At 48.1% G+C, this 279,046-nt stretch overlaps 2 protein-coding genes and 1 long non-coding RNA gene across 4 annotated transcripts; 2 read left to right on the forward strand and 1 right to left on the reverse strand.

Annotated features, from left to right (window-relative positions):
- Positions 1-31,294: 31,294 nt before the first annotated feature.
- On the forward strand, positions 31,295-41,356 carry NR1D1 (nuclear receptor subfamily 1 group D member 1). Its single transcript, XM_029573606.1, has 8 exons — positions 31,295-31,889; positions 34,872-35,171; positions 36,616-36,704; positions 36,844-36,988; positions 37,269-37,702; positions 38,084-38,269; positions 38,645-38,855; positions 39,115-41,356. Exons 1-8 carry the CDS (start codon positions 31,853-31,855, stop codon positions 39,312-39,314), a joined length of 1,602 nt encoding a protein of 533 aa, XP_029429466.1. The 5' UTR covers positions 31,295-31,852; the 3' UTR covers positions 39,315-41,356.
- A 154-nt stretch (positions 41,357-41,510) lies between these two features.
- THRA (thyroid hormone receptor alpha) lies at positions 41,511-169,209 on the reverse strand. The gene is made up of 9 exons (XM_029573608.1): positions 169,084-169,209; positions 116,221-116,457; positions 87,336-87,397; positions 82,105-82,205; positions 72,753-72,900; positions 68,004-68,209; positions 52,090-52,236; positions 51,509-51,767; positions 41,511-51,259 (listed from the first exon to the last, which is right to left on the reverse strand). The coding sequence occupies exons 2-9, from the start codon at positions 116,271-116,273 to the stop codon at positions 51,009-51,011; spliced, it is 1,227 nt and encodes a 408-aa protein (XP_029429468.1). The 5' UTR covers positions 116,274-116,457; positions 169,084-169,209; the 3' UTR covers positions 41,511-51,008.
- An 8,170-nt stretch (positions 169,210-177,379) lies between these two features.
- On the forward strand, positions 177,380-213,974 carry LOC115074273. Of its 2 annotated transcripts, none has more exons than XR_003852215.1 (2): positions 177,380-177,501; positions 213,201-213,974. It is a non-coding gene; the product is annotated as an uncharacterized LOC115074273 (long non-coding RNA). The 2 variants fall into 2 exon arrangements; XR_003852214.1 differs by lacking the exon at positions 177,380-177,501 and adding an exon at positions 212,740-212,999.
- Positions 213,975-279,046: the final 65,072 nt, after the last annotated feature.

Here is a 279,046-nt window from a genome sequence, read left to right on the forward strand (position 1 = left end):
ATTGGTCTCTTTGGAAGGCAGATGAGACTGGCCAAAAGAATGCATTAGGGTTTTGGGGAAGGAAATGGACTCCTGCGGCTTTTTAGAGAAACTAATTTTAGGAGTTTATTGGGCTTTGATTGAGACTACTCAGAATACTGGGGAACAGGATATTACCCTGAGAACACAAATCCCAATTATGACATGGGTAAATTCAGAGCACACCACTGCATTAACTGGTACTGTCTTACGGCTAGCCTTTTACAATGGAAATGGTCTATTGCGAGCCATGTCCGAGGTTCCTCCCCTGGACTATCCAAAATTCAGGGAGAAGTTATGGAAGTGCTTCCAGTGTTTAATAGTGCTCCACCTTGAAGTTCCGGAATACAATACCCTGACAACAGAACAAAAACTACTTGCCTGGTTCACTGCTGGCAGGTGTCGTTATAATCAGGAATAGAGGAGGTGGAAGGCTGCAGCCTATTCTCCTGCTGTTCAGGAACATCTTCAATCGGCACAACATAATGAGGCTAGTTCTTGTTACATATACACAGACTCCTGGGCAGTTACATCGGATGGCAAGTGGCATCAGAATGCAAGTTAGATTAAAGGGTAAAGATCTCTGGCCTGGTTTATGTCCGACATGTAGCTGTACATGGAGGTAGAGATGATGGTGAGAGGACCCACAATCAGGCTGCTGATCAATATGCAATCATTCATGTAGCCATTTGAGTGCAAGTAATAGGTTGCAGTGGGCTCAATTTAGTGGGGATGTATTGGCTTTTACATATTCCTTACCACCCACTAGCAGTAGGGATGGCATTGCCCAATTTGCATTTATATTACTGGGCTTCCCGGTTGGTACATCTCCAGGCTTGGATGAATCATGGGTTGCACTAGAAAGTGTACAGGCTGGTGCTGCTGACCTTGCTATGCTCCTGTTTTTGTCACGTGATTCCCCCATATGCTACTGGGTGAGTAGAGATAGTCGGGTATGTGCTGTTGGAAACCCACTTCACGATTGCTAAATTCTGGAAATCTAATCCTTCTGAGACATACTGGCATGCTCAGGTGCAGGACATTGCAGATGCTGAGTGACTAGATTATGAATGTCACTGTTAAATTTTCACAGGATGAGAGATTGCAAGAGGGGAGGAAGCTGTAGAGGAAAGTGAAGTTCCCATAACAAGTACAGATAACACTACAGGAGAAAAGGTATCCCTGCTTCAGAGTAGGCAGACAATTACCACAACTTATACTCCCAATTAGTGCACTTGGCAGATAGATTTTGCCAAAAAGAAAAGGAGAATTTGGGGGATTGGCTAGTGTGTCTGTCAGAACAGGCTGCTGGGTCAGTACAGCTCTCAGATGATGAGTTTGCTGTGATGGGCCCAATCTGCCAAAAACGCTTTGTGCATGCCACATACTTGCTGCTTTACCTACTGAGACAGAAATGCCATGTCTCCTTAATGTAATTGGGGCAGTCCTTTGGGAGAAATATAGAGATCCTGGTGACTGGCCAGGACCTTGTAAAGTAGAAAAGCAGAATACACGAAATGAGAGTGCCCATGTACTATGTTAATTAGGGTTACAATAAGCTATCCAAAAGAATTTACCTCTTGATGATTATGACAAAATGCATATTACTGCCAGAGATACGCGCCCATTTGTACAGACTGCTGGGTCATCATGCTCTGGATTGGCTCTCTCTCTTGTTAAGGAGGCGACACAGTGAAGAAAACGTTAACACAATTAAATAATTGATTTCTAAATTGGAAGACCTATTTTATTTTATGTATTTATTAAAGGCTTTTATATACCGACTTTCTTGATACAAATCAAATCAACTCGGTTTACAATGAACTAAGCATAAAAATATAATTAACCAATCAACAAGAGATACGGAGCATACAGTTACATTATAACAAGGATGCCTTAACTTGGAGCAAGAAATAAAGAAGGGGTGAATGGAAGAGTAAATAAATAAAATAAATACTATATACAGAAGAGGGGGCAAGGAGCCAACCTCTTTAATAGATACTATGCAAGAGAAATATGGAAAATTTGTTTACATAGGTGAGTGGTGGACAATTCTAGATCAGGCAATGGGGTTTGTAGTGGGGAAGGCTTGGCTGAACAGCCATGTCTTTAGTTTCTTTTTAAAAGTTGTTAGACAGGTCTCCAGTCTGAGGTCCGGAGGCATGGCGTTCCAAATGGAAGGGCCTGCGGTAGAGAATGACCGGTCTCTGATGTTTGCGTGGTGCACTAATTTGATTGGAGGAACGTGTAAAGATCCCTTGTAGGCATCCCTTAAAGGCCTGGCCGTCGAGTGCAGTCTGAGAGGATGAAACAGATCAAGAGGGGTCTGATGGTGGATATTTTTATGAATGATTGTGAGAGATTTATGAAGGATCCGGAAATTTACTGGGAGCCAGTGGAGATCTTTTAGAATAGGAGAGATATGCTCTCTCCGATTGGTATTTGTCAAAATTCTTGCCGCTGCATTTTGTAGCAGCTGGAGGGGTTTAATAGTAGAGGCTGGAAGACCATGCAGAATGGCATTGCAATAGTCGATCTTGGAGAACAGAATGGCTTGGAGGACGGATCTGAAATCATAGTGGAATAGGAGCGTATTGAGTTTTTTGAGTACTTGTAACTTGTAGAAGCACTCCTTTGTGGTATGTTTTATAAAATGCTTTAGGTTCAGGTGACTGTCGATTAAGACTCCAAGATCTCTGGCGTGTGATATATGTGGAATATTTTGTGATTGGAGTAGTATGGGACTGCCTTCTGGAGTAATTAGCAAGAGTTCGGTTTTTGCAGTGTTGAGCACAAGGTTGAGGCTGGATAAGTAATGGTTTATAGTTTGTAGATGAGAGTTCCATAACCTGAGTGTTGAGTCCAGTGAGTTGGATATAGGGATTAAAATTTGAACGTCATCTGCGTAAATATAAAATTTGAGTTTGAGGTTTGAGAGTAGATGACAGAGGGGGAGTATGTAGATATTAAACAGGGTGGGTGATAAGGAGGAGCCCTGGGGGACGCCAAAAGGAGCATTAGTATGAGGTGATTCCTTATTTTTAATTTTTACCTTATAGCCTCTATTGCTAAGGAAGGATTCGAACCATCTGAGGGCTGAACCTGTAATTCCTATGTCAGAAAGCCGGTTTAGAAGGATACTGTGATTTACCGTATCAAAAGCCGCGGAGATGTCGAGGAGAGCTAAGAGAAACGACTGTCCTTTAACAAAACCAATATATAGTTGATCCAGTAGAGAGGTGAGGAGGGTTTCAGTGTTATGTTCTTTTCGGAAACCATATTGAGACATGTGAAGTATGTTGTGGTCTTCTAGGTAATTTGAAAGTTGCTTATTTACAATTTTCTCCATGATCTTAGCTACAAATGGGAGATTTGATATGGGGCGGTAATTGTTGAGGTCTTCCGGTATATATGGCCTGGGTTTAGATGAAACTATATGGCCTGGGTTTAGATGAAACTAGATGAGACAGGAAAGGGGGGAGCCCTGTAAGGGCATTTTTCCTGTGGAGATGGGGGGATTCATGTGGATGGGCTCCTCGACCTCCCTACTCAGTGCAGGATCGTTCGCATAAGCCGTCCTTGCAGCACTCTAGGGCTCAGGTTTGGCACACCTTAATTCGAATGGGTATTGATGGTTTGCCTACAGAAAAATTGATATGTATGCTACTCAGCTCCCCAGCTCCCAGACACCACAAACCTCCAGTAGGAAAGTGGCCGAGCCTCTGTTGCCACATTAAAATACATTTCCCCTATGAATGATCAAAGACCTCATATGAATGTTACTATCTCATGGAAAGGGGGTAGTAGGCAACAGATTAACGCTGTGGTGGACACAGGGACGGAGGCCACCATTATAAGGAGTAACCCACATCGATACAGGGGCCAACCAGTAACTGGAAGGATATGGAGGTTCCATTACAACAGCTGTGCAGGTCCTAGCACATATAATTACAGAGGATGGTCAACGACTGTTTCTTCCTGTTATCATTGCTCCCCAGAAAGATTGCATATTAGGCATTGACTTTATCAAACAATTTGAATGGGAAATTAAACAAGGACGGATGTTTATCCACCCAAAACACACCATGGTGTCTGCTGTTCATGTTGGCTGTCTTCCTGAGTGTGTGTCCCTTCCCAAACCTAAAGAGATTGCTCATTCTGACCGTTTAAAACCAAATGCCCACCAGCAGTTTTGCAGGCAACTATTGATGATTTAAGAGAAGCAGTAGTAGTAACATTAGTGAAATCTCCTTTTAATAGACCAGTGTGGTCAGTGTTAAAACCAGATGGGTCTTGGTACCTTACAGTGGATTATCGTAAATTGAATGCTGTCACCCTGCCACTTCATGCTGCTGTCCCATCTATAGCTAACCTAATAGATGCATGCAAGAACATAATGATACCTGGTACGCAATGGTAGATATTAGTAATGCATTTTTTAGTATTCCTATTGCCCCTTCTCATAGCTCGGGCGACAATGCACCTTTACCAGACTGCCACAAGGATACATACATAGCCCAACCAGAGATGCACAGGAGGTTGCTGAAGCTTTAGTCCTACTATGTCAGGAATTGGAAAAAGATGGGTGGTTAATGAATCAGACAAAAGTCCAGGGACCCAGTCAAAATGTGAAATTTCTAGGGGCAAGATGGCCGCTGCTTGAGATAGCGTAATGACCTCTCTGGACATGTTACCGATTTCCTGGAAATTTTTGCTTTGCTGGACCCTTTCTGATGCCTCATACAAAGCGCAAAGCTAAACTTAAGAACATTTTACCTATTGAGGAAGGCAACCAGCAATTAAGGATTGAGAGTTTTTTCGAACTTACCCCGAGGACGCTGGAAGCGAGGGCCACGCAGGGAGAGCGCCAGGAGGTCGGCATGTCTCCCATGGCTGAGTTGATCTCGCTTAGCCCTGGGGCTCCTGAAACGCCATCTCCACCCCGAGGACGGACACAGGTGGAGATCGAACAAACATCGCGATCTCATGGAGCAGAGAGGAGTGAGGAGCTAGACCTGAGGTCCAACGGAGGGAATGGAGACGGCGCGAAAGAGGGAGGACGAGAGCACCCGTTTGGAGGTACTACCTCAACTCCTAACCCCATTGAGGCAGGACCCGGCACGAGACACCGAGGAGCCCTTACTGCAGGATTTGGTAATGCCAATGCCTGGAATTGGTTTTGCTCTTCAGAAACCTTCCATTATTACTATGGAATCACTATGGAATGCATTAGTCTCAATTGAATCGGCTATTTCTTTGTTGACTAAAGTGGTCTTAGAGACTAATAAAAGAGGACTTAAGAATGAAAAAACAGTTGATATCCATAGTAAGAGAATTGATTGTATGGAAGAAAAAACAGCTAAATATGAAAATATTCAAACAAATTTAATTAAATCTGTAAGTTATGCCGATAGGAAATTTGAAGGCATTGAAAATTCTTTGCGATATTTAAATCTTCGTGTAGTTAATTTTCCTTTGATTGAAAAAATACCTTCTATTGAAATATTTAAGGAATACTTGAAGGATTGTATTAAAATTCCATTGGAGGTTTTGCCTGTAGTTACAAAAGCTTTTATGTTTCACAAAAGGCGGTATTAGAAAATGGGGAACAGCAAAAATCTTTGAATATTTCAGAATTGATTGAAATGTCAATGCAAAAGGAGATTAAAACGAGAGGTACTTTATTGGTAACATTTGCCTTTGAGCAAGATAGAAATATAGTTTTAAAATATTTCTTTAGAAATAGAATGGCTACATTTTATGGTAAACAAGTTTGGGTTTACCCGGACATTGTCCGCTCCAATCAGGAGCGTCGAAAAGATTTCCTTAAAATGAGGCCTGAAGTAATATCTCGAGGTGCCAATAGGGTATTAAGATACCCGTGCAAATGCATATTAAAATGTCAAGGAGAAAAGTATTTATTTCTTGAACCAAATCAGTTAAGGAGTTTTCTGAACGGTAAAGGGTGAAAAGTGTCTTAAATTTAATGTGGGGGGAAGTTTTTCAAGCAGAGGTTTATTTTCCTTATATCTGAATGAGATGGTGAGCTCCTATATTTTTCCTTTAGTGCATCTTGCCCCATTTTCCTTTCTGTAAAATAGAGGTGAAAAAAATGATTATATGAATGTAAGACATTGATAAGACAGCCTAAGAGAGAGAATTTGAAAAGAAGTTGGCTGGAGAGGCAAAAACTCACAGTAAAAACTTTTTTAAATATATCCGAAGCAGAAAGCCTATGAGGGAGTCAGTTGGACCGTTAGATGATCGAGGGGTTAAAGGGGCACTTAGAGAAGATAAGGCCATCGCGGAAAGATTAAATGATTTCTTTGCTTCGGTGTTTACTGAAGAGGATGTTGGAGAGGTACCCGTAATGGAGAAGGTTTTCATGGGTAATGATTCAGATGGACTGAATCAAATCACGGTGAACCTAGAAGATGTGGTAGGCCTGATTGACAAACTGAAGAGTAGTAAATCACCTGGACCGGATGGTATACACCCCAGAGTTCTGAAGGAACTAAAAAATGAAATTTCAGACCTATTAGTAAAAATTTGTAACTTATCATTAAAATCATCCATTGTACCTGAAGACTGGAGGATAGCAAATGTAACCCCAATATTTAAAAAAGGGCTCCAGGGGCGATCCGGGAAACTACAGACCGGTTAGCCTGACTTCAGTGCCAGGAAAAATAGTGGAAAGGGTTCTAAACATCAAAATCACAGAACATATAGAAAGACATGGTTTAATGGAACAAAGTTAGCATGGCTTTACCCAGGGCAAGTCTTGCCTCACAAATCTGCTTCACTTTTTGAAGGAGTTAATAAACATGTGGATAAAGGTGAACCGGTAGATATAGTATACTTGGATTTTCAGAAGGCGTTTGACAAAGTTCCTCATGAGAGGCTTCTAGGAAAAGTAAAAAGTCATGGGATAGGTGGCGATGTCCTTTCGTGGATTGCAAACTGGCTAAAAGACAGGAAACAGAGAGTAGGATTGAATGGGCAATTTTCTCAGTGGAAGGGAGTGGACAGTGGAGTGCCTCAGGGATCTGTACTGGGACCCTTACTTTTCAATATATTTATAAATGATCTGGAAAGGAATACGACGAGTGAGATAATCAAATTTGCAGATGACACAAAATTGTTCAGAGTAGTTAAATCACAAGCAGATTGTGATAAATTGCAGGAAGACCTTGTGAGACTGGAAAATTGGGCATCCAAATGGCAGATGAAATTTAATGTGGATAAGTGCAAGGTGATGCATATAGGGAAAAATAACCCATGCTATAATTACACGATGTTGGGTTCCATATTAGGTGCTACAACCCAAAAAAGAGATCTAGGTGTCATAGTGGATAACACATTGAAATCATCGGTTCAGTGTGCTGTGGCAGTCAAAAAAGCAAACAGAATGTTGGGAATTATTAGAAAAGGAATGATGAATAAAACGGAAAATGTCATAATGCCTCTGTATCGCTCCATGGTGAGACCGCACCTTGAATACTGTGTACAATTCTGGTCGCCGCATCTCAAAAAAGATATAATTGCGATGGAGAAGGTACAGAGAAGGGCTACCAAAATGATAAGGGGAATGGAACAACTCCCCTATGAGGAAAGACTAAAGAGGTTAGGACTTTTCAGCTTGGAGAAGAGACGACTGAGGGGGGGTTATGATAGAGGTGTTTAAAATCATGAGAGGTCTAGAATGGGTAGATGTGAATCGGTTATTTACTCTTTCGGATAGTAGAAAGACTAGGGGACACTCCATGAAGTTAGCATGGGGCACATTTAAAACTAATCGGAGAAAGTTCTTTTTTACTCAACGCACAATTAAACTCTGGAATTTGTTGCCAGAGAATGTGGTTCGTGCAGTTAGTATAGCTGTGTTTAAAAAGGATTGGATAAGTTCTTGGAGGAGAAGTCCATTACCTGCTATTAAGTTCACTTAGAGAATAGCCACTGCCATTAGCAATGGTTACATGGAATAGACTTAGTTTTTGGGTACTTGCCAGGTTCTTATGGCCTGGATTGGCCACTGTTGGAAACAGGATGCTGGTCTGACCCAGTATGGCATGTTCTTATGTTCTTATGAAAATTAAGGGTATTTCATAATTGGTATTATGTTTAGTTCTCTATTCTTTTGGAAAGTGATTGTAATAGATCTGAAATGGTAAAATAAAAATTTTTAAAAAAAGTGAACTTTCTGAGTATATGGTAGCAGGCAGGTAAACGATATATTCCTGAATCAGTGATCAATAAAATCTAATAGCAGTCACCACCTCGCAGGAGGTACAGCGAGTTTGTGGTATTTTTAATTTCTGGTGGAATTTTGTACCACATCTCTCACAGATACTGCGTCCTCTATATGCAGTATAAGATCATAAGAATATAAGAAATTGCCATGCTGGGTCAGACCAAGGATCCATCAAGCCCAGCATCCTGTTTCCAACAGAGGCCAAACCAGGTCACAAGAACCTGGCAAGTGCCCAAAAACTAAATATATCCCATGCTACTGATGCAATTAATAGCAGTGGCTATTCCTTAAGTAAACTTGATTAATAGCAGTTAAGGACTTCTCCTCCAAGAACTTATCCAAACCTTTTTTGAACCCAGCTACACTAACTGCACTAACCACATCCTCTGGCAACAAATTTCAGAGCTTTATTGTGCGTTGAGTGAAAAAGAATTTTCTCCGATTAGTCTTAAATGTGCTACTTGCTAACTTCACGGAATGCATTCCGCCCCCCAGATCGTGTCACTAAGAGGGGCCGGAGGGAACTTTAAAAAGGCACGCCGCCAGCAGGTACCTTCTCTTCGCCTCGCCGCCTGCTCGCCATCAGACCTTGCTCCCTGCTCCTGCGCGCTCGGGGCTGACCCGCCGGGGTCGAAGGAGCCCTCCCTGAACCACGCGGCTGAATCCTGCTCCCATCTGCGGCATCTGACTATTGCGGCCCTGCTCCGCCCCCCAGATCGCGTCACTAAGAGGAGCCGGAGGGAACTTTCAAAAGGCAGGCCGCCCGCAGGTACCTTCTCTTCGCCTCGCCACCTGCTCGCCGTCGGACCTCGCTCCCTGCTCCTGCGCACTCGGCGCTGACCCGCCGGGGTTGAAGGAGCCCTCCCTGAACCACGCGGCTGAATCTGCGGCATCTGACTATCGCAGCCCTGCTCCGCCCCCCAGATCGCGTCACTAAGAGGGGCCGGAGGGAATTTTAAAAAGGCACGCTGACCTAGGCGTTGCGCGCCGAAGGAGCGCGTCAAAGGGGCCTGACCCTTTGTGCGCCCCTTCGTGCCCCCCTTAAAAAGAACAAACTCTACCCCCGCATACAGGCTCGGGGGTCACGCGGTAATTTGCTCTCCATATGACAACCCCTTTGCATTCCCCTCTAACCTCATCTACCTACAGGTCTTCTTCCTCCTTTTATCCTCCATTCCTGTATCCAACCAACATCCCCCCCTGTACATCTGCTGAATATTAGCCTTACTCCCCAACACCTAACTGTAAGTATTGTAACCTGCATTGTTCTATATCTCTCAGCTGTACACATTGAAATTGCCTACCTTACTGCCACTGAAACTGTCCTTCTCCATTACATGTAACTGGATCCCATCCAATCTAACTCTCCCCTTCTCTTTATCCTCTTGCCACTATGACCACTCACATTATCCCCCGCATTCACCTCCCTCATAACAGATGCCCCCGCCCCCACCCCTCCTTCCATCTCCCCCACACAAGTCCCTCCTTCCCATCCTCATGACCCCCTTTACCCAAATTCTAGGACTCACAACTCTCTCGATCATCCTGTTCAATGCCCAGTCACAACTCTCTTGATCATCCTGTTCAATGCCCAGTCCCTCTTCAAAAAATCTCAATGATCTTCTCACCGACTGCAAACCAGATATCTGTGCCATCACGGAAACTTGGCTCAGAGAAACTGACACGGTCCTCCTTAACCAACTACCTTCTCACTCATACGAAATTCTATCCATCCCCAGACCAAAAAAAAGAGGTGGTATCCTCCTAGCTTTCAAAAAACACTTCAACCTCAAACTTGCACACACAACCTCACCCCCAAACTGGAAATCGGCCTTTTCAAATCCTCCACGCTACAGATCTGCCTTGTATATGCACCACCTGGCTTCATCGAATGAGATCCATCCCCCCTAATTGAATTCATTTCTGCCAATATCAACATTGAAACTCCATCCATCATACTAGGAGATTTCAGTCTCCACGTTGATGCCACCCCCCTCACCTCCTCTTGCGAAACTTTCCTCACCACCCTTCAAGCAATAGGCCTCAGACAAATTGTCACCTCCCCGACTCATCAGGCTGGACACTCCCTTGACCTCATTTTCATTAACCACTTTTTTCTATCTTCACACCCCCCCCCCCCACCTGCTCCCCGATACCCTGGTCTGACCACTTCCTCATAGAAGCCTCCCTACCCTTCACTGCTCCAATCACCCCTAGCCCAACACACAACACCACTATTGCTTTCAAAAAACCCTGCTCAGGTGATGAAGTTTCCCTTGCAATCTCTAACGCTTTACCAAACCTTGACTGCTCCAACACTGAAACTGCCATCACATCCTGGTACAACATCGCTCTTGATATTGCCGACAAATTATGCCCTATCTCCAAACGAGAACTGCAACAATCTATGAAAAACCACCAACCTTGGTACACAGCAGAGCTGAGAGCCTTAAAAAATCAACTTAGGCAGCGAGAGAGATCCTGGCGCAAAGCCCCCTCGCCCCAGCACGCCTCAAGCTATAAATCTGCACTTCACATTACAGAATAACCACACTCAAGACCAAACGAGACTTCTACGCTACTAAGATCCACGAATATGTGTATAACCCTAAGGCTCTCTTCACATATGTAGCCGACCTCACCAAGTCTTCTCAACCCCCTATCCCAGACAATGAAGCCACTGCCAGAAGTGAAGAAATCGCCCAATACTTCCACACAAAACTCACCAACATCCTCCTCAGATTCCAACACCCATCTCCCACCACCCCCCTCCCCCCCTCAACTTACCCCCACTACTTCAACCCTCGAAACTCTTGACCTGACGTCCACCAAGGAAGTCACCCCTCAGACACTATACCCACCAAAACCCTCCTCTCCATCCCTAACTCTATTGCCAAACCTATTGCAGACATTATTAACTCCTCCCTCTCTTCAGGCTCCGTCCCAGATGTCCTCAAACAAGCAATTGTTAAACCCCTCCTTAAAAAACCCTCGCTAGATCCCAAAGACCCCTCCAACTTCCGCCCAATCTCTAACCTACCCTTTATCTCCAAGATTATGGAAAAGATAGTGAACATCCAACTCACAGAATACCTTGAAAACAATAAATACTGCACCCTGCACAATTTGGTTTCTGCAAATCCCTCAACACCGAAACTCTCCTGCTGTCCCTCACAGATCATATACTCAGAGGCATGGACCAGGGCAACTGCTACCTTCTTGCCCTTCTCGACATCTCAGCTGCCTTTGACACCATCAATCACACTCACCTCCTTAACCGACTGGCTGAAATAGGTATTTCAGGCCTAGCCCTGCTATGGTTTAAATCTTACCTATCCAACAGGAAATTCGCCATCAAGATAGGAAATGCCGAATCCACACTCTACTCTCTGTCCCAAGGTGTCCCACAAGGTTCGTCTCTCTCCTCTACCTTATTCAATATTTACCTCACACCCCTCTGTCAGCTTCTAACAGACCTTGGCCTCAAATTCTACCTCTATGCAGACGATGTTCAAATCCTCATCCCCATTCACAACTCTCTTACTGATGCCCTAGCACAGAGCTTTCCAAACTTTTCATGTTGGTGACACACTTTTTAGACAAACATAATTTCACGACACGGTAATTCAGTCTACTAGTAAACCAGAGGTTAAAGGTTAAACGAACGAAACATATTTTGACAATTTATGTATGTTTCCTTAAATATATACATAAATAAAATGTTTCACAACACAACCTATCTCATGAAAACCTTAAATTTATATTAAAAATATATATTCCAAGATTCATGTTATTGTTATAATTTATGAGAAACAATAATAAAACAAATTGTCTGTCCCACACACACTCATCTCTCTCCTCCCCCCAGCACATGTGTGGCCCCCACACACTCATATCTCTCCCCCTCAAGCACATGTCTGTCCCCCCAGCACATTTGCCCCCCACTCACTCATCTCTCTCCCCCCAGCACATGTCTGGCCCCCACACTCATGTACCTCGTCTTTTTGATTGTTGCCAGTTAAGTGCTTCACTCCCTTCCATGATCACCAGACACTGCTGCTTGCAGTCAGCACTCCTCATGGCCAGGCCTCATTGGCAGCAGCAGCCAATGCAAGGATGGCTGGGCTCGTTCCACCCACCAAGCCCCCCAAAAAAACACGATTGACAGCAAAAATCACCCAATAATAAGCAACCCATAAACTGAAAAAAAAAAAGTGAATCTCTAGGAAAAAAAAAGCCCAAACTCGCATCAGAGTTGACTGGGCTTGCGCGACACAACTGCACACTGCAGGCGACACACTAACGTGTCCCGACACACAGTTTGGAAAGCTCTGCCCTAGCATATTGGAACACATGTCTTGCCTCCATAAATTACTTCCTCACAAATATCCACCTTGCATTAAACACATCCAAAACGAAACTGCTTCTTCTACCCCATCACCAACCCCCCAAACCACTGATCTCCAATGACACAGCCTTCAACACCATATCTTCCCAACCCTGTGTAAGAGACCTTGGGGTAGTACTAGACCAACAACTAAACTTAAAAAAATATATCAGCTCCATTCTCAAAGAGGGCTTCTTCAAGCTCAGTGTCCTAAAGAAACTTAGACCCCTCTTCCACTATCATGACTTCCGAACTGTTATCCAAGCTACTCTATCCTCAAAGCTCAACTACTGTAATACCCTCCTCCTTGGACTACCCTCTTCCACCACTAAACCCTTACAAATGTTCCAAAATGCTGTCGCCAGGGTTATCACAAACACACGGAAATCCGATCACATCACGCCCATACTCAAAGACCTCCACTGGCTCCCCATAACATCCCGTATTCTCTTTAAAACTCTAACCATAATTCACAAATCCATCTACTCCTACAACTCCAACTGGCTTGACGAGCCCTTTTGTCCCACCCACTCGGATTGACCCATCAGGTCCGTCAACAAAGGAACCCTTACAGTACCCCCCATTAAAAGAGCCCACCTATCCGCCACAAGGGATCACGCAATCTCCATTGCAGGCCCCAAATAATGGAACTCCCTCCCAACTACACTTAGACTTGAGTCATGCTACTCTAAATTCAGAAAGAAACTAAAGACCTGGCTCTTCCAACAAGCCTACCCAGAATAGTTGCTTCCATAGACCTCCCCCCTTCTAATTTCATGCGCCCATCCGCCTCTAATAAATTCTTCATCATTAAGATTAGAAAACTTCCTGTAACCCCTACAGGACCCTGTATATATTCTCTCTCTTGAACCGTTTGTATATAAGTTGCTAAGTTGCACCATTGCATATAACCTTACTGTTTACCATTTATTGTTACTGTTTTGCACATTCTATACTTCTGTACCTCTGTAATTGCTCATACTCCTCCCTCCTTCTCCTGTTCATTGTATTTTCATTCTTTCAGTTGTAATGTAAACCGGTATGATGTTTGCATACTAATGCTGGTATATAAACATTTTAAATAAATAAATTAGTGTAAATAACCGATTTACATCTACTCGTTCAAGACCTCTCATGACTTTAAACATCTCTATCATATCCCCCCTCAGCTGTCTCTTCTCCAAGCTGAACAACCCTAACCTCTTCAGCCTTTCCTCATAGGGGAGCTGTTCCATCCCCTTTTTCATTTTGGTTGCCCTTCTCTGTACCTTCTCCAATGGACAGAGAAGGTGCAGAGTGCTGCCAAATTGTCAGTGCTTACTGCACAGAATGTGCATACTGTTAATAAGGATACTCCTTTTATTCTTGAAGTACCTGTGTCTCCTACTGGAGCAGATTGGTCTCTTTGGAAGGCAGATGAGACTGGCCAAAAGAATGCATTAGGGTTTTGGGGAAGGAAATGGACTCCTGCGGCTTTTTAGAGAAACTAATTTTAGGAGTTTATTGGGCTTTGATTGAGACTACTCAGAATACTGGGGAACAGGATATTACCCTGAGAACACAAATCCCAATTATGACATGGGTAAATTCAGAGCACACCACTGCATTAACTGGTACTGTCTTACGGCTAGCCTTTTACAATGGAAATGGTCTATTGCGAGCCATGTCCGAGGTTCCTCCCCTGGACTATCCAAAATTCAGGGAGAAGTTATGGAAGTGCTTCCAGTGTTTAATAGTGCTCCACCTTGAAGTTCCGGAATACAATACCCTGACAACAGAACAAAAAACTACTTGCCTGGTTCACTGCTGGCAGGTGTCGTTATAATCAGGAATAGAGGAGGTGGAAGGCTGCAGCCTATTCTCCTGCTGTTCAGGAACATCTTCAATCGGCACAACATAATGAGGCTAGTTCTTGTTACATATACACAGACTCCTGGGCAGTTACATCGGATGGCAAGTGGCATCAGAATGCAAGTTAGATTAAAGGGTAAAGATCTCTGGCCTGGTTTATGTCCGACATGTAGCTGTACATGGAGGTAGAGATGATGGTGAGAGGACCCACAATCAGGCTGCTGATCAATATGCAATCATTCATGTAGCCATTTGAGTGCAAGTAATAGGTTGCAGTGGGCTCAATTTAGTGGGGATGTATTGGCTTTTACATATTCCTTACCACCCACTAGCAGTAGGCTTGGTGGAAAGAATGAAAGGGCCTTGTCAAACAACTGCAATTGCAGGGCAATAATTTATGTATTTATGTATTTATTTAAAATCTTTTCTGTACCGTCGTTAAGTTAATTTACCATCCCAACGGTTTACAAAAAAGGCACATAAAGTAATAGAAATTGTTTAAAATAGCGAGCACATTATAGACGTGCCAACAATGAGCGGTAACAGGGCTCTTTTAATATAAAACTATTTGTTGAGTTTTGTTTCCATGTAGGTTGAAAAGTCTCTTTTGCAGTTCATATGTAAAGTTAACATTCTAAGGTGTATTTAATGGTGGGAAAGAAAAAGGGAAAACTAAAAACTATGTGCTCAGTGCCGAGTTACGAGCTTATTTGCTTTCTCCGTTCTCTTTATAAAAAGCCAAGTTTTTAGGCTCCCTTTGGAAAATGTGAAATTTCTCTGCAGTCTTCTCTCCAGTGGCATTGAATTCCACAACATGGGTCCTGCCAGAGACAGTGCTCGCTCCCTTACTTGTGTGAGTCGTGCTGACTTAACAGATGGGACGGTCAGTAGTGCCTTATTAGCTGACCTCAGATTTCTACCTATACTGGCTGGGCCACTCATTTACCTGGGGTGGAATCTTACTTAAATGCTTAAAGTTTTACATTCCAACCTACAGACTAAAACCAACTGTTTCTTTGGGAGACATATCAGAAAGGTTGTTCTGTGAAGGACAGAAAGTTTGGGCACGTTTTCCACTTCCAACATCTGACTGGAGCAAAGGCGAAATCGTAGCATTGGGTTCAGAGCGTACTGCCTCCGTACTGATTAAAGGACCCACTACCCCTGTCTTCCTTCCAAGTCACTGACTTAAAGCTGCAGAATGAACTTTCTATACAAACGACTATTGTTTGGTTTCTTTGCTTTAACCTTTTTGGGTTTGTTAGGTTTCTGGATGTTGCATTTTACATGCTTAGCATTAGAATCATTCACTAATATCACGTTATAATAATTATGGTAACATACATATATGCCATTAAGCGTGAAATAGAGACAGAAAGTCCTCAGAATCTAGCCCTTGAGATATCTTTGGCCTTTTTTAATATTTCTAACTATATTGCCCCATGTTTGATATGTTATAAATGCCCTTAGGGGTTGGTGATTGTTCTGTTATCGTATCCAATGCCCCCATACCATTAACCATAATGGCTAACTGTTCACATAGTAATATTAATCCCAGATTCTCTGCTCTGTGCCCACAAACTAGACCTATGATTAATGATACCTTCTGTTCCCAATATGTCTCTCCTCCTTACTCATTTACAGTTTCGGGGGAATTTTAATATGCCGGCACACCAATACCGGCAGATACGCGCATGGCTGGGCTGAGCACGTGCCAAGCGCATTTTCAAAATGGCCCAACCATGCGCGTATCTGCCTGTATGCTCAGAAGTGCCGGCTTGTTTAAAATGGGCAGGGTGGGGCAAGGGCTGGCTGGGACAGCACCATTTTGCGCTGTCCCGGTGAAGCGCATGCTGGCAGCTGGCCGGCGTGCAGAACTTACTCCTGCTCCGTCGAGCAGGTTAGTTAAAAAAAAATGAGTTATGTTAGAGTGGGTTAAGGGGTCGGGGAAGAGGGGAAAAGGGAGGAAGAATAGGTAGGGGAATAGGGACTGGGAGGGAACAGGGAATGGCCCAATTGTGTCGCTGCACATTTTTTATAAAATACCCCCCGTTTGTGCGCAGGTTGGAACCCGCACGCTGATATAAAATCGGGCGCGCATGTGTTTGCAGGTATTGGATTTTATAACATGCGCACGTCCGTGTACACGTGCCAGCAAGCGTGCGCACCTTTAAACACGTGCACCTTTGTTTCTACCAGACCCTCATTAGCCCATAGTCTCATTTAGGAAACACTTCCATTTCATGTGATGCTACCATAGTGACCTTGAGCAATATCTCTAATTACTTCAGAAATGACACGATGGATTATGTTCTCCCTCCCACATGTGGAAGAAATACTTCATCTCCCTCATGGCAAGCTGCGACTGCTAATATTTCTACTGGTACCATGCAGTATTGTAACCAGAAGTTCCAGCGGTACCAGGTAGTCAATGAGGTAGCTTCAAGACCCATAAATCATACTGAACTCCCATCCCATAACAGTGCCTCATGCTTGCAGTTCCCATGGCCCATTTCCCATCCCAAATGTACTTCAGCTCCTGTATATTTCTCTTGTTGAGGGAATAAAAGTCAAGCAACTCTTCCTGTTGATTGGACTAGAAAATATTCCCAAGAATGCTACCCAGGATAGTTTCCGTGCTCTAGCACACCAATTAGCTCAAAACTTGTCGTTATGCCACGGATAATCGTAATTCAATATAATATAGTGACATATAGTCACTATATTATATTATATTATATTCAATATAATATAGTGACATATATTAACTGCCAACTTAGTAACTACTTGGATGAATATGAAATCCTTTCTCCGTCGCAATACGGTTTTCGTAAATTACATAGTACAGAAACCCTTCTTCTCTCTCTTTCTGATTACCTTATCAAAAGCTTAGATAAAGGACTATCCCATCTCCTAATTTTATTGGATATTTCTGCTGCTTTTGATACTGTAAACCATCAGATCCTCCTTGAGCGCCTCTCTGATATTGGTATAACTGAACATGCCCACAAATGGTTTAGTTCCTACCTCAGCGACAGACATTACAGAGTCAATATTGGCAACCATGTATCCAAAGAAATCCTCATTGCGCAGGGAGTCCCCCAAGGCTCCTCACTATCATCCACCCTATTTAATGTCTACCTACTACCCCTCTGCCAACTCCTCTCAAACCTTAAGTTACCGCACTTTTTGTACGCTGATGATGTACAAATTCTTATTCCCATTACAGACTCCATTCCAAAAACTTTAGAAATCTGGCAATCCACACTCACTTCAATTAACAACCTCTTAAACTCCATCCAGCTTGCCCTTAACTCCACAAAAACGGAACTCATGGTTATCTCACCTCCTACCCCCCTACATGCTACTCCCCTACTACATACTATTCCACCACACACACAATTTTCTCAACAAGTCCGAGATCTTGGAGTACTATTAGATGATCAAATGTCCCTCAAAAAATTTATTAATTCCACTCTTAAGGAGTGTTTCTTTAAGATCCACACACTCAAAAAAATTAAACCACTACTTCACTTCTCTGACTTTCGTACTGTGTTACAATCTATGGTCTTTTCGAAAATTGACTATTGTAACGCGTTACTATTAGGTCTGCCTAAAAATTCCATAAACCCACTACAAATCCTACAAAATACGACAGCTCGCATTCTCACGAATACACCTACAAGGGAACACATTACTCCCATACTTAAGAAATTACACTGGCTCCCTGTCCACTACCGTATACAACACAAGATATTATCACTCATTCACAAAGCCCTCCACAACCCAGAAATGAATTGGCCCTCCAACACCTTTCAATTCAATAATTCTAATAGGCCTATTAGAAATCCCTATATTGCTACTCTACAAACCCCATTACCTAAACTATTTAAATATGCATCCACCAAAGCTCGTGCCATTTCCATAGCTGGCCCTACACTATGGAATACTATGCCCACTGACCTACGCCTTGAACTGTCCTCCAAGACATTCAAGCAAAAGCTCAAGACATGGCTTTTTACTAAAGCCTACACTTGATTTTTCCGTGTTCCCCTTAACTCTCCTGTTTCCAATATGTTTCTAACTTTCATGATCTCTCTTAACTCCTATTACTCCCTTTTCTTAGTCTGCCAATCTTTCATCTTATCTCTACACTTTTTCTCTCACCTTTAACTATGCCCTCCTCTTCTAGTCATTCTAGTACTATTGTTACTCCCTCATAACCATTGATTTTGCCCTTTGTACATATGTATATAACCCTTTCCTTCCTTACCCTTTCTCTTCCCTTCCTGTTCCATTTTGCTCCCCTTTTTTGCTCCTGTTCCATTTTGCTCCCCACCCCTCCCATACCCCTAGTTTTTTAGCCTTAATACTAGATTCATTTATGCAATCACATTTATTTTACTCTATATTACTATCTAATATTCCGTTAAATAAGTTGTTCTTTCTTTATATTGTATTTTACTGTTTTAATTTATTGTTGAATTCAGCTATTATTATTCTGTTATATGTACACGCAACTGCGTATTTTTGTTCTATGTACACCGACGTGATATCTTTGATGAGCGGCGGTATATAAAAACCAATAAATAAATAAATAAATAAATAAATAAATAAATATAGAACTATTACAACAAAGTTCTTCTCTAAATATTCAAAAATCTTTATTCAAATACAAAAAGCATCAATTGATTGAAAAACACACATACATAATTCAGGAACAATAATACTTAGAACATTTAGAGAAGAACTTTGTTGTAATAGTTCTATATGTCACTATATTATATTGAATTGCTATTAACGCAATATATTTATTTATAAATTGCCAAATTGTAGTTTATCAGATGGATAAAATCGTATGGCATTAGATGTAATTCTGGCAGAAAAAGGGGGTGTTTGCAAAGTACTAAATGATGAATTCGATGCCCAGTGTTGAACAGAGATTATTGATCATACCCCATAGGTACTAAACAGAATTAAATGTTTAATTGAACATTATAATCATCTCCAGGAAGAACCTAATTGGACTATTAGCATTTATGAATGGTGGAAATAGATTAAGGCATGGGGAAAGAAAATACTGATTTATGTGTGCAATAGAACATAAGAACATGCCATACTGGGTCAGATCAAGCCCAGCATCTTGTTTCCAACAGTGGCCAATCCAGGCCATAAGAGCCTGGCAAGTACCCAAACACTAAGTCTATTTCATGTTACTGTTGCTAGTAATAGCAGTGGCTATTTTCTAAGTCAAGTTAATTGATAGCAGGTAATGGACTTCTCCTCCAAGAACTTATCCAATCCTTTTTTAAACCCAGCTACACTAAATGCACTAACCACATCCTCTGGCAACAAATTCCAGAGTTTAATTGTGCGTTGAGTAAAAAAGAACTTTCTCCGATTAGTTTTAAATGTGCCACATGCTAACTTCATGGAGTGCCCCCTAGTCTTTCTATTATCCGAAAGAGTAAATAACTGTTTCACATTAACCCGTTCTAGACCTCTCATGATTTTAAACACCTCTATCATATCCCCCCTCAGCCATCTCTTCTCCAAGCTGAAAAGTCCTAACCTCTTTAATCTTTCCTCATAGGGGAGCTGTTCCATCCCCTTTATCATTTTGGTTGCCCTTCTCTGTACCTTCTCCATCGCAATTATATCTTTTTTGAGATGTGGTGACCAGAATTGTACACAGTATTCAAGGTGCGGTCTCACCATGGAGCGATACAGAGGCATTATGACATTTTCTGTTTTATTCACCATTCCCTTCCTAATAATTCCCAACATTCTGTTTGTTTTCTTGACTGCCGCAGCACACTGAACTGAATTGTAATTGTTCCCTGAATATCTTTCCCAACTGCTGTTCTCCTACACTCCCACGTGGGAGCTTTTATCCTTCCTCCCCTGTCCTGGCTGCAATATACAGGAGCCTTCATGCATTCCGCTGCTTAGCTCAAAACATATGGAAAACATATCTCTAGTGCCCTGCCTGTAAATACATTACCTCACCTTCCACAAAAAATGTCCAAGCTTGGTGGTTCAGCCAGGCTTTGCCCTTGGCTCCACAGCAGAGACTCTCCCCCCTTGACCACCACTTACACAATTTCTTGTGTCCACAAACTCCTGGCTACCTGGCTGCTTTCTCTACCTATCTGAACCCCAACACATCTCGCACCTTCTCATATCTTGTTTATTGCAAGGTAAAAAGTGTGCAAGAAGCGTGGACATTGTTAGAAGCACAGACCAAATGTATTCCAACATTAAGATGTTATGGGAACGCTGGAGGCGGTCCCATTTCTGGGAGATTGTGTACCCTTCGGCCACGACTCAACCACAGAGGAGCTCTGGGAAGTGCCGAGGCAGGCGAGGAGTGTCCAAGCACAGGCTGAAGATGTAGAACTCTGGCCTTTGCCGAACCTGATCGCATCAAAGAGACCCAGCAACGCAATGTTGGTCTCTGGGGTAGCCCACTGGCCACACAATAGCCCTTTCGGACCTGCAAATGCGACAGGATGTACAGAGGCTGAAGGGCGAAGACATCAGAAGAAGACGAAGACTCAGGATACGTGAGGGAGTCACATGAAGAGTCAGGATACTTGAAGGTTGAGACGAAGACTTAAAAAACTGAGACGGACTCAGGTTGCTTGAGGAGAAGGACTCCGAGTCACAAAGATACTTGAAGAACTCTGAATAGGTACTGCCACACCACGTGCCCTACACAGCCAATCAGGGCTGGTCACAGACCAAGCTGATGGTTCCCAACTCAGGTTACTTGAAGATTCCACAATGAAGACTCCGACAAGGCCTACACCGAGGTGTGCCCTCCACAGCCAGTTAAGGCAAGGCACGGACCACGCTATTACAATACAGAAACATAGAAACATAGAAATGATGGCAGAAGAAGACCAAACGGCCCATCTAGTCTGCCCAGCAAGCTACGCACTTTATCCATTTTTTTTCCCCTTTTTCTCTCTCCCACCTGTTACTATTGGCTTCCAGTACCCTCCAGCCCTAATTCCCCTCCATCCCACCACCAATTTAGAGAGCAGCGCCGTATCTGTATCCAAGTAACATCCAGCTCAATTAGGGGTAGCAACCGCTGTAACAAGCAGGCCACACCCTTGCCCCATACTCTTACCCACCCCTGTTTTTATTTTTTTGTTTGTTTTTTTATTTATTTATTTTTTTGGAGATAGCAGCCCTCCATCCTTCCACTCCGTGAAGGTGGAACACTAACTACTGGCCACTGGCATCCCGCTCCGTGAATGCCTCTGAGGCTACTGCCGCTCCCTGCAGCCTCTGTGGCTACTGCCGCTCCGTGCAGTGTTTTGCTGCCTCCACTTTATTCACGCCCTCTAGACTTGATGGATCTACAGTGTTTATCCCATGCCCCTTTGAAGTCGTTCACAGTTTTAGACTTCACCACTTCCTCTGGAAGGGCATTTCAGGCATCCACCACCCTTTCCGTGAAGAAATACTTCCTGACATTGGTTCTTAGTCTTCCTCCTTGGAGCCTTAGCTTGTGACCTCTGGTTCTGCTGATTTTTTTCTGACTGAAAAGGTTTGTCGTTGTCTTTGGATCATTAAAGTTTTTCAAGTATCTGAAAGTCTGAATCATATCACCCCTGCTCCTCCTTTCCTCCAGGGAGTACATATTTAGATTCTTCAATCTCTCCTCGTATGTCATCCGATGAAGACCCTCCACCTTCCTGGTCGCCCTTCTCTGTACCGCTTCCATCTTGTCCTTGTCTATTTGTAGATACGGTCTCCAGAACTGAACACAGTACCCAGGTGAGGCCTCACCAAGGACCTGTACAGGGGGATAATCACTTCCCTTTTCTTACTCGATATTCCTCTCTCTATGCATCCCAGCATTCTTCTGGCTTTTGCTCTCGCCTTGTCGCATTGTTTTGCAGGTTATGCAGAGTTCATTCATATGGACAAGCAATGCAAGTGACTCCGAAGACCCGGATAGGATTCAGGATACGGAGAAGGACCTCAGGATCCAGGGACTTGTAGTAAAGGGCACAGCAAGGAGCTTGAGCGAACTCGGAATATGGAACCTGAAGCTTGGAAGGTTAAAAGTCGGAATCCTCTGGAGGTTTACACTGCCGAAGCAAAGGACATCTGAATACTTGAAGATCAGGAAATGAAGACATTAGGAAAATAGAACAACAGGACTTCAGGAACTCTGAAGGACGAAACATCAAGATCTGGACAGATGAAGACACGGAATCCGACAAGAGACCATGATGAAGACGAAGACAAAGACATGAAATTCCAACATGGAACAGAGTCCAATGCGAAGCAAGATGACAAGAAGTCCTAAGGAGGACTGGCTCCTTGTGAAGGCAACGAAGCAATGAAGACAGGCCCTTTTTATAGGACTGAAGAGATACTCCCACAATGACGTCATCTGGAGCACCACTCCCTCGCTGGCCCTTTAAGTAGTGAAGAGAGGCGTGGCCACACGATCAAGGAAGAAGTGTGCAGGGCCTTGGAGAGCAGCGTCTCTGCCACTGAGAGAAGCAAGAGGAGGAACTAGGCTGCAACCCCGGCCTAGTGACATTGGAGGTGGCTCCCTGCCGCAGAAGATGGACTGAGGGGGGTTCCAGCCGCAAGCAAGCCTGAGGATGAAGGCCCCTCCCCACGGAGGGGACAAGGTAATGACGGCAGCCTTTGGGCCGCATGGGAATGCTATTGGCAGCCTCCTGGCCACAAGGGCAACACCCGGACAGCTCCCTGCCGCCAGGTAGTTCAAGAAGGTTGGCGGTCTCCAGACCGCATGGGAAGCGGCCGTATAGAATGCCGTCGACGACTTCCTGGTTGTAAGGGTTAGGCGGAACCGGCTCCAGCCACGCAAGAAAGGCAGCAGCGGCCTCCGGGTCGCGGAGAAAAAGGAGAGGTGAGAGGCTGCCCGTGGTGGGACCACGGGCAGAATCATAAGAAAGGTGGAAGGAAGGCAAAACAATTACCGGCATGGTTAAAAGGTGAGGTGAAAGAAGCTAATTTAGACAAAAGATCTTCATTCAAAAATTGGAAGAAGGATCCAACAGAAGAAAATAGGATAAATCATAAGTGTTGGCAAGTTAAATGTAAGACATTGATAAGACAGACTAAGAGAGAATTTGAAAAGAAGTTGGCTGTAGAGGCAAAAACTCACAATAAAAATTTTTTAAAATATATCCGAAGCAGATGAAATTTAATGCGGAAAAGTGCAAGATGATGCATATAGGGAAAAATAACCCTTGCTATAGTTACATAATGTTGGGTTCCATATTAGGAGCTACCACCCAAGAAAGAGATCTGGGCATCATAATGGATAACACATTAAAATCATCAGTTCATCTGCCATTTGGATGCCCAATTTTCCAGTCTCAGAAGGTCTTCCTGCAATTTATCACAATCTGCTTGTGATTTAACTACTCTGAACAATTTTGTATCATCTGCAAATCTGATTACCTCACTCGTCGTATTTCTTTCCAGATCATTTATAAATATATTGAAAAGTACGGGTCCCAATACAGATCCCTGAGGCACTCCACTGCCCACTCCCTTCCACTGAGAAAATTGTCCATTTAATCCTACTCTCTGTTTCCTGTCTTTTAGCCAGTTTGCAATCCACGAAAGGACAACGCCACCTATCCCATGACTTTTTACTTTTCCTAGAAGCCTCTCATGAGGAACTTTATCAAACGCCTTCTGAAAATCCAAATACACTATATCTAACGGTTCATCTTTATCTACATGTTTATTAACCCCTTCAAAAAAGTGAAGCAGATTTGTGAGGCAAAACTTGCCTTGGGTAAAGCCATGCTGACTTTGTTCCATTAAACCATGTCTTTCTATCAGGTCGATACAGTAAAAGTCGCGGGAGAGCGGGCGAGCGCCTGCTCACCTGTGCGCGCGATTTAGTATTCAAATGAGGGCCCACGGTAAAAAGAGGTGCTAGGGACACTAGCGCATCCCTAGCACTTCTTTTTTGACAGGAGCGGCGGCTGTCAGTGAGTTTGACAGCCAACACTCAATTTTGCTGGCATCGGTTCTCAAACCCGCTAACAGCCAGGGGTTCAGAAACCAGATGCCGGCAAAACTGAGCGTCCGGTTCTCAACCCTGCGAGCCGTGGGCTGATTTAAATTTTTTTTTATTTTAAATTATTTTTTACTTTTGGGATCTCTGACTTAATATCGCCATGATATTAAGTCGGAGGGTGTACAGAAAAGCACTTTTTACTGCTTTTCTGTACACTTCCCCGGCGCCAGCAGAAATTAATGCCTACTTTGGTAGTTATAATCAATAAATCATGAGCTGTTGCTCAATCGCTGGAATAATGTATATTTTCTTAATAAAGTGAATTATTTTTTTTTAAATTATTTAAAATATAGATTTTTATGACACCTGCTCTATACCATGTGTGTATGAATTAATTTGTTGTTTGTATGTTGTATGTTAACAGTGTAAAGGAATTGGAGGAAAGTTTCATATAAATTCGTTGGTGTCTCCGCACCACGATTGTGTGGTGTTATAATCATTAACTATCCCCCTCCTCCTATGTGAGTTTTTTGTGAAATTTTTTTCTAAGAATTACTTCACCTCTGTAACCTCTTCCGTGTGGTGAGCATCAAATAATTTGTATACCATGACGGTATTTTATACCGAAAGCTCTAGACTCTCTACTATAGACTATAAACTGTAAAGGAGTAAAGTTCAGACTTCCCTTTAAAGTGTTGGTTGTGTTGTCCAATTTCAAACGATAGTCCCGACACAGCCGATCCGTGTTTCAGACTGGTTGTCTTTCCTCAGGGATGTGGAACGTTATAATGCAACCAACTTTAGTAGAATCTGAGTAAACTCCGTTGAAAAAAGTCCTCTAGCAATCTTGAGTGGATGGCTCTTGACGGAGTTGCTCTGGCTCCGTCGCCGGAAGAGTGATTTGTGTGTTGTGCTGAACCCTTTTTATATGTCAGCGAAAGAGCAAGATTTAACCAATGACCGTATAGAGGCTTACTGACGTAATCGCGCCGACCTGATGGAGAACTTGTATACGGAGCAACCGGACGTGCTCTCCGACCTGACAGGAAACTGGGTATTATGCTCGCGTTAAACTCCCTTAAGTGCCATGTTAGAGAATTTAATCTAGAGCGACCGGATACCTTTACAAGACGCCCTTAAATGATGACTGTGCTTTTAAAACATGTACCGGGGATATTGAATAATCGCTGAAACTTTTTGTTGGTGTAAAATACATACTATTATAACAAAGAGTTCCAATTTAGGTCGTCGTTCATTCCCGGTGGGGCTGATGTGTTTAGGGTGAAGATCCAAAATGCTTCTCATTGATTAAGAAGAGCCCTGTTGTCCCCGCCTCTGGACGGGGCTTCGAGATGTTCCAAGATCGTCCATTTCAAAGCGGTGATCGTATGTCCCCTATCTGTCAAATGTTGCACCATTGGTGCCGTCATTTTTGCTGTATTGAATCTGGACTTGTGCTCTCCCAGTCTTACCTTAACTGGTCTTGAGGTCCGATCTATGTATAGCTGGGGGCACGGACAGATAATGACGTAAATTACATTGCTAGCATAATACCCAGTTTCCTGTCAGGTCGGAGAGCACGTCCGGTTGCTCCGTATACAAGTTCTCCATCAGGTCGGCGCGATTACGTCAGTAAGCCTCTATATGGTCATTGGTTAAATCTTGCTCTTTCGCTGACATATAAAAAGGGTTCAGCACAACACACAAATCACTCTTCCGGCGACGGAGCCAGAGCAACTCCGTCAAGAGCCATCCACTCAAGATTGCTAGAGGACTTTTTTCAACGGAGTTTACTCAGATTCTACTAAAGTTGGTTGCATTATAACGTTCCACATCCCTGAGGAAAGACAACCAGTCTGAAACACGGATCGGCTGTGTCGGGACTATCGTTTGAAATTGGACAACACAGCCAACACTTTAAAGGGAAGTCTGAACTTTACTCCTTTACAGTTTATAGTCTATAGTAGAGAGTCTAGAGCTCTCGGTATAAAATACCGTCATGGTATACAAATTATTTGATGCTCACCACACGGAAGAGGTTACAGAGGTGAAGTAATTCTTAGAAAAAAATTTCACAAAAAACTCACATAGGAGGAGGGGGATAGTTAATGATTATAACACCACACAATCGTGGTGCGGAGACACCAACGAATTTATATGAAACTTTCCTCCAATTCCTTTACACTGTTAACATACAACATACAAACAACAAATTAATTCATACACACATGGTATAGAGCAGGTGTCATAAAAATCTATATTTTAAATAATTTTTAAAAAAATAATTCACTTTATTAAGAAAATATACATTATTCCAGCGATTGAGCAACAGCTCATGATTTATTGATTATAGTTACAATCGCTGTAGCAGTGGCATATTGATTTTCTCTACTTTGGTAGTTAGCCTGACTTCAGTGCCAGGAAAAATAGTGGAAAGTGTTCTAAATATCAAAATCACAGAACATATAGAAAGACATGGTTTAATGGAACAAAGTCAGCATGTCTTTACCCAAGGCAAGTTTTGCCTCTCAAATCTGCTTCATATTTTTGAAGGGGTTAATAAACATGTAGATAAAGGTTCAGTGTGCTGTGGCAGTCAAAAAAGCAAACAGAATGTTGGGAATTATTAGAAAAGGAATGGTGAATAAAACGGAAAATGTCATAATGCCTCTGTATCGCTCCATGGTGAGACCGCACCTTGAATACTGTGTACAATTCTGGTCGCCGCATCTCAAAAAAGATATAATTGCGATGGAGAAGTACAGAGAAGGACAACCAAAATGATAAAGGGGATGGAATAGCTCCCCTATGAGAAAAGACTAAAGAGGTTACGACTGTTCAGCTTGGAGATGGATGAGGGGGGATATGATAGAGATGTTTAAAATCACGAGAGGTTTAGAAGGGTAAATGTGAATCAGTTATTTACTCTTTCAGATAATAGAAAGACTAGGGGCACTCCATGAAGTTAGCATGTGGCACATTTAAAACTAATTTGAGAAAGTTCTTTTTTACTCAACACACAATTAAACTCTGGAATTTGTTGCCAGAGAATGTGGTTAGTGCATTTAGTGTAGCTGGGTTTAAAAAAGGATTGGATAAGTTCTTGGAGGAGAAGTCCATTACCTGCTATTAATTAAGTTCACTTAGAGAATAGCCACTGCCATTAGCAATGGTAACATGGAATAGACTTAGATTTTGGGTACTTGCCAGGTTCTTATGGCCTGGATGGGTCACTGTTGGAGACAGGATGCTGGGCTTGATGGACCCTTGGTCTGACCCAGTATGGCATGTTCTTATGTGCTCATGCCATGCAGTGTTTATGTTATGTATCTTATTCTGAATGGATGCAGAAATTATGTGGTGCATACTTTTTTTGTTGCTTCCTATCTAATGTGCTAGCTGCTTGTAGGCAGTGGAATCAAAGCTGTTCCTGTCATCTCCTCCCTCTGGTCCTCAAGTTTAGGGGTGTCCAGTTGACCTTTACAGAGAAGTTGGCATCCATTGTTATTCACTTAAGTGCTTCAGATGTGGATGTTTAGTTTTGATGTCTGTTAGATTTAAATACAACTTCTCTCCTTACAATGTACTTTAGTTTCATTATTTACAAGAGAAAATTCTTACTGTAGCATTGCTGTTGGCAGTCACTGTCCCAGTGACTCATTTTACCAACATTTTCTCTTAGGTTAGCCTCAATTGCCCTTGTATAGTATGTGCAGTAAAGCATCTCCAGCTAAGGTGGAATTTCCTTCCTGGAGAGGGAGGATCACGTTCAGTTTCCACACTGCATGCAATAGTCAAATTGCTGCACTTTCTATGAAGTGTTGAGCTGACTCAGCCATACAGGATTTCATTATCTGCTGTACCAGCAGTGTTACTTCAGGTGGATACCACCAAGGCAAGGCATGAAGAAATCCCATCAAAACAAGGAACCGAGCTGCATTGAAGAAAGGATGCGTATTTAAACATGTTCAGCAGTGGCAGAAAGAGGCAGCAGTGTAGAAATGGCCTGGAAAATTACTTCAGGAGAGGTGGAGAAAGGTGGCCATAGAAAGAGACACAGGAAGAGGCATATGGAAGCAATAATAGAAATTACAGATACAAGAAGAGCAGATGCAAAAAACATAGAAATGTGACAGCAGGAAAAAAACCAAATGGCCTATCTAATCTGTTCATTTCTACAATCCCTACCACTCCTCAGAGATCCCCTGTGCTTGTCCCATGTTTTTCTTCAATTCAGATACTGTCCTTGTCTCCTCCACCTCCACAGGGAGGCCATGCCATGCATCCATTACCCTCTCTGTAAAGAATTATCTCCTTAGATTATCCCTTTTCATCTTCATCGCATGGCCCCTCTTTCCAGAGCCTCCTGTGCATTCACACCCTAGAAGTATTTAAATGTCTCTTTAATATAACAATATGCTAGAAAGGTGGCATCATGGAGAGAGGACATCAAGAAGGGAATCTGGAATAATTGTATGGACTAGCTAAATGGGGGAGAGAGGTGAGAAGTGGCACTGGCAGCTGAATCCAGAAATACCTGGAGGGCTCTCAGGAAAAAGATGGGCAAGAGCTAGCAAGCAGAGACCTCCCCCACCAGCATGGGAAAAAGTAACTTAGGCAGAGGTAGCAGTGAAAATTATAAACATATTATCCCTGGCTGCTTCCAGGGATACTTTCAAAGTAGATACTATGTAGACAAAATGTAACTTACGTTTTCAGTAATGAATCCTCATTATTAGGTAGGAAATATTTGTGCTGCTTGCAGCGCTGTGAATCACAGTCTGACCAGTGCAGCACACGATGAGGTCACAAGCGCATTCATAGCTCAGGTGAGGTCAGCAGCAGAGCTGAGTGCTTAGGAGTTTCATCACTCATGTGGGCTCTATGCTGAATCTGCCCGCTGCCAACAAAGTTTGAAAAGGTGGAATACAAGTGCCTAAATTACATTGAATTAACATATTTAGGTAATAAACGAGAAAATGAAAGTAGCTTGGAATCAAACTTTTATTTAACTAGATAAGATCCGGTTAACATTAGCAATTTTGTTGCAAAAATGCCTTTCTTCCAAGCCTGGCAGTACTAGACGTTTCAAGAGCTATTATCTGGCCCAAAAGAACTCCAGAAAACATCACATAGCTAGACAATAAGCAAAATCAATAAATGCTGATCAGTTTAAAGAATATTACAAAGAACGTCCAGTGAACTCCATTAAGAGAGTTCAGACAGGAAACAGATTCAGTCCTGCAGCTGAAGTCACAGCAGGTCAGCATGAAATGGGAAAACACAGTTGGGATTTACAGTATGTTTGGCTGCGATGCAACCTCATTCAAGTCTAAAAGGGGAAAAAGCTCCTCCCTGAGCCGGGAATACGCTGGCAGGCCTTACTGTACAAACAAACACATGGCTTGTGCACAGCCATGTGAGCTGAACAAGCAGGAAGAGGCAGGTCACATGGCTGAGCAGTGCAGCGCACAGCATGCTGCATGGCCGACTCACCCAGGATTGCACTTAGATATGAATGAGGGCAGCTTTATGTTGGACACTGCTTAGGCCGGGGAAGCGGTTTATAAGTCTGCTACAAAAATGAATAAGGACCATAAGTCTCACCTGGTTTAATTCTTCCCAATCATAGTCTAACCTAATTCTTCCCAATCATAGTTTAACCTAATTCTTCTTAATGTTTTGCATGTGTCTGGGCTAAATTGTAAACTCCAAGGCAAAGGGACAGCCCACATTATGTGTTTCTGTACAGTGCTGTATACATTGGGTATGCACCATGCAAATGAAGAGAATAGTTTGCCTAATTTACTTCCTGTTGCAATAGGGCAGATCCGTCTCCCACTACCTTCACTTCTTGTTCATGGTGTTCAATACTCATGTCCGGATAGTTTTGATTTTCTTATATTGAATTCTGGTCAACCCCAGTTTGGAACTTTGTAAAGCTCTCTGGGTAGAATGGCAAATAAAAACAGCTAGTAAATGAATAAACGTCCGCTTCCAAAAAATTATGCAAAAAACCCTCCCAAAATAACATATCATGTAGGGCTGCCAACTGTTCTGATTTTTTCCAGACTGTAGAGACTATGGGGATACTGTATGGGAAAAAAGAGGGAGGGATATAATGTTTGGAAATGTCCTGATTTTAGTCCTACAGCTGCAGGTTAGCATCTGATCCTCTGCTGCAATGATACAAGACAGTGTGCACATCACTAGCTATTCTATATTTAGCATGTTTTGGATACATTTATTTTGTGTCACTTACATAGACTTCAGTTCACAATTTAATTAGAGACCTAAATAATTTTCCAAACAACAGTTTAGCAAAGGAGCTGATAAAAGCAAACCTTTTTTGGAGTAAACACTTTTGAGAACTAGTGATAATGATAGGAAACGCCAAAGGAGTTGACTTGGGAAATTATTTCTAACAGGAAAGGTGGAACAGCTTCCCAGTGCAGGTGACAGAAACCAAAACAATAACAGTTCAAGAAAGTAGGGGACAAATACAGAGGATCATTAATTGCACTGAAGTAAGGGGAAAGACAAAATTAACTGGGGTCTATGGCACTTTAATGTAAAATAAACTGGGCAGACTAATATATTGTACTTGTCTGTGTTTTTCTAATGGTGAGACGTGGCAAAATAAAAAACACATGTAGATAAACCCCCTCAGCAAAGATATTAAACAGCATCTCCAGGTCTCGGAAAGTTGTGATGGCAGAAAAAGAGTGCCCCGTCCAGTCTGTCCAGGATATAGTTCACTTGATATGATTTGATCGAAATACATAAACAGTTCTACAGAGCGTGCCGAACGCTCAGGGCTATATTGGGTATTTGGTGATGGGTGGAGAATAAAGCAGGGGCTAGGACCCCTCTTGCCAAGCAGCTAGCGCCCCTTTCACCTTGGTGCTCATAGCAGGAGTCACCCACCAGGAATTCATTCGCGGCCCTGCCGCTAGCCAGGGACCAATGCGCATGCGCCGAGCGCCGGGCCAGGGCGGAAAAGTGTGTCACTGGGGCACGAGGCTCTCCCTCGGATCACATGGTCCTGCCTGAGAGCCGCGTGCCGGCCCGGGCCGCCTCTCCTGCGCATGCGCGCCCAGCTCCGGGCAAGGGCAGGCAAAAAGAAGCCCGGCGCTGGCAGAAGGAAATATTCGCGAGCGGGCAGCGCAGGGAGCAGGAGGTGCGGGGAGCGTCGCGCCGTTCAGTGCCCACGGGCAGTCAATTCAGGGATCGGTCTCCAGCAGTGCCGTTCTACATTTCTCTGCTTTACATCCCGGTGTGAATGGCACCCGTCAGCTGGTGAACAAGAAAAATGACGTCTTCGGATACCAGCAGCAGCAGCAGCACGGGTAAGGCCGGCTCTGGGGGCCAGCCCTGCTCACTTTAGCGAGCAGCCGTTCCCCTCAAGGGTAAATCTTCGCTTGATTCTCAGGGCACGGCAGACCATACCGGCGATCGCTCCGTTTCTCGGGGGGTGCTCCCGCGATCCGTATTCCTGGAAGGGTTCCCGGCGGGCGGGTCCTAGAGCAGGCGGGATGTAGGTCAGCGGGAGTAGGCTCTCGGCCCCGCAGGCACTCACATGGCTCTCGCAGCCTAGCCATGTGCGCTTTGTTTTCCTTCGCGCACTCCGCCCGCCGCCCATTGGCCGGCGGCCAGCGACCCGCAACATTACATAATCCGAGAGGCGCGCGCCGCCACGCCCCCTCCTGCATGTGACGTCACACCCGGATCCCGGCCACGGTCTGAAAGGGTCGGGGATTGTAGTGGGGGGGCGGTGTGACGGGTTCAAGGGCCACGATGCGCTTCTCGGGGATCCCCATGTTCCCGGTGAGGCTGCGACGGCGCTCTTTGCTCCCCCTCCTCCGCGGGAAGGGGCGGGGTTGGCAGGCTGAGTCGCTCGTTGCAGGAACACGTGCGGCGGGAGCACGTGGCGCGGCAGCGTGAGGGCCTTCCCGCCCTCTCGACTCGTGTGCGCCAGCGGGGGAGGGGTAGACCGAGGTGAACCTCGCCGCACTGTACCCATTGCTTCCCGCTGGTAGTATCGGGGCTTTGTGCGAGTACAAAGCTGATCTGAAGGAGTCAGAGTGCCAGGGGGAGGGGGGAATGCCCACTGCCCACACCTATGGGGCTCTTTCTGTGCCCCTTCGTCCGGCAGAAGAGAAATAGGGAAACCTCCCCCCCACCCCCTTCGCTTGATGCCTGCTTTCTGTCTTGGCTGTGGGCTCCTGCTTGGTATTGGTTATGGAACAGTTTGCTAGATGATCTTTAAAAGAGAGTTAAAGACATGGCTAGTTAACAGAGCTTATGACGGAAACAATTCACTTTATTACTACAGAAAGTATATAATTTCAGAGTCAGCAGCCTAATTCTTTTACTTTTAATTTCTTAATTTTATTCTTAATTTTAATTCCTAATTTTATATCTTTTTTTTTTGTCAAAATCATTTTTATTAGGGAATATGCGTCTTTTAGTTTTGTATACATTGTATTTTATGATTTGTTTGTATGATTTAGCCTTTTGATTGTAAACCGATCATGATAAAATACTGAATGACATAAAATTTTTATAAATAAATATTGCATAGTTAAATTGTTTTACTGCAGAATGTAAAATTAATAAACATGACCTGGATGTTCACCGTTTCTCGCAATTAAAAGTAGGAAACCCTCTGCCTTGTAGCCATTGTATTATAGTGCCCAGTGTTCCCCAGGCTTAGCACCAGTTGGAGTTTGTAGGATTCCCAGCACTGTGACCATAACCTTCTAAAGGTGGGAGAAACACACTGTGTTTTAGGTGGTATTTGTCCTGGAGCTAATGTCTCCAAATGGGTTTTGTCCCACTATAAGTGGAATGTGGGGGACCTGCTATTTTCTGGCATTGGGTTCCCTGAAGCTGGCTGGTCAGTGCTCAGGGAAGTGCCCAGGAGAAGGCAGTGGGGGAATGGAGGGAAGTGCTACTCTCCTGTAAGCCATGCCAGACAGTGGATGCAGACCTGTGACTTCATGGACACCTGCCCCTTAGCACCTGATCTGTCTGTCTCTATGCTCCTGGATCTTCCACTTTGGCTAGCCCAGGCTGTGCAAGCAGGAAGATGCCACCTCGTGTTTAGGCTCTCTGTCAGAAAGGTGCTAGAAACATTCCTGCGATGGTGGTACATCAGCCATGGGCTGTGGATGCTTCAGGCATGACGGAGTGCACACTTCTCCAACCCTGCCTAGGAGACTGACGCCATCTTCTGCAGTGTTCCCCAAGATCTTGGAGAGGGATAGAACCTGGACCTTATTTCCATGAATACTAATTATAACCAAGATGATAGGCACAGAAGGAAAGGAGCATTTTTTTTTAATATTAACCCCATCAATACCAGAAGCATAGCATTTAATTGTTCAAAGAAAGCCTACCATTCCATTTTGTGATCACAAAACCCGCTTCTTTGCACAGCTGATATTGCCAGGATGTGCCAGACTTGGGTCTGAAACCTGATCTAGTTCTGCTTGTGAACCCGGTGCTAGTGTCTTATGCCAGAGCCCAGGGACTTTGCGTCTCTGCCTTTGTTTGAATTTGGCCCTTTACACTATGAGCAGCGGGGGAGGAAGGGAATAGTGGGTTCTGTGCCCTCCTCCCTTGAGGGATTTCCCCGGGCTGTCACTGCAGTGCAGCAGGATGGAAGCAGATGACTGTGGGAGGAGCCTGTGCGATGCTGCTTGTCTGGGAGCAGGGTGATTGCTGCTCTGCAGCTGCAGTAATATCAGCAAGGAAGCTTCATGGGCCATTGCCAGGCACTCCTCTCCCATTGCACAGTGCTCAGATGGGTTGTCTATTTCTGCCCTACTCAGCATCAGCCGTACATTGCCCTCGTATTAGCATGGAATAAGAATGTCTTTTTTGTGAAGGAAAATTGAGTTTAAAATACTAAGTAAATAAATGACTCCCATTAAAGGTTAGGCAAATTTCTCAATTCCATGGTCGCTTGCACTCTCTCCCTTTCTTGTCTCCCTAATATCCTTTGAATACTTTGTGCTGTTATCAGATTTTGGGGGGGGGGGGGGGGAGTTGTAAAAAGTGTAAACCAAGGGCCTCATCTCCATATTGGAAGAAATGTAAGATGGTGTGAGTCATGTAGAGTCCATCTGACCAGTATCCCATTCCCCTCTCGCTCACGACCTGCACCAACTTCCTTCAGATCACTTTAACCTTCCTCTGCTCAGGGTTTGCCTGTAAACCCATTGAGGAAGGGTAACTACATATGTTACTTTGTGTGGTATTGTACAGATCATAAAATGTTTGTGTAGCTGGTTGTGTTGACAGTGGCATGACTCTTATCTTTGCAGGCGGAGTGATCACCTACATTGGCTCCAGTGGTTCCTCCCCCAGCAGGACAAGCCCTGTCTCCATGTACAGCGAGAATTCCAACAGCAGCTTCCAGTCTGCATGTCAGCCCTTCCCCTCCTACTTCCCCCCCTCCCCCACAGGTTCCCTGACCCAGGATTCCCGTTCCTCAGGCTGTGGGGAGGATGCATCGCCTGCCTCGTCATCTTCCTACAGTTTTGGAGGGTCTCCTGGCAGCCTGCAGGTGGCATTGGATGATGGGAGCAGGGCGTCCCCTAGCAAGACCTCCAGCAATATCACCAGTAAGTCAGTACACTAATCAGGGGGAGGGTGAATAGAGTTCTGAGCTTGGACTGTGCAGTGGCAGAGAAAGGGAGTAGTGTACAGGCAACTGCTGCACTATAGCAGGGAAGGGAATAGGATTTGAGTAGAAGGGGGTTTAAGTGATACATATTTAAAGTGCTCTACTTAATTCAACATTTACAGGCTGATGCAATATAGCGTGCTCGGGTGAGCAAACGGCTTTACATGCACTTGGACATGCGTTTTGGTCAATGTCCAAAACCTCCCATGCAGTAAGAGGATTAGGATGTCCAAACCAGCACATAAAACAAATAGAGCTCATCACATGTAAATTCATTGTTTATGAGGCTATTGGCTATTACCCCTGCTGCAAAAAAAAAAGAAGGCGCCCGATATGCAGATTTTTACTCTCAAAAATTAACGTCTGCCCTGTAGCAGGCATTAATTCTTGAAGAACCTCAAAAGTTATCAAAAAAAGCGGAAAATATTGAAAAAAGAACTGGAAAGAGATTTGGGCATCATAGTGGATAATGCACTGAAATTGTCAGCCCAGTGTGCTGTGGCGATCAAAAAAGCAAACAGAGGTGGCTGTGCAGAATTTAGGGAAATGGACACTCCTATAATTTAGTGTCCGTTTTCCTAACCCAAACTCCCAGCCACCTCTCCTGGGCATCCGATGTCAAGTAGGTGCTGAGGACACATAGTTCCCCCTAGCACCTGCTTTTTACCACAGTAGCCCATTTAAGTATTAAATCGGGCACCTGGGAGAGGAGGATCAGCGTGCGTTAAGGGAGCGGGAGCTGGATCATAATTGCCCATTTAACACATGCCAATATTGCATCAGCCTGAGTTTTGGGGCTGCCAGAATTAATGGTAAATTGGGGTAATCTGAAACGAGCCGAGTCCTCAGGAGCCACAGCCAAGCCTCATGTTTAGGATATCCACAGTGCATGCATGAGATGCTGCAAATTAATCTCCAACCAGACACATTTGTGGCTCTTGAGGACCAGAGTTGTGCTCACGTGCTCGGCTCTGTCTGGCAGGCCACACACTGCTAGTGTAGGCAGGCTGGTGGTGGGCAGTGCACTGTTCAGAAAAGTCAGATGTTCAGATTACGGCCATGTTGCTGTGGCTGGCTATTTGGATTATTGTGGTTAGGTAGCAGGGCTAGAGGCCGAAGTAAAAGGGCTCCTGCTTGCTCATCCACCCAGAAGAGTGGAGTGCATGGAGGAAGATGCCAAAAAACTCTCTTGCACAAGTTGAGGTATCTTACAGGTGGTCATGGTTAGCAGTGGGGACAGGCTAGATGGACTGCTTGCTCATTTTTGCTGTGTTACTCTGGGATAGCGTACAGGTGCCAACTGTATTAAAAGCGGGAGGGGGCAGCGATGTTTTGAGATGTGCAGCCCACATGAAGTTTCTCTCGCTTTGCTTTCCCCTCAGAGCTGAACGGGATGGTGCTCTTGTGTAAAGTGTGTGGCGATGTGGCATCGGGCTTCCATTACGGGGTTCATGCCTGCGAGGGCTGCAAGGTAAGGAAAGGCTTCCCACCCACACCCACGGGTCGGGTCTCGCTGCCGGAGCTCTGGGGGAAGGGGTTTTAATTCACCGGTCACAGACTCTGCCCTGACATGATCTCACCCCCCCTCCCCCGTCTTTGCTCCTGCACAGGGCTTCTTCCGGCGAAGCATTCAGCAGAACATCCAGTATAAGAAATGCTTGAAGAACGAACGCTGCTCCATCGTGCGGATCAACCGGAACCGCTGCCAGCAGTGTCGTTTCAAGAAATGCTTGTCTGTGGGCATGTCCAGAGACGGTGAGCATGCAGGAGGGCAACGTCTTCATCCCAGACCCAGCAGAGACCAGGCGTAAGGGTGTGGAATTAGCAGCAAGGGCAATAGGGCGATTCATCAGGTCAAGGGCCGTGTGTGACTTCCCCGGGTGCCTTCCTTCAATGTTACACTGATGTTCGCAAGGCCCAGTACAGTTGTTCTACTTACTCGTACCTCAGCTTTTGGGCTCCCATGTTCTTGTAGTTGTCCCTTTTCTCAAGCCTGGGGAGCCCTACCTTGACGCGGTGTCTTCTCTTTCCACAGCCGTTCGTTTTGGACGCATCCCGAAGCGGGAGAAGCAGCGCATCCTGGCAGAAATGCAGAGTGCCATGAACAATATGACCAACAGAGGCTTCGGGCGCGAGAGCTCTCCGCAGCCCCCCACTATGGACCATTTCTCTTTCCCACAACAGCTCACTCCCCCGCGCTCCCCCAGCCCTGAAGACAAGGTGGAGGAGGTCATCGGCCAGGTGGCCAGAGCCCACAAAGAAATCTTCATTTACGCTCACGACAAGCTAAACCACCTGGGACTTCCCCCAGCCCAACCCAACTGCCTCTCCACTCCGCCCAGGTGGGAGAATACCCACTGCACCACCTACCAGCAAAGCCAGAGCTGGAATCCCGGGGCCTGCAGGCAGGAGCAGGACACCTCGGCCCCCCAGGGCTCTTCCAAGCGGCTGGACAGAGACGTTTTACTGGTAAGGGGGAGAGGGGTGCGGGATTGCTTTTTGTATTGGGTGCAAGCGAAGATTCACAGACCCTTCCCTGGAGAGCAGACCGGCAGCAGGAACTGGAGGGGGGGGGGGGGGATGGGAGTTGTTTTGCTTTTCTGCTTCCCGGCTCGTGTTTCTGTGGACTGAAAGCAACACCGATCAGAGAGGACCAATAGATATTCAGCACAAAAGCATGTTTGAATAGGTGAAGGCCCCCCGTCAGCATGGCCGATATATTGTTGGGGGGGGGGGGCTGGCTAGAGGTCGCTGCACCTCCTGTGACCCCGGAGCCTTAGTTATATGTTTGTTGATGCTTCTGTCCTCTGCAGCACGTATAATGGTGCTTTCCTTTCTCTCCTGTAACAGGTGTGTCCCATGAACACGTGCCCCCGTGGCCGTAGCGGCCGAAGCGTGCAGGAGATCTGGGAAGACTTTTCGTGCAGCTTCACGCCGGCTGTGCGAGAGGTGGTGGAATTTGCCAAGCACATCCCTGGATTCCGGGACCTCTCCCAGCATGACCAGGTCACCCTGCTGAAAGCCGGTACCTTCGAGGTAGGTTCGCCGGGACCCTCACTTATTCAAACTGGCCTGCATTTGGTTTTCTAGGTAGCCTGCGCCTAAGTGCTCCTGGGAAGAGAACAGACAGGGCTGCAGAGGCATCAGGACCTCTCCCCTGCTCATACACCGCAGAGGGCAAAAGCTCCTGTGTGTGGTATTGGCGCTTTGGCTGCCCCTCCCCCACCACGCCAGTGATAGTGGGTATTTTAGGGCCCAGCACACCTGTGCATTTCTGATTGTCCATTTATACAGTCGCAGGAGGCTCTGTATCCTGGGCAGGCAGAGAAAGCAGGACTGAGCCATGGGATGTCTGGATTGGAGATGGGGCAGCAGGCAGTGTGGTGGTTGATGTTCTCTTCTCTGCGGCAGGTTCTCATGGTGAGATTCGCCTCCCTGTTCAATGTGAAGCAGCAGACCGTCACCTTCATCAGCGGCGCCACCTACGGGCTGCAGGAGCTGCGGGGGATGGGGATGGGCGACCTCCTGACCTCCATGCTGGAATTCAGTGAGAAGCTGAGTGCCCTGAGCCTGTCCGAGGAGGAGCTGAGTCTCTTTACAGCTGTGGTCCTGCTCTCTGCAGGTAAGCAGGGAATACAGGTGTGAGGGGGAGCTGCAGTTGCTGTGTTCAGAGTAGATAGCGCTGGAGCCTCCTATAGAGCCAGAGCAGAATGGAACAAGTGACTTTTTGATAATTAAGTCGGTGAGATGTTTTGTAGCAGGAAGTGCAGACAGAAGGGGGTGTAGCTGTTCTTCTCTGACATCCTGTGAGGACAGTGGGTCCCCACTAGGCTTTCCTCAAGCCTTGACTTCTGCTTATGGCTTCTCCCTTACACTTGCAGACCGCTCAGGGATGGAGAACACAGCGTCGGTGGAGCAGTTGCAAGAGACCCTCATCCGCGCCCTGCGCACCCTGGTCCTGAAAAACAGCCCGACAGAGACCTCCCGCTTCACCAAGCTCCTGCTGAAGCTGGCGGACCTGCGGACCCTGAATAGCGTGCACTCCGAGAAGCTGCTGTCCTTCAGGGTGGAGGGGCAGTGAAACTGCAGCAGCTGGCAACAAAGACTGCACCCAGTGTTCTGCAGTGGGGAAACACCCCCCCTCCCGCCTCTATTTATTGTACAGTTACACAGAACTGCTTCAAAAAGATTACAGGAGCCTTGATGTAAATGTGTGTATATTGGAGTTATGATGACAGTCCACCCTCGCTCCATGGAAATGCAGAATCAGGGCCTAGACAGCACCGGTTGCTCTCCAGCACATTTCAGATCCTCACCCTAGCTGGTGGGCATGGCTTCTCTGCATTTCACGTGTTTGTGCTGCCTTGAAACCTCACCCTCTTCCTGGGCTGGGTCAGAGATGGGACGTCTGGTGGCAGCACTATCTCTTGCTCAGAAGGATGGTGCTGTTCACTACTGTGCTTTCTTTAGTCTATGGCCAGAGCAGCCCAGGAGGAAGAGCCGGTCACCCCCTCCCAAATCATTGTTTTAGCATCTTGGGGAGGGAGGAGGCATTCAGCTACTGAACTCTTCGTTAAGGGCAAGGGCTGCTACTTAACTCCTCTCTCAACCAAATTTACCCCCTCTTACCCCTGCCTGGAAGATCAATGCAATGATCTGTGGGAGCATGGACATGTGTTAGCACAGGCCCTGTCCCCGAGGAGGGTCAGGGATGCCACAACACCACACAGCTGCAGTGATTTTGTTCTGGGTGGTGAGGAGGAATGGCTTGCCCAAAGATATGCAGGTGTGTTTGGTACAGACACTGCCATCCGACCTGGGGGGGGGGGGGGGTTTCTGTTGTGCTACTCCCAGTTTCCTGCTTGTGGCTGGGGGGGGGGTCTACACGAGGAACAGCAAAGATTTCATCAACCAGTTCCTGTCTCACATTAAAATAGCACAGTGGGGGAACAAGGACCACATAGCAAAAGCTAAGGGCTCCCTTTTTTAATCTGACACACATCTGGGCAGATGTATTTGAAAGTTTCTTTTACTCCTAAGAAGCAACAGGCCTGATCTGTTAATTTTTATATTTTAGAATCAAAAACATTTATCCACATTTTGGAACACACATCACTAAAAACAGCAATGGTTAGAAAACATTTTTGGAAGTTTAAAAATGCCAGCATTGAGCAGAATTGAATTGCTAGTGTCTTTAAGAACAAAAAACCCAAACCTTTTATTCCAAAATGTGGTAAAGAGAAACCAGAAAGCCATAAAAATAGTAAGGTAAAAAAAGAGGTGACATAGGAGAAAGATGGGAGGGCACTGTCCAAGAAAAGCTTTATCGCCCCTGGGCACAGAAGGGGAAAAGGAATGGCAGAGCCCGAGCAGCTGGCAAGAACTGGGAAATGTAGTTGAGGAGCTGTCCTGGTACTTCTTTACAAATCTATATCCCCTTTTTCAATAAATTGTAGAATATAAAATAGCGAAAAGCTTCAGGAAGGGGATTTTGGAGAGAGGAGACAAGAAGTCCTTCATCCACATCTTGTGATCCAAAGCCACCCCCAGCCCTCCTGCCAAACATGCAGCTTAGGACAGCACTTCCGGTGGGAGCTTGTGAGTGGCAGATTTCTGGAGCGGCCCCAGCCTACAGTGCAGGCACAGTCTGGGGGCAGCACCCCCACCAGGCCCACCCAAGCAGGTGAAATCCAGAGCAGTGCAAAGCAAGAGCCACAGCCTTACAGGCAGGGTCTGACCCTTCCAGCTTTACAATTTCCTCCCATCTGTTTTTGAGATTCTATTTTTTTTTTATATAAGATTTATATTTTGGGGGTGAGAGGGTTTAAAGATTCTGGTGCTTTTTGAGTGATTTGCAGCAATGATAGTAGCCAACAGGCAGCAGGAGGCTTCACTACAGCACCGCTCTTTATTTGTCTGGTTCACCTGGTACCTGAACTGGTGGGAGGGAGGAGAGCCTCTTACCAGTCTGCATTTCCATGCGTTCAGACTGCATGATTGTACAGTACTTTGAAGAACATTTTATAAATATCTGTATATAAATACAGCCTTGATTGTGTAAAATAAAAGTCTGTCTGGAGGAGCAGGTTTTGGCTGCTTCAGCAGCTTTGGTTTTTAAAAAGAGGTACAGCGGGATGGGTGCTTCTTAACGCCTTAACTAACCTACTTCTCAGTTTGCCAAAAACAAAAAGAAACTCAAGCACACAATGGAGTCCAGACCATTCCTTGTCATATTTTTTTCATCATATATTTATTACATAAATATATAGTAAAATAGACCAGCAACAATTACCATAAAAATAGCTTTCTTTAAAATCCTGACCAAAAACACAAAGGTTTGAAATCGCATGTTTACATAGACACCGTGATTGTCGAGCATGTCAGCCATCCTTCGAAGAAAAAAAGCTGGGCTTCACTGCACACAACAGGCCATGAGGGGTGCCGAGCCATGGGTACTGATACAGACCCAAAAGGTGCCCCAGTATCACCTGCCTCCAGGGCCACCACCTCAGGCTGATCAGGTCTTGGAGGGGCAGGCTTACAGACAAGGGGGCAACCCCAGGACCTGACCAGCCTACTCCAGAGATCTGGGGAGGTAGGGGCCCTTCCTCCTGCTACGTTAATGCTCCTGTCAGTTCACAGGGCGGCAGCCACACTTGCCCTATATAACTAGTCAAAGGTCAGCTCAAATGCCATTAAGCACTTCCCTTGCCAATCTCCCTATGCTGCCAGGAGCAGCCAGGGTAGCAAGATCTGATTGGTCTACACTAGTCATCTTACACCACAGCTGGGGCACACACTTGTGTAAACCAATCAGATCCCTTTTCATGTGAGCTAATTTGCAATGCAGATTCCCGCCAGGGCTGCTCCCAGGGTTACCGCAGAGAGAACTGATCAGAAGTAACATTTTGAATTGATAAAGGGGAGTATTAGAGTTTGCTGTGGGGTACTTTTGAAATATTTTGCCCTGTACTCCAAAGGGTACAGTGGTCTTATAACTCCCTGCCACCCTAACACTTCAAACCTGCCCGTTTTCCAGGATGGTCTCTTCCAGCATTCACCAGGTCCAGAATGCCTTTTGGGGAAAAAAAAATTCAGAAAAACAGGACTGGAACAAGCACTTCAGGATGACCAAGAGTTAAAACATTCTTCTGCCCTCCCCCAAATAAAGAAACATGGCCCATCTAACACAGCACAAAGATCCCCGCTGACTGATAGCCCAGGGAGACTGGAATGCATAGCAAAGAACTAATAAAAGTTTAGTAGCCAGATCCTCAGCCATTATCTGCCTGAGTGGCTCCCAAACCTGTCCTGGTGACTCCCATGGTCAGGCAGGTGTTCAGGCTATCCACAATGAATATGCATGAGATGAATCTGTATACATTATAAATGCAATAGATGCAAATACACCTCATGAGCATTCTTTCTGGAGGTTCTGAAAACCCAACTGGTCTTGAAGGGGGGAGGAATCACCAGGACAGAGCTGGGAACTTCTCTCTCTGGCCCATGTGCTTCTGCAGAAACTTCTGGGAGATGCGAGACGGTATCCGTCCCATTGTTCATCACTCCACTCCCACCTCATGCTGGGGCACGCCTGCAGGAGAGATCAGGACTACAGGTCCCAGAATGCAGTGGGCTAACTGACCTCCTAGCACTGCAGAACCATCCTGCTGAGAACTACGAGCACTGGCATCCCAGTACAAAACAAAGACTGAAAAACAACAAAAAAACAGCTGCCATCTGTGCCACTTCCCCCACCCGCTCCCAGGAACATTCTAGGCCCCCCTCCTTTTCAATTTGTTTTTACCCTGGAGGGTTCACTTTGTGCTTAGAAATGGCATCGGGGGCTTCTCCAAATTATTTTGTTTTTAAATCCCGGCACGGCGCTAGAGGTTAGGGCCACAGGAGAAGCACAGAGGTCAGGGATTTTTACAGTTAATATTACACACGTGACAGGGACCGAGCGCAATCACAAGGGAGGCAGAAGTGAAGACGAGCGCCCCGCACCCCCTAAATCACAGCGGCCACTGGGGGGGCCATAAGGAGCAGCCAGGTAACATTTCACAAAAGGGAGGTGGGACACACATCTGTTATAGCTCATATACAAATATATATAATATTTAAAAATATAAAACACCTCTTGCTAGCTTTGGCCCTCTTTCCTTCCCTTTAAGAGAAGAACCTCGCTGGGTCTCTTGGGACCCTTTATTTAAAGGCTGCAACGTCCCTCCCTCGTAAGGTCGAGAATGGCTTTACTCTTCCCACGTATTTAAAAGAAAAAAAAAATCTCATTCCTAGCCATGGCTTTTCTGGTAACCAGCACGCGACCTCCTGAAGCAGGGCCTATGGGTCTCCCCCCCCCCCAAACAGGACACGGGTGGGAAGGGGGACGCTGACACTGCAGATCCAGGCATTCACCAGACCCTCTTCCCAGCACCTCCGGCCCTGTACGATGCACTCCCCGCAGCACGTGCGCCCCGATTCCTGACTCGCCACCTGCGCAGGGCGCATGACTGCAGACGCCACTCCGCCAAGTGTGCAGAAGCCCTGCAACACAGGTTCTGCCTGCCCTGCCACGGGGCAGCACAACAGCGGTGCCCACCAGCCCTGAATTCCGGACTTTGGCCACTATTATTAAGATCTCCCTGTACAACCTGAGCCCTGTCCTGGTACCGTTTCCATACAGCACACATGGATCGTGGAGCCGCAGTTTCTCAGCCCTCCCCTCCACATTCAGCAAAGAGTTTACCCTTGGATAGCAGAACTGGGGGGGGCGACTAACGTGAAGCCCCGCTATTCCAGTTAAATCCTCCTATCCCGTTCCCCCCCCCCCCCCCCAATTACGAAGCCTGAGCGGCTACAGGTCCATTCTCAGGCCCCTTTCCCCAGATTCTGCTTTCAAATGCAAGGACTCATACTCTAACCCAGTGAGTGGCTCCCAACGCGTGCTCCCGCCTCCCACAGCAGCGTGGCCAGGAGGCGGGGGCCACAAAACACCGGCAGCCGCTTGATTATTTCCTCCAAAGCCGTTTACAAAAACAGTGTACCTTTTATGCCACTTGAGAAACTGCGCCCTCCAGTGCTTTAACAAACTATTATGTGCTTTACAAAAGTGCCTTTCCTACAATCTGTGGCCCAAAGTGCTTTCCAAGTCAAGACGTTCTGCAGCACCCCCGAGGGGTGTGAAAGGGAGCAGGAGGGCCTCATGAGAGGGTCCCACTCGCTGCAGTCTGAGCCCGAAGCACAAGAATACAAGAAAGCTGGGGGATAACACGTTCGGTACGGCACAAAGCAGAGCAGGGCTGTGCTAGAAGCAGAAGGACGGGGATGCAGACTCAAACTCCCGCAGGGTACAGAAAGCTGATCTGATGACCATATTCAGTGGCTTTTTATAAACTGTTTAATTTTTTTTTTTTTTAATTTTAGGTCCCCCCCCCACTAAAAAGCCAGAGATGCCGTGAGGGCGGGTGGTCTATACTCGGCTCGCTGCCCCCCTCCCAGCCTGTTACAGCACACAGCAGTACTGGCCTTGCGGAGTAGAGCAATGGAAGTGCTGGGGACGCCTTGCCCTTTGCTCCCTCCCTTAGGTCCTCCTCGATGCCCTGTGTGACAGCAATATCCTACCAAGGGGGCAGGGGCGGATTCACCTTGTCGGACCGGCCCGGGGATTCGCCGCCCAGGACACGTGACGTGGTCTGCTGAGCGCGGCTCTGTCACGGCCGCACACGGCAGACCACGTAACTGGAGCGATCGGCCCACCAGGGGATGCCCGATCCCCCCCCCCCTGCAAGGGGGTCTAGCCAGCTCCATTTCCTCTTTCTTTTCATAAACCCCCTGGGCTGGGGTCTTGGTTAAGGGGGGGGGGGGGAGACTGATGAAAAACTGGTAGGAGAGGAAATTATATTTGGGGGGGGGGTGGTAAAGACAAGTAGTGAAAGAGAAAACACTTGGGGGCCATGGCCATGTGACAGGGAGCAAGGATGTGCTTGCAACACGAACCCTAGTGAGCGAGCTGAAGACCCGTAACTATGCTCGCTGGAGGAAAGACTGTTTGATGGGCTTCGGTAAGTTACAAGAAGGAAAAGGAGCATTAGGAACGTTCAGAGGAAAAGTGAGAAGATACTTCTGTAATGAGAGGCTGGGAGAGGTCTGGAATGGCCACTGGCAGAGATGGTGACAACTCCAGCACGCTCGGGACAGATACAGAGGTCAGCGGTAGGAAAAAGATTAGGAAGACTGCAGAATTGCAAACAACCCACCCTTCACTCCTTCCAGAGCAGAGCTAAGGAGGAAACAAGGTGCAGAGAAAGGAAACGGGACCCAGTGATACTGCAGAGCCCGGGGGAAACGGTGGGAGCAAACAGAAACCAACTGGACTGATGCCGGTGGTCACCAGGTACTGACCAGCAAGGCCGCACACCAGGCAGTTGCCTAGATTGCCTGCATTTTGGGGGCAGCACAAGGCCCAGGAGGGGGCACGGTGGTGGCACTGCTGCCGCTAGGTTGGTTGGGTGAGGGGGAGCATGACCCAAGGTTCACCTAGGATGCCAAACGTTCTTGTACTGTCCTTGGGCCACAAGCAAGTGGCCAGATGTTAGGGCAGCTGTTTAGATTATTACAAAGTTGGGGGGGTATTGAATTCAGTTTGAGAAGTTGCATGTTCTTTTACTTGGGATGATGGAGAGAACCAGGGAGGAAGATGACAAAATCTGTCCCAGACGAAGGAGGGAGACCCTGCGGGGGGGGGGGGGGGGGGGTCGTACTCTTGTCTGTCCCCTGGGCTACAGCCTTCGCTGTGTGGACAGACTGGATGGACCTGCTGTCATCTGACATGCGACAGTGTCCTCACCACACTCCCCTTACCCTGTGCACTCTAACACCCCCTCCCCAGGACTGGGGGGGGGGGCTTAAGGTCCTTATCTGACTTCATCTATTATATGTTAACATGTGTTTGGTGTCTTGCAGTATTTACCACTCTGGGTGAGAAAGAACAGCACGTCACCCCCCCCCCCCCCCAATTATCTCTCCTGTGTTCTGTCTCCACCCCCCTCCCCCAAAATCAGCCAATCAATCGGCGGCTACAGAGCATAAATTCCAGAACCTCCTGGCGCTCTCCCCCCTTATAGAGATAAGATTCCAGCGACCCCCCCACAATTCTGCCCATTGGATCTGGTGACGGGGACTCCACCCTGCCTCCTTCGTGGCTTCCCGACCCCTCCTCTTAATCCAAGCCCCATCTGCAGTGCTCGTTTCCCCTCTCCTCCCGCCCCCAGTAAGACCCTGTCCATGGCAGTGGCAGGGAGGGGACGGCTCGCCAAGCAGCGCCAGCCAGGAAAGCTTCTGACAGGGATGAACCGGGAGCGCGCGCACACACACACACACACACACACACACACAGGTGCTACCCAAAAGGGGTCACTCCTTCTTACACAGGGCCGCAGGAAGGGGATCAGCCGCCCTCAGGTCAGAAGGGACCAGCAGATGCCATGCACCCAAACCAGGCCTGGCGCCGGCTGTAAAAAGCTCGTGTGCCAGCTCCACTTCGCTCTATTCTCGAGCTTCAACAGATACAGGGACTACACCCCCGCCAGGCGGGGGCCACAGGTTACACCACAAGCAAGGTTACGACATGGAAGCAGCTCCACAGCGCTTGCACTGCACGATGGCTCCTTGCACACAGAACAGCGGACGCCTAAAACAAGAGACACTAAGCGCTAGGAGGGAGAGAGGCATGACACAGCGCGGGGGCGCGGGGCCGGAGACCCACGGCAAGCGCAGGTGAGGTGCTGCCTGCCTCCAGGCCAGAAGCAGCAGCCGAGCCCAGCCTGCCTTCTCCTCTTTCAGCCCAGCTCCTATGGGCGAGATCCCAGACAGGGGAGCAGAAGTCAGTCAGCTGCTATCCCAAATCAGATCCTGGGGATTCCTCTCCACTTCTGCTCACCCCTCAGGGGTGGCCAACTGTCCTGCAGCGTGGAGGGGACAGGCTCATATTCTGGTACAAAAAAATAATTATTTTTCTCTCTATCCTGCAAAACACATTCATCTTGTCCAATGCACTTCAGGGCAGACGGTAAGACACATCCCCCCCCAACTCCCCCCCCCCAACTCCCTAAAGCCTTGGCTGGAAACAGCCATTTCTGCACAGACACCTCCCTCCCCCACCCCCCACCCCAAACCACCTCTCCAGCTCAACACGGTGCAAACTCAACCCACATTTGCCACTGGAAAAACAAAAGAAAAAACATTTAAGTGACCCGTAAAATGCAAGGGAAAACAAGGTACAAAGACTGAAGCCTTAGCTTCATGCCAGCTGCACGCCACTCCTGCTCCGCCCTGCCCCCGCTGAGGGACCCCGCGCCTTCCACTCCCAAAGCCAGCAGAGAGGAGTCAGGAAAATAACAGACCCCAGCCCTGGAGAGAGGCTGCGGCCCGCCCGGGGCGACGCATGCTCCGTTACCCCCGGGGTCTCTATGGCCACAGCAGCTCCTCACCATCACAGCTGGCAGGAGGGTACAGTAGGTGTGCGTGTCGGGGGACCTTTTCTGTTCCCCCTGATTTTTTTTTTTTTTTTTAATGAAAATTAGGAAAATTCAATTTGTGGAGAGGGGGGGGGGGGGAAGCAGATTGTCTGCAGCCAGCCCCCCTCCCCTGAGGGCCTCTGAATCAGAATGAGTGGGTGCCGGGGAACGGGGGGGGGGGGGGGGGGGCAGCTCCAGCCTCTCCTCGGAGCAGGCAGGACACTTCGAAGGGGGAACTTTCTCCCCTTAATACCATCCAGACGCCATTAGTGGTGCCGGGTTAAGAGTCAATGGCCAGGTGCCTGTCCAGCCAGGGCTCCACCGATGCATACATGGGCCGGTGAGATGAATGAGGGTTTACAAAGGCCCGTCCCGGCATTCACCCCCAGAGAGTCCTGAAAGGCAAACCTACGCCACAGCTGTGAAGAAAGGTGGGCAGCACGGAGAGGGAGCTTACACCTCCAGCATCAATTTGGGGAAACAAGAAACCTAAACAGATCTAACACGCCGGGTGCTAATCCCAGGGAAAGCGCCAGAGCTCAGGAAATGGGGGGACAGCTTGTTTTACTTTCCAACCTCACTTAAGTTACTCTGTAAACATAACTTTCAAGTCTCAGAGAAGACGCATCAGGCCACTCTAACCTCACTTCAGTTAACAAGTCCAAGATGAATTTATTTTTAAATAATAGGCTCTCTCGCTGCGGAGTGTAAACAGAATGCAGAGGTCAGGATGTCTTCTCCCAGGCAGCGACCATCCCCGCTGCTGATGGCATGGGAGACATGTTAAAACATTCATTCTGAGCCGTCTACTCCACTTCTACTCTGCAGGGTCCCAGCGCGTAAACGAAAGTGAGCTGGGGGCCAAAGAGCAGCCTGACAATCTCCTGGTTATACAGAAAGCTGTAAAGATCCCATCTTCTTTCCCAGTGCATTCTGGTACCTCTAGTGCCATAAACAAGTTACACAAGGCCCACAACTACCAAGAGGCACTGGGATAAAGCTGTTCCCCCTGTTCCTTCTCTCACACAGTAACTCGGGACAGTGCCCCATCCTATGGAGGGGCGTGTCTGTGGCCTCCCTGTGCAGGACAGGACAGGACTGGCACTCATGCTTTCTAAGGCTAGTAAGAGCCTGGCATTCTGTTGCCACAGACACACTTACTTTCTGCATGTCAGCAAAAAAAAAAACAAACCAAAAAAAAAAACACATTTCGTTTATAGTGCCTTCCATCCATGATGGCTCACCAAAAGGCCTTACACACATGAAGCACTGAAGGTGCAGCCACCTCTGAGGTGGAAACTCAGCAGCAAAGTTTGGTGCATAGCACACGGCACCACGTGGCGGGGAAAAGGGGAAAGAAATTTAGCCAGGACGCTGGCCGAGGGGAGGGGGGAGACTCCTGGGACTCCTCAGAGCCATGTCCTGGGATCTTTAACGTCCGCTGGGCAGACAGGATCACCATTTAACGTCCGGTCCAAAAGACGCTGCCTCCAGCAGAGCTGAGCTCAACAGCTCTGGAATTAGCAGTGAAAACCTGCATTGGGGTAAGAGAGAGTCTTTAAAAATGCAATGTCATTTTCCCCTGCTACTCAACAACAAAAAAAAAAAAAAATTTAAATACACTTCGACAAGTTCTCAGAGCGAGATGGTTGATGTAGACAGTGTGTTAATCAAATGATACTATATGCTGGCTGTCCATTAGCTGTTCACTTGCTAGATTCGGTGAATGATCTGTACACTGGATACACTTGGTTCCTTTGAGAAACACATTCAGGCTCTTATGATGCTCTTTAGCCAACAGATGGAGGGAGCTGGGCAACCACACTGGAGTCATAGTGAGCACAATGACTGGCTCAGTCAAGTTTCCCTTCAGCTTTGTGGTAGAGGACCTGAAAGTTTACCAGTTCAAATCCCAAAGTGGCTGCCTGGGAAAAGGAGGCCAGTGGCACTGCAGAGCATGTAGGCTGTAAGCCGAGAACCTTCACAGATGGTGGCAGTAGTGGGATCCTAAAGCAAAGTTTCAAACAGAGGGCCGAGTTGGATACATTCAAAGAAAAGCGCCCCCCCCCCCCCTTTGAAAGAGAGGGTGTGGATGTGGGTGACAAGTCAGTCTCCTGGGAAGTGCCCACGTCACGTGCTCACATCACAAATTTCGGGTTCTGCAAAGGCAGGCAAGACCCAGGGTTTTTCCAAAAAGCCCCTCAAAAATCCCTGTAACCCCTCCCCCCCCTACAAGTGCAACATTCATTTTGAAGTGAAGGCAGTTCCTCAGAAAACCTCATTTCCTTTGGCTTATGTCCTTAGAAGATCCACTGAATTAAACGGCCTGTGTTTCTTTTGCAATTCTCCAGTAGGAATTTGCCACAGTTATGTAGAAATAAAAAAGGAAGCAACTGCTAATCCTGACCCTGCTCCTCCTCTCACACCTTGGGAAGCTGTGGGGGGGGGGGGGGGGTTCGCTCTCTCTAGGGGATTTCTACAATAATTAATAAATAAATAAGCGAGGAGGGGAGGGGGCGGCCTTCCTGCCCCGAGCTCACCCGGCCCTCTGGGCACGTCGAGGGCTCTCACCGGGAAGTGCTGCTTTGCTACACCTCAGTCTCTCTCCTTTTGAGGTAAGAATGTAGCAGGAAAGGTGCCGAGTGGCTTCATAGAAAATAAAAAAAGTGCTTTGAAAATCTAGAACGATTTCTCTCTTATTTCTTTTTCCCAGGGGACCATTAACAAATAAAAAAAAAAAATAAAAAAAATTCTAGCCACCAAATTAGTTTTGATTGTCTTAAAAATCACAGCCAAAGCTGAGACACTCCAATGAATTCCGTTGAGGACGAGGAGAGAAGAAATACAGATTTGTTTTTCATCCTCAATTTAAAATTTGTTGTGGTCTTTTTTTTTTTCCTGGAGAAATAGAAAATGCTCATTTCAGGTTCAAATAAAAAGAAAAAAAAAAAAATACCCGAAACAAAACAAAGAAGGGACAAGAGGCAGCAGCAATAGTTCCTCCCTTCCCTGCTTTCTCCTGTGCCCCTTTTCCAACCCCAACTGCCCTCTGGGGAGGCGTGGGGGGGGGGGGGGGGTGGATGCCGGCCTTTAAAAAAAAAAAGTCTCCAGTTCTTTCCTTTCTGTGTTCGTCCTTAAAATTAAAAAAAAAAAAAGTTAATTGTGTGTTTGCATCACTTCCATGTCAAAATAAAACCAAAACGAAGGCAGAAACCTTCCCCCGATAGGGGGCTGGGCACGGCGGGTGAGGGGGAACATCAGACGTCCTGCTCCTCGAAGACCTCCAGAAAGAGCGGGGGGAAGAGCTCGGTGGGACACTCGACCTTCATGTGCAGGAAGCGGCTGGCGTGGCAGGCCCCGATCATGCGCAGGTCCGTCACTTTCATCAGCAGCTTGGGCCAGAAGTGGGCGATGGCGTGCTTGCGGTGGTTGATGTAGTGTTCGAAGGCCAGCAGGTACGTCTCTTGGCATTTCTCGATTTTGTCGATGCAGATCAGGCCCGTCCGATCTGAAACAGACACAAAATAGAAAATGGCCCCCGCCCCGCCCCTGGTCAGTGAAGTTGGATTTGGAAACTCAGTAGTAAGTCAGTAATGTAAAACGGGAGAAAAAGAAAAAAAAAAAAAGTTCTTCCCCCACCCTCCAGTCATTGAAAGATGGACACTGCTACTGCGCCCCCCCGAGACCCCCACCCGCACGGGCACAAGCCAGCTCAGTACGAGCTGCAGGGTCCGTCTCCCCTGCCTTAGGGACTCACCCGAGGACATGAGCAGGACAGCCTGCAGCAGGGCCACCTCCGTGTCGTCCAGGTTAAAAGCCGAGAGCGACTTGCCCAGGTCGAAGATGGCGTCGGACACCACCCCGAGCCCCCCGTTCTTCAGCTGCTCCCTCTTCACGGCCATCTCTCCGCTTAGTGTTAACGTCTCGCTTTCGGGGTCGTACCTTACAGCTGCTCGCAGGGACATGATCTCCATGCAGCAGCCTTTCAGGAGGATGATCTGATCTTCACAAGGCAGCTGTGCGGGGGGGGGGGGGGGGGGGGGGGGAGAGAGAGAGAGAGAGATGGGAGGCAGTGCCGTCAGTGCCTGGGGGAAACAGGCCCAGTGCCAGGTGGGCACAGCATGGGCAGGGGCACACACCGCGTCCTACCCTGCATCCAGCACCAATTCTGAAAGGGCCAGGGCTCAGGCTTTCCCCACAAGCAGCGCAGGGAGCGTGGAAGAGGGCGGGAGGGGTCAGGCTTTGCACACTGCAATCGGAAACCACAGGCAGAGATGAAGCCAGGCCCTGCCACCGTCAGAGCATTTCAAAGCGGCGTCCGGCTCCGGCACTACCTACCTCAGAAAACATTGGTAACTTTTTGGCAAAGTCTACCACCCGGGTGATAGCTGGGGTGATTATTTTTGTAAACTCGCTGAACGCTTCTAGATCCACCTTGTCTCCGTCCGGCATGGCAGCCACAGGCGACTGACCGATGTCTTCTGGCTGGGAAGGGACAGGAAAGGGAGGGTGGATTTTTATTATTAGTAGTAGTATTGTGGTTTTAAAAACCAAGATCCGATAAATTTCAGATACACAGAGGCAAGAAATGTGTTGCCCCATGACCCAGATAGGGCACAACAGATGCATTTATGTCAGGATGCCTCGATTTCTGTAGGGGACAAGACAGAGCAGCAGGTTCCTCCTTCCATAATGTTTCACCATTATAGTGTTACAGCCTGCCCACAGCATAGTGCTCAAGGTTTCCAGATGTGCGTCAGTAAGAATGACACTGCTCACTCCCTCAAGAGCAAAGGCAAGGGCCCGGGGAGAGAAAAGAAGCACGACCTAGTGATCCTGCAGACCATCAGCAGGATGCAATTCCCTAGAACCCAGCCAGGTCGGCGCAGACCACTGGGTCATAGGAGGTTGGATGTTTGGGCAATAGCCTTACTACATTTTGGTAGCTGTTTAGATTATTGCAAATTTGGTGGTAAATCATGGAGGGCAGTGGGGATGGGCCTGGGCTTAGAATGGATTCTTGTACGCTCGTCTACCCAGGATGGGAAACACACCAAAATCTGTCCTGGATAATGCAGAGTTGTTCACCTGAAACAGATGTTCTCAGAGAACAGCAGGATGTTAGTCCTCACACATGAGTGAAATTACCAGATGGAGCCCCGATGCAGAAAAATTATGCCAAAGTTTCTAGAACTTTGACTAGGCAAACTGAGCATGCCCAGCACGCCCTATTCAACACGTCCACGCAGAGTTCCTCTTCAGTCTCGAAACACAGAATTACGATTAAAAATAAAAATAGGAGAAACCCAACTCCACGGGATGACGGGCAGGTTTCGTGAGGACTAACATCCTGCTGTCTTTGGAGATCAACTCCGCTTTCTCCGAAGACAAGCAGGTTGGTAGTCCTCATACAAAAGTGAATCCCTAGCTACACGCTGCTCCCCAACACAAAAGGGGATCAGACACCTAACCAGGTGCCAACCGGTGCTGTTGGTAACAGAGGGGAGACAGCGTGAACCCACCCAATAGATTCTAGGTTGGGAGAGTTGGGCTTTACACCTCAAACAGGTTCGAAAGGACAGACCGGCCAAACCTATGACACGTTGGCCATCCCTATCCAGACAATAGTGGGATGCGAATGTGTGGAGTCAAATCTAGATCACAATCTTGCAGATCTCTACAGGGTCTGCTCACAAGTGAGCCACCGATGCTGCCATGGCTCTGTCAGAATGAGTCTTGACATAACCCCAAAGATGCAGTCCCGCCTGGGCATAACAGAAGGAGAAGCAATCTGATAGCCAACTGGATACTCTGTTTAAGAATATAAGAACATAAGAAGGGTCCATCAAGCCCAGCATCCCGTTTCCAACAGTGGCCAATCCAGGCCATAAGAACCTGGCAAGTACCCAAAAACTAAGTCTATTCCATGTAACCATTGCTAATGGCAGTGGCTATTCTCTAAGTGAACTTAATAGCAGGTAATTGACTTCTCCTCCAAGAACTTATCCAATCCTTTTTTAAACACAGCTATACTAACTGCACTAACCACATCCTCTGGCAACAAATTCCAGAGTTTAATTGTACGTTGAGTAAAAAAGAACTTTCTCCGATTAGTTTTAAAAGTGCCCCATGCTAACTTCATGGAGTGCCCCCTAGTTTTTCTACTATCCGAAAGAGTAAATAACCGATTCACATCTACCCGTTCTAGACCTCTCATGATTTTAAACATCTCTATCATATCCTCCCTCAGCCATCTCTTCTCCAAGCTGAAAAGTCCTAACCTACATAAGAACATAAGAAAATGCCATACTGGGTCAGACCAAGGGTCCATCAAGCCCAGCATCCTGTTTCCAACAGTGGCCAATCCAGGCCATAAGAACCTGGCAAGTACCCAAAAACTAAGTCTATTCCATGTAACCATTGCTAATGGCAGTGGCTATTCTCTAAGTGAACTTAATAGCAGGTAATGGACTTCTCCTCCAAGAACTTATCCAATCCTTTTTTAAACACAGCTATACTAACTGCACGAACCACATTCTCTGGCAACAAATTCCAGAGTTTAATTGTGCGTTGAGTAAAAAAGAACTTTCTCCGATTAGTTTTAAATGTGCCCCATGCTAACTTCATGGAGTGTCCCCTAGTCTTTCTACTATCCGAAAGAGTAAATAACCGATTCACATCTACCCGTTCTAGACCTCTCATGATTTTAAACACCTCTATCATATCCCCCCTCAGTCGTCTCTTCTTCAAGCTGAAAAGTCCTAACCTCTTTAGTCTTCCCTCATAGGGGAGTTGTTCCATTCCCCTTATCATTTTGGTAGCCCTTCTCTGTACCTTCTCCATCGCAATTATATCTTTTTTGAGATGCGGCGACCAGAATTGTACACAGTATTCAAGGTGCGGTCTCACCATGGAGCGATACAGAGGCATTATGACATTTTCTGTTTTATTCATCATTCCTTTTCTAATAATTCCCAACATTCTGTTTGCTTTTTTGACTGCCGCAGCACACTGAACCGACGATTTCAATGTGTTATCCACTATGACACCTAGATCTCTTTCTTGGGTTGTAGCACCTAATATGGAACCCAACATCGTGTAATTATAGCATGGGTTATTTTTCCCTAAATGCATCACCTTGCACTTATCCACATTAAATTTCATCTGCCATTTGGATGCCCAATTTTCCAGTCTCACAAGGTCTTCCTGCAATTTATCACAATCTGCTTGTGATTTAACTACTCTGAACAATTTTGTGTCATCTGCAAATTTGATTATCTCACTCGTCGTATTTCTTTCCAGATCATTTATAAATATATTGAACAGTAAGGGTCCCAATACAGGTCCCTGAGGCACTCCACTGCCCACTCCCTTCCACTGAGAAAATTGCCCATTTAATCCTACTCTCTGTTTTCTGTCTTTTAGCCAGTTTGCAATCCATGAAAGGACAGCGCCACCTATCCCATGACTTTTTACTTTTCCTAGAAGCCTGTCATGAGGAACTTTGTCAAACGCCTTCTGAAAATACAAGTATACTACATCTACCGGTTAACCTTTATCCACATGTTTATTAACTCCTTCAAAAAAGTGAAGCAGATTTGTGAGGCAAGACTTGCCCTGGGTAAAGCCATGCTGACTTTGTTCCATTAAACCATGTCTTTCTATATGTTCTGTGATTTTGATGTTTAGAACACTTTCCACTATTGTTCCTGGCACTGAAGTCAGGCTAACCGGTCTGTAGTTTCCCGAATTGCCCCTGGAGCCCTTTTTAAATATTGGGGTTACATTTGCTATCCTCCAGTCTTCAGGTACAATGGATGATTTTAATGATAAGTTACAAATTTTTACTAATAGGTCTGAAATTTCATTTTTTATTTCCTTCAGAACTCTGGGGTGTATACCATCCGGTCCAGGTGATTTACTACTCTTCAGTTTGTCAATCAGGCCTACCACATCTTCTAGGTTCACCGTGATTTGATTAAGTACATCTGAATCATTACCCATGAAAACCTTCTCCATTACGGGTACCTCCACAACATCCTCTCCAGTAAACACCGAAGCAAAGAAATCATTTAATCTTTCCGCGATGGCCTTATCTTCTCTAAGTGCCCCTTTAACCCCTCGATCATCTAACGGTCCAACTGACTCCCTCACAGGCTTTCTGCTTCGGATATATTTAAAAAAGTTTTTACTGTGAGTTTTTGCCTCTACAGCCAACTTCTTTTCAAATTCTCTCTTAGCCTGTCTTATCAATGTCTTACATTTAACTTGCCAACGTTTATGCTTTATCCTATTTTCTTCTGTTGGATCCTTCTTCCAATTTTTGAATGAAGATCTTTTGGCTAAAATAGCTTCTTTCACCTCCCCTTTTAACCATGCCGGTAATCGTTTAGCCTTCTTTCCACCTTTCTTAATGTGTGGAATACATCTGGACCGTGCTTCTAGAATGGTATTTTTTAACAATGACCACGCCTCTTGGACATTTTTTACTTTTGTAGCTGCTCCTTTCAGTTTTTTTCTAACAATTTTTCTCATTTTATCAAAGTTTCCCTTTTGAAAGTTTAGCACGAGAGCCTTGGATTTGCACACTGTTCCTCTTCCAGTCATTAAATCAAATTTGATCATATTATGATCACTATTGCCAAGCGGCCCCACCACCCTTACCTCTCTCACCAAGTCCTGTGCTCCACTGAGAATTAGATCTAAAATTGCTCCCTCTCTCATCGGTTCCTGAACCAATTGCTCCATAAAGCTATAATTTATTCCATCCAGGAACGTTATCTCTCTAGCGTGACCTGATGATACATTTACCCAGTCAATATTGGGGTAATTGAAGACTCCCATTATTACTGCACTACCAATTTGGTTAGCTTCCCTAATTTCTCTTAGCATTTCACTGTCCGTCTCACCATCTTGACCAGGTGGACGGTAGTATACCCCTATCACTATAGTCTTCCCTGACACACAAGGGATTTCTACCCATAAAGATTCAATTTTGTATGTAGTCTCATGCAGTCTCATGTTGGACTCTATGCCATCCCGGACATAAAGCGCCACACCTCCTCCCGAGTGTTCCTCTTTGTTATTGCGATATAATTTGTACCCCGGTATAGCACTGTCCCATTGGTTATCCTCTTTCTACCATGTCTCTGAGATGCCAATTAAGTCTATGTCATCATTCACTGCTATACATTCTAATTCTCCCATCTTACTTCTTAGACTTCTGGCATTAGCATACAAACATTTCAAAGTTTGTTTTTTGTTTGTATTTTCATTCTGCTTTTTAATTGATAGGGATAAGTTAGAATTTTTTAGCTCAGGTGAGTTTTTAGTTACAGGCACTTGGATTATTTTTCTAATTATTGGAACCTCACTGTCGGGATGCCCTAATTCTAATGCATCATTAGTATCCTTTAAAGATACCTCTCTCTCCGAACCATGCGCTGCTGAGCGACTGTCGGCTTTTCCCTTTGTTCTAGTTTAAAAGCTGCTCTATCTCCTTTGTAAAGGTTAGCGCCAGCAGTCTGGTTCCACCCTGGTTAAGGTGGAGCCCATCCCTTCAGAAGAGACTCCCCCTTCCCCAAAAGGTTCCCCAGTTCCTAACAAAACTGAATCCCTCTTCCTTGCACCATCGTCTCATCCACGCATTGAGACTCCGGAGCTCTGCCTGCCTCTGGTGACCTGCGCATGGAACAGGGAGCATTTCAGAGAATGCTACCCTGGAGGTTCTGGATTTAATCTTTCTACCTAAGAGCCTAAATTTGGCTTCCAGAACCTCCCTCCCACATTTTCCTATGTCGTTGGTTCCCACGTGTACCACGACAGCCGGCTCCTCCCCAGCACTGTCTAAAATCCTATCTAGGTGACGCGTGAGGTCCGCCACCTTCGCACCAGGTAGGCAAGTTACCAGGCGATCCTCACGCCCACCAGCCACCCAGCTGTCTACATTGCTAATAATCGAATCACCAACTATGACGGCCGACCTAACCCTTCCTTCCTGGGCAGTAGGCCCAGGAGGGAAGGGTTAGGAAGCAGGCCCCGCGTGAAATGTTCAACTATACCCTGTATAGAGATGGGCGTACTATCTACACCATGGTGGAATGTGCCAATTGAACTAAGATGAATTCTAACAGAGTAGGTCTTTAAACCAGCTTCAGATAGGTGCAGAAGGTAATTAAGCAGTTTGTGTGGGGCAGGAGTGCTCACACCACTCAGAAAACCTCCTCCACTTCAGTCCATAGGACTTTCTAGTGGAAGGCTTTCTGGAAGCCACCGGGACCAGAGAGACATCCTCTGAAAGATCAAGCGGCTGCAGGCTTAACCTCTCAACATCCAGGCTGAAAGTGACCTCGAGGCTGGGATGCTGCATCCTGCCTTGTTCTTGCCTGATGAGATCTGGGGAAGCCCCCAGACTGCTCGGTTTCCAGTTAGGCCTGGTTTCTACTCCTTCGGGAGTTGTCTGTCTCGGTCAATGAGGGGCTATGAGAATCATAATCTCTTTGTCCTCGCAAATCTCCAAGAGAGTATTCGACACTAAGGAGATCTGAGGAAATGCATACAGAAGACCCTTGCCCCAGTGACAGACAAGGGCATCCGAGGCTAGTTTTCAGTCTTTTCTGTGCAGGGAGCAGAAGAGAGGCACCTTCCTGTTGCAGGGAGACATGAACAGATCTACGTCAGGGCTCCCTCAGGAAGAGGAATATACAATTCGCTACCCCCCTGGTCCAGGGACCACTCATGGGTTCTGAAGGCACTGCTCAGTCTGTCCGCTACCACGTTCTCCGTGCTGGCCAAGTACATAGCCCTGAGCAGCATCCCCGGGACAGGGCTCACGACCAGATCAGGACCGCTTCCTGACACAGGAGGTACGATCCCGTACCTCCCTGCTTGTTGACATACCACACGGCAACCAGGTTGTCGGTCTAGATCAGAACGACTCTGTTAGACAGTCTCTCTCTGAAAGCCCATAGCGCAAACCTGTTTGCCCAAAGCTCCAGGAAGTTGATTTGACAAGAACGTTCCTGAGCAGACCACAGTCCCTGAGTACAGAGTCCATCCTCATGAGCTCCCCACCCCAGGGTAGCTGCATCCGTGGTTAGCACAATTTGCGTATGCTGGAAAGTACCCGCCACCAGGACAATGAGTCCCTGAGGGACGGGGTGATTTGGATGCAATCCTGGAGGTTTTGAGTGGCTTGGCGTCACTGTGACCTCAGGGACCATTGGGCTCTGCACATGTGTAAACGTGCCAAGGGAGTGACGTGGATGGTTGTGGCCATGTGGCCCAACAGCTTCAACATGTGCCAGGCTGACACCTGCTGGCTCCGTTGAATCTCTGCTGCTATGGTCGCCAAGGTGACAGCCCTCTAGCGAGTCAGAAAGGCCTGGCCTGAGTCGTATCTAGCAGAGCTCCTATGAAGTCTAGTTGAAGTGACGGGCTGAGATGGGACTTTGGGTAGTTGAGAACGAATCCTAGTGACTCCAACACTTGAATGGTCAAGCGCATGGACCCAACAGCCCCTGCCTGAGACGTGCTCTTGACCAGCCAATCGTCTATGTACGGGAAAATATGCACTCCCAGCCAGGCATTTTGTGAAGACCCATGGGGTGGACACAAGCCCAAACAGTAACACCCAGTACTGAAAGTGCTGATTTCCCACCATGAATTGGAGAAACTTCCTGCGACAGAGGAAGATCTCGATGTGGATGTGTGCGACTTAAGTAGAGGAAGCATAGCAAGTTCCCTTGTTGCAAAAGGGAGGATTAAGGTACCCAGGGAAATTATCTTGGACATTTCTTTTCTTAGAAATTTGTTCAAGGCCCTTAGGTTTAGGATGGGATGGAGTCCTCCTGTTCTCTTTGGAATCAGGAAGTACCTGGAATAGAATCCCCGCCCTCTTTGCCCTGGTGGAAAAAGCTCGACTGCTCTGGCCATTAAGAGGGAGGAGAGCTCTTTTTGAAGTACCTCCTGATGCGCTACCTGCCACCAATATGGTCATGGAGGCAATTTGGTGGGACACTCAATAGATTCAATTGGTATCCCTGACAGATGATGGATAGAACCCACTGGTCCAAGGTTACATTGGATCACTGGTTTGCAAAGAACTGCAGCCTGCCTTCAACCGGAGGGTCCATCGCCCTGGTAATGAGTGACTGGTTTATACTCCCTGCGGCCAAGTCAAAACACCGTTCCCAGAGTTGACAGAGGAGCCGGCTGGGGCTTGGAAGATCTATGCTACCTGGGATGGCCACGGGAGTGAGGAGGCAAAGGATAGTAATTCCTTAGGTGAAAGACTTCCTTGGCCTCCGTCTCGACGGTCTCCTGGTTCAGCGTATCGGCGGAGAGTTGTTGGAGGGTTTCATGGTGGTCCTGGAGTTGGGCCACAGCATCCCTCACCTTATCTCTGAAGAGATTCTCTCCAACGAGTTGTTCCTGTACTTCCGGTAGGAGATCAGAGGCCTGCTGCCATGCCATTCTGCGGGTGGCAATTCCTGCTGCAGAGACTCTGGATGCTGTCTTGAACACATTGTAGGTTGCATAGACCTCTTATTTCCCACACTCCAGACCCCTGGGCAACAGCGACACAAGGGCGTCTTGCTGCTGTTGCGGCAGCTGCTCAGCCATCTTCTGCACCTACTTCCAGATGTCCCACAAGTACTGACTCATGTACAGCTTGTGGGCAATAAGCAAGGTGCTTTGGAACACCTTCCTCCCAGGTCCTTCCCCAGGGGCACAGAGGAATGGATACGAGAGCGTTTGGCCTTCTTGATAGCGGATTCGACCACCATCGCCTGAAGAGGCAGCTGACAGTTATCGAATCCGGCAGCCTTCTGGATAAGGTAGATCCCGTCAACCTTCTTATTAATGGGAGGCACTGTGAGGAGGTGTTCCCAAATCCTCAGCAACTCCTTAAGGATCTTATTTATTTATTTAAAATTCTTATATACCGCACGAATAAGGCAGGTACCTGCCCATCTAGGCGGTTTACAAAAACATAACATTCATAAAAATAGTACGCACATTAAAACGAATACATTACATTTAGTTACATTAGGTCTGAGTACATCTTTAAGCAGATTGTGTTACTGAATGTTGAAAGCTTTGTTAAACAAATAAGTTTTTAGTTTTTTCTTGAATTCATTATGATTAACTGTCAATCTTAAGTGATCTGGTAGGGCGTTCCACTGGATTGGTCCTGCTACAGAAAATGCACGTTTTCGAGTAAGTTCTAACGTTGCTGATTTAACTGAGGGAATTTCTAAGATGCATTTGTCCATTGAACGGAGTTGTCGTGGGGGTCTATAAATATGTAGAAGTGAGCAAAGCCAAACGGTATTTGTAGTACAGAGTAAATTATGGATGGTAGTTAATAGTTTATAGGTTATACGATAAGTAATCGGAAGCCAGTGTAGTAGTTGTAATATAGGTGTGATGTGTTCTGATCTTGGTAGGTTGAATATGGTTCTAGCAGCTGCATTCTGAACAAGCTGTAGTGGATGTAGCGTTGATAGGGGTAGACCCAGGTATGAAGAGTTACAGTAGTCAAGTTTGGATAGTATTAAAGCTTGAGTTATTGATTGAAAGTCAGTCGTTGTTAATAATGGGGCGGATTTTCAGCGCCCTGCTCGCCTAAATCCGCCCAAAACCGGGCGGATTTAGGCGAGCAGGGCCCTGCGCGCTGGTAAGCCTATTTTACATAGGCCTACCGGCGCGCGCAGACCCCGGGACTCGCGTACGTCCCGGGGTTTTCGGAGGGGGGCGTGTCGGGGGGCGGGCCCGGTCGACGCGGCGTTTCGGGGGCGTGTCGGCCGCGTTTTGGGGGCGGGTACGGGGCGTGGCTACGGCCCGGGGGCGTGGCCGCGCCCTCCGTACCCACCCCCAGGTCGCGGCCCGGCGCGCAGCAGGCCCGCTGGCGCGCGGGGATTTACGTCTCCCTCCGGGAGGCGTAAATCCCCCGACAACGGTAAGGGGGGGGTGTAGACAGGGCCGGGTGGGTGGGTTAGGTAGGGGAAGGGAGGTTAAGGTGAGGGGAGGGCAAAGGAAAGTTCCCTCCGAGGCCGCTCCGATTTCGGAGCGGCCTTGGAGGGAACGGGGGGAGGCAGCGCGGCTCGGCGCGCGCAGGCTATACAAAATCGATAGCCTTGCGCGCGCCGATCCAGGATTTTAGTGGATACGCGCGGCTCCGCGCGTATCTACTAAAATCCAGCGTACTTTTGCTTGAGTCTGATGCGCAAGCAAAAGTAGGCTGTTCGCGCGCCTCTTAAAATCTACCCCAATGGTTTGAGTTTTTTGAGCATGAATAATTTGAAGAAGGATTTTTAGACTGTTTCGGATATGTTAGTTGTCATGGATAGTTTAGAGTCAATCATACCTAGATTTCTTGCATGGTTTTTTATGGGAATGATCTGATTTTCAAATGTAAATGTTTGTGGAGGTTGAAGAGCTGAATCAGGTACAGATGATAAATATATTAATTCTGTTTTGGACGCATTGAGTTTTAATCTATTGTGGGATAGCCATGTTTTTATGGTCTGTAAATAGATGTGTAATAAAGAAAACGTATTAGACCTGGAATCAGAAAAAGGTATTGTAAATTGGATGTCATCTGCATGGATTTTGAAATTCAAATTAAGACTATCTAGTAAGCGACAGAGAGGTAGGAGGTAAATATATTAAATAGAAGAGCTGAAAGATCTTGTGTACCGGTACCACCACGATTTCCTTAGGAGACTCCATGAACTGAAGGATGTCAAGCATTTTATGCCTGGCATTCTTCTCTTGTTGAAATGAGATGGCCTCTGCCATCACCCTCACAAACCCTGCAAATGTCAAGTCCTCAGGCAGGGACTTCATTCGCTCATCTGGAAGAGACCAGAGTCCTTGGAGGACGACTCAGTCAGATCATCCCCCTAGGGGTCATAGGGACCCACATCCTCACTGTATGCTACAGGGGATGGGGCCCTAGGTCCTCGGCCTTCGTCCAGAGGTACAGGCACCAGTAGAACTGGACGGGGAGGGGGGGGGCTACAGGCCTTGGTGTAGATTCCTCGAAGGAGGAACCGGCAATGACCACTGTATCAGTAGGGGGAGGCATTAGTGCCCAACTGGGCACTGGGGCTGTCCTGGGAAACAGTGCCAGTTGAGTAGGTAATTCACCAATGAGTACTTTTAGCCCTGTAGTGCCCGATCCACTGCAAGCTGGGCTCGATGCTCCAGCTCCTCCTTAAATAGTGCCGATGCCAACATCGACTGGGAGGAAGGAGGGGTGGCCAGATCGGACCTGCAAGCGGGATCGGTGACTGACATCAGGCCCGGTGGAGACTGTTGCGGACCCCCGGCATTGATAGAGAATGGGCTGTCCTCACTGTGGGGTCACAAAGCATTGCTGCAAAAGTCGGTTCAACCCTGCGCCCACAGTGTATCGACGGGGACTGGTGCTGATGCTTCTTAGACTTCCCTCGATGATCAGCCAGGTCTTTCCTCGGTGCAAGGACGAAGATGATGAACCCAGCATCCTCAGCCCGGAGAAGATTGACAACGGTGGGTCTCTGGCACCCCTAACTGCCGGTTGCATTGACTGAACCGATGGTGCAGCCAATGTCGATGGTGCAGTGTCCATCAGTGCAGCTCCAAGACCCATCAATGCTGATACGGCTGATGCAGATGGCTCAGAATGTCTCGATCTGAAGAGCGGATCCATCTTATTGAGTTGAAGCCGATGTCCCTTCGGGATCATCTGGGCGCATAAGTGGCAAACCCGGATGTCATGCGATGCCGAGAAGCAGAGGATACACACCTCATGAGGATCAGTGACAGACATGGTCCTCGGGCACCAGGGGCATCGGCGAAAACTGCATGTGGCCAAGACGGGGCAAAATAAAAGGGCCACGAAATTGAAAGCGATGGCAGCAGGTGGGCACCGCCACTATGGGGGGAATCAACCGTGAAAGGAAACTTACCCGAAACCCCTGACTAGGAACACTACGGGAAGACACAAAGAGAGACCTGGCGACGGAAACAAGAGGAAAAACTACAAAAAACACGAAGAGCAAAAAAGGTTTTCCACAAAACTAAAAATCAAGTTTACTTAGGGAATAGCCACTGCTATTAATTGCATCAGTGCTTCAGTAGCATGGGATCTTCTAGATGTTTGGGTAATTGCCAGGTTCGGCCTCTGTTGGAAACAGGATGCTGGGCTTGATGGACCCTTGGTCTGACCCAGCATGGCAATTTCTTATGTTCTTATGAGTTCAATCACACCGTGAGACTTACAGCTCCGTGGAAGAGACTGAAGATGTGGTAGGCCTGATTGACAAACTGAAGAGTAGTAAATCACCTGGACCAGATGGTATACACCCCAGAGTTCTGAAGGAACTAAAAAATGAAATTTCAGACCTATTAGTAAAAATTTGTAACTTATCATTAAAATCATCCATTGTACCTGAAGACTGGAGGATAGCAAATGTAACCCCAATATTTAAAAAGGGCTCCAGGGGCGATCCGGGAAACTACAGACCGGATAGCCTGACTTCAGTGCCAGAAAAAATAGTGGAAAGTGTTCTAAAGGTCGAAATCACAGAATATATAGAAAGACATGGTTTAATGGAACAAAGTCAGCATGGCTTTACCCAAGGCAAGTCTTGCCTCACAAATCTGCTTCACTTTTTTGAAGGAGTTAATAAACATGTGGATAAAGGTGAACCAGTAGATGTAGTGTATTTGAATTTTCAGAAGGCGTTTGACAAAGTTCCTCATGAGAGGCTTCTAAGAAAAGTAAAGTGTCATGGGATAGGTGGCGCTGTCCTTTCATGGATTGCAAACTGGCTAAAAGACAGGAAACAGAGAGTAGCATTAAATGGACAATTTTCTCAGTGGAAGGGAGTGGGCAGTGGAGTGCCTCGGGGATCTGTATTGGGACCCGTACTTTTCAATATATTTATAAATGATCTGGAAAGGAATACGAAGAGGAATGTGCAGATGATACAAAATTATTCAGAGTAGTTAAATCACAAATGGATTGTGATAAATTGCAGGAAGACCTTGTGAGACTGGAAAATTGGTCATCCAAATGGCAGATGAAATTTAATGTGGATAAGTGCAAGGTGATGCATATAAGGAAAAATAACCCATGCTATAATTACACAATGTTGGGTTCCATATTAGGTGCTACAATCCAAGAAAGAGATCTAGGCGTCATAGTGGATAACACATTGAAATCGTCGGCTCAGTGTGCTGCAGCAGTCAAAAAAGCAAACAGAATGTTAGGAATTATTAGGAAGGGAATGGTGAATAAAACGGAAAATGTCATAATGCCTCTGTATCACTCCATGGTGAGACCCCACCTTGAATACTGTGTACAATTCTGGTCGCTGCATCTCAAAAAAGATATAATCGCAATGGAGAAGGTACAGAGAAGGGCGACCAAAATGATAAAGGGAATGGAGCAGCTCCCCTATGAGGAAAGACTAAAGAGGTTAGGACTTTTCAGCTTGGAGAAGAGATGGCTGAGCGGGGATATGATAGAGATGTTTAAAATCATCAGAGGTCTAGACCGGGTAAATGTGAATCGGTTATTTATTCTTTCGGATAGTAGAAAGACTAGGGGGCACTCCATGTAGTTAGCAAGTAGCACATTTAAAACTAATCGGAGAAAGTTCTTTTTCACTCAACGCACAATTAAGCTCTGGAATTTGTTGCCAGAGGTTGTGGTTTGTGCAGTTAGTGTAGCTCGGTTTAAAAAAGGATTGGATAAGTTCTTGGAAGAGAAGTACATTAACTGCTATTAATTAAGCTGACTTAGAAAATAATCTCTGCTATTAATAGCATCAGTGGCATGGGATAGGTTTAGTTTTTGGGTACTTGCCAGGTTCTTATGGGCTGGATTGGCCACTGTTGGAAACAGGATGCTCGGCTTGATGGACACTTGTTCTGACCCAGAATGGCATGTTCTTATGAGGGATTCCACGTGATATAGCACATGCTGGGCATGCTCAGTGTGCTTTGTCAAAGTTTTAGAAACTTTGACATAAGTTTCCCGCATCGAGGCTCCATTCGATGTCAGCCATGAGTGAGCATTACCATACTTTTTTTTCCTCGGAGAAGGAGCGACATCCTAGAGGTGGTTTTGCTCTATGGCTGGCAACTGGATAAAGCCTTAGCAGTTTCTGCTATCACCTACTATGATACTGGGTTACAACATGAGGAATTTTTTCACCTGCCAAAAAAAAATTCCAGCTTTGATGCTGACATCACACGCAGAGGTATGCTTGGTACAGGAGAGTGGCCCAGAGTTGGGTCCAACTGCTCCTCCATGGCCACTAGAGGGAGCCCTGTGACCAGTCAAAGGCCCACCACCCACAGACCATGTGCTGAAGGATCCTTCAACACCCACTCCCATGATCCCAGCTGCTTCGAGCCCTCCGTCTGCGGCTGCTGCTGCCTTAGCAGTTGGGCATAGATTAGTCCTAAACCCCTTGTACGTTCCACTCTTCTGCCCACCTGCAAAAAACTAGCAAATGCATTGCCTCAACCCAGAACCTCATGCTGGGTCTCTCATGATTTCAAATATGGCATGGACCACTCAGATCTCTCAATAAAAGTATTAGGCTCAATCTTTGGCATCAGGTCTGGCACCTCTGTTTTAGCGTTTTCTAATTCTAGCACCCTCCCCCCTTCCAGAGTACCTGGCACGGTGGCGTGAGAGCCATGGCCATGCCAGCATCTCTCTCAGCAGCTGCCTCATCCGCACAGGCTGTTTTCAAGAGAAATCAGTTTTTTGTGAACATCTCTTTCCTTCCTCTTCTGGGGCAATTCCTTTGGCACTGGCTAGCCCACTGACCAAAAATCACAGCCTGCTGCCACCAGCAGGAAACATCCCCGGGGAAGTGGTGATGCGCGACCCCCAGATTCTCTCCTCCTCTCACGTATCCTCTCTCCCCACACCTTTCCTCTCCTTCCACCTTCCCACCCAGCTTCTTTGCTTTACTACCTCCAGGCCGGCTCCTCCTGTACCAACACATGAACCAAATGCAGCCGCTCTCCAGCAGGCCCCAGCTTACATGTGCTGGTGTGGGGGAGGGGGCTGTGCTCACGTCTCTACAGCTATAGGTCTCTTTTGCCCTGTATATTCCATGTGCGTGCGTACATACCTCTTGGGGCAATAATCAGACAATTTTATGAGGAAAAACTCATGTTTACGTGAATACAATTGTGGCAATTCTCTCCCCTCCATGCATGTCAAAGCTCTGCTGATAGTGCACACCAGAAGTGAGGGTAGAGGGAGGTCAAGGGAGGAAACCAGGCATAGAAATTGCAGACTCAAATCTCCACATGTCCTTTCCAGTGCACGCTCTGTACCTGTGCTGGGTGCACCAGTGGGATTTTCAGAAGAGATATTCCAGTGGGGCGTTTCCCTTCAAAAGGGCTGCAAGCTCTGTGGGAAGACTCCTAATTGTCCTGTCTGTCCAAATCTTGCAGCATGTTTAAATGCAGATGTATACACATCTGTCTGGGGGGTGGGGGGTGTCATTATTTAATTACACTGTTGAAGTTAATATAGCAAAGCATACCATCAGGTCCCAGGGAAGCGGCTCAGAGATAATCTGTGTGCGGCAGTCACACCATCCCAGTGTCCCACTGTCTTGCCACCAGTAGGGGTCGCTGAGTTGTGATGAGCATGGCCATTTCAAGGGCTGCATGTGCCACCCGCTCCTAGACTCCCACAAGCTGTGAAGGACAATTCCAGAAGTGCAAATACCCTAGCTGTGGGACCACCTCCCAGTGCCAGGGTCAATCAGAACTCCCTCCTCTCTCAAGCGAGAGCCTTACAAATGCATTTCCCTTGAAAACCAAACCCGTGAGCGAGGAAGAGAGTGAGAAGGAGCCATCATCAGTTTGGCGTGAGAAGCTTAAACAGCACTCACAATCTAGCCACAATGTAAAGTATGCTGGGACTGGTAGTTCTCCACTTTGTAGAGGAATAGGAGGGTGAGCCCATGAGGACAGGGGTTTCAAAACCAGGCCCAGTTTAGTGACCCTAATTGGATGGGAGCTGGTTAACAGGCAAGACGCCCCCCCTCTGCTTCCCTTCTGATTAAAAGCAGTTGATCAGCACTGGGCGCTGTTAGGGGAGGCGCACTCACACATTGGGTGGAGAATGTGGAAGAAGAGATGGAGCCTGAAGCTGCTGCACGTGCCCCCACCCCCCTCAGCCCCGTTTTGCCCCCCTAATCGGTGCCCCGGGGGTGGCTCACCAGGAACTTCCGTTTCTGCTTCCAGTGGCTGCCCTGGGCGTTGGTGCTGCGATGCGCTTCCGTGACGACGCGGATCAGCTCCCACTCCTCGCTGCTGGGCTCTGGCCGGTGCTGCAGAGTTTTGATCACCTCTTCCTTGCGCCGACGCTCTCGGTTCTCTTCGATTAGTTTTCGTTTGGCTACCCGTTTGGAGTCGTCCAGTACCACTGGGGTGGGTGGGGGAAGGGAGAAAGAGACATCTGGTTATCGCTGGATAGCGAGCGCCTCCTCCTGCACCCCCCCCCAGATCCGGCATTCCCCCCCCCCCCCCAGGCTGGAAGAATAGCACTGCTCGTAAAACCGACCTCGGCAGGCCCTGCTCCGGGGGGGGGGGGGGGGGGGGTGGGGCTTGTGACGTTACCAGAGAAAGAGCGCGCACACTGCTTCCAGAAAAGAACCAGTCGCAAACGCCGATCTGCCACGGACACCTTGAGAGGCCCTGCCGGTGGTTTCTGTAATCCTCCCATCCCACAGCGCAGGCGAGGCCGGAGGCACAGCCGACAGGCTCGCCCCCACCCAGCCTGCTAGGAGTCTTTAAGGTCCATAGGTCAGATTTCTGCTAAACTAAAGGCAGCTTTTGGCTTCGGGGAGCATCAAATTCCTCAATCCTGTTCAGGGGTTTTACTGGTAAAATCTGCTCTTCATAGAAGCCACTGGAAACGGGAGACCATTCCTGCCCATATTCTGCACTGCTCAACACAAACTAGATCTCTTGTTTTACTTATATACTCTGCGGTTTCTTCTGAATTAAAATTAAAAAAACACATTCTGGAAATGCAAAGCAGGATACAAAAGGAGAGATACAGAAAGAAGAAAAAAAACTGGAGGGAGGGAAGAGAGGTAAGAAATCACGGATGGAGGAGAGTTAGAGGGCAAAAAACTCCGAGGCACGCAAGGAAGCCTGAAAGACAGAGGTCAACTGTGGCTAAGCTGAGACCTCCCCCAGCTCACTGCACTTGTGATCTGATTTTTAAAGGAGAGATATTTAATAAATGACCCTCCCTTCCCCCGCATGTAACCAGGGCTGCTGGAGATTTCTAGAACTGATTAGTCAGTTTTAACTAGGCCTTTCAATTCATCTTCAGCTACAATTGATTAGCAGTGGTAGGAAAGTGTGTAGCAAAGTGTTCCGCTAATCAAGGCAAAATCAGGCCTTGGACAGCAGCAGCCATAAGCGAGCCAAAAAACTTCAGAGTCTTAAGGCCTGACAAGCCAGGGGGAGCTGGCAGAGTTCTCCCAGCAAAGAAGCCAGCCAAGCCAGAGAGAACAGTCAGCGACTGCGACCCACGCAATGGAGAACTGCAACCCCCTCGGCCCTCGCCACACTACCTGGACAATCTCCCTGGGGTTCGAGGCTGAAGGAGGCATTACACACTGCCAGAGGGAAGTTACATGGCACCTGGCAGAGCGATATCCGGCACTGGTTAACGCACAAAAAAAAAAAGACAACCCAAACACACAGTACGCCATGCCTTCCTACCAATGTCAACACTGCAGAAACAGCTGTGCAGCCACTGCTGGTGTGGATGGCCGAGAGGCACATTTCTGGTGCCAACACTGCATGCGAACTTCCAGAAGTGAAGTCCTTCCAAATACAACAGGACAAAAAGGAGCCCCAAGGAGGTGAAGCGACTCTGAAGTACCACTAGGGCCTGAAAAGATAGATAGGGGACTCCCCTCGGGGGGGGGGGGGGGGGGTGCAGGGCTCTCAGCTACACACGAAAGTGCAAAAGTATCAAATGCAACAAAACCCCACAACTGTACAGGGAAAAGTGGGCTTACTACTTCAGACGGGTGTTATATGAGATGCCAATATACACTGCAATCATTTAACAGCGTTTGAGGGCCCTTGGGCTGTAATCGCCCACCTTTATCTATGCTGTTAGACACTTAATATATTTTCCTATAATACCAAATTGTCCATCAGAATCACTCACAATATTAAAATGATTTGTGTTAATACCCTGATGCCATTAATCCAAGGTAGAGGATCCAGGGGCACAGAGAGCAATGCAAATGCTGCTGCAAGCCCAAAACGCACAGCACACGGGCTGTCATTCCAGGAGCCGGGGGGGGGGGGGGGGGGGGGTGCGGCTACTGCGTCCCAGAGTGCGGACGTGCTCCCTCTTTCATTCTCTCTGTTCCTTGCTTTTGGTTTTCCCTTTTTTTGTAACGTGGCTGCCTTCCCACTATACATCCGTTTGGAAGGGTGACAAATTCTCAAATTAAAGTCTTCCCCCCTGCCACTAACCTGCAGTCCAAGGTAAATTGTAATTTATTTATGTATTTAAATTCTGCAGATTTGGGAGAGCTTTCCAAGATGGCGCCCTGAACGGCCACGGCGTCAAGAGCTCCTGAGGAATTGCTTACTGAAAAATTGCCACGATGCCCCATACAAAGCGCAAGGCCCGGGTGAGGGTTGGAGAGAGCTCCTCCACCCCTCTGGAGTCATCGCAACCCAGGAGCGGGAGTTTTTTCGCCGCTGTGTCGCCGCAAATGCCGGATGAGAAGGTCGCAGGGGATCGAGCTCAGGAGCGTGAGCCAACGTCCCCGACCGAAATATCTTTAAGCCCCGGCTCACCGAAAAGGCCAGCACCACCAGGCCTTGGGGAAGAAAGCAGTCTGCGGGGTGAAAAGAGCACCACGGAGACGCTCTGAGGGGAGGCTGAGGCATCCCGACAGACTCAAGACGAGGAAGGACTTATCACACAGGAGCAAGGAGACAAGGTACTACCCGGAGAAGTAGGGGGAAGTACGGGACTTGATCTCGATGCAGGGTTAAGATTGATAGGCCATGGAAGCGGTGCTGGCCTAGCAGCTTGTGGGGGCGAAGCTGGAACTCAGGCTGCCCCAATACAGATAATAGCATTAACGGAACCTGAGATCTCATTAAACACAATTTGGAAAGCTCTCCAGTCCTTAGAAAAAGCGATTTTGGGCCTGACTAAAGAAGTTATAGAAGTCCAACAACAAGTCAAGGAAAATGCAACGGAGATAAAAATACAGAAAAATAAAATTGACAAATTGGAAGAAAAAGTTAAAGCAGTTGAAAAAGTGAATACATCTATAATGCAAAAAGATATGGAAGTTGATAAAAGATTAGAGAAAATAGAAAATGTTTTGAGAGCTCACAACTTAAGATTTTTGAATTTTCCAGTTCTTAAGAAGATTTCACCAATAGAACTATTTAAGTTGTATGTCTCACAAATATTAAAGATACCAGATGAACTGAAACCTCTGATATCAAAAGCATATTACCTTTATTCAAATGAGAGAGAAGATAATGAACAACAAGAACCACCAGAATTGTCTAATCTGTTGAATCCGTCTCAGGATTTGAATGTTACATGTTGTAGACCTCTATTAGTGATGTTTACATTTCTAATGGATAAAAATAATATCTTTAAGTACTATTTTAGAAATAGTCAGATATTTTTTGGCCAAAAGGTTTGGTGCTATCAAGATTTAGTAAAATAGACCCAACTGAGGAGGAAAATTTTCTTGGGAATGAGAGGAGAAGCTGTGCAGAAAGGAATAACATTCAAACTTCAATTTCCATGCAAATGTTGTTTAATGTATCAGGCTCAACGCTACGTTTTCTTTGATCCAGTACAGTTGAGGGCATTCCTGGATTCACACCCTAGCCCCATATAAGCAGGCTGTTTGAGTGTATTGAATAATTGCGGAGAACCGTTCAGGTCACCTTTATTTTCTTGTTAAGTATGATTTATGTTTTCTTCTTGACGCTCAATTGTTAAAGCTCTCCCTTATTTCTTATATTTGACTACATGCATAGAATTGAATCATGTTACTAATGTTGAATATTCTGAAATTGATATTTCTATAATTTGTGCTGTAGGATATTCTAACACAAGTGGATGCTTGTAATAATTATATAATTGATAAATTTAAAAAAAATAATTCTGCAGATTTGGTGAAGCCATGCATGAAACAATATTCACGACAATGACAAACGTCAAATCATTCAGACCATCATTACAACCGATATAGAGTAGTGCATGACCTTCAAACATTATAAGATCCTATAAAATGTCACAAAACATAGGAAAAATCTCAAAAAATGCCTCCTGAAATAAGTCAGGCTTCAATTAAGTACAGCTCATTAGGAAAAGTATTTCCCATCCCCAGCACACGGAGCCCTAGGTATCCTCCCCCAAAAATAACTTTCATCGCCTTAGTGTGCCCTGAGATTTTGATAAACTCAACAATCACTACCACTCCTTCCAGAAAACCAGCCATAGGTATGTAAATATTAAACACACACACACACACACACATTACATTATATATACACACACAACATACATTATATATATACACACACACACACAACATACATAATATATACACACACACAACATACATACACATTACATTATATATACACACACAACATACATTATATATACACACAGACACACATACACACACAACAAATGTATTTCAGTGTCTGATGATATTTGGGAGCAGAATGCAAATACAAAAAAATACCTAAGAGTATAGCACATTGGCTAAAGGCAATCTCTGGCTGGGCTGAACTAAGATGTTTCCCTTACTACTCACCATACAAAAATTGTCCAGATGTGGTGACACTCCCTCCATTACAGTAACATAACTCCACCATACTAAAACTCTACTGTTTTACTGGGCGGGAGGCTGTGCCAGCAGAGGCCCCAGCAGAGCACTTACGGTCCATGGCCATGCCCACAGCGATGCATTTCTTGAAGCGGCAGAGCTGGCACTGATTGCGTGTGATCTTGTCGATGATGCAGCAGCCATCGTACTTGCATGAATAGCTCGGATGTAGGTTCTTCTGGATCGTCCTTCGGAAAAATCCCTGCAAGGGGTGGGGGGTGAGGGGGAAGGTGGGCAGTAGGACAACAGTTAACTCCTCACTCCCCAAAAGGGAGTTCCCCGACTACCCCTTTTCCCACACTGATCTCTGCAATGGCTCCCAAAGTGACCCCCGCTAGGATAGTTGGAACTCAAGACAATTCCCTTGCAGTAAAGCGATTACAACTGCACAGGTCTTCTCTACTCCCACTGCCCAAGATGGAAGACGAGCCACTTCCTCTCACTCCCACCCCAAGTTCCTGGCCGCAGAGCTTTATCTTCCTCAAACGCTTACAAAAGTTGAAACACTAATGATAATTTGCTTGCCTCAGTATTTCTCAGGCTCTTTCAATGCAGGGAGTGCCTCCCCCTCAAATGACATCACCCATGCTATGACATCACAGCCAGCGTGAACCAACTGGATGCCACACCGTGTGATGTCACCCTCCTAGTGGAGCCTTGGTATTATACCCCAACCTGAACCAGTTGGCTAGCAGCCTCAGACACTGCTCCCAGCTGCAAAAAAAGGGGGCAGCTCAGGTCTGAAATAACGCTGAGGTAAAGATATGTGGGGTCAGACCGCAAAACTCTCTCTGCTTCAGGGTGAAATCACCCACTGAGTGGTGGTTCTGCCCAGAACAGCACAACTGGGCTATCAAGATGGTGCTGCAAGAACAATTCTTAAAAGCAGTGCTTCTCTTAGGTTTTCGGGAGATCCACCATGAATGTGCACGAGACAGATTTACATACATTGCATGCAAATCTCTCCTACGGAGGTTCATGGTGGATCTCCGGAAAACCTGACTGGCTGGGCGTGCCCTGAGAACCTCCATTTAAGTTATTGCGGTGACCTGCACGGGGAAGCCCAGCTGAAATTGACACTTCGGTGAGCATGGGGAGGCCAGACATAAGTTACGACAGCCTCGCTAATCTAGGTGCAAAAGAAGTGTGGTGATGAGGCGCAGAAGGAAGGGGCTTGGGAGCAGACCTCAGAAGAATCAAAGTAGGTTGTTTGTTTTAATTATTTCTGTTCTGTCTTTCACACAATTGAAAGCCTATTACATTCAAGTACTGCAGGAACTTCCCTGTCACCAGAGGGTTTGTGCCTGAGGCAATGAAGAATGAAGTGGCTTGCCCTGCCCAAACTGAACCCCGACTGAACCCCGACTTCCTAAGTTCTTAGCCCATGAGGCTGCTCCGAATGGCAAGGCTTCAAATTGATTTATAAATCAATAAATTAAACAGCCAACACCAAGAGGCATGGGGGGAGGCAGTGGTAGGAAATGGTTTTAAAGGTTGGATAAAAGGAGGAGATGGTGGGGTGCATTGGAGAAATTACTTACCTGATAATTTCATTTTCCTTAGTGTAGACAGATGGTCTCAGGACCAGTGGGTTATGTGCTCTCCTGCTGGCAGATGGGAGACGGAGTCAGATTTCAAAGCTGAGGTCACTCTAGATAACCCCTGCAGTAACCTCAGCTGTTCAGTAATCTCTTCGAAAAGCCATTGTGGATATATCTTTGTGTAAATAATTTGATTAAATTTGAGCAAAACTTGAACTGGTTCAACTAATTTCCAAACTGGAGACCGCCAGTGCACTCAACCAATTAACGCCGACACCGGACAAACTGTGGGTGTCTTGAACTAGGGGTAGGCCGTGGCTTACCTGTATTTGCTTAGTCTCGAGGTTTGTTATCAGAGGTTCTCCTTTTTCTGGGGCAGCTGTGGGTGGGATGCAGAGTCCATCTGTCTACACTAAGGAAAACAAAATTATCAGGTAAGTAATTTCTCCATTTCCTAGAGTGTAGCCAGATGGACTCAGGACCAATGGGATGTACAAAAGCTACTCCCGGACAGGGCTGGAGGCTGCCTGTGGCCCACTTAATACTGCCCTTGTGAAGGCTGCGTCTTCTCGGGCCTGAACATCCAAGATGGTAGAACCTGGAGAAGGTGGGCATGGAGGACCACGTTGCCGCCCGACAGATCTCGGCGGGCAACAGTAGCTTGATTTCTGCCCAGGAGACTGCCTGGGGCCTCGTAGAATGAGCCTTAACCTGTAATGGTAAGGGCTTTCCTGCCTCTATGTAGGCTGCCTTGATTACATCTTTGATCCAGCGGGCTATGGTCACCCACAAGGCCGCTTCTCCTTATTTCTTCCCGTTGTGAAGAACGAACAAGCGATCCGTTTTGCACACCAGTTCCGATCTTTCCAGGTATCGCACCAGGAGTCTGCCGATATTCAGGTGGCAAAGAAGGCAGCGTGAGTCTTCCAAGTCCTTATGTTCATCCGGAGCTGGTAGCAAGATGGTTTGATTCAAGTAAAGCTCGGAAACCACTTTCCGAAGGAAGGAGGGGACAGTGCGCAGTTGTATGGTTCCAGGTGTGGACCTGAGGAACGCTTCCCGACAGGATAGTGCCTGTAGTTCGGAGATGCGATGAGCTGAACATATTGCCACCAGGAATGCCGTCTTCAATGTTAAGAGGCGTAGTGACAGATCGCGTGTTGTTCTGAAGGAAGCCCCAGCTAGGAAGTCTAATACTAGATTGAGATTCCATAGAGGCACTGGCCACTTTAGGGGTGGTCAGAGTTGTTTAACCCCTTTCAGGAAGCAGGTCAAGTCCGGGTGGGTTGATAGCCGGATACCGTCCACTTCTGCTCTGAAGCAGGTCAGTGCGGCTACTTGGACCTTGAGGGAGTTGAGTGACAACCCCTTCTTCATACCGTCCTGTAGGAGCTCCAGAATCATGGGGATCTTGGCTTTCCGCGGGAGAATCCCGCGGTCCTCACACCAGGCTTCGAATACTCTCCAGATCGGTATGTATGACAGGGATGTGGGAACTTGCGCGCTCGGAGCAGGGTGTCAATCACAGCCTTTGAGTAACAGTGCTTCTTCAGGCGAGTCCTCTCAAGGGCCAGACCATAAGAGAGAATAAAGATGGATCTTTGTGGAGAATTGGGCCCTGCCGGAGAAGGTCCCTGTGTGGAGGTAGGCACAGAGGGTTCCCTGCAAGGAGTCTTTGCATTTCTGCATACCATGGTCGTCTTGGCCAATCCGGGGCCACTAGTAGAACTAGTCCCCTGTGATGTTCTATCTTGCGGATGAACCTGTCCAGCAGTGGCCAAGGGGGGGGGGGGGGGGGGGGGGGGAAGGCATACAGTAAGCCTTCCTCTGGCCAAGTCTGGACAACAGCATCTATTCCCCCAGGTCCAGGCTCTCTCTGCTGAGGAAGTCTGCTGAGACGATGTCTTTTCCTGTGATGTGGGAGGCCGAGATCCCTTGTAGGTTTATCTCCGCCCATGCCATGAGAGGGTCTATCTCCAGATACATCTGCTGTCTCTTGGTTCCTTCATTGCGGTTGATGTAAGCAACTGTTATCGTGTTGTCTGACATTACTCGAATTGCTTTGCCTCGGAGTTATGACTGAATTGGAGACACGCTAGTCTGACTGCTCGAGCTTCCAGGCTATTTATGTTCCATTCCGCCTTTTCCTTGTTCTATTGTCTCTGGGCTGTCAGTTACTGACAGTGGGCTCCCCACCCTTGCAGGCTTGCATCCGTGGTGAGCAAGATCCAGTTCGGTGGGGATAGGCTTACTCCTCTGCTTAGGTGGTCTTCCTGTAGCCACCCCTGGAGCTGAGAACGTACTTCTGCTGGTAGTTGGAGGCGAATTGAGTAGTCCTGGGACAGTGGGTTGCATCGTGACAGTAAGGAGCGCTGGGACGGTCGCATATGGGCCCTTGCCCAAAGGACGACTTCCAGGGTTGATGCCATGAGGCTGAGGACAAATCGTCGTAATTGTTCTATTAGTTTCCTTCTCCTCGCGGGAGGGAGGAAGACTTTGTTCTGTTTGGTGTCGAAACGGGCCCCCAGGTACTCTAGCGATTGAGAGGGCTGCAGACTGCTCTTGCCAGTGTTCACGACCCAACAGAGTTCCTGCAGTAGGCTCTTGACTCTGCTGGTCAACTGCTGTCTCTCTTCCGAAGACTTTGCCCTGATTAGACAATCGTCCAGGTAAGGGTGTACCAAGATCCCTTCCTTCCTCAGTGTTGCCGCCACGACCACCATGATTTTGGTGAAGGTTCTGGGGGCGGTTGCTAGGCTGAAGAGTAGTGCTCGGAACTCATAATAGTGGCCCAGTATCGCAAAGCACAGGAAGTGCTGGTGATCCTGATGGTCTGGGATGTGAAGGTAGGCTTCGGAAAGGTGCAGGGAGGTTAGAAACTCTCCCGGTTGTACTGCCATTATTACAGAGCGAAGAGTTTCCATGCGGAAGTGTAGAACTCGCAGATGACTGTTGACGTTCTTGAGGTCCAAGATGGGCTGGAAAGATCTTTCCTTCTTGGGAATGATAAAATAGATGGAATAGCGCCCTGTATTTTGTTGGGGCATGGGAACTGGGGTTATTGCCTTCAGACTGAGTAGTCTTGTGAGAATGGTTTCTACTGCCAATCTCTTGGAATGGGAGTGGCAGGGTGACATCATAAATTAGTCTCGAGGGATGCTTCAGAACTCCAAAGAGTAACCTTCTAGAATGATGTTTAGAACCCATTTGTCAGACGTTCTCGACCCATCTTTGGTAGAAGAGGGCAAGTCGACCCCTTATATCCTCTTCCTGTGGATGGGTCGGCCCACTCTCATTGTGGAGCACGGCTGGAGCATGCCCCCAGGCCTGCTCCCCTCTTGGTCTGTCTGTTCCGAAAGGGCTGGGGACCTTCCGGAGGGATGAGGTGCCTGGAACTGCGAGTTCCTATAGGGTCTAAAGTGCTGCAATCCTCTGCCCTTGGTTCTTCTGGGGGAGGGACGCTGAGATCTTTTATTCCTATCTTCCGGTAGCTGAGGCACTGGGGATTCGCCCCATTTGCTGGCTAATTTCTCCAATTTGCTTCCGAACAAGAGATCCTTTAAAAGGCATTCTTGTGAGATTCACTTTAGATGTCGCGTGCGCAGACCAATTCCATAGCCATAGTTGTCTTCTGGCTGCCACTACCGAGGCAACGCCCCTGGCTGAGATGCATACCAGGTGTGAGCTTGCTTCCATGAGGAAGGCTGCTGCAGGTTCCATTGTCTCACCAGTATAGGTTCCGGAGTTATTTGCATCTCTCGAGAGGAGCAAGCAGGAACACGCCACCAGTGCGCAGCAGGAAGCAATCTGCAGTGTCATTGCTGTTGCGTCAAAGGCCTGCTTAAGAATGGATTCCAATCGTCTGTCCTGAGTGTCCTTCAATCAGCCCCTTCCTCAACGGGAATCGTTGTTCGCTTTGAGACGGCACAGACCATAGCGTCCACTTTCGGGAAACGCAGGCATTCCTTCTTCACTGGTTCTAGAGGGCATAGGGCTTCCAAGGCCCAACCCTCTTTGAAGCTGGCCTCTGGGGCATCCCATTCCAGGTCAATCAGTTCCTGGATGGCTTCCATCATTGGAAAATAGCATGAGGCCTTACGAAGGAACACCAAGATGGGGTTCTTCTTTGGTTCCGTCAAAGGGTCCGTGCCAGGAATACCCAGCGCATTCAGAGTCTGGGAAACAAGGGCTGGTAATTTGTCCTTGTGAAAGAAGTGAAGCATGGTTCGGTATGGTTCCATTCATGGAGGGATTTCTCCTTCTTCCAGGGAGTCACTCTCATCATCTGAGGTGTCTGGGTCCGTTAGGGAAGTTCTTGGTTAGGCCAGGTATCTGAGCATGGCGGGGAGGATCTTGTGCTTCCGGAAGGGGTTGAGTCTGGGGCACAGCTGGGGCTGATTGCACCTGAACGAAGGCTTGCAGCCCTTGAAAAATTCCAACCAGGAGGTGGTCCCTGGGTCCATGTTAATCCCAGGGGGAGTCTGAGTAGGGGCCCCAGAGGTGCCCTTCTGTGGGGAAGCCATCTTGGAGATGCAAAGGTCCGGGAAGCTATCTTCAGTAGTTCCGGGAACCTTGCTTTGGTTCCCCCTGGGCTTCTTCACAATATTGACACAGGCAGGACTCCAATTCAGACTGCGCGGCTCTTGGCAGGCTGTGCAAAGAGAGTGCCTTCTGGCCTTCTTGGGCACCGGTGCCATTGTTTCTATGTGTTTGCACGCGTGCAGTTGTAAACGCGGCTGTGTGTGTAGTTATGCGCATGGGTGCGCTCAGTTGGGCGCGCTGCTATGCATGCGTCTATATTGGACGCGCACAAGTTAGGTGCATCGGCCACCCGGCCTGCCCCGTGCGTACCGCCGGCGAGAAGGGAAGATGGTGCCCCCCGAGGGTCTCCATGTGTGTGGACCCTTGCACCGGATGGGGGCCTAGCCTAACCAAGGCTGCTCAACCCGATCGGTGCTCCTTTCTAACCTCGCCGGGACGGATTCGGTAAGGCAATCTGAGCTGTGGAGATGGGAGACCTGAATTTAAAGATTTTTTCTTACCTGGTCTCGGCGCTTACCGATCGTGTGCCGGACGGTCTCCAGCTGTGGTGGGGGGGGGAGGGAATTACCTTCCCTGCCATGTTAGTTTCTGCACCCGCTGCCTTTCAGCCACTCTGGGGGCTAAGTCCACGCCGGGAACCGTCTACCGGACCAAGGCACACTTCTGAGGGATATTGGAGATCACCTCAGGAATTCTCAACTGGGGGAGGGACCCTTAGGTATCACCGCAGGAGAGCGGAGCTCAATCTTCCTTAAGCTACATTTTGTTTCTTCTTTGCGTGGGATAGCGTCCACATCTGCTAGGAGACTGAGAGATACTGAAGAGCTGAGGTCACTACAGGGGTGTATCTAGTGACGTCAGCTTTGAAATCTGACTCCGTCTCCATCTGCTAGCAGAAGAGCACATAACCCACTGGTCCTGAGTCCATCTGGCTTCACGCTAGGAAAATGGGAATTTGTACTTTTGGGTGCCCAAAATAGGGCAGATGGGATGGGCCACTTTGGTCTTTAGCCTGTCATTTCCTGTATTATTTATTTCAAAAACCATACGTACCGCCTAAATTACTGCTGTAAGCAACTAACAAAGAAAAACAATCAACAAAACAGAACAGAAAGACAGATATAAGAGAATGAAAAGTCCTCTAGACTGCAGCCTGCCGGAACTGTCCTGGAAGGCCCTGCGCACGTAACCAGGCCCAAAGCCTCCAGCAGAGAACTCCAAGCTATCGCTCCAGCCCCCTCGATGGGACGGCCAGCACCCCCTTTCTGTGAGAGCTGCTGCCAGACCCATCGAGACCGAGCTACAGTAGTCAAGAGCTGGTACAATTAGCACATCTGAAGGAACAGATTTGTTTTTGCTTCTGTTAGGGATTTGAAGGAAAAAACACAGAATTCAAGAAAGCCACAGAGGACCCCTAGTGTGAAGAGGGGAGGGGAAAGACGAAGACCGGCTCGGGACTGTGGCAGGGTCATGGGGTCCTCGCTTCCCACGTCAGACACCAGCAGTGCTGAGTGCCAGCAGATTTTTTTTTCCATTTTGTGTTAATAATGGGGGGGCATGTTTAGTTAGTACGTGTGGCCCCTGGTTTCTGCTAACCAGCAGCTGTTAAACTTTCGCCACATGCGATTCTGCTTTTAATATCAAGCTTGCCCCTGGTTTAAAGCTAGTGTATTATTAACAAGCAGGGGGAGGGGGGCGTGAAATCAAGGATTTCCCCTTCCTCTCCTCCCATCAAGAAACCCCATCTGCAAACTTCATCAATAACCTCCTGCCTCTCCCCGCACGCCTGCCACCTCTCAGTACGTTACAGTCCCTCCCCTCGATACCAGGCAGCGTAGCCACGGCTTCTCAGACCACTGAAGCAGTGGCCTACTGGCACCACACCACCCTCTGCTGCAGCCCGAGCTCCGGCCTGGCAGTCTAACGCCCACCACGCCTGGGTGAACTCCCCGGGGCTTCTCCTGAACATCATTACCCCAGCACAGAGACGCACAAGTGCAGTTTTACTTTTCCTATCGAGTAATTTTCTCTGAAGTAAGAGTCATCCATCAGCCGGTGTCTGGCTCTCGTCTGCATTTCAAAACTCACCATTCCAGACCTTTCCCGGCTGAAGGATTAGGCGATCATGCCCAGAGGGAAGCAGGCTTCCTGCAAGCTAATGACCTCTTGGAAAAGAGCCGTCTGCCAGAGGCAGGAAATGCCCAGACTGGCTCCCTCTCCCTCTCTCCACCTGGGTAATACCCACTCACAAGTAACTGCAACGCAGCAGGACTCCTGTCCCAGTCTTCTGCAGTCCACACAATAGATCTACACCCGACTCACAGCACCTGGCAGGCGTCCACGCTGCTGCAAACGTTCAACACTCGCATAGGACGGACGCAGGACATACGGAGGAGCAGCAGCAGCCCGGTCTCCACCCCCTCCGGAGAGAAACCACCCAGGAGGGCTTCACTGCTCGTAAGGAAGCCGCACGTCTTACACTGTAAGAGACCCCTCAGAGAGGAGGGCGCACACTCACAGCACATGCAGGTGGCTTGTCACGAGCTGAAAGATAATGTTTCAGCTCCTCCCTGGGTACCCGATGCTATTCTCAGCCTCTGCCAGCATCAGGAGGTAACCTGCTCGGATTCTCTACCCTTCCTGTGCCACGGCTTGAAAGCTGATCTTCCCAGCGCTTCCGAGCCAAGCAACCAACCCCTCCCCGTCTCCCCATTCATTTCTCTGGGACCCCTGGGGACGAGACCAGGAGAAGACCCTTCCCTGGTGCCTGGTGCCCCTCTCAGGAGTCAGTTCAGAAGCAGATGGGTTCAGTGCGCAGTCAGCTTCTGGCACAGGCCACATCCCCACGCTTGTCTGGATAACACTGCATCTATTTATAGCTTTTATTGACTATTCCTGTCTAGCCCCCCCCCCCAGCTCAGGGGTAGACTGTGTCAATTCTAAAATATATTTGCATATTAAAAAAAAGTTTTCTGACCTCTCTGATGTGTTTGGGTAATTTATTCAAGCTTTTTTTGGGTGGGGAAAATGTGATTATGGGCCAGATCGCCTCTCATGTACCTCCTGGCATAGTTCCCACCCCCATGCTGATTCTCCCTGCCCTCCACTCCCGTCAGCCTCTGGCCTTCCCGTGCTGGAGGAGTCGGGTTTGCACGCTCCTCCGCCACCCAGGACACGACTGCGGGTTTGAACTGTCGGGCATAGTTCAGTGCGGCCCAGAGGTCCCTCTGCTCTGGGCCAGCCCCTACTCTCCCACGGTTCATAGCACAGCTGGGGAAGAGGGGGGAGGATCTCTAGCTCGGGCCCTCCCCTCTCCTCCTTACCTTACAGCCCTCACAGGTAATGCAGCGGTAGTGATACCCTGTTGCCTTGTCACTGCAAACAACACACGGTTCATCTTTTTCAAGGTAGCTAGGGATGTACCCTGGAAAAAAGCAACCAAGAAAACAAAAAAAAGAGAGTGTTAGTGCATCTAAAGGAACGTTTGTCCCCTCCAGATTAGCCCAATGCAGTACTGTTCCCCCCCACCCCAGGGGAACAGCTTCTTGCCTCCTCCCAGCACCCCCCCCCCCCCAAGAGGCTTTTCTGCTTCTCTGTCATCTCATTCGGCGTGCGGCCTGCAGTCCCTCTCATGCTTAAAAAGAGAGCGCCCCCCTCACTGCCTGAGGGTATTCCTCTCTCCTGTCCTTGGTGCTCGGGATGCGCCTTAATAATCATTGCTAATGGTTGGCACTAACAGAAGAGGTGCCACCTCCAGCAAGCAGCGCTTTTAGTGAAAATCTCGGCAGTGCTGTACCAACAGGTCTACAGCTCTGCATGGCCATCAGTACCAGAAAAAAAAAAAAAAGTGCACAACACACACGACCCTTGCCTTCCTTCTGGCTTTGGGAGTTTTCTGTAGGCACCACGCCCAACGCTGCCCACCCAACCTAAGCAAAAACCTAACTGCGCCCAACGCTACCCACCCAACTTAAACAAAAAGTAGCAATTCAAGACGTGAACCCCCTGCCAGCGATCACCAAAAATAAATGCCAAAAACCGTGATCTCCCCACCAGAAGCAGCTCCAAGAGTACATCTCCCCCCCCCCCCCCCAAATCTTGCCAGGACTGAAAGAGCATAGCCCCACCACCAGCAGCAGAAAACAGCTCAGAGAGGTCTCTTCCCATGGGAGCCCTGGCAAAAGTGTGAGAGAACAGATTTCAGACACAGGCTAACCCAGCACTGGCTCTTAAACAAAATCCTTTTCCATGTAAGGGTAGACAAAGGGATAAATCACACTGACCACGGCCTGCGCCTCCCATACTGCCCGATCTAGAGAGAGGGAGAGAGAGAGAAAGACAGAGAGAGGGAGAGAGAGAGAGAGAGAGAGAACCCCAATTTAAAAACTTTAACCAAAGTTCTGAGGGAGAAACTTTTCAGTGTCCATCACCCCTTCCCGGCCCGCCAGCAATAGCTCAGCCAAGGAACTGCCTTTCCAGAGCCCCCTGGCACTGGGGACAGGTTAGCAGAGTCCTGAGGATGCAAACCCTCCTCCCAGCACATTCAGGGTCACACAGTCCTGCTCTGCGAGACGTGGTGGGGGAATCGAGGCTCACTGGTGCAGGCTGCCCTCGCCCAGAAGGGACAAGGCAATTCCTGCAAAGAGAGGAAGGGGCCCCCAAGCCCCGGAGAATTTACCCTCAAATAAAACACGCACCCCCCCCCCCTCCCCAGCAGCCAGCCAGGGACTCTGTTCCTCTTCTTCCAATGTACAGGCTCACAACCAGGGCTAGTGAGCAGAGAAAGTCGTACTGCGGGGCTGCCTCACAGCACACGTGATTAGTGGGCAAGCTCACTGCGATTAGGGCTGGCAAGCTGACAGCTGGGCCCACGTCCCTGTCCTCTGCTTCCGAGCCGCAATGCCCCGAGGCGGAAGTCCTGAGATTTCACAGCCAAGGGCTCTGCACCACAGTAAGCATCGGAAGACCCTTGGAGAGCAGCTACAAACCCAGTGCTTGGTAAGGCTGAGCTGCTTTTTCTATAGCGCTACCAGTGCATGCAGCACAGATACATACAGACAAGTCCCCTCTCTGAAGAGCTTACAGTCGATTCAAGACACGCAGCCTGCCAAGTTCGGCGGCCAAAATCGGGATGCAAAGGGCCAGGAGGCCTGAAGCCGGTTGGGCCTGCGGCTGGTACTCTGCCTGCGTGCTTTTTTCTTCTGTGCCTTCGCGGTGGCGAGAGACGGCTGGGAGGCTGGCACCCGGCCAGCTCTATTTAGGACTTAATTCAGCTCAGAACAAACTGTACAGGCACAGACCCAAAACACCAGCCCTTTCCTCTCCACACAGTCTCTCTCTTGCCAGAGGGAGAGAAAACTATGTTTTGGGGGAAATCTCGTGTGTTCAGCAGTAATGGTATTTTGAGCCGAAGGATCGAGCTGGACTGACGCAAGCTAACGAAAAGGGGCCGACTGGAGAGTTCCAGCTAACCCGCTCCTAGATTTCCTTCATCTATGGTAGTATCCCCAGGGCTCGGGAGCCTTCGAAGCCTGAACAAAATTAATTTTTACCTCTCTGTACCAGGCCCTTTCCTGCTCTCCTGTTGCACTCCCCACTCCCCCCCTCTCCCCTCCCTGCCCCTGGTAGCTGCCGTGCCTTGGGGGTGGCTACGTGTCTCTCGGCGGCGGGAAAGCTCTTTAACACTCAAAGCCTCAGTGATCACAGGAAAAGTTCATATTAAGAAAAAATAAATGACAGGAGGAAATCCTGGCAAGCTGACTTGGGCTACAACCAGTTTTTCTGGTTCCAGCTAATTGGCTCATTTGCCCCCACTGCAGAAGCTAAGAACACTTTAGGTAATGGCTACCTGCTGCCGAGTCCGTGTTGCGATAGGAGCGGCCAAGGGAGAACAGCTCCACCTGGGTTCATCAGCCCAGACATAGGAAGCTCCCCCCCCCACCCCCCAACCTTACTGACATAAGTGGGACAACTCCCTAAAGAATCAAAGAGCCATAATGCCAATGAACTACATGCCCCAGAATGCACAGGGAAAGCGATTTTTTTTTTGGGGGGGGGGGGGAATCTCTCCCAGACCTGGGAAGAGAATCATAAAATTCAATGTATGAACGTAACTGGTTCATGGATGGAAGAGAAACTTAGCCCTGACTGTAAGCAAAACACCACTTTTATGGATAGGAAAAAAGGATTTGCAAATTCTGTCAATTGATTTCAAGTACTATGGCATTCCTTTACGTATCGTTAATGAAAGTAGGAATAAGAATGGATTCAAAATTGACTCTAAAGTCCCATATTAAAAAGGTAGTGCAGACAGAGTTGTTTAAAAGCTTAAGCAGAAGAGGCTACCCTGGCAGTGGCTATCAAAGGAAATGTTTGGGTCACTTTTGCAAGCTGTAATCTTCGGGCTAACAGATTACTTTAATATATTGGTTGGTTTGCCACAAAAAAACATATTAAAGCTTTGCATCTACTGCAAAACGCCACCGCTAGGGTATTAATGGGGGTTAAGACTACTGCGTGATCTCCACTGGCTTCCAGTGAAATGGAGAGCTCAGTTTAAACTTTTAGTAATGGCTTTAAGTTGCTAGAGAGTGGAAATTCTTGCCACTGTTTTTTAAACTAGTTAAGATATGTTCCTAGGGACATGGAGGTCATCTGGTGCAAAGATTTGAGACTTCATTTAGACTACATGAATGCGAGCATTTTCCTGCATAGCACAGACTTTATGGAACAATCTGCCAGCAGAACTCCGGGCTATGAAAGATATTAAAATGTTTAGAAAGCAGCTGAAAGCAATATATTTTAAGGAAGCATTTGCAGGGCAGGCACAAATCTGATGTCTTTTTGTTTACTTTGTGTTTTATTGATTTGTGTATGTTTATGATATTTTGCAGTATATGTATTTTTTTTATTTTACTATGAAGGTTTTAAATAAATAAGCTAATATTAAACATCTCTCTGCAATAAAACAAAAAACGAGAATATGGGAGCCATCTGTAGTGCTTCAGTAGCACTAGGATGCATAGAAGCTAAGAGTGCTGGTCTCTTCTAGGGCAACCATCACTTTACATTGTGAGCTCGGGGATGGTAGGAATGGGGCAAAGAAATAAGACTGGCAATATTTTATCAAGAAATAAATTTTGCAAGAACACAAAGTCCTTATAACAACCTCTTAAATCTCCTTCATTGCTGACATTAGCCTCTGCTAGTAACTGCAGTAGGCTTTGAGTCTGCGGGTGGGTGAGGCATCTAAATCTAGCCTTTGAAAACCAACTAGCACAGAGGTGGCCAATTTGGTCCCCGAGAGCCACAAATGGGCAGGTTTTCAGGATCTCCACAATGGAATATACATGAGCTAGATTTGCATACAATGAAGGCAGTGCATGCAAATCTCACTCATGCATATTCATTGTGGAGATATCTGGAGAACCTGGGCCCATTTGGGGCTCTCAGGGACTGGAGTTGGCCACCTCTGAGCTAGTGCCAAACCAGTCAGTTTTCAAAACTTGTTGTGTTTTTGCATTAGGAGCCTAACACTAGCGAGAGGGAGGCGCAGATGAACTTGGGTTTGTGGATCGGTGGCCGGACATTCAACCTGCACTTACTCTGATTCTGATGCAAATCAGTGCCAAGTGCCTAACATTTTATCCCTGCCTCCCGCAGCCATCCCCAATTTTCAGGGGCTCAGCCCTCATCCCTTTTCAAAAGGGGCCAAGTTTAATGGCCGTCTGCTCTAGGCACGCAAAACGAGCTGCATCAGGAAATGTTTAAAACATTTCCATGCCGCCTAAGCAGCTTACAGAGTTACAACCATAAAATACAAGACAATAAAACAAGAGACTTTGCAGGAGACACATATAACCTGAGCAAACGGCTGTCTGCAAACTTTGCAAAAACACCTTCACACATAGATGAGTTTTTAACAATTTCTTGAAAGTTTTATAGCGCAGGGGCCCCAGCAGATTATTGCAATAGAAACACACAGGCACAGGAGCTTCCCGCCTGGCAGCAAGCGAGAACCAAGCCTGAACACTTTTAAATCCCAAAATTAAGCAGCTAAACCCTTTCACGAAGGATTCCCGGCCTCTGCATTTTCGAGTTTATGTCACTGGGCACAAAGCTTTATGTTCCGGAAACGTGAGTGGCTATCGGGACAGGGTAAAAAAGGTTACGTGCTGGACACCAGTTCTCAGCACTCGGCACCTACCTCCCGCTCTTCGATGGAAGCAAAAGAATCCTGGTCACAATTTAGGAGGCGAAACGTTGCAGCCTAACACCGAGGGGTCCACATTCAAACGCTGCTTAGCTGGACGAGTGGCTGCTGCTGAACAGCCGGCTATAGCACGTGGCTGAAGATTTACATTCATCCGGTCAAGCAGCTAGCTGGACAGATTAACCAGACACGGCAGACGGGCCCCAGAGCTGGCTAGATTTAAATATTGACCTCAAACAAACTCGGCCCTTAACGGAAGCACTGAGCAGAGACTGAAGTTTGACCACAGGGCTCCCCCAGAAGTGTGGGGACGTTTGTGCAGGGCAGTGGCTGGCCAGTTACCTGACATGCTGGTCTTCACCGAACATTGGCTGGTTTTTCTCTTCCGTTTCCCATCCGGCCACCTGCAGGGAAGAGAATGGCAGAGAGATGACTACAGAGGTTGTGTGTGTGTGTGTGGGGGGGGGGGGGGAGGAACCAAAGGCTCGGCAAATCACCAAACTGATTAGGAGTTCATGGCCTAGGACCAAGTCCCGCAGGACAGTTCCGCTAGCAGGGAAGCATCTTCTCCCGGCTCTCTCCATCTTTCCTAATTTTTCCCTCCTCTCCCCTTCCTGCTGGACATGCAACAGGGTGAGGCCAGTTCCTCTGAAGCACTTTGCTTGGGATGGCTTACAGCGCTCACGTGTGGCTTCGTACATGGTCCGAATCCCAGCATCAGCCCTCACCAAGTGACACAATCCCTCCCCTACACGGCACACAAAGCCCTCCAGCTCCACAGACACAGGGCATGCGAATACACTCAGATCAGATGTGCCAAACCCCACACCCGTAACCAATGCAAGAGAATGCACTTCTGCCTCCCCAAACCACAGAGAGGTCCAGCGTGCTCACGTGGTACTTCTGCATCACTCCCAAGATTCCCCTACTGCCAAGCATGTGAACCGCAGGGGAAGCCGCGGAGCTACTGTCTAGCACTGCTTTACTCTTGTGATAAATCAAGACTGGTTTCAGCGCAAGGGAGCCAGCACGAGAAGCACCTCAATCACCACCAGCGCCCGCGGGGCATGGTGGTGAGAGACTCATCCGGGCTCACCACCTCCGCACGTTCAGGCACCCTGAGACGGAAAGCGTGGCTGGATCACAGCTGGGCCTACCCAGGCAACACAGGGAACCACATGATGGTGCTACACAGTCAGCTAAGCCTGGTTCAGAGCTACCTGCAGCTCCCTGCCTCACCGCATAGCTCCACACACAACCCACGGCAATAACAAAAATGCATCCGACACAGGGACACGGAAGCAGGCAGACCCGCACCCACAAATGAACAAAACACAAGCTTTCTTTAAGCTAAATGACACCACAACTCCCTCGCCGTCGGGGTTTATCATCGATTACTTCCCCCAGAATTCTAGATGTAATCAGGCCTAGAACTAGGCCAGGTTAACTCACGGTGCTTTAACCAACGCATGCACCGGCTGGATCACTGCCTCTGGGAGAGCCCTTTAAGTGATGTTAAAAAGCTGAACAGCCCTCTGGTGATTCTTAAAACAAGCAGCAGCCAGGGGAGGAGAATAGACAGGAGAGGCAAAAAGAAAATTCAGTGCACTTCAACATTTCCTATACCTAAACACATGGGATATAGAAACGGAGAGGCAAACAAGCTGTAGGGGAGCCCTTTGTGCTGGCCTTACCCCTCCGTGCAGGAGGTAAAACTCACAGGGCAGTTTCACAAAGGCCTGGTCTGAAACCAGCGAAGCCCCTTCAGCCCCCAGTAAACTCCGCTTGGGAACGGTGAGGAAAGGAATCTTCTCTGCCATCTCGCCAGCAGGCTCCCTCCCAGCAGGGCATCCCCATTTTCACCAAGAAGGGAAATCGGACGCTCTCAGGTCTGAGCCAAGCCCGCAAGGAGGGAAATAAATAAATAAAAATCACAATCCTTATCCAGGGTACATGGAAGGGACCGGGATGCCTGGGGAGGGTCTGAGAGAGACCGAGAGACACCAACATCCCCCCCCCCCCCCCCCCGGCATTTCCATCCCATTAAAATCACACAATGCAGGGAATAAAGACCCCGGGGCTCCTATAACAGCGCAGGGAAGGAAGACCATCCCCAGCTGCTCCTATTGCTCTCAGCACACAGGATCACCCCCTTCTCTCTCTCTCTTTTCTCGTCTGCTTATTCTGTTTTCTTTTGCCCTTGTAATGAGAGAGCAGGGCAGACGCTAATAGCTCAGTTCATGGCAATGCTGCATCCGTGTGAGCAGCCGGTCTGGTACACGTTAAGTCAAATGTGGAACTCGCTCAGTATCAGAAGGAGGAAGGGGGAAAAAAAAATCAGCTTTAAAATCTCTGAGCAGGAAGCGCAGAGACAGCCCTGAGTGGTGTTCAGAGTGGAAAGAGGCCCTGAGGAAAGCCACAAGATTAGGCCACTTGGGTATAGGGGAAAAAGTGAAATTCTAAGCTCCCCCTGCAGCCCCCGAGGGCACGGATCCTGCAAGGAGCTCGCATGACGGACGCTGCTGCTAACATCAAGGCAACTCCGGACCACAAACATGGAAATACAGGTTGCTGGGCCCGGCCTGGGCGACGACAGAGACTTCCTCACCCCCAGCCTGTAACCTTTCCACACTGCCCCAGTCCCCCCAGTACCAGTGCTGAATCCAGCACACCCCCAACAGGTGCACGCGAGGAGAAGGCCTTAAAACACCCCCCCTCCCACTCCAAACCCAACGGCTCAAGCCCTGCTTATACCCCACTGTCCAAACTCCTTGTACGGAAAATCCAAACTGTAAAGTCCTTGTAGGCCATGCAGAAAAAAGCCAGGCCTGGATCAGCCCGTCCCGCGTCACCAGAGCTGCTCGGGAAGCGAGGCACGAGGCACGTCGCCTTCCCTCTGCCAGCAGCAGCAGCAGGGATTACAATCTACTAGCTCGGCGCGATTGCTCTGTCAGACAAACCAGGACCCTCGTTAACAGGGACACAGGCATTCCAGATCTTAAGGAGTCACCAAGTTCCACCAAACTCACTAAAAAGAAAAAAAAGGTTCATGCTCTGTCCCTTCTCTGCCTGGTGTTTCAATTTGCACTTGTATCCCACCCTTTTCTAAAAAAGGATCCAGAGCTGCTAACAAGAATGCAAATAATATCAAGTGATAAACAATTCATAAAAGGAAACAGTCATGAATTATACAGAAAAGCAACATTTCACCCTCTATTCCCACCTTTGCTAGAAAGAAAAAAAACCCGCCCATGGTGCTCCGGAAGGGACAACCTTCAGTACAGGGGCTGTCACAGAACACCCCACACCTTATGGCTTGCTACCAGCACAGAGAGAGAGTCCCCCATCTCCAAGGCTAGTAATGCTGGGCCAAGGAGAGAGACCCCGAGTGGGAAGGAGAACGGACTCCACCTGCCAGCTGAGCTAGGAGGCCATCCCCAGTACTTCTGCCTGGCTGTCCATGTGCAAACCCGGGTTACATCTACCAAACAATGTGCATAACCTGCCCTCTGCCACAAGCGGAGGAGGACAGACGTGTGCCTGATCCTTCAACATGAGCACAGACATGAGGAAGTCCAGACGCAGCGTGAGCTGAATGAAGAACGCCCGCCAGACAACCCACGGCCATGGAGGGGCGCTGCTGAATGGTGCAGCCTAAAGCTCCCTGCAAGGAACTGCTACAGCCTCGCTGGGACACACGAGAAGCTCCCCAGGATACACGGAGATTAGCACAAATATTGGTTCTGCTAGGACGGGTATGACACATCATTGGCCAAGTGACCACTGTGGAGCAATGAGTGGCCATGCCGGGATTTGACAGGTGTTACAGATGGGTTTCCTCACATTGCAGAAGCCGCCTGCAGGTCAGAATGATGGGAAAATGAGCAGAGTGGGAATCAGGAGGCCTAAGTGTTGCTCCACCGTTCACATTTTTACTTCTGATTAGGACACTTAAGGGGGCCATATGGATCAGAATACTTTCATCCTTTATTGGGGGCGGCCCGCTGGGTCCAAGCTGACAGAATACACAGTGGAATTCGCCGGAACCCTTCCAGCCTCCTGCTGTCCTGAGCAATGCTATAAATGGACAGGGCTGGTTAGGCTCCAAGGCTACAGAACCATCAAATGCGATCTCCTGCCTGCCTCACTGAAACTGAAGGAGAGGAGAAAGCAAACCCCACGTGGCCAGCACGCATTAAGAACAGCAGTCAAAGGGTGGCAGACTAGTCAGCATTTCGAGGGTCAGCCTTGCACTTTGTGTCCAAACACTGTCATGTTTTGTAGTATGGGCCCTGCAAAATATGCCTGCAGCTCCCTGCACTTCATTGGGGTCCAAAACATCAGGCCCATGCTGCCACACCACGCCAGAGTGACACTGCTCCAAGGGAAAAGGCCCTGTCTTTACTACCTTCCCTTGTCCCTGCTAACATCCAAAACCTCTGAAGCATGAAATCAAAGTTAGCAAAATAACCAACCTACCTCATGCTTTGGAAATCAGTTCCAGACCCCTTGTATTCTCTTGCCTTCACGTGTGTCCTCGTGTGTCCTCTGCTGCATTGGGGCTACAGGGCTGGGGCAGTCCTATTATGCAACAAACCATGCTCATGGGGGAAGGGACCTACTCCAGCCCTTCCAGTGATGTAACCTGACTGGAATTTCCACTCTGCCAGAATATGAGCAGAAATCTACAGTGTCCCCACCAGGCTTAGGTTCAAGAACACACCAAAAGGCCCCCCCCCCCACCTTCAGTAGCAGCTCCTCCTCTGCGGTCAGACAGACAGAGCGGCCATTTCTCCTCCTCCCCCCCTCCCGGGTTCCTCCTCCCCCCAGCCTTAGCTTGGAGAGTACATGCTGTACCAGACAGCTCCTGGGAGCGCTGCCAAGGGCCGAGGTCTCCTCAGTGCATGGCCCAGCGCCAGCAGCCAGGCCCTACACCTGAATCCTGAATGTGCAGTAAGAGATCAGCTGAATGCACCCTTCCTTCCCCAATCTGAGCTCTATACCCCCCCTCACCCCACCCTGCATCCTAAGTGTGCAAGGGATGAGCCAAATATTCCCCTCTCCTATGAAACCCGAATGTGAAGAGAAGAGCTAAATACCCCCTTTCCTCCCAAGGAGTCCTATATCTGTACAGCTCTTCCAGTTTAAGGCATCATCTGCCCCCAGGCACACACACAACTCAGCCATGCCCATGGGAGGAAGGAAGGAGGTGTGGCCAGGCTTCTCCCAGCATTGCTCACTGACTACAAATCCCAGCATGCTCGGTGCTGTCACTTAAACAGCACATGAGCCTAGACTATATGCTCAGACTGCAGCTAATCCAGGGGGTGTAGATGTTACCATAATGCCCTGAACTGGACAATTCCCTGACTTTTTTTTTTTTTTTAAAAGCAGGACAGCAAAAGTAAAAAGGTCAGTTTGAGTTTCCACCATAATTAGAGTCTGTCCCATTGCAAACCAGTTCCCAAGCCTGGGGAGAAGGCTCCAAGAGCTTTAAGCATGGCAGGGTCATAATTCCACCAGTGACACTGGACTCCCACCCACTCCTTGCACCAAAACGGTGCCTTCCCTGCTGCTTCGGTAGAACTGGCCTGCAGTAATAGTGACCCAAAAATCATGGGCCGGAGCAGACTAGTGGATGATGGAAGACCTCTAGAGGGCCAGAAAAGTAAAAAAAAAAAAAAGGTTTGGCGCCAGAGAGCACAGAACCTGAGTCATCCGCTCTCCAGATCGGCCGGGGCAGGAGGATGCTGTGCAAGTTTGTAGCTCTGCATTTCTCATCAATTTCCCAGAGAAACTCAGGAGTACAAATCCCTGCAGGCAAGGGGGAAAACCAGGCCCGGATCAGCCTGTTCAACGGATCCAGAGTGAGGCGGTGACCCCCCCCCCCCCCCCAGAGAACAAGCAGCCTGGCTTGGGTCGGTCTGCAGCGAGAGGCTACCATGCTCCAGTGCCCTAACACACACTAGCAAGTGAGGAAAAAGCAAGAGCAGAGTTTGAATTATTAGACTGTCAAAGAAAGAAAATCATTTAAGATCAGAGGAGGACGTGATGAATGGCCACAATAAGAACAGATAAACATCTCGTATTCCATAAAAGTGAGAAACATCTCTCTCAGGAGAACACAAATGAGCACCCAGCAAGGAAGGCGGCCAGGAAAGGGGCCACGTTAGATCCGATCCGCGCTCGCTAAGATCCCGAGGAGCCTGAGTGCACCCCAGGAGCAGGTACAGCCTGCAGAACGTGTGCAAAGAAACATCTGATATCTGAGCGAAGAGCAAAGCTTCCCAGGCCAGGCAGCGAGCGGGGGCCAGGGAAAGGAAGCGCCCCCTCCCCCCCTTCTGTACCTGGACTTTCTGAAGATTTTTGCACATGCTTCAGTGGATGGAAACCCAATCTGCCTTGCGCACAACCCTCCTTCCGTCTGCAGTGCATCAAATCAACAGTCCATGCACGCCACTCCTTTCTGTGCAACAGGGCTCGCTCCTCTTTTATCTACTTTGTTTGCTTCTTAAAAGAAGCAAACAAAGTAGATAAAAGAAGCAAACGCAGCAAATGGAATTAAAAAAAAAAAAAACCAAAACCACCTTTATCCTTACAAAAATAAAAACATAACCTGCCCCCACCCCGAAAACGATGTCTTAGGATAAGTCACAGATTAGACTGACTTGGATCGTTACAAGGCTACCCAGGTTTGGGTGGCTAGCACGAAGCAGCCATGGGTACAAGCCCAATGTTAGCGAGCATGCTCGACACTCGTACAGAGAGCACCACTAGAACAGGATTGAGAGGTTGGGGTGAGGGCAGCGGGAGCTGGTGTTGGCTTACTTATAAGAATGTTATAAGAAAATTGGTTCTTACCTGCTAAATTTTGTTCCTGTAGTACCTCAGATCAGTCCAGAGTCCTGGGTTTTGCATCCCTGCCAGCAAATGGAGACAGAGAAAGCTTTACTGCACTGCTACATAATTCTGAGTACCACCTGCAGTCCCTCAGTATGGACCTGTATCCAAGCCAAAATACTATATTTCTAAATAACCACTTGAACGTCAACTAATCTTAACTTCCTCCAAGAATCAAAGGATGGTGACCTCTTTAGAAGTGTAATGTAAAACCAATAGTTTGACCCCAACAGACAACTTTGCATTCCACACCAAGAACAGAACGAGCAGATGACTCTCCTTCTCCACATATTGGGTGGGTTCTGGACTGATTTGTTGTGCTACACGATCGAAGATTAGCAGGTAAGAACCAATTTTCCTTTCCCTGTATGTACCCAGATCATCTATGATAAGAATCACTCAGTCCGAAAGCTCTAGTTCCACATCACATTCCAGATTGGACTGAAGGAACCATCATGATAGACTGCCCCTGCTGACCCCCTTGATTGGTGGGGGAAGATGAAACTCCACAGTCAGTGGATTCCACCAGGAGAGAAAAGAGCCCTCTGAAGAGGTTGCATGTGCGCAAATGCCAAGGCGTCAACTCCAATGTCGAAGCCATAGAGCCCAGGACCTGCAAAAGGTCCCAGACTCTGGGCCCTGCCAGTCCCAACAACCAACAAATCTTCCCCTGCAGCTTCAAAATTCTCTCCTCTGTGAGAAACACAAGCGAGCCCCCAAGAGAACAAGGTGGCTCTTTGCCAGGTTCACCACCCAGCTGAGAGATTCTAGGTGCAACAGAACTTTCTGTATCAATTGACGACAGAGGTCCTCCAACTTTGCCCGGATGAGCCAGTCATCCAGATAAGGGGTATACCAGAATTCCTTCTTGATGCAAGTCTGCCACCACCACCACCATAATCTTGGTGAAAGTACGTGATACCGTCACCAGACTGAACGGGAGAGCTCGAAACTGAAAATGTTGACCAGACCCATAAACCGCAGATGCTCCGGCTGGATGGCTATGTGCAAATATGCCTCTGTCAAATCTAGAGAAGCCAGGAACTCGTCTTTGCGCATCACCACAATGACTGAACACAGGGTCTCCATTCAAAGATGCGGAACTTTCAGAGCTGCATTCACCCTTTTAAGATCCAGTATCTGGCGAAAAGTGCCTTCCTTCTTTGGCACAACAAAGTAAATGGAATACTTTCCTGTGCCTCATTCTTCATGGGGAACCGGGACTATGGCACCAAGCCTCTTCAACCAATCTAGCATTTCCCAAACTGCCAGCTGCTTGTTGAGGTGGTCACAGGAGGAAAACTAGGAATAAATCTTGAATGGGACAAGCAAATTCTAAAGCATAGCTGTGTCTTACTACACTGAGAACCCATTGATCCGTGGCAATTTTGGTCCACTCCCCATAAAACAGTGCTTATGGCTGGAACAAAGGACTGGACCAACCTCACTTCATTGCGAGGATTTTGCCTCAGCTGGGTTTCCCCCTATGGTGTCTCAGAAAGGTCTCTGACCTCCTTGAAAGGACTGGAGGCAGATTGTTTCTGAGGCCCTGAAGAACCTCTTGCCAGGCGAAATCTTCTATTATTCTGAAAACACCAAGCCTGAAAGTATCTTCTGTCCATAGGCTTATCCTCTGGCAACATGTGCACCTTGGTCTCCCACAGTTGATTCATGATCTAGTCTAGATCCTCATCGAACAAGAGCCTTCCTTTAAAAGGAAGAGACCCCAACTGAGACTTGGACCACACATCTGCCGACCAGTTACATAACCACAACAATCTCCTGGCTGATATCCTAGACATCATGATTCTAGAAGACGTTCTGACCAGGTCATACAAAGCATCTACGCCATATGCCATTGCAGTCTCCAAGTGCTCAGCCTTCAGAGCCTCTTTGCTTGACTGCAAATGAGCCTCCTGTAACTGCTGGACCCAGCACAGACAAGCCCGCTGCATAAAACTGGTACAGATGGCAGCTTGTACGCTCAGGGCCGAAACCTCAAATATTCTTTTGAGATGAACCTCAAATTTCCTCTCTTGGACATCCCTTAAAAGCAGTGGACCACACAACCAGAATAGTCATCTTCTTAGTGACTGCAGACACGGAAACATCAACTTTAGGAAGCGACAAAAGCTCAAACGTCTGCTTGAGCAAAAGGATAAAAGTTTTGCCAAAGCCCTCCCAACTCTCAAGCCAGCCATGGGAGTATCCCACTCTCGATCAACCAACTTCTTTACTGACTTGTGGTATGGGAAGACTTGTTGGACCCCTCAAGCCATCCAGGACAGGATACACTCCACTCCCTCCAAATCAGAGTCCTCCTGAGGGTTCTTGAATCCAAGCGCCTGCAGGACCTGAGGAATCAAGGGCCACAGTTCCTCTTTATGAAAAAGATGGATTACCCTGGAGTCATCTCCTTTGGTAACTGGGATCTCCTCTGGATCCACCACCTGATCTGTGCCGCCCGCATCCAGATCAACCCCCTAGAGCACCCCTGGTGCTTCCATAGCAACATTCGAATCCTCAGAATCATGTACTGAGTCTCTCGGCACTGAGACAAGGACCAATACACGCTTGCCCAGGCTTGTGACCCAGAAACAGATTCTCAAAAGGCCGGGCCCGGGTCCCAGAATGCGTCTCTCTAGAGAGCCATTTAGCTAAATAGGCCTCATGCAGCAACAAAATAAAAGTCTGTGGATAAAGGCCATGAGGACCCAGGAATTGGCGGAGAGGGAACAGGAATAGAAGACTAGGAAAATCCTCCCCTTCAGAGCCCCCATGCTCCTCACCAGAGCCCAAAAATGCTGGTGATAGCCTCTGAGGGGAATCTCCCTCCCTCTTGCTGGCGCTGCAAAAGCCGGCCAAGATTGCAAAATGGCTGCAGTTCCCATACTGACGGGAACCCTGTGACTGAGGAGCAGCAGCGAGAGGCCATTTTTCTTTTGCCGTGATGGCAGGTCTCTCCACAGTCCTTCACCGCCCAACACACAGCCAGTGTACAACCCGGCCCGCTTGAGCCGTGACTGAGGCGACCCGCAAGTGTTGCGGACAGAGCCGCATGTCATGTTACAGTTGGCCCAAACCGCAGGGATCCCCCCTCAGCTATAGCTGCCCACTGCACTCACTCTGCCGCTAAAAAGACACCAGCTGCCCCAAGCAGGAAATCAGAAAACCTCCTTTTTTTTTTTTTTTTTTTAAATAACTTTACAGCCCACAACAAAATTAAGGATACTTCCCTGGGTTAGGCTGGAACACAGAGCTGCAAGTGGGAACAAGCTGCTTCACAGTGCTTCAAGCCACCTTGTGAAGGGGAGGAATCTGGACCACCAGATTTACAGCCCATGGAGCTAAGGACTGAGCGAACTAAAGAGTCACCAATCCCCAAGCTCGTCTACCTCAGACCAGGAGGGATGTTCCCACCAGGACCTAGCAACCCCCTGGGAGGACGGTTCTCTCCTATTTTATTTTTCTCTCCAAAGTTTTACACCATCTACCATCTGCTGGAGACACAGAAATACTGAGGGATTGCAGATGGCACTGGGTTATGTACAGTGTCAGTAAAATGTTCTCTGTCTCCATCTGCTGGCAGGGAGACAAAACCCAAGAGTCTGGACTGATCTGAGTTTGGACAGGGAACTGCTCTTCTCACCAAAGTTGAAGACTCATAACCAGGCAGAGCAGATGGGTAAATCTGGTCTTCATCTGCTTTCTTTTAACAGCTTACGCCTGGGGTCTGGAGTTTTAGTAACAGCAGATCACAGCAGGTCCCATCCAATTTGCCCACATTGCTAAGGCTCTATCCCAACAGGACAGATCTGTAGGATCTCGCTTTGTCCAGGAGAGATTTTGTCATCTTCCTCTCTGGTTCTCCATTATCCTGGGTTAATGAGCATGCAAGTTCTTAAACTGAATTCCACAGCTGACCCCTACTCCAAAATCTTACAAAGTTTTGTGATAATCTAAACTGCCACTAGAACGAGTACATAAGAACATACAAACATAAAAAGTGCCTTGCTGAGTCAGACCAAGATCCACAAACCACAGCATCCTGTCTCGATCACATGTAGCCGATAGATCCCATAAATTATCTCTTATTCCTGTTAACTCCCAGGTACAGCAATAGCTCTCTTTACTCTGCCTGGCTAATGTGTTATGGACATTTCCTCCAGGAACTTGTCCAAACCTCTTTTATGCCCCGCTATGCTCGTCGCCTTGACCACATCCTCTGGCAGCAGATTCCAGAGCTTGATTGTGCGCTGAGTGAAAAAGCTTTCTGTGATCTGTTCTGAATCTGCTGGCTGTTAGTGCCATGGAGGGTCCCCTTGTTTTTAGTATCATTTGAAAGGGTAAATAACCATCTTTTATTTACCCATTCCACCCCTCTCATGATTTTATAAGACTTCTATCCTGTTCCCTGTCAGCTGTCTCTTCTCCAGGCTGAAGAGCCCTACCCTGCCTCTCATCATAGGAGAGATGCTCCATCCCCTTTATCGTTTTGGTCGCCCTCCTCTGTTCCTTCTCTTTCTTGAGATGGGACGACCAGAACTCAAGGTGTGATCACACCATGACTCGATAGAGGCAATACGAACATATCTTATGTTCTTACAGAGGCTTGGGATCTGTTTAATGTTTGGGTACTTGCCAGGTTCTTATGGCCTGGATTGGCCACTGTTGGAGACAGGATGCTGGGCTTGATGGACCCTCAGTCTGACCCAGCATGGCATTTTCTTATTTTCATTGTGTACCTGTAGTTGGAATTATTTTTCCCAACGTGCATTACTTTGCACTTTTCCACAAGCCTGCTCTGCAGAGTGGTTATATTGATATTGATCAAGTTTCAGAAATCTTTAATACTAAAACTAGATACCTCTCATTTAACAAATAGCAAGGAAGCATTAGCATTTGGGACTCCTCCATCAAGGAAACCTTTGACTTAATTGCTCCTTTAAGAAAGAAAAAAAAAAAAAAAAAAAAGAGAACCTATAGTAATCAATTACCCCAAGGAACGCAAAATATGACAACTGCTGCAAAAGATGGAACTCATGTGGGGTGCATGTCATACGCCTGATCAATTGAGTGTTCACCAGGCTGCGGTGATCTCTGCTAGAAAAAAAATAAATTTTATAGTAGTAAATTCAGGCTAGTGGGAACCACCTCAAAATACTTTCAGGTTAATAAAAAAAAACCTACTCTCCACCATCCTAGTTTCTAGTTTATTAGTTTTTATATACCGTAGTATCAGTAAAACATTCACTATAGTTTAAAATACAATAAAAGTAAGGAAAATACAATAACTTATTAATAAAATAAAAATACCTACAAATCTATAGTTATAAGATAATAAATAATTAAGAAGCAGTACAATACTAAAATCATAAAAGCATAAGAAAAAAACAACTACAATATAAATTCATACATTAAGGCTTGTGTTCCCAAAATAGTTGACTAATGCATTTTTTAAATTTTCTCTCAACAAAACTGCTAAAAATCTCACCTCTGCATTTGGAGATGTACCACCTTAGTCTTTAGATGCACCTGTGATTGCCACCACCACTTGGGGTACCTTTGAATTTGTATCCGTCTTGGAAGTTATAAATGTCATTTCTGCTATGAATACTTCAAGGTGTCATCTTAACATTTGCAAAGTCACCATCTAAAGGGCAGTCCAAGACCTGATTGCCCCATTTCTGACTTATTTGGCCAATTTCTTCCCTCAGCTCTTCGCTGCGGTCAGATCACTTTAAAAAAATTCTAATCTGGATCCTTCCGATTTATTCAACTATTGTCCAATCTCCTCCCTGCCATTTGTAGCTAAGATTATTGAATCCCTGGTATTTAAACAGATATCTATTTTGTGGACAACAACCAGGTTTACATCAGTTTCAATCTGGTTTCATAAGAAAATGCCATACTGGGTCAGACCAAGGGTCCATCAAGCCCAGCATCCTGTTTCCAACAGAGGCCAAACCAGGCCATAAGAACCTGGCAAGTACCCAAAAACTAAGACTATTTCATGTTACTGTTGCTAGTAATAGCGGTGGTTATTATCTAAATCAACTTAATTAATATCAGGTAATGGACTTCTCCTCCAAGAACTTATCCAATCCTTTTTTAAACACCCTTATACTAACTGCACTAACCATATCCTCTGGCAACAAATTCCAGAGTTTAATTGTGCGTTGAGTAAAAAAGAACTTTCTCCGATTAGTTTTAAATGTGCTACATGCTAACTTCATGGAGTGTCCCCTAGTCTTTCTATTATCCGAAACAGTAAATAACCGATTCATATCTACTTGTTCTAGATGATTTTAAACACCTTTTATCATATCCCCCCTCAGCCATATCTTCTCCAAGCTGAAAAGTCCTAACCTCTTTAGTCTTTCCTCACAGGGGAGCTGTTCCATCCCCTTTATCATTTTGGTCGCCCTTCTCTGTACCTTCTCTATCGCAATTATATTTTTTTTGAGATTCAGCGACTAGAATTGTACACAGTATTCAAGGTGCAGTCTCACCATGGAGCGATACAGAGGCATTATGACATTTTCCGTTTTATTCACCATTCCCTTTCTAATAATTCTCAACATTCTGTTTGCTTTTTTGACTGCCGCAGCACACTGAACCGACGATTTCAATGTGTTATCCACTATGACACCTAGATCTCCTTCTTGGATGGTAGCTCCTAATATGGAACCTAACATTGTATAACTATAGCATGGGTTATTTTTCCCTATATGCATCACCTTGCACTTATCCACATTAAATTTCATCTGCCATTTCGATGCCCAATTTTCCAGTCTCACAAGGTCTTCCTGCAATTTATCACAATCTGCTTGTGATTTAACTACTCTGAACATTTTTGTATCATCTGCAAATTTGATTACCTCACTAGTCGATTTCTTTCCAGATCATTTATAAATATATTGAAAAGTAAGGGTCCCAATGCAGTTCCCTGAGGCACTCCACTGCCCACTCCCTTCCACTGAGAAAATTGTCCATTTAATCCTACTCTCTGTTTCCTGTCTTTTAGCCAGTTTGTAATCCACGAAAGGATATCACCACCTATCCCCATGACTTTTTACTTTTCCTAGAAGCCTCTCATGAGAACTTTGTCAAACGCCTTCTGAAAATCCAAGTACACTACATCTACCTGTTCACCTTTATCCACATGTTTATTAACTCCTTCAAAAAAGTGAATCAGATTTGTGAGGTAAGATTTGCCTTGGATAAAGCCATGCTAACTTTGTTCCATTAAACCACGTCTTTCTATATGCTCTGTGATTTTGATATTTAGAACACTTTCCACTATTTTTCCTGGCACTGAAGTCAGGCTAACCGGTCTGTAGTTTCCCGGATCGCTCCTGGAGCCCTTTTTAAATATTGGGGTTACATTAGCTATCCTCCAGTCTTTAGGTACAATGGATGATTTTAATGATAGGTTACAAATTTTTACTAATAGGTCTGAAATTTCAATTTTGAGTTCCTTCAGAACTCTGGGGTGTATACCATCCGGTCCAGGTGATTTACTACTCTTCAGTTTGTCAATCAGGTCTACCACATCTTCTAGATTCACCGTGATTTGGTTCAGTCCATCTGAATCATTACCTATGAAAACCTTCTCCGGTACAGGTACCTCCCCAACATCCTCTTCAGTAAACACCGAAGCAAAGAAATCATTTAATCTTTCTGCAATGGCCTTATCTTCTCCAAGTGCCCCTTTAACCCCTCGATCATCTAACGGTCCAACTGACTCCCTCACAGGCTTTCTGCTTCGTATATATTTTAAAAGTTTTTACTGTGAGTTTTTGCCTCTACAGCCAACTTCTTTTCAAATTCTCTCTTAGCCTGTCTTATCAATGTCTTACATTGAACTTGCCAACGCTTATGCATTATCCTATTTTCTTCTGTTGGATCCTTCTTCCAATTTTTGAATGAAGATCTTTTGGATAAAAGAGCTTCTTTCACCTCCCCTTTTAACCATGCCGGTAATCATTTTGCCTTCTTTCCACCTTTCTTAATGTGTGGAATACATCTGGACTGTGCTTCTAGGATGGTATTTTTTTTAACAATGTCCACGCCTCTTGCACAGTTTTTACCTTTGTAGCTGCTCCTTTCAGTTTTTTCTATTTTTCTCATTTTATCAAAGTTTCCCTTTTGAAAGTTTAGCAAGAGAGCCGTGGATTTGCTTATTGTCCCCCTTCCAGTCATTAATTCAAATTTGATCATATTATGATCACTATTGCCAAGTGGCCCCACCACCGTTACCTCTCTCACCAAATCCTGTGCTCCACTGAGAAGTAGATCTAAAATTGCTCCCTCTCGTCAGTTCCTGAACCAATCGCTCCATAAAAATGTCATTTATTCCATCCAGGAACTCCAGCCTATCCCGATGATACATTTACCCAGTCAATATTGGGGTAATTGAAATCTCCCTATTATTACCGCACTACCAATTTGGTTAGCTTCCCTAATTCCTCTTAGCATTTCACTGTCCGTCTCACCATCTTGACCAGGTGGACAGTAGTATCCTATCACTATACTCTTCCAACACACAAGGGATTTCTACCCATAATGATTCAGTTGTGCATTTAGTTTCATGCAGGATGTTTATCCTGTTGGACTCTATGCCATCCTGGACATAAAGGGCTACACCGCCTCCTGGGTGCTCCTCTCTGTCAATGCGATATAATTTGTACCCTGGTATAGCACTTTCCCATTGGGTTGTCTTCCTTCCACCATGTCTCTGAGATGCCAATTAAGTCTATGTCATCATTCACTGCTAGACACCAAAATATATATGCACTTATAACACCGACTCGAAGGATCTAATAATTGTTAAACATCCAATCCAAAAACTATCACCTCTTGAATAATTGTCTTCAGTCTTATTTCTCAATATATCACTCCAATATTGTAATATCCAAACCTGGATTAACCATTCATTTAATATCTTTGTAGCAATAATTCAGATGTCGGTTGATTCATCTATTTGCTTGTCTAAACCGGGACACTCACAGCTGCTTGCTACAGCGTGATATTTTGGAAATGTTAGAGCGTAATAGTCTGATAGCATCAACTTTGTAAAATAATTGGTGAAAATCGGGACATTTACAACTGTCTTGTTGGAGTCATTTTTAGAACACAATTTTGTATTAGCTCTGCTGACAATTATATTAAAAAAAAAAAAAAAGTTCTCTCACACAATATAAAAATATTTAAAAAATGGTTGGAGGTGTATTGTTAATGATTACACTACAGTGGATCACCCAGTGTTGGGGATATAAGATGTTAAGTATGAAACTTTCCCTTCCTTCAAAAAATTTTTTGTGTGGATATTTTTTTGAATTATTGCTACAAAAATATTAAATGAATGGTTAATCCAGGTTTGGATATTACAATATTGGAGTGATATATTAAGAAATAAGACTGAAGACAATTATTCAAGAGGTCATAGTTTTTGGATTGGATATCACTCACTGCTATGCACTCTAATGCTCCCATCTTACTTCTTAGACTTCTGGCATTAGCATACAAACATTTCAAACTATTCTATTAGGAGGAGTTTGGATAACTCATCATGTTGGACGTCTCCTCCGCATCTGACTCTGTGGACCATCTATCCTGGTCTAACATCTGAAAGAATGGAGAAATTACTTACCTGATAATTTCATTTTCCTTAGTGTTGACAGATGGACTCAGGACCAATGGGTATAGTGTACTCCTGCTAGCAGTTGGAGACGGATCAGATTTCAATCTGACGTTAGCCCCTAATACATATACCCCTGCAGGAAGTGCAGCTCTTCAGTATTCTCCTCGAAAAGCATTGTGGATATATGTGTGACTGATTGATTAACTTAATAATTTGGTTAACTTGAATAACTTCATAACTTGGTTAAACGTTCAAACTTGATTAACTTGATTAACATGAACTGGTTGGTTGACTATAGCTGGAGGCCAGTGTACTCAACCAGAAAGCATCGACACCCGGCAGGGTGGATGCCCTAGGTAAAAGAAAACAAGGCTTACCCTTGAATCATTTGAAGGACCATGCGTGATGGCAGCCACGGGTGGGATGCTGAGTCCATCTGTCTACACTAAGGAAAACGAAATTATCAGGTAAGTAATTTCTCCATTTCCTAGCGTGTAGCAGATGGACTCAGGACCAATGGGATGTATAAAAGCTACTCCCGAACCAGGTGGGAGGCTGCCCGTGACCCACTTAGTATTGCCCTTGCAAATGCCGTGTCCTCCCGAGCCTGAAGTCCAGACGGTAGAATCTGGAGAAGGTATGGATGGAGGACCATGTAGCCGCCCTGCAGATCTCGGCAGGTGACAGCATTCTAGTTTCTGCCCATGATACTACCCTGGGCTCTGGTAGAATGGGCCTTGACCTGTAGAGGTGGTGGCTTGCCAGCTTCTACATAGGCCGCCTTGATGATTTCCTTAATCCAGCGGGCGATGGTTGCCCGCGAAGCCGCTTCCCCTTGTCTCTTTCTGCTGTGAAGGACGAAAAGGTGGTCCGTTTTTCGTACGGGTTCGGACATTTCCAGGTATCTGGATAGGAGTCTGCCGATGTTGAGGTGGCGCAGACTATAGGCTTCTTCCGAATTCTTCAAGCCATCCATCGTTGGTAGCGAGATGGTCTGGTTAAGGTGGAAGTGTGAGACCAATTTGGGGAGGAAGGAGGGAACCGTGCATAGTTGGATGGAGCCCGGGGTGAGCCTGAGGAACGGTTCATGGCAGGACAGTGCTTGTAGTTTCGATATGCGGCAGGCTGAACACACCGCCAGCAAAAATACCATCTTTAAGGTTAACAGGCGGAGGGACAGGCCTCGGAGGGGTCTGAAGGCGGTTCCTGCTAGGAAGTCCAAAATGAGATTGAGATTCCACAGAGGTACCGGCCACTTTAGTGGTGGGCGAATGTGCTTGACTCCTTTCAGGAAGCGTGACACGTCTGGGTGAGAACTTATGCTGTCGCCCTCACTCTTGGAGCCGTAGCATGACAATGCGGCCACCTGTACCTTGATGGAGTTGAGGGATAGACCCTTCGGTAGTCCGTTCTGTAAGAATTCCAGGATCACGGGAACTGTGAATGAGCGTGGCTTGATGTTATGGTCTTCGCACCAGGCTTCAAATACTCTCAAGATCCTTTTGTACGTTAGCGATGTGGAGAACTTGCGTGCTTGGAGGAGAGTGTCGATTACCGCACCCGAGTATCCACTCTTTCTCAGGCGAGCCCTCTCAATGGCCAGACTGTAAGAGAGAATTGAGCTGGATCCTTGTGGAGGATCGGACCTTGTTGTAGCAGGTCCCTGTGTGGGGGCAGGGAATCCCTGCCAGAAAAGTCTTCTCATGTCTGCGTACCAGGGTCTTCTTGGCCAATCTGGAGCCACCAGAAGAACTAGTCCCTTGTGTAGTTGTATCTTGTGAATGATTGCGCCCAGTAGGGGCCATGGCGGGAAGGCATATAGTAGAGTCCCCGGGGGCCAGGGCATCGATCCCTTGGGACTGCGGTTCCCGCCTGCGGCTGAAGTATCTGGATACTTGGGTGTTGGATCTGTTTTCCAGAAGGTCCATGTCCGGTGTCCCCCACCGATTCACTATCATCTTGAAGGCTGCGGGTGACAGCCTCCATTCTCCTGGGTATAGACTTTCCCTGCTGAGGAAGTCTGCCGTGATGTTGTCTTTCCCGGCGATGTGGACGGAGGATATCTCCTGGAGGTTTGCTTCTGCCCACGCCATCAGGGGGTCTATTTCCAGGGACACCTGTTGGCTCCTGGTTCCCCCCTGCCGGTTGATGTAGGCCACTGTTGTGGTGTTGTCCGACATTACTCTGACCGCTTTGTTTCGAAGTCTGTGAGCGAACCGCAGGCAGGCTAGTCTGACTGCCCGCACTTCTAGGCGGTTGATGTTCCATCCCGCCTCTTCTGTGTTCCACTGCCCTTGGGCGGTTAACTCCTTGCAGTGTGCTCTCCATCCTTGTAGACTGGCATCTGTGGTGAGTAGGGTCCAGGTTGGGGAGGATAGTCTTGATCCCCGGCTCATGTGGCTGACCTGCAGCCACCACCGTAGTTGGGTCCGAACTCTGCCCGGGAGTGATAGACGTACGGTGTAGTTCTGTGACCGTGGGCTCCACCGTGATAGAAGTGAGCGCTGTAGGGGCCTCATGTGGGCTCTTGCCCATGGCACTACTTCCAGTGTGGATGCCATCCGCCCGAGGACTTGCAGGTAATCCTATGCTGTGGGACGAGGATCGTCCAAGTAAGGTTTGCAGCCGGTACCACAATTTTGATCTCCTTGTGGGGGTCAGGCTGACCTTGTCCTCTTTGGTGTCGAATAGGACTCCTAGGTGTTCCAGCGACTGTGAGGGCTGTAGGGAGCTTTTGTATGTGTTGACCACCCATCCTAGGCTCTCCAGTAGAGTTATGACTCTGCTGGTTGCTTGGTGGCTTTCCTCCGGTGACTTTGCCCTGATCAGCCAATCGTCTAGGTAAGGGTGAACGAGGATTCCTTCCTTCCTCAGTGTTGCCGCCACCACCACTATTACCTTGGTGAACGTCCAGGGTGCTGTGGCTAGCCCGAATGGTAGTGCCCGGAACTGGTAGTGACGGTTCAGGACTTTGAAGCGTAGGTAGTGCTGGTGTTCCTGATGAATTGGGATGTGCAGGTAGGCTTCCGAAAGATCCAGGGATGTGAGAAACTCTCCTGGTTGTATTGCCCTTATAACGGATTGTAAGATTTCCATGCGGAAGCGGGGAATCCTGAGGTGGCGGTTGACAGACTTGAGGTCCAGGATGGGTCTGAATGTTCCCTCTTTCTTGGGGACGATAAAATAAATGGAATAATGCCCAGTATTTATTTCCTGTGGAGGTACTGGGGTTATGGCCTTGAGGGCCAGTAGTCTGGACAGTGTAGCTTCCACTGCCACCCTCTTAAAGGGGTCGTGGCAGGGGGACTCCACGAACTTGTCTGGAGGGGTTCGTAGGAAATCCAGGTAGTACCCCTCCCGAATGATGGCTAGGACCCACTTGTCCGATGTTATCTCGACCCATCTGCGGTAGAATAGGGCTAGTCTGCCCCCTATGGCTTCTTCCCTGGATAGGTCGGCTGAATCTCATTGTGGGGTGCGGCTGGAGCCTGCACCCAAGCTGGTTCCCCTCTTGTTGTGCTTGGTCTGAAAGGACTGGTTCTTGCCCGTAGGGCAGGGGGGTTGATAGTTGCTCCTGTAAGGATTGAAGCGCTGTGAACCTCTGCCCCTGGAGGACCTGGGGAAGGGTTGCTGGTTTCTCTTCATCTTATCCTCCGGCAGGCGCGGCAATGGGGATTCGCCCCATTTGTCGGCCAGTTTCTCTAGTTCACTGCCGAACAGGAGGGATCCTTTGAAGGGCATCCTTGTGAGGCGCGTTTTGGAAGATGCGTCGGCCAACCAGCTTCGGAGCCAGAGTTGCCTTCTGGCCGCCACCGCAGATGACACTCCTCTGGCTGCTATGCGCACTAGGTCTTAAGCAGAGTCCGTGAGGAATGATACTGCTGGTTCCATGTATTCTCCCGGGGTGTTGTTCCTGGTTTGGGATAAGCAGGCAAGTGTCACCACTGTGCAGCAAGCCGCAATTTGTAGAGACATGGTGGCTACGTCAAATGACTGTTTGAGGATGGACTCCAGACACCGGTCATGTGTATCCTTGAGCACAGCTCCTCCCACCACTGGGATAGTGGTGCGTTTAGAGACTGCGCAGACCATGGCATCCACTCTTGGGCATGCGAGAAGATCTTTGGTTGCCGGATCCAGGGGGTACAGGGCTGCCAAGGCTCGTCCCCCTTTGAATGTGGATTCCAGGGCATTCCATTCCAGGTCAATCAGCTGTTGTGCTGCTTGTAACAGAGGGAAATGTCAAGAAGTCTGTCAGAGACCCTCCAGCAGGGGGTTCGGTTTAGGTTCCCCCGAAGTCCCTGGGCCCGGGATAGCGAGCTCCGTCAGGCATTGGTTGACCAGGTCCGGGAGCTCGTCCTTTGTGAAGTAGCGTCTCATGGTTCGGTGAGGCTCTGTCCCCAGGGGGAGCTCCCCCTCTTCTAGGGGTTCGGCTTCCTCTTCAGAGATGTCAGAGTCCCCATAGGTGGGGACTCTGGGTAGTGGAAGCCTGTGCCTAGGTCTTGAAGGGCCTGGGGCGTGAGGGTCCTCCTGTGGAGTCTGTGGCTGGTCAGCCTGAGGTTCAGTTTGCATTTGAACAAAGGCGTGAATTCCCTTGAAGAACTCCACCCATGAGATCGACGCTGGGTCAAAGCTGAGGGGCGCTGGATCCTTGGGGTTCCCCGTCTGTGGGGAGGTCCCCCTGGCTAGGTCCGGGGTACCCCTTGAGGAGCTAGAACTCAGCCCTGGGTGGGATCTCCCAGGGCCTCCTCACACTGGGTGCACATGGCGTCTGCCTCCTCGCTTTGTGCGGCTCTGATGTAGCATGCTGGGCAGAGGCCTTGAGCTTTTATCTCTGTTTCTGGAGGTGCCATGGCTGTCGGCGCGTAAACTCTTATGCGCACTGGTGCGCTTAAGGTAAGCGTGTAGTTGTGCGCGTACTGTGCGCCCAGCCGTAGATATGCGCCCGGCTCTGCGTGCGTAACTTATGCGCGCAAGACCTGATGTGCGTGTAAGGCTATGCGCACATGTGCTTTGTGCGCCTAGGTCGGGGTTGTGCGCTCGGGTCAAACGGCAAACGGTGTGGCGAATAGGGCCAAAATGGTGACCCCCTCGGAGAGTCTCCACGTGGGTAGACCCTTGGAAATAGCCGGGGCCTGGCCCTGCTAGGGCGGATCAAGCCGGTGGCACTGGTCCTGGCCGGTGACCTGTGCTCCTCCTCGATCCTCGGAGACCGGATTCAAGCAGAAGATTTCTACCTTACCTTGTCTTCGGCGCTTCCCGGTTGCGTCCCGGACGGTCTCCGGCTGCGGGGGGAGAGGGCAAATACCTTCACTGCCGTGCTCGAGGGTGCCTCTCAGCCGCGCCCGAGGGTCGGGGGCTAGGTCCTCGCCGCGATTCGGCCGCCGGACCGAGGCTTACCTCCGAGGAACCACGGAAATCACCTCGGGAATCTCAACTGGGGGAGGGTCCCGAGGGTATCACCACCGGAGAGCGGGGCTCGTCTTCAGGTAGGTTTCTTCTTTAAAATTTGGTTTTTTTCTTTGAATTTGGTTCTAACGCTGTGAGAGCGTGCAGATAGTCCCTAACTGCTATGGAGACGGAAAATACTGAAGAGCTGCACTTCCTGCAGGGGTATATGTACTAAGGGCTGACGTCAGATTGAAATCTGATCCATCTCCAACTGCTAGCAGGAGTACACTATACCCTATTGGTCCTGAGTCCATCTGCTACACGCTAGGAAAGCCAGTATTACTGGTAACATTCTTGAACGGTTCAATCTTACCTTAATGGAAGAAGGCAGCAAGCCATATCTGCTAATATGGTTTCTGGATGGTACCCCATGCAGTCGGGCATCCCACCAGGCTCAGCACTGTATGCACTTCTCTTTAACATATTTTTAGCGCCTCTATGCAAGCTGAGTAGCCTTCGTGGTGGTTTCAGACTGTATGCAGACAACATTTAGTTTTATATTCCTCTAGGAAAATCCTGGGCAGAAACCACGCAGCTTATTTCAAATGTGTGTCACTTCCATTCTCTCATGGCTTTGGTATAACAACTGGCTTTGAACCTTGCCAAATCTGAAGTTGTAGTTATTCAACGTGGTGGCTCTATAGCAATTCCCTCATCTACTAAAATCAAAGATGAATAGCTAAAAGTTGCCCCATACGCAAGAAGCTTAGCGGTGTTAACGGACTTTAAACTTTCCATGGTTCCACACGTGAAATCAGTGATTAGGGCTTCATTTTACAAGCTTCGGCTTTTGTGTGGTATTAAAAAAAAAAAAAAGGTTTAATCTGCTCAGTGGTCCAAGCTATGCTACGTCCACTCATGGACTATTGCGACTCGTATTTAGGGATGCCTGCTTTAAACGATGAGAGTCCTTCAATACCTACAGATCTCGGCTGCCCGCTTAATTTCTGGTCGTTCAGGGCAGGAGCACTTCCCCCCGGTCCCTAGTGACTGCTGCTGGTTGCTTGTACAGTGGAGGATACAACACAAGGCTGTGTTCCTGGTCCATAAGCTGCTTTCATGGGCCCGAGCACTGGTAAGGGTCTCCCTCACTCCTGGCTGTCTGATACACGAGAGCGGGCCTTTTTTCTGTTGCCACCTCCATTTTATGGAACTAGGGGTGATGGAATGCATAAACACTTAAGGCCGTGGCCAAAACCTTCTATTTTGGACAAGAATTCCTGCTGTGATCATTGATAACTACCACTGCCGAACTGTTCCGGGCTGTTACTGATCGAACTGTAAGATCTTATACCTCCTCTCTGCCAGACTTCTTTGCCACCTGTTTGTTAGCTTATTGTGTTATTCCTGTTCGATTTAATATGTATGAGACTGTGGATGTTTTACTGTACGCTGCTTAGAGCATCTGCCTAAGTCTCACAAGGCCCTTCTGAGGTTCCTCATAATCCGCTGCTGTTTGAATAATTTTGTATAACCTGAAAATCTGGTCACCTCACTCATTCCCTTTTCCAGATCACTGATGAACATGCTAAACAGCACAGGTCCCAGCACAGACCCCTGGGGCACTCCACTAACGACCTTTCTCCATTTGGAGAACTGACCATCTAGTCCTACCCTCTGTTTCCGGCCTATTAACCAGTTCTCAATCCACAACAGAACACTGTCCCCTATCCCATGCCTTTGTAGTTTCCTGAAGTCTCTCACGGGGACTTCATCAACTGCCTTCTGAAAATCCAAATAACTATATCAGCCGGCTCACCTTTATCTACATGTTTATTACACCCTCAAAAAACTAACATATTCGTAAAGCAAGACTTCTCTTTGCTAAAAGCACCTTAACTCTTCTCCATTAAGCCATGTCTGTCTATATGGCCAGTGATTTTGTTTTTAAGATTGGCTTCCACCATTTTGCCTGGCACCAATGTCAGGCTCACCCTCAGACTGAAGTTTCCCCTAGTCACTCCTGGAGGCCTTTTTAAAAATTGGCATCACATTAGCCACCTTCCAGGCTCCAGGAATCGCAGCTGTTTTAAGTGAAAGTTACAGATTACCAGTACCAGGTTGGCAACTTCATGTTTTAGCTCTTTTAGAATTCTGGGGTGGATGCCATCTGGTCCTGGCGATTAGTTTGTCTGTCTGATCTATTACATCCTCCCCTGTCACAGAGATTTTAGTTGCTCATAATCAACATTAAATAATGTTTCAAGTGTAGGTATGTTCCCAACCTCCTCCTCTCACAAGGACTCATTCAGTTTTTCTGCTATTTCCTTTATCCCTCTGTCATCCAGCAGCCCAGCTGTCTCCCTCACAGGCTTTCTGCTTCAAATGTACTTGAGAAAGTTTTTTTTTTTTTTATTAGTTTTTGCCTCACTGGAAAGCTTGTGGCCTAACTGCTGCTTTACATCTAACTTGCCACTGTTTATTCTTATGCCTTTTTTCATCGTTTGGATCTGCTCGCCATTGTTTAAATAATGCCCTTTTTGCTTTAACTGCCTCCTTTATCTCACCATTAAACCACGCTGACAGACCTCTGGTCTTCCTTTGACCTTTGTTAATGCATGGAATACATTTTATTTGGGCTTCCTGCAGCCAGTCACTGACTGGTTGGGAATCGCTAGTTTTTTCTCCAGCCAGCTGGAAAAAAGCTGGCTGCCCAATCAGTCCTCGTGCTCAGTACTGCCTGCTAGGTCCCTCTGAAGCAGGATTTATGTACTGGCCTCATGGGTGCCAGAATTTTTCTCCTGCGAGCCTCTGATCACACCCCCTCCTGTCCCTTCCACAGAACTATGACCCAGCCCCTTTCACCACACATGGACATGAGCACAAGGGAGTAAGGGAAAAAAAAGATACTGTGCCCGCCAAGATGGCAGTGCTGAGCAAGCATGTTAGCAGCCTCCCCACAGAGAGCATGTCACTGAGCCAGATGTGCGATAGACACAGCAGCACAGGACTGCATCCCTCCTCCATCCAGCGCAACAGAAACTGCTCCCTCTCCTTGACTCTTTTTATATAATTTATTTATTTTTAAATAAAGTAGAACTGTTTGGGGTTTTTTTTTTCTGTTTTCTTAAAAACAAAATTGCAGATTACCCCTTTTTCCACACGATGATGATAAATCCTCCGCGCCCTACATGCGCACACACTCCTACCCCTCCAGCCCAGATGTACCTGGAAACGCATCAGCTCTGTCCACTTGTGTAATATTCTCTTACGTCAATGCAGAGCCGTGTTAGGAGCCTGGCAGCGGGGAGGTAAGAGGGATGGGTGTGCGACTATAATCTTGGGCACAGAGAGCATCTTGGCAAGCAAGGAAGGCGAGGGCATCACTCCCGAGGCCAAAACTCAGTTCCAACCTTCCTGATACGGAGGTGGTGAGGGGCCCCTTCCAGTGCTGACACAGTGGGGTGTGGGGCAGAGTGCGTCTATGTCTCTGTCGTCTCCTCCCGCCTGATCCCCGTGTGTGAGAGACACAGACAGACAGAGCCTCCCCACGTTCAGTCACAGCTGTCCTCTGCTGCCTGACCCCCCCTCTAGACGTATCAGAGTCCTGCGTCCGTGATAAACGCATTTCATTTGGACTCCTGGGAAAGAGACTATGGAGGTTACAAACACAGCTCTGTGATATCCTAGAGGAAATGCAGATGATCCATGAACGAATTTCTCAAAACTGGAGCCTCCAGGCAAGCAAAATGGCTATTTTTCCTCACCATAAGCTGGTGGAAGGGGTCAATCACAACGGCACAATATAGACTGGATCTAGCAGTGGGTCAGACAAGCTTAGAGAGCGTCTCAATAGAACAACATAGGCCTGCAGCCTGGCCAGTGCCACCCACCGCAGGGGCTCTCCCGCAGCTTCCCTCACAATCAGCCCAAATGCGCTCTTGGCTGGGTAATGACTTTCCGATCCAGCAAACCCAGGGCAGGAATGCAGCCACTGTTCCAACATGCCCCTGCGATTTCCCCAATTCCTAGTTAGAGAAAGACACTGTGAATTCACTACAGTCAGTGCTTCAGGGGGAAAGTGGGAACACGAAGGAGAAAAGAGCAGGGGCAGCCTGGCATGAAACAAAGAAGCCGACCTGACGTTGCTCGGCACCTTCAGAACCTCTGACAGCAGTGAAGGAGGGAAGGATGTGTGTGAGTGAGTGAGTGAGTGAGTGAGAGTGAGTGAGTGTGTGAGTGAGTGAGTGTGAGTAAGTGTGTGAGTGAGTGAGTGTGAGTGAGTAAGTGTGTGAGTGAGTGAGTGTGAGTGAGTAAGTGTGTGAGTGAGTGAGTGTGTGAGTGAGTAAGTGTGTGAGTGAGTGAGTGAGTAGTGGAGGGGGGGGGGGGGATGCTCCCTCTACAAAGAGCAAACCTTGGCACCACAGCTTCCAAGTCCCTTGCCCCCTGCTGGGAGCCCACAGGATCCCAGTGCCTGCCCGTTGCTCAGACCCAAAGTCTGGCTGCTTCCTGCTATAAATGGTTTCTCTCACGATTTACCTGCAGGAATGGCACCAGCCTGAAACGCTTCCAGCCCACAGCTAAAAGCAACTCGAACAGCAGGCTCTGAGCCACAACGTTCACAGCCCAGCACCCGTGGCAGGGCTCCGCCTGTCCAGCGTCTTCAGGTCGTGCGGCTTCACTGGGTCAGGGGTCGAGACCCGGCCCTTCACCCCCCACCATGATAGTCTGAAGGGCACAGGGGGTGAGACAAACTGACCTTACTTTCCCCCTATTTTTGGCTAGCAAATCACCTAAACGTCTAATCATTGCCAGCAAAAATTCACCCAATCCAATGTGTATGATGCCCCTGCTTCTTTATAAAATCTTATATTCCGTCATATTCCAAAAAAAATGGATCAATGCAGATAACAGATAAAACAATCATAAAATCACACACATAAAATGAACAGACATTCAAGTGCTGAAAACGTTTGGCCTTTACTCTTAGCACCAGATCAAATAAACATTCCACAAAGCAAGCCACGAAAGCCACGAAAGCTGGTCAGCCCTCACCACGAGGCATCTCAAGCCAAACACAGCCCAGGCGGCCTTTTCAGCTCCTGCAGTCTCTACAGATTCCCTTCCTGGGAGGGGCTGTGGGGGAAATGCCCCCAGAGGGTGGAGCAATTTCTCTTGCTGAAACAGAGAGGGTCAGGAAGGTCGCGAGCCCCAGAAACTGACCTGGCACGGGCAGAATCAACCGAAAACGAGCCTGCCTCCTGTCTCAGCCATGTCATTAATCCTCAGCTCCATGGGGTTCTCATTAGCACGCACACTCCCCCCTCCGTCCCTCCACCTTAAATTACAACACAAACCCAAAGGCAGTTTCCTGATGCTGTGGTCAGGGGCTGAGACAACTTCCTAGCAGCACGCGCCCCTCCGTTAGCAGCACTCAACACCCTGAAAGTTTGGAGCGAGGAGCGGTTTGGTTTTTTTTCCCTTTCTTACCTCAAAGATGCCTCTGAGGCCCATTCTGTGTTTTTTCAGCAAGCCCTGACAACTGCTCCAGCCAAGGCTGCTGTCGAGAGCCCGAATATAAACCTCTAGCACAGATCTCAGGAGCACAGGCAGGAGCTCACGGGCTGCTGGGACCCGGCCAAGAGGCTCTCGCCAAACAACCCAGAGGCCTACTGTGTGATCACCCGGCCTACGACATGACCACGTTTAGTGGCTCCCAGGGGGCCTGCAGAGATTTCTGCCCATGGGGGGGGGGGGGGGGAGCAGGCTTGAAAGAGCTTCAGCAATGGGGGATAATGCAGAGGGGCTCAGCCAATGTGAGCCCCCCAACCCCCCCGCTCCGAGGAGGAAACCTTCGGCCAACATCTCTCAAGCCTAAGACAAGAGGCGACTCTCCCCCCCCACCAATGACTGTCAGGCACCGGGCGGCCACCCCTCCCCAGCAGGCAAACAAGTCAGAAACCTGTTCTGCCATGGAGGCGCTGGAGGGAAGCTGTAGCTCTGTCAGAACAAGGAGGATCACAGGGCGCCTGGGCAGAGATTTCGTTTCACGTGTGAAGAGATGCAACCGCAGCTTCAGACTCCTGCAGTATTGCACAAGAGCTGGAATGCTTTCTTTTCTGCGGGCATGCAGAGAGAGGGAGCTGCACATCGGGAGTCAGAGGGGGGTGTGTGTGTGCCATCTTTCCACTCAGGCACCAGGCCTGCCAGACGTCACCCTCGGAAGCCATGCGACAAGCCCTATATCCCCTGCCAAGGCTGAAGAGCCTGCAGAGAGGATTGCAGTTCCCAGGGTGAGAGCAGCTAAAATCAAAACACAACAAAAAAAAAAAAAAAGCAGGCCACAGAACAATAAAACTGTCCCACTCGACAAGAGCCAGAGCCAAGGTTTCCAGAGCAAGGATCCGATGGCTGTGAAGCATTTCACCCCCAATGCGATGCAGGAAACGGCACAAGGCTTCAAAAGATTTTACAGAGAGCTACTGTAGTGCAGGAGACCAGAGAGAAGATTTTAAGATTTGCTGTTTAAGGGGAACTGGAAGCTGAGGGGAAGGGTGCAGGGATACAAAGTCGTCTACTTCTAAGTCACGGGTTCAAATTCAGACCCTGTGTGTAGAATTAAAACAACAAACGAGTTGTAGGCGATGCCTTTTTAAAGAAGTAACTTAAACCTGTGATGAGCTTTCCAGAGTTATCCTCCATCAGGGCAGGGGTCTGTGTGACATGGACAAGGGTCACTGGCACACCGGATGAAAGCCACAAGGAGGCCAAAAGTGGAGCAGCAGGGAGCTGGAAGGGATGGTCTTCTGGGCCAATACATTTACTGGCTGGTGACTAGAATTCATGCTCCACCGACACGGACGCGTAGGGGGAACCCTTCATTGTGTGCCACTACCGCAGGTATCCACCTTCCCAAAAGGTGCCAGTCCAGAAGGAATCCCCAAACGATGACCATCGTAAGAGGAATAATTGGAGGCCTGATCCCGACAGAGGTTATAAACTGCACAGAATCCCCCTCTTATCAGCGCGGGACATGGTTACACACTCCTCCTTACAAAATAAGCAGCCGTCCTCAGCCAAGCCTCAGTCCCAGGTTACATTCGGAGGAAGGCAGCAAGGACAGACTGCTGCTTCCCTGGAGGGAGGGAGGGACGGACACTCTCCAGCAGCTACCATGCTTGTGTGGCTTTTGCCTAGTTTGAAGATCTGGGCCTAGGACAGGGACATCCTTAGCATTTCCGTGACCCCGCTACAACTTCCTGCAGAAGACATGGGCGAGCATTTGCTTACCTTTTTTCCTCTGGCTCCGACAAGCAGTCCAGGTCACTGGATTTCTGTTCCATTCAACGTAATTCCATTCAGACCCAATCAGACGAGACCAGGGCGGGCTCCGCCCTCAGCTGCGCTCATCGCATTGGCAGTGGCAGATGGAAACCTTCACAGGGCGGCCCCCATGGCGAACCCCTCAGGGCGGGCAGCCGCTAACCATCTCACCTCCAGGAGGGAAAGAGAGCAGAGCCAGGGACCCTGTGAGAGAAAGGGAGAACACTCGGGTCAGCTAAGAGAGCGGAGGAGCACAGGCACTGGGCCCTGCCTAGAGCATTCTGGGAAATGTAGTCTTTTCTTACCTAGGCGAGAGAACTACACATCCCAGAATGCATTGGGATAGGAGTTCAAAGGAAAAACTCGACTTTAAAAACCCTAAAGGGTGCAAAGCCTCTTCTCCTTTCCCCTAAATAAAAATTAATTAAAGAGAATGGCGCACTTTCTGAAGAGCTGATACTGTGCCAAAATAAATGAAACCGAATTCCTTATTTTCTATTCTTCCCCTCCTCACGGAAATGCCCTCAGAAGCTTAACCCTTTCCAGATCACAGGCAGCAATGGAAAAGTAAAGTGGAAGGCAGCAACTACAAATATTTCCATTGTTGAGGATCCTGGCTGGGAAAAAAAAAAACCCAGGAGAGGCTACAGAGCGCCAAGCTTTAGTGCGTCAGGGGGGAATTCCCCCAGAGACACAGTCACAGCAGCAGGACAGCTAGAGGCTTGGAAACAGCTACTTGCCTCTTTATGGTCTTATTCCTAGGTCTCCATAACCTTCTGCCCTACCAATTATTGCTTGGTTAATGTACCATTTCCCATGGCTATGCACCCCCCATTTTTGCTTTAAATCTGAGTGATCCTTTCAGACAGTGCTTTGCATGGACCAGTGCAAAGGCAGGCTCTGCGGGGGAGTTAGACGGGATGGGGCTGCAGCAGAAGAGACCTTAATTCATTTGGTAATCTAAGAGAATCCGGAGGTAATATGTTTTCTTCTTGCTAATCCTGCTGTCTTAAGGTGGGATGCTGGTATTTCACATGCCTCAGTACACCTTCTGTCCCAGGGGAAGCCTCCTCCTTCCACATTCCCATAAGAAACTCAAGGTAGGAGTGTGCCGGCACACCCTCGGGGAAAACGTCACCATGCCAGGGGCTGGAAGGGACTTGTGATCCTATAGCTTCTACCTCTGCCCAATAACTTCACACCCAGGCCTGGCTTTCAAACTCTCCTCTCACCCAACCATAGCAGGAAATGGGACTTTTAAATACACGCCAGGGGGGCAATTAAAAAAAAAAATGTCAGGCAATTAGAGTTATGTTTGTAAAAGCAGTCTGCACCCTCTCACCCTCATAACCAAGAGGAGAACTGCATATCACTCCCTGCCACCGGGACCCAGGATTAGGTGTCCCAGCTGGGAGTCTAGATCAGGCTCCCCACCCCCCTCACGCAGAGGGGCAGTCACCAAACCCTTCCTCCCGCAGAACAACCAGGTGCAGAGGCTCCTCCAGCGCCGACTATGCCAACAGCACGGCCTGCAGAAAGTGGCTATTTCCCCGAGCGCACCTGGGGCCTCGTAGCTTAACTTTCAGAGACCCCATCCAGCGAGCTCATTACTCGTAAAAAGGTGGAGCATCCACGCACGCTGCTCCTGCTCTCTGCGGTGGGTGCTAGTGCAAGGCCATTTCACAATCCCTCCCACCCAATGCTAGGAAGCTGCTACCTGCGAATGGGCGGGCAGGCCAGGGTGCGTGCATGTATACAATCAGACATATAGGAATTTTGTTTCCCCCAAACCAGATGCGATTTCAATCCAAGCAGAGGAAAGAATGCACTTCCCTTGTGGTTTTGGAAAAAAAAAAAAAAAAGAGCTTAAATGAAATAAATGCAGCGTAGCACAATGTAAATTATCTGTAGATCGGTTTCTTCCTGTAGCAGAGGGGAAGGGAGGACAGGGTCAGGAACACATTACATCTCCTTCCAATGCTTCTGGTACATCAAAGGCAAGAAAACAAAACAAAAAAATCCCCAGAGAAGAAAGAACTGCAGGCCCCAAAGGGTGGGACAGGGGCACCACCCCCCCCCCCCCCGACCTGGAGGGGCCCTCAGCACACAAGGAGCTGGAAGGAGCCGCTGTGACAAACCCAGAGCCCAAAATGCTGGGTCCTGAAGCTCATCAAGCTGCAGGACACACCAGAAGCTGAAAGGCCTTTACTCATGGGGGGGGGGGGGGGTCTCCCAGCCCTACCTTGCAGAAAGAGCTTGGGACGGTGCAGTCACAGGTATCAGCACATCCACAATGAATATGCATGAGGAATATCTGCATGAAATAGAGGTGACACACGTAAGTAACTCTCGTGCAGATTTATTGTGGATATCCTGAAAACCCAATTGCCTGCGGATAGGAAAGGTTTGAGATGCCCTGTACATCCAGTTCACCTGTGACAGCTGAACAGTAAGAGCACACATTGGGAATTTACATTCAAACAAACAGAATAGGTCAGCCAGCAACGCCTGCAAGCCAACTCTGGACTCAGACCTCACCATTATCCCTGTCTGCTGCAACAGCACATACCGTGGCCGATCTCTGGATTTCTCTCTCTCTCCCCTCCCCCCCCACAGCTAAGGATCCTCTGTGCTTATCCCAGGCCTTACCCCTCACTCCCCCACAGCTAAGGATCCTCTGTGCTTATCCCAGGCCTTACCCCTCACTCCCCCTCAGCTAAGGATCCTCTGTGCTTATCCCAGGCTTTACCCCTCACTCCCTCACAGCTAAGGATCCTCTGTGCTTATCCCAGGCTTTACCCGTCACAGCTAAGGATCCTCTGTGCCTGTGATAGGCCTTCCTGAATTCTGGCACAGTTTTGCCAAAAAGACCTTTGGGATATACAGGATAGGATATATAGTAAAACACCACATAGTAAACAGTATGGGCTACTCTACACAGTAAAAGCTCTATACAGTGCAGGAAGAGATATCCAGCTATGCCACGCCAGCTCTATCTGAATCTGCATGCCATGGCACAATTTGGGAGGGGATACAACCCAGAGCTTTGGCACTGTTGCATCCCTCCCCGTCCATGAGAGAATAGTAGCTCCTGTCCATTGGGAGCTCTGGATGAGGTCTGTCCCAACTGCTCCTCCTGCTCCCCTGGGAAACTGCCTTCCACCTCTACCGGTCCCCCTAGCTCTGTGAACTGCCTGTGGGTCTCTCTGCAGCACATTCTGGAGTCACATCAGAGCTGCCCAGGCTGGAGCGAGTGGGGAATTGCTAAGACTTCCACGCACTTAGAGAGCCAAGCAGCCAGGCCGAGACCCGCTGGTGTTCTGGCACGTCCAAGGGCTGCACTAATACGCACACACTTCATGAGTGGAGTCCGTGCTACCTTGAATCCTGCAATTCCCTCGCTCCGGCAAATAAGGATTAAGATCTCCTGTACCCAATGAGCCTCCCTCGCCACGAGAGCGAGGCAGTGCTGGCCGACTCCCTGCCTTGCACGTGTGCTCCGTATCGAACATGGAAAGAATGAGGCGCCTCGAAGATGCTGCTCTGGGAGTATCTGGTCCCCCCTCCACCCCCCACAGCACTCACTTCCACGCTGCCGAGTCACAAGCCCAATCCTGGGAGAGAAATGTTCCCGTTTCCCAGCGGGACAGAGGATGCACAATTCATGCCGCCTGCTCTGGTTTAGCTCTTCTCATGTACACGGATGGGACGCAGGGAAATCAGCAGGGCACACGGTCAGCGAGCGGAGTTACAAAAGGAGCACCCGCTGCACCAACACCACCCCCATGGCTTGGACACGAGAGGGCTAACTTGCCCAGAGCGGCACTTAAAGTCCTAAATGCCTTGCTGAGCTGGCAGAGTGGACTTTTTCGGTCTTGATCTGCCGTCGTTTACTGCATCACTATGTAAGGCATCAATTTGCCTAAAGGAGCCCACGCTGCAGCGATAAGAGGGACAATGCACAAATCTTCTATTGCTTTTATCACATTGTGTCTCTTGGTAACCGTCCAAAATGGATGTGGCAGAGAGGAGGCCACTCAGGACTCCAGGAGGGAAGGATGCAGAGCAGACAAAAGAAGGGGGAAGCTGGGGGTGGCGAGGATTCACTCAAAGACATAGCTCCAGCTTTCGCCACGTTCCCACTTTGGAGCAGCGGGTGGGAGGGCCTGGCTTGGAGGCGCACAGTTGCCACTAGTGGCCCATATATCATGTCAGACAGCATCAAGCATCGGAAGCCACTGAGGAGCAGCGGCCTGCCCGCTCCAGAAAGAGGCAAAACTCCTCAGCAAGTCTTGGACTCCTCTGAACTCACGGTGACAGCTTAGGAGGAAAGACCGGAAGAGGGTAGACTGGGTTAAGGGATACAAAGTGCTTTGGTTAGGGGCGGCATTAAGGTACTGGATGCAGGTAACACATACAGAAAAATGGTTGAATTAGCACAAGTTGGAAACTTGTGAGCAGTAGCGCCAGACGTCAAGGCTTCAACCCTGGCTACTGTCCATTCGCGCAGCTTTCAAAAACATTCAAAATGCAATTGCCTTCTTCAAAAGCTCCCGTCTTCTCTCTCCCGCTGATTACAAGGAGGAGACGGGCAAAGGCTGGTCTGCTCTTTTATATTGGGGGGGGGGGGGGGGGGATTGGTTTATCGCTCTTCTTTTAAATAGACTCCCCCTCACTGGAGGCAGCTAGGAGCCCCCGTCAGGTTGCCAGGTTAGTGAAAGAGCCTGTAACATGGACTCCTTGGTGCTAGTGATGCCGATGGAAAGGTCTTAATCCATTTCCCCAGCCCAGCTGCAAGGGCAGCTCTAATCTCCACTGCCGGGTGCTAGATCAGCTGCCACCACGCCCCCCTCGTACATGAGACAGGGAAGGCCCACAGCCGCCGGGATGCGCTGAGGGGACGCTGGAACATGCCAACTGCTTTGGCACCTTTGCTGGCATCTGTATGCCAAGGCCTCGCCAGTTAGCGTTCAACACCTGCAGGAGCCGGAGGCCGGGCGTCTCCCAGCACATGCCCAGGAAAGGGCCACCTCGTCACCGGTCACACCAGTGTAGCCGGCTTGGGAAAGCTCACTGCGGCGTGCACAACCTTCGCTCGCCATGATTAACTCAGGTGGGGGAAGGGAAGACGACGAGGGGGGACACAAACGGCTACGTGGCGAGTGGGAACAGACGGCATCTACAGGGAGCAAATCTGGCGCCCGAGTTCAGCTCTGCCCCAAGTGATACAGTGTTACAAGTTTGCATTGTGCTCTCCTGTCCGTGCACAGATACAGTGTAACTAACTTCACTCATTCACTCACACACACACACACACGCACGCGTGTGCTTCTGACCATTTCTGCTAGGGGGTTTACCCATGAGAGCTTTCTCCTTTTCATATCTTATTTTTTCAGGTCACTCGCACCGTGACACTATTATGAAATGTTACTCTGCCAGCAAAAGCAGTAATTAAGCTCCACAACGAGCAAGCAGCAGCTGCGACATACCAACCACACCGAATGCATGCGTGCAGTTATGATAGAGGCAAACGTGATGTCAGCAGCTGTGCAACAGCTGGATCCGGGCAGAGTTCTGCTGGAGCCCTCTCACACCCCTCCAGTTTTCGCTTGCTCCACTCAGCTGTCCCTGTCTGGTCTGTAATTGGGGGGGGGGGGGGCAATATACTGAGCAATCATCAGATTTACCCCAGACAGAAAAAATGCACCCTCTCCCCCCTCTACACAGCCGGCATCCAGAACCGAATGCAGCAGATCCTCACCTTGCAGCACAGCTCCCCTCAGCTCTTTGCCTAATATTTCCTATTTAGGGGCATTTGTGTACAAACAGATGGCACCGCCAACCCTAACACAGAGACAAACTCCATCTCTGTGCCAATCCAGGTCTCCAAACTCACACCCCCAATGCGACGAGCTAAAACAAGGCAAGGATCAGCAGAGGGCATCTGATGGGTATTAGCGAGCCCAGACTGACTCGCACCTTCTGACAGCTTGGGGTTAAGACTGCCAAACCAGGGGGGGGGGGGGGGGGGGGGGGGGAATTACTCAAGTCCAACAGAAAGGAAAAAAGGGCCACTCCCCTGTCTAATGCCCTCCTAGGACAAGGAAGGCAGTCAAGGCCAAGGGGGAACACGCTATTCCCGAGTTAGGCCTTCAGACAGCAGAAATGGGGCCACGGTGCCAGTGCCGACTCCTGTCCGCTATGCCCTCAGTCCCATGCAGACTTGAGGACTTACCTCGCGGCAGGAACCGCCTCCCTTGCCAGATTCACAACTCCCATTCCCACGCAGGGCAGCTGCACATGCTCAAAGCTTGGACAAATGAATTCCCGTTGCTTTGGGAGGTAGAAGGAGACATTGCCCCAGCGCTCCACTGCCAAGACATACAACCTCTGCAATTACAGCTGAACTGTCGCCCCGCCATGCCCTAAAATCACCCAGAATATGCAGGACGCCAGCGCACAATAGGGAGCACCCCCTCATTGCTGACCTGCACTGAAAAAGGGTTCACAAAACTGGTCCTCAAGAAACCCCGACACCAGTGTGTGCGGTCTCAGGGATGGAGCAGGCCTAAGATTCAGAAGCCATTTCAAATGAGGAGCTGTCATCTCGGGTTCAGAGGCAGCATCCCCCACAAAATAACCCTGGTAACCCCCCCCACCCCCCGGCTTCTCCCTCCCATCCTCAGACTTTACTTCTTGCCCAGCCTATTCAATAAGCTCTTGAGAGCAGGGACTCGCTGCTCATGTCCTGCTGTGATTTTCATGTGCTCTGAATCCAGACTCATCATCCGGCACACGCTGTGCTTTCATGCTGCAGGTTCCTGCCCCCTCCCTCTGCAAACACGGGTGTACGGTTGTACCGTGCCATGCAACCCCAAGGTGAAATAACTAAACACTACAGAATGAGGAGCGGCCCCAGCTCCAGCTCAGCCTAATGACCAAAATCTGAGTCTGTGTTCCTGCTTCTCCCCTCCTCGGGGCTGTCTTTAGTGTCACAGCCGGTGACGGGGCAAGAAAAGAAAACCAAAACACTTCGAAATGGAGGTAGAGGGAAGGCACGTGGAGCCTTGGCACCAGAAGGGACCTGAACCGTGCCTGGCATGGAAGAGAAGTAAACAACCAAGGGAGAGTGAAAAAAGCCAGTTCCTATTATTATTAGACAGATAAAATGAGACTTTTTCCGATAAATTAGTCCTGGGTTTTGGAGAAGGCAAAAGATTTCATCATCTGCTTTCTCCACAGAGTGACGCATGTCTGCAGGATCCTCACTGGAGGCCATGCACGGCACAGGCCGATCAGCCAGAAAGTGTGCGGCAGGAGTGCGGACAGACCTGTCACCAGGATCTTCTGTCAACACCACAGGCTAACGGAATAATCCAGGAACGTCTCTCTCTCTCTCTCCTGGACTTAGGAAACTCGTTTACCCTGGAAGCAATCTGCCAGTAGAACCAGGCTGGGAGGAGGAGGAGAAGGAGGAGACATGTCCAACGTGAGCCTTAGCAAGAGTTTTACCGCTAGATCTGACACTGGGTCCTGCATACGGCCACAGTGAGGAAGTCACAAAAACAGAGGCGGGATCACCACAGAAGGAATGGCCTACTCTCTCTCTCTCTCTCTAAAGTCCACTTTCCTCCCCTCATTCCTTTACTGTGCTAGGCTGAAGTACAATGTGCAGATTTTGTTCAGGATACTGGGAGACGGCTCCAGCCAGGGAGACATTATCAGGGAATTTTCATGGTTTGCACCCAGAATAAGCTGAGCAGCCCTGGAGCTCCTGAACGTTCTCTGCCCGCTCCCTGGACCCCTAGGACATCCACAGAAATCCAGAAATAAAAGTTTAAACACCCCCCCCCCCCCCCCCCCCCCAAATGTCCAAAAACAACAAATGCTTTCTCTCCTCTCCAGGGAATTTTACTTCCTAAGCTTCAGGATCCCCCTCCGACAGCACCAGATTTCCCCAATTCCAGATCCAGAAAATCTCTGGTTGAAGGAACGATGATCAGCAGGACGCGGCTTGCACTGCGATCGTGCGCAGCCTGGGACGCAGGACGGCGCTCTCACAGCGCCGCTCAGCCTGCCTCTGGAGACAGCTCGAGTCCACAAGGAGTTCCACGCCACAGAAGTGAGCGAGCAGCTCCGTGCACACATCAGTATCAACTTTGATACTGGGGAAAACTGCGGAAACAAATCTTAAAACAAAACAAAAAAAGACAAGTGCAGCCAGTTTGGAACAAGCAGATAAGGGGACCCAGAAAACATGGATTCTGAAAGGGAAGATCCTGGCGGATCAGGAAGGTGCAGACCTGTTCTGCACAGAAGACTGGTACCAGGCCAGAATGGGGTAAGCTGGGTCAAGGGACAGGTGAGTGTCGGGACACAGTGGGTGAAGGCAAAGTGACCAGTGAGGTACCCCAGGACTGAATGTTAATGACACGGTCAAGGAGTAGGCATGGCTGCACACCAGGAGATGTGAAACAACTGGACAGACTGTCCAGTGTCTGGAAACCGGACTTCAATGCTAAAAAGTGGACTTCTAAATTCAGCTGGATCGCAGGGAACCCGTACTCAAAACACGCACTGCAAGCATCAGAAACAGGTCACTGGCACAGGCAGTGCAAAGAAATACAAAAAATCAAATACCCTAACCATGATCTAATCCCTCCCCCCACGCTCACTAGGGGGAAAAGGCCATAGTTCATCTAAAAATCATTCAGTGAACGATGACCCAGTTCCACCCCCGAGCATCAGATTCCCGGTCTCCCCAGTGGCTCTCAAGAGAAAGATCAGGCCCCGCTGGGTCGCCCACAGGGAGGGAGCTATAGGCTGATAGAGAGCAGCAGAGCGGATCCTGGGGCTGACACCAGGTGTCTCCAGCAGCCCCCGAGGGGACAGCGGAAATGGCATCAGCAGGGAGGGAGAAGGGACACGAACTAGAAAAACTGTCAAATACAAAAAGAAAGGGGAAGGAGGGGCGACCATCAGTTACTAAACACAGTGGTGGCAGAAGTGGAAAGAAAGGATGCGGCCGTTTCCAGACAGCAAGACCCCACCTCGAGCTCTGCGCATGGAGAGGGGGGAAGCAGCTGCTACCGTGGTACAGAGAGAGGCTTAAGGAACTAGAAAAGGGAAAGAGGGCACCTGAGAAACTGAATACAGGTACAGGAAGCTGAAATTCAAGAACAAATGGGGCCACAGAAACACAGAAATGACGGCAGAAGAAGCCCAAACGGCCCATCCAGTCTGCCCAGCAAGCTTCACACTTTTTTTTCCTCATACGTATCTGTTACTCTTGGCTCTTATTAGTAACTTTTTGGTTCTAGTTCCCTTCCACCCCTGCCATTGATATAGAGAGCAGTGCTGGAGCTGCATCTGAGTGAAGTATCAAGCTTGATTACAGGCTGATACACAGTAAAGCGCGGTCCCGATTACCCTGCTTCTAACCCGCTTTGTACCCACAATTTGCCCGCGTTAGTCCAACCCGCGATTCACTATCCCTTTTAACCCATCCTTACCGCCTCTTTAAATCACCGGGTAACCCTTTCCGCCCCTGGCATGTATATGAGATGTAAACGATCAGATTAGCTATTCCCTCCCATACAGTAACGAGCGCCCCGATTATCGCCTTTTTAACCTGCAGTTTTGCCGCGTGTTTAACCTGCTAACTTACCGCCTACCCCTACCCCTGCGTTAGTGTGGAGCGTCAGGTCAGAGAGACGAAATTTCACGGGCAAACTTTTCCCCAGCCCCCCGCTCACCTGCCCTGGCTGCGTCCATGGGTGCCGATCTCCCGCGCTGACAGCTCCGGAGCAGCCCCAGTCCTCTCTCCCCTCCTCCCGGGGACAGCCGGCGGCGAGAGCGGCTTCAGCAGCCCGGGGCGGATCGGGCACTCCCCATGGCTCTCTATTCTCTAAAATGTAATGAGCGCACGCCGTGACCTCGGACGTCGCACGCCGTGACCTGAGCGCCCGGCTGGACGTCCAATGTCACGGCTGAAGCTGCTCTCGCCGCTGGCTGTCCCTGGGAGGAGGGGAGAGAGGACTGGGGCTGCTCCAGAGCTGTCAGCACGGGAGATCTGCACCCATGGACGCAGCCAGGGCAGGTGAGCGGGGGCTGGGGGAAAGTTTGCCTGTGAAATTTCGTCTCGGCTTGCCTGACGCTCCACACTAAACGCAGGGGTAAGGGTAGGCAGTAAATTAGCAGCGGGGGGCTGGGGGAAAGTTTGCCCAATTCACTTTGGTTTTGTCCCGGGGAGTGAGGGGGTCAGGCAGCCCTTCTCCTGTATCCACTTCCTGGCACCTGTCATTTGAAATGACAGGTACCAGCGCACCCAGGATACTGTATAGGCGCTGTATGGCGCCTATACAGTAAAATGGATTGCGCTTCATGGACGCGGCTTGCATTTGCATGCCATTTAAATACTGTATCGAGCGGTATGTCATCCGAACTGTGCGTGCGGAAAACGCGGGTGCGCCCGGCACTGCCGCACTCTTTCTACCGCGTCCTTACTGTATTGGCCTGTGAGTTAGGGGCAGTAACCGCTGCAATAAGCAAGCTACACCCATAATTATTTGTTTACCCAGGCTATGTAATTCAGTCCTTGTTGGTTGTTGCCTGAATATAAATCCTCTTTTCCTTTTCCCCCCCCTGCCATTGAAGCAGAGAGCTATGCTGGATATGCATTGAAAGTGAAGTATCAGATTTATTTGGTTTGGGGGAGTAACCGCTGCAACAAGCAAGCAACTCTCCTGGTTTTTTGTGAATGCAAATCCTTTTTTCCACATTTCCTCTTGCCATTGAAGCATAGAGCAATGCTGGAGTCGCATTGACAGTGAGTATGTTTATTGAATAAGGGTATTAATCTCCAGGTAGTAGCCGTCATTCCCGCAAGCCACCCCCATGCCTCTTCACTTCATTCACATCCTCTAGACTTTATGGATCCACAATGTTTATCCCACACCCCTTTGAAATCCTTCACAGTTGAAACCATGACTTGAAGGGAGGTTAGACTGAGGAAATAGGAGAGGGCAGTAGATGCCCAGCAGAGATAACGGCAACCAAAGCCATAGAGATAGACAGGGGTAAAAGACGGAGGGCCCGGGTGTTAGGCCAGATATGGAAACTTGCACATCTGTCCACCTAGAACAGCCCACGATCAAAAAGGAGAGACAACAAAACTGACCTCGGGACATGGCAAGCAGGCAGACTGGGTGGCTGGAAAGGGTCTTACATTACTAGGAAATACAGAAGACCGTGAAAGAGCAAGAGGATGAGAATGAGCGAGTGTTAAAGTGAGAAGCTGTGTGATGGACACGAGTGAGAAAAAACAAGAGGGGGGGTGAGGCCGATGTCAGGTTACTAAAGTAAGCCAGAACCCGCCAAGGACATCCTAAATAACCTGAGGTCTCTCCACACCAAAAGTGGGCGATCAGTGTGCTATCCCCTTCCAAGAAAAAAAAAAAACAGGACATTATCCTCTTCCTCAGCAGAAAAGCCTCTCCCCACCTCCACTGTGCCCCCTAACCAAGCCAAGGCAGAGACCAGAGTCTGACATCAACATCTCCTCCCCTTGTACCGCCCCGAGTGCCTGACACTTAAGGAGGAACCCCCAGCTCACCCCATGCAGAGACTCCCTTGGCTCTCAAACTCCCTGGCGACCCTGGTTTGAGTCATTCCCCATCCCACCGCAAGTGCATTTTTCACCTCTTCCCTCCCTCCCATCGCTCATAAATCCCCAAATCTTATAGGTCTTATTTCCTGCCTCTTCCCAGGGAGGACTCCTCTTGGCTAGCATGGGCAGCCTGTCTTTGCTGGAAGAACAAGGTTTGGATGCACAGGTCAAATAAAAACTATTAAAAAAGTAATTTTATTCAAATCATCGTCAATGGTTCGGAATGCAAAGATAGCAGGGATTTAATAAAAAGGTTCTGTGTTGGCTTTTAACCTCTTGTATGCCAGGAGGGCCTGCAGTGGTTATCCTATACCGGAGCAAGTCGCACTGCTACCAATCACTACTGAGGGTACGGGATGTATATTAGGGACAGTAAACGGCACTGTGAGAAGAGGAAATCTGCATCCCTTCAGGCTTGTGTCCTTGGCTCCTACCACCAGAAGTACCCACACGTTCGCAGCCAAACACCAGCAAAAAGAGAACTGAACTGGCAAAATCCCTGGCAGTGCAGAATCCTGGCCCGACTCCCAGTTTGGGAGCCTGTGAGCCTTTCCACTACCTGCTTCCTGGCCAAAGGTCAGCCAAGACATTAATTGGCCAGCAACTAAGTCGAGCCTTATGCAGCTAATCCCCAAGGCAAGAAGAGAGGAGATAAAGACTTCTCTGACCAGCTTATAAGTGCTTAATGGAGGCTCAACGACTTTTAAGGCTAAAGCAGAAATGAGTCCCAGAGCCCCACTGGTGCCCTCCCTCCCCCGTTTCCAGACTTCAAGTCTGATCTTAGGCGGGCAGTTTGCAATGCCACCTCCCTGGGTAAAACCTGCATTCCTAAGCCCAAGGACCTGTAGCGGAGTTAAAAAAAGAGGCATTCCCAGAAGGTGGGAGTTGAACCTCCCTCAGGTGTAAGGCAGGTGGACGCTTTGGGTGCCTGCATATTGTACTCATGGGAGTCAACTTTCCCAAACCACTGGGTTGGGCTGCATTGGTAAACTCAATACAAATGACTCCATCCTGGTCCAGGGCTGCGCAAGCAGCAGAGCACTGGCACCTAGGGTTACAGGCAAATTCGGAAGGAAAAGCAGCTGCAGCATTAATGCATGAGACGCTTCGGCTTACAGGTTCCCTGGATGAAAGCACTGAAAGGGAGATCTAGCATTGGCCTAAACACCACCGAAAGGGGAGGCTTGGCTCATTTCAGCCAGCGAACTGATAAAAGCATCGAAAAAGACCCCTACCCAGAGACCGACTGAACTGCCGGACAGGGTCCTGAATCGGGGGCAAACCCTGACAAGGACCCCGCCCAGCTCGGGCAATGTCCTTGGAACGGAGGGGGCCTGCTCCGGCAGGACGCGGGAACACGTGGGGACTTTGCCGCCAGTCCCGCAGACAAGCAGGCGGCCCACCCAATCACAGCCCGCTGGCTCCCGAAGCCCCGCCCCTCCTACCCGCGGCAAAGGACCCAAGAAGAGCCCGGGGCGGCTGCAGCCAAGCTGTGCACTGCGCCCAAACACAACTGAAGAGGAAGAAATAACTCCGCAATGCCGGATACTTCGTCTGGGGAGCGAGTGCCACCAGCACCAGCTCTAATTTCTAAGTCCGGGGAAGCTGAGCAGGCCGAGCACCGTCTCTGTTCCGCAGCACCTAAAAGAGGGAAGGGCAGAAGACTCTCACCGACTTCCGGCTTTTTTTTTTAAACTTAAGGGCAGAAATCTGCAGGCGTTGAAGGGTCTTGCATAAGCAGGATTCCCGCTGGAATAAGCGCGCCAAAGGGAAAACCACAGAAAACCCTGGCTGGCAATAGCAAGCTCAGAGCACCTCCGGGCAGGTGACAGCTGCCCCAGCACCCGCCTTCACCCTCACACTCTCCCGCGGCGCCCAGCTGGTAGCTGAGCAGGATGCCGAGGTGCCGAGGATGCGATCTTGCCTGTCCAGGCCGCAGCCCCGTCCACCGATGTTGCCATGGTTATCACTGCCCCCCCGGTGACTTGCCCGGCGTCGGGCGAGTCACATCCTCGCCCCCACTGGCCCTGGGACTGGCACATGCGAGATGCTACAGGTGCAAATCCTGCACCACGTGCTCCGGACCCCGCCTGAGCTCAGTCTCGCCCCTGTGGGCAATCCTCAAGCTCCTGGGACGGTGAAGCTCCACAGGTTGACTCCAGTACACTAGTAATGGCTAACAGCCTCCAGCCCCCAAAATCAGTTTAAGAACAAGCTCTCCCTATCCTCACACTTTAACTCAGTCCCCCTCCTCCTGCTCTCCCCAGCCCCTGGTTAGCTCCCCACCCCCACTTCTGGGTTTGAAATCACTGCTCCCATTCTGTGCCCCCTCTCAGGAAGTCAGGTGACAGATGGGAGAACTCAGCCAAGCCCCAGCCTTTATCCACCGACAGCATCAGACCAACAGAAACTGCAGCATTTGCTCAGCAGATCAGTAATGCATTAGCAAGGGATACAGCCCACTCCTGCCCTGCTGCATTAGCAGAGCTGTGTGTGGGGGTCTCAGTACTGGAACAGCAGGGAGTGTAGCAGGGCAGGAATGAGGTGCATTGGCAGAGCTGTGTGTGAGGGTCTCAGAATTGGAATAGCAGGGAGTGCAGCAGGGCAGGAGTGAGGTGCATTGGCAGAGCTGTGTGTGTGCACGCGAGGGTCTCAGTACAGGAATAACAGGGGATTCAGCAGGGCAGGAGTAGGATACAGCAGAGCTGTGTGTGAGGCTCTCAGTACTGTAATAGCAGGGGGTACAGCAGGGCAGGAGTGAGGTGCATTGGCAGAGCTGTGAGTGAGGGTCTCAGTACTTGAATAGCAGGGAGTGTAGCAGGGCAGGAGTGAGGTGCATTGGCAGGGCTGTGTGTGAGGCTTTCAGTACTGGAAAAGCAGTGGAAGTCCTCGCTCCTCTGGCAGCTCTGCAAGTTTGTTAAATAATGTTGTAAATCGCTTTGGGAGATTTAATCAGTAAAGCGATTAATAAATTATTTTTAAATTAAAAAAAAAAAAAAAAAAAAGTGTGGGTCATAGCCCAGCAGCCATTATAAAGTAATCCTATACCCTGTCCCTCCCCATAGGACTCCCAGAACAGGCCCAAGAGGGCTGTCCCTACTACAGAGGTATAGCTGGGGAATAAGCCAGTAGCAGCGCAGCAGAGAAGCCCCTGGGCATGGGACCTACAAGAGGGCTGCCAGTGACTGGCACTGAGCTGGGCATCCCGTTACTATAGTGACCCGGGCAGTGCTGGCATTCTTCTCTCTCCGGTAGTTTTCCGCTAGAGTGATTACATAATTTAAGCACGTCTGAAGCAAGGCAGAGACAACACGAGGGGATGAAAGGGAAGAGGGAAAAAAGTGAGGGAGGAGAGAGATGGAAAGGTTAAATTAAATCAGAACAAGTAGGCAAGAAAATGAGAATGTGTGTGGCCCAGAGCTTGAAGCAGCTCAGACAGTAGCTGGGCACAGTAGGAGCAGCCACCGCAAGGCCTCCCTATATCCTCACAGCACCACACTCAAAAAACCTGCTCTCCCCCCCCCCCCCCCAAAAAAAAAACAAACCAAAAAACAAACCACCTGTTTACTTCTGCCCCAGAACACCATCAGCACCTCCAAAACCACTGCAGACACCCCGAACTAACCATACTGCTCCCTCTCCTCCAGTCCCTGCAGAGAGCTGAAGGAAGCAGGGAATGTCCTGAGAGAGATCCTGAACCAGCAAGCAACACAGGCCAAAACAGGGCCCATTACTAGCCAGCATCTGCCCACTTGTCTCCCCGGTATTATCCTTTTGTTGCTGCGGAGCAGAACCAGAAGACAAAAGGTCCTCACCAACAGCAAGAACACAGACTGTGCGTTGGATTCTAGGTTTACTCTACAGTAAACGAGCATGTTAAAAACAAAACAAAAAGAAAACCAAAACTTAGTAACTAACTAGAAAACCAAGATAAGCTGGAGGTCATGGGGACCAGGTAGACAACAAATGTTTTATCCTAAAACAGCGACCAGTACAAAAGGAATCTCTTCCGCACCACGCCTTCCTCTTCTTACGGCAGCAGTCAGGCCTGCCAGCAAGAAACACAATAAGCTACACTTACACGTTCAAAAGAACATAAGAAAATGCCATACTGGGTCAGACCAAGGGTCCATCAAGCCCTGCATCCTGTTTCCAACAGTGGCCAATCCAGGCCATAAGAACCTGGCAAGTACCCAAACAGTAAATACATCCCATGCTACTGAAGCCAGTAATAGCAGCAGTTAATGGACGTCTCCAAGAACTTATCCAAACCTTTTTTAAACCCAGCTACACAAACTGCACTAACCACATCCTCTGGCAACAGATTCCAGAGTTTAATTGTGCGTGGAGTGAAAAAGAATGTTCTGTTTTAAATGTGCTACTTACTAACTTCATGGAGTACCACCTAGTCCTATTATCTAAAAGAGTAAATAACCGATTCACATTTACCTGTTCTAGCCCTCTCATGATTTTATAGATTTCTATCATATCCCCCCTTCAGCTCTCTCTTAAGATACTAATAGGAGGAGGACATCCATACCTAAATCGATGCAGTCAGAGGGGAGGGGAGGGGGTGATTTTTGACAAGCCACTCAGCAGCCACTTAGACTAGGTAGCGGCTGACAACTTCTGCCAAATCTAACCGGTTGCAGCCTGTAAGATAGCCGGTTAGGTTAAAACTCGCTGTGTGCACAGACGTAGCTTGCTAACTTCACTGCACAACTGAACCATGGCCCCGCAGCAGCTACATTTTCAGGGACTTAATAGTCAGTAGTGAAAAAACAACAGCTAGGTTTGGTCATCCTGTTGAGGGTGGAAGAGACAGGTTTGCCCACTTAACTCCCCAAGTCCAGTCTCTGGGAAAAAAGAGAAAAAAAAAAAAAAAAAGAGCCCTCTGGGCAGAGCACGTAGCCCAGGCTCCATGCACCCCAATGTTTGCAATCCATCAGCCTTCTCTGGCTTATTTAGTTTCCAATTTGTCACCTGGACTGCAGGACAGCTGTGAAAGCAGAAGGGTGGAGGTGAGAAGTCACTTTTATATAATTACCCGGTTGGTTACTGCTGGGGCGAGAAAGAGACTCGCCCAAGGTTATGGAGGATCTTGTCCCCTGTTAGTGGGAGAATGCCTGGCAAGCCGAGAGAGAGACGGCAGCTGCAAAGCAATGCCCTGCCTCCCTCCTCCAGATGGGCACCCGCCCTAGCTGTGCCATGCACACGCCTGACATTTCAAACAAAATCGGTGCCACGTGCAGAGTCGCACATGAGGATCCCGGTGAAAATCTAAACCAAGCAAGCATCGGTGAGCAGGTTAGAAGCAGCCCAAGAGGGCCAAAACCGGTCCAGTCTGAAGCTGTTCACTGAATGCCAGCTGCCTGACAAAGGCTAAATCCAGAAACATAGAGAGGAACTGCATGCACCCTGGCATTACAGATGTACCCCAACACACACCCCCTTACAATCACAGCGTGTGGCATTCTGCACGCACCCCACGTTACAGAGCCACGCACCCCCTTACAAGCACAGCGTGTGGCACTCTGCACGCACCCCACGTTACAGAGCCACACACCCCCTTACAAGCACAGCGTGTGGCACTCTGCACCCTGTGGGGTATTCTGCATGCACTCCAACATATCAGGGACCTGATGGATGTATGACAGCACAAACCCATGGAATAAGTTTCATATCCCATCCTTTGTTATGTGCTGTACATGGTCATCTCATATATACGAAAGGAAGACTCTGTATAGCATGTATCAGAGTAATACTCTGGGGTTCATATAGGATGTGCCTACATCACACTGCTCATCCCAGGAAGAGAATCAGAACGTGGACCCCCAGGAGCCAGCAACTCAGAAAAGAAGCTTAAAAGCTGGCAAAGGCTGATCCATAGTCCAAGGGTGCAGGTAACAGTTACCTACCCAGATAGCATCTGCTCTAACCCTTCCCCAATCTGACTACACCCCAAGACACTGTCCCCTTTTTTCAATCAATCATGTAGATTACGCACTTACAGGCAGATACAATATCACGCGCCCAGGCTAGTGCACAGCTGGATGCGCGTACATAACCCCTGAGGCAATAAGGGGGGAGGGGGTAGCCAATAGCGCTCATCACATGTAAATGCCGTGTTGATGAGGCTGTTAGTTGTTTTTTACATTGGGGATAATAGCTCTGTGCCGGACGGGCACATTTTTACCCTCAAAAATTAACGCCAGCCCCGGAGCTGGGATTAAACCTTGAGGTGCCTCAAAAGTTTAACAGAAAATACTGCTTTTCTGTGCTTCCTCCAACTTAATATCGTGGTGATATTAAATCAGAGGAACCACAGAAAGCAGCAATGTGGAAAAAATAAGCGTCTTGCTGGCAGTCAGGTTAGGAAAAACGGACGCTCAATTTGCGAGTGTCCATTTTCCTAACTCCTCCTGGGCTCCCGATGCCGAGGAGGTGCTAGGGATGCACAATTTCCCCTAGCGCCTCCTTTTTAACACAGTGGCTCATTTGCCTACTGCACCATGTGCCCGGGAGAGGTGGATGGGCGCTCAATCACCAGTGCCCGTGTTTCTCGCGCGGATATTGCATTGGCCCCACTGTGCCCTCTTATGTGCACGGTTTGCTAGTTCAGGGGGAAGGCACCATTTTTAAAATTTGCCCCTCTCTGTGGTGCATGGTGGGAAAAAGTCAGGGCTCTGCAGGAAAGCAACAAGCTGGCTCTGGCTAACACACCCCCCCCCCCCCCCCCAGCAACAACTCCGGGATCTCGGCCTGGCCGCAAGAAGCCACTTAAAAGTTTCAATCACTCTCTCAATGCCTCCGTTTTTGGAATGCCTTCCCCGAAAACGCGTCAGTCACTGCACCAGCTCTGGTCTTCCCACACGAGGGCAGCGAGCCCCAGGCCGAGGTCACCTTATCATTGTGCAGTATGAGGCTCTTCATGCCCCCCCCCCCCCCCCCGTGACTTGTCTGCCATTCCCTCCCCCCCCCAGGAAGGGAGAGCAAGACTTCCATTTCATTGTAAGACATAACCAGACGAGCGGCTCCAATCTCTGCCTGGAGACTCTTCTGTTAAGAGCAGCGCGCTGCGGTCCCAAGGATGCGCTTCTGAAAGGCGTCGGGCACACACAGGACGCCTTTTCTCCCGGCCTCTGGCGTTGCCATGGAGACGCCCATTAAAGCTTCCATGCCCGGAGGACCGAGTGCAGACGAGAGTCCTTGAGCCAGAGGCGGCTCCCTGGAGAAGGGGGCACCAAGTCATGCACTGCACCTTTTTTAGCCCCCCCTACCACCCCCCTCCCTCCTCCAAGCAGCGTTGGTGACCTTTCACTGCCCCAGGGCTGGAAGGGCATCACCTCTGCAGGGCTGCGGTTGAAAAGGTGGCCACCTATCCTCCTGCCCCAGGCCTCAGTGGCCACACTGGACAGGGGATTCAAACCTGGATCCCGTCTGCCACTGTGGCAGAGCCATGGACCCCACTCCACAGCTCACCATCCTTGCTTAGGGACCCAACAGTATTCACTTATAGAGGAAAGTCGACAGCACGTCCATATTCTGGGGCCCCCTTCAATGACGACTCAGCTCAAGTAACAAGGCAGTGAGCGGAGGGAGTCGCCACCCAGTAAAAGGATCTAGGTGACAGCGTGGATAATACGTTGACATTTTCTGCTCAGTGTGCAGCAGCAGCCAAGAAAGCAAATAGAAAGCTAAGGATTATTAGGAAAGGAACGGAGAATAAAACAGAGAATATCATAACGCCTCTGTATCGCTCCATGGTGCGACCTCAACTTGAGTACTGTGCGCAGTTCTGGTCACCACATCTCAAAAAAGATATAAACAGATATTAGGAAAGGTACAGGGAAGGGTAACCAAGATGATGAAGGGGATGGAACGATTCCCCTATGAGGAAAGACTAAAGAGGTTAGGACTCTTCAGCTTGGAGAAGAGACAGCTGAGGGGGGATATGATAGAGGGGAATGGAACGCGTAAACATTAATCCGTTGTTTACTCTTTTGAAAAGTACAAGACCAGGGGGACACAAATTTACCAGGTAATACATTTAAAATTAAATAAGAGAAAATATTTTTTACTCAACACATAAGTAAGCTCTGGAATTTGTTGGCAGAGGATGTGATGAAAGCTGATAGTGTAGCTGCATTTAAAAAAAAAAAAAAAAAAAAGGTTTGGACAAGTTCCTGGAGGAAAAGTTCATTAACCATTATTAAGGTAGAGTTACAGAAATCCACTGCTTATTCTTGAGATAAGCAGCAAGGAATCTATCTACCCCTTGGGATCCTACCAGGTATTTCTGATCTGGATTGTCAGTGTTGGAAACAGGATTCTGGGCTTGATGGACCTTTGGTCTGACCCAATTATTTTCTTGTGTATCCTTTTACAGCATCCACAAGCCCATCCTCCTCCCACTTTCAGCTCACCTTACAAATGGCCCCAGTCACAGGACAGTATCACATTTTGACTGATGGTCAAGAGGTGAAGGAGCACAAAGCCATTTGACCTCCCTATCACAGATGAATTCTACAGGGAGCAATCCCCAGGGGCACAGTGCAGGATACCAGCAATGGCACCAACACAGGATAAACTGCCACCTACAACTAGCGGAGCCACCAATCTACTGTCCGATTAATGCCCAAAGCAAGACAAGTCAGTGACGGTCCTGTCCAGGGACTCTGTGCTCATGCCAAGAGGCGTCACGATGGCACTACACACCCCTCACTGCAAGTGGCTGCACTTCAGTATGGGAGGAAGCCACCGAATGTGAAAATCTAAAACAAGGGATACAAAACTTTCAACCAGAGAGGAGAGACAACCCCGCTGGGAGCCACAATGCACTGGGGAATAAGACACGTCTCTCTTTCACAGACGTCCACGCCCTTTCACCTCAGGCCCCACCCATGTACTCCAGAAGCCCTGCAGGTGAGCCCTGGCTTTGCAGCCTCACACAAAGCATCCTGGGAGTTGAAGTCCCAAGGATGACAGAAAGCAGTGCAGCCACACTCGGCAGGCTCTGGGGAGTGCTCAGTTACAGAAACAAGAAGCACATCTTTCAGCAGGGCATGCAAAGGGCTAATGTCTTCATTGTGACCACAATCGGTTGTATAAAAGAAATCAGAACTTATCTGAGGGTCACATAGCATTCCTTGCGGTTCCCCCCAAGCCTCTGTTCCCTCACTCCTCAAACATACATATGGATTGCACACAGCAATAATTTGGGCACACACGGGCTCTGCTGTGCAGCTGTTTTCAGAAGTCGCGAGTCCCAGCTTTGAACAGAGGAAGGTTCTGTCACATCCTGCTTATCTCCACCCCCCCTCCCCCTCTGTTGGTTTCTGGAAGGCTCTATCCCTTCAAAGTATCTACATTAGGTGTCAGCCTCACTTCTGTACTGCTGGAAAAGGCCATTTAACATATGGGAGTCCTTTGGGGAATGCCCACACGAGCTTGTGGAGGGCACAACCAGGTCATCCACCCAACACCAGCTCACTATGGTCCCTCCTGGCTTCCATTCCACATTCTAGCACGTCGGGACCACAAGATCTCGCACATCACCTTTAGGGTGGCTTTGAGAACAGCATTAAAAAGAGGAATGACCAGAAACCGCAACATGACATGGAGGGAGCTGGGCAACTCCAGAGTAACCAGCAGCTTTGAGGCCCCTCTCACAAGTACTCACGCGGCTCTTGGTCAGACACAGGTGACCTGCATCACATCACCATCTAAGGGAGCTTTGTGCTGCTCACCTACCACACCCAGTATTGCCAGAAGAGCATGGAAGCGGGGCATGAGGCGGGACCGCCCTGCTAGGCCCAGCAATCCACTGCCCGCCAAGTCCAGAGACCCCCACCACCCCTACTCTCCAGCTGAGGAGTCACATCTCTCTCTGGGTATGAAGGAAGTCTCTGCCGCTAACAAAACCCAAGAAGCAAATCTGGGCCAGATGTTGGAATAAATCATAAGCAGATGCAAAAAAGAAAAAAAAACCCAAAGGCTTTGGACTGAAAGTTATAACAATGGCCTTAATAAGCTGCGAGTGCCAAGAGTCCCTTGGACAGTTGGAATGCGATGTCTGTACAGAGGAAGAATTCTTTCCTCGGTCTGCACGAAGAGCAGAGACAGAGGAGGAGTGTGGACAGGGGAACGGCTGCTTGCCTCCACTTCCAGGGTCCCCTCGCCGCACCTCAGCTAGGTGGTGGGGTCTCTCTCCCCAGCTGGGTCCCACCAGTGAGCAGCATCATTGGCTGCTGTGTTTCAGTAGCTATGGTGGGGGTGGAAAGAATTAACATGAGGCACACAAGGGGGAGATCCTGAGGCAGGGGGGGGTGGGGGGGGGTAGGGGGCGGAGGCTGAGCTATTGGGACAGCTGAGAGCACAGGAATAGCAAGGGATGCCACAATGCGGCAGGCACCTCTAGTGGGCATGAGTGGGTACTACAGGAAACTGGGGGGGGGGGGGCAGTGAGGCAAGCATGCTGGAGGTAAAGAGGTAGAGACAGATTTTGGGGGGGGGGGGGGGGGGAGGCAATGACCCAAGGCCCAGTACTTAAACAGGGGGGAGGTGCTTTACAGAACAGGCCTAGAAGTAAGGGGAGTTCTATAGGCATTTTATATACTGTCCTTCCATAGAATGATCACAACATTCATAACTATCAATCAACAAATCTGCATGGTTTACATAGATAGTATTCAGAAGCAGGGAGTAACATACCTCAAACCAAATGAAATAGTCCATACATATTAAAATGCTTTCTAAAGATCTAAATAATATAAATATCACACAGTAGTCTGTACATTGTCTTAAGGGTAATGGGAGCAGATGGAGGGGAGGAAGAGGAATCTATGGCCTGGGTACTGCCCCAGGCATCCTCAGTTCATCCCTGCAGACAGCAATCCTAATTAGAAAACACTTGCCAAATTTGTCAACCGTGCCTTATTGACCCATGGTGGCCAGCAGAGCGCTGGGCTTCAAATAGGCTATTTAGCGTAGGCTCCCCAAAGCCGCAGGTGGGGGAAGAGTGTGGCTTTTCTGCTGATCATCAGCAAGACGACCCATCATCAATACAGAAACCCAGCTGGGTCAATAGAGACCTAAACAAAGAACTCCACCCTGAACGAGAAATAGCAGATCTGTTCAATGTCCTTCATTCCAGGCCAAATCACTCACCAAAAGGTTTTATGACCCCCTCCCCCGACCGCAATCCCTGACCTCACATACCAGAATGGGAGCCGCCCCCCTTCCTACTATTACTTATTTCTATAATGTTACTTGGCACACAGCGCTAAACACACACATAAAGAGAGTAAGCTCTACTGAGCAGGGACTATATAATCAAGACAAGCATACAAGGCAAAAGAGACTTTGGGAATTTCATGTATTTGGAAAATAGTTAAAATTAATAAGGCTACGAGCGGGATAATCCTTCCTCCCATCCCTGAGCTCATGCATCACAACGGGAGTCTCCTGTCTTCCTCCCAGCTCTGGCTTCATATACTGTCACAGAGACTTCCCTATGTAAGCTGCATAAAGACCGCCAGAGCCAGGCCTGCTATGAAGTTATTTGCAGCCCATTTGTTTCCATCGTTATCGTATGCCCACATGTGAACACTTCCTCCTGGAAGCACTCTGCTCAGCCTCCGAGCGTCTTGGGGTCAGGAGTGACGGAGAACGCACGCAGCAGTGCTTGCTATGTCTTACGGCTGGCTCCATTCCAACACTGTGCCCTGCCCTCAACCCCCTGCCTCTCCCTCGGTGTCCTCAGACCAAGGTCACTTCCTCTACTGCAGAGGAGGCTGAGAGGCATTTTCCTCTCTGAAGAGCAGCATAACCTCGGTCACTCAAAATAAGCATGTGCCTGTGGCCTCTCCCAACCCAGACCCTCTCTCCCTGGGGCCAGCTAGGGGTCAGGTAGTGCAGAAATACATCTTTTCATAACGGAATCTCCTTGGGCATTGCAATAGGAAACTCTCTCTGCATGGAATAGACAGGACAGTGAAGTGAATTCCACGCAGCATCCGACAAAGGGCAGGCTAGTTACCAGTGCATGTTCGTTTAATGACACTAAAACAAATGGTAGCGGAACTGAATGCTCCAACAGGATATGAGCCCCAACTTTGGGGCAGATTTTATTAAGTTGTATAAGTGTGTCCAGGGAATGGAGTAGAGTTTGAGCATGGAATCTAGGGCGGTGGGGGTGAAGAAACCTAGAAGAGATGTGCCCAGTCTGTTAAGGGTACTATAAGCCCATTTGTTACCAACACAATGAAAGATCATGCAACTGAACTACATCTGGAAAGCAAACCAGGCAGTGGGATAGGATGTGGGAGGGAATCACCACCTTGGGGACGATTAGGCATTACCTCTCTAAAGCTCAGATTACCCCGTGATGGAAGAACATGCATGTTCCAGACGCTTCAAGTTTCATCAACACATCAACAACTTGATTTGGAATTCTCCTTCACCTGGCAAAACGCCAGCAGTAAACAAAAAAAAAAAAAAAGACTTGTGTCGGGTGGAGTGCATGGAGGCATGAGGTTTTCCTCCATCTGCAGGACCCCCCACCCTCACCCTATCAGTTGGTGATTCTGTTACTCCTGCTTTCAGTCATATCCAGACATTTGCTCTCTCACTCTCAAAATGTTCAGTGTTACACCTGCATGGGGCTCTGAAGATCTGCTTTTCAGTTGTCCATGCTGTATTCATGCTTTGCATGATGCCTGCATGGGCCTCTAATGAAGATCCATTCATCAGTTGTCCAAGTGACCTCTGCATGGGACTCCAATGATGATCTGTGCTTTGGCTGTCCATGCAGCATCGCCACATTATGAGGGCTTGGCAGGAACAAATTCCACTAGATTCTCAGAATCAAAATCCTGAGCCAGAAAGCAGGTTCCTAAAAACATCAACAGCACTAACGGACGAAAAGTTATGCAATATACTCCTTCCCCTAGCCTTTCACTGCAACCTTGAAAGTTTATCCTCAGCGTAGGCTAGACAGAAAAAGTTAACCTTACAGTCAGGCTCACAGAACCAAAGCACCTATAAGAGCACCTCCACCAAGGTCAACCACACAAGCTGCATCCAGGTACAAACTTAAGGCCCCTTTTTACGAAGAGTTTTTCCCCATAGATACAGAAACCTTCAGTGAATAACCACCTTAGATCATAAGCCTTCTAGGGATAGGAAACCACCCGAACGTAATCCGCTTTGGTGCCTGAAAAAGTGGAATATAAAGCAAATAAACACAATAAAAGGAAATAAAGGATCTGAACTACAAATCCCTGCATGGAATGAGGACTGGATCAGCCTATTTGGTTGACCAGGGGTGAGGTGGCGACCTTAGTCTCAAGCCCCTTTTCAGATCAACAGCTTAGAGAGGGGGAAAAAGGGGCTGAACCTTGTGCCCCATACCCAAATATAAACACTGGGTGTTGTGTCCTTAATATCAGGTGCACTTGACATGGAGGGCTCTGGCCGGAGTGCTGGCCTGACTCTTGGGGGCACAACAAAAGAAAACCTGGATTAGCCTAGAAGAATCACAGAAGAATCACAGAGTTAATCTGGTGGGAAGTTAATGATCTCATTGCAGAACACAGCAACTCACACCCGCACAGGTTTATGATGGCAAACTAACCGGCAGGAAGAGGAGCCAGGGGCTCCTTGCCTGCACCACAGAGCAGCTCGCTCGCCACTGCTCCAGCGCCACAAAACAGCGGCAGCTCCCTCAGTAAAACATAAAATCAGAGGTAGCTCCATCAGAGAGCTGGCCCGGCATCATTAGAGGCAGCACCGTTACTGTCCACTTAACAAAAAGTGACTCAGAGGTAGGCAATCGAGTGCAAAAGATTGGGAGTGAAGGGTGACAGAGTGTGGATGTGTTCTCAAAATCTGTGACACAGAACACAACACCCACTTTCTCAATTACAAGCCCACGTTAATGCCAGCTCTGGTTAAGGAGGAAATGCTCGCGACACCGTGGGGGGGAGGGAAATCAGAAGAGCATTTTTAGCAGAAGCCAGAAGGAGCAAATCACTTTCTGCACCATCAGGGCAGGAGAACATGCCCCCAGCTCTTAGGAAAGGGCAACAGTCAATGACAGCACCCCCGAAAGGTCTCACGTCCTACACGAGCAGCTTAATAGAGAGCAACGCTCCGCTCCTACCAGCGCAGGGTTAACGGCTGCCAGAGCGGGCCAGTCCTCTGGCACATCCCTATACCTATGTGCCACGGCACATGTCCCAACACGCATGACAACACTGCCGTCCCAGTGCAATGAGCGTGCCAGCTGGCGGTAACCGTCTCTCACATTCCTTCGTGGTGCAGGGGGAGGGCGTGTCGGGATCCCAGAACACATGGGGCCGACCTGCCCCCGTTCCCAGGGATGCCAAGGGGCTGTTTTAAATGAAGCTTTTCTGCAATGCCCCCCCCCCCTGCAGGAGAGGCCCTCCAGCAAGTCTATGGAGAGAGAGGGGGGGGGGGACAGACACGCAGAGTGACAGACAGGAAAAAAAAAAAAAAAAAGATAGAAGAAAGCAAGAGCGGAAAGGGGCATCACTAGCAAGCACGGCACAGCGCAGGGCAGGGACCGTCCCGAGCCCTGGGAACGCACGTCTGCGCCCTCGGGCATAGGTGCCAGGGGTCTAAGGCAGGCAGTGCCAACGTGTGCCTCAGCAGCCCCCACCGTGCAAGAGGTCAGGCCCAGGTCTGCGGGCAAGGGCAGATTCCTCTGCCAGCACAGGGCGAGGTCTCCAGCGGCTCTCTCCTGCACCAGGCAGGGTGCCCAGCGCTTGCCAGCTCCTTAGGGAAGCGATTAATATGCAAGGGACACCTTCTCTCTTCCACAGCAAGTTTAATCCTCCTGCTTTGACAATGGTCATTACGTTCCCATGTCCCCTGTGGGGTCAGGTGACAGGGCATTCATTCCACCCCCCCCCCCCCCCCCCCCCGGCTTTCAAACCTCAAACTCAGCCAAAAGGTTAAGGGACTGTTCTCGGCTCATGAATCAGCCCCAGCATTGGTTCCCAGCCAAAAAGTGGCCACAACTTTGTACTGCAGATACAAATGCTACATTCAAAGGGAGCGCAGGCTCTCTTTCATGGGCTCTGCTACCAGAGGACCCCCACGGCACCGGCCCAACTCAATCTGCAAACTAAGCAAACGCAGGCAAGACCTGGAGGGGGGCTGTGTCCCAGGTACAGAGGGACAAGAGAGCCAAGTATAAGGAGGCGGGGCAGAGAGGCAAGTATAAGGAGCGCCAATGTCTGCCCTGCCTCCAGGACAGGCGGGAGGGGGCTGCACACGGCAGGGGAACTGACGGGATGGGGGGGGGGGGGTGTTCCCGGTGCATCCCATGGCATGCAGCTGCCCACCCGGGGATGCCACATCCCCTCCCCTTGGCACAAGCAGGCAGTGAGTAAACCCCCCCGTCAGTCAGTAAACCTGACAAACCCGTTCAGGCACCAGAGCCCCGGATCCGGTTACACTCTGCCACCTACGTCAGCTCCTCCTGCGCTCAGAACAGGCAAAGGGCAATGGGGCAGGGAAGAAAGGAAGCTGTGGGAGTCCCATTCCGTTTTGTAAATCAAACCCTCCAGAATATTCCGGCTCCGACTGTTACACCTCTCAGCCGAGGGAGCCGGGCACTCTTCCCGCCCGCGAGGGTCGAGCCGCGCAGGCCTCCCGCCCTGGGTCCCCAGCTCTCAGGCCACAAATGCAGCGCTGGGTTCTATTCCTGGCCCTGGCCGGGAGCGGAGAGATCCTCGATGCACTAAATTACCTGCTAATTAAGACCAGGGCAAGAGCTGTTATTACCACAGTGGAGGATCAGTTAAAGCACTAAGGTTTCCTGTATTGTAACCGAGTCACTTACTGCAAACCCTAATTAAGGCTTTCTGTTGCTGCATACAAGTGAAGAGGTGGGAGGGTGGCTGTAAACACTCTGCCTATCACATTCTCCCGCTCTACCAGCAGCCCCCGATCCTTAGATCTGTTTTGGTGGTCCCTGATCAAATGGTCAATTCAATCTCCTCCCAGCAAACACATGGGGCCGCAGACCTGGGCTCCTCAGGGGTCTGTGAATTCACCGGCACGTGCTCAGATGTCAGGAGACTCCACCGGAGGGACTTCCTAACGCCTCACAAAGCATTCTGGGATCTGTAGTCCCGAGCATTCTTTACAAAAAGGCCTGCCCATCTCATCCAGCTTTGGGGCATAAGAGCGAGCGAATGAGCTCTGGGTTCCCATCTCACTCCAGGTCACCCGAACCAGCTGATCCAGCTTTGCCATCCCTCCTCTCCTCCTTTTAAAATTACTGGGAAAAGAGAGCTACATCTGCATTATGCAAAAGGGCCAAGACCAGGTCTGGATCAGCCTGTTCAGCTGACCTGGGGGTGAGCTAGCAGCCGTGTGCCATCAGCCCACGTGCCACCTCATTACAGAAGACTTGCAGGCCTGGTACCGAGTTCAAGCCGCACTTGGCTATCACCAGCAGCTGCTTCTTTTTAAAACCATCGTCTGGTTTCTATGGTGACCAAACATGAGCACCGGTCCCAGTGCAAGCAGTTCATCCTTAACGTCAGAGGCTCCTCAGCTGGAGAGCGAGCTCTCAGAAGGGCCGGCAGTGGTAGTGATGAGAGTGTGTGTCGGGTGGGGGGAGCAGAGGAGCTCATAGCTTCTGGTCCTCCAGTCTGGGGCCTCCTCCTGGGCGCTATAAAACCTCATTCTGTTCAGATACCGCATGGAAGCGCAGATCTACAGCTGCCAAGGCAATCAGTGCCCCCCCCCCCCCCCCGACACGCAACACGGACACCAAATCCTGTCACCCATCACTCCCACGTGCAATGGGGCTGAGCCTTTACAAGTCAGGACACCATGGAAGACAGGTGCACAATCGAGAGCAGACACCACCCATAGCTTCATTTAAAAAGCAGGAAGGGAGTTGCGCACCCCCCCCCCCCCCCAAGCAAGATCCTGCTTTCTGACCCAGACGTCCCTCCGGAACAGGTAGCGAGTCAGTGACTTCTCGGAGGACAGCAAACCCAGGCCAGGACCGCTCTAGGATTCTGGCAAGGAAAGCCAAAACCAGGTGCCCATGTTCATCTGGACAAATCCAGCTCTTTAGGGGAGGGACCTTGCCAGCGTGCGATTCATCTCCACGCACAGATCATGAAGGGGGCAGGGAATGGAAGGGCTCGCCTACGAATGCCCACACACAACACTTGTATCCCAGGCTTTATAAGTGATGCTATTGTAAGGTATTCAGGATGGAGCCAGGTGTCTCTCTAAGAAGGAGAAAGAGCAGCAGGAGGATTACGACATCCCAGCCACACGTTTTCCTAAAGGCGGTAACTTCCAGGCTCAGGGTAGACAGAGACCCTGCCCATGCAGGACCCTGCCCATGTATCACCGACTCTGCACGGGATACATACGTGCTCTTCTGAGCATGGCGTCTGTGCAGCTCTTCAGGGACCAGGGGTTCCCCTAGAACTGTGGCAGGACAGAGGGAAATTCCCAGCATCCCAGACAATACATTCCTACAAAAACGCCCGACACCAGCATTAAGAGAGAGAAGCAGGTCTTAACACACACCGGTATCTGGCACATGTTTGGATAATCCTTCCCTTAAGCAGGAATCCCTGCAGGTAGCACACAAAACAGGAAGACCCGGCGTGGGGGGGGGACGACGACCCCAGAAGACAAAGGAAAGAAATAAGGTAGAAGATAACTCCCCTCCATAGCTAGAGCAGCGAATCACCCAACAAGCCTGCAAGATAATCGCTCCTTATCCAAATCTAGGAAGAGGTGCATTTAAGTCCCCTATTCTTATGCCAACAACTGGGCAGACCGGATGGGCCCCGTTTGTCTGGGTTACCCAGGCCCCATCTCCCCCCTATGTCATGTACCACCATCCTCTGGATCTGTCCCATCACAGGACTGGCCTTCACCAAAAAAAAGCTACTGAAAGCGGAGAGGAGCCAGCCCCTTGTTTCTGGTCACCTCAGCCTGAGAAGCCCGGACAGACTGCCCCCGAGGGCCACCCAGAAGCTAATCCATAGGCCTGAGAGTCAGGGGAGACTCCTTCTGAATATTGGTAACTGACATTCTCCCTCACTTCCCTTCATCGCCAAAATGATCACATATAGTGTGCAAGGCATTGCACCCCAGAAGTGGCTGACGGCACAATCCCATTAAGGTATTACAGGCTCTGTAAACCTAAGAGTACTGTAGCCCTTCGTATAGGGAGATACCTACAGTACCTTTGAAGAGTTGAAAAGCAAAATATAAATCAAATAATAAATAATACAACTCTTGTCTATTAATATTTAAATGCAATAACCTACTCTCGTCTCAGAGTACTTCCTCATCCAGATGTCATGCCCTGTAACACACTTCTCTGTACATCTCATTCGCGCACAGGGAAGACAGGGCCGCGCTCCCAGAGCCCCATTTCTAACTTGCCAAGGACCAACACCCAATGAATTCTTGGCAACCAAAGCAAGCGAGTGGCGCGCACAGAATTTCTCCGACCCCCTTCCTGAAACGTCAAACCAATGGGATGCCCCCCTCACCTGCAGGCTTGCGGCATGATGTCATGGGGTAAGCGCTCCAGACGCTGCTCAGACTTCATCTTCCCCCCACCCCTCCCAAACAAGTGAGAGCTTCCCCAAGCTGCCAGAGTCTGCAGAAGCTCCATCTCTGGAGGAAATGTTTCGGAGATCACCGTCCTGAAGATCGTTCAGTGACGCTCATCATACGCCTCCGGCGGGGGAGGCAGACACCTCAGAGGTCCCGTTAAGAGGATGCCTGGCAGGGCCCGGGCCTCCCAGCCATCCCTCCTGGCTCAGGAAGGTTCCTTCCTGCGGAGAGACTGCTCCTGGGAAGCGATGCCTCACTCTGTCACGTCACTTCCGCGAGCAGTGCAATCACCACGCTGGGACCTTGGTTTGCAGTTTAATTTACATTCTCCCAGGAATTTGCCACGGTTTATTAAAGTTAACAAAAACCGGGAGAACTGATTTTTCTCATTATAATAAACACCAATAAATTGCAGGGAAAACCAAGTCATTAGCTATACAACTAGCATTACTGTCCCCACAGCTTGCAAGGGCTCCAATGTAAAAGTCGGCTTTCAATATATAAGGTTTGCATATTATATTATTACATTTAGGAATAAACATCGTATTGTTGCAGTTTACAATATTCCAATGTAAAAGTCGGCTTTCAATATATAAGGTTTGCATATTATATTATTATATTTAGGATTAAACATCGTATTGTTGCAGTTTACAATATTCCAATGTAAAAGTCGGCAGGCAGGCAGCCCAGTGCAGGAACATGCAAAACGATGCAGCTGCTTCTCTTTTCCCATGCCCCGATCCAATGCAGCTCCCAAGCTCGCTGTCCCGCTGCACGGAAAGGAACTGCCATGCCGCGTGCCATCAGATCAGAAATAGCTTATCCCTGTATCGATCCAAGGCCATGACCCCTCTCCAGCCACTGCTCAGAGTTGCTCAATCCCACCTGCATGCAGCAGGACCCTAGGGGGTCAGGCCTGATGGTGGGGGCGTGTGGGAATGGCTCTGTCCAAGGATGCAGGAAAAGTCCTTGACAGCACACGCTAGAGGCCAGGGAAACATCAGTGAGACCACACGAGACCACCAGCAACAGGGAAGGTCCCTGCACAGAGTCTGAGGTGGTGAATGGACAGCAAGCCCGTCCGAAGGGCGCTGGGAAGCGTCCAGCTAGTGCTCTGCCCTCCCTCCCCGGCCAGGGGCACTGTAGCAAACATACTTTGGTGGAAAACTAAAAGAGGCTTCATCGGATTCTGGAGTGGTCCAGGCCTGGAGGCAGAAGATTTTCTGTGGCTTCAAAGACTTCCATAAATCATCCCACTGAGTAAAGAGCAAGAAAGCGCCAGTGGGGGAAAGGACCGAAACTGGACCCATCCCCTCTGACCTATCCCCTCCTGTAAGACTGTGCATCCAGCGTGCTCGCCAGCTCAGCTCCCCTGCACACTCAGGATCCTTACCTCACCCCCAGCTCACCTCCCCTGCACACTCAGGATCCTTACCTCACCCCCAGCTCACCTCCCCTGCACACTCAGGATCCTTACCTCACCCCCAGCTCAGCTCCCCTGCACACTCAGGATCCTTACCTCACCCCCAGCTCACCTCCCCTGCACACTCAGGATCCTTACCTCACCCCCAGCTCACCTCCCCTGCACACTCAGGATCCTTACCTCACCCCCAGCTCACCTCCCCTGCACACTCAGGATCCTTACCTCACCCCCAGCTCACCTCCCCTGCACACTCAGGATCCTTACCTCACCCCCAGCTCACCTCCCCTGCACACTCAGGATCCTTACCTCACCCCCCAGCTCACCTCCCCTGCACACTCAGGATCCTTACCTCACCCCCAGCTCACCTCCCCTGCACACTCAGGATCCTTACCTCACCCCCAAGCTCACCTCCCCTGCACACTCAGGATCCTTACCTTACCCCCAGCTCACCTCCCCTGCACACTCAGGATCCTTACCTCACCCCCAGCTCACCTCCCCTGCACACTCAGGATCCTTACCTCACCCCCAGCTCACCTCCCCTGCACACTCAGGATCCTTACCTCACCCCCAGCTCACCTCCCCTGCACACTCAGGATCCTTACCTCACCCCCAGCTCACCTCCCCTGCACACTCAGGATCCTTACCTCACCCCCAGCTCACCTCCCCTGCACACTCAGGATCCTTACCTCACCCCCAGCTCACCTCCCCTGCACACTCAGGATCCTTACCTCACCCCCAGACCCCCAGCTCTACCGAAAGGAAGCAGAGCAATGTTGGGGGAGAGAGGGATGGGGTCTCCAGGCATTGCTCATGATGGAGGGAACCGGATTACTCCATTTTGTTTGGAAACATCTGCAATTTGAAGTTTTGAAGCCCCTCCTGTCTTTATCTCTCTCGCTCTGCAATGTATAAAATTCTTCCCAGCTTATGGCTTCGGGACACAGAGCGAGCCAGTGATCTGCAGTTCATTAATGTATGATTTTCTCCCCCGATCACAATCATAAACCCCGGCCCGATTCGTTTTTTCCTAGATCCAGTACAAAGCAGTAACCCCCCTCCACCCCACCCGCCCTGGACACATGCCACTTGCAGCCCTGGGACCAGAGAGGGGGTAATGTTTGCTTCTAAATATTGTTATTACTATAGAGACTGTGTCCGACCTCAACAACAAAACACAGAGAGTTGTCTTCTCATGCCAACTGGACAAATGTCTTCCAGAACATTCCACAGACGGGCCCTCTACCCTGTAGCCAGGAAGCAAGCGACTCATGGTCTCTGAGAGAAAACTTGTCATCTCCCTCAAGAGTGCGCTCCCTCCGAGGAGACACGAGCTGGTGCACCCCGAAATGCAGGACCCTTTCCAGGAGAGAACTCCTCAGCCCTCCAGCTCCAGGAAGCCCCGGAAGTGGCAGGCTGGTCTCAGTCACTGGCACAACCCCTGCCAGTCGTGGGTAAAATGTGCAGACAGGCGACAGGGTTAATCGGGAATCAGTAAACCTCCAGTCACCGGTTTCTGTTATCGTGCACAATTCATCATGGGCCCAGGCCTCCCAATGGTGTGTGGGGGATTGAGAGTCCAATTAATATTTGAATGAATTTACATAAGGATAACAGCTGGCAATTAAGTGAGACTATGTATTTAAACAGCTGGGGAGTACTGGGAATTGAATAATATAGATTTCAGAGCCCAGTTTAGCAGACATTGCGTGAGCAGTCAAAAGGCCCTGGAGTATGAAGATGTAAACTATCCTGTGTCCTACTGCTCCAGGATAACCCTAATCCTCATGTGAGCCCTCCAGTCCTAGAGGTGACAGGCTCTGTATCCCTGCCCCATCCCCTGAGCCCTCCAGTCCTAAAGGTGACAGGCTCTGTATCCCTGCCCCCATCCCCTGATCCCTCCAGTCCTAGAGGTGACAGGCTCTGTATCCCTGCACCCATAACCTGAGCCCTCCAGCCCTAGAGGTGACAGGCTCTGTATCCCTGTGCCCCTCCCCTGATTCCTCCAGTCCTAGAGGTGACAGGCTCTGTATCCCTGCTCCCATCCCCTGAGCCCTCCAGTCCTAGAGGCGATAGGCTCTGTATCCCTGCACCCATCCCCTGAGCCCTCCAGTCCTAGAGGTGACAGGCTCTGTATCCCTGCTCCCATCCCCTGATCCCTCCAGTCCTAGAGGTGACAGGCTCTGTATCCCTGCTCCCATCCCCTGAGCCCTCCAGTCCTAAAGGTGACAGGCTCTGTATCCCTGCACCCATAACCTGAGCCCTCCAGCTCTAGAGGTGACAGGCTCTGCATCCCTGTACCCACAAACTCAGCCTATCCCTGCACCCCCTCCAGTGATCCCTACTACTAAACATTGTACAGCACTGCGTTTGTCGTGTAGTGCTATAGAAAACATACAAAAAGACAGTGCCTCTCACTAGAGCTTACAATCTAATAAGACAAACATACAAGACAAGAGACGGGGTATTTCATAAAGAACGACAATGGTTAAAAAGAAAATTAGTTAATAAGACTAAAAGCAGACAATTAGGCATAAGATTTAAAAGCAGTTTCAAAAAAGGTTGGTCTTTAGATGGGATTTAATCATGGCAAGAGAAGGAGCGTGACGCACCAGTTCAGGAAGACTATTTCTAGCACGTGGCGCAGCCAGGGGGAAAGCACAAAGTCAGGAATTGGCAGTAGAGGAGAAGGGCACAGATAGAGTGCACAAGGAGGGAGAGATAAGAGAGGAGAGGTAGCGAGGAGCTGCAGAGTGAAGGCATTTGTAGGTGAGAAAGAGGAGCTTGAACTGTATGCGGGAGGGGATAGGAAGTCAATGCAGTGACTTCAGAAGAGGGTTATGTGAGTGTGGCAACTTTGGTGAAAGAGAATTTGTTTATTTAGATTTAGATTCCACTTTCTGCAGCGCTTCAAAGTGGATTACATTCAGGTACTGGAGATATTTCAAGTCGCACAGCTGAATTTAGGACAGATTACAGTGGAGAGAGATAGCTAGCGGGAGACCTGTGAGGAGCAGGTTGCAATAGTCTAACTGGGAGGAGATGAGAGAGTGGCTAAGGGTTCTGGCAGTGAGTTCAGAAAGGAAAGGATGGATTTTGGTAATGTTATAAAGAAAGAAACGACACATTTTAGCAGTGTTTTGGATATGTGTAGAGAAGGAGCGAGAGGAGTCAAAAAGGACTCCTCGGTTACGGGCTGTTGGGACCAGGGTGACAACCATGTTATCCACAGAAACAGAGAAGGGTGGTGGTGCTTGGGGAGAAGATAAGGAGCTCTGTGTTGGTCATGCTCAGTTTAAGATGATGGCAGGACATCCAGGCAGGCTGAGAACCGGGACTGGATTTCTGGTGTACAAAGGTAGGTCTGGGAGTCATCAGCATAAAACTGGTATTGAAAGCCATGAGAGGAAATCAGAGCACCAAGGGAATTAGTATATAGTGAGAAGAGAAGAGAAGAGGGCAGGACGGAGCCCTCAGACCCACCAAGTGATAGTGGAATGGCAGTGGAGGAGGAATCACCAGAGGAAACGCTAAAAGTGCGATGGCAGAGGTGAGAAGAGACAGGACAGAGTCCCGAGATCCAAGCGAGGACAAAGAATCAGGGTGGTAGTGATCAAAAGTGTCAAAAGTAGCAGACAGGTCAAGGAGGATAAGGACAGAATAAAGACCTTTGGATTTAGCCAGAAACAGGTCATTGGAAACTTGGGCAAGGGCTGTTTCAGTTGAATGTAGAGGGCGAAAACCAGACTGGAGAGGATCAAGAACCTCTTGAGATGTAAGAAAGTCAAGAAAGTGGCGGTGAACAGCAAGTTCAAGTAGTCTGGAAGAATAAGGGATACAGGATAATAGTTGGCAGGACAGGTAGGATCCAGGGAGGGTTTTTTAAAGGAGTGGTATGATTACAGCACGTTTGAAGATTGAGGATGTGACAGATAGAAGGGATGACAGTGGAGATGGAGCTGAGCCCTCCAGTCCTAGAGGTGACAGGCTCTGTATCCCTGCGCCCATCCCCTGATCCCTCCAGTCCTAGAGGTGACAGGCTCTGTATCCCAGCTCCCATCCCCTGATCCCTCCAGTCCTAGAGGTGACAGGCTCTGTATCCCTGCGCCCATCCCCTGAGCCCTCCAGTCCTAGAGGTGACAGGCTCTGTATCCCTGCTCCCATCCCCTGATCCCTCCAGTCCTAAAGGTGACAGGCTCTGTATCCCTGCACCCATCCTCTGGGCCCCTAGCCCTAGAGATGACAGGCTCTGTATCCCTGCTCCATCCCCAGAGCCCTCCAGTCCTAGAGGTGACAGGCTCTGTATCCCTGCGCCCATCCCCTGAGCCCTCCAGTCCTAGAGGTGACAGGCTCTGTATCCCTGCGCCCATCCCCTGAGCCCTCCAGTCCTAGAGGTGACAGGCTCTGTATCCCTGCTCCCATCCCCTGAGCCCTCCAGTCCTAGAGGTGACAGGCTCTGTATCCCTGCACCAGAGCCCTCCAGTCCTAGAGGTGACAGGCTCTGTATCCCTGCACCCATCCCCAGAGCCCTCCAGTCCTAGAGGTGACAGGCTCTGTATCCCTGCACCCCTCCCCTGATACCTCCAGTCCTAGAGGTGACAGGCTCTGTATCCCTGCTCCCATCCCCTGATCCCTCCAGTCCTAGAGGTGACAGGCTCTGTATCCCTGCCCTATCCCCTGATCCCTCCAGTCCTAGAGGTGACAGGCTCTGTATCCCTGCCCCCATCCCCTGATCCCTCCAGTCCTAGAGGTGACAGGCTCTGTATCCCTGCCCCCATCCCCTGAGCCCTCCAGTCCTAGAGGTGACAGGCTCTGTATCCCTGCCCCCATCCCCTGAGCCCTCCAGTCCTAGAGGTGACAGGCTCTGTATCCCTGCCCCCAATCCCCTGAGCCCTCCAGTCCTAGAGGTGACAGGCTCTGTATCCCTGCCCCCATCCCCTGAGCCCTCCAGTCCTAGAGGTGACAGGCTCTGTATCCCTGCCCCCATCCCCTGAGCCCTCCAGTCCTAGAGGGGACAGGCTCTGTATCCCTGCCCCCATCCCCTGAGCCCTCCAGTCCTAGAGGTGACAGGCTCTGTATCCCTGCTCCCATCCCCTGATCCCTCCAGTCCTAGAGGTGACAGGCACTGTATCCCTGCACCCCTCCCCTGATCCCTCCAGTCCTAGAGGTGACAGGCTCTGTATCCCTGCTCCCATCCCCAGAGCCCTCCAGTCCTAGAGGCGATAGCATTTTCACACCACTGCTGAACATAGACTTCATCATCCTGAATACTATGGACAAATGATTTGTCTTCTAGTAAAGTACACAAGGTCATCTTTTTGGAGACAGACTGCTTCTGGAGATATCACCTGCAAGTCTGCAAATCGTTTTTCAAAAATTGGAAATTTTCAGCTCCGGTTCTCGCAAGCTGTCTGCAAAGGATGCCAGAGGCTCCTCAAGAGCCCCAGATGAAGAGAGGCTCTGCCATCTCCCGAACTCGTGCATGAGAGGAGGCGCAGCACTGCTGGTAGCCAGTCGGTCTCTTGCAGGCTATCACTGGCTCCCCAGCCAGCAACAGATAACCCCTGCTGAACTCCAGGGTAGATCTGGGCCCTTGCTTAATATTTTAGCCCTCGATTACAGATGCAGCAAAGCGATCTTTGTTTGCAGCGAGGCGTCCGACCTCGGGAACCTCAGATGCACCTTCAAGGCATGGGGCATGCGAAGGCGTAGACACACGTCGTCTTCAGGGAACAGGCTTCTACCTTCCATGCCGCTACGGTCGGCTCTTGTCATCCAGATTTAGGCCCAGGAAGTGAACGCTCTTTCCCCCAAAGGACAAGGCAGAGCGGCAGCTGGAACCGTGGCGAGGAGCCACCTATGCTCACAGCTCTGGAGCAGCTTCTTCTGCAGCTCAGAGGTGGATGCCACTCCCACACCTCCCAGAATTTCACTGCACGTGCTCGCCTGTAAGGACGGTAGCTTGAGCTGACAAATCGAGTGGCCCCTTTGTGGACGAACCAATTTATTGAGGCATGAGCTTGAGGACAGAGTCCACTTCGTCAGATGCAGGGCTGTCCCTCTGAAGGTTAGCTCGAGATGGTGAACCCGGGCTCACCAACGTCGTCTCCCCTCTCATCTGCTCCTTCAGCCTTACTTTCTCCATGCTACTTTTTTTTTTACAGCAATCTCCTGAGGCACACTGTACTGTGTGCATGGGAAGCTTGCACTGCTGCTGCCCTCGTGCCTGTGCGCGATGCTTGCACAGTGAGTGAGTACTGCAGTGCTGTCAGACGAGCATCCGTCACAGCAGAGAACGCAGGGTGCAAGCACGGGGATATAACGCAGCAGAGAGTCTGACCTTTACTGGTTTTCTGCCTGCTTAGCAGCAGGGACTCTCCTCTTTTTTTCTTTTTAAATCTGCGCCATTGATCCATCCGAACTGTTAAAGCCTCTGCATCTCCCACTCCTCCAGCACAGTTCTGAATGGGCCAGCATTCCCTGAAAGTCGCCGCGGAGGAAGTCCCCAGCCACTTCCAGGAGCCCCCTGGGTTCTCACAAATGGGTTATGTACCGCAAATTGCTACGCTGCAGCAATTAAACACCCGCTGGAGGCGCGAGGCTGCTGTGTCCCAGCACACGGCTGCAAAGCAAACGTCGGAAGGAACATTTCCTTCCAGAAACCACACACTTCCCAAACATCTGCACAGAAGGGAGCTCGTCAACTTGTTATTCAATGGGACTTTACATGTTGTCACGTGAAAAGAGGGTGGGAGCAAGCGCGTACATTGCCCCACACACCTGGCACGAGCTAGAAGTGCCAAGAGAGCTGCACTGCAGCCGTGAATCATAGCTCTGGGCACATGCCAGCTGCAAGGAAAGGGCGAGGGTCTTCACCTGAGAGAGTGAAAGTCTTCTCCTGGCAGAGGAGGAACGCTCCTGCTTCAGAGAACACTGCTGCCAGAGAGAGTCTGCTCGCGACAACCAGCTAGGGGAAATACTGGAGACACGCCATGAACTTTGATATTTTCGCAGCAGGGCCTGGCATGAGCGAGAGCCAGAGAACCTTGTGACTGGCCCACAGCTCCGTAATCAAAATGCTGGCACCTTGCGGCCTAGAGGAGAGGCTTGGAACGAGCCAGTGGAAAGTGGTCCTGCAGCGCATGGGAGAGCGCTGGCACAAGGTGGCAGGGGTCACGGATACACAGTGACAGATCTTTACCAAGAGCTGCAATAGCTGGGCCTCCTCCTGCTCACGATGACATCAGCAGCAAGGGACCAGTCACTTTCTGATGATGTAATAAGCAGCGGCAAAAGTCAACAAGCAGCAAGAGAATAAGGAAAGAATCACCTCTAATACACGTGGCAAAGATGAGCTGCCAGCACAAGACCTCCAAGCATGCATCTATCTCTGTATAACATAAGGGTGTCTACCTGCAACGCGTGTGCACGTTGCTGCCTGTGGGGATATGCGTGTCTTGTGTCCCTCTCTGTGCGTGTGTGTCTGCGCTGCAGGGAGTCCTTGCAAGACATGTGTTTGTTCTGAGTGCATGCAACGTGTTTGTGAGTTTGTGTGTGTGTGTGTTAGGGGCACATGTGTGTGTCTGTGTCTGGGTGTGGAGGACGCCCGCTCCCAGCAGAAGAAAGAGCTAACTCCCCAGGGCCCCTCCCATTGCCTTCTGCTCATTCCTCAGGCACAACAAATGTTTGAGGTTTATATCAAATCTAAGAAACACCAGGGTGGGGCTAACCATCTACAGACAGCTGTATGAGAACCACCCAAGCGACATCCAATGTGTGAAGGGAGAACGCACAGCCACCTCCGGGGAAGAGATTCTTAAAGGACAGCAGGAAATCCGAGTATTAACCATCGGAACATAAAAACACTAAAAGCTGACTCAAGACCTCCAGTCTCCAGTCCTAGAGGTGACAGGCTCTGTATCCCTGCTCCCATCCCCAGAGCCCTCCAGTCCTAGAGGCGACAGGCTCTGTATCCCTGCCCCCATCCCCTGATCCTTCCAGTCCTAGAGGTGACAGGCTCTGCATCCCTGTGCCCATCCCCTGATCCCTCCAGTCCTAGAGGTGACAGGCTCTGTATCCCTGCCCCCATCCCCTGATCCCTCCAGTCCTAGAGGTGACAGGCTCTGTATCCCTGCTCTCATCCCCTGATCCCTCCAGTGCTAGAGGTGACAGGCTCTGTATCCCTGCTCCCATCCCCTGATCCTTCCAGTCCTAGAGGTGACAGGCTCTGTATCCCTGCTCTCATCCCCTGATCCCTCTAGTCCTAGAGGTGACAGGCTCTGTATCCCTGCTCCCATCCCCAGAGCCCTCCAGTCCTAGAGGCGACAGGCTCTGTATCCCTGCCCCCATCCCCTGATCCTTCCAGTCCTAGAGGTGACAGGCTCTGCATCCCTGCGCCCATCCCCTGATCCCTCCAGTCCTAGAGGTCACAGGCTCTGTATCCCTGCCCCCATCCCCTGATCCCTCCAGTCCTAGAGGTGACAGGCTCTGTATCCCTGCTCCCATCCCCTGATCCCTCCAGTCCTAGAGGTGACAGGCTCTGTATCCCTGCTCCCATCCCCAGAGCGCTCCAGTCCTAGAGCTGACAGGCTCTGTATCCCTGCACCCATCCCCTGAGCCCTCCAGCCCTAGAGGTGACAGGCTCTGTATCCCTGCACCCATCCCCTGATCCCTCCAGTCCTAGAGGTGACAGGCTCTGTATCTCTGCACCCATCCCCTGAGCAGTCCTAGAGGTGACAGGCTCTGTATCCCTGCACCCATCCCCTGAGCCCTCCAGTCCTAGAGGTGACAGGCTCTGTATCCCTGCGCCCATCCCCTGAGCCCTCCAGTCCTAGAGGTGACAGGCTCTGTATCCCTGCTCCCATCCCCTGAGCCCTCCAGTCCTAGAGGTGACAGGCTCTGTATCCCTGCTCCCATCCCCTGAGCCCTCCAGTCCTAGAGGTGACAGGCTCTGTATCCCTGCTCCCATCCCCTGAGCCCTCCAGTCCTAGAGGTGACAGGCTCTGTATCCCTGCGCCCATCCCCTGAGCCCTCCAGTCCTAGAGGTGACAGGCTCTGTATCCCTGCTCCCATCCCCTGATACCTCCAGTCCTAGAGGTGACAGGCTCTGTATCCCTGCTCCCTCCCCTGAGCCCTCCAGTCCTAGAGGTGACAGGCTCTGTATCCCTGCGCCCATCCCCTAATCCCTCCAGTCCTAGAGGTGACAGGCTCTGTATCCCTGTACCCTTCCCTGATCCCTCCAATCCTAGAGGTGACAGGCACTGTATCCCTGCCCCCATCCCGATACCTCCAGTCCTAGAGGTGACAGGCTCTGTATCCCTGCACCCATCCCCTGAGCCCTCCAGCCCTAGAGGTGACAGGCTCTGTATCCCTGCACCCATCCCCTGATCCCTCCAGTCCTAGAGGTGACAGGCTCTGTATCTCTGCACCCATCCCCTGAGCAGTCCTAGAGGTGACAGGCTCTGTATCCCTGCACCCATCCCCTGAGCCCTCCAGTCCTAGAGGTGACAGGCTCTGTATCCCTGCGCCCATCCCCTGAGCCCTCCAGTCCTAGAGGTGACAGGCTCTGTATCCCTGCTCCCATCCCCTGACCCCTCCAGTCCTAGAGGTGACAGGCTCTGTATCCCTGCTCCCATCCCCTGAGCCCTCCAGTCCTAGAGGTGACAGGCTCTGTATCCCTGCTCCCATCCCCTGAGCCCTCCAGTCCTAGAGGTGACAGGCTCTGTATCCCTGCTCCCATCCCCTGAGCCCTCCAGTCCTAGAGGTGACAGGCTCTGTATCCCTGCTCCCATCCCCTGATACCTCCAGTCCTAGAGGTGACAGGCTCTGCATCCCTGCTCCCTCCCCTGAGCCCTCCAGTCCTAGAGGTGACAGGCTCTGTATCCCTGCGCCCATCCCCTAATCCCTCCAGTCCTAGAGGTGACAGGCTCTGTATCCCTGTACCCTTCCCTGATCCCTCCAATCCTAGAGGTGACAGGCACTGTATCCCTGCCCCCATCCCCTGATACCTCCAGTCCTAGAGGTGACAGGCTCTATATCCCTGCTCCCTCCCCTGATCCCTCCAGTCCTAGAGGTGACAGGCTCTGTATCCCTGCTCCCTCCCCTGATCCCTCCAGTCCTAGAGGTGACAGGCTCTGTATCCCTGCTCCCTCCCCTGATCCCTCCAGTCCTAGAGGTGACAGGCTCTGTATCCCTGCCCCCACCCCCTGATCCCTCCAGTCCTAGAGGTGACAGGCTCTGTATCCCTGCACCCATCCCCTGATCCCTCCAGTCCTAGAGGTGACAGGCTCTGTATCCCTGCTCCCGTCCCCTGCTCCCTCCAGTCCTAGAGGTGACAGGCTCTGTATCCCTGCTCCCGTCCCCTGCTCCCTCCAGTCCTAGAGGTGACAGGCTCTGTATCCCTGCTCCCTCCAGTCCTAGAGGTGACAGGCTCTGTATCCCTGCCCCCATCCTCTGATCCCTCCAGTCCTAGAGGTGACAGGCTCTGTATCCCTGCGCCCATCCCCTAATCCCTCCAGTCCTAGAGGTGACAGGCTCTGTATTCCCTGCGCCCATCCCCTAATCCCTCCAGTCCTAGAGGTGACAGGCTCTGTATCCCTGTACCCTTCCCTGATCCCTCCAGTCCTAGAGGTGACAGGCTCTGTATCCCTGCTCCCGTCCCCTGATCCCTCCAGTCCTAGAGGTCACAGGCTCTGTATCCCTGCACCCATCCCCTGATCCCTCCAGTCCTAGAGGTGACAGGCTCTGTATCCCTGCTCCCATCCCCTGATCCTTCCAGTCCTAGAGGTGACAGGCTCTGTATCCCTGCTCTCATCCCCTGATCCCTCCAGTGCTAGAGGTGACAGGCTCTGTATCCCTGCTCCCATCCCCTGATCCTTCCAGTCCTAGAGGTGACAGGCTCTGTATCCCTGCACCCATCCCCTGAGCCCTCTAGTCCTAGAGGTGACAGGCTCTGTATCCCTGCTCCCATCCCCAGAGCCCTCCAGTCCTAGAGGCGACAGGCTCTGTATCCCTGCCCCCATCCCCTGATCCTTCCAGTCCTAGAGGTGACAGGCTCTGCATCCCTGCGCCCATCCCCTGATCCCTCCAGTCCTAGAGGTCACAGGCTCTGTATCCCTGCCCCCATCCCCTGATCCCTCCAGTCCTAGAGGTGACAGGCTCTGTATCCCTGCTCCCATCCCCTGATCCCTCCAGTCCTAGAGGTGACAGGCTCTGTATCCCTGCTCCCATCCCCAGAGCGCTCCAGTCCTAGAGCTGACAGGCTCTGTATCCCTGCACCCATCCCCTGAGCCCTCCAGCCCTAGAGGTGACAGGCTCTGTATCCCTGCACCCATCCCCTGATCCCTCCAGTCCTAGAGGTGACAGGCTCTGTATCTCTGCACCCATCCCCTGAGCAGTCCTAGAGGTGACAGGCTCTGTATCCCTGCACCCATCCCCTGAGCCCTCCAGTCCTAGAGGTGACAGGCTCTGTATCCCTGCGCCCATCCCCTGAGCCCTCCAGTCCTAGAGGTGACAGGCTCTGTATCCCTGCTCCCATCCCCTGAGCCCTCCAGTCCTAGAGGTGACAGGCTCTGTATCCCTGCTCCCATCCCCTGAGCCCTCCAGTCCTAGAGGTGACAGGCTCTGTATCCCTGCTCCCATCCCCTGAGCCCTCCAGTCCTAGAGGTGACAGGCTCTGTATCCCTGCGCCCATCCCCTGAGCCCTCCAGTCCCTAGAGGTGACAGGCTCTGTATCCCTGCTCCCATCCCCTGATACCTCCAGTCCTAGAGGTGACAGGCACTGTATCCCTGCTCCCTCCCCTGAGCCCTCCAGTCCTAGAGGTGACAGGCTCTGTATCCCTGCGCCCATCCCCTAATCCCTCCAGTCCTAGAGGTGACAGGCTCTGTATCCCTGTACCCTTCCCTGATCCCTCCAATCCTAGAGGTGACAGGCACTGTATCCCTGCCCCCATCCCGATACCTCCAGTCCTAGAGGTGACAGGCTTCTGTATCCCTGCACCCATCCCCTGAGCCCTCCAGCCCTAGAGGTGACAGGCTCTGTATCCCTGCACCCATCCCCTGATCCCTCCAGTCCTAGAGGTGACAGGCTCTGTATCTCTGCACCCATCCCCTGAGCAGTCCTAGAGGTGACAGGCTCTGTATCCCTGCACCCATCCCCCGAGCCCTCCCGTCCTAGAGGTGACAGGCTCTGTATCCCTGCGCCCATCCCCTGAGCCCTCCAGTCCTAGAGGTGACAGGCTCTGTATCCCTGCTCCCATCCCCTGAGCCCTCCAGTCCTAGAGGTGACAGGCTCTGTATCCCTGCTCCCATCCCCTGAGCCCTCCAGTCCTAGAGGTGACAGGCTCTGTATCCCTGCTCCCATCCCCTGAGCCCTCCAGTCCTAGAGGTGACAGGCTCTGTATCCCTGCTCCCATCCCCTGAGCCCTCCAGTCCTAGAGGTGACAGGCTCTGTATCCCTGCTCCCATCCCCTGATACCTCCAGTCCTAGAGGTGACAGGCTCTGCATCCCTGCTCCCTCCCCTGAGCCCTCCAGTCCTAGAGGTGACAGGCTCTGTATCCCTGCGCCCATCCCCTAATCCCTCCAGTCCTAGAGGTGACAGGCTCTGTATCCCTGTACCCTTCCCTGATCCCTCCAATCCTAGAGGTGACAGGCACTGTATCCCTGCCCCCATCCCCTGATACCTCCAGTCCTAGAGGTGACAGGCTCTGTATCCCTGCTCCCTCCCCTGATCCCTCCAGTCCTAGAGGTGACAGGCTCTGTATCCCTGCTCCCTCCCCTGATCCCTCCAGTCCTAGAGGTGACAGGCTCTGTATCCCTGCCCCCACCCCCTGATCCCTCCAGTCCTAGAGGTGACAGGCTCTGTATCCCTGCACCCATCCCCTGATCCCTCCAGTCCTAGAGGTGACAGGCTCTGTATCCCTGCTCCCATCCCCTGATCCCTCCAGTCCTAGAGGTGACAGGCTCTGTATCCCTGCTCCCGTCCCCTGCTCCCTCCAGTCCTAGAGGTGACAGGCTCTGTATCCCTGCTCCCGTCCCCTGCTCCCTCCAGTCCTAGAGGTGACAGGCTCTGTATCCCTGCTCCCTCCAGTCCTAGAGGTGACAGGCTCTGTATCCCTGCCCCCATCCTCTGATCTCTCCAGTCCTAGAGGTGACAGGCTCTGTATCCCTGCGCCCATCCCCTAATCCCTCCAGTCCTAGAGGTGACAGGCTCTGTATCCCTGCGCCCATCCCCTAATCCCTCCAGTCCTAGAGGTGACAGGCTCTGTATCCCTGTACCCTTCCCTGATCCCTCCAGTCCTAGAGGTGACAGGCTCTGTATCCCTGCTCCCGTCCCCTGATCCCTCCAGTCCTAGAGGTCACAGGCTCTGTATCCCTGCACCCATCCCCTGATCCCTCCAGTCCTAGAGGTGACAGGCTCTGTATCCCTGCACCCATCCCCTGATCCCTCCAGTCCTAGAGGTGACAGGCTCTGTATCCCTGTACCCTTCCCTGATCCCTCCAGTCCTAGAGGTGACAGGCTCTGTATCCCTGCTCCCGTCCCTTGCTCCCTCCAGTCCTAGAGGTGACAGGCTCTGTATCCCTGCTCCCTCCAGTCCTAGAGGTGACAGGCTCTGTATCCCTGCCCCCATCCCCTGATCCCTCCAGTCCTAGAGGTGACAGGCTCTGTATCCCTGCGCCCGTCCCCTAATCCCTCCAGTCCTAGAGGTGACAGGCTCTGTATCCCTGCCCCCATCCCCTGATCCCTCCAGTCCTAGAGGTGACAGGCTCTGTATCCCTGCTCCCATCCCCTGATCCCTCCAGTCCTAGAGGTGACAGGCTCTGTATCCCTGCACCCATCCCCTGATCCCTCCAGTCCTAGAGGTGACAGGCTCTGTATCCCTGTACCCATCCCCTGATCCCTCCAGTCCTAGAGGTGACAGGCTCTGTATCCCTGTACCCTTCCCTGATCCCTCCAGTCCTAGAGGTGACAGGCTCTGTATCCCTGCTCCCGTCCCCTGATCCCTCCAGTCCTAGAGGTGACAGGCTCTGTATCCCTGCGTCCCTTCCCTGAGCCCTCCAGTCCTAGAGGTGACAGGCTCTGTATCCCTGCGTCCCTCCCCTGATCCCTCCAGTCCTAGAGGTGACAGGCTCTGTATCCCTGTACCCATCTCCTGATCCCTCCAGTCCTAGAGGCTCTGTATGCCTGATCCTATGCCCCAAGCCCTAGACCTGATAACAGGATAAATAACAGCAGTTAAAGACAAAAATGGCCCACCCAGGCTGCCAGCAAGGTTCTAATTGCCACTCCATGCAGGTTAACCTGCTTCTTCTTGCCATCCTGGTGCCAGGAGGGATGTGCTGTGCTTCTCCCATGCCCTTTTGAATTCTGTCACTGGGTCTCTTCACCACCTCTTCCGGGAGGGCTTTGCAGGCATCCAGCACTTTTTCTGAAGAATCATTTCCTGACATTGCTCCTGGGTCTCCCCCACCAGAGCTTCGTATCTTGACCCCCAGGCCTTCAGCTTGCTTTCCATTGGAAAAGGTTTGATTCTTGTGCATTATTAATATTTTGGAGGCACTTAGAAGTCTGTATCTTATCTCCCCTGACTTTCTTCTCCTCCAGAGTACACATATTTAAGTTCTGCAATCTTATCTCACAAGTCTTTTGGTGCAGACCCCACACCGTTGTGATTGCCTCTCTCTGGACCACTTCCATCTTCTCTCTATCCTTTTTGAGTTGAGGTCTCCAGCACTGACCACAATACTCCAGGTGAGGCCTCACCACAGACCTGTACAGGGGCATCATCGCCTCCTGTTTCCTGCTGGTTATGCATTGCCCTAGGCAGCCATGCATCTCTCTGGCCTTAGCCACTGCCTTCTCACATTGCTTCACAGCCTTCAGATCCTCAGACACTATCACCCCGAGATCTCTCTCCCGGGTGCGTGCACATCAGTCTCTCACACCTCGACACATACAGCTCCTTAGGGTTACCACATCCCAAACGCAGGACTCTGCACCTCTTGGCATTGAATCCCAGCTGCTAAATCTTCAGCCACTCTTCAAGTTTTCTTACATCGCTTCTCATTCTCTCTAATCCTTCAGGTGTCCCCATTCTGTTGCAGATCTTAGCATCACCCACAAAAAGACAAACTTTACCTTCTAATCCCTCTACAATATTGCTTAGAAAGGTATTGAACAGAACCATAACTGATCCTATGAGGAAAGACTAAAGAGGTTAGGACTTTTCAGCTTGGTGAAGAGATGGCTGAGGGGGGATATGATATAGAGGTCCTCAAAATCATAAGAGGTCTAGAATAGGTAAATGTGAATCAGTTATTTACTCTTTTGGATAATAGAAGGACTAGGGGGTACTCCATGAAGTTAGCAAGTAGCACATTTAAAACAAATCAGAGAAAATTCTCTCACTCACACAATTAAGCTCTGGAATTCATTGCCAAAGGATGTGGTTAAAGCAGCTAGTATAGCTGGGTTTATAAAAGGTTTAGATAAGTTACTGGAGGAGCAGTCCATAAACTGCATCAATAGGGAATAGCCATTGCTTGTTGCCGGCATTAATAGCATGGGATCTATTTAATGTGTGGGTACTTGCCAGGTTCTTATGGCCTGGATTGGCCACTGCTGGAAACAGGATGCTGGCCTTGATGGACCCTCAGTCTGACCCAGCAAGGCAACTTCTTATAATCCGTTTCTAATCCATTGCACCAGCTTGGGACCCAGTCCCGGGCTTCTTTTTGATGAGCCTCCTGTGCGGGGCCATATCAAAAGTAAACCACATCCAGCACACGCTCTCGAGAAATCTGTCCCCTGCGCCATCCAATCTAAGGAGGAGACATCTGAAGATTCAGAAGACATTAAACAGTGGGACACGTGGAAGCAGCAGTGTGAAATATTCTTTTAAATTCTCACCGATCCCTGTACTCTCAGAATGAGCAATGAACCTGCTTGAGTGAAAACTAAAACGGTTAATCCTCCCCCTCCCCCCCAGCACTGCCATAGGCAGCTTTATTCCATCCTGTTCTGAGACCCCATCATAGAGACACCCAAAAACAAATCCCTGTGCGAGAAACAGCACACAACACTTTCTGGCTCCCCGACAGCAGGTGGAGACCTGGGAAAGTGCCCATCATCCACCGCAGCGCCACCGGCACAGGTGCCAGAGAGCAGGGGGAGAAGAGATTCTTCTAATCACCCCCCAGAATAAGAGCCAAGGTTTAAAAAGCAGGCTGGGCTTCCGCTTGGGTTAAAGGATACATTTTCCTCCCCCTTCCTTCGTCACCCAGAGCTTCTTTCTGAAAACCGCCAGGACTGTGCCTTTCCCCCTGGTCCCCCACACAACAGTGCAATCTGTAACCTTCCCGGTTTATGCCATGGACCCACGATGCCCAGAAAATAGCCAGACCTGCGCCCCCCCCCCCCCCCCCCCCCATTCCTACAGGAGCCCAAGCAGAGCAGCCAATGGCAGAGTTCATTTCACCCAACCCGGGGCACCACAGTCACTAATCCATTTCCAGTTCTTCCCCACCATTCATCTTCAGTGACCAAAAGTCTGCTTCCTGTTCTCTTGTACCTTCTGGGGACTGCACCTAAAATCCATCCCAGCAGGTTCTCATCCTGTGAGGTTTAGGAGTTACAGAGTGCCCGAGACCCCAAATACAAATCACAGAGAAATCCTGCGCTGGCTCCACAACCCCTCAACCTGCCCTAGGTGTTCCAGCTCCCCACCAACCTGCTCCAGGTGAAGGGCCCCCATCCCCCCCACATAAGAAACACATCAGTTTGAAAAGCTGGCAGTGGCACAGGGAGGGAAGCCAGAGGGATAGGATGGAAAGGCACAGTTACCCTCCTGGAACCCCAGCAAAGCCAGAAAATACCCCCCCCCCCACACACAAGAAGTCAAGAAGTTACCTTGTCAGAACGGGGGGGGGGGGGGGAACTGACCAGCGATGGAGAGGAGTAAAGTCCTGAGAGGACGAGGCACCCGCTCCTCTCCCTGTCCTGCTGCCCAGTACATTGTATCACCCCCCCCCCCCCCCCCCCCCAACACACACACACACACAGAGCACGGGACAGAGCACGGCAAAGTCGCCCAGCCTCCAGCCCATCACTGCCTCCCTCCACGGCTCTGCCCTGAATCTTATTTCTCAATACAATTCACAAGGCAGCTACAAAAAGCAGGTCAGACAGACAACCCCTTTTCTGGGGCCCATCATGCAGATTTTACAGAAAAGCAGCAGGCCTACAAATACCACAATGCATTGGGACTGAGTTAAAAACAATAAAATAAAAGACTGGCCAAGCACATTTCTTCCAGAAACTGGAGCACATCACGTTTCTGCTGCATGAAGACCCAGACACCCCCCCCCCCCCATATATTTATACACACATGTATACCCACGCAGTCTCCTCCTCTGCCCCCTCCCCTTCCCGAGGTATCTGGGCTATAGGAGGCTCCTCCTCCAGTATTACAGATGTGCGCAGCAGACTGGTGTCTGGCTGCGCCGCCAGCCTTCAGTCTCACACTCAAGGTCTGAGTGCAGGACCTTGGGAGCAGCAGGTGGGAAGGTGGCCACAGACACTTGCAAGAAGGCTGAATGTGGAGGAGAAAGCTTAATTATCCTCGCTGACCGCAGGCACAGCACCAGCAACAGTCTCTCTCTTGCTGCAAAGAAGGTGCCAGAATAAAGTAGGCACACCTTAATACTGCAGCTCTCCATGATCAAATGCATAAATCAGTCTGGGGACAAAAAAAAAAAAAAAAAGATATGAGAAGCAGGAAGAGGAGCAAAGGGAAGGGGAGACAAAGCCAAGAAGCAGGCAGTGACAGACAGAGGGGGCTGCTTAAGAAAGCAAAAAAAAGGACAGAGCTTGAAAACGGAGGGGCCCTGCAGACATCTCCTCCCCAGCCCAGCATGCCACAGTGGGGCACACAACAGGAAGCACCATCAGCTCTTCAGACTGCCCCCAGAACACAGCAGGGCGAAAGACCGGGACACATGGCACGAAAATGGCACACGGGTTAGTCAGTTCAGGCTGGGTGGGTTTGCCAGCCTGTACACCTCAGCACAAGTGACTGTCCCTGGTCTCTTACTACCCACATCACCAGGGTACACCTGTCTGTACCTGGAGCTCCCTGCCTGTCTTGTTCACAGGAATTTAGCATTCAAAAGGAAACATGACCCTGCAATCTCCTCATCTGTTTGGGTGTGCACGCTTGTGTCGTCACATAGACTACAGTACCAATCCTGCCTGCATCTCTTGCCACAACTACCTGCTTCTTCCCCGCAAGCACACAGACACTTAACCTGTGTATTAGGACTACCAACCAGAGCCACTGCTGACCTGAACACACCTGCCACCCCAACTCCAGATCACTGAAGGATTGAAATCCCACATCCAACTTTTAGACCAGTAACTAGGAGCCAAATACTTGAAGATGGTCATTGCTGTGCATGTTCCGTGGAGTCTGTGTACATTCTTTTGTTACGAGTATGCCTTGTAACCCCCATTTAACCTAACCGCCTCAACCCAACCCCTGTATAATTCCTCCCTGCCATCTATTCTATATAATCATGCTTACATTGAATTATCTTTCCCATTATAATCTGTTAACTATATAGCATATCGTGTTAACTGTTCAAATGTCGTTCATGGTTTACATTATTTACTTCCACTGTTTAATTTGTTCTCTGTAAAGCCTGTTGCAGTCTTAGTTATTTGTGAACCGAGATGATGTTCCCAACGTATCCCGGTATATAAAAACACCTAAATAAATAAATAAATAAATACGTGTGCATGTGTAGCTTGCACTGCTCCCGCTCATGCAGTGCATGCTCCGTGGTAGGGCTGAGTGTATGGGGCTTATTCTGCTGCTGCCTATGTGGTCTGAGTTTCGTGGAAAGAATTAATCTGTTGCTGTTCCACAGGAGTAGTAAGAATCTTCCTTTTATGACGTCACAATCAGCAACTTCAGAAGCCTGTGACATCATAATGAAAGTAAACAAGCCAGAAGGGCTGGGAATAGGGCCCAGGCTCCTCCCCCAGATTAATCTGATCATTTTCCAATGTTAAATTACTATCGCCTTTTTCACTGTTCCAAGTTGTATTATCTCCCTGTTTTATTGTAACTGCAATTTTTTTTTAGCACTTGTTAATGTTCTTCTTCTTATTATTATTTTCTTGTTGTCACACCTTGTTAATTGTAAACCAGCATGATGCGCGAATGCCAGTATAGGAAAAAACTCAAATAAATAAATAATAAAATCACTGTAGCAAAAAAAAAATAAAATTTAAGAGTGTACATTAAAACCGTCCTCAGAGGGAACAAAAAGCAAGTAGAACTATAAAAGCAGCATCTAGGAGAGAATAGAGAGAGGAGGAGGGGGCGTTCCATGCCTATAGACTGATCCAGTCCTGCTTTTACATGCAAGGTCCTAACAAACACTGGGGCCCTCCCTCAGTCCGGGCGGTACAGGGCAGCAAAAGGGGACTCCCTCCACCCAGTTCAATAGCAACTGGTGGGCAAGAAAATTCTCCCTCCGACCGAGCCACTGCCACGCGAGAGAGACCACCCTTCAGCTGGGTCCAGGCAGCAGGTAGGAGACCACTTCGGTATGGTATGGGAAAAGGATGAAGAGGGATATTTATGCATCCATGAAACGTTTTGAGCCAGAGATTTACTAAAGATCCCCAATGAAGCGAAAAGACCGTACACATGGGGGAGGGGGGGGGGCACTCTTCCTAGGACAGAGGAAGAGCCACCGAGAGAAACCTCTCCCCACTGCTCCACACTCGGCAGTAAACATCCTTCCAGCAGGGTGACTCGGAGGCGGCCTCCTTTCTGCAGACATGCGCCGAGCGCTGTAGTATTAGCAGGACGCAACAAACAAATATTTGCCTTGCATTTGATGCTATTTTTGCCTCTTCGGATCTTATTCCTTGTTTTCCTTCTGCTCCTGTCCTACAGTTTATACACTTATTTTAAACCAAAAGTAGGCTCCTTTATATTGTGACAGTGCCCCTTGCCTGTACCTGAGCCCCCTCAGCTGTCAGTGCCTGGTTCACATGCAATTGCTACAACACCCGCACGGTCTTCTTATGAAGCGCAGCACAGCAGCACCCCTCATCCACCAAGTGGGAACGGCTACTGTCAGCAGGTTTCAAAACCTCTCAGGGGCGAAATTAAAATCGAGTCTGGGAAATCGAAGGGGAGGCGACGCAATCGTTCGTTTTTGGCTGTTTTAACTTCCAACTAAATAATCCAAGAGAGATGCTAGGAGCACCCACAAGGGATCCTGCACACCGGGGAAGTCTTACGAGCCCGACTGCTGAACCCACGGCCAGGAATGTTCAGGGTCCAACCAAACCGCCCTGGCCTTTGCACCTGACACCTGCAGATTAGGGAGCCCCCTTGCCGGAATCCGGTGCTCAGCCGATGCAGCGCCCCACGTGGCCCCGGGAAGAGCTGCGGGCTGTCGGCCATCCGGGACCCCCTCGTCGACCCCCGCCCCCTTTTCCAAGTGCGCGAGTTTTACAACCCAAAATACACTTCTCCCATCCCAGAGAGAAAATGCAGAGACTGGGCCAGCAGGAGGGAGGCAACCAGCCGGGGATGTGAGAGCATGACGCAGATCACTCGCGCTGCTGGCGAAGGGGTCTGAGGAATCCGCATGATGCCTGCCACGGGGGCAAAACAAAACCAAAACACAGTGCAAACCTATATCCCTCAGGCCAATGACGCACATATACTAGCCAGACAGGGCTACCTCCCCCTACCTTCTGACTCCCCTGTAAAGCTCTCCACCTCACCCCGATGAGGGCACCAAAGCAAGGAGGGAGCCCCGAGGGTAATAACAGCTTCTTCCCCTGACCTAGTGATCCGGGAGGATCCAGCCACAGGGATCTCAAGACAGGGGAAGGTGTGTCCCAGGTACAGCTTCGGCTAGTACTACAGCCTATTCCCCCGTGGGGGAGAAGGGAGGCAAGAAGCACTAAAACCTGGACTCCCCCCCCAAAAAAAAACAATGTGCTGGGGGCAGAATCCTAACCAAAGCGTCCCGAGCCAGCGCCGGCCATGCCCGATCCAGGCCTCCCCCACTCCGACTCACCTCCTTCCGCTCGGGGCGGGGACGCTGCCTTGCTGAATTCGCAGCTCCTGCCGCGCTTTTCCTCTCGCTGCCTTTCCTCTGGGTGCCAGTCAGGCCGGAAAAAAAAACAGCTCAGAAGGGGGGAAAAAAGAGCGAGACCCGTCCCAGACTCCCCCCACCCACTGAGCTCCTCCCCTCCCGCGGAGCTCCGCCCCTGTCTCCCCTTCGTCCGCTGCCTGTGTTTGGGTGACTGCGGCCTTCCCAGCTCAGGCTCTCTTATTATTGCTAAAGGGCTCCCTCTGCTGGCTGCAGCGGAGCCGCCCGTCTGGGCTCTGAGGCGGATCTTTCCCATAGAACTGGAAGTTTAATGCTGAGTAGGCCTTGCACTGTGCAGAAGCTGCTCTGAATCTTGGGGTGAGGGAGCGACCCTCCAGGCTCGCCTTTAGATTCAGATTACTTTATCAGCATGACAAGTTTACACGTGTACATCATAATATACATTGTTAAAACAAAAGGAGAGAGAAATACAAAATAAAAGTCAAGTAAAGTTACATGTCAGGGAAGTACAATATCAGGCACTCCTTATTGGCATGACAATTTATGTATTATTCCTTCAGCAGCACATATACAAAGTGATGAAATAAAATAATAAAAAAAACCAAAGCCAGCCTAATCTCTGCCTTCAGCACAGGCACTTTTGGAGAAGTGGATGGGAGCTGTGAAGCTTCTGCTGAAGACTGGAAGAGGTCAGGTGGATTTGGGAAACATGTAAACCAGCATTAGATGAAGGAGTGGTTGGGCAGAGAGTAGATCAGCCAGCAGGCAGGCAGACTAGAGGTTTCTGAATAGTGAGGAGTTTCCCCCTTCTTATGCTTGACCTGATGAAGGACACCAAGCTCTCCAAAGCTGGACACAAATATATCTGCAGACAAGGGTTAGGGTGCCTGTGCCAGAGCCCTATTGCAAACAGCTTCGTGTACAGTCTGGACCCGGAGAACGCATCGGCAATACCCCAAATACTACTTCTCTCACATGCTGTCTCTGGCATCCTACGTTTTACCCCTCACAGCTAGGGATCCTCTGCACTCATCCCAGGGTTCAGTCCTTGCTTAGACCCCTCCCCCTATGCAGCTGCTGTGCTTGTCCTAGGCCTTTATCACCTCCTCAGAGGCCATTCCCCAGATTTGCCAGCCATGCTGGGAAGACATCTTTCCTTAGGCCCAGGGCTGGATTTGGGATTTCAGCCTTATACCCCTGCCCTCCCTCTCTTTTCTCCCATTCCTCTGCCACAGCACATGGCAGCAAGAGAAGGAAGTGAGGAAGGAGCCTCTGTAAGGGAGTAAAGTTACTAAGGAAACCTGTGCAAAGGGAGGGAGATGGGCTGGAGGCCCTGTGAGCCTATGCCTGCTCACTGTCTCCCTGCTAGCACTTCTTTCCCTTGCAGGGATGGGCTAGGCCAGGGAGGAGAGGGGGTGAAGTATTGTGGCATGTGGACCCTGGCACCCTGCAAGATGAAATCAGCCTGGCTGGGGGCCTCTGAGTTGAGGTCTCACCAAGATTGCTGTTGAGTAGAAGGGTAGAGGAGGGGTGTATATCAACTCTCTCTTCTACCCCTCTTTTCTCCTGTTCCCTGCCAATCCAAACTTTCTCAATTACACAGTCTCTTACCCACTCCAGCTCTCCTCTCCTTCTCCTAGGCTTGTCCTCTGCACTTTTACCCCTCCCTAACACCTGCACTCTTTCCCTTCATCCCTCCCTGACCCCAGCACCAGTGTTGCCAAGGGGGGGGGGGGTGTGAAAGATGAAGAGATTAACATAAAACAGAGAAATATTTTCTGTTGTAAAATAGAAAAGATAAGCAAATAAGTGTTAGGCAATACCTTTTTAATGGACTAAATACATCTGTGACCAGCTTTAAGTCAGTGTGAAGATGTCATCTTACACACAAAGCAGTCTCTCCATACGTCCAATAATCAAGCTATAACTGCACTTTAAACACGTTTTCTTTGCTTCAAATCTCCAGTACCATTATTATTCTGCCTTTCAAATGCACGGGCCTGTCTCCACACCTTGTGACCTATGGACCTTTTGTAATATTACACAAACTAAAATATTATTGAATTTCAGCAAGTAAAAGCAGCGTCACTGACAGTGCACAAGATCTGAGTAAGTTTAGATGCATAAGTGTACTCTGATTGCTTAGCTGGGGGTAGGGGGCCCACCGGGTAGGGAGAGCATGGGGGGTGGGGGGAAGCTGATTCAGCTTTTAGAGTATTTGGTGGTGGGGGCACTCCCACCTCCCACCTCCCACCTACACCTAACCTTCAGTGACTACAGCCACGATGGCAGGCTGGTGCTTCACACTCCCATTAGTTACATAAATGCCTTCATTCCATCATTTATTTTATTTATTTATTTATTTAACATTTTTCTATACCGACATTCGAACGAGACATCACATCGGTTTCCAGACAACAGCAAATTCAGCCAACAGGGCTTTACATTGTAACTGATATTATAACTGGGGTGGGATCATCATCGGCAAACGGCGTTTCACTACCAGCCTCTTAACTGCCCCATTTCTTCCCAGTAGCATTCAGTCAGCATGGCACAGCCTAGTCCTGAAATACAAAATACTAGTAGTATCAGCAATAAAGACGCTTGAAAATTACCACCTCAGAATGATTTCATCTGAGTACAACATTGTTTCACGATGCAAACCTTTCTCGCTCTCCAGAGCCAGCTATAAAGATGGGCAAGAGCAGGGGAGGCAGCAGCAAAAGCGCTTCCGGAGACCAGGCGGAAGATGCCCCCCCCAATAAATCGCACACGCCCTTAAACTAGCTCAAAAATCCGCAACCCAAAACAGCAAAAGATTTCCCACAACTGATCACAAAAAGTAACCGCCCAAATGGCAACACTGCAGGCCAGCACTCTCCTCCATCATAATTCACTCACAGCTACAAGCTTTGTGCGCTAGGATGTGTCTTTCCTTGTGCCTTCAGCTATGTCCCAAGTCCTGGGATACCACAGAGCTTCAGGGAAAGGAGTGAAGCCAGAGCATAAAGATAGAGCAAATCAAAAGCTGTGTTAAAAGTGCCACTGGTGAGAGGATATGATAGCATTACACTTCCTACAAAAAGGTTTCAAGCACAAGTAAGTCATTTAGGCGTTTTCTTCCCCAAGGGTAAGGCGCCCCAGGCGTGTATGGGAGAGTTGCAGTGGAGGCATGAATCTCTCGGATATACCCGTCCGAACATGCATATAGAGACTGCAAAGCACCAGCAAAATGCTCATGCATCTTTCGGATATACCCGTCCGAACATGCATATAGAGACTGCAAAGCACCAGCAAAATGCTCATGCATCTCTCGGATATACCCGTCCGAACATGCATATAGAGACTGCAAAGCACCAGCAAAATGCTCATGCATCTCTCGGATATACCCGTCCGAACATGCATATAGAGACTGCAAAGCACCAGCAAAATGCTCATGCATCTCTCGGATATACCCGTCCGAACATGCATATAGAGACTGCAAAGCACCAGCAAAATGCTCATGCATCTCTCGGATATACCCGTCCGAACATGCATATAGAAACTGCAAAGCACCAGCAAAATGCTCATGCATCTCTCGGATATACCCGTCCGAACATGCATAAAGAGACTGCAAAGCACCAGCAATATGCTGCTGGGAGTCCCTTGTTAAATTAATTTCTGAAAACAAGTTATTACCAAATAGAGCCAAGCCAATAAGAAACTGAACATAGATCTCTGCAGCGTTACACCACCGAGTTAGATCAGGAAACATTCCTCCGGTACTGACACACAGGCTCCATCCCAACCACGTCCGAAAGCCACAATAGGACCCAAAAGCCACAAGTGGCTTCCGAGCCTCGGGAACAGTCTCACGGGGGGGGGGGGGGGGGGTTCCTTGCAATGTTGCATGTGCCTTCCAAGCCCTGAGGTAAAAGTAACTCTGGTTCTAGGGTGTGTGGGTGTGTTTATGAAAAAAAAAATATCCGTCAAAACTCCCCGTAAGGAATCTCCCATCTGGGAGAGCAAAACTCGTTTGTGGCTTTGCCAAGAAATCCCCAGGCGTGCAGCAGCGCCTCGGAAGCGCACGTTTCCTCGCGAAACGCAGATCGGGCAGGTGTGACTGCCAGCGGTCAGCATGGTCGCTTACTGATGCTCTTAATAAGCAGGGAAATGTGTGAACCACAGTGGCCGCACGATCTTTATTCCGAGGGCTGGGCGGCGGCCCAGCTGGAAAAATACAGGACTTCAAGTCCCAGAATGCTCTCCGGCTGATACATTTAAATTCCAGGCCCAGCGTTAGACCGGGACGCCTTCAGAATGCGCCGGCCGCTCACCTCCCCACCCTGACCCTCCTCGAAGTGAGCGAGATTGCAAAAGGACATAGGAAATGGGCGCGAGCAGCACATATTTCTACGCTACATTGCATACGAAACTTTTCTGTTTGCGCACGCAGCCCTGGTGGCAAATCCCTTTTACGTTCAGAATGCGATGAAGTCCCATATATTCTCCCCCACCGTGGGGGATCGCCCTGAAGCTATGGAAGAGAGAGCAGGAGCGCAGGTCGGGACTTGCAGAGAAGCCTGCCTGTAAAGTGCAAGGCTGGCTGATACTGAACGGAGGAGGGGGAACAGAACAGGACAGATCCGAAGTCTGCTAAATGTTCTCGAGACTGCCTGAGGGTCTGTGAAGTTTGATATCCTCCCTCCCGCCTCCTCCTTGCACGGAGCAAGTCTGGATTGAAGCACAAAAGTGGTAAATAAGGCAACAGACAAATGAAAGATGACAACAGAGTAATGAAGGAGGCTGAAAGAAAAGGAGTAAGATTGAATGCAGAATGCAGAAATGTGGCAGAGTCTTCTCCAAACCTTTGCTGGTTGTATAGACTGAACCTGAGCAGGCCCCAGGGGCTGGGGAAGGGAAGGGTTTGCGCCCCTGTGCTTAGGGTCCTGCTGCTGCGGTTTTTCTGGCTTTATTTAATAAGGTTCAGGAGCAGGGGGCACCGCCAGCAGAGGTAAGAGGGTATTTGAGGGTAGCATGTAGCTGAAGCAGGCTCTCCTGGCAAGCAGAGGTGGTATGGGAACACTGAGGCCTGGGAGTTGGGCCCCTCCAGATTCTGGCGCCTGACCTTAACACCTAGCCCAGGTGCATTCTGGGACTTGCTGTTCTGATTTCCAAGGGAAAGAGCAAGTTTGCAAATGCTGCAGTAGAGCCTTGCTTCCTCAGGCTGACAGGGAGGGTGCACTAGGAATGCTGCCCCAAAATCAGGCATACATGCTGTGCTGGATTAAACCTGGCGCCAGGAGGAATCTGTTCATAAAGTCGTGGGCATGCTTGGAAATCCAGACCATGTACTTCAAAATACTCAAGAGAGCAGCTTTCCATCTGCTACCGACACCTGGAGCTCAATATTACCCACAAGATGGTACCTGCACCAAAGAGCTTATCATCAAAATGTAAGCAAAGGAAGTGTGAATGACTCACTGAGGGAACCTAGCTCTCCTGAGAAAGAAACAGCATGAGGCCACTGGAATAAATGCATTTGTAGTAAGGTCTTTTCACCCAGCCCAGATCCCAATAGACTTGTGCTCATTGTAATAAGAACAAGGGAGCTGTATGCTGCTCCATACAAACAGGTCCACAGCAGCCACACACATGCAGCCACCTTCAAAGTGGCGGGCCTGTCAGCAGACTTTTTTTTGCTGCCTTGATCATGATTATCTGTAAATCTTGCAAAGGAGAGAGAGAGAAAGGAGGAATAGTTAATAACCAATCTGAGGAGCAGGGCAGTAAGGTGACTCCCCCAGGCCACACAAAGAGTCAGAGGCAGAGTTGGAATAAGAGGTAAAGTGACTCCCCAAGGTCATATAGCCAGAGACAGAGCTGGAATAAGACCTGAGAAACAGGGAGGTGAAGTGACTCCCCAAGGTCATAGAGTCAGTCTGAGATCAGAACTGGGGCACAGAGTCATGAAGTAACTTAGCAACAGACCCAAGATTTGATCTAAGGCACAGAGAGGTAAAGTGACTCCCTGAGGTGCCACAGAGTGTCAAGAGCAGAAAATACCCTTAACATCACAACCCACCACCTCTGACTCATAGGACCATAGTAAAATTGTTATGGAAAGAAGTCCATCAGTTAGAATGATGATGGATTAAAAAATATCCTCAGCCAAAACTTAATTATAAGATGACAATACAAAAGTTTAAGGTGGCATTTAATATTGATTTCATTTATTCATTTACAGCTTGCTTACACAAATTGCACTAAGCGAGGAACATCAAACACACAATCATTAAGAAACAATAAAAAAGAGTTCTCAGCATAAAAATAAAACAGACAATAATAATCTAATGCATAACTAAAACTAAAATTAATATACATGAATTATTGAACCAAGCAGATTATATAATAACATTCATAAGCTCTGTACACTCACATAACAATACAGGACACTGACAGATCCGCCCGCTTCCTACTCCACTTAATTCTCATAAAACTGACAGAAGAGGAATGCCTTGATCTTTTGCCTGAGTTTCAGATAGTCTGCCTCACACCTCACTGCATTCGGCACAGAACGCCACTGTACCGGGCCAGCATTAGAAAAGGCTCTATTTCGTGTTTCTTGTAATTTAGAGGCCTTGGGGAAGGAACCAGTAGAAATTTTTGAGACTTTGAGCATAGTTGACACAGCAAAAAGGGATTATTTCACCTCCTGCATTAGGGATCCTTTCAATAGGCTGCAAGAATTATTCACCATAATTGCCAAATTGGTCCGGACACCAGGTTTGATTGATCTGGGAAAAGTTTTGGACTGTGATGTATTTCCGGAGGACAGTGAGAGAAAAAACACCTCAGTTCTTCCAGCGTCTTTCCCGCCTAGTTCAGCAGAGGTTACTGCAGATGCTGTTCTATCCATCGCTCAGCATTAGCAATCTGAAATCAAGTGAAAAACGTAGTTACCATCTCATTTTACAAGCTGCACAGGATACAACTATTTGTAATCCTTGTTTTTGGTGTGACTGGATTCCCATCAGGGCTTCCGGCAGCGTGTGCGGACCGTGGCTGGGTGGATTGTGCCATCAGATTACACCTGTTCTGCAATCACTGTCTGCATTGCTTACTTGTAACATGGCGGATTATATTCAAAGTGAGGACTAGCATTTATAAAGCTCTCAAATATTTCTTTGGCCTTGAAGGAATTTTTTTTTTTCCTGTTCTGCCCCATTCAAATCCAGTTTGTTCAGGGCGGCTTATAATACCAACGTGGACGGCAATACACATGACAATGCGGTAACCCTTCTGCCCGCTGGAATTAACTGGTATATCCCCCACATTAGCACAAGCTGAAATACTCAGTGGCTCCTACTGGCTGAACTTTCAAGAAGCTTTCCAACATGGAAGGAATCCTACCCCCTAATGTTTTAAAAGCAACCATCAACATGCACCATTGTATGCCAAAAGAAAAAGAACATAACCAAAAAAAGTAGACCCGAAACACTCTTGAAAAGAAGTTTTATGAATGATCAGATGTTCTCCATTGTAGATCAGGGTCCCAGACAGAGTGACACATGTTGATTCCTCGCTGTTTTGATGCCATTATTTTGCTCATTGCATCCAAACGTGCAAGTACCCTTGAAAGTGACGAAATGTGATCCAGTCTCCGGGAATGTGCTATCTCAATTCTTGTTGCTATGCATATGTGGAATCGGAGGGTGGGAGGTCTGATCCTCACCGCAGATGTGATGATTTGTCAGCTGGATGCTGGAACTGAAGGTCTTGGATAATATGTCCGCCATCTGCTGCCAAAGATGTTGTACCCTAGGACATTCCCACCACATATGTAGAAAGGTACCTCGCCTGTTTTGGAGCTACATTTATGTAATTTGACCGGCGTATAGTACCACCTATATAGCAATTTATAGCTATTCTCTATTATTAGGGAGGAACTAGAAGATAAGTAACCAGGTTTCCTCAGGGACAGCGTATTCCCAACCTTGCTCCAAGCTTTTAAATGATTGGGCTTGTCCTTCAGTTTAGCCTTTAACAACACACACATTTTAGAAATCCCCTTTTTCATATGACGGGCCTTTGAATAAAGATTTCTCAGTATGTAAAAGGTCTCTGTCTTGGATACTGGCTATAAAGGTTTGATCTGCATGTAAGAGAAGAATTCGGATGTGGGTCATTTATATTTCTCCCTCAAGGTGTCAAAGGAGAATAATTTCCCATTTACACAAAAAGGTTCAATCAACACAATTCCCTTCTCTTTCCAGCATTTGAAAGATTGTCAAGGTAAACAAGGAGGGAAAGATGAGTTATGGAAGAGATGGGACGAATGGAAATAAAGCCCTGTCCCTACCAAGCAGTGCTTCCGAACATCCCACGCTTTCACTGTGGCTGGTAAGGGCATTCCACGTAGCCAAAATTGTTCTATTTGGACCTGTATTGTGCCACTGGATAATGGGTGGAGGCTGGGCTAAGTTAGGGACCCCTAACCCTCCATTCGCTTTGGATTGGAAAAGGACAGTACGGGAGACCCTAGGTGGCCCTCTTTTCCATACAAAACAAAACGGTTTTGTTTGCCATTGTTTTAGCAGTGGATTGGAAATTGGGATTGGTAAGGTTTGAAACAAATAAAGGAGCCTAGGTAAGATATTCATCTTAATTGTGGAGATTCTCCCAAGCCAGGACAGAGAGATGTTCCCATTTCGCTAGGGTCCTGATAGATTTCCCTCAGTAAGGGGATATAATTCAACAAGTATATGTCTTTTAGGTGTCTACCGATATATGTACTCCCAGATATTTTGATGGGACCATTTGAACCAGTGGTGAGTCTTTAAATAAGATTCAAACTGGGGGTTGCAGGAGATAGTAAGAATCCCCAATGTGTCCCAGTTAATTCTGAAACCAGATGCCGCACTAAATTGGGCAAGATCTGATTCAATTGCTTGCAGAGACGAGTGAGGATTGCTAATAGTAAATAAAATATCACCTGCGAAGAGTGAGAGTTTAAAGGCCCGTGAACCCAGTTGGAAGCCGGTAATGTATGGATTATTTCTGATAGTAATGGCCAGGGGTTGCAAAAGGTAATGGCGAGGGGGGCAACCCTGCCTGGTGCCTCCATTTATTTTGAGACAGGCTTTTGGGGTGTCATAGAGAGAGCGCACCCAATTCAAAAAATGAGGACCAAAGCCTAGGGTGGAGAGCAAAGATGGCCAATGAACCATATCGAATGCTTTTTCAGCATCAAAGCTAAGAGAAGTGTGGCTGTATTCCCCTTGTTGGCACCCCATACTATAGTTAACGTTTTTCGAATGTTATCATTCACCATCCTGCCTGGGATAAAGCCAGCCTGATCTGAATGAATAATCCGTCCAATAAAGGGGTTAAGACGGTCGGCTAATATCTTAGCCAGCAACTTTAGATCGAGATTTATTAAAGAAATAGGTCGGGAAGAACCACAGACTGTGGGATCTCCACCTGGTTTGGCAATGATAGTAATTCCAGCTAAATTGGAATTTGGGAGCAATGAGCTGCGCAAAGGCAGAAAATTCAAAATTTTCTGTAAGTGTGTCACGAGGTAAGGCGCAAATTGCTTATAAAATTTAGCCGATAAAGGTCCTGATACATTTTAAGAAAGCCCTGACTAATATCTGAATTGTAAGACAAGATATGGCCATTAGTATCTTTAATTTTTAAAATAACATTTTGAAGAGTTACATTTTTCAATTTATGAGCAAGCAATTTGCCCGCTTTTTCGCCACCTTCGAAGTATTCCTGCTTTGTTAATTCTAGGAGGTGAGAAATCCAGGAGGATTTCAAACGTTTTAAATCCTCTCTGGCTTTGGAGAGGAGGGATAGAGATCTTTTGGAGGTATTCACTAGATGTTTCTGGGATAAAAGGCCAATAGTATGGTGCATCTTTATACATTCCTCCTTGTGTTGACGCTTAATGAATGCACCGCTAGCGATGAAAACCCCCCCTGATAAAAGCCTTAAAACAATCCTACACCGCTATAGGAGAAGAGACCAAATTCTCATTGTTGAGAAAAAAATTCTGAATAGCATTAATAACAGAATTGTTATAGATAGGGTCCTGTAGAAAAGACTCATTGAGTCTCCAAAATTTTATACCCGCATCGTAGCACTCAAATAATATGTCCACCCACACAGGAGCATGGTCTGACCATGTAATTAGCCCTATGTCAGCAGCCTGTACATTGTGGATGATTGTCTTATCCACCAAGAGCTAATCCAATCTGCAGTAAGAGTCGTGGGGCACTGAATAATAGGTATACACTCGAGAATTGGGGAATCGAGTCCTCCAAGCATCCATAAGATGGAAATCCTCCATCAGAGATCTCAAGACTGTATGGTGAGCTCTCGCTAAAGAAGAGAATCCTTTTGAAGTATCCAAACTAGGAGAAAGAGCCACATTGAAATCGCCACCCATTATTAGGTCACCAGTCGTGGATGTAAGCAGGATTTTGCGAAGTTGCATGAAGAACTTCCCCTGATCTTTGGGGCATAAACGTTAGCCAGCGTATAATTGATTCCATTCACTACTATGTGCAGTATTAAATGGCTTCCCAGGGGGTCCTGAATGCTAAGGGTACTGTTGCTCCCATCAGTCGCAGACGGCTGCGCCCTCTGTTGCTCACCTCTCTTCTGCCTAATTCTGCTCCATTAGGTAAGATGGCTGCCTCCGCTTCTGCACGCCGACCTCTCCGGCGTCCCGGCCTGGCATGGGCGCTTGCGTTCGCCATTTTCCTCCTGGGATCACCTAGGGCGCGCGCGCTGGCCCTCCTTTTACGTGCATCATGGCGGGAACCTCGGGGGCGTCCCCTCCACATGACGTCACTATCTATGTGTATTTAAACTTCCTTCGCTAACCCTTCTGCGAGTTAGCAAGGATTCCCTTCCTGATGATTTCGCCTTGTTACAGACGCTCGCTGTGCTGTGTTCCTGCTTCGGATGACTTAGGTACCCGCTCCTCGGGGGCCTTGCCTTGCTCCATATCTACCCTTCGGGGTCGACTTGCTTCCAGCTAGGACACCTAAAGGTACTCGCTCCTTATGGGCCTTGTCTCGTCCTGGACCTCCGCTCCACGGAGGTTCCTCTCTACTACTGCCTTCAGCTTCAGAGTGAGTACTCCTGCTCTCCAGCCTGTCTCTGTTCTCTCTCACCATCTACAGTTGGATTCTCGGTGTACCCCGCTCTGCGGACCACTACCGGATCCAGCTCTCTCAGGCCTTCCATCTATATTGTGGATTCACGGTGTACCCCACTCTATGGACCACTACTGAATCTGCCTCCTTCCTAAAACCTGGTGAGAAACCATCTCCGCGTTACCCACGCTACAGAGTACAGATGGAATACATCATCTGGGACCCTCCTCCTCTGGGCTGAGGTTCTTCACCCGCTCCTCGGGTTCCACTCATCACTTGCTGTATAATAAAGACTTTCTATATTCTCTGGGTCTGTCTCTACTGAGAGCCAGCCTATCGCAGTAAGTCCCTACAGGGCGGAGTCATCTCTTGTTGCGACCAAGGGCCCACAACCCCAGTCAAATTATAACAGGTACATTCACAAATAAAGTTCTTTGAAAACATTATGCAGACCCCAGTATATTTCGAAGACTTCGAAGACTTACTTCAGGGGGAAAAGAATATATATATGTTCTGTGATTTTGATGTTTAGAACACTTTCCACTAATTTTCCTGGCACTGAAGTCAGGCAAACCGGTCTGTAGTTTCCCGGATCACCCCTGGAGCCCTTTTTAAATATTGGGGTTACATTTGCTATCCTCCAGTCTTCAGGTAAAATCATCCATTGTACCTGAAGACTGGAGGATAGCAAATGTAACCCCAATATTTAAAAAGGGCTCCAGGGGTGATCCGGGAAACTACAGACCGGTTTGCCTGACTTCAGTGCCAGGAAAAATAGTGGAAAGTGTTCTAAACATCAAAATCACAGAACATATAGAAAGACATGGTTTAATGGAACAAAGTCAGCATGGCTTTACCCAGGGCAAATCTTACCTCACAAATCTGCTTCACTTTTTTGAAGGAGTTAATAAACATGTGGATAAAGGTGAACCGGTAGATATAGTATACTTGGATTTTCAGAAGGCGTTTGACAAAGCTCCTCATGAGAGGCTTCTAGGAAAAGTAAAAAGTCATGGGATAGGTGGCAATGTCCTTTCGTGGATTGCAAACTGGCTAAAAGACAGGAAACAGAGAGTAGGATTAAATGGACAATTTTCTCAGTGGAAGGGAGTGGACAGTGGAGTGCCTCAGGGATCTGTATTGGGACCCTTACTTTTCAATATATTTATAAATGATCTGAAAAGAAATCGATGAGTGAGATAATCAAATTTGCAGATGACACAAAATTGTTCAGAGTAGTTAAATCACAAGCAGATTGTGATAAATTGCAGGAAGATCTTGTGAGACTGGAAAATTGGGCATCCAAATGGCAGATGAAATTTAATGTGGATAAGTGCAAGGTGGTGCATAATCCATGCTATAATTACACAATGTTGGGTTCCATATTAGGTGCTACAACCCAAGAAAGAGATCTAGGTGTCATAGTGGATAACACATTGAAATCGTCGGCTCAGTGTGCTGCGGCAATCAAAAAAGCAAACAGAATGTTGGGAATTATTAGAAAGGGAATGGTGAATAAAACGGAGAATGTCATAATGCCTCTGTATCGCTCCATGGTGAGACCGCACCTTGAATACTGTGTACAAATCCGGTCGCCGCATCTCAAAAAAGATATAATTGCGATGGAGAAGGTACAGAGAAGGGCGACCTCATAGGCTTTCCTCATAGGCTCCCCTATGAGGAAAGACTAAAAAGGTTAGGACTTTTCAGCTTGGAGAACAGATGGCTGAGGGGGGATATGATAGAGGTGTTTAAAATCATGAGAGGTCTAGAACAGGTTAATGTGAAACAGTTATTTACTCTTTCGGATAGTAGAAAGACTAGGGGGGGGCACTCCATGAAATTAGCATGGGGCACATTTAAAACTAATCGGAGAAAGTTCTTTTTTACTCAACGCACAATTAAACTCTGGAATTTGTTGCCAGAGGATGTGGTTAGTGCAGTTAGTATAGCGGTGTTTAAAAAAGGATTGGATAAGTTCTGGAGGAGAAGTCCATTACCTGCTAATAAGTTCACTTAGGGGCGGAATTTCAGAGCCCTGCTCGCCTAAATCCTCCCAAAACCGGGCGGATTTAGGCGAGCAGGGCCCTGCGCGCCGGTGAGCCTATTTTACATAGGCCTACCGGCGCGCGCAGAGCCCCGGGACTCGCGTAAGTCCCGGGGGGCGTGTCGGGGGCGTGTCGGGGCGTGTCGGGGGCGGGCCCGGTCGTCGCGGCGTTTCGGGGGTGCGTCGGCAGCGTTTTGGTGGCGGGTACGGGGGCGTGGCTACGGCCCGGGGGCGTGGCCGCGCCCTCCGTACCCGCCCCCAGGTCGCGGCCCGGCGCGCAGGAGGCCCGCTGGCACAAGGGGATTTACTTCTCCCTCCGGGAGGCGTAAATCCCCGGAGAAAGGTAGGGGGGGGTGTAGACAGGGCCGGGCAGGTGGGTTAGATAGAGGAAGGGAGGGGAAGATGAGGGGAGGGCGTTAGAGGATTCCCTCCGGGTTTCAAAAAATATTGGGTTGTCAAAAAATGGGGTGTAAAAACATTTTGGGGTGTGAAAAAAATGTGGTGTGAAAAAAGAGGTGTCAAAAAATTGAGGTCTCAAAAAAGGGGTGTCAAAAAATTGGGGTCTCAAAAAATTTTGGGATGTCAAAAAAAAAGGTGTAAAAAATGGGATGTAAAAAAATTTCCGGGTGTGAAAAAAATGTAGTGTCAAAAAAGGGGTGTAAAATGGGGTGTAAAACAATTTGGGGGTTTTAAAAAATGGGGTGTCAAAAAATTTGGGGTGATATAAAAATTTGGGATGTCAAAAAAAGGGGTGTCAAAAATGGGATGTAAAAAACATTTTGGGGTGTGAAAAAAATGTGGTGTCAAAATAGGGGTGTCAAAAAAGGGGTGTAAAAAAATTTGGTGGTTTAAAAAAATGGGGTGTCAAAAAATTTGGGGTGTCAAAAAATTGGGATGTCAGTAATTGGGGGTCTCATAAAAAGGACGTGTCAAAAAACTGGGGTGTCAAAAAAATTTGGGGTGTCAATTAATTGGGTGTCAAAAAAAGGGGTGTCAAAAAATTGGGGTGTCAAAAAATTTGGGATGTAAAAAAAGGGTGTCAAAAAAGGGATGTCAAAAAATGGGGTGTAAAAAATGGGGTGTAAAAACATTTGGGAGTGTCAAAAAATGGGGTGTCAAGAAATTTGAGGAGTTATAAAATTTTGGGGTATCAAAAATTTGGGATGTCAAAAAATTGTGGGGTTTCAAAAAATATTGGGTTGTCAAAAAATGGGGTGTAAAAACATTTTGGGGTGTGAAAAAAATGTGGTGTCAAAAAAGAGGTGTCAAAAAATTGGGGACTCAAAAAAATTTGCAATGTAAAAAAAAGGGTGTCAAAAATGGGATGTAAAACAATTTTGGGGTGTCAAAAAATGTGGTGTCAAAAAAGAGGTGTCAAAAAATTGGGGTCTCAAAAAAGGGGTGTCAAAAAATTGGGGTCTCAAAAAAATGTTGGGATGTCAAAAAAAGGGGTGTCAAAAATGGGATGTAAAAAAATTTTGGGGTGTGAAAAATATGTGGTGTCAAAATAGGGGTGTCAAAAAAGGGATGTAAAAATGGGGTGTAAAAAAATTTGGGGGTTTTAAAAAATGGGGTATCAAAAAATTTGGGGGTGATATAAAATTTTAGGATGTCAAAAAAAGGGTGTCAAAAAAAGGGGTGTAAAAATGGGGTGTAAAAAAATGTTGGGGTAAAACAATTTGAGATGTCAAAAAATTTTGTGGTGTCAAAAAATGGGGTGTAAAAAATTTTGGGGTGTCAAATAATTGGGGTGTCAAAAAAGGGGTGCCAAAAAAGGAGTGTAAAAAATGGGGTATAAAAACATTTGGGATGTCAAAAAATTGTGGGGTTTCAAAAAATATTGGGTTGTCAAAAAATGGGGTGTCAAAAAAGGGGGTGCCAAAAAAGGAGTGTAAAAAATGGGGTATAAAAGCATTTGGGATGTCAAAAAATTGTGTGGTCTCAAAAAATTTTGGGATGTCAAAAAAGGGGTATCAAAAAAAGGGGTTTTAAAAAATGGGACATAAAAAAATTTGGGGTGTTAAAAAATTTTGGGGTGTCAAAAAATTAGGGTGTCAAAAAATTTTCAGATGTCAAAAAAAGGGGTGTCAAAAAAGGGGTGCCAAAAAAGGAGTGTAAAAAATGGGGTATAAAAACATTTGGGATGTCAAAAAATTGTGGGGTTTCAAAAAATATTGGGTTGTCAAAAATGGGGTGTAAAAACATTTTGGGATGTGAAAAAAATGTGGTGTCAAAAAAGAGGTGTCAAAAAATTGGGGTCTCAAAAAAAGGGGTGTCAAAAAATTGGGGTCTCAAAAAGTTTTGGGATGTAAAAAAAAGGGGTGTAAAAATGGGGTGTAAAAAAATTTGGGGTGATATAAAATTTTAGGATGTCAAAAAAAAGGGTGTGTCAAAAAAAGGTGTGTAAAAATGGGATGTAAAAAAATGATGGGGTAAAACAATTTGAGATGTCAAAAAATTTTGTGATGTCAAAAAATGGGGTGTAAAAAATTTTGGGGTGTCAAATAATTGGGGTGTCAAAAAATTGGGGTGTCAAAAAAAGGGGTTTTAAAAAATGGGGCGTAAAAAAAATTTGTGGTGTTAAAAAATTTTGGGGTGTGAAAAAATTTTGGGATGTCAAAAAAAGGGGGATCAAAAAAGGGGTGTCAAAAAAGGGATGTAAAAAATGGGGTGTAAAAAATATTTGGGGTGTCAAAAAAAGGGGTGTCATAAAAGGGATGTACAAAATTTTGGGGTGTGAAAAAAATGTGGTGTCAAAATAGGGGTGTCAAAAAAGGGGTCTAAAAATGGGGTGTAAAAAAATTTGGAGGTTTAAAAAATGTGGTGTCAAAAAAGGGGTGTCAAAAAATTAGGTCTCAAAAAATTTTGGGATGTCAAAAAAGGGGTGTCAAAAAATTGGGGTCTCAAAAAATTTTGGAATGTCAAAAAAGGGGTATCAAAAAAAGGGGTTTTAAAAAATGGGATATAAAAAAATTTGGGGTGTTAAAAAATTTTGGGGTGTCAAAAAATTAGGGTGTCAAAAAGTTTTCGGATGTCAAAAAAAGGGGTGTCAAAAAAGGGGTGTCAAAAAAGGAGTGTAAAAAATGGAGTGTAAAAACATTTGGAAGTGTCAAAAAATGGGATGTCAAAAAATTGTGGGGTTTCAAAAAGTATTGGGTTGTCAAAAAATGGGGTGTAAAAACATTTTGGGGTGTGAAAAAAATTTGGTGTCAAAAAAGAGGTGTCAAAAAATTGAGGTCTCAAAAAAGGGGTGTCAAAAAATTGGGGTCTCAAAAAATTTTGGGATGTCAAAAAAAAAGGTGTAAAAAATGGGATGTAAAAAATTTTCCGGGTGTGAAAAAAATGTAGTGTCAAAAAAGGGGTGTAAAATGGGGTGTAAAACAATTTGGGGGTTTTAAAAAAATGGGGTGTCAAAAAATTTGGGGTGATATAAAAATTTGGGATGTAGTGTCAAAAAAGGGGTGTAAAAATGGGGTGTAAAACAATTTGGGGGATGTCAAAAAAAGGGGTGTCAAAAATGGGATGTAAAAAAATTTTGGGGTGTGAAAAAAATGTGGTGTCAAAATAGGGGTGTCAAAAAAGGGAGCGGCCTTGGAGGCCTTGGAGGGAACGGGGGTAGGCAGCGTGGCTTGGCGCGCGCCGGCTATACAGAATTCATAGCCTTGCGCGCGCCGATCCAGGATTTTAGTGGATATGCGCGGCTCCGCGCGTATCTACTAAAATCCAGCGTACCTTTGCTTGCGCCTGATGCGCCAGCAAAAGTACGCCTATTCGCGTTTTTTGAAAATCTACCCCTTAGAGAATAGCCACTGCCATTAGCAATGGTAACATGGAATAGACTTAGTTTTTGGGTACTTGCCAGGTTCTTGTGGCCTGGATTAGCCACTGTTGGAAACAGGATGCTGGGCTTGACATGCCATAAGAACATGCCAGTATGGCATGTTCTTATGTTCTTAATATTTGAGAGAGTTTAGGAAAACAAAGGAGATGTTCATAGCTTTGTGTTAAATGTGTTTCTTGGACAAAGGTAATATCAGTCCTTGATATTTCTAACTCTCAAAACAAAGTTCTCCTTTTGTAAGGGGCGTTATGACCTTTAATGTAAATGGATAATATTTGAAATGGTGTCATCTGCTTTGTAGAATAATAATTTTAAGGAAACGAGGCTGATTTCAGGCCAAAAGGAAAGGAAAAAAAAGAAGAAAAAGTAAAACTCCCTGAACATAAGAAAACACTTTCGAGAGCCAAAGAGAGTCAACAAATGTCATGACACATCCACAAATTATAGTACGTAAGCGATTACTCATACTGGTCCAATTTCGGATAGAAGCATCAAGAGTAAATTAACAAGAGAAAGATCAAGTGGAGGGCAGCATCCCAAAATTGTGTTCCACCCAACCCCAAAAAGAGAAAATGGCCTGCATGAACCTCCCTGCAGGCCTTTTCCACTATCATCGGTGGGAAAGTTACCTGCATGAACCTCCCTGCAGGCCTTTTCCACTATCATCGGTGGGAAAGTTACCTGCATGAACCTCCCTGCAGGCCTTTTCCACTATCATCGGTGGGAAAGTTACCATCAAACACCACCCAGCAGATAATCAAACAAATGGAGAGATCTAAACAGTAGCATCTAGTATGCTATTCCTAAAAGATATATAAAAAGAAGACATAAAAAAGAAAACCAGAGGCCAAGCAACCTGCGATGTAAATTTCAGCAGGAAAATAACCAAAGTTCATGAGTACCAGTCATAAAGAGTTTTGCAGTTACAGGCAAGTTGTTCCCTTATTAGGCAGGGAGCCTCCAGAATGGCGTTGAAGTCTGCTGTTGCATTTCCCCACTCTCTGCCAGGTAGGAATAGCAGCTCTTGTAATGGACGGTTTTGCTTCTTTCACAATCATCTTAGAAGAAGTAAAACCTCTGTTAGCCTCGGCCACGGACCCGCACGGCCGGTTCCCCTCACCTCGCAGGGCAGGAGGCCCGCTCCTGCCCCGTCCATGGCTGGCTCCCGTTCCCAGCTCCGGTTTGTGCAGCCTGCATCCGTGCTTACAGCGTCCTCCAACGCCAACGCTGCTGCCATCCTCTGAGCCTCCTCTAGGTGTGCATGTGCGCCACTCTGCTCTATTTAAAGGGTCAGCAGTGAGAAAGTTCCCTGTGGCCCGGAATGATGACATCAGGCAAGGCAGGTATAAGCACTCTGCTTTGCCACCCCTTCCTCGTCTCAGCAACAGGTCCTGCTCCCTAGTGAGTGTGAGTTGCTCTGGTCCGTTCCAGCTCCTTGTCCTGTGTTCCTGCTCCTTATTCTGTATCCTGCTACCGTCCATGCTCCTGTTCCAGCTCCTCGTCCCCTCGGCTTGCTCTTCTGGTTCTTGATTCAGCTCAACCCTGGATTTTGCTTCGTCTGCTGCCCGTCCTGACCTCCTGCCTGCCTACCGTCTCTTCGCCTTAGCCACCTGCCTGTTCTTGGATTCCCTTGCCTGCTGTTGGCCCCGACCACTGGTACATCTGACTTCACTTCTGCCTACCGTCTTTGTGGGATTGGCTTCGTCTGGAGACCCGCGCCTAAGTCCTGCCAGCCCCGGTACCCAAGGGCTCAACCTGTGGGGAACGTGGGCTGGTACTGGTGAAGGTCCAGTTGGGTCTCCACTTCGCCTGCATCTGCTCCCGACGAGGGTCTATAGAGGGTTCCTCCTATAGGTGATGCCAACTTCGTCTCAGCCAAATAACCTCGAGGAGCCAAAATGGAGAGGGCGTCATCGGGAGCGCGAATCTTGTATGTAATTCCCTCTAAAGAAAAGGAGTGGCCAAACGGGTGCATCCATCTGTATTTGATGTTATCTTTTCTTAGGAAAGTAGCCACTTCTTTTAATTCCTGGCGGTTTTGTAGTGTGGCTTGTGAGAGGTTTGCGAATCCTGATATGTCCTGTCCTTCCCACTGCCAGATAGCCTGCTTTTTAGCAGCCTGAGCCACCCTTTCCTTGATTATGAGAGCAGACCATGACATCTCTGCTGCGGTTTGCCATAGAGCATGGTGAGCTCTGTCTAATTTAATGTCAGGAGATTCTAGATTGGCATCAGCCTCGGATGAGGTAAGTAAGTACCTACAAAAACGAGTAATCAAGATAGTGCAGTCCTCATTTTCTGGTGACTCCTTGAGTCTCCCTCAGGACCTGCTGTATCGACGCCCTCTTCACTGGGTTGTGCGCTCTTGCCACTGTCCTCCACCATAGAGACACCGTCTTTATGAAAGGAGAAGCAAGGGAAATCGAAACTGTTCCATTTGGCAGCCTTAGCAGCATTTCCCTGTGTCTGATGGTGAGCTGGACCAGCAGGTTTTGTTGGTAGGTGGCTTAGATGCTGGTAGATTGGCTGGGGGGTGAAGGGAGTGCCAGGGCTAAGCTGCCATCTTCGCCGGTGATATCACTTTTTCCCCCGTGTTGGGGTAAACTTAAGACAAACATCTGATCTCAGTAGAACCGCACGAGAAAGCTCTTCCACTAAGTTGCTTTACATGGATCAGGGAAAACCCTGACCACCTCATTATAAAAGATGATTCAAAGACAGTTTACGTGTCCAATCCCTGCCAGGCTCCAGGGCAGTGTAGCTTTGCTCATCTTCTCTAAACACATTGAAATAACATATGTGGGGGTGGTTTTTTTGCACAGCATGTGGTTCTTTACATACTGATGTGCTCTGATTCTCAACCTTTCCCCCCATCTTGACACACCTGACTGGTGACGCTCACATGTGTGACACACTGCTGTTTATAATGCACAACAGAAATTTAAAAAAAAAGGCCCAGTATTACTCTTATTGTTAAGAATTGTTGCGGGAGCACTAGGGAGCGGTCCTGATTCGGGGGAGATAGTGTGCCCTTAGGCCACGGCACGGCCCCAGAGAGCGAACTCCGGAGAAACGCTGAGGCAGGCGAGGCGCATCCGAGCACAGCGGACAGGCTAGAGACTCGGAACCCTGACCTCTGCCAAACCCAAAAGCACCAGAAGAGACCCAACAATGCTTTGCTGGTCTCTGCGGTAGCCCTCCAGCCACTCGATAGCCCTTTCAGACCAGCCACCTGGAAATGGCAGGTGCGACAGGACGGACAGAAGTCGACGACAGACGATGGCACGGGAACAAGAACGAGACATAGGCACATGAAGACTTGGACAAGATGAGGCACTTGGAGACTTGGACGAGACGAAGGCACTTGGAGACTAGGACAAAGTTTCAGGATACTGGGAAGACTCTGACAAGGATTCAGGATTCAGGCACTAGTACAGGATGAGTACTGCACCGCAGTGCGCCCTACATAGCCGCCCATGGCTGGTCGCGGACCACGCTGAAGCGGAGCAGGTCCTGGCTTGAGTCTAGGGCATGGATGGAAGCAGGAACAAGGTACTCCGAAGACCGGGAACAGGATTCAAGACTCAGAACTCAGATTCAGGAACAGACCTTGGCATTAAAACAAAGGCCTTCCGGAGTCTTGCGCTGCAGACGTGAAGACAGGCCTTGTGCCACAAAGTGCCCTACGCAGCTCCCCAGGGGCTGGTCATGGACCACGACGGTGACATGCCAGGAAGGTGGACAAGCAGGAAACCTGGAAGCAGGACGAAGAGCCGGAGGTGGGAACATCAGGACCAGGACTGGAACACGGAACCTCAGAAACATCGGGCACATCTGAAGACAGGAACATCAAGGCGCAGGACGGACGAAGACGCAGGATCCGACGAGAGACCAGGAACCAGGGACGAAGACAAGGGAGCTCCCATGAAGAATAGAGGACCTTGAAGAAACAAAGATGGACCTTGGAACCTCCTAGAACGATGGAAGAGACAAGGAATCCAGGAGCGAACTGGCTTCTTGCGAAGGCCCCGAGGGACTGCTGAGGAGCCCTTTTATAGGGCTGAAGAGAAGACACCCAGATGAGGTCATCAGGCAGGGCCGCGGGGCTTTTCCCGCTGTGGGCCCTTTAAGTAGCTGAGAGAGTCATGACTGCGCATCTAGAGAGAGGCCAGGACCGGAGACAGCAGTGGTGGCGGCGTCCATGCCGTGAAGAAAAAGGCTGGAGGTGGCACTGGGCCACGAGATAAGGCTTGGACATCGTCAGCCCCGCACCGCAAGGAAGGAGCAGGCCAGCAGCGGCACTCGGGCCGCATGAAAGGTGGCAGCGTTGGTGGTGACCTCCAGGCCGCAAGGGAAGGACGGCGGTGGCAGCTCACCCGCCATGGAGAGCAGACGGTAGCGATGCTCGGGCCGCATGGAAGGTGAGAGGCCTGCAAGCAGCTTTGTAACAAATATGACACAAGGGAAAGATAAGAGTACTCTGTCTGAACATAAACCTGCCATACCAGAACAGCACCAACTCCCAGCACTCAAACAGTAACCACCTTACCTAAGAAAAGACAACACTGAAAATATCACACCAGGCCTTAAGACACCAATACTCCTCCTATTAGGAAAATAGAACAAGCCAGGCTGCTATAGAGCCCTACACAGAAACTACACGCCAGCAGAAAACCTCACCTGAATCACCTAACAAAGAATAAAGAGACCATAAAGCATAAATAGAAGCATGCAGACAAAAACTGAACTGGAAACCGTAATAAGCCAGAGACTCTGTAAGCAGTGCAACAGAAGAAAAAGAGTAACATAACCCATCCTTATAAAACAAATCAAGAAATATAAAATCACTAGCAGTAAAACCATACTAATAAAAACATTTCAAAACAGCTGATGAATGGAATATCCAATAATTAAAAACTCATATCAAAAATTTCCAGACACGAATAAAATATTTCAAAACAGCAGACACAAAGACTCAATAATAAAAAATAATAAGGATCAAAAAAATGCTCTGCTCTCCATACCTGAAAACATTCAATTTCCGGGTGCCCTGAGATTGTTGTAGATTAGAAGGAGGAGGGGGGGAGGGGGTCGCTTGCAACTTACTCCTGTCTCTCAGTCACACAAGAGCTCTGTTTCACACACATATACACATGCTCTCTCACTTACACATGCTTTCATTTATGTAGGCTCTCAAACACACACAGCAGGCTCTTAGTCATACATACACATGCTCTCTCACACATGGTGCTCAATCACACACATATACATGCTGTCTCACACACAAAGCATCTCAATCACACACACATACAGGCTCTCAGTCACTCACATATACATGCTGTCTCATACACAAAGTATCTCAATCACACACACACACATACAGGCTCTCAGTCACTCACATATACATGCTGTCTCACACACAAAGTATCTCAATCACACACACACATAAGGCTCTCAGTCACTCACATATACATGCTGTCTCACACACAAAGTATCTCAATCACACACACACATACAGGCTCTCAGTCACTCACATATACATGCTGTCTCACACACAAAGCATCTCAATCACACACACACATACAGGCTCTCAGTCACTCACATATACATGCTGTCTCACACACAAAGTATCTCAATCACACACACACATACAGGCTCTCAGTCACTCACATATTCATGCTGTCTCACACACAAAGTATCTCAATCACACACACACATACAGGCTCTCAGTCACTCACATATACATGCTGTCTCACACACAAAGCATCTCAATCACACACACATACAGGCTCTCAGTCACTCACATATACATGCTGTCTCATACACAAAGTATCTCAATCACACACACACACATACAGGCTCTCAGTCACTCACATATACATGCTGTCTCACACACAAAGTATCTCAATCACACACACACATAAGGCTCTCAGTCACTCACATATACATGCTGTCTCACACACAAAGTATCTCAATCACACACACACATACAGGCTCTCAGTCACTCACATATACATGCTGTCTCACACACAAAGCATCTCAATCACACACACACATACAGGCTCTCAGTCACTCACATATACATGCTGTCTCACACACAAAGCATCTCAATCACACACACACATACAGGCTCTCAGTCACTCACATATACATGCTGTCTCACACACAAAGTATCTCAATCACACACACACATACAGGCTCTCAGTCACTCACATATTCATGCTGTCTCACACACAAAGTATCTCAATCACACACACACATACAGGCTCTCAGTCACTCACATATACATGCTGTCTCACACACAAAGCATCTCAATCACACACACACATACAGGCTCTCAGTCACTCACATATACATGCTGTCTCACACACAAAGTATCTCAATCACACACACATACAGGCTCTCAGTCACTCACATATACATGCTGTCTCACACACAAAGTATCTCAATCACACACACACATACAGGCTCTCAGTCACTCACATATACATGCTGTCTCACACACAAAGTATCTCAATCACACACACACATACAGGCTCTCAGTCACTCACATATACATGCTGTCTCACACACAAAGTATCTCAATCACCCACACATACAGGCTCTCAGTCACTCACATATACATTCTGTCTCACACACAAAGTATCTCAATCACACACATACAGGCTCTCAGTCACTCACATATACATGCTGTCTCACACACAAAGTATCTCAATCACACACATACAGGCTCTCAGTCACTCACATATACATGCTGTCTCACACACAAAGTATCTCAATCACACACATACAGGCTCTCAGTCACTCACATATACATGCTGTCTCACACACAAAGTATCTCAATCACACACATACAGGCTCTCAGTCACTCACATATACATGCTGTCTCACACACAAAGTATCTCAATCACACACATACAGGCTCTCAGTCACTCACATATACATGCTGTCTCACACACAAAGTATCTCAATCACACACATACAGGCTCTCAGTCACTCACATATTCATGCTGTCTCACACACAAAGTATCTCAATCACACACATACAGGCTCTCAGTCACTCACATATACATGCTGTCTCACACACAAAGTATCTCAATCACACACACATACAGGCTCTCAGTCACTCACATATACATGCTGTCTCACACACAAAGTATCTCAATCACACACACACATACAGGCTCTCAGTCACTCACATATTCATGCTGTCTCACACACAAAGTATCTCAATCACACACACACATACAGGCTCTCAGTCACTCACATATACATGCTGTCTCACACACAAAGCATCTCAATCACACACACACATACAGGCTCTCAGTCACTCACATATACATGCTGTCTCACACACAAAGTATCTCAATCACACACACATACAGGCTCTCAGTCACTCACATATACATGCTGTCTCACACACAAAGTATCTCAATCACACACATACAGGCTCTCAGTCACTCACATATACATGCTGTCTCACACACAAAGTATCTCAATCACACACATACAGGCTCTCAGTCACTCACATATACATGCTGTCTCACACACAAAGTATCTCAATCACACACATACAGGCTCTCAGTCACTCACATATACATGCTGTCTCACACACAAAGCATCTCAATCACACACTTACACACACACAGGCTCTCAGTCACTCACATATACATGCTGTCTCACACACAAAGTATCTCAATCACACACATACAGGCTCTCAGTCACTCACATATACATGCTGTCTCACACACAAAGCATCTCAATCACACACTTACACACACAGGCTCTCAGTCACTCACATATACATGCTGTCTCACACACACACAAACACAGGGTCTGAAACACATATGCTCGCTCACTCAGTCTCCCCCCACTGAAGAACAACTCGCAGGAGCAACAGCCTGCTCCTCTTCCAGCACTCGCAGCCTCGAGAAAGGAGTCCCATGGGCCACTGGGGCTGGCGTGGCTCCTCTTTTTGCTCCGGGCCGTGCTGCTTTTCTCCTTTGGGTCGATGTTGCACGCACTTGTACCTAGCACGGTCTCTTCTTCCCGCACGCGTGGCCGCTGCACGCCACTTCTTCTTACGGGGCGGGAAGAAGAGAGCGTGCTGCTGATACTGCGGAGGGCTTCCTCCATCCTCCTGCCACCTTCCGCCCAGGCTGAGTGGAAGAAGAGTGTGCATCTCGCTGGGGAAGGGGGAGCAGTTGGGCCAGTGGGGGACTGGGAAGTGTGGCGACACCTGCGTGTGCTTGGCGACACGCTGATCTAGAGGCTGCCACTGGCTCCCATCATGGTCTTAATGTTTGTTTTTAATATTACGCATGTTTTGTTACTCGCCTTGAATGGTGGAGAGCACAAGAAATGCAAGTTTTACTATTCTTACTGGCAAGCCTGTGCTGAGGTCTCTCACTCAGAAGTGCTTAAGTTAATATCTGAGGTGAAGCTTTCTTTTTACTCGCTTGACTCCTGTCCTTGCCTCTGTGTTGATGGATCTTATTAACTTGTCATTGGCTGACTTACTGAAGAAGGCCTGTACATAAGAAATGTACCTGACTGATACTAAGCCGGCGAGCGATCGTCCTATTTCCCATTTGCCTTACTTGAGTAAGCTTTTAGAAAGCTGCATGCCGAAACAATTCACTGAATTTGTGGAAGATAATAACTGGCTAGATAGGTTTAATGTGCATTTTGATGAGGTTTCAGTCCAGTGCAGAAACCTTGTTGGTTGCCGTACAAAACACCAGGGTGCTACTAACAGAAGTGTGCAAGCACCGACAGCCCAGAGGGGAAGGAGTGCTCCTCGCACAGGTCCTGCATTTTGCTTCTAAGGTCGGATCAGACTGCAAAGCTCCGGTAATGCCACTCTCTTTGGCTTCGCAGACTGTGGTGGGGCAAGGCTGTCATTCCCCCGAGTGTGGGTGTGAGCATGAGGAAAGAGGCCCCTAGGCGAACATCTGCAGCAGGGAGACACCAAGGATTCGTCTTCAGGGACTATCCATTCATCTCCCGACCGATTCTCCATGTCTCTGGGAATGCAGGCTGCATCTTCTAACAGCGTCTGCACCGATAAAGACTGCACAGGTGTCTGGGTCCTGTCCGAAACTCTGAGGGGGGGCAGCGGCCGCTGTCCAGGATGGATACTGAGCTGTAGAGCAAGAAGAAACAACGGCCTACAAACAATTCTAAATTCTACCAAAAGCTGTAGAAAAAAAAAAGATAGCAGATGATCATTTGATGTAAAGCCTGCGGCCTCAGGAACAGCCACGGAGGGGCACAGGGGGATATCTCCACCCATCATCAGGACACACCCTCTTTTTCTTTTGTAGATTTAATTGCTTGCATTTTCAAAATCTGAGCTGAAAGTGAATTACCTTCAGGTAATGTAGGTACTTCTGTGTCCTCAGAGAGCTCACAATCTAAGGGGCCGATGCAATAAATTAGTGTAGAAAGCGGGCACTGAACAGACAGTGCCTGCTTTCTTAATGCACCCCCAAGGGGGCGCCATGCAATATTAAAATTAGGGGGTCGCGTTAGCAAGGACCCAATTGGTTTTCATGACTCGGCCGTCTGCCGGTAAGGAAAATCGACGCCGATAAACTCCATACTGCCTCCTATTTAATATCTTTGTGATATTAAGCAGGATGAAAAATTCAAGAAACAAAGTTAAAAAAAAATAGACAGTCGGGTTCAGGAAAAGGACGCTTGTTTCTTGAATTTTTCATCCTGCTTAATATCACAACGATATTAAGTAGGAGGCAGTACAGAAAAGCTGTTTTTCTGCTTTTCTGTACTTTTTTTACATGCGCTCAGCTATTAACGCCTGATCCAGGCAGGCGTTAATAGATGACAGTTAAATGTGCGTCGGAAATGCAAATTTTTTTTTCGCATCGCGAGTGAATGCCTAATAGCCTCATTCACATGCATTTACATGTGATGAGCACTATTAGATTCACTCTGCGTTGGACACGCGTTGAATATGCGCTAATCCCCTTAAGAACATAAGAACATGCCATACTGGGTCAGACCAAGGGACCATCAAGCCCAGCATCCTGTTTCCAACAATGGCCAATCCAGGCCATAAGAACCTGGCAAGTACCCAAAAACGAAGTCTATTCCATGTTACCTTTGCTAGTAATAGCAGTGGCTATTTTCTAAGTCAACTTAATTAATAGCAGGTAATGGACTTCTCCTCCAAGAACTTATCCAATCCTTTTTTTAAACACAGCTATACTAACTGCACTAACCACATCCTCTGGCAACAAAATCCAGAGTTTAATTGTGCGTTGAGAAAAAAAGAACTTTCTCCGATTAGTTTTAAATGTGCCACATGCTAACTTCATGGAGTGCCCCCTAGTCTTTCTACTATCCGAAAGAGTAAATAACTGATTCACATCTACCCGTTCTAGACCTCTCATGATTTTAAACACCTCTATCATATCCCCCCTCAGTCGTCTCTTCTCCAAGCTGAAAAGTCCTAACCTCTTTAGTCTTTCCTCACACGGGAGCTGTTCCATTCCCCTTATCATTTTGGTAGCCCTTCTCTGTACCTTCTCCATCGCAATTATATCTTTTTTGAGATGCGGCGACCAGAATTGTACACAGTATTCAAGGTGCGGTCTCACCATGGAGCGATACAGAGGCATTATGACATTTTCCGTTTTATTCACCATTCCCTTTCTAATAGTTTCCAACAATTGTTTGCTTTTTTGACTGCCGCAGCACACTGAACCGACGATTTCAATGTGTTATCCACTATGACACCTAGATCTCCTTCTTGGGTTGTAGCACCTAATATGGAACCTAACATTGTGTAACTATAGCATGGGTTATTTTTCCCTATATGCATCACCTTGCACTTATCCACATTAAATTTCATCTGCCATTTTGATGCCCAATTTTCCAGTCTCACAAGATCTTCCTGCAATTTATCACAATCTGCTTGTGATTTAACTACTCTGAACAATTTTGTATCATCTGCAAAGTTGATTATCTCACTCGTCGTATTTCTTTCCAGATCATTTATAAATATATTGAAAAGTAAGGGTCCCAATACAGATCCCTGAGGCACTCCACTGCCCACTCCCTTCCACTGAGAAAACTGTCCATTTAATCCTACTCTCTGTTTCCTGTCTTTTAGCCAGTTTGCAATCCACGAAAGGACATCACCACCTATCCCATGACTTTACTTTTCCTAGAAGCCTCTCATGAGGAACTTTGTTAAACGCCTTCTGAAAATCCAAGTTCACTACATCTATCAGTTCACCTTTATCCACATGTTTATTAACTCCTTCAAAAAAGTGAAGCAGATTTGTGAGGCAAGACTTGCCCTGGGTAAAGCCATGCTGACTTTGTTCCATTAAACCATGTCTTTCTATATGTTCTGTGATTTTGATGTTTAGAACACTTTCCACTATTTTTCCTGGCACTGAAGTCAGGCTAACTGGTCTGTAGTTTACCGGATCGTCCCTGGAGCCCTTTTTAAATATTGGGGTTACATTAGCTATCCTCCAGTCTTCAGGTACAATGGATGATTTTAATGATAGGTTACAAATTTTTACTAATAGGTCTGAAATTTCATTTTTTAGTTCCTTCAGAACTCTGGGGTGTATACCATCTGGTCCAGGTGATTTACTACTCTTCAGTTTGTCAATCAGGTCTACCACATCTTCTAGATTCACCGTGATTTGATTCAGTCCATCTGAATCATTACCCATGAAAACCTTCTCCAGTACGGGTACCTACCCAACATCCTCTTCAGTAAACACTGAAGCAAAGAAATAATTTAATCTTTCCGCGATGGCCTTATCTTCTCTAAGTGCCCCTTTAACCCCTCGATCATCTAACGGTCCAACTGACTCCCTCACAGGCTTTCTGCTTTGGATATATTTTAAAAAAATTTTACTGTGAGTTTTTGTCTCTACGGCCAACTTCTTTTCAAATTCTCTCTTAGCCTGTCCTATCAATGTCTTACATTTAACTTGCCAGCGTTTATGCATTATTCTATTTTCTTCTGTTGGATCCTTCTTCCAATTTTTTAATGAAGATCTTTTGGCTAAAATAGCTTCTTTCACCTCCCCTTTTAACCATGCTGATAATCGTTTTGCCTTCTTTCCACCTTTCTTAATGTGTGGTATTCCACACATTAAGAAAGGTGGAAACCTCATTTTGATGAGGTTTCCACCTCATCAAAGAATACATCTAGAAGCACAGTCTAGATGTATTCATCTAGACTGTGCTTCTAGAATGGTATTTTTTAACAATTTATTTATTTTATTTATTTATAGCTTTTCTATACTGACTTTCCAATAACAGAATTACTGATCAATTCGGTTTACATTTTAAACTTTAACAGTGACAAGTAATTGTCTTACAATGAACAGGAAGAAATAACTTGGAAATAAATATATGGGGATTATAACATAGATACAATATATAGCCTAATGTAGGCAAAGGCATAAAAACATAGGCACAGGGACTGCCAAGGATTTGAATTGAATTGATGAGTTCTTTGGGGTATTATTTGTGTTATTCATTGGGGTATTCTTTGGGGTTCGAGGAATGTTTAGAGTTGAACTTGTTTCTTTTTTATATAGATCTCTTGTCGGTTGTTTGAAAACCTGAGTTTTTAAGTAGTTCTCTTATAGATTGATTGAAAAAGACCTAAAGGGGACCTTGGCAGAGATGAATTCAGCCAGCTGAAATTATGGAAAAGCTTGGTGGAAGAGCCAAGTCTTAAGTCTTTTTTTGAAAACAATGGGGCATTGCACTGATTTGAGTTCAGGTGGGAGAGTATTCCAGAGTTTGGGGCCAGCTGTGGAGAATGCTCTTTTGCATTAACAATGACCACGCCTCTTGAACACTTTTTACTTTTGTAGCTGCTCCTTTCAGTTTTTTTCTAACAATTTTTCTCATTTTATCAGTTTCCCTTTTGAAAGTTTAGCACGAGAGCCGTGGATTTGCATACTGTTCCTCTTCCAGTCATTAAATCAAATTTGATCATATTATGATCACTATTGCCAAGCGGCCCCACCACCATTACCTCTTTCACCAAATCCTGTGCTCCACTGAGAATTAGATCTAAAATTGCTCCCTCTCTCGTCGGTTCCTGAACCAATTGCTCCATAAAGCTATCATTTATTCCATCCAGGAATGTTATCTCTCTAGCGTGTCCCAATGATACATTTACCCAGTCAATATTGGGGTAATTGAAGTCTCCCATTATTACTGCACTACCAATTTGGTTAGCTTCCCTAATTTCTCTTAGCATTTCACTGTCCGTCTCACCATCTTGGCCAGGTGGATGGCAGTATACCCCTATCACTATAGTCTTCCCCGACACACAAGGGATTTCTACCCATAAAGATTCAATTTTGCATTTAGTCTCATGCAGGATGTTTATCCTGTTGGAATCTAGGCCATCCTGGACATAAAGCGCTACACCGCCTCCTGGATGCTCCTCTCCCCTTATTGTATTAGGGCATTGATTAGCGCCTATTCAACCTGCGTCCAACTGCGGGTTATACAGTGCATTCGGCTGAGCGCACTGTATTGCATCGGCCCCTAAGTTTTGTACCAAAAGCAATGGAGGCTGAAGTGACTTTCCAAGGTCACAAGGAGCAGCAGTGGGATTTGAACCCTGGCTTCCCCGGTTCTCAGCTGCTGCTCTCACTACTAGGGTGCGCTGCCCTCCTCCATTTGATACTCTTTCACTCTATTAACATCAAAGTCAGTGGATTTGGGCTGGCACAAACTGTTCAGTAGGACTGGGGAAGGTCTCGGGCTGTTACACAAGGGAAAAAGTTATTGAAAATGTGTAAGACTGAGCTAATAAACAGGGCAAAGTCCTATACCTAGTCACAACCACCCCGATGTTTATCCTTCATTAACCAACAAGCATCTTTCTCAGCTTGCTCCCACCCTTTCCTAGAGAGACGGGGTAGGGTTTAAGGGGGTGATGAGCACAGGATGCACAGAGATACAGGAAACACAAAGTGATTCTTTGGAGGAAGAAATTAATCTTTAAAATGGACATAACCCATCTCACTGTTGGCAAAGATACAGAGCCTATCACCTCTAGGAGGATGGCTACTGGGATACAAAGCCTCTAGGACTGGAGGGCTCAGGGGATGGAGGCAGGGATACAGAGCCTGTCACCTCTAGCACTGGAGGGATCAGGGGATGGGTGCAGGGATACAGAGCCTGTCACCTCTAGCACTGGAGGGATCAGGGGAGGGGTGCAGGGATACAGAGCCTGTCACCTCTGGGACTGGAGGGATCAGGGAATGGGTGCAGGGAAACAGAGCCTGTCACCTCTGGGACTGGAGGGATCAGGGAATGGGTGCAGGGAAACAGAGCCTGTCACCTCTGGGACTGGAGGGATCAGGGAATGGGTGCAGGGAAACAGAGCCTGTCACCTCTGGGACTGGAGGGATCAGGGAATGGGTGCAGGGAAACAGAGCCTGTCACCTCTAGGACTGGAGGGATCAGGGGATGGGTGCAGGGAAACAGAGCCTGTCACCTCTAGGACTGGAGGGATCAGGGGATGGGATCAGGGATACAGAGCCTGTCACCTCTAGGACTGGAGGGCTCAGGGGATAGGTGCAGGGATACAGAGCCTGTCACCTCTAGGACTGGAGGGATCAGGGGATGGGTGCAGGGATAAAGAGCCTGTCACCTCTGGGACTGGAGAGATCAGGGGATGGGTGCAGGGAAACAGAGCCTGTCACCTCTAGGACTGGAGGGATCAGGGGATGGGTGCAGGGATAAAGAGCCTGTCACCTCTAGGACTGGAGGGCTCAGGGGATGGGCACAGGGATACTGAGAATGTCACCTCTAGGACTGGAGGGCTCAGGGGAGGGGCGCAGGGATACAGAGCCTGTCACCTCTAGGACTGGAGGGCTCAGGGGATGGGAGCAGGGATACAGAGCCTGTCACCTCTAGGACTGGAGGGCTCAGGGGATGGGAGCAGGGATACAGAGCCTGTCACCTCTAGGACTGGATGGCTCAGGGAACGGGTGCAGGGATGCAGAGCCTGTCACCTCTAGGACTGGAGGGATCAGGGAATGGGTGCAGGGATACAGAGCCTGTCACCTCTAGGACTGGAGGACTCAGGGGAGGGGCACAGGGATACAGAGCCTGTCACCTCTAGGACTGGAGGGCTCAGGGGATGGGTGCAGGGATACAGAGCCTGTCACCTCTAGGACTGGAGGGCTCAGGGGATTGGTGCAGGGATACAGAGCCTTTATCCAAACCTATGCAACATCTGGTCTACTCAAACTCCATTACACAGTGCCTCTCCTCCCCCTGTCCCTTTCCCCTCTAGCCCCTTCCTTTTGCCGCATGCCAAGTGGATTCTGTTTACTCCTTTTAACTTGCTGTGCTGAAGGAAATCAAACCAAGGTAATTACTATTGGAGCATTCTGCCCACTTCAGTTATTAAAGCTATTTTTACCAGCTGACTTGGTAGGGAAGTGCTGCTACCGCTTCCTGAGCCATGGCCCAAGAGAACAAACATCTCTACGCCTCCCTGCCTATCTTGCTCTTGCTAATGCGGCCGCCAGATTCCCAGACACAGGCAGCCGCGCACGTGGGATGGCAGCATCACGTGCTCGCAGAGCTCCCTGTTTGTGCCGGCAGAAAGTGTCTAAACAGAAGCAAACAGCTCCATCAATACCTTTATTACAATCATCCTCCGTAGGCAGGCGTCAGAGGGAGATGTGCATGGCTGTCAGTCTGACACCCGGTCCCTGAGCCAGGAGAGCACGCAGACCCGTTCAGCCTCCTTCAAGTCCTGTTAGGAGAACATTTGCAAAACGCCACCCATTTCTGATTCCTTTTTCTGTTAATCAGTTTAGCAATTTCGCCAGCGCTCTGCTTTGGGTGTCTGAAATCTTGTGCGTTTGGTCATGGTGTACTGACGCACTTTATCCCTTGATCAGTACACACCAGAGATCAGAGAGAGAGAATAGGAAATACCTTAAAGAGAGGCTGGCAGTGTGTGAAGGGATGGTCACCCCAACTAGCGGGACTGGAAAAGGTGCAGAGGAGGGCGACCAAAATGATAAAGGGGATGGAGCATCTCCCCTATGATGAGAGGCTGCGCAGGCCAGGGCTCTTCAGCTTGGAAAAAAGACAGCTGAGAGGGGACAGGATAGAAAATTATAAAATCATGAATGGGGTGGAATGGATAAATAAAGGACGGTCATTTACCCTTTCAGACAGTTCTAAGGGTAGAGAATACTCCATGAAAGTAAAAGCCAGCAGATTTAAAACAAATTGGAGAAACTATTTTTCACTCAATGCACAATCAGTCTATGAAATCTGTTGCCAGAAGACATGGTCAAGGGGACTAGCAGGTTCCTGGAGGAAGAGTCCTTAACACATTATTAGGCAGGTAGATTTGGGAAAGCCACTGCTTATGCCTGGGAGTGAGCAACAAGGAATAGATCTACTCTTTGGGATGTGCTGGGTGCTTGAGACCTGGATTGGCCAGTGTCTGAGACAGGATGCAGGGCTGTATGGACCTCGGTCTGACCCAGCACGGCAGCTCTTATATTCTCATGTTCTCATGTTCTAAATAATTTAGAAAGTGGAAGAGTCCTGGGCTAAAATAAAAGCAGCAAGAGAAAGGGCTATAAATCTTCACATCAGGAAATAAAAGTAAGAGGAAAGAAACCAGTAAGGCTTTCAGACGAGATGGCTGAGAAAGTAAAAGGCAAAAGGATCAGCAGGTAAAGAGATCTCAGAAAGAGTAACATGGGGAAGTTGTTGTGGAAACGCGGGTAGTGGTTCCATCACTGGTGTTTTCATGTGCCCCTGGGCCCAGATACAGCCACAGGAGCTCTGGCAAGCACTGAGGCAGGTGAGAGGTGCCCCAGCATGGGCTGAAGAGGGAGACCGATGACCTCAACCATAGCCACACCTGTACGCAGCAGAAAGAGACCCAAACAACGCAGTGTTGGTCTCATGAGTGTCCTCCGACTACTCCAAGCCCTTTCAGACCTGCCGCATGGAGCAGCAACTGCGACAGGGCGGTCAGTGGTCAGAGGATGACATCAAAGATGAATACTTGAAGTGAGACAAGACCCAGGATACATGAAGTGGAACATCACTCTGGATATGAAGTAAGATGAGACTTTGACACATGCAATCTGGATACGTGGAGTGAAAGGAACTTTGGTCACGTATATAAAGAAACTCTGGAAGGCCATGAGTTGCTTGAAGAAGACTTGGTCAGTATCGGATGTCACACACCCTACACAACCTAGCTGGATTGGTCTCAGACCACGCAGGCAGCATGCCCTACACAGCCTGGGTAGGCAGGTCGCGGACCATGCTAGAGGTTCCCCACACAAGTAGGCAGAGCTGAGTCAGTTCTACACATCACGCACCCAAATAGTCAGCCAATGAAGACAGGTCATGGACCACGCTGGTGGTTCCCCACACAGAGAAGATAGGAGATGAATGGAAGACTCCGACAAAGCCTGTTCCAAATGTACCCTGCACAGCTGATAAAGGCCAGGCAGGGCCACGCTGGTACAGATAGGATAAATAGAGTTCATTTGTGAAGTGGAGGCAAGGTGCAGACTCCGAAGATCCAGGCGAGGTTTAGGGTTTGAGGGTTGCCTCTCCGATGAAGGTTAAAATAAGAAGCTGGAACCTCTTGGAGACTTGCGCTGCCAGGACAAAGATGTACCAGATAAAGAAGACATCAAGATGAGACATCTGGAGACACTGAGATGATGAAGACGAAGACGTAGCGTGAGGACATCACAAAGACACAGGATCCTACATATAACAAAGTGCCTTGAGAAGCAGATGACAAGAAGTCCTAAGGAGGACTGGCTCCTTGCAAAGGCAAGGAAGGAATGAAGACAAAACCTTTTTATAGGCAGAAGAGACGACTCCCTCGATGACATCACTGGTGGACCTCCTCCCTCACTGTTCCTTTAAATATGGAAGGTAGAGCCAGCCTTGCCCCCTAGGAGGAAGCAGTACAGGACCCTGGACAGCAGCCCTGCTGCACAGGAAGATGTGGAGCTGAAGCAGGAGCTGAAGATAGGCCTCAGGGCAGGCCCCGATGTCCCAGGTGGCTTCCTGCTGCTGAAGATGAACCAGAAATGGCCTCAGGACGCAGGCAAGGCCGGGGATGCAGGCCTTCTCCCTTTGCTGGATCAAATGTAATTGGTGGCCTCCGGGCCACATGGGGATGCTGTAGACGGCTCCATGCCACAAGGGGAAGTGCCAGCGGCCTCTGTGCTGTGCAGGATGTCACAGCATGGCTCTTGCCGTGTGTGCAGTGCGTTGGCAGCCTCCGGGCCGCAGGAGGTTAAGCAAGCGTGGCTCCAGCCACGTAATAAAAGCAGCAGCAGCCTCCAGACTGCTAAAACGAAAAAAAAAGAAGGTGGAGAAGCAGAATCGCAACAGAAGTATATCTGGTAGTCAGGATGGTGAAGGGAAGAGTGGAGGTAAAGACTGCTACAGCAGTAATGCATGTTTCAAGCATGTCAGGAGGAAGGGCAGGAATGGAATTGTAAGACAGAGGAGAAGAGGAGGACTTGGAGGGTGACAAGGAAAAATCAGAAATCCTGAACATATATTTCTGTTTAGTATTCACTGAAGGGATTGGGGGACCGCTGACTGTTGACAGAAGTATGGATGGTAGATATTTTATGGGACCTGCCAGTTACTTGTGACCTAGAGACAGGATGCTGGGCTCGATGGACCTTGGTCTGACCCAGTATGGCTGCTCTTATGTACTGCACCATTTACAGACAGAGGAGTTGTGTGAAACTAGCAGAACTGTAAGTAGACAAAGGCCTGGAGCCAGATAGTATACATCCTAAGACATTACGGGAGCTCGGGGCCACTGAAGCATCTGTGAGATGGGAGTGACCCACAGCACTGGAGAATGGTGGATATGTTCTCTCTTCATAAATGAGAGGCTGGTTAGTCTTACCTCAGTGCTGGGAAATTAATGGAGACTTTACTGAAGAAAAAGTAATGAAGCATCTTGAATCCAGCAGCATGCATGATCCGAGATAGATTGGTTTTATCAGAGGGAGACTGTCAGACAAATCCGATCAATTTCTTTGATTTGAGGACTAGAGAATTAGATGAAGGGCGGGCATAAGATGTGGTTCTCTTGGATTTCAACAAAAGCTTTTGATACAGGCCAAATGGTCATGTCCAAGAAAGCACCGGAAGCTGACCAGGTGCTGGACATCAGAGATGAGCATGTCCTTGTGGTGCCCATGCACTACAAGGTGAACTTCTGATTCAGGTCCAGATCTGGATCCAAGTTCACCCCCAGTCCTTGCCCTAATCCATCTCCTGCCACCACCCTTGAAAGCCCTGGTCTGCACTCAGAAGTACGACTAAGGCCTCCTTCTGCCTCACAGAAACATGTTGGCAGAAGGAGACCACATGGCATATCCTGTCTACCCATCCACAGCAACTACTCATCTTTCAATCCCTACCACTCCCTCCGCAGATCCCCCTGGGCTTGTCTCACCTCACTGCCTTATCGGTTGACTCAGCTGTGTTGCACCAGGCATGCCCAACCATGGCACATCCCTCATATCACCTGACAGGTACAGACACACATATACAGATGTCTTTCACCCACCCTAATATCCGGTCATCATAACCATCCCACCTCCACCCCCCTACTGCACTGAAGACTTATAAGTAAACTGAACTGCCTGGGGGTGGAGTAATAAGACATCAGAGGGTGGTGATAAATGGAATTCACTCAGAGGAAGAAAGATGGATTAGTGGGAAGCATCAGAGATTGGTCCCGGGGCCGGTTCTGTTCAGTATCTTTGTGAGTGACATTGTGGCGGGGTTAGAAGGTAAAGTTTCTCTTTTTCCGATTAGACATCCCTGAGGAACAGACAAAATGAGAAGTAATCTAAGAAAGTTCAAGGAGCGTTTGAACATTTGGCAGCTGGGATTCAATGCCAAAAATTGCAGAGTCAGACATATGGGATGCAGAAATCTGCGGGAGCAGTGCATGAGGGCAGGGAGAAATACCTGTAACAAGTATTCTCCGAGGACAACAGGTGTTATCCTCACACATGGGTGACATCATTGGATGGAGCCTGGCCGAAAACTTTGATCTCAAAGATTCTAGAACTTTCAAACATGCCCTACTGAGCATGTGCAGCTGTAGTCATCACCCTGCCCTCTAGGCAGAGTCCTTCAGTCCATGATATAGCTAATACATGGAGAAACCAACTCCCAGGGGAGGTGGGTGAGTTTCGTGAGGACTAACATCCTGCTGTCCTTGGAGAACAGCTGTTACAAGTAAGCACCTCTGCTTTCTCCCAGGACAAGCAGGGTGGCAGTCCTCACACATGGGTGATTCGCAAGCTATAGGCTGTCTGAGCAGGACAAAGGGGGAAATCGCACAGTGCTGAAAGCACCACCTCTCTCCCTTTTGCCTGTAAGGCAGCTGACCCACAAAGGGGTTTAGGTGGGAAAAAAGTTGGGTTCTACAAAAAGAAAAAACATAGAAAAGACTGAGACAGAAAATTCCAATGCGTAAGAGAGGACTGATGCGAGTGCCAGCAAGAAACATACTCCACATCATGGAAAACATTACAAGCAGGGTTTCAGATCAGTAAACCTGACAACGGCAATAGGTTTTGAACCTCCTGGACAGAGGAAAAAGTCTAGAGATGCAAACAAGAGAACTCTTGGACGAAGACCACATAGTTTCCTTCAGTGTTACAAAACAACCGAAAAACCAACTGGGACCCGAGAGCTCTCCAGAAAGAAACTGCGGTCCACTGGCATCTGAAGGACAGAATGCATCTGCAGAAGTATGCCCCATGTTTGGCTGATAGGCACAATGGACAGAAAAACCCAAGTAACGCTTGGAAGAAAAATCATCAGCAACAGTAGGGTCTGTAAAAGACCCTACATGCCAAAGCATCAGACATAGCTGACCACGCAGGACAGCATCAAGAGTTTCGGGAATGAAAGGCAATTCTTGAATGGGATTGCTAGCTCAAACCCCTAAGCAGGGAGATAATTTAGGCCTGAAGTTCACCCATACTGCACCTTGTCAAGGGCAGGGCTATTCATACTGTCTACAGAATAGTTCAGGTGAACGGGAAGGCACTTTGGACAACCCAGTGAAGTGAGAAAAGCTAAAGGCAGTACTGGTCACAACTTGGTGAAAAAATAGGGAAAAGTAGTGTATCACTCCCCGCAGATATACAATAAGATATACCACGAATGCTCTAGCTTTTCTTCCCTTCCCCTCAATTGCAAAGACCGAGCACCACATGCTAGAGTCTGTGGCTGCACGCTGCCAAAAAGCAATCACAGAATGTGTAATTGCGCCTTCCTCGCCAGTGCTCCCTAGCACCTTATGGTGCTAAACAAACAAGGAAGCTGATACCTTGACACAACAATGGCAGAACCTTAAGAACATAAGAACATGCCATACTGGGTCAGACCAAGGGTCCATCAAGCCCAGCATCCTGTTTCCAACTGTGGCCAATCCAGGCCATAAGAACCTGGCAAGTACCCAAAAACTAAGACTATTCCATGTTACCATTGCTACTAATAGCAGTGGTTATTATCTAAGTCAACTTAATTAATAGCAGGTAATGGACTTCTCCTCCAAGAACTTAACCAATCCTTTTTTAAACACAGCTATACTAACTGCACTAACCACATCCTCTGGCAACAAATTCCAGAGTTTAATTGTGCGTTGAGTGAAAAAGAACTTTCTCCGATTAGTTTTAAATGTGCCCCATGCTAACTTCATGGAGTGCCCCCTAGTCTTTCTATGCACTGCACCAATAGAGAGAATGCTGCCTGCCAGTGCTCTCTCCGCTTGGAGGAGTAGGTGACCCCTGCCATAGCCGACCATGCATGCTGCACTCCACTGTCTCACTAACTCTCAATGGAGTGAATAGGAACAGTGTGATGATGGTGTCCCCGATACCACTGGGACTCTGATTATGGCATGGTGTGGATGGCATTCTATGGCATTGTCCCCCTGTTATCCCCAGTACCTGATAACACTCCAAGAGGCTGAACACAGTCCTTGAAATGGAGTCGGGAATGGCACACTGTCATATCCCTTATGGAATGGTGACTGACCATTCCCATGATGCTCTGTGGTGGTGTCCTGCAGCATCCGACCGTGTCCATTGGTGACAGCGCCTGTGGGGCCCATAGCGCTCTCACACTCATGAATGATGGATTGCATCAATGGCACCAAACAATGCTGCACAAAGGGCTGCAACAGCACTTGACCATGTCTTGACCAGTTTGATGGTATATAGCTCCATCCCTGGTGCCTCAGGTGCCTGTGGACATAGACAGCTCGGTGGCACCAATAGAGACCCTGGTGCCCCAAGGCACCAATGGACCAACAGCACCGAGGATGCCAAAAGGCGCCTGCAGGCGGAGGTTCTGCAGCCCCAACATGCCTCATCAGTGCCCAAAGGAACTGATGACTGCCAGCATCATCGATTGTTCCCCTCGGCTCACCTATACATCAGAGGGTGTCAATGATGGTGTCCCTCGCCAGCAGCCATGGCTGACGATAGCTTCGACAGCAACCCTAGTGCTCATTAGCACAGATGGTGCATGAAGCCAAGCAGGGGCTCCAATGCCCCCCTCGATACCCCCCGATTCCAGTGGCTCAGGACCCCTGAGATCATCGGCATCCATGGTTCCCAATAGCCATAGGCCAGTGATGGGACAGCATGATGCCCATTGGTGCCTTGTCTGGACACCGCAAAGGCGCCTCGATGGCACCGGACTACTGCACCTGGAAGCCTTGGCACCCCAGGGTTTCTTGGATCGATGGCTATCTCGGCACTCAACAGCACCAAGGTCGTCCAAGGCCTGAAACCCCTGTCGCCCGAAGGCTTCAGTGGCACTCAAGGGCTCTCAGAAGCCCTGGCAGTCGATGCCTCAAAGGCGATCAGGGCACTGAATGGCGATCCCTGTTCCTCGTCAATGATGCTCGACATCATTGAGAGTGGTAACGAATGGCATCACTGGCCAACATGCGCAATGGCCTCCAAGGCAGCCCTGCACTTCGATGACAATGAGGGTATTGAGGCCACTCCGCAGTGCGATGGCATCAAGGGTGGCCACGGCATCAAGGCCACGCACCACAATGGCATAGAGAGAGGCCACACACACACCTCGATAGCACAGAGGGCGGTTCCAATGGCGTTGAGGGGGACCATGGCACTCGATGGCAGTCCTGGTCCCCAACGCTGTCCAGACTGCGACACTAGAGGTCGGTGCTGCTGCTCTGCCGCATTGAGGCCCAAGGCACTTGATGACGCTAAAGTCGATGTCATTCCTCTGGTGCATCGAGACTCTATAGTGCCCCCCCCCCCCAATGCCTTCAGCACAGAAGGCACAGACAGCGCGCTCGAAGCATACACGGCGCTTGATAGTGCCCACGTGGCCCTTAAGGCACCAAGAGCGATCTCACACCTCCATGACATCAAGAGCGCCCCAGCACCTCGACAGCATCAAGAGTAACCATAGCGCTCCATGGCAGTTCTGGTCCCCTACGCGGTCCAGACATCGATGTGTCAGACCAGTAGTGCTCTGGTAGTGTCAGACCAGTAGTGCTCTGGTATGTCAGACCAGTAGTGCTCTGGTAGTGTCAGACCAGTAGTGCTCTGGTATGGGTGTGCACAGGCAACTGTTACTGGGCATAGCACCAAAGGTGCAGCAAGAGTGCTGCTTGCCCAGGCTCCTGCTCACCCTCTCTCACAAGGAGACTGCACTGCCATCATAGGCAAGCAGGGGGGGGAGAGGTTATATCTTCCAGGGCTCCTGCCCATGGAGACTAATTCCCTTGAATGTGAGGAGGATGAGCTCTCTCCCACACAGGAACGGTGTGGTCCTCGATCTCTTCACTGTCCGAATCTCCATTGATGCCGATCAGTCGATGAAACAATATTGAAATCCTGCCTGGGTAGAACTCAGGTGACTCCCCAGGCTCAGTGGCCTACACGGATCACACAAGGACTGCATTCTGTCAGTCCTGGCAGCACCTGACAAAGGTACAAAAACAGTCAGAGCAAGGAGAGGACACAGATACCAAACTGCAGATTAGGGATGTGAATCGTTTTAGGACGATTAAAATTATCGTCCGATAATTTTAATATCGTCTTAAACCGTTATGGAACACAATACAATACAGATTCTAACGATTTATCGTTATAAATCGTTAGAATCGTGAGCCGGCACACTAAAACCCCCTAAAACCCACCCCCGACCCTTTAAATTAAATCCCCCACCCTCCCGACCCCCCCCCCCCCAAATAACTTAAATAACCTGCGGGTCCAGCGGCGGTCCGGAACGGCAGCGGTCCGGAACGGGCTCCTGCTCTGAATCTTGTCGTCTTCAGCCGGCGCCATTTTCCAAAATGGCGCCGAAAAATGGCGGCGGCCATAGACGAAAAAGATTGGACGGCAGGAGGTCCTTCCGGACCCCCGCTGGACTTTTGGCAAGTCTCGTGGGGGTCAGGAGGCCCCCCACAAGCTGGCCAAAAGTTCCTGGAGGTCCAGCGGGGGTCAGGGAGCGATTTCCCGCCGCGAATCGTTTTCGTACGGAAAATGGCGCCGGCAGGAGATCGACTGCAGGAGGTCGTTCAGCGAGGGTTCCGGCGCCTCGCTGAACGACCTCCTGCAGTCGATCTCCTGCCGGCGCCATTTTCCGTACGGAAAATGGCGCCGGCCATACGCGTATGGCCGGCGCCATTTTCCGTACGAAAACGATTCGCGGCGGGAAATCGCTCCCTGACCCCCGCTGGACCTCCAGGAACTTTTGGCCAGCTTGTGGGGGGCCTCCTGACCCCCACGAGACTTGCCAAAAGTCCAGCGGGGGTCCGGAAGGACCTCCTGCCGTCCAATCTTTTTCGTCTATGGCCGCCGCCATTTTTCGGCGCCATTTTGGAAAATGGCGCCGGCTGAAGACGACAAGATTCAGAGGAGGAGCCCGTTCCGGACCGCTGCCGTTCCGGACCGCCGCTGGACCCGCAGGTTATTTAAGTTATTTGGGGGGGGTTCGGGAGGGTGGGGGATTTAATTTAAAGGGTCGGGGGTGGGTTTTAGGGGGTTTTAATGTGCCGGTTTTTCGATTTTTCGATTTTTCACGATTTTTCACGATATTTTACCCCCCCAAACGGCAACAATATGATTCCCTCCCCCTCCCAGCCGAAATCGATCGTTAAGACGATCGAGGACACGATTCACATCCCTACTGCAGATGCAGTATTTATTTAATAAGGGATTGTATTAGACTCTGCCAGGCTTCACAGCTACTAAGGCCGCCATGCAGCTGGCAGACAGTGGAAAGAAGAGGAAAAATAAAATAAAATTACCATAAGGAAAGGGAAATAAAAACAGCTGCAGCTCTGGAAAAAAATCAATTTCAAAAACTGAGGAGAGAGCAAAGCTGAACACTGTGACACACACGGATCCTGCGACCACCTGGCTCCGTGGAAAAAAAAGAGACTGAGGGACTCTGCCTGGGGGGGGGGGGGGGGGGGGGGGCAGGGTGATAACTACAGCTGCACATGCTCAGTAGGGCTTGTCTGAAAGTTCTAGAATCTTTGAAATTGAAGTTCTAAACCGGGCTCCATCCGACGTCACCCATGTGCGAGGGCGAACATCCTGCTTGTCTGTGGAGAAATGGATGTGCTCCAACAAGGAGACCTGGAGGTGATTGTATCAGCTGATCTCAAGGTAGTGCAACTGCGCGATAAGGCGGTGACCAGAGCCAGAGAGGGGGGGGCGGAGCCTGCACAAAACAAGGGGGTGATAATGACTCTGTAGGGGCGACGGTGAGATCTCATCTGACACATTGTGTCCAGGACTGGAGGCCTTACCTCCGAAAGGATAAAGGCAGACTGTACCAAAAGCCTTAAGGACCTAGATATGAATACTCAAGAGGAGAGAAGAGATTGGGGTAGGAATATGACAGAGACATTCAATACCTCAAAAGTTATAAATCAAACTTTTACTATAGGAAAGAATGCTCTAGAAGAAAGGTCATGGTATAAGGATGAAAGGAGAGTCTCAGAAGCAACATCAGGAAAGCCTGGGACAAGCACAGAGGTGTGAAGATGCGAGGGGAAGCGACTGGGGGCTGTGGCATTGCCCCATGAATGAGACTGGGAGGATGGGTCTCCCAGTCCTTGCTTCTGTTTCGATGTCCTCGCATTGACGGGGCGTGCTGGTTGTACGATCCACTGAAGCCTCCCTCTGCCTTCTGCTCTCCTGCCTGCCTTTGTACTCGTGTAACCCCACAAAATTTCCAGCAATAAGTCCAAAGTTCATTTGCCTCAATCTCATAGGAGTCTCCTGAGAGGTGGGAGGAAGCAGATTTCCTGATTGTCACCAGAGTATTGAATACTGCCTGCGGCTGCTCAGACTTCCACGGGCTCATCTGGTTCTGATCCGAGCAGCACCCTCCCTGCTGGGAAGCACCATCATAGAAACTGGTAGCCTAATCCAGTTTTACATCACCTTTTTAATAGGATTATTTGTTGTGATTTGTTCTGTTTTCAGTTTTATATCATCTCCTTCTGCATATGATTTTTAATCTGTTTTATGTTGTATCTTTATTGCAATTATTAGTTATGATATCTTGTCTTGATTTCTGTCTATGGAAAGGTGAATGATATCTAGAAGATGATTGACTGACATGGTCAGCTGGTACATGGGTTCAGAGGTCAGCTGCTCTCCATTCCACCCCGGCTCTGAAGAGCACACAGCACATAAGGATTGAAGAACCAGCAGTCATTTCCTGGGAGTTTGCTAATGAGAGGAATGTTCTGGTGTTGGTAGGATCTTTGCTATAGTGATATAACTGCTATACATCTCTTTGTATCTTCATGGCATGGAGGAGCCATTCACAGTCCCCTCTATAAAGCCCTTTTTTTCAGGGACATTTCTGATAAGTTACTGGCAAGAGGTCACACTTTATAAAGTAACTTCTATATAAACTATTCTATATAAACTGAAATCTCTAAATGTTTTCCCAGAGACAACACAGACAGAATGCATAGCCACCGCTGGGGTGAAAATGACTGACTCCCAGAATCCTGTGCTGAGTTTGGTTCTCATGTTAAGAAGCTATGTTACAGGAATCATAGCCCCCAGCATGGCAGAGAGATGACCTTTTACCAGACTGGTTCAACAACCAAGTAAGGAGTGGGTACCAGACGTAGTCCAAGTGATGTCACACACAGTCCTCCTCTAGCCATAGCCAGTGGTGGGATCTGACTGGATGGCTTCTGCCATGTCTGCACATATTCTGTGGCCAGGCTAGCGTACCTAGCATCTCTCAGGAGGGGAGGAAAGCTCTAAAACTCTGCCACCTCCCCTCCCATCAGGGCCTGATGTGAATGAATAATGCCAGGAAATCAGTTGGTAAACTGCAGCCCAGACTCAGCGATCCTCCCCCTCTCCCAGAGGGATGAAATGTAAGTTAATTCACTGCAGAATCTGAAGTTCTCTCTCTAGCCCGCTCGCTCGCTGCCAGGAACCTGCAGACCAGCTGCTTACTGAGAGACTGATGCTCTGACCTCCCACCCACCCAGAGAGCAAAAAGGCTCAGAGTAAAGGGGTCATGCCAACTGGTACAATAAAACATTACAGAAACTGGACAGAAAAGGCAAGAAACTGTGCTCGACGCCTACATTAAAAAAAAAAAAAAGGCTTCCACCTCTGTGCTACAGAGCATCCCACAGGTGCACACACTCTAACTACACTCTTCACATTTTTTTTTTGAAATGAAATGTTTTATTAAGACAACAGAACAGTAACATCAGGTCTCCAGCATGTGGGCACTCCAGCAGCACATTGAAAAAAATTATCAATACAAGTTGTACCCTTCCCAACATTGTGAAAACATGGTAAGACAAAATAGAATACCAAACCATACACATATATATGGTATGCAGGAGCAGCATGAAAACATCAATGTGTTAATAAAGCCTGAGTATAAAAGAAAAACATAAGTCTGTGTCACTTTTTTGGTAGAGCATAAACCTTCATCACACTCTTCACATTTGAAGTATTTTTTGCCCTCAAAAGGAGCATGTGATGTTACTGTGAGGGGTGCGGGGAAGGAGCACATGTGATGTCACTGTGAGGGGTGCGGGGGAAGGAGCACATGTGATGTCACTGAGAGGGGTGCGGGGGAAGGAGCACATGTGATGTCACTGTGAGGGGAGCGGGGGAAGGAGCACATGTGATGTCAGTGTGAGGGGTGCGGGTAAGGAGCACATGTGATGTCACTGTGAGGGGTGCGGGGGAAGCAGCACATGTGATGTCACTGTGAGGGGAGCGGGGAAGGAGCACATGTGATGTCAGTGTGAAAGGTGCGGGGGAAGGAGCATGTGATGTCACTGTGAGGGGTGCGGGGGAAGCAGCACATGTGATGTCAGTGTGAAAGGTGCGGGGGAAGGAGCACATGTGATGTCACTGTGAAGGGTGCGGGGGAAGGAGCACATGTGATGTCACTGTGAGGGGTGCGGGGAAGGAGCACATGTGATGTCACTGTGAAGGGTGCGGGGGAAGGAGCACATGTGATGTCACTGTGAGGGGTGCGAGGAAGGAGCACATGTGATGTCACTGTGAGGGGTGCGGGGGAAGGAGCACATGTGATGTCACTATGAGGGGTGCGAGGAAGGAGCACATGTGATGTCACTGTGAGGGGTGCGGGGGAAGGAGCACATATGATGTCACTGTGAGGGGTGCGAGGAAGGAGCACATGTGATGTCACTGTGAGGGGTGCGGGGTAAGGAGCACATGTGATGTCAGTGTGAAAGGTGCGGGGAAGGAGCACATGTGATGTCACTGTGAGGGTTGCGGGGAAGGAGCACATGTGATGTCACTGTGAGGGGTGCGGGGGAAGGAGCACATGTGATGTCAGTGTGAAAGGTGCGGGGGAAGGAGCACATGTGATGTCACTGTGAGGGGTGCGGGGAAGGAGCACATGTGATGTCACCGTGAGGGATGCGGGGGAAGGAGCATTTGATGTCACCGTGAGGGGTGCGGGGGAAGGAGCACATGTGATGTCACTGTGAGGGGTACGGGGGAAGGAGCACATGTGATGTCACTGTGAGGGGTGCGGGGGAAGGAGCATGTGATGTTACTGTGAGGGGTGCGGGGGAAGGAGCACATGTGATGTCACTGTGAGGGGTGCGGGGGAAGGAGCATGTGATGTCACTGTGAGGGGTGCGGGGGAAGGAGCACATGTGATGTCAGTGTGAAAGGTGCGGGGGAAGGAGCACATGTGATGTCACTGTGAGGGGTGCGGGGGAATGAGCATGTGATGTCACTGTGAGGGGTGCGGGGGAAGGAGCACATGTGATGTCACTGTGAGGGGTGCGGGGGAAGGAGCACATGTGATGTCACTGTGAGGGGTGCGGGGGAAGGAGCATGTGATGTCACTGTGAGGGGTGCGGGGAAGGAGCACATGTGATGTCACTGTGAGGGGTGCGGGGGAAGGACCACATGTGATGTCAGTGTGAAAGGTGCGGAGGAAGGAGCACATGTGATGTCACTGTGAAGGGTGCGGGGAAGGAGCACATGTGATGTCACTGTGAGGGGTGCGGGGGAAGGAGCATGTGATGTCACTGTGAGGGGTGCGGGGAAGGAGCACATGTGATGTCACTGTGAAAGGTGCGGGGGAAGGAGCACATGCCGCTGCCCATGCTGCACCTTTTCAGTGGTGGGACAGGGCATGTTGAAAGGTGGCTGGGGGGAGGCAATGTCACTGTCTGTACTGGAGAAGTGTGTGAGGAATGCAGGCTTGGTGGGGGGGAGGCCAGTGTGTATATGTGAAGCTTGCACTGCTGCTGCCTGTGCTGTACCTGTTCTGTGGTGGGGCAGCGTGTAGGTGTGAAGCTTGCACTGCTGCTGCCTGTGCTGTACCTGTTCTGTGGTGGGGCAGCGTGTAGGTGTGAAGCTTGTACTGCTGCTGCCTGTGCTGCACCTGTTCTGTGGTGGGGCAGCGTGTAGGTGTGAAGCTTGTACTGCTGCTGCCTGTGCTGCTCCTGTTCTGTGGTGGGGCAGCGTGTAGGTGTGAAGCTTGCACTGCTGCTGCCTGTGCTGCTCCTGTTCTGTGGTGGGGCAGCGTGTAGGTGTGAAGCTTGCACTGCTGCTGCCTGTGCTGCACCTGTTCTGTGGTGGGGCAGCGTGTAGGTGTGAAGCTTGCACTGCTGCTGCCTGTGCTGCTCCTGTTCTGTGGTGGGGCAGCGTGTAGGTGTGAAGCTTGCACTGCTGCTGCCTATGCTGCACCTGTTCTGTGGTGGGGCAGGGTGTAGGTGTGAAGCTTGCACTGCTGCTGCCTGTGCTGCTCCTGTTCTGTGGTGGGGCAGCGTGTAGGTGTGAAGCTTGCACTGCTGCTGCCTGTGCTGCTGCTGTTCTGTGGTGGGGCAGTGTGTAGGTGTGAAGCTTGCACTGCTGCTGCCTGTGCTGTACCTGTTCTGTGGTGGGACAGCGTGTAGGTGTGAAGCTTGCACTGCTGCTTCCTGTATTGTACCTGTTCTGTGGTGGGGCAGCGTGTAGGTGTGAAGCTTGTACTGCTGCTGCCTGTGCTGCACCTGTTCTGTGGTGGGGCAGCGTGTAGGTGTGAAGCTTGCACTGCTGCTGCCTGTTGCTGCTCCTGTTCTGTGGTGGGGCAGCGTGTAGGTGTGAAGCTTGCACTGCTGCTGCCTGTGCTGCTCCTGTTCTGTGATGGGGCAGCGTGTAGGTGTGAAGCTTGCACTGCTGCTGCCTGTGCTGCTCCTGTTCTGTGATGGGGCAGCGTGTAGGTGTGAAGCTTGCACTGCTGCTGCCTGTGCTGCTCCTGTTCTGTGGTGGGGCAGCGTGTAGGTGTGAAGCTTGCACTGCTGCTGCCTGTGCTGCTCCTGTTCTGTGACGGGGCAGCGTGTAGGTGTGAAGCTTGCACTGCTGCTGCCTGTGCTGCTCCTGTTCTGTGACGGGGCAGCGTGTAGGTGTGAAGCTTGCACTGCTGCTGACTGTGCTGCACCTGTTCTGTGGTGGGGCAGCGTGTAGGTGTGAAGCTTGCACTGCTGCTGCCTGTGCTGCTCCTGTTCTGTGATGGGGCAGCGTGTAGGTGTGAAGCTTGCACTGCTGCTGCCTGTGCTGCACCTGTTCTGTGGTGGGGCAGCGTGTAGGTGTGAAGCTTGCACTGCTGCTGCCTGTTGCTGCTCCTGTTCTGTGGTGGGGCAGCGTGTAGGTGTGAAGCTTGCACTGCTGCTGCCTGTGCTGCTCCTGTTCTGTGATGGGGCAGCGTGTAGGTGTGAAGCTTGCACTGCTGCTGCCTGTGCTGCTCCTGTTCTGTGATGGGGCAGCGTGTAGGTGTGAAGCTTGCACTGCTGCTGCCTGTGCTGCTCCTGTTCTGTGGTGGGGCAGCGTGTAGGTGTGAAGCTTGCACTGCTGCTGCCTGTGCTGCTCCTGTTCTGTGACGGGGGCAGCGTGTAGGTGTGAAGCTTGCACTGCTGCTGACTGTGCTGCTCATGTTCTGTGGTGGGGCAGCGTGTAGGTGTGAAGCTTGCACTGCTGCTGCCTGTGCTGCTCCTGTTCTGTGACGGGGCAGCGTGTAGGTGTGAAGCTTGCACTGCTGCTGCCTGTGCTGCACCTGTTCTGTGGTGGGGCAGCGTGTAGGTGTGAAGCTTGCACTGCTGCTGCCTGTGCTGCTCCTGTTCTGTGATGGGGCAGCGTGTAGGTGTGAAGCTTGCACTGCTGCTGCCTGTGCTGCTCCTGTTCTGTGACGGGGCAGCGTGTAGGTGTGAAGCTTGCACTGCTGCTGCCTGTGCTGCTCCTGTTCTGTGGTGGGGCAGCGTGTAGGTGTGAAGCTTGCACTGCTGCTGCCTGTGCTGCTCCTGTTCTGTGATGGGGCAGTGTGTAGGTGTGAAGCTTGCACTGCTGCTGCCTGTGCTGTACCTGGTCTGTGGTGGGGCAGCGTGTAGGTGTGAAGCTTGCACTGCTGCTGCCTGTGCTGCTCCTGTTCTGTGATGGGGCAGCGTGTAGGTGTGAAGCTTGCACTGCTGCTGCCTGTGCTGTACCTGTTCTGTGGTGGGGCAGCGTGTAGGTGTGAAGCTTGCACTGCTGCTGCCTGTGCTGCACCTGTTCTGTGGTGGGGCAGCGTGTAGGTGTGAATCTTGCACTGCTGCTGCCTGTGGTGTACCTGTTCTGTGATGGGGCAGCGTGTAGGTCTGAAGCTTGCACTGCTGCTGCCTGTGCTGTGCCTGTACTGAGGTGGGGCAGCGTGTAGGTGTGAAGCTTGCACTGCTGCTGCCTGTGCTGCTGCTGTTCTCTGGTGGGGCAGGGGGTAGGTGTGAAGCTTGCACTGCTGCTGCCTGTGCTGCTCCTGTTCTCTGGTGGGGCAGGGTGTAGGTGTGAAGCTTGCACTGCTGCTGCTTGTGCTGCTGCTGTTCTCTGGTGGGGCAGGGTTTAGGTGTGAAGCTTGCACTGCTGCTGCCTGTGCTGCTGCTGTTCTGTGGTGGGGCAGGGTGTAGGTGTGAAGCTTGCACTGCTGCTGCCTGTGCTGCTCCTGTTCTGTGGTGGGGCAGCGTGTAGGTGTGAAGCTTGCACTGCTGCTGCCTGTGCTGCTGCTGTTCTGTGGTGGGGCAGTGTGTAGGTGTGAAGCTTGCACTGCTGCTGCCTGTGCTGTACCTGTTCTGTGGTGGGACAGCGTGTAGGTGTGAAGCTTGCACTGCTGCTTCCTGTATTGTACCTGTTCTGTGGTGGGGCAGCGTGTAGGTGTGAAGCTTGTACTGCTGCTGCCTGTGCTGCACCTGTTCTGTGGTGGGGCAGCGTGTAGGTGTGAAGCTTGCACTGCTGCTGCCTGTTGCTGCTCCTGTTCTGTGGTGGGGCAGCGTGTAGGTGTGAAGCTTGCACTGCTGCTGCCTGTGCTGCTCCTGTTCTGTGACGGGGCAGCGTGTAGGTGTGAAGCTTGCACTGCTGCTGCCTGTGCTGCTCCTGTTCTGTGGTGGGGCAGCGTGTAGGTGTGAAGCTTGCACTGCTGCTGCCTGTGCTGCTCCTGTTCTGTGATGGGGCAGCGTGTAGGTGTGAAGCTTGCACTGCTGCTGCCTGTGCTGCTCCTGTTCTGTGACGGGGCAGCGTGTAGGTGTGAAGCTTGCACTGCTGCTGACTGTGCTGCTCATGTTCTGTTGTGGGGCAGCGTGTAGGTGTGAAGCTTGCACTGCTGCTGCCTGTGCTGCTCCTGTTCTGTGACGGGGCAGCGTGTAGGTGTGAAGCTTGCACTGCTGCTGCCTGTGCTGCACCTGTTCTGTGGTGGGGCAGCGTGTAGGTGTGAAGCTTGCACTGCTGCTGTCTGTGCTGCTCCTGTTCTGTGATGGGGCAGCGTGTAGGTGTGAAGCTTGCACTGCTGCTGCCTGTGCTGTACCTGTTCTGTGATGGGGCAGCGTGTAGGTCTGAAGCTTGCACTGCTGCTGCCTGTGCTGTGCCTGTTCTGAGGTGGGGCAGCGTGTAGGTGTGAAGCTTGCACTGCTGCTGCCTGTGCTGCTGCTGTTCTCTGGTGGGGCAGGGTGTAGGTGTGAAGCTTGCACTGCTGCTGCCTGTGCTGCTGCTGTTCGCTGGTGGGGCAGGGGGTAGGTGTGAAGCTTGCACTGCTGCTGCCTGTGCTGCTCCTGTTCTCTGGTGGGGCAGGGTGTAGGTGTGAAGCTTGCACTGCTGCTGCCTGTGCTGCTGCTGTTCTCTGGTGGGGCAGGGTGTAGGTGTGAAGCTTGCACTGCTGCTGCCTGTGCTGTACCTGTTCTGAGGTGGGGCAGCGTGTAGGTGTGAAGCTTACACTGCTGCTGCCTGTGCTGCTGCTGTTCTGTGGTGGGGCAGGGTGTAGGTGTGAAGCTTGCACTGCTGCTGCCTGTGCTGCTCCTGTTCTGTGGTGGGGCAGGGTGTAGGTGTGAAGCTTGCACTGCTGCTGCCTGTGCTGCTCCTGTTCTGTGGTGGGGAAGGGTGTAGGTGTGAAGCTTGCACTGCTGCTGCCTGTGCTGCTCCTGTGCTGTGGTGGGGTAGTGTGTAGGTGTGAAGCTTGCACTGCTGCTGCCTGTGCTGGTCTTGTTCTGTGGTGGGGCAGGGTGTAGGTGTGAAGCTTGCACTGCTGCTGCCTGTGCTGGTCCTGTTCTGTGGTGGGGCAGGGTATAGGTGTGAAGCTTGCACTGCTGCTGCCTGTGCTGCTCCTGTTCTGTGGTGGGGCAGCGTGTAGGTGTGAAGCTTGCACTGCTGCTGCCTGTGCTGCTGCTGTTCTGTGGTGGGGCAGGGTGTAGGTGTGAAGCTTGCACTGCTGCTGCCTGTGCTGCTCTTGTTCTGTGGTGGGGCAGGGTGTAGGTGTGAAGCTTGCACTGCTGCTGCCTGTGCTGCTCCTGTGCTGTGGTGGGGCAGGGTGTGTTAGCAGGTGCTGCCACTGCTCATGCTGTACTTGGCTCGGAACATTTCTGACTCATCTTCGGCACTGAGATAGTGGCTGGCAGTGTTGTCTCTGAGCCCATCTCGAGATGAGATTAGATGTTAGCTCGTCTGGGACAAAATAACCTCAGAACGTGATGTTCCAGTGAGGATTCCCCGGCACCCTGCAGGTCTGATTGTGCAGCAGGGGTTGCTGGCTGTGAAAGGACGGGCTGCCCCGCCCCGGAGCTGCTGCACTAAGGAGAAGAGCTGGGCTGGAGTGCAAACCTCCTGCAATAGTCACTCAGCACAGAGAGAACAGGACGGGCTGGAAGAGCCTTGCACCTGCCCCCTGTGCACACAGAGGTCAGCGTCAGCATCAGCATGGAGCTGGGAATGGGGGCAGGGCTCTCCAACCCCCCCACCCACCCCAAAAAAAGAAAAAGAATGAAGGTAGCATTCAACATGAGAGAAGGGCATCAAAACAGACAGCGCTGGCATTGGCCGGGAGCACCATACAGTGTCTGCACCAAGAGACCGCTGCACCCCCTGTGACACAGAGCAGACATTTCCAGTCCCAGCGAAGGGTCACCTCCAACCTGCTTCTGATCCTCTCCGATTATCCATGGAGGATTCTACTCCCACTCCTGTACCTACAGCGTCCTGCGCCTCCTGGCACCGCCCTCAATGCTCATTATTGTGCTTTATGGGGTTTTATTTTATTTTATTTTTATTGAGGTTTTCCAAAATTACAAAGGTACAATTGAAAAAGGCGGCCACTGATACTGGAATAGAAGATTAACAATAGCGAAACAACATTGGACTAAATCCACGCCCAGATCTGTATTAACCTGATGAAAACGCGGGCCATCCTCAGCGTGCTTATTTATTTATTTGTTGAGTTTTATACACCATCAGAACGGTTTACAAAGTGAACATTTTCTTACCAGTTGTGCAAAAGTATAACAAAGTGAATATTAAACAGAAGTTAAGCATTTCAAGTCCAGAAAGTATTAATAAGTGGGACGAGGAGGGGATGTAGGTTCTGGTTGGAGAGAAGGTATTCTGAGGTTTTTGGATGAATGTTCAGTTGTGAGTGGGGATGATCAGATTATGGATATCCACAAGCAAACACATTCATCCTGGAACCCTAATTAACAAAAAAACCTTGCATTTCTTACATCAGAACTGACCAGCACACCACAACATCAAACATTTCATAGCAGCTTACAATAAAAATGTACATATGGAGCACAAAATCAACCATCTCGATCCATGATAAAATAAAAGATAAATCTACATAAAGCCTTCTTAAGAAAGTTTTAACGTCCTCTTAAAGGACTTGACACAAGGCTCTGACCTAATCTCATCTGGGTTGGACAGGACCAGTATCTCTGTCTTTTCCACACTGAGGAGGAGGGTTTTTTTTTTAATGAAATAACCATTTTTGTACAAATTCTAAACAGAGGGAGACATGTTTGAGTTTGAAAGTATCAGACCATGAGGAGGAGAATGGAATGTAAACCTGAGCATCATCCCGGGGACACTGAAAAGATCACAGATGGGAGCAATGCACGTATTAAATAAAGTGGCTGACGGGAGGGAAGCCTAGGGGCCCGCTCCTGTAACTGATCTCATCAATGAGCATGCAGTGCACCCTGGCATGGACTTTTCCAAAATTACAAAGGTACAATTGAAAAAGGCAGCCAGCGATACTGGAAGACCAGATTAACAATAGAGAAACAACATTGGACTCCGGGGCTGACAAGTTTTGAGGGCGCACGGTTCTTTTTTACATCAGGGGTAATAGCTAATAGCCTCAACAACATGGCATTTACAAATGATGAGCACTATTAGCTTCGCCCTGGTTTGGACGAACATTTTGGATGCCCTTATCCCCTTATTGCATCAGGGATTATGGACGCGATTCCAAAACATACGTCCAATCGTAGGTTAACCTGTGTGCTTGCCTGAGTGCATGGTATTGACATGGCCTAACTGTGTCTATGGTGAGACTGCACCTTGAATACTGTGTACAATTCTGGTTGCCGCATCTCAGAAAAGATATAGTTGCAATGGAGAAGGTACAGAGAAGGGCGACCAAGGGGATGGAACAGCTCCCCTATGAGGAAAGGCTGAAGAGGTTAGGACTGATCAGCTTGGAGAAGAGACGGCTGAGGGGGGATATGATAGAGATCTTTAAAATCATGAGATGTCTTGAACGAGTAGATGTGACTCGGTTATTTACACTTTCAGATAATAGAAGGACTAGGGGGCACTCCAAGAGGTTAGCAAGTAGCACATTTAAGACTAATTGGAGAAAATTCTTTTTCACTCAATGCACAATTAAGCTCTGGAATTTGTTGCCAGAGGATGTGATTAGTGCAGTTAGTGTAGCTGGGTTTAAAAAAGGTTTGGATAAGTTTTTAGAGGAGAAGTCCATTAACTGCTATTAGTCAAATTGACTTAGGGAATGGCCTCAGCCATTACTGGCATCAGTAGCTTGGGATCTTCTTAGTGTTAGGGTTATTGCCAGGTTCTTGTGGCCTGGATTGGCCTCTGTTGGAAACAGGATGCTGGGCTTGATGGACCTTTGGTCTGACCTAGCATGGCAATTTCTTATGTTCTTAAAAAGATATAAACCATTGGAGGACAGTGCTAGAGATACCGAGGGATTCTAACCGAGTAATAAGAATATTATGATTGATAGCATCAAAAGCAGTCAATGACCCATCGCTCATATAAATATATCTCTTTATTCTCGCACACACAGAAACAGACCTGCGTATACAGAGCTGGACTACACATTCTCATCATGGAAATCTCTATATACACACACAAAACACACACAGGATGTAGGCATACATGTTTTTCATTGGTATAGAGTCAACCGTTGGCTCTACCTTTGAGAAAGTTTCCAGTTGTTTATCTTGTATCAACAACTGATTGACTGTGTCAACCAGTCATCCTGGACTGTTATGAAAATTGAGATTATGGTACTAGCATGATGTATGCTGACAGACATCCCAGATTTTCTCCACTCTGAAGGACATGATATTCCTATATCCTCCCAGGTTCGCGATCTAAGGGTAATTTTAAGAACATAAGAAACTGCCATACTGGGTCAGGCCAAGGGTCCATCAAGCCCAGCATCCTGTTTCCAACAGTGGCCAATCCAGGCCAGAAGAACCTTCGCCTTATTGTTTAGTCCACATGTTAAAGCTGGAGACAGATCCTTTTGCATATTCCATTCGTACACATGGCTCGCCTTGCAGAATCACATGAAAAGATATGAAACGTCACCGCCGCTTTGACCTGGAATGTGTTTCCTGATACTGAGACAACAGCCAGGCTTTAAATCTTTCCGGAAGTAGTTAAAATCTATCTTATTTAAGTGGGCTTTTGAAACAAGGGGAAGGAAATCGTAAGTAACTCGTGAGCACAGCAAGTACTTTGGATTTTGGCACCAGAGGGAGGACCAGCAGCATCAAGTTGCAGCAGTAGAAGTTTAATGTGGGTCTGCGTTTCTATTGTTTGTTTTTATGTAATTTTATAGAGGCTTTTAGATGTGATCCCCCTAGAACAGAGGATAGTGTGGAATACAAATGTTTTAAATCAATAAATACAGGCACACGCACACATGCACACCTGTTGGAGCAGAGCTGAGTGCTTTGTAATTAATTGTACTCTCTTTCTTCCATGGTACTGTGTCATGATTTGATCTGGCAGCGAGGGCAATGGGTTGAGCGTCCCAGGCTATGTGCAGAGAATTCCTGGCCTCACAAGCGCTCAGGCCGATGCAATATCCTCACGGGAACAACAGGCGCTTATGATTGAGCACCCACTTTCCTAACGCGCGCCCATCCACCTCTCCCAAGCACGCGATGCAGTAGGCAGATAAGCTGCGTTAAAAAGGAGGTGCTAGGGAAAGGTGTGCGTCCCTAGCACCTCCTCGGCATTGGGTGCCCTGGAGAAGAGGCTGTGGTGGGTTAGGAAAACGGACGCTCAATTTTATGAGCATTGATTTTCCTAACCTATGCACAGCCACGGGTCAGAAAAATGGTTGCTTGTAAATTGAGCATTCATTTTCCTACCCTGGCCGTTGTCAAGATGTTTTTTTTTTCATGTTGCTGCTTTCTGTGGTTCCACTGACTTAATATTGCCTTGATATTAAGTTGGAGGAACTACAGAAATGCAGTAACTATTTTCTGCTTTTTAGTTCAACTTTTGGGGCTTCTCAAAACTTAACCAGCTCCGGGGCTGACAATTTTTGAGGGTTAAAATGTGCGCGTTAGGCGCACAGTTATTTTTTTTTTTAATTGGGGGGTAATAGCTAACAGCCTCATCGACATGGCATGTACATGTGATGAGCACTATTAGCTTCGCCCTGGTTTGGACGAGCATTTTGGATCTCTGATCCCCTTATTGCATCAGGGACTATGGATCCAATTCCAAAACGTACATCCAAACACAGGCTAACCTGTGTGCTAGCCTGAATGCATGGTATTGACTCGGCCTAACTGTCTCTCAGCTCTGATGGAGGTTCTCCAATATCACAGGGTATTCATGAGAAGGAGCCATACGCTTGGGTTACACAGTAAAGATTCACCATTCCAGCCCAGTTTAAAAGTAGCACCACATCCATCATGCATCACCTCTACACATGCAACGCCTCAACTAATCTCCCCGCAATGCCCCCCTCAAATCCTTAAATCCCGCGTTACTAATACCCTGCGTCCTGTCCTCTCGTTAGCGGGAGAGCAGAGATGAGGGGGCCACCAGCTGCGAGGATTCTCATCTCATGAACCTAGGAGCTGCAGAACCACTTAATCTTTTAAATGATGTTGCACTTAATTGGGATGAATTATTCTATAGGTATTTTTTGCTTTATTCATGGCTGCATCGCTTAGCATCTGCTGCACCCTGGTCTTATTAATCCTGCAAACAGGAAAGACGGCCATCCCTTCTTTGCTGAGGGAAAACAGGCTTTAAAGAAATGCAGAAATGAATTTTATATTTATCTTTTCCCCTATTTCCAGTTAATCAGTGATGGGAGGGGAGAGGAACTCAGTGGGACCAAGCCAGCTTGTCAAGTGGTTGCTACGGTTGACAGTGCTGTCGGTTTGCACATAGAAGCAGTTCCTTGCTTTTTGATTGGTCACAAGAGTTAATGTCGTTTTCTAATTGTTTAGCAAGGTTGGACCTTGCTTTCTGCTTGGTCACCAAGGGTTGGTGCTGCTTTTTTGGTAGCTAAAAACCACAAGAGAAAAGTTATGCTTTGGCTCTTTAGTCCGATCCTTAATTTACCTCTTTTTGTAGGTTTTCTACATCCACTTGCAGGAAACTAAGGGGTCTCTAAGGGAAAAACCCTCTGGCGCATTAGACCCGTGGCTCTTTGGAGAAGAGATGTGCCACTTCAAGCACATTTATTTATTTATTTATTTATTTTTAGATTTTTATATACCGGTGTTCCTATATGAAATAAAGATCACATCGGTTTACATTGAAACAGAACATGAAAATTGCCAAAAGGCATTACATAGAACAAGGTTATGAAACTTGGAACAGAGTACATAAGTTCAAAATTTAACAATAACGTTGTAACAATGATGACCAAAAGATAAAGGAAAGAAAAGAAAAAGACTTAAACAATTAAGTTGACAGGTCTTATTGAGCATAAAAATTATAACGTATAAGTGAGAAAGTCTCAAGTGTCCTGCAGCAAGAGATTAGATACCGAAGTAGGTAGTGGTATGGAAAATGGGGTTTGTGAAGAAGATATGCTCTTGCTGGTTGGAGGGGAAAAAATGATGATCATGGTCCTGGAAAAGCTTGGCTAAAGAGCCAGGTTTTAAGTTTTTTTTTGAATGAAGAGTGGCAGAGCTCAAGCCGAATGTCTGGTAGGAGCGCATTCCATTGAATGGGGCCAGCTGTAGATATGGCACGTTTATAATGCGAGGATTTTGTTGAAGGTACATAGAGTGTGCCTTTATATGCTCCTCTGATGGGTCTAGAGGAGGAGTGAGGGCGTAGTTGGTTACATAATTGAAGAGGAGAGATATTGTGAATGGATTTATGAATTACGGTGAGTACTTTATATAGGATCCTTTGCTTTATAGGCAGCCAGTGGAGGAGCTTGAGAATGGGGGTGATGTGATCTCTTTTATTCGTATTGGTAAGGATTCTGGCTGCAGAGTTCTGTAGCATTTGGAGGGGTTTGATGAATGAATATGGAAGGCCAAAGAGAAGCGAATTGCAATAGTCGACTTTTGATAGAATAATGGCTTGTAGGACCATCCGAAAATCGTTGAAATAAAGAAGAGGCTTCAATTTTTTTAAGACTTGTAACTTATAAAAACAGTCTTTGGTGGTTGTGCTTATGAATTTTTTAAAATTGAGCTGATTGTCTAGCATGATACCTAGATCTCGAACATGTGGTGAGTGATTTAATATGGGAGTGGATGAGTTGAGTAGGTCAGCTGGGTTTAGAAGTTTGATGTTGATGTCTTGATTGATGATTAGGATCTCAGTTTTGTTATTGTTAAGAATGAGGCAAAGGCTGGAGAGAAGATGATTGATCTGTTGCAAACATTGTTCCAGTGAGTCAAGGTTTTTTGTAAGGATTCTGAGATTGGGATGAGTATCTGGATGTCATCCGCGTAGAGATAGTGAGTTAGGTTTAGTTTAGTAAGTAGATGACATAGAGGTAAGAGGTAAATGTTGAAGAGGGTAGGGGAAAAGGGAGGAACCCTGAGGGACCCCCCGGTTGGAAGGGATCGGTTGTGATTCTTTGTTGTTAATCTTTACTTTGAATTGTCTATTTGCTAGGAAGGATTTGAACCAGCTGAAGACTGTTCCTTTAATGCCTATATCTGCCAGACATTTTAATAGAGATGAATGATTGACAGTGTCAAAGGCTGCAGAGAGATCTAGTAGTATCAAAAGATGTGGTTGTTTTTTTGTCCATATTAGATAGAATAGAATCGGTAAGAGAGATAAGGAGAGATTCAGTGGGCACATCTGGCCCAAAGGAACTGTCTTGCTAGCCCTTAAATTAAGAGAACATATTTCTTGGAGGCTAGACAGGGGGGAATTGTCTCTCTCGGGCAAAAGCAAAACTGTGGGACTGGTTCTGGGGATTGGAGGGTGGATGGTCACTTTACCCGTACTGCCATGGGGCTAAGGGATGTCCATCCACCTGTGCTGCTGCACTGGCAACCTTAGCCCTAGCGAGCAGCGAGTGTGTGCTGGTGAAAGCCTGGCCTCCAGCCACAATAGGTTCAAAAGTGAGGTAGGAATCAGATAAAAGAACCAACACTTATCACATGGTGAACGTTTCATTGTTAAAGAGCAAGCCATCTGGAAAGCTTGGTCCTAGAAGAGGGTTCTAGAAGGGGTGGGGTTTAATATTCTCCCACAGTGCTTCTCCTATCAAGCCCATTAGGAGAGCCTGAAATGTTAATCTGAGGTGTGGCACTTGGCTGAATAATTTACAGTCAGAGGAATGTCTTCGGCAGCTGGTTGGAGTCTGGGACAGTTATATTAGGTGAGACCCCCTCCCATGTAACAGCTGCACATCTGGCCAGATATCTTTCCTTCTTAATTCTATTTTTTGTTTTTGGGGTAAATGGTGCATCTTCTGATGTTTGCTGGATAGATCCATCAACTACAAGGGGAACTTGTTCCCGCAAGCTTTATTATTCTAAGAGACAACTTTGACTTTTTGACAAAACTTTTTACAAAATTGTAATCCAAATAACAATCTGTTTGCTAAGTATAGCAAGTATAAGGCTAGCTCTGAACAAAGAGTCAACTCTAGCTGGTGAAAAAACCAAAGTTAATCTGATTTTGACTGGCGTCTATCCTTAGAATTGATGGGATATTGGGGCATGAGAGGGCCCGAGAGCAGCAGGGAAAGGAGCAGTTTCTGGCTTGGGAAGCAGGATCAAGGTGTGGTCTTTCCCCCCCCCCCCCCCCCGGCAGCAGGTTCAGGGAAATGTTCTGCAGCTGAATCCTTTTTCCCTACAATAAATTACTCTGGAAATATTTGGGCTCATCTCAGCCCTGCTTTCAGAATTGAAGCTGATTAGCTTACTTGGATGGGACACAACTGCTGTTTTCAGCAGCCAGAAATTGATTGACCCTGCCTGGAAGTGAGAGCAGCCAAACCACCAGGCTAACTGAGGGAAATGGAGCCTGGCTCTGCGGGAAGGCCCTGCTCACTCAGGCTCTTTCTGCCCTAAGGAATAGTTTGCTCTTACCACACACCCCCCCCACTTGCCCGTGTGCCAGGGCAGGCTGGGAGAGGCGAGGGTATCCTGTAGGAGGCCTCTGCCACAAGAGGGAGCCTGGGTTGGGCTTTAATTTGGCCAACAAGAGTGGGATCTTTAAAAAGGGCTCCAGGGGTGATCAGCAAGTCTGACTTCAGTGCTGGCAAAAATCGTGGAAACTATTCTAAATATCAAAATCACAGAACATATAGAAAGACATGATTTAATGGGACACACGCCAGCATGGATTTACCCAAGGCAAGTCTTGTCTCACAAATCTGCTACATTTTTTTGAAGGGGTAAATAAACATGAGGATAAAGGTGAACCAGTAGATGTAGTGTATTTGGATTTTCAGAAGGTGTTTGACAAAGTGCCCCATGAGACCCTCCTGATAAAATTAAAAACTCAAGAGATAGGAGGCAATGTCCTGCTCTGGAATGCAAACTGGTTAAAGGACAGGAAACAGAAAATGGGACTCAATGGTCAGTTTTCTCAATAGCGAAGAGTAAAAAGTGGAGTGCCTCAGGGATCTGTACTGGGATTGGTGCTTTTAAATATATTTATAATGACCTGGAAAGGGGAACAACACGTGACATGATCAAATTTGTGGACAATACAAAATGATTACAAATTGTTAAATCACAAGTAGATTGTGAAAAATTGCAGGAGAACCTTGTGAGAATGAAAGATTGGGCATTCAAATGGCAGATGAAATTGAATGTGGACAAGTGCAAAGTGATGCACATGGGAAAAAGTAACACATGATATAGAGTTACCATCCAGGAAAAGAAATCTGGGCATCATAAGAGGACATAACTTTGAAATCCTCTGATCAGAGTGTGGCAGAGGTCAAAAAGGCAAACAAAGTGTTAGGAAAGGAATGGAGAATAAAACAGATCAAGTCATAATGCCTCTGTATTGCTGCATAGTGAGGTCACACCTGGAGTACTGTGTGCACTTCTGGTTGCCGCATCTCAAAAACAATATAGTTGCATTGGAAAAGGCACAGAGAAGGGCGACCACAATGATAAAGGAGATGGAACTGCTCCCTTATGAGGAAAGGCTAAAGAGTTTAGGTCTGTTCAGCTTGAAGAAGAAACAGCTTAGCGGGGGGTGGGGGATATGATAAAGGTCTATAAACTCATGAGTGGAATAGAATGGATAAATATAAATAAGTTATTTACTCTGTCAAAAAAAGAATGGGAGACACTCCATGAAGTTAGTAAGTAGCACATTCAAAACAAATCTGAAAACATTTTTTCAGTCACTGGAATTCATTGCCTGAGGATGTGATTAAGGCAGTTAGCATAACTGGGTTTAAAAATGGTTTGGACAAGTTCCTGGAGGAGAAGTCCATAAACTGTTATTAACCAGGTAGACTTGAGAAATAGCCACTACCTATCACTGCATGATAGCAGCATGGGATTAAGAACATAAGAACATAAGAAAATGCCATACTGGGTCAGACCAAGGGTCCATCAAGCCCAGCATCCTGTTTCCAACAGTGGCCAATCCAGGCCATAAGAACCTGGCTAGTACCCAAAAACTAAGTCTATTCCATGTAACCATTGCTAATGGCAGTGGCTATTCTCTAAGTGAACTTAATAGCAGGTAATGGACTTCTCCTCCAAGAACTTATCCAATCCTTTTTTAAACACAGCTATATTAACTGCACTAACCACATCCTCCGGCAACAAATTCCAGAGTTTAATTGTGCGTTGAGTAAAAAAGAACTTTCTCCGATTAGTTTTAAATGTGCCCCATGCTAACTTCATGGAGTGCCTCCTAGTCTTTCTACTATCCGAAAGAGTAAATAACCGATTCACATCTACCTGTTCTAGACCTTTCATGATTTTAAACACCTCTATCATATCCCCCCTCAGTCGTCTCTTCTCCAAACTGAAAAGTCCTAACCTCTTTAGTCTTTCCTCATAGGAGAGTTGTTCCATTCCCCTTATCATTTTGGTAGCCCTTCTCTGTACCTTCTCCATCGCAATTATATCTTTTTTGAGATGCGGCGACCAGAATTGTACACAGTATTCAAGGTGCGGTCTCACCATGGAGCGATACAGAGGCATTATGACATTTTCTGTTTTATTCACCATTCCCCTTTCTAATAATTCCCAACATTCTGTTTGCTTTTTTGACTGCCGCAGCACACTGTACTGACGATTTCAATGTGTTATCCATTATGACACCTAGATCTCTTTCTTGGGTTGTAGCACCTAATATGGAACCCAACATTGTGTAATTATAGCATGGGTTATTTTTCCCTATATGCATCACCTTGCACTTATCCACATTAAATTTCATCTGCCATTTGGATGCCCAATTTTCCAGTCTCAAAAGGTCTTCCTGCAATTTATCACAATCTGCTTGTGATTTAACTACTCTGAACAATTTTGTGTCATCTGCAAATTTGATTATCTCACTCGTTGTATTTCTTTCCAGATCATTTATAAATATATTGAAAAGTAAGGGTCCCAATACAGATCCCTGAGGCACTCCACTGTCCACTCCCTTCCACTGAGAAAATTGCCCATTTAATCCTACTCTCTGTTTCCTGTCTTTAAGCCAGTTTGCAATCCACGAAAGGACATCGCCACCTATCCCATGACTTTTTACTTTTCCTAGAAGACTCTCATGAGGAACTTTGTCAAACGCCTTCTGAAAATCCAAGTATACTATATCTACCGGTTCACCTTTATCCACATGTTTATTAACTCCTTCAAAAAAGTGAAGCAGATTTGTGAGGCAAGACTTGCCCTGGGTAAAGCCATGCTGACTTTGTTCCATTAAACCATGTCTTTCTATATGTTCTGTGATTTTGATGTTTAGAACACTTTCCACTATTTTTCCTGGCACTGAAGTCAGGCTAACTGGTCTGTAGTTTCCCGGATCGCCCCTGGAGCCCTTTTTAAATATTGGGGTTACATTTGCTATCCTCCAGTCTTCAGGTACAATGGATGATTTTAATGATAAGTTACAAATTTTTACTAATAGGTCTGAAATTTCATTTTTTAGTTCCTTCAGAACTCTGGGGTGTATACCATCTGGTCCAGGTGATTTACTACTCTTCAGTTTGTCAATCAGGCCCTACCACATCTTCTAGGTTCACCGTTATTTGATTCAGTACATCTGAATTATACCCATGAAAACCTTCTCCATTACGGGTACCTCCCCAACATCCTCTTTAGTAAACACTGAAGCAAAGAAATCATTTAATCTTTCCGCGATGGCCTTATCTTCTCTAAGTGCCTCTTTTAACCCCTCGATCATCTAACGGTCCAACTGACTCCCTCACAGGCTTTCTGCTTCGGATATATTTTAAAAAGTTTTTACTGTGAGTTTTTGCCTGTACAGCCAACTTCTTTTCAAATTCTCTCTTAGCCTGTCTTATCAATGTCTTACATTTAACTTGCCAACGTTTATATATTGTCCTATTTTCTTCTGTTGGATCCTTCTTCCAATTTTTGAATGAAGATCTTTTGGCTAAAATAGCTTCTTTCACCTCCCCTTTTAACCATGCTGGTAATTGTTTTGCCTTCTTTCCACCTTTCTTAATGTGTGGAATACATCTGGACTGTGCTTCTAGAATGGTATTTTTTAACAATGACCACGCCTCTTGGACATTTTTTTACTTTTGTAGCTGCTCCTTTCAGTTTTTTTCTAACAATTTTTCTCATTTTATCAAAGTTTCCCTTTTGAAAGTTTAGCACAAGAGCCTTGGATTTGCACACTGTTCCTTTTCCAGTCATTAAATCAAATTTGATCATATTATGATCACTATTGCCAAGCGGCCCCACCACCATTACCTCTCTCACCAAGTCCTGTGCTCCACTGAGAATTAGATCTAAAATTGCTCCCTCTCTCGTCGGTTCCTGAACCAATTGCTCCAATAAAGCTATCATTTATTCCATCCAGGAACGTTATCTCTCTAGCGTGTCCCGATGATACATTTACCCAGTCAATATTGGGGTAATTGAAGTCTCCCATTATTACTGCACTACCAATTTGGTTAGCTTCCCTAATTTCTCTTAGCATTTCACTGTCCATCTCACCATCTTGACCAGGTGGACGGTAGTATACTCCTATCACTATAGTCTTCCCCAACACACAAGGGATTTCTACCCATAAAGATTCAATTTTGTATTTAGTCTCATGCAGGATGTTTATCCTGTTGGACTCTATGCCATCCCGGACATAAAGCGCCACACCTCCTCCCAGGTGCTCCTCTCTGTCATTGCGATATAATTTGTATCCCGGTATAGCACTGTCCCATTGGTTATCCTCCTTCCACTATGTCTCTGAGATGCCAATTAAGTCTATGTCATCATTTACTGCTATGTATTCTAATTCTCCCATCTTACTTCTTAGACTTCTGGCATTAGCATACAAACATTTCAAAGTTTGTTTTTTGTTTGTATTTTCATTCTGCTTTTTAATTGATAGGGATAAGTTAGAATTTTTTAGCTCAGGTGAGTTTTTAGTTACAGGCACTTGGACTACTTTTCTAATTATTGGAACTTCACTGTCGGGATGCCCTAATTCTAATGCATCATTAGTATCCTTTGAGGATACCTCTCTCCGAACCATGCGCTGCTGAGCGACTGTCGGCTTTCCCCTTTGTTCTAGTTTAAAAGCTGCTCTCTCTCCTTTTTAAAGGTTAGCGCCAGCAGTCTGGTTCCTCCCTGGTTAAGGTGGAGCCCATCCCTTCGGAAGAGACTCCCCCTTCCCCAAAAGGTTCCCCAGTTCCTAACAAAACTGAATCCCTCTTCCTTGCACCATCGTCTCATCCACGCATTGAGACTCCGGAGCTCTGCCTGTCTTTGGTGACCTGCACGTGAAACAGGGAGCATTTCAGAGAATGCTACCCTGGAGGTTCTGGATTTAAGCTTTCTACCTAAGAGCCTAAATTTGGCTTCCAGAACCTCCCTCCCACATTTTCCTATGTCATTGGTGCCCACATGTACCACGACAGCCGGCTCCTCCCCAGCACAGTCTAAAATCCTATCTAGGATTATTTACTGTTTGGGATCTTGCCAGGTACTTCTGACCTGAATTGGGCACTGTTGGAAACAGGATGCTGGGCTTAATGGTTCCTTGGTCTGACCCACTATGGCAATGCTTATGTATGTTGTAAGAGAACATATAGGAAAACCTTTGACAAGACAAAAGACAAACCATCCTGCAGTATCCCGATATAACACCGTGCCTGTGCAAGAGAAGACCACATGTCTTAGGAGTAATCTGCACCTTTTTATCTAGAAGCATACAAGTTCATTCAATATGTTTGCTATAAATTAAGTTCAGTGTAGGCATATTTCTTTTTCTAACTCAATTTGGTGCTGGTAAAAAGCACTAGACAGACAATGCTGCGAAACCTCTTATATAAAGCAAAGAACAGCAGTGCAAGTTATAGATGCACACACACGCACACAGTACAAGCTCCCGCACAGACAGTGCCCCGCCACAAAACATGCTCTTCTTATATAAAGCAAAGAACAGGCAGCAGTGCAATTTACAGATGCACACGCACACAGTACAAGCTCCCGCACAGACAGTGCCCCGCCACAAAACATGCTCTTCTTATATAAAGCAAAGAACAGGCTGCAGTGCAAGTTATAGATGCACACACACGCACCAGCAGTACATGCTCCCCACACAGACAGTGCCCCGCCACAAAACATGCTCTTCTAATATAAAGCAAAGAACAGGCAGCAGTGCAAGTTACAGACGCACACGCACACAGTACATGCTCCCCACACAGACAGTGCCCCGCCACAAAACATGCTCTTCTTATATAAAGCAAAGAACAGGCTGCAGTGCAAGTTACAGATGCACACACACGCACCAGCGGTACAAGCTCCCGCACAGACTGCCCCGCCACAAATCATGCTCTTCTTATATAAAGCAAAGAAACAGGCAGCAGTGCAAGTTACAGACGCACACGCATGCAGTACAAGCTCCCGCACAGACAGTGCCCCGCCACAAAACCTGCTCTTCTAGTGTGGGATGTTGCATAGGGGAATAGTTTCTAACAATTTTTAGATTTGCTATTTTGAATGGATGATAATTTTTTGGTTTTGATTCTTTTGCTATTATCCTCTGAAGCAGGCAGAGTCTGGTGCTTTAGCTTTGCTTTAACTTGTGAGAGTTTCGTACAAATGGAAATAGATAGGTATTGCTTACATGTCACAAAACAGTTCTTTATCACGATTTAGGATAAACAGAATCTTTACATAGTGGTAAATGATTTGATGTTATATGCTGCATGATGAGTCTAAAACCCATTTTGGGCATAAGACAGTAGATTTATTTTCAGCATTTTCCATCCTTCTGATACCACTTTCTGTCAATTTTTGTATTACTATAGAAGAATCTTAAGTGTTATTTGTTTCCCTTACTTTTTGCTGTTATTGATATTGGAGGCAAGGGATAGTGCCTGCTTTTTAGTTGTTGTGCTACAATTTATATGTGCATGGGCAGACTGTATGGTCCAATTTGGTGTTTATCTGCTCCCAGGTACTATGTTAACATTAGCGTGCATACCTGGGAAACCTCATCTCTACTTTTCATTCCTTACCATGTCTGTGCACTGTGCATACCCTGCCTTCTCATGTGCTGCTTTAAGCATCCTCTGCCCATCTTCATTCTCAAGAGCTCAGCCCCTCTCCATCCATAGGAGACTGAGATATTGTATAGGCTGAACGTTAGTAGTGATGGAGGATCTGTGTACCAAATCCAGAGCGTTACCATAGGAACATAGCAGGACTACCAGACAGCCAGAACATTATCACACAAGATCTACAAGAAAAAAAAATCAGTGTTTGCAAGAGTAATTTTCTGCTTGGAAGGTTATCATATAGCTAGGGGCATCAGCAGTGGCTAATATCAGGCCCAGATTTCCAATTAAGCAGAGTGGATACTTGTCTAGGGGAGCCAGCTCTGTGGATGATGCTGTTTTATGGAATGATTAACCAATTGCAATAAAGATGGAGTCAGATTTAAAGTCTTGAAAAGAAACTGAAGACTTTGTTTGTTTAAGCTTTCCCTGCGGCCCCATGATGCATGCAAAGGTGAGCCAGCAGGGACCATTGAGCAGTTCTTGGTGCAGTATGGCTAAAGATATTGTCTTTTCAAGCTGTTTTATGTTAAATGTAAAAATGGATTTTTTTTAATGTGATTTCATGTAATCAGATTAGAACAATTTTTATTGCATGAGATGGATTATAATTTTATAAATAAAGTCCAGTGGTTAGAAGTGACTCCGCTGTGGAAGTGCCAGGACGATAAGGAAAGGCACTCCTCCCACTCCCACAGAAATCTCCACCCAGGGGTGCTGGGGCTACATATCTAACAGGAGGTAAGGCTGTAGGTGCCTCAGCACCAGGTGCTATATACCCCCAGAGGGGAGATGGGGCAGGTATCTCAGTAGGTGCATTAGTGACGGGCATTATAACTCCATACAGGACAACCAGTATAAACCCTGCAAATGGAGAGTTTGGGATGCATCCCTGGTTTGCACCTCATGGCACGGACAGTGGAGGATTTGTGAAGCAATGTCTAGCACAGGGCATCGTGCTATCAAAGAATGAGACCTGAGCTCTCAGCGTGCCGAGCTATCGATCCTGCCTGCATTCTGCTGACTCGGCATGTCCGGGCTGCATGCCTCGGCTCTGCTTACCCTTGTTAACATAATGTGCTCCACATTTCCCCACACAGCGAGATATGAAATTCCAGACTGTGCTGGTGATAGTCCCAGAGTGCTGCCCACCAACCCACCAGCATCACATCTCTCCTTCAACCTTGGTGCCTCATTGCCTAGTACTTCGATAACCACCTGACTTCAGGTCATAATGGAGCAGCAAAGCATTCTGGGAGTTTCTCCATGGTGGGTGGAGTGGGGGGCGGGGGGAGGAGGAAGGAAGGAGGAAGGATTTGGAAGCAAATGACTATCTGAATCGCTCCTTATGACCTGGAGCCAAGTTGTAACCCTCCCAGAGCTAACAGCAATGTTTGTCTCATCAGCCCCTTGCTCTGCAGGCCTCGCTTCCTCATACATCAAGTCCCTGTGCTCATTCTAAGGAGGGTATTGAGAGAGAGGATAGCAGAAGGAGGGCCCTTAAGCTGGAAATGGGAAGAGGAAGAAACACAGAAACATGGAAGAATTTGGCAAAAAAAGACCAACCGGGTCTCCCCCAGCCTGTCCATTTCTCCTTACCTCCACCACTAAGGTCGTGTCTGCCCCCAGCATGTTTGAATTCTGCCACTGTTTGAGTTAACGTCTTCGCTGAAGTCTGGTCCAGGTGTCTATCCTCTTACCTGCTAATTTTCGTTCCTGTGTACCACAGATCGTCCAGACTCCTGGGTTTTGCCTCCTGCCAGCAGATGGAGACAGAAAGTTTTGCCAGGCACTGCTTCTTAACCTGGTGTGCCACTTGCAGCTCCTCAGTATTATCAGTAGTACCCAAGCAAGAAAATGCAAAACAAATCACCTCTATAACTCTCCCCAGAATGAGCAGAGGAAAGAGGGATAATTAAAACAAACAATTAAAAATAAGAAGATCCAAAGAGAAACCTATGTCATTCATCAGAATCCTTCAAAGTTATTAAAAACAAGATCGAGCTGACCTCTCCATATGCTTTCTCCTCCATCGGGCAGGACTCTGGACTGATCTGTGCTACCACAGGAATGAAAATCAGCAGGTAAGAACCAAATTCCTTTCCCTGTATGTACCCAGATCAGTCCAGACTCCTGGGATGTACCAGAGCTTCCCTAACCACTTGAAGGACACGTTCACAGAAATTGCCGATGTCTGACGCCTGGATGTCCAATCAGTAGTGTCTGGCAAAGGTATGTAAAGACTTCCAAGTAGCCGCCCTGCAAATCTTTTGTGGTGACACCAGCTGACATTCTGTCCAGGAGGCTGCCTGGGACCAGGTGGAATGAACCCTTAACCCAGATGTATGTAGCACAAATAGGCTCCTTCAACCAACACGCATTCATGGCTTTTGATGTCTTCTGACCCTTTTTTGTACCATCCATAACATGAAAAGGTGATCCAACAATCTGAAACTGTTAGTGACCTCAGTATATCACAGCAAAGCTCTTCTGACATCCAGACATCTCAAATCTTTTGCATGAAACGTACCAACCTCCCGATTCGGGAAAGCCAGAAGCTCCACTGACTGACTTAAGTGAAACGCCGAAACGACCTTTGGCAAAAAGGAAGGAACCATCCGCAAAGAGACTCCGGAATCCAAAATCAGCAAAAAAAGGTTCCCTACATGACAGGGCTTGAAGCTCTGATACCCTTCTAGCTGAACAAATCACTATCAAGAAAATCACGTTGAAAGTGAGATCTTTCAAGGTGGCCCTTTTAAGAGGCTCAAACGGCGATGCACACAAGCCCTTAAGGACCAAATTAAGACTCCAAAAAGGACATACCTTACGAAGAGGAGGGTGCAAGTGCTTAGCCCCTCTGAGGACATGTACCGCATCCAGATGCGCAGCTAGGATTGAGCCATGAATCTTGCCTTGCAAACAGCCCAAGGCTGACACTGTACATACACACACCCTCATCCACTCTCTCATATATACAACTCACCACCCCCACCCTGTCATAGATACCCATATCACCCCTACCACCCTCTCATACACACACTAGGCAAACGTGTGGAACCAATGCAAGAAAGTAACATAACACAGAATCGAAACATGTATAGCTTAATCTACAAACTAAGTTTATAAAACATTAATAAAAAGGACTTCATCAAGTGAAGTAAAATCCCAAATGCCAGCTGTTGTGTTAGTAGAAACAGAGGCTTTGAAGAACTTTACTGTTCCGAAGCTAAGAAGAAGTATTAATAAAGTGTGCTTGGCACCTAGCAACACAGATAGAAGAGAGTACATACAGGTGAATTATACTTTAGAAGAATCAAGATTTGATATGTGCTATCATCTGCACTCTTCCTGGCATTTTGGTGATATGAAACTTGAATATACAAATGAGAATAGTCAAGGCCGAGGCAGAGGAGGGTGCATGTGAACAGCGGTTCAACATGGGTCAGAGGGTAGAAACAGGCAGGCTACACCCGAGGAGAGTTCCCTTTCCTTTGAGCAGGAAAGGGCTCGCCCCTAAACAGCAGGAAACTCAGTTAAACACAGAAACTTTGTAAACCGTTGTGATGGCGAAACTGAATGACGGTATATAAAACTCGACAAATAAATAAATAAATACTCTCAAGGAACTAAAGGACAAAGGTTTAGGCTTCTCTGCAAAAAAGCCAGAACCTGCGCCACTGATGCTCGCAGAGGATCAACCCCTTGCTCTGTATACCAAAACTCAAAGATCCTCCAACCCCTGACATATGCCAAGGGGCAGCAGGGTTGAAATAACTTTCTTCAGATATCCCTTCTTCCTTAACTTCTTCCTTTCAAAAGCCAAGCCGCTAGACAAAAGCGATCCACCTGATCTGAAAATATAGGGCCCTGTGGAAGAAGATATGGAAGATGACCTAGCCTCAGGGGGCCGTCCACTGCTAGATTGACTAAATCCACAAAGCACCATCTCCATGGCCACTCCAGAGCTACGAGAATCACCTTTCCTGGGTGGATCTCTATTCTTCTTAGGATCTTGCCCAGCAGAGGCCATGGAGGAAAGATGTAAATCAGAACGTCTCGTGTCCAAGGAAGCACTAGGGCATCGACCCCCTTCTGCGACTGAAGAAATTGCGGCGCCTTGGAGTTATTCTGAGTTGCCATCAGATCCACATGAGGCACGCCCCATCTGTGCGAAATTAGGGTGTTTGCTTCTTCTGACAGCTCCCACTATCTGAGGTCCAATTGTTGTCGGCTGAGGAAATCCACTTGCATATTGTCGGATCCCGCTATGTGTGAAGCTGCTATCAAAGCCAAATGCAACTCCGCCAAGGACATCAGCATCTCCGCTACCTGAGCCACCGCCCGACTCTTGGTACCTCCCTGGCAGTTGATGTAGGCCACCGTCATCACATTGACTGACAGGACTCTGACTGTATAATTGTGCAAAAATGGAAGAAACTCCTGTAGAGCCAACCGCACTGCTCTAGTCTTTAGTCGACTGATGGACCAGGATGCTTCCTCCACTGACCATTGGCCCTGTACTACTTGGGACTGGCACACAGCCCCCTAACTGGAGAGACTGGCTTCGGTAGTCACCACTATCCACTGAGGCACCTCGAGGTCCACTCCTTGGTACAAATGGTTCTGGTCAAGCCATCACAAAAGACTGTACCGCTTATAGAATTTGCCAGGTCGAGGAAGATGAAACTGTTCCAACCTCAGATCCCACCAGGGAAGCAGTGTTCTCTGTAGAGGTCTCATATGAGCAAATGCCCATCGGTCCAGCTGCAAGGTTGAGGCCATGAACAGAGGACCTGCAAGTAATCCCAGACACTAGTAACTCGGACCTCCAACAGTCTCCGAACTTGTGACTGCAACTTACAAATTTGCTCCTCCGTGAGAAAGACTTTCCCTACATGGATATCAAAACACGCTCCCAAGGAGAAAGATGGCTTTTGGACAGATTCACTATCCAGCCCAAGGATCTCAAGTGGCGCCTGACGGCAAAGGTCCTCCAACCATTCGGATGAGCCAGTCATCCAAAGATGGGTGAACCAGCACTCCCTTCTTTCTGAGCACTGCTGCCTCCACCACCATGACCTTGGTAAAAGTCCTCAGAACCTTGGCTAGACCGAACGGTAGAGCGCAAAATTGAAAATGCTCCCCGAGGATTATAAACCTGAGGTATTTCGAATGATCCCGGGGTATTCCGATGTGCAAATACACTTCTGTCAGGTTCAGGAATGCCAAGAACTCCCTGCTTCGCACTGCCGCTATGACTGACCTGAGAGTCTCCATCCAGAAATGGGGAATCTTGAGAGCCACGTTTACCTTCTGCAAGTCCAGAACTAGACGAAAGGTTCTTTGGCACCACAAAATAAATGGAATAACGCCCCATCCCCCACGCCTTCTGGGGGACAGGAACAATGGCCTCCAGCATTCTCAGACTTCAGATAGTCTGCCGAACGATAATTTTCTTTGCTGGCAAGCACAGGGAGACACTATGAATAGGTTTCTTAGCGGCCAAGTAAATTCTAAAGCGTAGCCTTTTCCTATTACACTTAGAACCCACTGTTCCAACATGATCTTGACCCAGTCTTCGTAAAAGAGAGTCAACCAACCCCTGATGGCTGGAACTGAGGAGCGGGTTTGCTATCCTTCATTGTGGAGAATTTGGCTCCACTTGGCCCTTGTCCGGAGCCCTCTTGGTTCGCTCTACAGCCATGAAAGGACTAGGACCAGGACTGAGACCTCCCCAAGGTCCGTCTCTGACCCGCGCCTGGAGCTCTGCTCTGACAGAAATGCCTTTGGTTCCGAAATTGAGAACGAACTGGCTGAAATCCTTTGGGCTTATCTTCTGGCAGCTTGTGAACTTTATTATCTCCCAGATGCTTGATCAGCTGTTCCAAGTCTTCACCAAAAAGAAGCTTGCCCTTAAAAGGGAGTGCTCCAAGATGCACCTTTGACAAGACATCCGCTGACCAGTTTCACAACCATAAGAGATTCCTAGCAGAGACTGCCGAAACCATGGCTCTCAAAGAAGTGTGAATAAGATCATATCAAGCATCAGCCCCATAAGTGACCACTCCTTCCAAGCATTCTGCTTGCTAAGACTCCTGGGCAACAGATCTTTGGCATTTTGTAACTGCTGCACCCATCTCAAGCTAGCTTGGAGCATGAAACTGCTGCACACTGCCACCCTGATGCCAAGAGCAGAAACTTCGAGCTTCCTATCCTGTACATCCTTTAGAGCTGCCTGCCAGCTACTGGAATGGTGGTCCTCTACGTTGCCACAGACATGAAGTGTCCACCTTTGGCACCCTCATGAGCTCCAGAGTATCTTCGGGCAAAGGATAAAGCTTATCCATGGTTCTACTAATCTTCAGGCCAGTCTCTGGAGTGCCCCACTCCCTGATCACCAACTGCTTGATCATCCTATGGAAAAGAAAAGTCCTAGCTAGGGCCCCTCAAACCAGCCATACTGGATCCACAGTATCTTGATCCGGCTCCTCTTGCAGGACCGCTATCCATAACTCCGCTAGGGCATGTGGTATCAAAGAGCCCAGCTCCTCCCTTTGAAACAGGCGAACTATCTTAGGATCATCCCCCTACCATGGAAGGAACCTTCCATGGCACCTTTTCCTCCGGATCCTGTTTACTCTTGGGTGGAAGAACATCAGGAGGACTATCCCCCTGAGTGCAATCCCTGGTCAGACTCCTCTGAGGAAAAAACATCCATGGTGGACTGCTCCACTGGTGCTCTGACTTTACAGATACTTGTAGCTCCCGAACCCCTGGGTCTCTTTCTGGATGGAACCCCAGAAGACCTGTGCTTGGGGGAATAGCAAACTATGGCCCTCTGGGCCAGATACGCTTCATGCATTAACAAAATAAAATCCTGAAAAAAGGGAAAGGCACCATGCTCATCCCCCACCAGGGGGGATTAGGATCCCCCTCTGCCTGCCCCTCCATGGACCCCCGGGTCCTCATCGGGGCTCAAATCAGCTGGTGACAGCGTTGGCAGGAAATCCCCCTCCTGTTGCGCCCGGTCGCAGGTGACTGCAACCTATGCTGCTCACCTCCTTTCTCTTTACAGCTCCAAGTCTGGGCAGAATGGCAGCCTCCGCTTCCACACGCCGATCCTCATGTCGTTCCCGGCAGCCATCTTTCATCCGGGGTTACTTAGGCATGCGGCACGTGCACCTGCCACCCTTTTAACTACATCATGGCGGGAACCTCGGGGGCGACCCCACCGCATGACGTCACCCGCTCACGATATTTAAACTCAACTGACCTTCTGGGTTACGAGTTAGCAAGGAATCTCATCCTGCTAGTTCCGCTACTCTGGGACTTCCTCACTGATTACTGGGTGACCTAGGTACCAGCTCCTCAGGGGCCTTGCCGCACTCAGGGCTATCCGCTCCTTGGAGAGCCATCTCTCTCTCTTCTCATTTCAGTGAGTTCCTGTATCGTTCTCATCTACTCCAGCTGATCCTGTTCCAGTCATCCTCAGGGCTTTGCTACCTCTGCCTCTACCTTCCGGTGTGAGTACACTACCTTTGTGGCACGGATTCTCAGGTTACCCTGCTTGTGGACCACTACTGGATCCATCGTGTCTTGTACATTCCACCAGTGGCGTTCCGGGATAGCCTGCACAAGCAAAGCCTAGAAAAGGTATTTACCGGGACTCTCCGCGCTGCAGAGTTCTACTGGACTATCAACTAATATCAGGTTCGTCTGCTTTGCTCTACAGGATATAAGAACATAAGAAATTGCCATGCTGGGACAGACCAAGGGTCCATCAAGCACAGCATCCTGTTTCCAACAGAGGCCAAAAACCAGGCCACAAGAACCTGGCAATTACCCAAACACTAAGAAGAACCCATGTTACTGATGCAATTAATAGCAGTGGCTATTCCCTAAGTATAATTGATTAATAGCCATTAATGGACTTCTCCTCCAAGAACTTATCCAAACCTTTTTGGAACCCAGCTACACTAACTGTACTAACTACCTTCTCTGGCAACAAATTCCAGAGCTTTATTGTGCGTTGAGTGAAAAAGAATTTTCTCCAATTAGTCTTAAATGTGTTACTTGCTAACTTCATGGAGTGCCCCCTAGTCCTTCTATTATTATGTATAATAAAGTTGTTCCTCTATTGTATCTCTGCTGAGACCTTGCCTGTCGGGGTAAGGGCCCATAGGGCTCCTCCCTGTGGGCGGAGTCTTTGTTAGCCTCAACCCAAGGGCCCACTATTAAGTTCAAGACACATCGAACATAACACCTCCCCCTGCAGCTCTCTCTTCAGCAGCCGCAAATGATTTCAAAATGGCCGCCATTCCCGCACTTAGTGGGAACGGGTTGACCGTCTGTTGGAAGAATCCTGCGACCTACCATGCTCACGCTTCTTCAGTAATGCCGTCGCAGTACCCAGTGAGGAGCCCTCCCCACTGGAGGGAACATCTGCCGGCCTTAGAAAGCTGCGAGCAGTGTGCTCCACATGCGGCGCAATGACTCGCTTGTGGCATGATTCGGCACGCCCCGGACCGCACCGAGAGAGAACACTGGATCGGAAGCCGCCTCAGGTACCTGCCTCTGTCCCTGACTGTGACCGGGAGAGCAGAAAGCAAGAGGAAACACTGCTCCAACAGCTTCCTTTCTTTTTATTTTTTTAAAAAGAACTTTACTAAGAAAACACTAAAAAGTGTACCTCTCTGAAGGGAGGGTGGCAGAAGTTTCCAGTGATTCTTGTTGAAGGGGAGGGAGCCATTAGTTTTCATTCCCAGCATGACAGCTAGAGCAATTCTGAGATCCCCAACTCCTGCTCGTTCTATCTTGCTACCAGGAGGGTTGGACCCACCAGGACCTGCCAACCTCCTGGGAGAAAATCTTCCCTTTTTCTTCTTTTCTTGATTTTTTTCTTTTTTCAAGGTACAGGATTGCAGGTTTTGCACCACCTCCATCTGCTGGAGACAGAGAAATACTGAGGAGCTGTAGGTGGCACACCAGGTTAAGAGTCGGTGCCTGGAAAACTTTCTCTGTCTCCATCTGCTGGAAGGGAGGCAAAACCCAGGAGTCTGGAGTGATCTGGGTACATACAGGGAAAATAAATTGTCATATTTTCCAGCTTCATGTGATGATGACTGACTCATTGTCTTTGAGATTCTCCTTTTGTGGAAACTGCTTACTTATGGGAACTTATAGAAGATGAATGAGAGAAAGAGGGTGAGGGAAAGGTGGAAAAGAAAAAAAATAAGACACAGAGGGGGAAAAGAGTAGAGGGAAAGATGGTGAGAGTGGAAGGGAAAGAAACAGCTTGAGGGGAGACAGCAAAAAAAAAAAAAAAAAAAAAAAGGGGGGGGAAGGAACAAGACTTCTCCAATGAGATGAGCTGGGTACTCAAACCTAAGGAAACAGGAAACTGCCTAAAATGAAACAGGATGGGGAAATGATGGATCATAAGAACATAAGAAATTGCCATACTGGGTCAGACCAAGGGTCCATCAAGCCCAGCATCCTGTTTCCAACAGTGACCAATCCAGGCCATAAGTACCTGGCAAGTACCCAAACATTAGATAAATAGATCCCAAGCTACTAATCCTTATTGATTAATAGCAGTTTATGGACTTGTGCTCTAGGAACTTATCCAAACCTTTTTTGAACCCAGCTACACTAACTGCACTAACCACATCCCCTGGCAACAAATGCCAGAGCTTTATTATGCATTGATTGAAAAAGAATTTTCTCCGACTTGTTTTAAATGTGCTACTTGCTAACTTCATGGAATGCCCCCTAGTCCTTCTATTATCCGAAAGAGTAAATACCCAATTCACATCTACCCGTTCTAGACCTCTCATGATTTTGTAGTTTCTATCATATCCTCCTTCAGTCGTCTCTTCTTCAAGCTGAACAGGCCCTAACCTCTTCAACCTTTCCATCCTCTTTATCATTTTGGTCACCTTTCTCTGTTCTTTCTCCAGTGCAACTATATATAACTTTTCTGAGATGCAGTGACTAGAACTGTACACAGTATTCTAGGTGCGGTCTCACCATGGAGCGATACAGAGGCATTATGACATTTTCCGTTTTATTCACCATTCCCTTTCTAATAATTCTCAACAATCTGTTTGCTTTTTTTACTGCTACGGCACACTGAGCCGATGATTTCAATGTATTATTCACTATGACACCTAGATCTCTTTTCTGGATAGTAACTCCTAATGTGGAACCTAACATTGTGTAACCACAGGGTTACAGGGTTATTTTTCCGAATATGCATCCCCTTGCACTTGTGCACATTAAATTTCATCTGCCATGAATGCTACATGGAGGCCCTTTATTTCCTGTATAGATCTTTTGGTCCAAATAATTAATGGAGAGGGGGTTTTTTTTTCAGCTTTTGTATACTTTTCTCTCTTTCCGGGTGAGTTTTTGTGACCTGTTTAAAGCCACTCTGAAACGCTTGGGATGCTGTTTATTAGGTGGTCCAGAATGCTTTGTCTCGCTCTTGCACATATAAAAACATAAGAAAATGCCATACTGGGTCAGACCAAGGGTCCATCAAACCCAGCATCCTGTTTCCAACAGTGGCCAATCCAGGCCATAAGAACCTGGCAAGTATCCAAAAACTAAGTCTATTCCATGTTACCATTGCTAATGGCAGTGGCTATTCTCTAAGTGAACTTAATAGCAGGTAATGGAACTTCTCCTCCAAGAACTTATCCAATCCTTTTTTAAACACAGCTATACTAGACTGCACTAACCACATCCTCTTGGCAATAAATTCCAGAGTTTAATTGTGCGTTGAGTAAAAAAGAACTTTCTCCGATTAGTTTTAAATGTGCCCCATGCTAACTTCATGGAGTGCCCCCTAGTCTTTCTACTATCCGAAGAGTAAATAACAGATTCACATCTGCCCGTTCTAGACCTCTCATGATTTTAAACACCTCTATCATATCCCCCCTCAGCAGTCTCTTCTCCAAGCTGAAAAAGTCCTAACCTCTTTAGTCTTTCCTCATAGGGCGTTGTTCCATTCCCCTTATCATTTTGGTAGCCCTTCTCTGTACCTTCTCCATCGCAATTATATTTTTGAGATGCAGCGACCAGAATTGTACACAGTATTCAAGGTGTGGTCTCACCATGGAGTGATACAGAGGCATTATGACATTTTCCGTTTTATTCACCATTCCCTTTCTAATAATTCCAACATTCTGTTTGCTTTTTTGACTGCCCGCAGCACACTGAACCGACGATTTCAATGTGTTATCCACTATGACACCTAGATCTCCTTCTTGGGTTGTAGCACCTAATATGGAACCCAACATTGTGTAATTATAGCATGGGTTATTTTTCCCTATATGCATCACCTTGCACTTATCCACATTAAATTTCATCTGCCATTTGGGATGCCAACTTTCCAGTCTCACAAGGCTTTCCTGCATTTATCACAATCTGCTTGTGATTTAACTACTCTGAACAATTTTGTGTCATCTTGCAAATTTGATTATCTCACTCGTATTTCTTTCCAGATCATTTTTAAATATATTGAAAAGTAAGGGTCCCAATACAGATCCCTGAGGCACTCCACTGCACACTCCCTTCCACTGAGAAAATTGTCCATTTAATCCTACTCTCTGTTTCCTGTCTTTTAGCCAGTTTTGCAATCCACGAAAGGACAATCGCCACCTATCCCATGACTTTTTACTTTTCCTAGAAGCCTCTCATGAGGAACTTTTGTGAAACGCCTTCTGAAAATCCAAGTATACTACATCTACTGGTTTACCTTTATCCACATGTTTATTAGCTCCTTCAAAAAGGTGAAGCATATTTGTGAGGTAAGACTTGCCCTGGGTAAAGCCATGCTGACTTTGTTCCATTAACCATGTCTTTCTATATGTTCTATGATTTTGATGTTTAGAAGACTTTCCACTATTTTTCCTGGCACTGAAGTCAAGCTAACTGGTCTGTAGTTTCCTCCGGATCGCCCCTGGAGCCCTTTTTAAATATTGGGGTTACATTTGCTATCCTCCAGTCTTCAGGTACAATGGATGATTTTAATGATAGGTTACAAATTTTACTAATAGGTCTGAAATTTCATTTTTTAGTTCCCTTCAGAACTCTGGGGTGTATACCATCCGGTCCAGGTGATTACTACTCTTCAGTTGTCAATCAGGCCTACCACATCTTCTAGGTTCACAACCGTTGATTTGATTCAGTCCATCTGAATCATTACCCATGAAAACCTTCTCCATTACGGGTACCCTCCCCAACATCCTCTTCAGTAAACACCGAAGCAAAGAAATCATTTAATCTTTCTGCGTAGGCCTTATCTTCTCTAAGTGCCCCTTTAACCCCTCGATTATCTAACGGCCCAACTGACTCCCTCACAGGCTTTCTGCTTCGGATATATTTAAAAAAGTTTTTACTGTGAGTTTTTGCCTCTACAGCCAACTTCTTTTCAAATTCTCTCTTAGCCTGTCTTATCAATGTCTTACATTTAACTTGCCAACGTTTATGCTTTATCCTGTTTTATTCTGTTGGATCCTTCTTCCAATTTTTGAAATGAAGATCTTTTAGCTAAAATAGCTTCTTTCACCTCCCCTTTTAAACCATGGCCGGTAATCGTTTTGCCTTTTTTCAACTTTCTTAATGTGTGGAATACATCTGGACTGTGCTTCTAGAATGGTATTTTTAAACAATGGACCACGCCGCGTGCACATTTTTTACTTTTGTAGCTGCTCCTTTCAGTTTTTTTCTAACAATTTTTCTCATTTATCAAAGTTTCCCTTTTGAAAGTTTAGCACAAGAGCCTTGGATTTGCACACTGTTCCTTTTCCAGTCATTAAATCAAATTTGGTCATATTAATTGATCACTATTGCCAAGCGGACCCCACCACCGTTACCTCTCTCACCAAGTCCTGTGCTCACTGAGAATTATATCTAAAATTGCTCCCTCTCTCATCGGTTCCTGAACCAATTGCTCCATAAAGCTATCATTTATTCCATCCAGAACGTTATCTCTCTAGCGTGACCCGATGATACATTTACCCCAGTCTATATTGGGGGTATTGAAGTCTCCTATTATTACTGTGTTAGTTTTCTGTGTTTCACATTTCTGAGGGAGTTGGTGTTTGGGGTATCTGATATGAGAATTGGAAGCTTATGATCTCTTTCATGTATGTTGTGCTCTATTTGAAATTTCCTAATAAAAAATGTCAAATTAAAAAATAAATAAATATTTATCTGCCATTTGGACAACCCATAAGAACATAAGAAATTGCCATGCTGGGTCAGACCAAGGGTCCATCAAGCCCAGCATCCTGTTTCCAACAATGGCCAATCCAGGCCATAAGAACCTGGCAATTACCCAAACACTAAGAAGATCCCATGCTACTGATGCAATTAATAGCAGTGGCTATTCCCTAAGTAAACTTGATTAATAGCCGTCAATGGACTTCTCCTCCAAGAACTTATCCAAACCTTTTTTGAACCCAGCTACACTAACCGCACTAACCACATCCTCTGGCAACAAATTCCAGAGCTTTATTATGCGTTCTGTCAAAAAGAATTTTCTCCGATTAGTCTTAAATGTGCTACTTGCTAACTTCATGGAATGCCCCCTAGTCCTTCTATTATTCGAAATACATTTTGTTGTATAATGTGATTTAATTTGTTCAAATCGTTTCTAATTGTATTCTATTTATAGCCCCTTGGCATGTTTGAATACCTAGGAGAGATTGAATACTGTTCAAATTGTTTTATGGAGTTTTCCTGTTCTATTCTTTTATGTATAACCTAGGGCCTCTACTTAGGCCTTGGGCATGTTTCTGTATTTCTTACAAGAACTTCGGTATATATAAAAAAAAAAAAATCCAAAATAAATAAATAAATAAGTGTAAATAACCGAGTCACATCTACTCGTTCAAGACTTCTCATGATCTTAAAGACCTCTATCATATCCCCCCTCAGCCGTCTCTTCTCCAAGCTGAACAGCCCTAACCTCTTCAGCCTTTCCTCATAGGGGAGCTGTTCCATCCCCTTTATCATTTTGGTTGCCCTTCTCTGTACCTTCTCCATCGCAATTATATCTTTCTTGAAATGCAGCGACCAGAATTGTACACAGTATTCAAGGTGCGGTCTCACCATGGAGCGATACAGAGGCATTATGACATTTTCTGTTCTATTAACCATTCCCTTCCTAATAATTCCTAACATTCTGTTTGCTTTTTTGACTGCTGCAGCACACTGAGCCGACAATTTTAAAGTATTATCCACTATGATGCCTAGATCTTTTTCCTGGGTGGTAGCTCCTAATATGGAACCTAACATTGTGTAACTACAGCAAGGGTTATTTTTCCCTATATGCAACACCTTGCACTTATCCACATTAAATTTCATCTGCCATTTGGATGCCCAATCTTCCAGTCTTGCAAGGTCCTCCTGTAATGTATCACAGTCTGCCTGTTATTTAACTACTCTGAATAATTTTGTATCATCCGCAAATTTGATAACCTCACTCGTCGTATTCCTTTCCAGATCATTGATATATATATTGAAAAGCACCGGTCCCAATACAGATCCCTGAGGTACTCCACTATTAACCTTTTTCCACTGAGAAAATTGACCATTTAATCCTACTCTCTGTTTCCTGTCTTTTAGCCAGTTTGTAATCCACGAAAGGACATCGCCTCCTATCCCATGACTTTTTAGCTTTCTTAGAAGCCTCTCATGAGGGACTTTATTGAACGCCTACTGAAAATCCAAATACACTACGTCTCCTGGTTCACCTTTATCCACATGTTTATTTACCCCTTCATAAAAATATAGGAGATTTGTGAGGCAAGACTTCCCTTAGCTAAATCCAGGCAGGCTGGGTCCCATTAAACCACGTGGGGCAAATTTTAAAATCCCTACACGCATAAATCCAGCTGGATTTACGTGCTCAGGGGGGTTATGCGCGCCGAGCCTATTTTGCATAGGCCTGGCGACGTGCGTATGTCCCAGGGCTTGAAAAAAGGGGCGGAGCGTGGCCAGAGGCCTTCGTGGGGCCACTCGGCAGGTGCAACTTGTAAAACAAAGGTGAGGGGGCTCCCCTAGTGTTCGGCGTGCACCCCCTTGCGCGCACCGACCCCGGATTTTATAACATGCACATGGCTGTGCGCACATGTTATAAAATCGGACGTACATTTGTGTGCGCTGGGTTGTGCGCACAAATCTACGCCCGCACGTACCTCTTAAAATCCGGCCCTGTATATCTAAATGTTCTGTGATTTTATTCTTTATAAAACAGTTTCCATGATTGTTCCTGGCACTGAATTCAGGCTAACTGGTCTGTAGTTTCCCGGATCGCCCCTGGAGCCCTTTTTAAATATTGGGGTTACATTGGCCATCCTCCAGTCTTCAGGTACAATGGATGATTTTCATGATAGATCTAGTAGTAAAAATTTATAACCTGAAATTTAATTTTTTTTTTTTTCAGATGCTTGGGGTGTATACCATCTGATCCAGGGAATTTATTACTCTTTATTTGGTCAATCTGGCCTACTATGTCTTCCAGGTTCACCATAATTTTGTTTAGGTCATCTGAATCATCACCCTTGAAAACCATCTCCGGAATGGGAATCTTCCCAACATCCTCTTCAGTAAACACTGAAGCAAAGAATGTGTTTAATCTTTCCACAATGGCCTTATCGTCCCTAAGTGCCCCTTTAACCCCTTTATCATCTCACGGTCCAACTCCCTCGCAGGCTTTTTTTCTGTTTCGGATATTTATTTATTTATTTATTTATTTCGACTCTTTTTTTATACCAAAGTATAGCATGATACCTTCAATTCCGGTTTACTTCTAAACAAATCATTACATATAACACATTTGAATGAAAATTAACATGTTTACAAGCAACTAGACATTTCGGACTGAAACCAGCAACTATATACATTCGGCCTGTAGTAATGATGTATGAACATGCCAATAAAATACAATCCAAGTCAGTTATATCAAAGTATGACCGTGAAAGGTTGGTAGATCAGGAAACTAGTATAGATGTCGATATTACAAATTACAACCGAAGTGAGTTAAAGAACTTTTCAAAGGTGAGATTTGTTAGAGGGGCGGACGAGTTAAATGGGAATCAGGGTGGGAATAGAGAGCAGGTAAGTCTCTTCAATAGATAGAGTTTAAAATGAGAGATATAAAGAGGGAGGGGAGGGAAGTTGAATAATGCAGGGAGGGGAGGTAGAAATGGGCTTGAGAAAATTAGTTTACCCAATACCATCTGTGAAAATAACCAAGTTTTAAGTTCTTTTTTGAAAGATTTACTGTCGATGATAGAGCCTAGGTAGTCTGGTAAAAGGAGTTCCATGCGTTTGGGTCCTGCGATAGAGAAGGCTCTATTTCTGGTGTTGGATAGTTTTAGCAGAGGGTAGGGAAGGTATGACTAGTTTCAGTTTATTGGTATTTCTTGTCGAGCGAGGTGGTTTTGTGAAGTTGGATCATACGGTTGAGGGCACTGTTGTCAGATTTGTATATTTCGTTGTGCAGAATGATTAGGGGACTTGTATTTGATCCTTTGTTTGATCGGTAACCATGAAGACTCATCAGTAACCGAGTGATGTAATCAAATTTCTTTTTGCCGGTGAGAACCCTGGCTGCAGCATTTTGTAGTAATTCAAGTGGTTTAATGTTGATCTGGGGAGGCCAATGAGAAGTGAATTACAGTAATCAAGACTTGAGAAGATGAGAGATTGTAGAACGGTTCTGAAGTCTTGAGGGTGTAAAAGTGGTTTAAGGTGTTTTAGTATGTGAAGTTTGTGGAAGCCTTCTTTTGCTTTCATTGTTATACATTTTAAGAAGTTTTTATTATGAGTTTTTGCCTCTATGGCCAACTTCTTTTCAAATTTTCTCTTAGCCTGTCTTATCAATGTCTTATATTTAACTTGCCAATGCTTTATCCTATTTTCCTCTGACAGATCTTTCTTCCAATTTTTGAATGAAGATCTTTTGGCTAAAATAGCCTCTTTCACCTCCCCTTTTAATCATGCCGGTAATTGTTTGGCTTTCCTTCCACCTTTCTTAATGTGTGGAATACATCTGGATTGCGCTTCTAGGATGGTATTTTTAAACAATGTCCATACCTGTTGCACACTCTTTACCTTTGTTGCTACACCTTTCAGTTTTCTTGGGGGGGGGGGGGGTTAACTATTTTCCTCATTTTGTCAAAATTCCCTTTTTGAAAGTTTAGTGCTAGAGACATGGATTTACTTATTGTCCCTCTTCCTGTCATTAATTCAAATTTGATATTATGATCACTATTGCCAAGCAGCCCCACCACCATTACCGCTCTTCACCAAATCCTGGTCTCCACTGAGAATTAGATTAAAATTGTTCCTCTTGTCGGTTCCTGAACCAATTGCTCCACAAAACCGTCATTTATTCCATCCAGGAATTTTTATCATGTCCTGATGTTACATTTACCCAGTCAATATTGGGGTAATTGAAATCTCCCATTATTACCGCACTACCAATTTGGTTAGCTTCCTTAATTTCTCTTAGCATTTCACTGTCCATCTCACCATCTTGACCAGGTGGACGGTAGTATACCCCTATCACTATAGTCTTCCCCGACACACAAGGGATTTCTACCCATAAAGATTCACTTGTGCATTTAATCTCTTGTATGATCTTTATCCTGTTGGATTCTATACCCTCCCAGACACCAAGTTTCTCATCTCTATCACTGGAGCATAATTTGTATCCTGGTATAGCACTGTCCCATTGGTTGTCCTCCTTCCACCATGTCTCTGAGATGCCAATTAAATCTATGTCGTCATCATTCATTAGTATACACTCTAATTCTCCCATCTTACTTCTTAGACTTCTGGCATTAGAATACAAACATTTCAAAGTGTGTTTTTTGTTTATACTGTATTAACACTCTGCTTTTCAGTTGTCAGGGATAATTTGGAATCTTTTAGCTCAGGTAATTCTTTACTTATAGGCAAATGAACTACTTTTCTTATTATTGGAACCTCTCTGTTGGGATGCCCTAACTCTAATGCTTCATTATTATCCTTTCAATATACCTCCCTCCGAACCATGCACTGCTGAGTGACTATCAGCTTTCCCCTTTGTTCTAGTTCCCCTTTGTTCTAGATCCATCCACCCAATCTTTCAAGAAAAATCTCAAGACATGGCTATTCTGCAAAGCCTTCCCAACAACAAACACGAACGAACCCCAAACCAGGCCCTAACCCCTGCAATCAGGGAAAACACCATCTTCAACTACCACACCTGTAAATAACTACCTATCCATTCAATAACCATGCTGCTCTATCTATCCACTCAATAGCCATGATGCTCTCCTTAATACATAATTTCCACTCCTTCATGTCCCATGTAACAATCCACCCCCTGTTACTGTTACAGATATACCCTATATCAAATGCTACTTTGTTTATTACTATTATTGTTTTTAATCATGTTACTGTTATAATTTCACGTTACTGTTTCCATTCATTCCCTGTACCAAACAAAAGGAAATGCTTGACTTCCTGCACCATTGAGTTGTATGTAAACCGATGTGATATGTAAATCGAACACCGGTATATAAAAACAAACAAATAAATAAATAAATAAATCGTTTAAAAGCTGCTCTATCTCCTTTTTTAAAGGTTAGCGCCAGCAGCCTGGTTCCACCCTGGTTAAGGTGGAGCCCATCCCTTCGGAAGAGACTCCCCCTTCCCCAAAAGGTTCCCCAGTTCCTAACAAAACTGAATCCCTCTTCCTTGCACCATCGTCTCATCCACGCATTGAGACTCCGGAGCTCTGCCTGCCTCTGGTGACCTGCGTGTGGAACAGGGAGCATTTCAGAGAATGGAAGTTCTGGATTTAAGCTTTCTACCTAAGAGCCTAAATTTGGCTTCCAGAACCTCCCTCCCACATTTTCCTATGTCGTTGGTGCCCACATGTACCACAACAGCCGGCTCCTCCCCTGACTGTCTAAAATCCTATCTAGGTGACATGTGAGGTCCGTCATCTTCGCACCAGGTAGGCATGTTACCAGGCAATCCTCATGCCCACCAGCCACCCAGCTGTCTACATTCCTAATAATTGAATCACCAACTATGACAGCTGACCTAACCCTTCCATTCTGGGCAGTAGCCCTGGGGGAGACATCCTCGGTGCAAAAGGACAATGCATCATCTGGAGAGCAGGTCCTTGCTACAGGATCATTTCCTGCCACACCAGGTTGATGCTTTCTGACCAGGAGACCTTCCTCCTCCAAGGCAGCACCAGGGCTGCCAGACTGGAGTTGGGTCTAGGTTACCATGTCCCTGAAGGTCTCATCTATATACCTGTCTGCCTCAGCTCCTCCAAATCTGCCCCTCTAGAGATCGGACTCATTCTCTGAGAGACAGGAGCTCTTTGCACCGGGTGCACACATACATCCTCTGACTGGTGGGTAAAAAATCATATATGTGATACTCAGTGCAAAAGACTGGAAGGCCCCCCTCTTGCTGCTGGACTGCTGCCTTCATCTTAATTTTGTTCAGTTCCTAGTTAAGTTTAGGTTGCTATGGGAGTAGGAAATGCATACAATTTGAGTCCTTTAAATTATTAGTGTATTCACTATCTATCTAGTAGTGGCCTACAAGGGAATGATTAAACTATTGATAAGGCCTGGAGCAATCCCTGTGTTTAAAGTTAAAAAAGCTGATTGTTTTTATTTTACTTTTTTATGTGAAAGTATCTCCTACCTATAAATCAAAGGATGAGCTAGAGGTGGGTGGGAGGGAGGGAAATCAAGCACACCCAAACTCCTGGCTTCTGCATGCCTTCTGACTAGCTATTTACTACAGTTATAACAACACAATAAAGAATATGCCCAAATAGTTTACTTCTCCACAAAACTTTAAAGTTCTAAAATTTCCCAAAGCAGAACTTACCTATTTTCTTCAGCTACCAGCAAAGTGATTCTCTTCTCTCAGTGCTCTCACAAGCTATAATATGATGCGACCTATCAGCTCACAAGAAATGTACTTAATTTGTTCTATTTGCAGAAAACATAGAATGAACTAATTCACTTGCTCTCACTCCTTTTTCTGGTACCAACCAGTATTTTTCTCTTATCCTGAAAATTAATTACCTGAAATATCTACTATGTTATTACTAATCTCCTCCTGAAACTTTACTTGATTCCACAGTAATTACATTTATCTAAATTACTTCCTTGTTGATAACTCTGCCAATCAGTGTTCACCCCCCAACTAGTGGGTTAGTCTATAATTTAGAAGCGAAGGTAGGGGTGGGTTGTACTATCCAGATAGGGCAGACACACAGAGAACATAAAACTAATGATTTGGCCTCCCCTTGGCATTCCTGAGATCAGGAGCAAAACGATCTGTTCAGATGTCCCCTCCAAGCCGGTCCCCAGAATCCCTTCCAGGAAGCACAGAGGGGTCTGTAAGAAACATTGGAGCCAAGAAACTGACGGCTCCTCATCCCCGCAGTGACTTCTCAAAGCAATGACACACAACAAGGCCATGTCCTGGTAGCCTGGTGGCCCACTGACATTAAGGGATACAGAGAGGCCTTCTCTCCCATGGGCCCCCTGCCACAGATAAGCAGTGTAAACTTGCTGGACAGACAGCTCCTGCAGAGACTACCGAGCCCTGGATTTTTCAACTGGAGGATGACTGAAGTACACTGACAGGTCGATCCAGTAAAGTGTGCTCCGTCGGAGCGCACTGTCACCCTGCTCTGGACGCGTGTTTTCCCTTACCCCTTATTCAGTAAGGGGAGGAAAAACACGCGGCCCACCCGCGGCACTAATAGCGCCCTCAACATGCAAATGCATGTTGATGGCCCTATTAGGTATTCCTGAGCGATCCAGTAAGTAAAATGTGCAGCCAAGCCGCACATTTTACTCTAAGAAATTAGCGCCGCCCAAAGGTCGGCGCTAATTTCTTCCGGCGCCAGGGAAGTGCACAGAAAAGCAGTAAAAACTGCTTTTCTGTGCACCCCTCCGACTTAATATCATAGCGATATTAAGTTGGAGGTCCCCAAAAGTAAAAAAAAAAGTAAAAAAAAAAAAAATAAAAATTTTGAATTCGGCCCGCGGCTGTCGGGCCGAAAACCGGATGCTCAATTTTGCCGGCGTCCGGTTTCCGAGCCCGTGGCTGTCAGCGGGCTCGAGAACCGACGCCGGCAAAATTGAGCGTCGGCTGTCAAAAACCCGCTGACAGCCGCCGCTCCAGGCCAAAAGGAGGCGCTAGGGACGCGCTAGTGTCCCTAGCGCCTCTTTTCCTTCCTCGTTTGCAACCGCGTCGCCTAATTTAAATACTGGATCGCCGCGTACCGGCGAGGGGCCGGTGCGCGCGCCGGGAGAGCGGGCGTTAGTCCGCTCTCCCACGGACTTACTGGATCGAGCTGTTAGTGAGGGTGAAAGGTGTGGACAATTTCCTGTACATCTTAGAAGAACATGACATGCTACAGAAAGCGATTCACTGGGTGAGAGGTAATGTATTCCAGTATAATGGTCCTTCCTTGAGGTCATGGGTGGTATGCCGGACACCACAAAAAGTTTGGAAACTACTGTCCACACCAGGAATAGAACTGGTGGCCTAGAGGTGAAAAACCTTGGATACTACTTGACATCACCCACATACTCCTGTTCTTTTGGACACAAGCTGATATTCTGCATCTCAACTGCTCCTCTGGGAGGGCAGTGCCTTCATAACTGCATCATTCACCTCCATACATTTCAATGCTGTCATCCTCAAATATCAGAAAATGTTTACTCATGGTTCAGTAGGAGGAGAGCTGCCTGTGCTTTTCATGGACAATGGATTATAGAGTTTCCACACCACAATTTACATCTCCAGAATGGGATGTTGTATGCAGCCTTGCCCAGGTGGTGCCACCGTGGAATGTGCCCTGGGCTTTGAAGTTGCTCTCCATCTAACCCCATTTCTTGGACCTTCTGTCCACCCATCTTCCACCGTTGAGTCAACAGCTTCTCCAGAAACTGCAATGCAGAGCAGCAGAGGGGGGCTAAGCACTGCACAATGCATCTGAAAACACTGAATAGCAGCAGGCAGTAGTGATAGGAAGGGAGAATCCTACATGCCAGTGGGGCTGTATGGTCATATCTGCTGTCATATTGTACCTTTCTATTGAAGAAGCTTCACTGTTGAGTTGAGTGGTCTCTCTCATTCTCCATTTTGCAATCAATAATTTTTTTCTTTTTTCTCTGATGTTTCTCTCTCTCTCTTCCCCTATATTTCTCTCTTGCTCTTTGAGTCGATTTTTCCAAATCAAAGAATATCCTTTTCTTCCCCATCTCTCTCTCTCTTCTTCCTGCATTCTTTGGGATGAACGTACATTTTTCCAGTAAGGAATTCAGGCAATACTGAAATAAAATTGTTTCTAGTCTGCAATATTTAAAAAAAAAAAAAAAAAAAAAAAGGTAGATATGTTGACCAGCAGTAAGACTCGCCATCAAACAATTAAAATTCTGTCAAGTCATTATCTGTAATTAATTTAGCCACTCCCTGTCCTTGCCCTGAACTCCTGGGAGCAGCTACCTTAGCAACTGAACTGTCCCACACCCACTGGATCCAATTCACCCACAAGTCATTTTTATATCACCGAATGAGGTCATATAAGCTGCATGAACCCATGTTGAGTGACATCATCTGTGACCCTGCTTCCATTCATGGATGCTCCCTGGGGTTCAGGAGTTACCGTAAGCACCAATGGTATCATTTAGCACAGGGGGAACATTTCTGATGTTATGTACACTTTTGAAATATTGTAGTATACAGTTCTTTTTTAGGACTGCTGCTTTAACGCCTGTAAAGTTCTTCTTTAACTTTGATGACCAGAAAACCTGGATTAAAGCAGACACCTTGGCCTGGAGACAGAGGGTAAAGAAACTCTCTCAGGGTAACCCAGACAACCCTTCTCAAAAGCCATTGCCCAAAGCTTTCACGGAGCCATCATCCAATCTCTCCCTGGCCTCTTCACTTTCTCTTAAGAATGGAAGGTCCTATAAGATCTTAAGACAAAAAAAAAAAAAAAAAGTATACATCTCCACATCTGGGAGCTCCCAAGGACATGAAGTCTCACTCCAGGCCTAAAACCCAGCTTGGCAAAGCCAAACTCAGCTCAGCAGTGTGCTTGAAAACTCAGTGCTGAAGGGGGGCTGGGGGGGGGAAGGAAGAGAGCAGACCTTGTAAAGTGCTGGACTAGGCTGTCCATAGAACCAGAAAAACAGTGAACATAAACAGGGGCTTTTCAGCTGCTGAACACACGCTCGTATTGAAACAGGAGTTGGCAGCAGCAGCGCCTCTGCGTGCTGGGCCCAGCGAGATGTGCCCCCAGGCTGATGAATTAGTACTGGCTTGGATCTCGCATGGAGCAGTTTCAAAGAGGATATGACTGACAGGAGCAACCTAAAGAAAAAGAAACTGCTTTTAATTCAGGTCAGGAGATGGGGAGGGGATGAAGTTGATTCTTTTTATGGGGATTTTCTTCTTGGGCCAGTTTATAAGTAAAGGAGAACTGGAAAAGGTGAACATGGAAAGGAGCAAGGCCTTCTGATCATGTGGTCGAATCCCTGGAGCTCTCCAGAACAGATCTGTGTGACCCCAAGACAGCAGAGCAGGCTGAGGGGTGGCAGACGCATTCCACTCGTAGCCCAGCATGATACTAAGACCCCTCCCTCCCTCCCACGCACCATGGGGGCATTTGGGAATAGACGAGGCCTGCACTCCCTGAGTTTGATTCTACCAGCTTTGATTTCTTTAAAGATCTGATCCTGTGACTGCAGTGAAAGAAAATCTTTGCTGTGAATGGAGCCTGTGAGAAGTCCACGACAGCAGCTTCAGATCTGCTGATCTGGGCAAAGCAGGAATTCCAGTGAGAAAGTCCTGGGCAGCTCCTGACAGGCACAGCTAAACAGAAGGCTGGGAGGATTTTTATTGACACGGATATATTTATACTAGAGAGAAGCAACTCCAAAAACCTGCAAAACACAAGGAGCTTTGGATGGAAAAATAGCCTTAAAAGGAACAGCAGGAGGCACTGTGGGTCAGGAGTGAGGTGCACCGGCAGAGCTGGGGGGAGAGGGGTCCTTGGTACTGGAATAGCAAGGGGTGGAAGGCCTAGAAACTGGTAAAGTTTTACAGTGACCCATCTAATTGCGCAGCCAATCTTGGGGCTTTCAACCCATCCCATCTTCAGATCAGATCAAGTATTTCCTTATCAGGGAAACATCAATGGACTCTTCCAATATGGTGGTGGTGGGAGGGAACTCTTCTATTTTAAAAGACTATCTGGTGCCTTTCAGGGACAGCTATCCATGCTATCAAGCAATACAGGAAATAGGAACAGAAAGTAACAAAATCAATCAGTTCAAAAAACAGAAAAGGTGACTAGGAAGAGCAGCTGGAAAGCTATGACCACAAATGCTAATAGTCCTGAGCAATAAAATCCCAGACTTGCAGGGGTAGAGGCGGAATTGGACATTGTTGCTATTATGGAGACTTGGTTCTCTGAGTCTCATGATTGGGATGCGGCCATCCCAGGCTATAACCAGTAGATGTAGTGTACTTGGATTTTCAGAATGCGTTTGACAAAATTCCTCATGAGCGGCTTCTAGGAAAAGTAAAAGTCATGGGATAGGTGATTGCAAACTGGTTAAAAGACAGGAAACAGAGAGTAGGAATTAAATGGACAATTTTCTCAGTGGAAGGGAGTGGACAGGGGAGTACCCTCAGGGATCTGTAATGGGACCCTTACTTTTCAATATATTTATAATTATCTGGAGAGAAATACGACGAGTGAGGTAATCAAATTTGCAGATGATACAAAATTATTCAGAGTAGTTAAATCACAAGCAGATTGTGATAAATTGCAGGAAGACCTTGTGAGAGTGGAAAATTGGGCATCCAAATGGCAGATGAAATTTAATGTGGATAAGTGCAAGGTGATGCATATAGGGAAAAATAACCCTTGCTATAGTTACACAATGTTAGGGTCCATATTAGATGCTACAACCCAAGAAAGAGATCTAGGCATCATAGTGGATAACACATTGAAATCGTCGGTTCAGTGTGCTGCGGCAGTCAAAAAAGCAAACAGAATGTTGGGAATTATTAGAAAGGGAATGGTGAATAAAACGGAAAATGTCATAGTACCTCTGTATCGCTCCATGGTGAGACCGCACCTTAAATATTGTGTACAATTCTGGTCACCGCATCTCAGAAAAGATATAATTGCGATGGAGAAGGTACAGAGAAGGGCTACCAAAATGATAAGGGGAATGGAACAACTCCCCTATGAGGAAAGACTAAAGAGGTTAGGATTTTTCAGCTTGGAGAAGAGACGGCTGAGGGGGGATATGATAGAGGTGTTTAAAATCATGAGAGGTCTAGAATGGGTAGATGTGAATCGGTTATTTACTCTTTCGGATAATAGAAAGACCAGGGGGCACTCCATTAAGTTAGCATGGGGCACATTAAAACTAATCTGAGAAAGTTCTTTTTCACACTCAACGCACAATTAAATTCTGGAATTTGTTGCCAGAGGATGTGGTTAATGCAGTTAGTATAGCTGTGTTTAAAAAAGGATTGGATAAGTTCTTGGAGGAGAAGTCCATTACCTGCTATTAATTAAGTTGACTTAGATAATAACCACCGCTATTAGTAGCAACGGTAACATGGAATAGACTTAGTTTTGGGTACTTGCCAGGTTCTTATGGCCTGGATTGGCCTCTGTTGGAAACAGGATGCTGGGCTTGATGGACCCTTGGTCTGACCCAGTATGGCATTTTCTTGTGTTCTTAAGGAAGGACAGAAAAGGGGGAGAAGTAGCTCTTTATGTCAAAAACAATAGCCAAGCAACTGAATTGCAAGGGACGTGGGGTAAAGAAGCATTATGGACCGTCCTAAAAAAAAAAAAAAAAAAAAAAGAAAGAAGATGGTGCTTCCATTTTTCCTGGTGTGATATACAGGCCTCCAACTCATATGGAAGAAATGAACAGAGATCTGATCAAGGTCATCCAAAAGGTAGGAAAGAAGGGAGAGGTGTTACTCGTTGGAGATGTGGATTGAAGCATCCCTTCTGCAGAATCTACAAGTTGAGAGATAGTGGATGCCCTGCAAGGGGCTCTGCTCAAACAAATGGTAATGGAACCCACGAGGGAGGGTGTGAGCCTTGAGCTAGAGCTCACTAATGGGGATAATGTCTTTGAAGTTTGTCGGGGCTCACATAAGCACCAGTGATCAGACGGGATGGGTTCGATATCGTGAATAGGATACAGGGAAGTCGCATGAAGACCCAAGTTTTGAATTTCACAAATATGGACTTTGTCAAAATGGGGATGTACCTGGAGGAAGAACTGAAGGACAGAGAAAATAGGTGAGGTGAAACAACAGTGGGCCAAAATAAAAAGGAACTATTACAAAGGCAACAAATGGAGAAATGACTACTTACCTGATAATTTCTTTTTCTTTAGGACAGTAAGAAGAATCCAGAACAAGTGGGTTATGAACCTCTACCAGCAGATGGAGACTGAGCATACTGATGTCACAGTAATTATACCTCTGCAGTGACATCAGCCTGCCAGTATTCTCTTCAAAAGCAACTGTGGACAGACTAGCAAAAAGCTTGGATTAAAAACAGTAACCATGTCAATACTCAGCCAGCAGGTAACACTGAGCTCAGACAAGAAGTAAGAACACTAGGCTAGGGACTGGATTAACACTTACCAGTAAATCCTGTAACATAAAGGCATACAGAACAATCCATATGCAACCATACAGAAGCCGAGGGAGGGAAGCTGGATTCATCTGTCTGTCCTAAAGAAAAGGAAATTATCAGGTAAGTAGTAATTTCTCATTTCTTAGAGTCCAGTCAGATGTACCCAAACTACTCCCGAATAGGGCAGGGGGCTGCCAGTGGTCCAGTCAAAAGCACACACTCAAAGGCCGCATCCTCCTGGGCCTGAACATCCAGATGATAATGCTTGGAAAAGGTGTGTAAGGAGGACTATGTCACAGCTTGGCAAATGTTGACGGGAAAAAAACAATCTAACTTCTGCCCATGACACTGCCTGAGCCCTAGTGGAATGAGCCCTAACCTGAGTAGGCAACGGCTGCTCAGCATCCACGTATGCAGCCGTGACTACCTCCTTAATCCAGTGGGCTATTGTAGCCCGCAAGGCTGGCTTTCCCTTTCTAACACCGCAGTGAAGGACAAATAGGCAATCCAACTTCCGCAAGGGCTCAGTAACTTCTAGATACCAGAGAATATGCCTCTTGACATCCAAGAGTCGCAACAGATGATACTCCGCTACATCCCATTCTTTGTCCAGAGACGGCAGGGAGATGGACTGATTCAAGTGAAACTCAGTGACTACCTTCGGTAAAAAATATGGGAAGGATACAACTGTATCACCCCTGGAGTAACCTGGAGAAATGGCTCCCAACAAGACAAGGCTTGCAGTTCAGAAACCTTACGCGCAGAACAAATCACCACAAGAAACACCGTTTTCAAGGTCAGCAACTGCAAGGACAGAGAACATAGCAGTCTAAACATAGGGCCTACCAAATAATCCAAGACCAAATTAAGACTCCATGGGGACACCGGAAAGTGCAAAGGAGGACGAAGATGTTTCACTCCCTTAGGAAAATGGGTCATATCAGGATGAGCTGACAAGGATACAAGAAAATTATTCCTTACCTGCTAATTTTCGTTCCTGTAGTACCAAGGATCAGTCCAGACAGTGGGCTATCCCCCCCTTCCAGCAGATGGAGTCAGAGAGAACTTTGAAGGATGCTTCCTTATAAGGTAGTGCACCCTCTACTAATCCTCAGTAGGGAGTACATCAAAGCAAAGAGGAAAATCAGGGTGGATCAAGAACAAAAGAATTAAGTAACAAATAACAGTGTGCAAAAGGCACAAAAGAGTGTCAAACAAACTTGCAGAATGAACCATTAACCAGCCAAAGGAAAAAAGGCACTGAAGAACAATTTGAGCAGAGAGGCAATCCCAAGCCAAATAAACAGTCAGGGAGGGCATCTGGACTGATCCTTGGTACTACAGGAACGAAAATTAGCAGGTAAGGAATAATTTTCTTTTCTTTTCCCTGTACGTACCAGGATCAGTCCAGACAGTGGGATGTACCAAAGCTTCCTTACGTAGGGTGGGCCCCAGAAAGCCCTGTAAGATGCACGTCCACCATAAGAACATGCTCTGCTGGGTCAGACAAGGGTCCATCAAGCCCAGCATCCTGTTTCCAACAGTGGCCAATCCAGGCCATAAGAACCTGGCAAGTTCCCAAAAACTAAGTCTATTCCATGTCACTGATGCCAATAATAGCAGTGGCTATTTTCTAAGTCAACTTGATTAATAGCAGGTAATGGACTTTTTAAAACCAGCTACCCTATCTGCTGGCGGTGGAGAATACTGGCAGGCTGATGTCACTGCAGGGGTGCATATACTGTGATGTCAGTCTCCATCTGCTGGTAGAGATACATAACCCATTTGATCTGGATTCATCTGACTGGATGCTAAGAAACTATATGTTAGGAAAGTAAACAAGAGTAAGAGGAAAAAGAAACCCAACTGGTTCTCAAAAGATGTGGCTGAAAAAATTAAGACAAAAAGAACAGCGTTCAAGAAGTATAAAGGATCCCAAAAAAAAGGAACACAAGGAAGAATATCTTTTAAAACTGAGGGAGATGAAGAAAGAAATCAGGAAAGCAAAATGTTAAACACAGGAAAGGATTGCCAAATAGGTAAAGTGAGGTGCCAACATTTGCAGATATATCAGAGAAAGACCGGCAGAGGAATAGTGAAACTGAAAGGTGATGGGGAGCACTGTGTGGAGAGAAACAAAAAAATGGCAGAAATATTAAATAAAAACTTCAGTATTCACAAAAGAAAACCTGGTTGACAAGACTGAAGATGGGGAAGGGGTAGACGAAACTCCGTTTACAGAAGGGAATGTATGGGAAGAGCTAGGAAAACTATAATCAGGAGCATTGCTGGACCGGAGGCAGCAGGGATTCACCAGGGGAAGGTCCTGACAGAAAGATCTGATTGATTTTTTTTCATTGGGTGACTAAAGAATTGGATCGAAGATGTGATCTACTTGGATTTTAGCAAAGCTTTTGATACAGTCCCGCATAGAAGGCTTGTAAATAAAACGAGAAGCTTGTGAGTGAGCGCGAAGGTGGTGGTGTGGATTACAAACTGGTTGACGGATAGGAGACAGCGTGTGATGGTAAACGGAACCTGCTCTGAAGAGAGAACGGTGTTAAGGGGAGTGCTGCAGGGATCGGTTCTGTTCAACATCTTTGTGAGCAACACTGTGGAATGGACAGAAAGTAAAGTTTGTCTATTTGCTTAAGATACTAAAATTTGCAACAGAGTGGACATGTCGGAATAAGTGGAGAGAATGAGATGAGATTTAAGGAAACTTGAATAGTGGTCGAATGTCTGGCAGCTGGGATTCAATGCCAAGCATTCCAGAGTCCTGCATCTGGGGTGCAGTAACCCAATAGAGCTGTACGTGATGGGGATAAAAGACTGTTGTGCACGGAGCAAGAGAGAGGGACATTGGGGTGACAGTATTTGGCAATCTGAAGATGGTGAAGCAATGTGACAGAGTTAGAGCTAAAGCCAGAAGAATGCTGGGCTGCATAGAGAGAGGAATATTGAGTAAGAAAAGGGAAGTGATTATCCCCTTGTACAGGTCCTTGGTGAGGCCTCACCTGGGAGGTACTGTGCTCAGTTCTGGAGACCGTATCTCCGAAGGGACAGAGACAGGATTGAGGCGGTCCAGAGAAGGGTGACCAAAATTGTGTGGGGTCTCAATCAAATGACTTATGAGGAGAGGCTGACGGATCTGAATATGCGCACCCTGGAGGAGAGGAGGAGCAGAGGAGATATGATACAGACCTTCAGATACCTGAGAGGTTTTAATGATGCACGATTTCAAATCTTTTCTATTGGAAAGGAAACTGTAGAACTAGGGGTCATGAAATGAACCAACGTCAGGAAATATTTCTTCATGGGGAGGGTGGTGGATGCCTGGAATGCTCTTCCAGAGGAGGTGGTGAAGACAAAATCAAAGAATTCAAAGGGCAGAGGAGAAACACTGTGGATCCCTAAAGGCAGAGGACGGAAATGAAGAAAGCGTGCCTGGGTGTAACCCACTTGGTGCGACAGTTACTCCCCTTATCAGAAGGACGGGGATGACTACCCTCACCAATAAGCCTCCATACTTTTGAAGCAACTGCAACGTCACTCTCCACTTTGAAGGAAGATAAAAAAAAAAAAAGTAATTGGATTTAGACAGCAACTGACACGGGCCCTGACTTTTACGGTCTGGGAGAACCGATATGCAGACATAATGGAAAAAGCACAAGACTGCTTCTAATGCCAAGTCCAAAAGCAAAGCAAGTCAGCATTGCCAGAATTTTCTGGAAGGCTCCTCACCCAGTAAAAATGTTGCTAGCAGTAAATCTTTTTTATGGGTTTGACAGTTGCTTGGGTTTTTGATTGTAAATATTTCTCCCTTATCATAAGGATTGGGGGTAACTGCACGGACTACCATTAAGAGAAACTTGGGGGCGACCTACACAGCATGGTAGATATTACCAAAAGAAGCTTGCTGGGCAGACTGGATGGACCATTTGCTCCTTTTCTGCCATCCTTACTATCAAGCCAATGCAATGCTGCGTGCCCAGGTAGCGCACAGCTTAAGCTGCTGTCGGACGCGTTTCCATAACCCCTACGCAAAGGGGATTAGCACATCCAAACCAGCACGTAGCTAACAGTGCTCATGACATGTGACTGCCATGTTGATGAGACTATTAGCTATTACCCCCTTATGTGAAAAAATAGCTGTGTGCCCGACGCGCACATTTTTACCCTCAAAAATTAATGCCAGCCCCAGAGCATCAGAAGCAGAAAATACTGCTTTTCTGTAGTTCCTCCGATTTAATATGGTGGCGATATTAAGATGGAGGAACCGAAAAAAGGAGGAACCTAAAAAATAAAAAAAAATATGGTCTTGCCAGCAGTCAGGTTAGGGAAATGGATGCATAAGATTGAGCACCCATTTCCCTAACCCGCGCACAGTCACTTCTCCCGGGAGCCCAATTCATGAACGTGCTAGGGACGCACATTTAGCACTAACGCATCCTTTTCAGCGCGGCAATTCGTTTGCCTATTGCATCGAGCTCCCAGGAGCGGCGACTGTACACACATTTAGGAAGAAGTGTGTCCGGTTCGGACACATGCTTCTAGCGCATCAGTCTTTTAGTTAGTATATGTTACTTTCATCTGTCTCGTTTCTCTCTTTACATTACAAGACAATTTCTATCCCTTTCTTCTGCAAAAAAAAGGACCTAGAGCAGCTCATATCGTCATATAAAAATGCTATCAGTTTCCCTAGCCCCACCCTCTCTCTTACAAGGGGTAGGACCAAAAGCTAAACATCCACCTGCATTCTTGCCCAAACGACAACACCCACCCCCAAAAAACCCCCCAAACACTCCTGTCATATCCCACCTTACTTCTTACCATCAAATGACCCAGCCCTCTGCCTCCAAAGGCACAGGATCACCACTGGCTCTGACCGATAGGCGGGGTCCGAAGTTCCGGGGCTGAGCTGCATGGAGGAGGAACAGCAGGGGGTGCCTGCCAAGGGGGAGGGCAATTTGCAAAAGAATTTACCCCAGCAACTAAGCAGTTACCCGCCTAAGAGTGGGGGGCTGACGAGTGCCCTCCTCCTCCCAGAGAATTTATTTGAAAACTTGCTTACACGTCAGCAGGTAAAACGTGCAATGAACCTGCAGACTTGCAAACCTTGCATCAACGTGGGAACTCAGGCCCAGGACGAAATCCGCCAAAATAAATGCTCTGCCACAATTATTAACCCTCTGCTAACTTGTAGCTTTTGTCAAAGACAGATCCAGGACAGTCCTCATCCGACGTGCTGCCAGGGCCATGACTGTGGCCTAGACTTAGGGGCCTCCAAAGCTCAGTTTTAGGATTTCACCTGCTGTACAGCCTCATCTTGCCCTATGAAGCCTCCCTGCCAACAGAGGTCTCCTTGTGGATAGCATGGAACGGAGCTCCAGCAGCTCCTCAGAGCTCATTGAATTCAGTCTGTGGTGCAGCCTCCTAGCCAGCAGGAGTCCTTGGTAAACCTTGTCTCCAGCCTTGCCAAGTTCCTCCTCCTTCCCTGCACCACCCCCCAGCCTCAGTCCTACATAACCCTGCCTGTGCCCTGCTTCTATGTCTTTGCATTGGGTCTGCCTTGGCTCCTTCCATTGCTTTGTGGCCATCGGCCTTCTCGCTCCTTGCCTTGCCTTGAGGCCTACCAAGGCCTTTTCTAGCTCTGTGGCCTACCAAGGCCTTTTCTAGCTCTGTGGCCTATTGAGGCCTTCCGTCCTCTATGGTCTCTCTAGGCCTCCTTAGCCCAGTGTGCCGTCGGGCCTTCATGTTCAGTATTCCTTGTTCTGTGTGTCCTGTCTTACCTGCACTGCCAGCCCTTGCCGGCACTCTGTTCCAGTATTAGCTCCTGCCCTTGCCAGCACTAAGATGTACCGGTGACGCAGACAAGCCCAACTGGCCCTCAGATCCCAAGGCTCAAACTGCGGGGGAGGGGGGCTGGCTAGGCAGAAGACCAGCCCTAGTCCTGACTTGTCCCATAGCACATCCCAGATTGTTTTCCCTCTGTTCAAGGCAACCACAACACTCAGTACTTACAATATATTGTGTTGCTCTTTTGAAAGATCTCACAACCTACCAAAGCTCTATTGATTCAAAAACCTGGAGACTAGATGACAAACTCACCAGGTATGAAAATTTAAAGGAGCCTCAGATTTTAGGTATTTGTCCTGTATGTTTGTCTTGACTAGATTGCAAGCTCTGCTGAGAAGTCTGTCTCCGGGGTCTAATGTTACAGCGCTGTTACGGCAATTTGTACTGTAAGAATAATAAAGTAGTACATAGAATCATAGGATGAGAGGCCCTCATGAAGTCAGCCAGCAACTTCCCTTCTTCTGGATATGACAGACAGAACACTGTTGGCGCCAGTGAATAGGTTGGTTACTGACAGGCATGCCTGTATCCCACTACCAGCATTAGACTAGGGTGCTTCCTTTTCTTGTGCATTGCTTTACTTATCGTAAACTTTTCCTCATTTATTTTGTGGTTTCCTGCAATGCCTCACCCGCACTACGGAGGCATCGCTCTGACTTCTTTGGTGGTTTCAGCCCAATGCCGAGCTGAAGAAGAGGAGTTTGTGAGTTCATTCCCAGGCCATGTTCACATCTGGAAAAACAGACCTCGGCATCCTGGAAAAGCTCTGGAACCAAAGCAGAAAACCCTGCACAAGGGGTAGACGGCACCAGAATTCACCAGGCATCCATTGGTTTATTAGGAGGACAGAGGAGTGGAGGCCATCCACCATGTGCTGCAGAGCAGTCCTCAAAGCCACAGGTGTTGCAGGAAGCCACCTATGGTGACACGCACAGTTTGTGATGCCTTGGGTTTTCTTGTCCGCTGTGAAGTCCTGAATGAGTTCTATACCCGGGGCATTGTCCTGTCTCAGGCCATTCTGCAGAGAGCATTGTCTGCACCAAGGATAGAGAAGAAACTCCTCAAGCCTCACTCTCCCCAAAGATGGTTTAAGAAAATTCTGACTGTGGCACAGTTAGCTGGAGGTGGGTGCCAGAACCTCAGTATTGCTCTGCAAACCGGATTTCTTTGTGTAGAGAGGAGAACATTACAAGAGGTTTAGGGATAACAGAGGAAGAAATGCTGCCCCCTTCTTAAAGATGGAAGAAGAGAAGCTTCGTTATTGCAAGAGGCAGAATGGCAAGTGGGAAAGCAGGCGGGAACCTTATTTAGTGCTGACATAGTGCCCTCTACTGAAGCCCTGTGAGAAAGAGAAAGAGAAGGGGGGGGGGGGTGTCACCCCCTCTCCAAGAACGTGGGAGCAGGGAGGGATTATTCCTCCACCAATGGGGGAACCTCCCCTTGCAGGTCCTTGCCAAACTTTTCCATTGTCTGCATCTTTGCTATCATCTCGTCAGTGAATCTGAACCATCACCTAGGATCACTGTGGCATTTATGCCCAGGATAGACACTTCTGTTAGATCTGCTCATGGTGCCAGTTCTTGGCCTTACGGTATATTGTTTTATTTTAATCTTATTTATGTATTATATATTTAATCAATTACCTATTTGTTAAACATCACCTCGATTTACCCTATGTAAGAAACACAAACGTAAAGATAGATCTACAGGACGGAGCTCAAGTTGACATCTGAATCAGCCAGGCCAAAAACAAAGTTTCATTACAGGACATCATTCCACCCGAGTACTCGCGTGTGCGCGCGGTGCTAGTAATGCTCCCTGCCGGCTGGAGAGCTGCTCTGCTCCCTCCGTGCTGTGAAGCCAGGCAGCAGGTTTCTTTGATGGCAAGCCCAGCCCTTGGTTTTTCCCCTCTGCAACGCATGAGCAAAGGAGACTTATCCAACCACTCGTGACTTCCTGCACCCCTCACCTTTCAGTCTTCCCCCAAAAACCTGCCATAGATTGCTCTGACAACACCTTTCTCACTGAGACCTGTGTTATGTGACCAGTGCTCCCCACGGGCTTATCAGGCGCGGTTTTAATCTACAGAACCAGGCAGCTCCCTCCACCAGCAGAGGCTGGAGCAGGAAGGAGGCTCTGAGACCAAGGTGCATGGGCACGCGACATCTATGGACTTTACACCAAGTTTCAAAGAGAAACGTATGCGTACACTCTCTCTCTGAGCCTTGCGGCCGGTACAAAGTACCCATAGACTTGTGTGGGTGGATTCTCTATGGAAACCAATGCACTGAGCCCTGAAAATCACATCTATGCAGGTTATTCTCGGAGTAGACTTTCAGCCACAGAAAGGGAGGGCAGCCCCTCCGAGAGCCAGTTTACATGCAGAGATCACTATTAAGCCATCTTTGAAAACTGTCCTCAGAATACAAAACCAAAGAGCCAGAAATTCAGGAAAGTAGCCCTTGCTGCAGCCGACATACAGCATGAGAGGGGTGAGCTTCACATGTACGATATTAAAGGAAGGTTAATAAGCACGATGTAGCCAAGACAAGGGCAGGCATGGCATCCCAGCGGAGGTAGGGGAGGCTGGCATGGTGGGAAACATGGAGCATAGGGGTGGGGGAGGTCAAGGGACCAGGTAGAAGACATGGTATGGCAGAGGGAACTGGGGTTGGTTTGTATATGGGAATTTATACACTCATTGGGGTCCATGTTGTGCCCTTGCTTCTAGGGTGCTGGCAGCAGCGGTTAGGCATGTAAGAAAAAGTTATTCTCAGTTAGTAGGAGAGACCTCTGTGGATGGAGCACTTTCAGGAAACAGACGCCCTTTATTTTGTACATCCCCTGACTCCACGGCCTGGCAGGTGCCAAGCTCTTGCTGCCCTCCTCCCTCCCTCCCCAGAAAGCAAAATTACCCTCACTCCAGCAGGTCAGTACCTACTTTTAAGAGGAAGGTTTTCCTTGCGTGGATGGATCAGCGAGTTCACTGTCTGCCTCCCAGGCGTGAGTGCAACGTGTCAGCTAAATGTATTGCCCAAATTCACTTCAAGATTATCCCAAAACTAGACTGTTTAAAAAAATGGAGAACAATCACTTTTTTTTTTTTTATGAATACATTGCTTCACACTTGGCAATTACTGCTATAATTAGCCCCTACTGTAACAGAGAAACAATGGAAGCTCAAAGAAAATCTTTTTTTTTTTTTATTATTATAAACCAGCAAAATAATTTGACAGGAAACTGCAGGTGCAGAGTCCCTAAAAAGTTAGTATTTACTTGACACAGGACCAGTGGATGGGTGAGGCTGTCAAGCTGCCTGGTGGAGGCAGAGGCTGCAGCTTTCCCCCTCGAGTCACTGGACTGAATGAGGGAAGGTGCCTGAGAAACAGCAGCGGAAGGATAACGGCCTCCTGAAAACCTCCAAGGCTTGCAGGATTCCTGCTTTCACTACTTTCATTACAGCCCTGCAGCCACAATAGAGCCAGCAGTGGTTTGAAGAGGAGGAGGAGGAGGATAGCTTCAGGCTGTAACAAAGGCAGGGCTTGAAGGGAACGGGGATTTGAGAAGTTTGGTGCATTCAGATAAAAATAATTACATTTATCTATAGGGCTTGCTTTTTTTTTTTTCTTTACTTCATACAGCATGGCAGTTCTTTTCAGGATCCTTCCTCTCTCTTTATTCAGGTCAGGTGTGGGCAGGGAAGTGAAATTAATTCACAGTACGCACAGGGGACTCAGACTGCATAAACACACAACAGTGAAATTATTAAAAAAGCAGACCGGCCGTGCAACAAGTGACAGGGGTGGCAGGATACAGATCGCATTTCTTTTGGTAACGGCACAGATTTCCGTTTGGAGGCCCCAGGCTGCTGTTGAGTATCAAGCACTTGCCCTTTTCATATTTAACTCCTGATTCCACTGGAAGTTTGAGTCCTGCACACACGTTGGTTCCACAAAACACTTCAGAATATAGATCTAAAAATAAAACAAGGCAAGGCTGGAATACACGAGCAATAAAAAAAAAAGGACGACAAGTCACAGGAAGCTGTGAGATTATTCAGCCTTCAAGTGAAAGGTGGGTATTAGAGAAACTTCCAGAAGGTGTAAAAGGATGTGCTGAGTGAAGCCCTGGACCTGACAGCCCACGGAGGGTTTCCCTTTGCAAGAATATTTGCAGGCCTGCAAGCTCTGCAGTTTAAAAATTGCCTCATACATCTTCTCATTCCAAATGATGGTTAAATTGCCACTTTTGGAAGATTCAAAGAAAAAATGGTCGCTACTGCCATGTGCTTAAAACGTACAGGAAACTGGTAGGAGACAACCATCCAAAGCCCCAGGAGCTACAGCCGAGCCCCAGGAGCTCAGCTGAGTGCACTGTTTAACCCACTGTTGGATGCGCATCCACTACCCCTTATACTGTAAGGGGTTTAGCGTGTCGAAAATGCGCATCCAACCACCACTAAAACTAATAGCGCTCATCACATGCAAATGCATGCTGATGAGGCTATTAGTCATTCGCCCAGGATACTGAAAAAAAGATGGGTGGCCAATCCACACATTTTATGCTCAGAAATTAGTGACTGCCCTAATTTCTGAGCAGCTGGAAAGAATGTACAGAAAAGCAGAAAATACAGCTTTTCTGTACATTCTCCGACTTAATATCGTATCTATATTACGGTAAGTCAGAGGAACCAAAAGGTTAACCAAAAAAAAAAAGTGCTGACGGGACAGGTTAGGAAAACAGACACTCAATTTTACGAGCATCCGTTTTCCTAACCCATGGCTGTCAGCGGATTCAGAAAACGGACCCTCGTAAAATTGAGCATCGGTTTTCTGAACCCGCTGACAGCCGCCTCTCCTGGGCCAGTGAGGTGCTAGTGGTGCATAATCATCCCTAGCGCCTCCTTTTAGTGCAACCCCTCATTTAAATCCAGGATCGCGTGCCCTGGAGGAGGGTGGATGCGCATTGCGGAAGCGGGCACTGAACACTGAGCACCCGTTTCCCCTGCATACTTTACAGATCGGCCTGAGTGTGTGCTGTCCAATACATAAACATCAAAAGTTTATCTGGTGCACACTCAAGAGCATTCAGCACTGCTTTAATGATTATATATATCGTTGATTGTTAAATCCTTCCAGCAACTCCTCTAATTCTGGAGCCTCTTTAGCACAGCCATGCTCTGAGCATTGAGAATTTAAGGAGAACTATTACAGTCTGAACAATGAGGAGAAGCACTTCAAGCAAGCAAAACAGAGGTTAGGATTCATTTCATTTTCAGTCTTTTTACCTCACTTGAACTGGATTGAGTCTCCCAGGGATTTGTTCTGAGACTACTGCTTTCTAATATATTTATAAATGACCTGGAAATGGGAACAAGTGAGGTGATCAAGTTTGCCAAGGACACAAAATTAGTCAAAATTGTTAAATCACAAGAAGATGTGAGAAATTGCAGGAGGACCTTGAAAAATTGGGAGACTGGGCATGCAAATGGCAAATGAAATTTAATGTGGACAAGTGAAAGTGTTACTCAGGGAAGAGTAACCCAAATTATAGCTACATAATGCAAGGTTCCACATTAGGAGTCACCGTTCAGGAAAAGGATCTAGATGTCATTGTTGATCATATGTTGAGATCTTCTGCTCAGTTTGCAGCAGCAGCAGCCAAGAAAGCAAACAGAATACTAGGGATTATTAGAAAAGGAATGGAGAATAAAACAGAGAATATCATAATGCCTCTGTATCCCTCCATGGTGAGACTTCTTCTTGAGTACTGTGTGCAGTTCTGGTCACCACATCTCAAAAAAGATAGAGCAGAATTAGAAAAGGTACAGAGAAGGGCGACTGAACAATTCCCCTTTGAGGAAAGGCTAAAATTCGGGCCGATACAGTAAGGTCATGGGAAAACAGGTACTCAAGTGTTGAATGCCTGCTTTCCTAATGCGCGCTCAGCCACCTCTTCTGGGTGCGTGATACCTTATTTAAATGAAGGGTTCATGCTAAAAAGAAGGCGCAAGGGACATTGGTGCGCCCCTAGCACCTCCTTAGCAGCGGAAGCCCAGGAGAGGTGGCCATCAGCAGGTTTGGCTGTGCACAGGTTAGGAAAAAAGGGATGCTCGTAAAATTAAGCATCCGTTTTTCTAACCTGACCCGCCGGCCTAAGTCTAAGGATGTACAGAAAGTACTATTTTCTGCTTTTCTGTACCCTTTTTCAGACTGATCAGAAATTAATGCCTGCTCTTGGGCAGGCGCAAATTGCAGAGCATAAAATGTGCGGATCAGGCGCACTTTTTTTTCTTTTTACTGTATCCCAGGCAAATAGCTAATAGCCTCATCAATATGCATTTGCATGTGACGAGCGCTATTAGTTTCGAGGGGGGGGGGGTGTTTGGACATGCATTTTGGATGTGCTAAACCCCTTATTGTATAAGGGGGTGTGGACGCACGTCCAAAACTCACGTCCAACCTGGATTAAACAGTGCCCTCATCTGAGTGACTTTTCTGAATTAGCCTGTTACAACTGCAAAAGCTCCTGATATTAAATAGGAGGAACCACAGGAAGCAGCATGAAAAAAAGATTTTGCTGGCGGTCAGGTTAGGAAAACAGACGCCCATTAATTGAGCGCCAATTTTCTAACCGGCACCCGATGCCATAGATGTGCTAGGGACGCACCTTTTTAGCATGACCCCTCATTTAAATAATGCATCATGCGCCCAGGAGAGGTGGCTGGGTGCGTATTAGGAGAGTGGGCGCTCAGTCATGAGAGCCCATTTTATGCAAGCCAATACTGCATTGGCCTGAATGAATGAGTAAATGTTAATCAGTTGTTTACACTTTCAAAAAATTACAAAGAACAGGGGGACACACAGGGCCAGATTTTATAATATGCGCGCGGGCATAGATTTGTTCGCGCAACAAATCTATGCCTGATTTTATAACGTGCGCGCGTTATAAAATCCAGGGCTGGCACGTGCAAGGGGGTGCACAATTGTGCAACTTGCGCGCGCCGAGCCGAGCAGCCTTCCTCCGTTCCCTCCGAGGCCGCTCCAAAATCGGAGCGGCCTCGGAGGGAACTTTCCTTCTGCCCCCCTGCATCTTCCCCTATCTAACCCAGCCCCCAGCCCTAACTAAACCCCCCCTGACCTTTGTTGGAGAACTAACGCCTGCCTCTGGGCAGGCGTAACTAGCGCGCGCTGGCTCTCCATCCCCCGGCCGGGTGGCTGTTCCAGAGGCTCCCCCGGAACACCCCCCAGGCCGGTGCCCCGCCCCCGGCCCCACCCCCCAACACCCATTTTTTCAAGCCCCGGGACTCACGCACGTCCTGGGGCTCGGCGCACGCAGGGGGAGGCAGGGGTAGGTTTTCCAGGGTTGCGCGTGTATCTTAACTTGCGCAACCCTTTGAAAATCTACCCCACAATGAAGTTACTAGGTAATACATTTAAAACTAAGTAGAGACATTTTTTTTAGGCAACACATAATTAAGCTCCGAAATTCATTGCCAGGGGATGTGGTGAAAGCTATTAGTGTAGCTGCATTTAAAAACAGTTTGGACAAGTTCTTGGAGAAAAAGTCCATTAACCATTATTAAGGTAGCATTGCAGAAATCCACTGCTTATTCTTGGGAAAAAAAGTTTAGACTCTATCTACCCCTTGGGAACTTGCCAGGTTCTTATGGCCTGGATTGGCCTCTGTTGGAAACAGGACACTGGGCTTGATGGACCCTTGGTCTGACCCAGTATGGCAAGTCTTATGAGAAATCTTATTACTAGTATAAAGTTTCGTAACAATTATTCACTGTGAAAGATTTTATGTTAAGAAATGCAACCCGAGATACAACTGAGCATTACAGAGGTCTCTCCTACTAATGGCAAATGCTGGATTTTCAGACAAAAAGTCTGCCTCTTCCTCACCCCCTCCGCCAAGTATAGAACTGGTAGAAAGTGGCACAGTCACAGAGCTCTGCTGGCCAGAGAGAAAGAGCAGTGCTCTAACCTTGAAAGCTGCAGACACTGGAACCAGCGGGGGAGTATCCTGCTTTATGATAAGGACATCTGAGCTAAAGATGGCCTTTTCTCGCTACATGAGCATGGGAATTACAAAGGGGCTATACACATAGATGTACAAATGTAACAATTTTACTGTGTTACTGGTAGAACAAATGCAGGCAGAAGGTCAGAAAAAATACTGGAATGACTTTTGGATTTGTGCAGAGTTTGAATCCATTAGATGGCACCATAGACCAAGTAATTCTGAGATGATTATACTCATTTTCAATCAATATCAGACCAATGTAGCAATGTCACCAGATATAGGCAGTGCTAATATGCTAGCTTGTTAGGATGTATGGAAATCTTATGATAATGAGACAATAATGTTATGATTTGCCCCTATAACAGGAAAAAGGAGGGGGGTGTCACTGCCTTTTTTCCCTCTGTGTTTTTGCTTATTGTGCTTTTCTTATTTTTATTTCTGCTGTTCAACCTCTGTTTTCTTTGATACCCAAGGAAGAGGAGAGGCCAAACAGACAATCACAAATTATGGGATTGTTTACAAATTAGCACTTTTAACCAGCCTGCTTGAAACATGGAAATTATAGCGCTAAGGAGATACATTCTGGGCAGTTTAAGTTAAAATAAAGATTAGCAAACAAGTGTTAGTGATACTATTTTATTAGTCTAGTTTAAAGAGTCACAAATGTATTAAATTAGGCCAATTAGGCCTACTTCTACATATTCAAATGCACCAACTCAGCATTCATAATACCATAGTTTATGTGAAACCTATGTATTAAAAAACTCAGAAAATGGTGATCTAAACTAAGAGACATGCATAAGTTTGATTTAAATTCCCATGTTGTGCTTTGCACTAGGACCAGCAGTTAAAACACCAAACAGCTCACTTTCAGGCCGATACTGTAAAGTGCACGCAGCTGAACGTACTATTTAACCTGCTGTTGGACACGTGTTTTCCACTCGCGTCCACTACCCCTTATACTGTAAGAGCTTTAGTACGTCAAAAACGTGCGTCCAACCCCCGCCGAAACTAATAGCGTTCATCACATGCAAATGCATGTTGACGAGGCTATTAGTCATTCGCCCGGGATACTGAAAAAAAAAAAAGTGCAGCCGATCCGCACATTTTACACTTAGAAAAAGTGTACAGAAGAGCAGAAAATACTGCAGTCTCTTTGCACTCCCAATAATCAAATTATATCTGCCCTTCATTTTTTTCCTTAAACGCTCCAGTACAAGTATTATTCTGCCTTCCAAATGCATGGGATATCTCCAAATTTAGAAGCCCATAGAGTTTTTGCAATTCTATCAGGCTGACGCAGTAAAGTTCGCTCAGCTGAGCGCACTGTTTAATCCATGTTGGATGCACATCCACAACCCCTTATACAATAAGGGGTTTAGTGCATCCAAAACATGCGTGCAACCCCCCCCCAAAAAAAAAAACCCCCAAACTAATAGCACTCATCACATGCACCTGCCCAAGAGCAGGCGTTAATTTCTGAACAGCCCAAAAAAGTGTACAGAAAAGCAATATTTTCTGCTTAATATCATGGCAATATTAATTCAGAGGAACCAAAAGGTTGAAAAAAATTTTTTTTATAAAGTGTGCTGGCGGGTCAGGTTAGGAAAGCAGACGGTCAATTTTAGAAGCATCCCTTTTCCTAACCTGTGCACAGCCAAACCCGCTGACAGCCATCTCTCCTGGGCTTCGGCTGCTAAGGAAGCTTTTTAGTGTGACCCCTCATTTAAATACCATATTGCGCGCTCAGGGGAGGTGGCTGGGCGCAGGTTAAGAAAGCGCCCACGTCCTTACTATCAGGCCGATACAGTAAAAATCGCGGGAGAGCGGGCGAGCACCCGCTCTCCTGTGCACGCGATTCAGAAATAAAATTATTCAAATTAGGGCCCGCGGAAAAAAGAGGCGCTAGGGACACTAGCGCGTCCCTAGCGCCTCTTTTTGGACAGAAGCGGCGGCTGTCAGCGGGTTTGACAGCCGATGCTCAATTTTTCCGGCATCGGTTCTCGAGCCCGCTGACAGCCATGGGCTTGGAAACCGGACGCCAGCAAAATTGAGCATCCAGTTTTCAACCCATGAGCCGCAGGCCGATTAAAATTTTTTTTTTATTTTTGATTATTTTTAACTTTTGGGACCTCCGACTTAATATCACCATGATATTAAGTCGGAGGGGTGCTCAGAAAAGCAGTTTTTACTGCTTTTTCTGTGCACTTTTGCCGGTGCAGGCAGAAATTAATGCCTACCTTTGGGTAGGCGCTAATTTCTGAAAGCAAATGTGCAGCTTGCTGCACATTTTACTTACTGAATTGCACGGGAATAACTAATAGCGCCCACAACATGCATTTGCATGTTGTGGCGCTATTAGTTTCGGGGGGGTTTGGACACGCGTTTTCAACGCGCTATTACCCTTACTGTCAGGCCGATACAGTAAAAGTCGCAGGAAAGCGGGCGAGTACCCGCTCTCCTGGCGCGCACTCAGGCCACTCTCCTGTGTGTGTGAGTCAGAAAAATAATTTATTCAAATTAGGGCCCACGGTAAAAGAGGGCACTAGGGACACTAGCGCATCCATAGCACTTCTTTTTGGACAGGAGCGGCGGCTGTCACTGGGTTTGACAGCCGATGGTCAATTTTGCCGGCGTCGGTTGTCAAACCCGCTGACAGCCACAGGTTCGGAAACCGGACACCAGCAAAATTGAGCGTCCGGTTTTCAACCCACGAGCTGCAGGCCGATTTTAAATTTTTGATTATTTAAACTTTTGGGGGACCCTCCGACTTAATATCGCCATGATATTAAGTGGGAGGGTGCACAGAAAAGCAGTTGCATGTTGCGGGTGCTACCGGTATTAGTTTCGGGGGCGGGGTTTGAACGCGCCAAACGCGGGTTAACAGTGCGCTCCGCCGGCGCGCACTGTACTGTATCGGCCTGAATATCCGCCTGAAT

The sequence above is a fragment of the Rhinatrema bivittatum genome, chromosome 12, assembly GCF_901001135.1.
Source record: "Rhinatrema bivittatum chromosome 12, aRhiBiv1.1, whole genome shotgun sequence".
NCBI lineage: Eukaryota > Metazoa > Chordata > Amphibia > Gymnophiona > Rhinatrematidae > Rhinatrema > Rhinatrema bivittatum.

Bases quoted from the DNA above. Each gene is read 5' to 3' on its own strand.
- THRA (XM_029573608.1), bottom strand. From the start codon at position 116,273: ATGGAACAGAAATCCAGTGACCTGGACTGCTTGTCGGAGCCAGAGGAA. The intron at 68,210-72,752 runs GTAAGTGCTCTG...CACCCACCCCAG, and splicing joins TGTGGGCATGGCCATGGACC to TGGTACTGGACGACTCCAAA. The intron at 52,237-68,003 runs GTGAGCCACCCC...GTCCCTTCCCAG, and splicing joins AGCAGAAACGGAAGTTCCTG to CCAGAAGACATCGGTCAGTC.
- NR1D1 (XM_029573606.1), top strand. From the start codon at position 31,853: ATGACGTCTTCGGATACCAGCAGCAGCAGCAGCACGG. The intron at 36,705-36,843 runs GTAAGGAAAGGC...GCTCCTGCACAG, and splicing joins ATGCCTGCGAGGGCTGCAAG to GGCTTCTTCCGGCGAAGCAT. The intron at 36,989-37,268 runs GTGAGCATGCAG...CTCTTTCCACAG, and splicing joins TGTGGGCATGTCCAGAGACG to CCGTTCGTTTTGGACGCATC.